Source organism: Spermophilus citellus (assembly GCF_964194105.1).
Source record: "Spermophilus citellus genome assembly, chromosome: 7".
In the NCBI taxonomy this organism is placed as follows: Eukaryota; Metazoa; Chordata; class Mammalia; order Rodentia; family Sciuridae; genus Spermophilus; species Spermophilus citellus.
This window is the reverse complement of record NC_138188.1, coordinates 62,601,785-62,864,367: the sequence shown is the minus strand read 5'-3', so window position 1 is coordinate 62,864,367 and position 262,583 is coordinate 62,601,785. Positions and strand designations below refer to the sequence as shown.

The 262,583-nt window shown below is 34.5% G+C and overlaps 1 protein-coding gene and 2 pseudogenes across 3 annotated transcripts; 1 reads left to right on the top strand and 2 right to left on the bottom strand.

The window, feature by feature from the left end:
- Window positions 1-19,762: 19,762 nt before the first annotated feature.
- Window positions 19,763-140,858, top strand: ZBBX (zinc finger B-box domain containing; the record flags this gene model as incomplete). The annotated part of the gene is made up of 18 exons (XM_081301908.1): window positions 19,763-19,830; window positions 22,932-23,045; window positions 25,318-25,408; window positions 35,157-35,205; window positions 36,148-36,257; window positions 45,708-45,803; window positions 63,933-64,091; window positions 68,973-69,144; window positions 76,831-76,951; window positions 83,857-83,966; window positions 84,319-84,419; window positions 85,799-85,878; window positions 87,682-87,824; window positions 103,935-104,242; window positions 112,286-112,439; window positions 123,253-123,510; window positions 138,863-139,004; window positions 140,735-140,858. 18 exons carry the CDS (start codon window positions 19,763-19,765, stop codon window positions 140,856-140,858), a joined length of 2,400 nt encoding a protein of 799 aa, XP_081158034.1.
- Window positions 140,859-166,677: 25,819 nt separating this feature from the next.
- LOC308653297 (14-3-3 protein beta/alpha-like) lies at window positions 166,678-167,558 on the bottom strand (annotated as a pseudogene). The gene is made up of 2 exons: window positions 167,457-167,558; window positions 166,678-167,314 (listed from the first exon to the last, which is right to left on the bottom strand). The product of its transcript is annotated as a 14-3-3 protein beta/alpha-like (transcript).
- A 25,229-nt stretch (window positions 167,559-192,787) lies between these two features.
- On the bottom strand, window positions 192,788-193,372 carry LOC308653296 (small ribosomal subunit protein eS7-like; annotated as a pseudogene). Its single transcript has one exon. The product of its transcript is annotated as a small ribosomal subunit protein eS7-like (transcript).
- Between the last annotated feature and the right edge of the window lie 69,211 nt (window positions 193,373-262,583).

The following is a 262,583-nucleotide window of genomic DNA, read 5'->3' as shown; positions in this document are numbered from 1 at the left end:
TCAGGGGTAAACCAATAAGGTTAACAACGGATTTTTCATCACAGACACTGAAAGCAAGAAGGTCATGGAACAATGTATTTCAAACACTGAAAGACAATGGATGCCAACCAAGAATTCTGTATCCAGCAAAATTAAGCTTCAGGTATGACAACGAAATAAAAATCTTTCATGATAAACAAAAGTTAAAAGAATTTGCAGCCAGAAAACCAGCATTGCAAAGCATTTTGAGCAAAACACTACACGAGGAAGAAATGAAAAACAATAACCAAAACCATCAGTGGGAAGTGCCTCGGTAAAGACAGAGGGCGAGGGGAAAGATAATCATGGAGAAACAAACTAAATTTTTTTTTAAAAAAGGATAAATAATCAAACATGGATGGAAGTACAAACCATATATCAATAGTAACTCTGAATGTTAATGGATTAAACTCTCCAATAAAGCGACATAGGCTGGTATCATGGATTAAAAAAACAAATCCAACAATATGCTGCCTCCAGGAGACACATCTGATTGGAAAAGACATACACAGGCTGAAGGTGAAAGGATGGGAAAAAATATACCACGCACACGGTCCTCGTAAGCAAGCAGGGGTGGCCATCCTCATATCAAATAAAATCGACTTCAAGACTAAGTTAATCAAAAGGGATAAAGAAGGATATTATATACTGTTAAAAGGAACCATTCACCAACAAGACATAACAATTATCAATATTTATGCACCAAATAATGGTGCTGCGACGTTCATAAAACAAATTCTCCTCAAGTTCAAGAATCAAATAGACCACAACACAATAATTATGGGTGACTTTAACACACCTCTCTCACCATTGGACAGATCCTCCAAACAAAAGTTGAATAAAGAAACTATAGAACTAAATACCACAATCAATAACCTAGACTTAACTGACATATATAGAATATATCAACCATCATCAAATGGATATACTTTTTTCTCAGCAGCACATGGATCCTTCTCAAAAATAGACCATATATTATGCCATAGGGCAACCCTCAGTAAATATAAAGGGGTGGAGATAATACCATGCATTTTATCTGATCATAATGGAATGAAACTGGAAATCAATGATAAAAGAAGGAAGGAAAAATCCTACATCACATGGACAATGAACAATACGTTACTGAATGATCAATGGGTTACAGAAGACATAAAGGAGGAAATCAAAAAATTCTTAGAGATAAATGAAAATACAGACACAACATATCGGAATCTATGGGACACAATGAAAGCAGTTTTAAGAGGAAAATTCATTGCCTGGTGGTCATTCCTCAAAAAAAGAAAAAAACAACAAATAAATGAGCTCACACTTCATCTCAAAGCCCTAGAAAAGGAAGAGCAAAACAACAGCAAATGTAGCAGAAGGCAAGAAATAATTAAAATCAGAGCGGAAATCAATGAAATTGAAACAAAAGAAACTACTGAAAAAATTAACAAAACTAAAAGTTGGTTCTTCGAAAAAATAAATAAGATCGACAGACCCCTAGCCATGCTAATGAAGAGAAGAAGAGAGAGAACTCAAATTACTAACATACGGGATGAAAAAGGCAATATCACAACAGATGCTACAGAAATACAGAAGACAATTAGAAATTATTTTGAAAACCTATGTTCCAATAAAATAGAAGATAGTGAAGACATCGATAAATTTCTTAAGTCATATGATTTGCCCAGACTGAGTCAGGAGGATACACACAATTTGAACAGACCAATATGAATGGATGAAAATGAAGAAGCCATCAAAAGACTACCAACCAAGAAAAGCCCAGGACCGGATGGGTATACAGCGGAGTTTTACAAAACCTTTAAAGAAGAATTAATACCAATACTTTTCAAGTTATTTCAGGAAATAGAAAAAGAGGGAGCTCTTCCAAATTCATTCTATGAGGCCAACATCACCCTGATTCCGAAACCAGACAAAGACACCTCAAAGAAAGAAAACTACAGACCAATATCTCTAATGAACCTAGATGCAAAAATCCTCAATAAAATTCTGGCGAATCGAATACAAAAACATATCAAAAAAATTGTACACCATGATCAAGTAGGATTCATCCCTGGGATGCAAGGATGGTTCAATATACGGAAATCAATAAATGTTATTCACCACATCAATAGACTTAAAGATAAGAACCATATGATCATCTCGATAGACGCAGAGAAAGCATTCGACAAAGTACAGCATCCCTTTATGTTCAAAACATTAGAAAAACTAGGGATAACAGGATCTTACCTTGACATTGTAAAAGCTATCTATGCTAAGCCTCAGGCTAGCATCATTCTGAATGGACAAAAGTTAAAGGCATTCCCTCTAAAATCTGGAATAAGACAGGGATGCCCTCTATCACCACTTCTATTCAATATAGTTCTCGAAACACTGGCCAGAGCAATTAGACAGATGAAAGAAATTAAAGGCATAAAAATAGGAAAAGAAGAACTTAAATTATCACTATTTGCAGATGACATGATTCTATACCTAGAAGACCCAAAAGGGTCTACAAAGAAACTACTAGAACTAATAAATGAATTCAGCAAAGTGGCAGGATATAAAATCAAGACGCATAAATCAAAGGCATTTCTGTATATCAGCGACAAAACTTCTGAAACGGAAATGAGGAAAAATACTCCATTCACAATATCCTCAAAAAAAATAAAATACTTGGGAATCAACCTAACAAAAGAGGTGAAAGATTTGTACAATGAAAACTACAGAACCCTAAAGAGAGAAGTAGAAGAAGATCTTAGAAGATGGAAAAATATACCCTGTTCATGGATAGGCAGAACTAACATCATCAAAATGGCGATATTACCAAAAGTTCTCTATAGGTTTAATGCAATGCCAATCAAAATCCCAATGGCATTTCTTGTAGAAATAGATAAAGCAATCATGAAATTCATATGGAAAAATAAAAGACCCAGAATAGCAAAAGCAATTCTAAACAGGAAGTGTGAATCAGGTGGTATAGCGGTACCAGATTTCAAACTATATTACAGAGCAATAGTGACAAAAACAGCATGGTACTGGTACCAAAACAGGCGGGTGGACCAATGGTATAGAATAGAGGACACAGAGACTAATCCACAAAGTTACAACTATCTTATATTTGATAAAGGGGCTAAAAGCATGCAATGGAGGAAGGATAGCATCTTCAACAAATGGTGTTGGGAAAACTGGAAATCCATATGCAACAAAATGAAACTGAATCCCTTTCTCTCGCCATGCACAAAAGTTAACTCAAAATGGATCAAGGAGCTAGATATCAAATCAGAGACACTGCGTCTGATAGAAGAAAAAGTTGGGTCCGATCTACATATTGTGGGGTCGGGCTCCAAATTCCTTAATAGGACACCCATAGCACAAGAGTTAATAACAAGAATCAACAAATGGAAAGGTAGCAGAATACAACAATTACTAATAGGGCATTATGTAAAATTGTGGATGTGTAATCGACTTGATTCTGAAATCTGCATTTGGGGTAAAATTGGGGGTTCATAACCCACTTCAATCTAATGTATGAAATATGATATGTCAAGAGCTTTGTAATGTTTGAACAACCAATAAAAAAAAGAAAAGAAAAGAAAAAAAAAGATCATACCAATCTTTTATACCTCCTCTATCTAAAACTTGCTCATGACTTCCAATATTATTAGAAACGGATGTGAATCCCTTCTTTTGGCCTTGTTTCTATTTTTCTTGCCTATCACCTCTCTTTTTTATTTACCACATTGAAACCACATCCTCATTCTTCCCAACCCAGGGCAGGCTCTATTTCTAATGTAGGCTCACTGTACAAGTCACTTCCACAGGAAGGTTTTTCTCTGACTACATTATCCAAAATAGGATCCCATTCCAGGAGAGTGTCTCTCCTGTGGACCTGTCTCATTCTCTTCTTGAAATGAACCAGAATTAGTGTGTAAGTATATCACAGTTTTCTTTCCAATAAAATGTAAACTCAATGAAAACAAGAAGTTTGTTGGTTTTATTTAATACTCAGCCTCCTAAAACCACACTTGGTATACATTTGGCATTCTACATTGTGCATTGAAGGAAAAAGAATGCTCCCTAATTCTATGTAGTTTATATCATTGTTCATTCAATTAACTGGGCCCTAAAATACTGGGGCCACCCTTCATTCCTCAGCCTCTCATCAAATTAATTCTAAGCACCCTGATGAATTTTTATGTATAAAGACTGGCTCTTTTCACTTTCTTTCACCCTTGTCTCTCTACCTTGACCTAGGCCATGAATAACCTTACAACGTTACAATGCCCTCTTAATTTCCCTCCCTGTGGTCAGCATTGTATGATTTCCTTCTACCTCTTCTTTCCTTCTCCCTTGAAAGTTTCAGTAGGTGCTGGAAATTTTTATATTTTTGACCCTTACCACAGTTTAAATTTTTTTTCCTTGTGGTGCCATGGATGGAACCCAGAGTCTTGCAGGTGTTTAGCTGTGCTCTATGGCAGAGCTTCACCCCCAGCCTAAACCAACCATATTCTAACTCAGGCCAGGGAAATTTGTGTAGGCTTTTTCTGAACCTAGAGTACTCACTGCTTTCATTCCTCCCTAAAAAAATAGTCTGGTTGGGGCTGGAATTGTGGCTCAGCAGTAGAGCGCTGGCCTAGCACTGGTGAGACCCAGGTTCGATCCTCAGCACCACATTAATAAATAAATAAATAAATAAATAAATAAATAAATAAATGCATAGTGTTGTGTCCATCTACACCTAAAAAAAATAAATATTAAAAAAACTAGTCTGGTGTTCCTACTCAACCACCTGTGCCATAGTTAATCACTTAGGCCAAGAAGCCTCTCTAGAGCCCCAACTTTGAGATACCATCTTTCCTCTGATCATGTTCTCAAAATTTTAGCAGTTGTTATTCTGAATTCTGTCCTATATCCCCTATCTAGACCATATTTTTCCCCAGAAATGGAATATAAATCTGTCTTCTTCATTCTTATAGATATTATTGGTCAGAATACTTGGAACACAGTACGTCCTCAATAAGCATGAATTGAATGTCTGCATGAGCATCATCTTCACCAAAGCTAGCTGTATTAGCTGCTTTATAATATTTGGAATTAATGTGATGATAGGTACATGATAACATTAACTTGCAGTGGACCTGAGAAGGGTCACTCTGGTGTGCTCTCTAGTGGTAAGAGTTGTGGAAGCCTCTTTGGAATGTTTTGGGAGTAACTTCTGCAAAGGTAAGGCTATTATTATACAATGTTTCATAAAATCTAATGAAAAATCTGCCCCTGGGGATCAGAACTGTAGGAGAATAAAGTTGATGAAAGGAAATTGCTGTTAGACATCTTATGTCAAATAAACCTTGTAACTCTTGTTTTGTGCCTCCCAGCTTGAGTGCGTAAGAGAAAAATGCAAATTTTCCAAATGAAGTACAGCTAGCAGTGCATAAATCTCAAGAAGACAGTAGGATACACTTATTAAAACTTGGCAAGGATCAAAATTGAATGACTTTTATTCTTTGAAATGCCAGTTTTTTCTTTTTAAGATTAGGTTTTCCCTAAAGCTACATCAATTATAAATAATTGTCTGCTAGCAAAACTGGCACAGTTAAACTTAAAGCGAATAAACTAAGAAATTAAACTGATTAAAAAATAAACAAGAGGTTTTAGTTATTTTTTAAGTTGATGACTTCAATAGCATGCCAAAATGATTTTTCCACGTCTGTGTAAGAATATTAATATTATGGGAGTCATAGATTAATGCTCTTTTGTTGTTAGGGAAAAATTCTGGGAATCTGTTTGGACTTGCTGTATAAAGAAAGTTACTCTATTTTTACTTTACAATTTTTCTTGGAGGCATTTTACTCAAGATTCTTTGTACTGCACAACCCAAGCCAGCCCAAGCTAGTTTAATTAATAAAGTGGATTTTTAAAAATATGTATTATATAGAATGTAGTTAGTCCTCAGAAAAGCCATCTCTCATCTTTGCTTTACTCCCCCATTTCTTCCTCCTTTTTTCTTCCTAGTTCCCTTTTGTTTTTCTTTCTGTGGTTCATATGGCAGAATACTGATATCCTGAGAATCTCTCTATCTCCACCTCAATTCCACATTTTCAGAAGACAGAATCGGACTGGTCATTATAGGGGTGAACTGGATCATGCAGTACAGCATGGCTGCCAAGATGCACAGCTAGTTCCTTGGCCCCCTCTCTGTGAACTTGTTTCTTTTCCTGATGTTCCAGAGTTGGGCATCAGCACCATCTCCTCAGTCAACCAAGCTATGAAATCCAGAGATCAGCAGATTTACTCTCTGCTCCTGGCCAATCACGTTTCTCCGATCTCCAAGTACTGATGGGAGTTTACAAAATCACATTGAGTCTATTATGCTTGGCCTGTGTCCTCTAGATTGATTTGTTGCAGGCTTGCAGACTCATCAATATAAGCATATTTTAAATTTGTCTTCATCTTCTGCCTTTGCATCCATCTTGTCAACAGAATGCCATTTGGAATATGCTATTATAAATAAACTGATTCCTCTTTAAAAATAATTTGGGGGTCCACCCACAGATGACCAGGATAACATCTGACTTGTTTCTAAATCTGACTTCAACACAGCTTTTTATCCTTATTTCTCTGCTACGTATACTGTATACTATCTTTGAACCACCTGCCAATTTTGGCCAGGCCACAAACAAATGATACTCCCATGTATTTTGAACACAGTATATTACATATTAATTGCTTGTAGACTTTTGTTTGAGTTCCTCAAGGACAGAGATGGCATTTTTGTTTATCTTTATATACATCTTAGATCAGTGCCTGGAACAGAGCAGATGTAGACTAAATGTTGATTGAATAAAGCTATGCCCATTCAGGAAGTCTATGCATCTATTTTTCATTGGAAGACATAGCAAGCACATCACAAGAATTGAAAATTTATCATATGCCCTGATGATTCTCCTTCACTTGTGAAGCATCAGTAATAATTGCCTTGTGTTATGGAAATGTATTTGCTAAAGAATTCTGTGTCATGGATGACATCTAGAAATTATAATGCTGAGAAAAATTACAGAAGGGCAATGTTACTTCCTTATAGTAAGTTCCTTCTTTTTTTCTTCTCAAGTTTAGCCACTGATATGAGTTTAGATGTTTGTATCATACTAATTTAGGTTTTTGAGAACTATTATTTATAATTTTATGTTGTCCCTAAAGCTCAGCTATCCTTGACAAGTTTAAAAACCCATACATATGAAATAGGATGTAATACTTCTAAACAAAAGAGAATAAAGATGCTCCATGTACAAGTCAGACCACATTGCAGGACTTATAACAAAAGTAGATTGTAGAATACCGGTTTTTAAATTCTGAACTGACTGCCAATTTCTGACTTTTGCAGAGTTCTAGAGGCCAGGGAGTAAAAGAAAATTGAAAGGATACTTTTGAAGCCACTGGCATGCTGAGTCCCCTTTCCCTCCAAAGAAGGAAGGGTTGGTGCTATTAAAATTATTTCAGTAGTAAAAAAATGTGATGTTCTATAAATACGGAATATAAATGTGCTACAATTTATTTCATTCATTAAGGAATGATCTGTTGTCTGATGGAAAGCTAGTTCAAGGAAATTTTGGTTAGCTGACTATATCTAGGCTTTGAGAAAAAATATTGGCATAAGATACCTAGATGAAATGCAAAATTGGTTAATGTTGAATAGGGTAATAAAACTATCACTTTTTAATTGTTTTATTTAAAAGACATATTTTTATGCCTAGGTACAAAGTATATGAAAGGCAACTTAAAATCTAAAATAAACATATAACTTTATAAAATCAAAGCTTTAAATGATAATAAAACAAAGAAACATTTTGTTAGAGACTAAGAGTTACCTTACAGTGATCCAGTATGGTATTGAAAAGACAGTTGTTCATTAATCTTATTTGCAAGCTTTTGATAATGTTTGTTGGCAATTCTTGACCCTCTTTTCAAATCTGGTAATATGTACATCAATGGGTCCCTGCAGCTCTGGCCAAAGGAAGCTGTTGTTTGAGTGGTCAGAAGTGTGAGTGGTCACAAGTGTGTGTCAGGCTGGCTGGCTAGCTGATAGGGTATGAGCCAAATAGAGATGACCATGTTGGCTGTCCTACAATCCCACAGCATAGAAAGGCAAAGCATGCAAGAGGAGTTTTGAAGGTCAGACATAGAACATGTAAGAATGTGAGAAAGTGGGCCATTATAAATTCTGCCTAGGGGAACCACTGAGACCTCATTCAGAGGATCGAGAACAATCAGATGATGCCTGGGACCTCAGGGACCTCAGTAGGTAAAGGTCAGAGGATAAAGTATTACTGCATCTAACGGAAGGCAGGGGAGAAGGTTTCAGTGAGTAGGGGAGGGCTGGTGTTTGGAGAATGAACTGCTTTGAGCACCTGCCAGCCTCAGTGCCAGTCAGAATAGGACTTTTACGACTTATTCCTTGTCCTGTTCTGTGATTATAATGTAGGCAATTAATAAAACTGAAGCACCAATGGATAATGAAAAACAGAAACACAAACCTTTCTTAACAGGTTCCTGGTTTGAGGCTTCCTTGAATTCTGTAGTCCCACCACTGAAAAAGGCAAAAATCTTAATGCTAAATCATACAGAGTTTTGACAATTATGTGGGAGGACGATTTTTATTATTTACATAAAAGCTTTTATTACCTGTGACTGACCAGAAAAATCCTAGGGTCTGCCATAATTTTCCTCCAGGCTGCACTTCTACCAAGTACAAAAAAATTACTTAATGAATTGGGCTTATTCAATGGAATTGTGTGTGTGTGTGTGTGTGAGAGAGAGAGAGAGAGAGAGAGAGAGAGAGAGAGAGAGAGAGAGAATGAGAATGTTTTTAAGCATGACCTTGCAGCTATCTTTTAAACTCAATAAGTCTGTGCTTTAATTTGTGCATTATGGGTAATTTTTTTCTCTTTAAATTGAATATTCCTAGCTCAGAAAACTTGTGTTCAAATCTTATCTTCACAGTGGCACAAAGAAGCATGCTTTTTTTGCAAAAACCCTCAGGAATACTGTTTTCCTGATATAGATGTGGTAAACTATTTGCAGAATTGCTGGTGTGTCAGTTAAATGCATTCTGCTTCAGTGGAGAGAATATCATCTCTCTAGAGGTGTCATTGTTTTTACATGTTTCATTTCATTTTGTCACTAATCATAGTTCTGAAAGACAAGTACTTTATATTTTGTATTTTACTGTGTGACTTGGCATGGATTATATTTTGGCTTTGCTTTTGTCTTTCTTACGTGTACATAAGCTATTTTTCTAAACATAAGCAAGATAATGTTATTTTGATGCTTTCAAAAATATCAGAATATCTCACACATTTTTATGAATTTAATACTATTATGCCAGTAAATGCATTGTAAGGATGTTTTTTTTTTGTTGTTGAAGTAAAACTGAGTTCTATATAGATGTGATAAGAAGCTTGATGCAGAATACAGCTTTACATTGGGCCAAAATTGAAGTTAATTTATTGCTCCCTTTCTCTGGAATGTTCTTTGTCATGACTGCCCTTGTCTTCTTCTTTCGGAGACTTCTCTGACCATCTAATCTAAAATAGAACTCTTAGTTATTTTCTATTTCTTTATTATGCTTTTTCTTTATAATACTCGATACATACTTGTATTTGTTTATTGCCTTGAAGGACTTTATTTTCTTTACTGCATCACTTTTCAGACCTAGAACAATGAACTTTCAATAAATACTTGTTGGTAAATAAATGAATACTGAGAACATCTTTCCTGGTAATTTGATGATTATACCTGTCTAAGAAACATAGCCAGCACAAGAAAAGTAACAGTATTAGACATCCCCTTGAAATTTATCACTGTAGTGGCATTAAGGGAAGGATCTGGTGAAGTCATATCATGAGCACATGAGAGTAACCCTTATGGTACACCACCACCACCATTTCTTACAGTTTAAGGGCATGGCTTATAGCTAAAGACAGTGCCCTTGTGTTATTCACTATTTTGCCCATTACTGTGTGTGGAGTAAACTTTCAACCATGAGACTGGGCTTTACCGTTCACGGCCACGCAGGAGGCAAGTGTAGCATGACCAGGACTCTTATTCAAATCTGCCTGACATCAAAACCTGAATATCCCCCCAAACCCATTGTCTTCTCTTATTCATGGTGGATATATTCTTACACATTTGAGTCTGCCAAAAGAAGACATTGAATGTTTTCTTAAATGGACATCTGCAGGCACACTAATGTGGGAAGTAAGGGTGCAAAGCTTAGTGTGTTAACTATAATAGTTAAGTTTATTAGTTTAGTACTGATATGGATGCAATATGGTTATTATAATGTCGGGAGTGACTGCAGAACCAACCACCTATGCCTGCTCTATATAAAAACAGAAATATAAAAAAAACTCAACAGCATATTAAGAAGTCGAAAAATGAAATTAAGTTCCCCACAGAGGCTCTATTCATGGGTTGATTATGTGTGTGCAGCTGCATAAGTATTTGTTTTTGGTGGTTGTTGTTTTGTTTCATATACACATACATTTTATATTCACACATCTTCATGGGTCATATATAAAGAAAAAGAAAGTTCTGGACTTGCCAAAAGTCCTAGATTCGTATCTTAAGTTTGTCTTTTGTACGTTTTTATGTGCAAGAAAACAAAGGATATATGTGTAAGATCTGAGGCAGAACTGCTTGGGTAGATTCTTGGGTTTGCTATTTGCTAGCTTTTGCAATTTGGGGTTTAGTAACATTTTCGGTGCCGCAGTTTTCTGTTTTTTGATACCAGGGATTGGACCCAGAGGGGCTTAACCACTTAGCCACACTTCCATCCCTTTTTAATATTTTATTTAGAGACAGGGTCTCACTGAGTTTCTTTAGAAGGTCGCTAAGTTGTTGAAGCTGGCTTTGAACTCGCCATCCTCCTACCTCAGCCTCCAGAGCCTCTGGGATTACAGGAGTGCGGCACCACACCTCACGCAGTGCCTCAGTTTTCTTAAATATCCATTAGGTTGTTGTGATGATGAAGCAAATATTACATCTAAAGCTCTTAGACTAGCGCTTGCAATGATGAGGGCTGAATGTTACATCCCTCATTTCTAAGACCTCTTCTGCTGGAAAGCCTCCTGGATCTGTTACATTTCCTTTTCTTCCAGTGACCGCCTCTTGTCTCAAAATCCGGGGGGCTCTTTTGCTCCCTCTGCCGGCGGACAGCAGCAGGACCAAGCGTTCTGGTTGCTATGGGTACCGAGGTACGCGGTAACCAAGGAGACCAAGGCGGAAACTCTAGACAGCCTTGGCCCGCTGAGGAGGAAGCGGCTGGGGTCTCCCAGAAAGTTGGCAGGCTGCGGATGGAGGTGGGAGACTGGATTTTGGGGGTCGACATGGCGGGGTTGTGAGTGGGTCTGGGTGATGCTGAGAGTGGGGCGGCAAGACTGGAAAGGAGATTCTTTGCGGGGTGGAGCTGGGGGGCGTCGTCCTAGCAGGTTTGTTAAACCCTGTTGTGTGCCCACACAGTATCAAGCCTGGGAGCAGAAGACAGAGCGCTGGCCCAGGAGTTGAACATCTTGTGCTTTAGTAAACAAAAGACTTAGCCCATAATGCTAATGTATGAAGGGGAACCCTAGATGGAGGAATCAGAGCCTTTATCAATTGTACTATCTACTATTTTTTTTTAAGTGCTAGCCCTCCTTTGAAGTAATTTGTGCACTATGAAAAATTTAGTCTGGAGAGAAAACATCACTTTCTCTTTTGTAGCTTTCTTTCTGCCTTCCTGGCCACATGCACCTACTTCACCCTTGAAGTCCACTCATCTCAAGTAAAGGTTATGGTGAGGTGTAAATGATCCTGAGAAATTGGACACTCTGGAAGTCCCTCCCCATAAGCATTAAAAGCACTGAGGTATATAGGTTGTGTGTATGTGTATGGCATATTCTCAATATGCACATACATATATGTAAGAGTGTGTATATATGCATGGCTTGCCTTCAACATATATAGAAATATGTAGAATATATGTGTGTGTATACATGTGGCTTGCCTTTTAAATTTAGTAAATCTCATTTAAAAAATTCTTAAAGCTGAAAAAACTGTACAAGATATATGCCTAGGGTAATCTAACAACTCCCTCCACCTCTTTGAATACTTAGAGGCTTGTACTGACCTCCTATTACATTGCCAGCTGTATTGCAAATAAATTATCTGAAAGTAACTGCTTTGTTTACTTCCTTCAGGACACATAATACTTCATGCAATTAATTTACTTGCTTTTTCATTTTTTCCCATTTCTCTCACCAGAGTATAAATTCAGTGAGAACTGGTTCACCATGTTCATTGGTACTTACTTAACTTGATACAAGGCACAGTTTTCAATTTATATTTATCAGTTGCTCATTGAGGTCTGGTAGGAGACATGGGGAAAATAAACCCATTAATTGTGGGAAGAAAGGTATGTTTGTTTATTTTTTTTCTCATTAGGTAGACTGTGTAATTTTTCAAAAAGAAAAATTGAAATACTTAAAACTTAGCACATTGTCAACATTGCACTGTGTGGAGACACTGTACTAATTGCTGGGGATTCAAAGATCAATGAAGGACTGCTCTCAAATATTTGGGCTACTTAGGGAAACAACATTTATATGAGCAATGATGTAGAAAAATAAAACCAGGCAGCATATAATAGCAAATTAACTTAATACACATGATGTCATTACAGAAAGGGAAGCTCTTTTTTTGGAGGAAATCTTCCTTAGAAAGGTGACCTTTGAACTGTGTGTTGTATAGAATAAAATTTGGTGAGCAGAGAAGTGGAACATAAATCAGAAGACTTTGGAATATTGGGATGCCTATAAAATAGCTTAAGTGCTAAGCAGAGTATCTGGCAGTTATTTTTTTCTATGTGTTTAGGCAATGATTTAGAGACAAAAAATTAGCCACTTCATATTACTTGGGAGCAATTTGATACTCAAAAGGTTTTAAATGGTGTTGAGAGATATTGCTATAAAATTTGGAAAATACTTAATATAAAACGGTTTCTTTTTCTAAATTTCCTATTTATGTATGACAGGTGGAAAGTGTAAAAGAGGGAAGGATGTTTGCCAACAAATCTCCTAAATGATATGGATTAATCATTTTGAGTGTGTAAAACCATATTTAGATTTAAGCCTTTAGAGGAGCCAAGAGGACTGGGAAGAATATAGCAAATTTTGTTTTTTCCCCCATCTTAGATGCTTTCATTTTCAGATGCCTAAAATTTTGTGAAGAGATACCCAGGGTAATAGTGGATTGTATGAGAATGAGTAGTATAGATAACATATTAACCTAAACAGGTTTCTGAGAGGTGTGAATTGGAAATACGTTACTTTCATTGTTGTTTATAATATATGAAATTTTTCGGTGTGGAATTAGTAAAATTGTACTTTTTAAAAACTATTTTTTCCATTCACACATTTTTAAGATAACTATGGACAAGTCTTGCTAGTCTAACTATGACATGGAGAATATTGCGTGATTACGTGTGAGCAGAGATCATTCTTATACAAAGGTGTTCTTAAATCTGGTGGACTTTGGGCATCATTTAAGGTCTTCTGACCTTAAACACCCAATCTTTGAATTATCACATCATTTTTAATTTGAAAGTATTTTAAAATAGCATCTCACCTCTTGAAATCTAAAGTCATTCTTTCTCAGTTGTTCTAGAAGGAACTAGCATATAGAGGGTAAATTGAGCTAGTCTGGCATGATTAGTGCCCTGAAATAGTGTTTCATTATCAGGTATCTTGGTTGGCTGAAAGATTGAAAGAAGTTTTAAGTCAATATTACCCAACTTACTTCAGTGCCTGTGCTTGGAGAACATGGCATATATTTATTTAGCATGCCACTAAAGCACAAGATGTTATGCTAGAGATCATGTATTATCAATATGTTCTTTAAATTATTAAAAATGTTTAGAAAATATACATGTATAGTTAGAAAGAGGTTATTATTGGATGGATTAAGTGTTAGAAAGTAACATTCTCTTAATAGTTTAAATCAAGCTTTTTAAATTAAATTAATTTTCATTTAATATTTCTTGCTTATATCTCTGATTTCCAAATACTGTGGTAGTATGTGGCCTAAACATGTTAATCCATCCAAAGGTGTTTGTTGATTAGATGCTTTAAAATTATGCCCTGAAATACTTATGGTTATTAAGTTTTGTGGCCTAAAATGATCTGAGTTAGAACAATCTACCAATATAAGGTAAGTTTTTGGTTGTAAAAAGTGGCTCACGGTGGAAACAGCTGTTTCTAAACTTTCTATTCTTCCAGTGGTGTGATGGTAAATCCTCTGGGACCTGCAGCATCTCTTGTTGATTGCTCTGAGCTTTGAGTTGTACAGATCATCAGAAATGCCTTATTCTGTGGAGCAGGCCTTGATGCTTGGGTTGCTCCCCAAATGGGAACATGTGTAGAAGTATCATCAAACCATCATGGACAATTTTGGGTCATATTGGATCTATATATGTGGGCAGAAATGGAATTAGGGACAGAAAAATGATGCCATCTAATAAATTCGTTAACCAGAAAAATCTCCAAATCCTACTAACCTTTGCTATTCAATTGTTAGAAAAGGAGAGAGGGGTGGGGAGAGGGAGTGAGATGTGGTGAGGTTTGCCTAACAGAGTTCACCTATTTCCCTGGCTTCAATGGATGATCAAAGTTTTGTGGTTTGCTCTTCTTGCTGCTGACATTGTTATAGCCTTGCTGTCCCAAGAAAGGGGATTGATTCTCTGTTGATTTTACCAAAGGAAACAGGAAGAACAGCATGACTCACAAATTATAACCGTCCTTCTTTTCTTCATACAAGAAAATTGGCTTATTCAAGTGACTTGATAAAACATTTAATTGAGAAGAAGCCTTACTAATTGCATTCAGTGGAGTGAAAATGCCCCCTGAAGAAGATCATTTATTGGTTAAATTACATTATCAGTGTGGGTTCACTCAGTCCAGCCGATGCCCACAGAACAGCTGAGGAGGTGGTGGCGACAGAGTCGAAAAGAGACCTCTGGAGACCAGTTTCGTAGAACTTGATCCACTTGATTACTGCATAGGCAAGCCTTTTATGCATACTCTGTTACTGGGGCAATTTAGCTGAGGGCCTTAATAATCCAAGGAGCTAGCAACACCCTTACGACTGGCAACCAATGGACTAAAAGGTCAGCCACAAAAAGCAGAAGGAAGGGAACATGCTGTGCACCTGAGGGTGGCCAGATTACCATGGTGATGGGGCTGGTCATAGTCAGTGTGCCAAACCACAAATATCCAGACTCGGTGAGCCCCTCACAAATGCAATATAGGCTGCTTTCTAGCTCATAGGCCCAACATATCAGCAGAGTTTTGAATCTGAATCATTTCATTCTAATGAGATTTACAGACATTCTTTCATTCTCTGTATGGGTAAACTCAATCATTGGGTATCAGTTTGGCTTGATGCTTAGATATACACATATAAAATTGAATTGTGTTTCTCAATGTGTAAATAAAGTTAGGGCAATTTAAATTACTTTAGTGTGACAGGTTAACTTTGAGGATTCTTTTGTTTCATCTTTTTGATGCTAATGATAATATGAGATTTGTGTGTGTGTGTTTGTGTGTATGTGAAGTTGTCAATGTTAGATAAGAGTCCAGTGCTGGATTTCCTGATTAGGATCAGAAAGGGATAGAGATTCATGTTATTGGGCAGGATCATTCCTATAGCCTTTTTTTTTTTTAAATGATACCTTTTATAGCCTTTGTTCAGTGAAAATATACAAAGGTATTTCCTATAAACATGATTCCTAAACGTGAGAGAGTAGAAGAGAGTTCCATTTGAAAATGTTGCACCCTGCTACCAAAAGAAATATAAATCATAATTTTCCTGTAGTGTCTTTGGTTCTTTTTGCCATTTATTTTAGCTTTCAGAGACAAGACATGGTAGCTGAAAAGTGAGTCTGATTCAGGCGAGTTTCCTAGAGGTACCACAATGTTAAAATTGTGTGTTTGGCTTTCCCCTTGATTGTGAGTTCCTTGAGGGAAGACACCATGTCTTACTTGCCAATTTAAATTAACCACCTTAAGGGAGTCATGAAGGAAGAGCTAAATAAATAATTGGTGACCCAATGATCAAATATGATTGATGCTATAATACAATCACTATTGTTTAAAATATGAAATTATTTTGTATAATTTAATTGTGCAATTGTCTTTATAGAATAATTTTTTTTAGAAATTTCTCCAAGGAGGCAAAAATCTACCTGTTTAGTTTAGATTTGATTTTTGTAGTCCAAATAATTTGTAGCTGTACTTAAATGAAAAGAGTACTTACTTCTGCTACACAATCATTTTTATTTTTACTTAATTTTCCTTGTCAGCATTATATTTAAATTGATATATAATATTTGTACATATTTAGAGGGTACAATATGATCACTTGGTACATGTATACAATGCAGGGTAATTAGAATTTCTGCCTCCTCAAATGCTTATCATTTCTATGTGTTGCAAACCTTCAGACTCTTCTAGTTATTTTGAAATTTAATTGTTGTAGACTATGATTATCCTACGGTGCTAGAGAATACTAAATCTAATTCCTCCTATCTATCTGTTTTGGTATCTTTCTCCTTCCTTCTCCCTTTTCCCCTTCTTAGTCTCTAGTGGCCACTATTCTACTTATTTCTTCTATGAGATCAAAATTTTTAGCTATTACCAATGAGTGAGAACATGTGGAATTTGCCTTTCTGTGCCTGGCTTGTTTCACTTACCATAGTATTGTCCAGTTCTATCCACATTCCCACAAATGCTATAATTTATTATTCTTATGACTAATATTCTATTGTACATTCCATATATGCATAATTTTTAATTATACATTCATCAATTAATGGATAACCTGGTTGATTCCTTGTCTTGGCTATTGTGAATTGCACTGAAAAAATATGGGAGTGCAGGTATCTTTTTAATATGATAAATAGTGTGATAATTTTATTTCTTTTGATTATATACCCAGTAGTGGACTTTCTGGATCCTATGATAGTTCTATTATTAAACTTTTGAGGAACCTTTGTACTGTTATCCTACCAACTATATAGAGAAGTTCCTCTTTCTCTGCATCTTTGCCAGTATTAGTTATATTTTGGATTGTTGATTACAGCCATTCTAAATGGGGTGAGAAGATATCACATTGTGGCTTTGATTTGTATTTCCCTGAGGATTAGTTATACTTAATATTATTTATGTGAACATGTATAATTCTACATTTCTATGGAATATCATGTAATATTTTGATACATTTATATATTATATAATGTTCTAAGCAGGGTATCTATCTACTCAATATTTACAATTTTTTTTTCTATGGGGGTAGTACTGGGGATTGAACTGAGAGGTACTCAACCACAGAGCCATATCCTCAGCCCTGTTTTGTATTTTACCTAGAGACAGAGTCTCACTGAGTTGCTTAGAGCCTTGCTTTTGCTGAGGCTGGCTTTGAATTCTTGATCCTCCTCCTCAGCCTCCTGAGCCACTGGAATACAGTCTGTGTTCCATTGCTCCTGGCCACTTACAATTTCTTTGTGTTGTAAACATTCAAAGTTCTCTAGATTTTTTCAAAATATACAGTACATTACTATTATCTAGAATCATTGGATATTTCAATAGAGCAATGGAACTTATTTCTCCTAACTACAACTTGGTACTCATTGATTAACCTTTCTTCATTCCTCTGTCGGCCTCCCCAGCCACTGATAACCACTTGACTCCAAAGTGAGTATTTTTTCATATACATGTTGGCAATTTGTATGACTTCCTGTGAAAAATGCATGTTAAAATCATTTGCCCATTTTAAAAATCAGATTGTTTATTTTTTTGTGGTTGAGTTGTTAATTTCAAATTATGAATATTAGTCCCTTCTTGGAGGCAAATTTCACAAGTATTTTATCAAGTTTTTTGGTTTCAATGAAGACAACAGAATGGATTTCATGTTTGCTCTGTGTATAATAGATTCTGCAGAGAGTTTTAGGAGGCATTCCAAAAGTGTTTTGATCAGTTGTTGTACCATTGAAATTGTGAGGTATGCTTCCAAAAGAAAAAAATTGAAAAACTAATCATTTTATTGTGTAGACTTCCATTGGTTGTTCAAATTTTGGTTTTGTCTTTCATAAGTCTTGCAGCAGTTTCTAGACATATCTTCTGGTTTTTCCTCTAAAAAAAGTCACTGATTCTTATTAGTTTCAATATAAATTCCAAATGATTGAACTTGACATTTTTAAAGTCACCAATTACTGAGCCTCAGCCTCTTCGTAAGCCTATATTTACTTTTGTCCTCCATGTACCTTGTACATCAACTAAATTAAACTAGTCATTAGTCCCCTCTTACTAGCTGTTTTTCCCCTCAATATGGAATATTTATCTAATCAATATTATCACCTATAAGAACCTTTTCTTTCAAGTTTAGTTGAGATGCTAACCAGCTTGAATTCTCCTCCTCTTACTTATTATATCATTACATCTATAAATTTTAAGGCCTTTATAATTTCTATCCTGTTTTATACACAAGTATCATATGTCCTATTTGACCCTAAGCCGTTTAAGCCCAGAAAACAAATCTCCTTGGTTCTTGACTTCTCCGTGCCTTTTAGAATGGAGCCTTGCATTATAACAGCCTTAATAAACATTTTTTTTAGGGTTCTGAACACATAGGAACTTATATATAAACTGACAACAGGATTTGGGCACTTAAGATTATGACCACTGTGATATTTCTTTAAAAGCTTTTGGAATGTAGTAATTTATTTATATAAAATGTAATAGTTGTGCATGTGATACCGTAATTTGCAATACAGAGTAAATTACTATAGAAGCATGAATATTGGGATACTCAGGAAACAGGGTGTTCTGAATAATTTAATTTTCTGGTTAGCTCAGAGTTAAGCAGAAAATCCTTTTTATTTCATTTCTTTTTGAAAAATTCTTTTTGAAATATGCTAATTTCAGATCTTAGCTAAAGAGAATCATTAAAATTTTCTTTGATAAATGGGGATACTAGAATGCCTTTGGGTAATTATTACATACCTTAATTTTTCATTTTACATTGCTATATAAGTAAAAAACCAGTTTTTTTGCTTTGGATTGTATCTTAAAAGTTCTTTTCATTTTACATTATATTGAAGCTCTTTGCATATTATTTTTGAATGGGAACAAATACCTCCTATACAGTCATGTATTGTGTAACAGTGGGGATATGTCTTGAGTAATAGCACATTAGGTGATTTTGTCATGTGGAAACATAATAGAGTGTACTTAGAGTAAGATGATCCTGATGCAAATAGGTAATATAAAATTAAGGGACTATGTTATATATGTGGTCTGTGATTGACTGAAATGTTATGGGGCACATGATAGTAGATACTTTCATCCTTTATTCATAGAAGGATCCAGTATATGTGCTTTAGCTTCATTTTTAGTTGAATATTTCCCATCTTTTGTTATATATAAATATTGATGAAATATCAGTTTCATTAGATGTGCAATACACTTATATAATGTGTAATATATTTAACCTATGATAATTTTTGCTATTAACTCTTTTTAGCCTTTTTCCCAAAATGATTTCTGTTTTTAAAGTTTTCCTTAATTATATGTAGTTTTGAATTTGCAGTTTATACTGCTTTACCTCTGGCATAATTCTTTGGTCTTTTTTTTTTCAGAAGTTTTCACAACTAGAATAATTAAAAATAATAATCATGAACACCAAAGACTTTGTAGTTATTCCGTGGGGAAAGCCTGGAAATTCTGTAAAGCTAAAATATAAGTAAGTACATATATATTTATTTCTTAGATAGAAATAGTTGTTAGTTTTTTGTATATTTTAATTTAAACTCAAATTTTGTTTTTATCTACAAGAGAATAGGTTTTAAATATTATACATCTATTATAGTTTTGAAAACGCAGACTGTGTATTCCACAAGAACCAAAGTGAAAGGTATAAATAAAGTTGGGGCTCATTAGCCATTGAAGCATTATAACAGAAAATTTAAAAAAATTGTAACCTTTATTTAAAAGTTAAAAACAACCATTATGAAATAGAAGGAGAAACTTCAAATAGGAGACTATTAATATTGGAGACTTTAAACAGAGAATAGAAAGCACCCATCTTAGCCCTCTAAATGACTTTTTGTTGACTGCATCTTCCCAGAAAGAGCACTGTTTGTCCAAGATTGACATGCATATGCCTATAGCAAGAGCCACACAATTCTAGGTATCTTGAGAATTTCAGGACATTTTAGGGGTATAGGAAGGGTCAACACATTGGTTCCCTTTGAGGTCCCTAGAGTTACTGGAAATACTTAGGGGCTTCCTCTCAAATATCACTAAGAGCCAATTAGCCCGACCTGGAGACAGAATGCCAATTTTAATCTGGATTTCTGAGTCCTCTGATTCAGATTAATTTCCTGTGGTTATTCCATGTCTTTAGAGTTTTCATAATGTTCTCTCCATATTTAAGATATTGGTTGTAAAAGCATTGTGGAAAGTGATACACAAATATATGGCATTATCATTATTATATATTACCTTCTGTGTTGGTGGTAACGGGGGCCATCTAATTACTAGTTCTCCTTTTTTTCTAGTATAGAGAAATGTCCTTTATACATTTAAAAAATATTTTAGTGATATGTTTCAATTCTATGTGTCCATATCTGTAAATATTCATAAAACTGATATTTATTAGGTACATGTTATGCACACTGTACTGAGTAGTTAATATAAAAAGAAGTCAGTCTTTGCCCTCAAATAGAGTGCAGAGGATACGAAGAAGTAAAATTACATTGACAATATAGTATGAAGCATGGTATGATAAATAAACACTGGGAGAACATGGCCCTAGATTCTGGGGCAAGGAGATATCAAACTTTTGTCTGAGAGATGTGGCTTGTTGGGTAGCTATTTGATGAAATTTGTAGAGGTACATATACTATATAGTTTTGGGACTTTTCAGACATGTCTGATTGGTTTATAGACATGTCCAAGTTGGAGCGAAGGTCAAGGTCTAGATAATGACTAACTTGTAGGCTATAGTGAGGAGATTTTTCTCACCCCTACCCCTACTCCATCAGATTAGCATAACCTTTCTACTCTCTGGATTATTGGAAAAGCCTCTTAACTAGCTATTTTGCTTCTGGCCTTGTACCTTCTTTTTTTAAAAAATTTAATTCAAAATTCTTATATTTCTTTTTTTAATGTAAATTTTAAAAATTTATATATGACAGCAGAATGCATTACAATTCTTGTTACGTATATAATCACAATTTTTCATATCTCTGTTTGTATACATAGTATATTCACACCAATTCGGCACCTTCTAATTGACAGTCCATGATACAGTCAGAATGATCTTTCTAAATAAATGCAAGTCTGATCAGCTCTATTAAGATCCCTTAATGATCCTCATTGTATCTATAATACAAATCCCAATTCCTCTTTGCTTACAAGGTTCTTCACGATCTGAACACTTTCCATTTCAGCAGGTCCATTTCTTGCCACTTTTCTAAACCTATACTTAATTCCTGGTCAGAAGGAACTTTTACTTCCTTGACTTACATATTACTTTTTCCTACCTATATTCGAACTCTACCTTCTTCCTGGACCACTGCTCTCACTCCCTCCCTTTAACTGGCTCAGTTCTTTCTTCCTTTATGTCTCAGCTTACACCAGGAAGTGTTTCTGCTGTCCAGGGCTGGGCACATGACCTTTCTGTGTGCTTAGGCAGCCCCCTGCTTTCCCCTGATGAGAGCACCATCACACTATATCACAATAACTCATACTTGGCTGAATTCCCTTCCATTCAGGAAACTCCATTGTGTCTTATCTCCTTTCACCTATCTCAGTGCTTGTGTTTAGTAGAAGCTGAATGTCTCGTTCTGAAATAGATATAATGAAAACAAAGACTTTACCTCTATATTGGCCAGCTTCTCTTAACTCTCTGGACAGACTGTTCCTCTCATCATTTTTGAGATATCTCCCTGGATTGTGTCAACTTGGGGAAACGCAGTTGACACACTTGTTCTTTGGTGATGGCTTACCACCTCTTTAAATGAGTTCCTTTCTCTGATTTCCATTATTTTTTTTGCTTTGGTTCCATGCTATAGTGTGCATGTTTTCCCTTACCACTTGAATTGAGAACACAAATGTAATTATGAAGGGATTTATCATGATAGATAATAAAAGCTAGAGAATTAGGTTGGCTTCTATCTGTAAAAGAGACTCAATGACCAATGCTGATAGGAATCCAAAATTGGGAAGTGAGGAAAATGTCTTATGTTGAAAGCTTGATGAGCTTCAGGTAGTGTTACCAAAATTTCTTGCACAACAATATTCTGTTCAAAACCTCAATAGAGGCTTCTTCCTAAGAAGTCCCAAATCTACTCTGCTGTTATTCTCCTAAACATGATGTAAAGGTAGAAAATTATTTAAGGTTTCCAATCTGTCAGTTCAGCACAAGTGTATATTTTCCCTAGATGGAATAAATAACAGTTTTAAACTACTTGAATTCAACTAGAAGAAAGTGAGCATGGAAATTAGAAAATACTTTTCTGTTCATGTGCAATAGATATTTGAATATATAAAGCCATGGTTCAATCATAAAATGAATCATGATTTTAAATTTCTAGCAATGTAATAGAAAAAGCAAAGTGTTAAAGAGATACCTCGTTTAAGGAGAATATTAATGAATGTCAAATGCTAACTTTATAAAGATCATGTTTCAAGAAGTCTAAAGGAATTAGTTGAAATATTTCATCCTTTAATTGTTAAACCTCTTAATTTAAGAGCAAAAGATCATATGAAATTATTTTGTCTGGAGTTTTACTTATTTACTTCAATTGAATATTCTATATATAAATCTCATATTTCCAGAAATGTTCAAGAACTTCGAATGGAGAAAGTACAGTTAGAATTGGAGAACCAAGAAATGGAAAAGAAATTACAAGAATTCCAATCAACAAGGAAAAAAGAAAAGGAAGAGACAAAGTGGGTGAAAATTTTAGAGAATTTTAGAGGATTAAACTCAGTTATGTAAAGAACTATTTTACAGTGTTATGCTCCAATAAAAATGTTTAGTGGATGGATATTTTCTGATTTTTCCTAATAAGGAATATTAAATTCCCTCTACTTTTTGTTTCTGTGCAAGTTATATGAGGAACATCGCTTTTTGAATTACCATGATTTTGTTTCTTCTGAACTTCATTTGGTTTTATCCTTTCATATTTCTCTTTGGATATCACACTCAGTAACTTTTGGTCTGAAATGGTTAGGGCAGCAATGGAAACTTTGACCTTTGCTCTCAGAAGATTGGTATTAAGAGTTCATGAAGATCAGTTTATTTTTAAGGCCATGTTTATTTATGAAAAAAAATGGGGGGCAGGAGTTTGCATGAGCATCTGTTAGAATCATTTAAACCCACAGGTATGTCTAAAATGTCTTCAGCTAATATTAGTAAGCTGATAGTTTATTAATAAGAACTCTCTAATATAGTGTTTATATGTATTTTTACTTTAACTGATACTATTATTTCATTGTAAAAATAATAAATAAAGATGATAAGGGTCAGAGCTGATAGCTGTGTGATGGAAATAATTTTCTTAGCTTGAGGCTGAATCCCAATGCATTTTTCTCATACCACTTTAATGATTAAAAAAATGTCCCCCAAATTATTTTCTTTGTACTTACACAAGTGGATTAACTTTCCAGTATTATGTGATCATAAGTGCTGTCATGGATATATTTCAATGTGTATTTTTCTTACATGTAAGGGCATCTATGGGATAAATTCCTATCCCTGTCATTTGAGCTCAATGTGTAGACAGGTGCTGAGAGATTGTTTTCAAAATAGTCTTCAGCAATTTATAACCATTTTCTAAAGAATGTGAGAGTTTATATTTCCTGTGCCTTTGCTGATATGAAATATTATCAAAAATTTTTACATTAAATTTACTTTTGCTTGGTCATCAAAATGATGACCATTGAATGCCTACAATGTCCCTTCTGAAAGTAATGTTTTAGAGTCCACCTCTGAGCTGCACTCATGACACACATACATGCTGTAAAAACCAAAGCATTGGTCAAATCCAGGCATCACATACTTTCTGTCATCCAGAGGACAGCGTTTATTATGTGTTTTACTATTTCCTCTTTATGATCATTTTTAACCTCCATCAATTTGGACTTAATTTGGACTTCTTAATGGATCATGGTATTCATCTGGGAATTGGAATCCCTGGAATCAGTCTCCAAGAACGAGTTTTTCTTAGCTGTGGAACCTTTTTTGGATGATTTTTTTAAAAGGTTCTAAGGCTTGACTCAGGTTTTGGAATGCTTACACTCTCTTTTCTTTTCTTTCTTTCTTTCTTTTTTTTTTTTTTTTTGAGAGAGAGAGAGAGAGAGAGAGAATCTTTTTTTTTTTTTTTTTTTTTTTTTTTTTGGTAGATGGACACAACACAATGCCTTTATTTTTTATGTGGTTCTGAGAATCGAACCCGGGTCCTGCCTGTGCTAAGTGAGTGCTCTACCACTGAGCCACAACCCCAGCCTGCTTACACTCTTTTCTAAGGTTACACAGATAATAAATATCATAGCTAGAGTGAGAACATGTCACCCTCTGGTCAGGAAGATTCAAACTACTGTTCTTCTGTTTCTCTTTATTATTTGTTACCTGTGTGAAGTTAGGCAAAGTGTTATATCATTATATTTTAAATAATAATTAGACTCCCTGTCCTGGTAATTTTGATAAATTTTGACGAGGCACAACTAATAATACTTTGAAAAATTGTAAAACTAAAATTTGTCTTAGCAATCTCTGTCACCTTACAATGTGGGAGTTCATTTGAAGTCTTAATAAGAAATTCACAATTTATTAGATCTGCTGAATATATGTGAGTCTTGTTTTGCTTCCTTTTCGTATTTACATTTGTGGATGCTTAGTTTTTAAAACTGTATGACAATCTGTAAAGCTTCCTATAAACCAGTAAAATTATCTTTTGTCATTGTAAATGTCAAAAAATGAAATTCTTCAGCTCTGTTTGGACATTTCACATCTCCACAAAAGTCACAGTATGATAGAGCTATATTTTAAAATTAGTAAGAATATTGAGCCATTATTGATATTTCATTTTCATTTTGTAGTGGTTTGTTACATGTTAACAGATGAATTTCTATTTCCTGAAACGGTAAATATATATTTGTTTTCATTAAAAGGAGAAATGTTTTCAGTAATTACATTTTGTCTTGTTTATATATATTGAAGGTCAAGTGGATATCATTGGAAATCTGGAAAAGTGAGCAAATTGGGTTATCAATCACCTGTGATGTCACAAAATAAGGGAAATGCCATTAAGGTAAGATGATACTATTGGATTCTCAGGCAATTTGCTAGGCAAGAAGAAATAAGTTATTATTTTAGTTTTTGCATTCTATTCTTTACTCAGGCATCCAGTATTCTTGTTTTATCAGTTTTTCTAATATTAGATTTTGATTCATGGAAAGTATGCAACTTTCAACATTTAGATATATTTTGTTTTTAATGTAGACATTGTTTTTCAAAAATTTACCTTAAAGTGTATATTTCCATTCCAAATTTCTCTAAATTCCAAACAAAATTTTTTTCATTCTGTTCAGGTTCAGCTTAAAGTATGTGGAATATAGTCAGGTAGTTCTATATCAAGGTGAAGGTTAATGTTATTTGATATAATGAATGATAAACTTTATTCCTGCCATTAGATCATTTCATATTAGTTTACTGATTTATACTTCAATAATAATTATTCTTATATAATTAAAGCCATGCATGAAGATACCCAAGAAAAAAATGTTTCAGTTTCATAGCTACAGATTTGCTTTATCTTTACTGTGTGTTGTAAAATATATCATTGCACTATGTTGCAGATTAAAACCAGGCAAGTGTGCTTATATAAAGAAAATAGCTTTGTTTGTGGATTCTTTAGTACAAGGCTCATGACTTTATAAGTTTTAACTTGTTCAATTTTTTATTTTTTTATGTACCAATCATTAAACTTTCATTGGGTCACTTGGCATCTACAAACATCTTACTCAGTACCTCTAAACTTTTTGACTTCAAAAAAGTGTTTGATTCTATAATGTCACTATCTTAGTGAGATATGCTTCTTTATTTTTGGGGGGGACAGTCAAAGGTGTATAATGTACTTGTAATGTTTCATTATCTTTCTGACATGGTGTTTTTATTTCAGATGATATTGTAAATATAATATTTAAAAATGCTTACTATGACAACTGAATGTGATTATTGACTTAGTTATTTATTAGCATTTATGAAATGCTTTTTTTGGTCTTATAGTTCATCTTTGTTCTCAAGGATGTCCTTATGTAATGTAAAAATATTAAAAATATTTATAGTAAAAGTCAATATGTATAATCATTTAGTATATGAACACTGTATGCATGAAAAATAATAGCTTAGTGCTAGAAATATTTGAAGGTTTACTATATTTGTAAGGAAAATTATGGATAATTTATAATTTCTATTCTCAAAAACATTATAATTAAGGAGGGTGAGAGCATAGAGGGCTGGGTTTTGTGGAAGGAGAGCTTAGAAAAAGACTGGGCAGGAGATGGGACGCCTTGAGAATTGTTGAGAATTGTTGATGTTTTACTTGACAGTCTTTGAATAGGAGGATAACAAGATTAAGGCAATGATTTATGATGGTTTATCATGTTCAAGTATCCATTGTGTTTGGAGTTAATAGTGCATACAGCAACTAGTGTTTTAGCATGTAGCACATGAGATAAGAATATATTTCAAGCACAAATGTCTTACACATGTACTTCTATTGATTCACATACATAAAAACTTACCAACATCATGTTAATTATAAAATAAAATATTGAAATTAGTCAAGGGTGAGATAAATATAAATAGATGCATCTTTTATACTTCCTATTTTTTCTGAGATCTCTTGGTCATGCAAGATCACTTGGCTCTGCTACTAATCATCCTTAAACTATTCCATGAAGTAGAAAAGGAGGGAACCCTTTCAAACTTATTCTATGAGGCTAGGATTACCCTGATAACAAACCAGATAAAGACACATCAAGAAAACTTCATATTAATATCCCTGGTGAACATAGATGCAAAAAATTCTCAATAAAATACTGGCAAATTGCATACAAAAACACATTAAAAAGATACCGCACCATAATCAAGTGGAGTTCATCCCAGGGATGCAAGGTGGATTCAACATATGGAAATTGATAATGTAATTTATCACATAAATAGACTTGAAGACAATAATCACATGATTATCTCAGTAGAAGCAGACATTTACTTTACAAAATACAGCACCCATTCATGTTCAAAACACTAGAAAAACTAGGGATAGTGGGAAAATACCTCAATATTGTAAAAGCTATATACGTTAAACCCAAGGCCAACATTATTCTAAATGGAGAAAACTGAAAGCATTTCCTTTAAAAACTGGAACAAGTAACAAGCCCTCTGTTACTGTTTCTATTCAACATAGTCCTTGAAATTCTATCCAGAGCAATTAGACAAAAGAAATTAAAGGGATACAAGTAGGAAAAGAGGAGCTCAAACTATCTCTGTTTGCCAAGGATATGCTCTTATATATAGAAGACTCAAAAAAAAAAAAAAACAAAAATACTCCACCAAAAAACTTCTAGAACTTATAAATGAATTCAGCAAAGTATCAGGATATGAAAATTACACCTGTAAATCAATTGTGTTCAGAAATTAGGAATACTATTTTATTCACAATACACTAAAACAGACAACAAACAAAAAACACTTGGGAAGCAATCTAACAAAAGAGGTGTTACTTTTCTACAATGAAAACTACAGAACACTAAAGAAAGTAACTGAATAAGACTTTAAAAGATGAGAAGGTTTCCCATGTTTTTTAATAGATAGAATTAATATTGTCAAAATGGCCGTACTACCAAAAGTGCTATTCAGATTTAATGCAATTCCTACTAAAATTCCTATTACATATTCCTGTTACATAGCAGTAGAAAAAGCAGTCATGAAATTAATTTGGAAAACTAAGAGTCCCAGAATAGCCAAAGCAATCCTTAATGAGAAAAAAATGAATCAGGGGCATCACCTAGCAGACACTTAATTTTACTACAGAGCTATAGTAACAAAAACAGGATGGTATTGGCACCAAAACAGACATGAAGACCAATGGAATAACATAGAAGACACAGAGACAAACCCACATAAATACTGTTATCTTATATAGACAAAGCATCACAAACATACGTTGGAGAAAAAAAGATAGGCTCTTCGACAAATGGTGCTGGGAAAACTGGAAATCCACATGTAGTAGAATGAAATTTAACCCCTCTCACCCTGCAAAAAACTCAACTCAAAGTAGATTAAAGACCTAAGTATTAGACCAGAATCCCTGTTAGAGGAAAATGTAGGCCTAACACTCCAACATGTTGGCTTAGGAGCCGACTTCCTTAGTAAGACTCCTAACATGTAAGAGTATAATGAAAAATCAATAAATGGGATGGTATCAAACTAAAAAGATTCTTCACAGCAAAGGAAACAATCAAAAACATAAAGAGAAAGCCTACAGAATGGGGGAAAATCTCTGTCACTCACACCTTCAATAAGGTGTTAATTTCCAGGACAGAAAGAAATCAAAAAGCTTAATACTGAAAAAAACAAGTAAGCCAATCAATAAATGGGCAAAGGAACCACGCTTCTAAAAAGAAGAAATATTAATGGTCAACATATATATGAAAAAAATGTTAAAAATCTCTAGTAACTGGAGAAATTCAGATTAAAATTACTCTGAGATTTTACCTCGCTCAAATCAGAATTGTAATTAATCAAGAATATAAGTAACAATAAATGTTGGTGAGTATGTGGGGGAAATGTACACTTATACATTGCTGGCAGAACTACAAATTGGTACAACTACTCTGTAAAACAATATGCAGATTCCTCAAAAACTAGGAACGAAACCATCATTTGACCCAGTTATATACCATTCATTGGTATATATCTAAAGGAGTTAAAGTCAGCATACTACAGTGATGCAGCCACATCAATGTTTGTGGCAGTGCAATTTGCAATAGTTAAGCTATGGAGCCAACCTAGAAGCCCATCAACAGATGAATGGATGAAAAAAAATGTGCTATATATACACAATGGAATATTACTCAGCCATTACTCAAAGAAGAATGACTTTATAACATTTGCAGGTCAATGGATGGATCTGGAAACTATCATGCTAAGGTAAATAAGCCAATTCCAAAAAATTAAAGGTTGAATGTTTTCTCTGACACGTGGATGCTAAACCCCCAACAAGAGCTAGGAGAAGAACAGAATTTCCTTGGATTAGACCAAGAAGAATGAAGGGAAGGGAGGCAGGAATGGGAAAGACGGTAGAATAAATTTGATATAACTTTACTGGGTATATGTATGTATGTGTGTGTGTGTGTGTGTGTGTGTGTGTGTGTGTGTGTGTATACACACACCACAATGAATCTCAACATCATGTACATATAGAAGAATGTGATCCTAATTAGAATAAGATATATTCCATGCTTCTATAAATATATTCAAATAGATTCTACTGTTATATATAATTAAAAAGAAGAAATAAAAATTAACAAAATTAAAAAAAAAAAATTAAATGTGAGGTGTCCTCCAAAAGCTCATGTGTAAAACAATGCAAGAAGGTTTAGAGATGAAATTATTGGGTTATGAGATTATTAACATAATCAGTGAATTCATCCCCTGACAGGGATTAATTGAGTGGTAACTATATGCAGGTAGTTTGTGGCTGGAAGAACTGGGTCCCTGGGAGTGGGGCTATGGGGTTTAATTTTGTCCTGGTAAGGAGAGTGCTCCCTTCCCTGCCACCCCTTGTTCTTCCTAGTGTAATGACGTGAGCTGCTTTCCTCCACCACATTCTTCCACCGTGATGTTCTGCCTCACCTCAAGCTGTAAGGAATGGAGCCAGCTATCTATGGACTATGACCTCTGAAACTATGAGCCCCCAAATAAACTTTCCTCCTAAAATTGTTGCTGTCAGGTCTTTTAGTGACAGCACTGAAAAAGCTGACTAAACACTATCTGGAAGTTTATTCAAAGAATCTGGAAATCAGATGAAAGGTGTATGACTTAGAATGGAAGCAGAAGAACTATAAAGGGAAATATTGAACCAAAAATCAGTAAGAAGTCAAACATAATTAATGTCACAATCAGGGTTTAGTAGGAGATAGCATAAAGAGGGGAAGAAAAAGTCTGGACTAAAATTTTAGAAGCTTGTTTGAATTTTCATGTGATAGTTGAAGCTGGGGGAGTGATTGTGTCCCAAAGAAATTGTATAAACCAACGAGGTGGGATGAATAAGGATCAAAGAAAACGGGTATGTGGCGTATGGTGGCAAAAACCTTAATGTTGTACTAAATATGTTTATAAGTCAATAGTTAAGCTGTTTTTCCTTTTTAGAGCCTCATTAAGTGCTTATATAATAGCAGTTTGTTATTCTCATGCCACAGAGGAAGTAACTTAACTTCAAAGAAGTGAAATAACTTGCTCAATGTCAAGCGTCAGTGTTAAGATTTGGATTGCCAGTTCTTAGGCTTGTTCTGAAACAATTTACCAACATCCTGGTGAAGAAGGCCAGAGAAGAAAAAGAAATGCAGGAGCAGAATCTTAGTAGTACAATTTCACAGAAGATGAAAGTGAACGAGCGCATTTTTAGAAAATATGTAGATATCAATATTGTCTACTGTGTAGTGAAAACCAAAAAACACTGCAGAGTACCGACTTTGACCAATGTTTCTCAAGGGGGCAATTTTGCCTTCCTGGAGAGACTTGGCAATGACTGAAGACATTTTCAGGTGTTACCACTGAAAAGGTTTTTTTTGTTTGTTTGTTTTGTTGTTGTTGTTGTTTTTGCTAATGTATGTAGTTAGTACAAGCCAGGGGTGTTTCAAAACATCCTACAATGAACTAATGAACTGCCCAGTCCCCAGAACAAAAAAATCTTTTGTTCTAAAATGTCAGTGGTGCTGAGGTTGAGAAATCTTGTATTAAACTCTATAGATTAAAATTCTGATTTGGATCATTGGCTCTGTGATCTCAGGCTGGTCACTTAATCTTATATACCTCTGTTACCACATTCATAAACATGCCACATTTGTAACTACTTCACAGAGCTTAGAGCAGTTTGTGAGGTGATGTATGTGAAATCATTTTGTAATATTACTTAAAAATCAAACTAAATGTCTATTTATGGAAAATGAAAATTTTCAAAATGTGAATTTAATGATTAAGTCATTACTAGATGTGAAAGTAGACTTCAAGTAGTTTGAAAAAGTGTGGGAGGCAGTGAATAAAAACTTGTTATGCTGAACATGAGAGCAGAGAACAAATTTTAAGGGTTCAACAAGTTCAAGGAAATGCTTTAATATAATGCTTTTTAGGATTGGGGAAATGATGTAGTCCAGTTTAGAGGCTGAGTTATGTGCCACTGGAGGAAAGACTGAAGATGCAGATGAGAAGTGTCTGTTCCTGGGTGTATAGTCTTTGAAAAGGGGATTCATTTAAGAAGCCTTCACTAAGGAAAGAGAACACATTTTCTCTGAAGAAAGAAAGAAGAAAAAAATAAATGGAAATAGAAATAAAATTTAGAGTTTGGGTTTGGCAGGTGATAAGAAAGAATACTGTGGAGGATTACAATTGGAAGCTACCATTCTTGAATGTTGAAGGCAGTATTGTTTTCTCAGATGAAGGAAAGGAAATAGGATAACTGAGGTTTTAGGATTGGAGAAAGTTTGGAGCAGCCACTGTAGGAATTGTGATTAGAGTTTAGCAGCAAATGAATAAATGGTTGCTGACAAACCATAAGGGTCTACTGGAATTATTCAGCATGGATTTGTAGGAAACCCCATGATAGTGTTTCATCACAATAGTTGGTAGACCCTGGAAGTCTAACAGAGGTGATGAGGAGTTAAGGTGAGCACTGAGAAACTCTTGAGTTTGAGATTTTGAAGGCGTGGCCATTCAGAATGCTGCTTGGTGCAGGATTTGGTCATAATGGTGGGGCAGCTGAAAAGGCATTCAGATGTACACAGTAGTCAGCATGCTGGTGTGAGGTCTTCAATACCAAGATGTCAAGTAAACATGGACACCAAAGTGCCCAATATTATCATCCAGAAATATGATGAATAGAAACACTGAGCAGGTTGCTGAAGTTTAGGTGGAAAGTAATGCTAGGTATTGGTAAAGTCGACAAGTGGACAATGGGACCTTCAGTAGAGGTGACTTTGCTGAATGATGATGGAACAATATTCTGGAAATAGCACTCCGGAGAAATTTTTCTCCTTGTCTGGTGAGCGAAATAAAGTGAAAAAGGAGCTAGTTCCTGTGGAAGTGCTTTGGAGAAACTGGTATTGAACAAAAGGTGGGTTTCAGTCAATGTGACACTTGGAGGGAAATATTTTTCAGGAAGGATTAAAGCACAAGATAGTTAAATGACTATTAATAGGGGTTCGGTGGATTAGTAAGTGTTTTAGTCAGCTTTCTTGCTGCTGTGATTCAAGGACTTGATTATCACAATTGTAGGAGAGGAAAAGTTTATTAGAGGGCTCACAGTTTCACAGGTCTTAGTCCATAGAAGACCAGCTCCATTCCTTGGGGCTCTAGGTGAGGCAGAGTATCTTGGCAGAAGAGTGTGGCACGGGGACACAGCTCACATGTTGATCAGAGAGCAGAGAGAACATCCACTGAGCAGATACAAATATATACCCAATGCCGTGCCCCAATTCCCACTTCTTCCAGCCACACCCTACCACTTAAATTACCACTCAGTTAATACCTATTAGGGGATTAAATCACCAATTTGTTTAACACTCTCACAACCCAATCATTTCTCCTCTGAACCTTCTTGCATTGTCTCACACATGAGCTTTTGGGGGAAACCTCACATCCAAACCATAACAGTAGGGGAGCCTGGATGGAAAAATTATCAGTAGACAGTGATAAACCTTCAGTAGCAAATTGGGCTGGGAATAAGTGAAAAGAAGGTGAGGAACCGGGAGAAGGGCAAGGGAGAAATTAAAAATGGAGACCAGGCAGAGACACACATAGGAGTTATTTGTCAGAGTAGACAAATCAAAGCACATCTCTCCATAGAAAGAGAGAGGCAAAACAGGCTTGGGGTTCTGGACTTTTATTGGGCAGGCTCAGGGATTAGAACCAGGAGGTCCTCATGTGGGTGGTGAATGGTACGGTTGGTATGAGGGAGTGGGGAGCCTTTCTCAGAAAGGCCCTTGGGTGGGAAAGCAAAATTTTTCTTAAAATGGCAGCTGACACTTATGATGGCTGTCCAGATGCTAAGCAAGGACCTTACAGTGAGACTATCTGAAAATGTGGCTTGGAGTTTGGGTCTAGTTGGGGACATTTGTGACACTAGGAGAATGAGGTCAACAGCATGGCTTGACTCTACTGGCTCAAACAAAATGTCCAGTTGTGCTGCCCTGGCTCCTAAAAGCACTCCTTCAGCACCCAATAGTAGAGGCACAAGTGGGTTAACAAGACATAGGACTAGATCATTAAATTCTTAATGCTGAGTATGTACATATATGTATGCACATAATTGTAAGTGTATATATATGTGTGTGTATAAGTATGCATGTGAGCATGTACATATGTATCCTTAGTCTAATCCTACTCCACCACCCAACTGGTTCCCAAACAAATAAAAAAACAGACTTGAAGGGATTGTATTTACCTAAAAATAGCAGCTAGCAGCTAGTTTATGAAATATTTTTATGCAACTTTAATAATTTAAAGTATATATGGCTACATTCATAGAACAGAAAATATTAAACATAGTAATAAAAAGAAATTATAAAATTTTCTTCTAATAATTGTTTCATTTTGCTTTGACACATCCTTTCATTCTGTCCAAGTTGCCTACGACCATGCTGTTCATATTGTAATTCAGATGTATCATTAAGGCAATCATATTGGATAATTTAGTTATGAAAATGAGATTAAATTATCTGTAACTTGTATAACATTACCAACTTAAAAATAAAAGTGTGATTCATATAAAAATTGATTATTTCAATCCTATTTTCTTTTCTGCTGTGTTTGGTACGGAAAACATCTTGAGTAGCTACTTCAAAGAATATGAACAATAAATGCCTCTTCGAAGCAAGACCACAGAGAATAATTAGGCTTAAATTTTCAAAAATGACTTCAGTTTGTACAGCCATAGATATGGAGGCAGCCATTGTTCTCATATTCTCATGTACAAATTGGGCAATTGAGCATGCAAATTGCAAATTGAAAACTGGGCATGAATTGACAGTGTCTGTATAAATGCAAAACATCCTCCATGCTCATTTGTGTACTTTAAATGTTGGTTTTAGTAAGACCAAGGCAAATACACTCAATTGGCAAGTCTGTGTTGTTTCATAAAATGTTAAAAACCAAGGATTTCAAGTGATTACTTACTTGAAATAATCAATAGTGAATCTTATTTACTCCATTTTTGAGCTAAAATGTGATAGATAGATGATAGATAATATATTTTAAGGTTAAGATTATTTTACTAAAACATGTGGTTCCTTAATGTTGGGCAAATAAGATAGTAGTATTGGCTTCTACAGTTTTGTAAGCAGAATAGCTCAGTCAGAATTCAGTTTAGATTCAGACTATGCAAATATTAGACTGTGTATGCTTCAGAAAGCACAGAATTAGAAAAGACTTACTGCACCTTTATGATATTTGAATACTAGCACTTTCTTAAAATCATTTCATGATGAAATATAATGGTTTTTGTTTAAAAATAATTTCTGGTATGTTTTCTAAAAACTGATTTATATGTACAGTATTTGTAAAATTTCTTTGCTTGTTTATGCATTTTCTCTGAAATTAGTTAAAAGATCAATATATGCTTTGATGATGATCTTCTGTTTTTTTATTTATCCTTTCACTATTAATTTTGTACAAATGTACCACAATGTTACAGCTTTCAAATATTTGTAATTTAAATTTTCTTTGAAAATTTAAAGATAACATATACCTGACAAATAATATTTATTTTATTATTACAGCTTTCTACAGGAAACGTGAAATTAAAATTACTGAAGCAGCAGATTCAAGGTAAACAGTTTACCACTGTATTATTAGATGCTAAAGATAGTTTCCATTTTCCTTCACATTTGAATTACATATAAAGTTCTAAAATTGTTCATTCAGTATAAAATTTCACATCCTCCAAATGATGACATTTTGATTTCGAAATAAATTTTATTCATATTTTTTCATGGGGCTTTATTTTATGTCAAAAAATGTCAAGTTTGAATATGATTATAATAATAATACTTTTCAAAAGTGAGGACTTTCATAGCTCTGTTCCTTAAACTTTAATGAGGTGATCTTTTAACAGGAAAGATAATTTAGCAATATAAAATTATAAATTAAAATATCACTCTAAGACATTACAAGAACATTTTTAAATTGCTTTATATTTTAATAACTTCTTTAAAAATAGTAAAAAACCAAAATGCATTTATAATGATTTCAAAGGAAATAAGATGTTTTCTAGAGGATAAACTAATTTTTAGTAGTTAACATAATTTGGTAAAATAAATTCTAAATTTATATATATATATGTATACATATTACATTATTTATAAATATGTTTATATAAATATAACATTTATTATAAATGTACAATATTATGCATGTTTAAAAACTTGTTCATGTGGGCTTTGGTTTGACCCACAGGAATAGGGAAATGTCATAGGAATTCTGTTAAGGACACGTTTTTTTAAGTATTCTGTGATTCTGAGTGTTTAGTTCAGTGAATTTTAAGCAGAGTGGACATAGGTGGATCTATAAAGCCCCGAGCTCACAGGTGTAGACAGGGGCTCCTGTGAGCTCTACAGTCAACTAACATTATATTTGACTACATGTTATTCTTACAGATAATATCTAAGTACTTCTTGAGAATTTAGAAATGTGCACAGTTAATTACTTTATTAATCAGAAAACTAAACAATGTATTTTAAAGTGATTGGCCTGATATTTCTTTTTTTCAAGAACCAGTGAAACAACCAGCTAAGTATATAATGGAAGATTCCTCTGGAAGTGAAAAACCCAAGATAAAAGGGAAGATTTGTGGACAGTGTGAGAACAAATCTGCTCTACTAGTATGTACATTATTATAAAGAGTTGGAATAGAACTTTCTTGAGTCCTTCTACACCTCCCAACTTCACCTGCTGTGGTAGCCATGTACCTTCTTCCCATTAGCGTGCATGCTGGCAGATAAGGTCAACAGCTCTCCTTTTCCCTGAATTGTATCCTCTCATTCTTATTTAAGGACACCTTAAATTTTGCCTAATCAACACATAAGCATGCTATAGTAGCTCCCATCTAAAATCAAAACTGACATCAAACCTACAACAAAAATTCTTTTTGACCTCCAAATCTTTCTTTGTGTCCTATTAGAATAAAACTCTTCTAAAAAATTATCCATTCTTGCCAGGCATGGTGGGGCATGCCTGTAATACCCACAGTTTGAGAGGTGGAGGCAGGAGGATTCGAAGTTCAAAGCCAGCCTTAGCAGCTTAGTGAGGTCCTAAGCAACTCAGCAAGACCCGGTCTCTAAATAAAATACAGAAAAGGGCTGGGGATGTGGCTAAGAGTTTAGTGCCCTGGGTTCAATCCCTGGTGCCCACCCACCCTGCCAAAAAAAAGTTTTCCATTCTTTCCTTCATCATATTTCCCCTTATATTCTTCATTATTTTTATGAGGCATAATTTATTTTTATCATGTAGACAGACCAATGTATGCCTGTTGGCAAGCTTATTACAGAACATTTTCTTAACCCTCTGAAAGTGCCCACGTTCCTTTTCTAATGCATTCCTAGACAACCACTATTCTGCTTTTTAATCCCACAGAGTTAGTTCCTGAATTTAGGTAAATAAAATTATATAATTTATATATATATATTTCTTGGTTTCTTTAGCTCCACATGGAGATAAATGCATGCTGTTAAACCAATTAGTAGTTTGTTCAATTTATATTGCTAAGTAGTCTTTCATTGTATTTGTTCATCCATTGTCATCCTGAATAACCTTTGGGTTTTAGGGGTTTCTTTTTCTTTTTCTTTTATGTTTAAGGCTGCTATGGATGTTTATGTGCTAGTCTTTTTATTTCTCTTTCAAATAACATAATTTCTCTTAAAATTTGTGACATGAAATGAAAAAAGTACAGATAATAGTGCTTTTTGATAGTTCTCTAGCTCTTCATTAATGCCAATTTCTTGGACATTTAAAATATATGATAATAAATCATAAAATTTCCCCTCTGTGATAAGTGTCAGGTTCAGCGGTGTTAAGTACACGCCTGCTGTTGTGCTGTCGTCACCACCATCTATCCCCAGAGTTCACGTCCATCTTGCAAAACTGAAATTCCATTCCTAGTCAATAATAGCTCACCACTTTCCTATCCCCCCGTCCTAATAAATACCATTTTGCTTTCTGTTTGTATGAATTTGACTATTCTAGGTTCCTCATGTAACGGAATCAAATAGTATCTGTCATTTGTTAACTTAGCATAATGTCCTGAAGATTCAACCATTTTGCAGCATGTCTCAGAATTTCCTTTCTTTTTAAGGTTGAATGCCATTCCACTCTCTGTGTGTACCATATTTGATTTATTAATTCACTGATGGGTACTTGGGTTGCATCTAGCTTTTGGCAATCATGAGTAATGCCACTAAGAACATGGGTGTACAAATATCTCTTCAAAATAATGCTTTCATTTCTTTTGGATCTGTACTTAGAAGTATAATTGCTGGATTCCCATTGTCTCTGGAACTCTCTTCATTCAGTCTTGACTCTCTGCTCATATCCACCAACTGTACCTATCAAGTGCTCCAATGACTTCCACATTCTTGTGTTCAATTCTCAGCTCTTACTTTCCTAGGAATATTTGACATGGTATTATTCTCCTCATCTGTGACTATCTTCCCATGGCTTCCTGAGACTCCAGGCTTTCTTGGTTTTATTTCATTTTATAGGTGTTTATATTCTCCATCTTTTCTGAGGTTTTGTGTCCTTCTTGACGTCTTAGTGTTGACATGCCATAGGATTCAGTTCTCAAACTTCTCCTTTATCTATTCATATTCTTTAGGTAATTTGTTTCAAAGTCTTGGCTTTAAAGACCATTTCTACATTGATGACTCCCAAATTTACACATTTATTCCATACCTTGTTCCTGAATGTGTGACTCAAACTACTTTCTGAACATTTATGCTTGGATTTTTAATAGGCTCAAAATTGAACCCCCGACTTCTCTCCAACAAATATTCTTCTCCCAGTCTCCTCAAATCCACAAATATCAACTCATGTTATCTATTCTGCAGCCTTTTATAAGAGCAAAAGCTGAGTTTCAGTCTCTAGTTTTGCAAGTCTACTTAATTCATCTACATAGCATTTATCACCACTTCATACACATTTGTTTATTTTTTACCCACTGTGTGAATTTCATTATGGGAGGGGTTTAGTTATGTTCACTGTTGGATATCAGCCACCTGGAACTACACTTGCAGTGTGATAGGAACTCAACAAATACTTGTGGAATGACCAGTTCTTTACAACTATCCCCTCATATAGACTTGCCCTTCATTTGGATGTTATTTTCCTTTTGGTTAACATTGAGGATCTATAGGGATCCTTTGCAATTTATAATATTATATAATATTAGAAGCACTTTCCCCCTTCACCAATTCAATGACTATAGCTGTATTATAATGAACTTTTACACTATGGTTTGGTTTCAGAGAACTTACACATAATTATTTCTGATTTAAAGTTTTATTCTTAGGTTTATTTAATGGCAGTTTTAACTGCGTTTAAAGTGTTAGAATGCTTTACATCTAATAAAAAGCTAATAACAACCTTAAGCTGAAAGTCCTGGCTCTTGTTATAATGTTCTTACTATTACATTGTGTTTTCTCATTTGATAATGATGTTAGGCAATAATTTAAGGAATTAGAGAACTATGTAGAAATGTGTGAAAATATAAACAAATACTAGTATTTCTCAATTGGAAACATGAGAGCTAAAAGAGACTTGTTGATGTTGGGGTCTGCTGTTGATTTAAAAAAAAAGATTTATGTAGGAGCTGTGAGTCAGTATCTCATGAGAATATGATACACTGTTGAGCATTTCTTTTTTTTTTCCCTCCTCCTTCTCTTCTTCCTCCTTCTCCTTCCTTTTCCCCTCCTCCCCTATTCTTTCTGTACTGGGGATTGAACCCACAGGTGTTGTGCCTTGGAATTACATCCTTTTGTATCTTGAGAGGATTTTTGCTAAGTTGCAGAGGCTGGTCTGGAACTTGTGATCCTTGCCTCAGCCTCCCAAGTCACTGAGATCATAGGCATGCACCATTGTGCATGGCAAGCACTTTTTTAAAAACTTAAATTTATTTTAAGATAGATTAAAATACATCAAAACATTTAAAATATAAAACAAAAAATCATAGATATTTATGGGATATGATGTGATATTTTTACACATGTAAATATTTACAGTGTTTAAATTAGGGTAAAAATATATATTTTTACAAGCATTTCTCATTTTTTTTAAGCAAAAACATACCAAGTACTTTCTTTTAGCTTTTTGAAATATCCAGTACATTGTCATTAGCTGGAGTCCTCTTACTGTCAATGTCACACCAAAACTTAGTCTACCTAACTATGTTTTAGTACTCATTGGTGAACTTCTCCACATATATACCTGTCTCCTATTCTTCCTAGTCTCTATGATATTCTCAAACATTCTCTTCTCTGATAAGATCAAGTTTTTTAGGTTCCACATATGAATGTTATAGTGTGGTGCTAGTCCTTCTGTGCCTGGCTTATTCCACTTAGAATAATGATCCTTAGTTCCATCTATGATATTTCAAAGGACAGGATTTCTTTTTTTATGACTGACTAGTATTCTGTTATGTATATGTATGACATTTTTAAAATGTATTCTTCATTTGATGGCAACATTGTTTCTACTTACCTATTGTTAATAGTGCTTCAGTAAATATGGAAGCACAGATGTCTATTATACAATAATTTAATTTCTTTAAATACATTACCAGTAGTGGAATTGCTAAATCATACAATAGTTCTATTTTTAATTTTTTTAGGAGTCTCCATGCTGTTTTCCATAAAGGTATATTAATTTGCACCCCCACTATTAGTGTGAAAGGTTTCCCTTTTTTTCCACATGCTCACCAACATTTGTTGTGCTTAGTTTATTTGATAATAGCCATTCTTACTACAGTAAAATGGTATAATTTTGGTTTTAAAATGATATGCATTTTCCTTGAGGATTAATGATGTTAAAATTTTTTCATATATCTGTTGGTTATTTGCATGTCTTTTGAGAAATGTCTACTTGAGGAGAGTGGCCATTTTTAAATCAGATTATTTGGTTTCACTTTTTGTTTTTGTTATTATATATTTTCATTTCCTTAAATATTCTGGATATTAACTCCCGGTCAGATGAATGGCTTTGCAAACATTTTCTCTCATTCTGTAGGTTGTCTCTGCACTCGTTGATTATTTTCCTTTTGCTGTAGAGAAGAGTTTTAGTTTGATATAATCACATTTGTCTACTTTTGCTTTCATTTTCTGAGCTTTGGGTATCTTGCCCAAGGGGGGGGGGAAGCTTTGGGTATCTTTCCTGTTTCCAGGGTCCTGAAGTATTTCTTTTATGTATTCTTCATAGTTAGTTTATTATTTAGTTCATAGATCATTAGGTCATAGTCTTATAGTTTTATATCTTACATTGAAATTTTAAATTCATTTTGAATGGCTTCTTATACCTGGTCAGAGATTGGACTGCATATGGATACATAGTATTCCCAACACGATTGAGAAGACTGTCCTTTTTCCAGTGCGTGTTCTAGTATCTTCATAAAGAGTCTTATGGCTGTACATGTGTGGCTGTACTGCTAGGCTCTCTTTTCTGTTCCAGTGGTTTGTGTCTGGATTTATGCCAACAATATGCTGTTTGGATTACTACAGCTGTTTAGCATATTTTGAGTCAGGTAGTGTAATGCCTCCTGCCTAGTTGATGCTTTTAAGAAGGCTGTAACTTTGGTTCTTTTTGTGGTTCCATACAAACTTTAACGTTCCCCAAAACCTTATTTTTGCTAATTCTGTGAAGAAGGTCATTGGTATTTTGAAAGGGTTTGCATTGACTCTGTAATTTGCCTTGGGTAGTATGGATATTTAAAAAAAATATTGGTTCTTGTACTCTATTAGCATAGGATGTCTTACCAATTTTTGTGTCCTTTTCAATATTTTTCATTGATGAATTGTATTTTTTATTGTAGAGATCATTCATGTTTTTTGTTTAAATTGATTCCTAGGTATTGTTTTGTATCTTTTGTAAATGGAATTGTTCTCTGGGTTTCTATTTTGATTTATTTATTAGCCTAAAATTTTTTAAATTTTAAATTTTGGGGTATTCTCTATATGAGATCATATCATTTGCCAACAGTGACACCTCAACTTTCTCTTTTCCAGTTTGATTGCTCTTCATTTCTCTCTGGCCTGATTGCACTTCCAGGACTATGTTGAATAAAAGTGGTGCAATTGGACATCTTTGTTTTGTTTCAGATTTTAGAGAGAAAGCTTTCAACTTCCCTCATTTGATATGATGTTAGCTGTTGGCTTATTATATGTGGCTTTTATTATATGCAGGTACATTCCTTCTATACATAATTTGTTCAGAATTTTTTTTGTCACGGAGGGATGTTGAATTTTATCAAATATATCTTATGCCTCTATTGAGAAGATCAAGAAGATCGCCATCCTTCTGATGTGTTGTATTATGCTTTTTATTTACATATGTTGAACCATATTTGCATCACTAAGACAAATTCCATTTGACCATGGAGAGCAAACTTTTTAAAATGTGCTGTTAGGGGCTGGGGGTGTGGCTCAAGAGATAGCGCGCTCACCTGGCATGCGTGCGGCCAGGGTTTGATCCTTAGCACCACATACAAACAAAGATGTTGTGTCCGCCAAAAACTGAAAAATAAATATTAAATAATTCTCTCTCCTCTCTCTCTCTCTCTCTCTCTCTCTCTCTCTCTCTCTCTCTCTCTTAAAAAAAATAAATAAAATGTGCTGTTATAATTGTCTTGCTAGTAATTTGTTGACATTGTTTACATCTGTATTCATCAAGGACTGGCCTATAGTTTACTTTTTTTGTTGTGTCCTTGTCTAGTTTTGGTATCAGGGTAATGCTGCGCCCATTATTTTTTATGGGTCTCTTTATGTTTTAAGATTTTAAGAAGAATTTCCTCTTATTTGAAATGAAAACAATATTCCATGCTAAAAACCCATCTACACATTCATGTGAGGCTGGTATAATGAATAGTAGTGTTAAATTCTGAGGTTGTCTTATGTTATTAGCTTCTATCATCATATATAATTATACATATCATTATGACTGAATACACACACAAATGCATACACACATACACACAGGCAAAATCATGTATGAGAGATAGGAGTTAAATAAGGTTTTGCATTTTGGAAGTTCAAATCTCAATCCTGTCATTAGCTATGGGCTCTTTAGCAAATGACTTCATCTCTCTAGCTCTGCATTCTCGTTTGTAAAAGCCCCCAGATAGGGATAACAGCACTTTACATAGTTACTGATGATTATGAGTTAGCATGTTCAGCGTTTAGTGTTATGTCTGAAACACAGGGAAGAGAAAATGAATTGTGTGTTTTTATTATTGGTCCATTTTCTTATGATTTGATTTATTCACAAATACTGACAATGAAAAAAAAAATCCAAAACTTCCAAATTGCTTGCTGTACAAGAAATTCCAATGGTTTTAGGCTATTTCTATACACCAAGAGTAAAGTGGACAGTTTTACAATTATATATTTGTTTGGCAAATGTGAATCACTTAATTAAACTCAAATGGATTCTGAAGGCTTTGCCCAACAGATCTGTTGTTCATCGAATCAACAAGAGATTTGTTAAAATCACACTTGGGTATTCCATCACTGAAGAAGCATCTGTGGTGGAATGGAGTTCTTATCTATATTTTTAGTATGTTACTGCCAGATACACAAACTGCCTGAAAAGATTTTCCAGTTGGCGGTCATTTTAATCCAATTTAAATCCAAATATGCTTGTATAACAAAATATATAAGCTTACTCTGCAATTCTAGATTTGATTTCTAGTCTACAAATATCTGTTTGGTTACTTTCATTAAAAGTCTGTTAACAAATACTTAGTTTAGAATCAATTATGTGCTGAAACTGATTTTTAATTCCTATATTATTATGTTGTAGAAACTTACAACTACTTGTAATAAATGTATTAAAATATTAACAGGTATATTAAATAAAAATTATGCAGGATACATTTAGAAACATCATAATACTATCATATATTTATAGGAAATTATAGTTTTAAACTTTATTTTGTATTTAAAAAGATAGAATTATGATAATTTTTTAAAATATTTATTTTTTTGTTTGTATTTGGACACAATACCTTTATTTCACTTATTTATTTTTATGTGGTATTGAGGATCGAACCCAGGGTCTTGCACTTGTGAGGCGAGCGCTCTACCGCTGAGCCACAACCCCAGCCCATAATCATGTTTTTTATCCTCATTTTCCTAAGAGATTGTAGTTCTTGAAGAAAGAGTAGAAAGGTAGGACTGGTCCCCGTGCTAGAGACAGTGTTTATGTTTCTCCTTCATTAAGTAAAATCTCTAGTTCTGATGCACTAATAAAAAACAATGAAAATGAATAATAATAATTCAGTCTGTACAGCTAATCACATTTGAAAAAATGCATTAAGGACTTTGATAAATACCAGACCATACAGTCATTTGAAATACAGATTTATTTGATTGCAGATTTTATCAAGTTTTTTTAGTACGATAGTACTGAAATTAATGGTCAGTGATTGGCTAAACTGTTATTAATGAGTATCATATTTAAGAACTTGAGCTTTAAGCTGGATATTGAGGGTGAAATTCTGGCTCTACCTATGTTAGTTTACATGACTGAGGGAAAGTTCTAATCACTGTTCCTCTGTCACCTTTTCTTCATAATGGAGATTCATTAGAGTTGTTGTGAGAATTGATTGTTTTTGAACATCTGAAGCTCCTAGAACAGTAAGTGCCCATTAAAAGTTTTGGATAATTATTGTTATTTAACTGTAGCTTCCCCTTTCAACCCTTGAACGTTTCATTTTAGTTCTATAGAATTTTTTATACCTTTAACCTTTTGTTTGGAGAGGGGTTGTCCTAATAATTTTATATTAAATAAACCTGGCTATATTATTACATATAAGCATGTCATCATAAGGGGACTTAGAAATCTCCTGCTGGGATTATCATAGGGTTTAGCTTACTTTTCTTTGTCATATGCATCTCCTAGTGCTTTGTTACTCAATGTGTGGGTTCCCAGCAGCAGCAGGAGCATCTGGAACTTGCTAGAAAACAGAATCTCAGGTCTTACTCTAAACCTATGGAACCAGAGCCTGTACTGTCACAAAATCTCAGGTGTTTTTTGTGCACATTACAGTTGGAGATGTATAATTGCACCCTTCAGTCTGCTATTGACCAGGGAAAGATACTGACTTGCTAGCCTAATCCAGATGCTTTAATACTTACTGTTCCTTGAGAGAGAAGTAGGGTGGAGGGTACTGGACACTCTAAGGGCTCAAAGAAGGACTAGCTCATTTACATAGACTTCCTGACCCCCTCCCCCAAGCTTTCATGCTATGTTTTGTACTATTAGTTTATGAGGGACCTTAGCCATGTGCACTTCTGTTTATCATGTTGTCACTTATGTTCAAGCAGCACTACAACTGCACCATAGTAATTGCATTTATGGAAAAAAAATCCGTTTGCTTTTCTCATTACTTTCAGTCTTGTTTGGGGCCACCATAGCTACAGGTATATTACATTGTTGGATGTATCTATACATACTACACATTACATTTTAAATATCAAAAAATTTTTAACATTATGGTGCTGTTTCATTCATGTTCTTTTCCCCTTATTATTCTTTGCTTTGGAGAATCTTCTAAGCACATTTTCAAATATATATTTTGAGAATCACTACTACCTTTCATGGAGAATATGGGGATTTTTGAGGGGAATAGTATACAGATTGTTTGAAGCTAATTATGCCATGCATATATATATACACACAGAAGAAAAAGTCAAAAAATGAAAAAGATTTGATGTGGAGATATTTTTTAATCATGTCAAGAAGTTTTATCTTAGACTACTAGCTCTTTTGTGATTTATTCAGAAAAAAAGCCTACACGCACATACATCTTAACATATAGACTTAACACCTAAATTAAAACTATTAAAATTAATTTTGACATGAAAATTATTAGCATTTACAGCTAGTTTTTTTTAAATGGTTAAATATTAAGATTTATCTTTTTGGTGGGGGAGCGGGATTCTCAATTCAGATGACATGTAAGTATGTAATTTGAGGAATAGTGTGAGAATAGTGATTTCTTTATTCAAGCATTTTCTCAAATCCTACTATAATAAGATTGTATGGTTTTTAATACATGTATGTATTTTAAGGTATGCCTTGAATGTGGTGAAGATTATTGTTCAGGATGCTTTGCTAAAATCCACCAGAAGGGGGCACTGAAGCTCCACAGAACAACACTTTTGCAGGTATGACTTTTTCTAATGCTTTACTTGCAATGTATTTATAAAATGTTTCAATGTAAAGACATTTAAAACATGTTTAAATTAGAACAGAATGATTTACCTTAATTTCTAAAATTGTATTATGTACAGACAATCTTAACATATATCTTAAAATTATTTTACTGAACACTAATCTAGATTCTATTTTGCTATTTAAACTGTGTTTTAATATAGTTCCTGAAACACTTAGCTTGATTGGAATCTTTAGATTATGCATTCAGTCCATGAACTTGACATTTTAAATTAGACAATATTTTTACCTATTGTGGTTTTAAATGAACACATGGTTTAAGTACTAATTGTAGCTAGTTTATGAGTAGAAATCTCTTATGTTTTCTTTTCATATTTATTTTAAAAATTTTATTTGTTCTCACTTATAATTATTTAAATAAATTCAGCTCTCAGGTTTCTACATTTCCTTCAACATGTTGGAAATTTTTATTTATATAAACATTTATATATAAATAAATTTTTATTAATATGTTAGTATATTTATTAATATTATATTCATGTTTATCTATATGAATATATGAAAGCTAAATGAATGTATATGTGTATAATCATTGTCCCTTATTTTTAATCTTTACTATTTAAAATGCCTCAACAGAAGCCCTGTCAAATGGCTTACTTAAACAATAAATATGGTCAGATACATACATGACATCATACTAGTTGTATATAATAATGCGTGAATTTGTTATCAATTTAATTCAATTTACAGTAACTTATTTAATGCATATTAATAAATGCCCTCTAGAAAATAAGATATGTGCTAGGTAGGTACATTATATGGTAAATATTGATAGCATTTTGTTCCGAAGGACCTGGACATAAAAATGAGAATCAAAGACCTCATGTAATGGGTTAAGAATATTAACATCTTGTAGACAAAGGGAAGGAGGTGATCAGATCTATATTTTAAAACATTACTGTTAAGGTTTCAATTTTTACATGTTACGTCAATATAAATATTGGTAACTCTCAAAATGCTGTGACCCAAGTTATGATTATCACAAATTATCAAGTAGACCTAACTTACATTTATCAAAGTCAGTTATTTTTGAATTACCAATGTTTAGAATTCTCAAACAAAAGTAATTGAGGGAGAACAAAAACTAACCTGGTCCTTCTCTCCCTCGGTATATTATAATTATATCATATTATTCTCTATAAAAGTGAGTCATTAAGATTCAAGGTGGAGGATTAGGGGCAACATGTCTTCACAAGTTAAAATCAAAGCAACAGAAGTATAGCTGCTTGATAGGGTGGATGTCCATGGGAGAGTGCTAGAATGTAATAGTCAAGAGACACAGAGACTTGGAGACAACCAGAGTTTTTGGATAGTGGAAGCGTGGGAGAAACCAAGCATCCAGCTGGAGGGAAGGCACCCGTCATCTGTGGGGGTGGGGTGTGTAAGTGAGGTTCTCCCTCTAGCACAGAATTTGCCATCCTACAGAAGAATAAACAGAGTTTGCATGGTGAGCTGGCTCTGGGGAGAGTTTCAGTACTTCCTGATATATTCTCACAGTGCTATAACTGGCAGTCATCTGGAGAAGGGTCTTATTATGTGAGTTATAGCCCTGAGGTTCAAGAGTTCCCTGCATTTTCCTATCTCCCACCATCTGCCCCCTCCCCAGCAATATGTGGCAATATGTGGCTCAGCAGGTGGCCACTCTAAGAGTCAGTTTGCCCTGGAGGAGGGACTGTAACTTAGACCAACTGAGAATCCTATGTGATGAAAAATGAGGGGGAATGGAAGGCACTTTCTTTTAAAATCAGCAGTTTAGGTGTCCTGCTGTCAAGAGCCTGGGGGTGTGAACAGTCTTGTGTGATTTTCTGAGGGAACCAAGTCTGGTAGCACCAGTCATGCAAAGTGAATCTTGCAGGTCCCACCTTTCCTTCTCCCAGTGCAGTTCTTTTGCCATTTCCTTGGCTGGTGGGGTTGGTGAGAGATTTGCTGCAGAGCCAGTGCTGGCCCCACTTTCAGAGAAAGCAGCCCACAAAGTTCTGGAGAGAATCCTAGGGGGATTCCTCATTCCAAGACAGTTGACAAAAGCTGCAGCACTGATGTTAACCTTGCCCTTGAAGACTGCAGCTCTAAAACCCCCAGAGTTTTTGCCAGGTGAGTTCAGCCTTCCGCTGGACGACTGACATACTGTGATATTGGCATTTTTCCCACCCCAGGAGTGTGCAGCTCAAAAAGTTCCAAAAGGAATCTTTATTGGGGGAGTTTCACTCTCTAAGTTAGCTCATTCCAGGAAGCAGAGCAGCGGAGAGGAGTTGCAACTGGTTCAGCTACAAATCACTTCTGCTAGTCACCAGGCAAGAAAGAAAAGGGGGGTGAATAACTCCCAAATTTCGCTCTGTCTGTGGAATGAATGCACAGCCCAAGAAGACACAGAGAGAAGCTGCATAGGTGCCGAGGGTCCTTTCAAGTACCTGGATGGAGAGGAAGTTTTTGTTTTCTATTAATATTTTTATTCTTGATGTTGAAGCTGGTTTTGTTTGTTTGTTTGCTTGTTGTGTCTCTTTTTTCTCTCTAGTTTTTTTTTTTAAATTTTTACTCCTTCGTTATTTTTCTTTCCCTTTTATTCTTTGTTCCTAGTTCAGTTTCTCATCTGCTTTTCATTTCTCTTTTTTTTTCTTGGAAAATTTTAATTATTATTTTTTCTTTTTTCCCTTTAACAAATTTTTTTCTGTTATCATTTTAAATTTATTTTATTCTACATCACATTTCCCCCTGTATTTTCTATTTGTTTTTCTGTTGCTTTTTATTTATTTGTTTTTTCTTTTGCCGGGAATTGAGTCTGGGACTTTGGACCCATTGGGTGGGTCCTCTGCCACTGAACTACAATCCTGGCTCAACTGAGAGGAAGTACACTTTGTTGCAGGCACAACCTAGTCCTGGTCAAAACTTGGTGATACTTCAACTTAAAGAAAAGGTGTGTGTGTGTGGGGGTGGGGGGTGGGAAGTTCCCAGCCAATGACCTGTCCCCAAGCAGGCATAACAAAAAATTGAAGTATTGTGCTTGCTTGTATGGAAGATTAAGAATAATGAGAACTGGCTCATTCCCTTAACTTCAGGATTTGAGCTTCAGAATATATCTGAGTTTGATTCTCCTTTGCCTTGTCTTCTTCCTCCCTTTCCTTTCTCTTTGCTCACCTCGTCACACACATACAACTGGAATTTGCTGTGATATTGCTTACTGTTATCCAGATGTAGATATAGTATGAGTCATACAACACTTACTAAAATCAACATGACATAGAGGATGCTTTCTAAATATTTTTGAACATTTTTCTCTTTTATATTAGCATCACTAAAATGGGATGTTGTATATTACAATCTTATACAATTCTAAACATAAAATTGACTGGAAAAGTGAGAAAATGTTTCCTAAATGTGTATTAAGTGTCATTTGCTATGTAATTAAAATATGTAATTAAAAATATTCTTTACTCCATAAAGTTTCTTTGGGTTAGGTAGTGTCTTTGCAGAATGTTTGTAGCAACCTGTAGACTATTTTTGCTCTCTTTATTGAGCAATAATTGACAGATACCAATTATATACAATTGGTGTGCAGGTATGCAGTATCATGTTTTGATATACATATACTTTGTGAAACAATCTTCAAAGGCAAGCTAATGAGCATATCAATCACTTCACACCACCAATTTTCTTTTTCTTTTTTTAAAGTTTTGTGGTAAGAACACTTGTGATTCTGTCAGCATCACATTTCCTAGTTTTGATTGCAGAAGAGGAAAGGTTGGCAAGCCACAAATAGTAAGATGATCTTTAAGTTCCCAGTGAATCTCAGATTATAGAACAAACATTCATCTCTAAAAGTTAGTATGAATGAATTACATAAGTATACAACTCAATGAGCATATAGCCTACGTGGATTCTGGACAGGTTTCTCCAAATATAGGGGTTCTTCTCTTACTTAATGTTATATATATGTACATAACATTATATAAATCATACATACATATATACATATATATACATAATGCATATATATATATAAACATTAAGTAAGAATTTAAAAAAATGTCTCTTTGATGTTTGTGTTGCTTTTTTATATTACCCTCCTCTTAGTGGACAATACTCTCTTTGGGCAAGTCATGGGAAGTACATTTTCTACTAGGAAAGTGGAATGGTGTTATTGGTACTTGGCAAAACATGCACAGACCACTTGTACCAGAAACTAAACCTACGTTGCTCTTACTCTGTTTTTATATAACCATATTTCACTCACTAAGATAGCTAGGGAATGAAGGACTTTGAAGGATACAATATTTTCCAGATAATTTAAGTAAGTTTGTCTATTCAAGAAACAAAGTTACAAATCAATAAGTTATTTTTTTTTTAAGATTCCACATGTTAGTGAAATCAGGCAGTATTTTTCTGTCTGTGCCTGGCTTATTTCACTTGCATAATGTCCTCTAGGTTTATCCCTGTTGTTGAGAATTATATTATCTCCTTTTTACGCTGAATGATATTCCACTATATGTATATTGTTGCTGTTACTACAAGAAAACGTAAGAGTGTTAACTATATGAGGTAATGAGCATGTTGACACGATTGGCACCAGTATTCATTGCACTATGAATATATCTATTATATGTGCACGTTTATATATTAAATCATGTATTTCTTAAATACAGGTAATGTTGAATGAATGAAATTTGTTTTTTGAAAAAATTATTTCAAAATGTTTGACATACTCTCATCTTAGTAGACAAAGTGCCGTGAATATAGTTCCACTCTTTATTAGTTAGCCATGCCCATGATTTTGATTTCCTGTGATTATAACAGTTAATAAGAAGAGGTCTCAACTAGCTGATGTCAATTGTATAACCCAACATCCCCCCAAAAAAGGTCACTGTTCTGGTTAGTGCTTCCCTGTTGTTTAATGTCATGGCCTTGCTTGTCCCTGCCATCACATCTTGGTTTCCGTTGTCCCTTTGGCTTTCTGTCCTTCTCCTCCTGTTACTGTTTGTCATTTAGCCTTGTAGTTTTTTTCAGTCACCTTGACTTTATTCTCCCCTTGTTTCTGTTATCTCCCCACCCACTACCTGCCTTGGCCTTGACAGCCACTTGGCTAGTCAACAAGGGGCCATCTATTTCAGCCTAGCTCTCTTTTGGCCAGTGATACTGTATTTGTGGTTTTCACCATTGTGGTAACTATTAAAGTCACGAGGCTTTGTTGACTTCTGAAATCTTACATAATTTGAGAAGTCAGGGCAGCTATCTTATGGGTATATAGTAAGTATTACTGTATAAAAAGCAAGTTTTCTAGGCTAACGGCTGTTATACTTCTTTAACCTATGATGCCACTTCTAGTTATTATAAAATGTAGCTAAATTTGATAGTTGCAAACCTGCAAACCATTTCAGCTACTATTCTATGGCCCAGTTAGTCTTCGATTCAGTCACTATGGACCATTTTTTTTTTTTTTTTGGTACCAGCATATCTTGTTTTACTTAAGAGATAAATCCCTGAAAAATTGAAAGCAAACAGTTACTATATCCATGTTGACTCACACTATAATTTCAAAGGGTGTTTCTTTTGACTTATGATTGATTTGTACTTGGCAGTGATTCAGAGCATTTCAAGTTTATTTGCCTTCTCCAACCTCTGTTAAATAGTTAATTATTTGCAAAACAAAGCATAGATGCATGAGAGGAATTACTTAGTAAAAAAATTAACTTCTGTATTTAGAAAATCATCAACACTGAGGGTTGAGATGAAGATTTTTTTTCCCCAGATGATAAATAAGTTCTTAATACGTGAGGCAATCCTATTTCCTTCTAACAACATATAATCATACAGAAGAGACAAAGTTAATCAGAGGGAAAAGAAGATTGGGAAAAACAAACAAAAGGCATTCTATTGTGAAAAGTATGGTATGCACAAGGGAGGTTAGGTTGGTAAATCATTAGTAGATTGTGGTATCTTTTCTTAATTGAAATGAAGATGTTCTTGACTGGATAAAGAAACCTTGAAAACGGGGATGATTAGTAATGAGAGAGAAAATTAAGGTCAAATTCCCATGTTTTGGGGTATCAGCCCTTTTTTCTCAAAGGAATGGCTGTATAAATATGATTATAATTGGGAATGTATATTGAGCAAACTTGTAGGAATGTAATTACTGGACTAGGCCTCAGTTAATGTCATAATACAGTTTACACATGGTAACTTTATAGATTTTTTTAAATTGACAATGACCAATGTTAGCTTTTAGGTATCACATTATTAGTATCTTGTTAATATTAAGAACAACCCAGGATTTTCAGATCATCACTAGTCATTTGGGATAATATCATAATTACCTGGATGATCTTACCAGGACCGGTTTTAAAAAATATATATAGTAACAAAATAAATAAATAAATAAATAAATAAATAAATAAATAAATAAATAAATGCTATGTATATGCATCTGTAGATTTGACAGCAGACCCCAGGGCCTCAAGTACATCACTCCTCACTCCTCTGCTGCCAGAGCATTGTCTGCTGATGGGCTACCATTGAAGACCTTCCCAGGAGTCTCCCTTTCCCAGAGGGAACTTCCTGCTGCTTCTTACATCATATCCCTCCTAGAGGCAGTCTTGTCTTTATTTTCTTTTACTATAACTTAATTCCATTGACTGGATAATTTGTAAAGAATAAAAATTTACTCAGCTCATGGTTTTGGAGGCTGGATACTTGAAGGGGCTGCATCTGGTGGGGGCTTTCTTGCTGACATGAACTCTTTCTAGAGTCCTGAGGTAATACAGAGCATTGTGTAGTAAGAGTGGTGCATGGAAGAGAGCCTCACCTGTTTTTATACTAAATCCAGACACAAGATACACCTGTTAGTGCATTAATCTTTTAATCAATGAATAGATTATTTCACCCATAAAGTCTCTGTCCTCAGGACCCAATCACCTCTTAAAGATCTCACAGGGTCCCACCTATTAATATTTCACATGGGGATTAAGTTGCAACTTGAGTTTCAGTAGGAACACCCAAATCATAGTTCAGTCCAGTAGAATCCCAATAGCTCCCTTGCCTCCATTTGGCACAACTCTGATGGGCCTTTACAATTCCTCTTTCGTGATTGGCTTTGGAGTTCATCTTTCTCTTTGTCCAATACCCCTTCCTTTACTTGCTTACAGGTGTTGTTCTCAGAGCACTCTCTAGTAAAACTCAGGGAGGCAAATCTCAGCAGTTATTTTCTATGAAAACTGGACACATGATAATACAGAGATCAGAGTGAAATTACAGGTAATTGTTAGCATAATTTTAGAGTTCACTGAGATTTTTGAAGGTTAGTACATAGTATATTTTCCGTTGCTTTCCAAATCATGAACCAATTGAGAAATAACTATTGGAGTCAGAAGGTAGAAATGAAAATATTTACTTTATTATTATTGACACAATCAGAATTGGTGTTTGACACATGGATATTAAAACAAATTTAACTTCCTGATGTTTTCTTGTATTGAATGTGTTTTCTCCAAGCTGTAGACATTTTCTATAGAAAGAGCCTACCCCAAATGCCATGGCTATCCAGATGATAATATCCTTGGCATGTAGCACTTAAGAGAACCCAGAAGGGGCAGAGCTGAGAATGCTCATTTCTTCTCCTAAAGTCATCAATAAAATAGAAATATGCAAATATTCCTCTCCAATTGAATTGTTATAATTCACATGATTTAAGAGTCCAGGTTACAAAAAATTTCTGAAAAAATGTAAAGCTGCTATTTATAAATACTAGATAATACTGTAATAAGAGCAAGTTAACATGTATACGAACTACTGAGGCTTCTCATTTTCAAACTGGTTTCTTTAATATGAATGAGGCTTATTCATTTCACTTTAGTCTGTGTGCACTGTCCTTCAGTATGATTGCTATCACTTTGTACTTCCTCTATCCAAGGATTTTTTGAAAGTATATTGCTATATTTCATTCTTTTGTACTTCTGATAAATTTCAAATCATGTTAGAAGGATTATTTCTGTCTTGTTCACCACTGTATTCTCAGTGTCTGTACCTGATCTACATAAATCAGTTTTTAAGTGAATTAAAATATGATTGAATCTTTAATGATATGATCAACCTCCTGAAAAAACTTAAAATTATATTTTAGATTGCAAAGTTTGGTTTTCTCTGAATTTTGAAATCTTTAGAATTCATTGACCAAATATTAATTAAAATAATTTATGCTGATGTGCCATGTTGATGAAGGGTTTAAAACAAAATACATTCTCTTAAGCTTCAGAATTTGATCTTTAGTTGACTTTCTTGTTCTTTTTCTGGGAAGCAGAAAAAGGTTCCTAGGTAATATACTTAATGTGAATAAAACTTCCGATTGAAAAATTTTGTCTGAACAGAAAAACTATGCATACATCCAGAGAAATGAGAGCTCCCTGAGTGTGATTAGCTTTGTAACTGGCACATCCACTGTGGGATTCTGGAAGCCATGAGATTGAGATGAACTCTAGTGGGAAATGAGAATCATAAGCCTCATATATGCCTCTCATATATACCTCATATATACCTCTCACTGTATGAGCATTTCCTCTTCTTTATCTCCTGCAAGACTCCCACTAGAAAAGAACAAGGACTACTTTTCTGCTGGCCAGCTGATACTCCTGCCCTTATTCTTCAGAGTAGATAGATGCCAATAGAGGTTTGATGGTAGCTTTGAGAATTTGAAAGTTTAGTTAACTGGGGCAGCAGTGCCTTTAAGTTTTTGATTGATTAGAATTTCAAAAGATATATTGGGACACTCAAAAGATCAATGAAAAACAATTGTCCAGGATTCACTATAAGATTTCTTTTAAAAAATGCTTTGGTAAGATATAATTTATATGCCATAAATTTATTCAAAGTAAAGTAGGTTTTAGCATATTCACAGATATGTGAACTATCAGCACAAATCATTTTTGAACATTGTCACCTCAAAAAAAAAACACTTCATATCCTTTTGCTACTATCCTCATCCTCCCATTATCTGACCCTTCTGACATCCCACTTATCTAGTTTCTATCTCTATAGATTAACCTATATTGAACATTTTTTGGGGTGGGTGGATGAGTACTGAGGATTGAACTCAGGGGCACTCGACCACAATATACATCCCTAGCCCTATTGTATTTTATTTAGAGACAGGGTCTCACCGAGTTGCTTAGCATCTCGCCTTTGCTGAGGCTGGCTTTGAACTCAAGATCCTCCTGTCTCAAGCTCCCATACTGCTGGGATTACAGGTGTATGCCACCACCCCTGGCTATATATATTGAACATTTTATAAGAAAGGAATAATATATATGTAGTCTTTTATGATTGTTTTCTTTTACTTGCATAATGTTTTCTAGGTTTATTCATGTTGTAGCACATTTCAGTTTTACATTTATTTTTGTGTCAAATGACATTCCATTGTAAGGATATAACCATAATTCATTGATTCATCATATAATAGATATTTAGGTTGTTTCTACCTTTGAACTACTAGGAATATGCTGTTATGAATATGTGTATACAACGTTTTTCATGTACTTGTATTTCAAATTTTTCTTGACTATATCACTGGTAGTAGAAATACTGAATTATATGGTTGCTCGTTTTTTGACTGAGGAACTGTCAGACTATTTTCCAAAGTGACTACAACATTGGTAAAGAGTTGGGAGAACTTAAATGGCTTAGGGAGTATATTATAGAAGCAAGTGACAGACAGACTAACTGATAAACCAGAGTGTAGCTAAAGTGTAAGGCCTGAATCAGTCAGAGATAACCTAACTTAATCTCAAAAGGAAAGGAGGATGTCCCTGTGATATTTGTGTTAAGGGGAATCTTAGTAGATAGAACTCATATATGTATCTCAGAGCTCTGAAGGGCTACTATAAGGAACAGATTAAACAGCAACAGACATGCAAGGATTCTGCTCATAGCAGGTGCTACTTATATCAAGCTTTATTAATCAGGATGAAGTAATAGTAGAAATTCAACCCTTCATCTACACCATTTACATTAAATGCCTAGAAAACTAAATTACATTAGTGACCATGAATCCAAAGAATTACTAGTTCAAGGATTTTCCCCCCACAGTTTTATTGGGTATAATTGAAATAAAAAAATTCATTTAATATATAAAAATAATATTTTGACATATGCATACACCCATGATATCATCATCACAAGTATGAAATTAAACATATCTATTACCTCTACATGTTCTCTGTGTCCCCTTGTTGTGTGTGTGCACATGTATGCATGTGGTAAGAACACTTAATGTGAACCTAGAAGGTGTGCTAAGTGGAATAAGTAAGGAACAAAAGAACAAATGTTGTGTAATTCCACTTATGTGAGGTATCTAAAATAGATACCTTAGGTGATATATCTAAATAAAACCTTACAGAAGCAGAATAAAATAGTGTTACTAATGGATAGGAGGGAGAAGAAATGGGAAGATGTTGTTCAATGGGAATGAAATTAAAGTTAACAAGATGAATAAGTCCTAGGGATCTGTTGGTCAACACAGTGCATGTAATTAACAATATAGCATTGTTGAAAACAACTTAGGGCTATTTTCAATAATGGTATAGTAATATACACATTGGAAGACTTTTGATATAAAACAGTGAATTAAAGTTTTAGAGCTCAATTTATCAGAGCATGTTTGGAAATAGTGACTTCCTCCTAATCCAAATAGAGGATAGTAGAATATCAAATTTGGAGGAGACTGTAAAGGTCTTTAGTCTAACCAAATGTCTGAACTTTACTCAATCATATTGATGCTGGATATTTGAGGATCCTTTATAATTTGCAGGTGCTACCTATTTCGGCACTTGATATTTTTCCATGGAGTTTGGGAAGTTTTACAGGAGTTTTGTTTGCTATATTTTATGTTCATTGGTCTTTATGGAGTAAAAATTGTCCAATTGTGATGCATGAGCAATACTATATTTAAAAACCAAATATGGCAAATTTTTGATTGCTATTTGTTAGTGAGTTTTCCCATCTATGTTGAAAAATCTGTTATTCAAATCATTGCATACAAAATCATTTGTTCCTCATGTAGCTCAAATATGAGTAATTGCTGAGAACAGCTAACTCATCTGGATGAATTATACATGTAATATTAGTTGAAAACAACAGTAAGTACTTTGGTAAGATAATTAATATAGTGCATAATTACATGGCATCAAAACTGCAAATAAAAGCAAGATTGCAGGTGTGAACTTCCTGCGTGGCTTTTTTTTTTTTGCTATACTGACTCGATTTTAAGATGGCTAAGTAGAATTTTTTATTATTATAATCAAATTTAAAAGGCACAATTATTTATCTCTAAATCATGCTATTTTCCTTGATACGAGGTAATTAAAAATTTTGACAATACATTACTTTACAAGCTATTACATATTGTTAACTTGTCTTAATTTAAAATGTTTTAACTGGATTGTATGTGTTTTATTTCATTATTTTCTGGTATTATTTTATGATTGTACTAAATTGTAATAATGATTATACTTAATAGTTCAGATTAGTTATATTTGGCATCATTTATTGAATAATAAATTACATTTGTAGTAAAATGTATACATCCAAATCCTTGCTCATTTTCATTATCTCTTTTTGTGTCAAGGATGCATAATAATATGTAAATCATTGATTAATAAAACCTGATAAAAATCAGACCTTTCCAGGAAAGGTAAATCTAAGGATCTTAAGTTCTGCTTCAACATAACTATGTTTCTGGAATAAGCAATAAACTTCAGCCACATGAATTTTACACTTCCAGGATATGATTCCTGTCTAGCTTGCCATAAGTGCAATACGTAGTTATTTCTATACCATTGATTTGTTGTACTATTCATGCAAATACCATATCTGTTTTTAGAAATATGATGAGCAGAACTAGATTTAAAAACATGATTCTGCTGTGAGTCCCCCCATCACAATTTTCTTTCACCATATAAATATTTAGTTTTCTCTTGTTTCTTTGTGAATTTATATAGAAAATTTTCCTCAACTTCTATCTTTCTTTTTCAGCTTTCTGCTTTATGGAAATCCCCTCTTTTTGCTTTTTAACTTTTTACTTCTCTTCCTGGACCAAAGTTAACTTTTTCTTTTTTTTCCTTCTGTTCCTAATAGTAGATGAAACCTTTTATGGATATCTCTCTTTTTAAGCTTCATAGAATATTCAGAGTTGATTATGGGAAATCTATTTTTAGAGAATAAATTTATGCTAAGATTATCTGTAGAGTTTTTTAAGATAAATAAATCTTGAACACTGTTTTGGTGAGTTTTAATTTTTTAAAAAGTTTATTTTACTAAAAACTAAAATATAATTCTTCATTACATGTGTGTAGTTGATTAACACAACACTGATTCCTAAACATCTTTTCATTCTGGAAACATCTTTTCATTCCCCACCTAATTAACAAGATTTGAAAGAAAATTAAGGTTCAGGGAAGGTCACTCAAATCCTGTGGTACTTTGTTCCTGGAACCCCAATAAAACAGGTTGGCAATACTAGTTAAAGCACTAGCATACACCCTCAGGACTTCCTTCTCTGTGATGTAGATACTGTAGGACTTGCCTTCTAACAGATTATAACAACCTAAATTTTAAAAGAAAACATGTATCAAGATTTAGTCTCCTTTATTAATCCATTATTTTGAATGGGGTGAGGTGTCTGCAATTTCTTATCTGCACTCATCTTTGCTAGATATCTCAACTTCATAGAAGCCATTAAAACAATCAGAACTTGTATTAAGAGTAGACTTTTCCATTTTCATCTTTTTAAAACTGTCTCCATATGTTGCTAAGGTTTTGGTTTAATTGTAAGAAAGCTTGTTCCTGATTATTTCAAAATAGTGAATTGCTGGAAAGGAAAAACTTAAGAACCAATAAGGACTCCAGAGTTTCGTAGTTATCATCCCCCTATTCCCCACTTGCGTGTGAAGTAATGCCCATCAAAGAAACCAGAACAAACTGTGGTTGGGAAAATATTCCCAACAAGAAGGAAGATATTCTCAAAAGTCTTGTTTTATTTTTTTTGTTGTTGTTTAAGAATTATGTGTACATAATTTTTAAAAATTTAAGTCAAGAATGGATAAAAAATGTGGCATATATACGCAATGGAATATTACTCAGCAATAAAAGAGAATAAAATCATGGCATTTGCAGGTAAATGGATGGAATTGGAGAAGATAGCTAAGTTACCCAATCCCCCCAAAAAACAAATGCCAAATTGCTGAGGGCCATTGCCAAGTAGGAATGAATGGGCTTGCCTTTGGACCCAGGTCATTTGCAGTGACATTGCATGTATGCTTGAGTAAGGTGACCTTGCTCAAGGACCAGGGCGGATCCAGGTTTAGGGTGTATCCTGCTGGGATTAGGGAGTATCCCGCTCCTTGGGTTTAGGGCGGTTCCAGGTTTAAGGTGTACCCTGCTGGGAATAGGGCGTATCCTGCTGCCTCAGGCATGCCCACTGCTTGAGTTCCCGTTGAGTTCTCCTGGGATTCAAGAAGTATTTGGGATTCGTTGCCTGGTGGAGTACGTGAATTTTGCACAGAACATGGATTTTGCCCAGAACCTGTGTGTAGAGTGCCGGTGACAGTTCGAGAATAAAGAGTTGCTGTTTGAATCTACAAGGTGTGAGTGGCTCGTGATTTTGTGCCCAGCCAGACTGCGGCACCAAATGTTTTCTCTGATATAAGACGACTGACTCATAGTGGGGTAGGGAGGTAGGGAGCATGGGAGGAATAGATGAACTCTAGATAGGGCCGGGGGTGGGGGTGGGGGGGGTGGTGGTGGGTGGGGGTGGGGGTGGGGTGGGGGTGGGGGTGGGGTGGGGGTGGGTGGGGGTGGGGGTGGGAGGGCAGGGGAGGGGGCAGCGGGTTAGCAAGGATGGTGGAATGTGATGGACATCATTACCAAAGTACATGTATGAAGACATGAATTGGTGTGAACATATTTTATAAATAACCAGAGATATGAAAAATTGTGCTGTATATGTGTAACAAGAATTATAATGCATCCTGCTGACATTTATTAAAAAAAAAACAAGAAAAAAATTTAAATCAAGTTAATTTTTTAAAGTCAAGTTTTAAATTTTAAATTTATTTTCACCTATACATAACATATAAAAGTTGTACTTATTTTTTTAAGTTTTACTTATTAATAGGTAAATTTAATATGTAACTTGATCTTCTTCAAATGATTTCATCTATTAAAGTCCCAACCATATTCAACAGTCACTGCCACCAATAGGTTTATAATGTTTTTCAAGTTCTTCTGTGACAATTTGTTTCTCTCTCTCTCTCTCTCTCTCTCTCTCTCTCTCTCTGTGTGTGTGTGTGTGTGTGTGTGTGTGTGTATGGGTGTATCTTTATAGTTATTTGCCAAGAAAAGTCAAATGATATAACAGTTCTTCTGCAGACTCTAGAATCTTCAGTTTTTAATGCAAGACTGTGTTTGCAATAAATCTTTCCTAAAATTTTACAACTAGAAAGTAGGTGAAAGTTAGCAATATAAAAGGAGAGATTCTCACTTTTCTTCAAACTTGCAAAGTAACATAGGTGTAAACTATGTGTGAACTTCTTTGAGCTGAAACTTCTGGATCACATAAGAAGGTATGGCTATGTCAATTGGATCATTAATATTTATTGCTGAATAGCTAGCAATTTGGATGATGATGGTAGTTACAGTTCTGAAACACTGACACTACCATAAAGTACATCATTTTTCTAACCAAACTGAAACTTTTGCTCTTGGACCTTAACTTTTACAAGGTGCCATCCATTCCAAAATGCTATACTCTTTACTTTGATTAATGATACATTGTCAGAGTGATGAATTCTTCTAGAGTGTAATTTGAAAGATAATATCATTCTAGGGAAAAAAAAAAAGTTCAGTAAGAATTTTAGAACAGTTACCAGATGAAACCCTACCATCACACAGTGTAGTGAAGGATGTGGGGAAATCTGGAAATACTTGCAGTAAATCATATTCTTTGGCTCTAGTTTAAGTTTCTATCCTACAGTGAAATACATGATTTACTATATGCCCTGAAACCTGTTTTGATTTGATTTTAAAACACTTTTTTAAATATGTAGAGTAGTTGCACAGTTAATTTTATATACTTTCAGTCTCCTCCTATTGCTGCCTAGTAGTATTGCTATATTTAAATTTTCACATTTAGAAGATGAGAAGAAAAATGTCTTTGAGTTTTAAAATTCAAAAGCATTTTGTTAATATATGGCATTGTGTTATACTTAATATAATCTTTTATCTATTTTAAATATTGCAATAATATCTTTACATTCTTGTTCATTGGTTACTTATTACTTAAAATGATAGTTATATTACTGAGTGAAAGGTATTGTGTTTTGTATTGTAAATTTGTATGTGTCCTTTTAAATAGAGACAGAAACTTTTGGGACAGTGTCCCCAATGGCTGACAGTAATTCTCCATGGGAATTACCTTTTATAAATTGGGAGAAACATCTATTTCCTACATTTTAATATGGGGGACTATAATTTATTTTTTCATATCTGGTCAAATATAAAAATGGACAGGTGAAAATAAATTAAGAAGAAGAACCCAAACTGTCTAATTTTTGCATAGGGTATCCCATACAGAATAACAGTTTTATGAAGTTTTATTTTTTTAAAGTACTGAACAATGTTTAAATCTGTTAGACAAAAAATGTAACATGTCTGGTTTCAGGAAACCAAAGGTAAACTACATTTTTCTGTGTCATGAAGGTTAATGAGAATGCTAAAGAAAAAGTTCGGTTATAAGAAGATTTATTCTAATTCAAGCCCCAAGATTCTGCAGCCATTTGACATTGACCTAGGTCTTCTGAACTTCCCAGTCCTTGTGTATTTAATAGGGATCATAAATGTCAGCCCCCTCTCCTTGTATGAATATTTTAAAATTAAGAGAAAAAAGTATGCACACACAGTCTTCGAAGGAGAAAATTACATTTAAATGTATATGATGTTCTAGGAAAGAATATTCCCATTAACTGGATTTTATTTTTTTTTTAGTTATTTGCCAAATTATAAGACTTTCAGATATTCAGATATAAAATTAAATTTTACCAATTACCCATATGTTTATCCTCTTTTTAGCAGGAGAACTGACTTTTGCTAAAAATTATTAGAGTATTGAGTATTGTTACCTAAAAATTATTAGAGTATTGAGAGCAGGATTCACTTTAAGACAGGACCAATCTTTTGGTTTGTGCTATTTAAAAATATATATTTGATAATTTTATCTTGGTAATTTTATGTAACATTAATACTATTGCTTTGGGTTTTACAAATAAAATGAAATTTAGACATCTTAAATATTTTTGAAATCGACAGATCTTTATTTTAGGCGATTTAAAATTAAGCTTATATGGATTACTGTGTTTTAAAAATATTGGTTAATATGTAGATATTTCTGGAAGCCTGGAGCATTAGCACTGGATTGAAATTCTGTAAAAATGAGGACTATATAGATCTATATATATTTTTTTTGATAATCACTGGAACATTTTTGAGCAAATACCACAATACTGAGAGCAGTATATGTGAATAGGTCAAATTTGTCAGATTTTCATAGGTAATTCATTAATTCAGTGTGAAATAACACCAGTTAATTTGATGTTCACCAAATTTATTCCAGAATTAGATGGCATGAATCCTAATAGAGTTACAGAAGGTTTTAACTGGATAGTTTCAGTGTAATTGTAGCTATTTAAATTGGTAACTAGATGAAAATTTTGAGAGTATTTCTATGGGAGAGTACAAAATAATTATTTCTGATCCCTGATGAATTTTTCCTCTGCCTTGCAGACATTTGCTAAGAAGTAAGATGTATTTCTTGTCTTCCTAATGCCAGGTTCTCTTAGAGCCTCTGAACAGCCTCAATCTTCCCCTGGGAATTTAGTTTGAGATCAGAAGGGGTCTGGAGGTGTCCCGAGCAGACTAGCATAATTGCCGAGAGGAGACCTTTCAGAGAAAAAGACCTTTCCAAGAATTTCCTTTTCCTGGTCAGCTTCTCTGGAAGCATGCCCAAAGTCTTTTTTTTTTTTTTTTTTTAATTTCTTTTCTCAATTATTTGTTTTTAATTCTATAGTTCTTCTCCCTCTGTCCACACCATACTTTTTACTATTTTGTGATACACATATAAAGTTTTAAAAAACATTGCTTTTCTTTTTGTGAACTTATATATGAACTTATATGGTGTGACATACCAAAAGATGATGGAAAGGCACATCATGAGGGTTGGTACAGAGCTGTTCAGGGATTTACAGCTATAATGAGGGTGGAAACCTAAAACTGGGGAGGAGGAACATTTAGGGAAGGGTTTCTAGACCTGTGGGAGGAACTTGAAATGATTCCAGAAGGAAAAGTAAGAGTCTTCCAGGCAAAGATGAGGATGGAGGAGAGAAAGCTTTCCTGTAAGTGAACCTCATGAGCAGAGGCATGAAATGAGGAACAATTTGGAGTTAACTAGGAAACTGCAGATAGAGGCACTTCCTGATGTGCACTTTTGAATAGTGTATAATTTCTAAAGATATTTTATCACCAAGGAAAACTCATTACTGCTTATTCAGGCTCCTACTAGATAAGATATATTTAGTTCTCTAGCTGCGATATGCACAAAATAACACACCTTATCTATTTGGGATTGGCATAGTGGAAAGGCTATGAGTCATTAGAATTATAGACACCTGGGGTCATTTCCCAGCTCTGCCACCCACTCACCATGTGACCAAGGGCTGGTTATTAAAACTCTCTGAGCTCTAGTTTCTTTGTCCCTAAAATAGATAAAAATAGTTATGGTTTAGAGTTGCCTCAAGGATTAAATAATATAGTTTTAAAAATGCTTAGAATAGGATGAGTCCACATCCGCGCCCTCAGTATATGGCAGCTGTCACTATTATAATGATTGCTAAAAATGTCAGTTTGTCTTTTAAAATATTAATTAAAACTTACTGGGTATTATGAATCATAATGCAGAAATTTTGATTTAGTGTTAAAAAGTTACTTATGCTGACATATTAGTCTCTTTAAGTCATATTTTGTTCCTTTTTAAATAGGCAAAATCTCAGATATTATCCAGTGTATTGGATGTTGCTCATCGATTTATAAAGGAAGTTAATCCAGATGAACCCAAAGTGGGAAATAATTCTATAAAAGACACGAGTAAAAGTCATCAGAAATCCAAGTCTCTAGTCCTGCAGGGGAGCAACTCTGAGGTAAGCCAAAGAAAAGATAATAGGACATTTTTGTCCCGCATAACCATGGAGACTGCCACTCATATATTAACTAGAGTTGTGGTGTTTTGGAGATTATATCACATTGTTATTTAATATGGTTTTGCTTTTAATTAATTAAATGCATCTTGACAATAAAAACATAATCAAGGAGATTTCTTGGATTCGTTTTGGAAATTGATCCAAACATTTCTACCATATTAGGAATTGAATATGTATTTGGAGAAAACAAAAACCACAATGCAGTATAACAAATTTTATATTAGTCAGGATTTCAGAGAGGCTAACAACATAAAACCTTGCCAAGCACTTTAGGTGTCAGGCAATTTTAGATTTTGAAAACTAGATTTATGCCAATTCTCACAGTTACTCAGAAAGACTATGGATCCTATGATATACTAGGCAAGCTTTTATCAACTCCTGTCTACATTTTTATAATAGATTATATTGACTCTTTAGCAAGAAACACACTTCAAATTTTGATCTGTGTTATATAAGACTTCTTCTTTTAGATGTCACTCACTCCTTTCCTATAGTGCAGAAACTGTAACTTGGCCAGTCGCACAGTTTGTGATCTGGTAACCAGGTCTGTGTTGAACTTAAGTCTGTGAAATTTCAAATGCATTTTCATAGAATATAAGAGGAAATGCACTCTGTGCTGGTAGGACCATTTCTATCAGGTGAACTATTCTTGAATTTTCCGAGAAAATTGGGGTGTTTCCATAGATTTTGCTTTCTGATAGAACTGCCAAGGATATTTGTTAGAGAATCGCTGAATGAGTTACAACCTAATAATAATATTGTATTATAGACTAGATGCTGCCCTAAATACCTTATATATATCTATATTTTTGCCTTTTTGTAATTATTCCCTTTTTCAAATAAAAAAAATAGTGGCAAAGAAGAAGTTTTATAACTTGCCCCAGGTATCACTGATAAGGGGAACTCAGGTTCAGCTCAGAGCTTCTGACTCCAAATTACCTGTTTTCAACCACTCCATAGAGGCTATAGTTTAAAGAGTTTCTCCTTTGTTCTTGCCATTTTATTTAATTTTTCCTATCAAGCACAATAGTGACAGTTAAGTCAGCAGCTAACATTTTTTGATCACTTTGTGTTAGGCATGCTGCTTAATGCTTTACCTGCCTTATCTTATGTAATCATCAGAATCACCATATCTCTTCTGTGATAATATTACCTCTGTTCATCAGAGGATAAATTTTAGAGACAGGTTAAGTAACTAGGTCTATAAGAAAGCTGGGAAGTGGACTGCTTTGTGTTCATAATCATTATGGTAAATGTTGCTTCATTTCTCCATAGGTAATTATATATGCCCTACAGACTCTCTGCCTCTTGTCTTAGATTACAAACCATCAACTCAGTGTTTTCCCGCAAACCCCCTCCCCCCAGGGGTGTATAATAAAATCAACTGGAAAAACATTAAAGAAATACACATGGCTGAGTTCAGCATTTTTGTGGGAGAGTCGTATGTGTTGTCTTAGTAGCTCCTCAGTTATCTGATGAGCATGATTCATTGGAAGCTGCTGCTAAAGACATTCAGGTGTGCACCTGTGTACAACACTTACACTGAAAGGTAACCCTCTCTGAGGCTTGACATTTCTTTTTGCTGAAGAGCAGTGTTTTCAAATTGTAGTAAGAATCAGGAGCATTGCATGAGTTTGTTAAAAAAATGTGCATTTTTTTGATCTGCTGCCCCATTTTTTATTAACTTATTATTTATGGGTTAGGGATCAGTAATCTGATTTTTAATTAGCACTCCTAAGCAATTCTAATGGCTGGAAGAATCAAACTATTGCCAAGGTCTGCTGTTTCATAGCTTTCTAAATGGATTCAAGTCAATGGTGTATATTTGGAAAGAGATGACCTCATGAAATACATTTTAGAGGCTGAAACCTGAGTTCAAGATACTAATGCTTGTTTTCTTTTAGATTTTAAATATTGGGCAATTTACTTAGTTTATTTTGATCCTTTGTTTTCTCTTCTGAAATGTGGGAATATTAAAATATATTACAGAAATACCTTGATGTAATGAATGTATAGCATTAGATATCCATTTGTTCCTTCAAATTTCCTAGCCTTTTAGAATTGGGCAGGGTCTCAGTGGAAGTGATGTAGGACAGTTCTAAGCTGAAGCATTGAAGAGCCAATGTACAAAGCTCCTGCTATGTGGAAGACAGGTATTCCAGTGACATAGCTCAAAGATGCAATTAATTTATTGATTCATTGTCTTACATCTCTGATATCTTACATATCTTATTCATTGCTTGGGAGGGAGCTGCTCTGGAGAGCCACAAGAATCACTACATACTCAAACCATTTCATATCATGCCACTGAGTCTTCAGGGCCTCTTTATTAGAGCAGCAGACTAATAGATTGTTTATTGGGTACCTATAAGCACCTTCCCACAGATTCCTGAAACTCAGTATCTCCAGGCTAAACTCATACCCTTTATTGGCAAATCTATAGATGTTACTAATTGATGGTACCATATCTAGATTTCTAAGGTAAAAAAGAAATGATATTCAGCAGTCCTTTCTCTTTTTCCTTATATATCCAATCAGTTACTATTGTAGTCTATTCAGGATGCTATAAAAATATCACAGGCTGAATGACTTATGCAACAAAATTTGTTTTCTCACAGTTCTGGTAGTCCTGGTAAGGACTTTCTTCCTGGCTTGCAGATGTCTGCCCTCTAAAAACTATTTGTTGCCATTACAGATACTGAAATTAACTTTTTCTAAAAGGAACAAAAGTTTTATAGATTAGAAAATACATTTTATTTTCTTCCTTTCTAGAGTCAATCAATATTTTTATGTTTTTTTTTTTTTTGGTGTGTGTGTGTTCCTTTATACCAATGTTAATATATTTGCATATTGCTCTGCAAACGTGTTTTTATTCATTTAACAGTATAGCTTTTGTATGCATATAAATATTCTGTTGCTTTCTCATTTTATGTAGTAGCCATAAAATGCTTAAATGGCATTCTAAAATCTATCTTCCACTGATCAACATTTATTGTATTTCAGTTTTTTCCAGTATAACCTAAAATATAAAATACAATTTTGAAATTTTTTTTTGCTTGTATGCATATGTCAATATAATAAAGTCCTTATATTCCTTGGTAAAGAGGTTTCTGCAGTTATAATGTTCATTTATATGACCACATGGCTGTAACATTTTAAGTGGTTTCCCTGCATCCAAACTTACTATTCCCCAATTCTCTTTCCTACACTACTGTGTGGAGCTTTTCTGTGGTTTTTACATGTGTAACACATTTACCTCCAACTTTGTACTGTAAGAAGGATTTTCATGATCTGCTCCTGCTCATATTTCTACCCTTGATATTTTTTCTCATCCTCCATTTTTGCCATATCAACACAAACTATTTCTAGTTCTATGCCACAATGCTGTTTGAATCCATTTCTTTGCATATATACCTTTCCCTCTTTCTGAAATACTGCCCTTGAGTCTTTGATAACGTAATTCTTATTTTATTTTTGGAAACCCAGTTCAGACGTCACTTCCTCTAAGTTATTCTTTACCCTTGCACTTATTTCTATTGTGGACTTATTAACTTGTGTTTTTGTGGTCTAGCGTCTAGTGTCTGATGGATTCTCAGATGGTTTTTGCTTATATTTAAAAGTTCTTGTGAACATCTTTAATAATATACTTTCAGTTGTACTCCAATAATTTGCGTGCTTGTTTTTCAATTAAGGGTTGAACATAGAGATTTCCACTTTTGTGTCTAAAAGACGAACAATGGAGATTTAACAATTTGATTAGCGTGGGCAATCCATATTTGGTAATTCAGCTGTTTTGTGGATTTTATTTTGCTTAAATTTCCTAATTTGGCTATTAGGAAATTTAATTTTTTTCAGCTCACTATATAACTGCAAAATTCTACTTTCATTTCTTCTGAGTTCAGAGTAGATCTGTGTTTTATACTGAATTAATCTCCCTACCATCATTAAGCTGAGAAGCACACAGTGTTTCATATACAGTGATGAACTTATTTATTCATTTCATTAACTTTTAATGAGCACCTATTTATTTCCAGGTACCATACCCTTGACACCAAGGAAAAGACAAAATCCTCAGTCTGATTATATTCTAATGGAGAGAGATAAGCACTAAATATGTAGAATGAATTCACACACAGATAAGTTGTGAGGAGAAAATTAAAACAGTTAAGCATTATGAAGTGAGGGGGGAAGATAGTCATTATTTGGGAATCATCAGGGAAGAACTCTCTGAGGGTGATATTTGAGCAAACTGAAAGGAAATGAGGGGAAAGCCTGTGTGGAGATGTGAGGAGTCTCATTCCTACTTTCCCAGGACTGCAAGAAGAGGTTAGCTGGAGCAGTATGAAAAAAGAACACAAGGAAGTGAAATGCAAAGCAGGGAAGTCCAAGGTCATGTAGGGCCTTATGCATAGAAAGTCAACAGAAGGGTTTTGAGCCTAGGAGTGATGTGATCGAATTTACACTCCAAGCAAACAAATTTGCAAACAAGCCTGCTCTTTCTGATGTGGGAAGGTTGCAGGGAGCAGGAGATTGGAGAAGTCATACAAGGCTGTTGCAGGTTGGGAGGGAGGGCAACGGCAAATGGGGCATAATAATGACAAGTCATAGAGTCTGCAGGTTTTTGTTTTAATAATTTCAGAAGAGAACTTTTATAATTGTTAATAAAGCTTAAAAATAGCAATAAGACTTATAAATAAGCATGACTTAAAACCATTTTGTCCCCAGTTAAAATGTCTTATTGAGTAATAATTAGTATTACCTGTATTTTAAGATTAAGGAAATTTAATAAAGCAAACTTGGATTCATTTTTAATTGGTTTAGGTAGAAATTACAACAAAAAGAGCTGAGTGCACAAATCCGAGAGATAGGCTCTTGTGTGAAGGGTCATTCGATGAAGAAGCTTCTGCCCAGTCCTTTCAGGAAGTGTTAAGTCAATGGAGAACTGGAGATCCTGATGATAAGACAAAACAGAACTTAAATGCAGCAAAACCAGGTACGGCTATTATTATGACATGCATATTCAAAAATAAAGATGACTTCATCTCCATTCTTTGTGAATAAAAAAGCAATGTTTAAAGTCTATAAACAAAGGAGTTTGCTACAATTCTTCAAGGGAATAGGCATTGTGTGATCATTGGTGAGTGCTTAGCTATTTATAGACTCTGAATTAGGCACTGGGGGTGATTTGCATGTGTTTTCTGTGTAAATTCAGACTGTCAAATGAATGGAGTATTGGATTCTTTCAGCTTTTTATCTCCTAGCAGGATATTGTTTTAGGACAACTATTCCATTTTTCAACTACAATTGCAACATGTAAAATGAAAGAATCTGTAAAATAGAGAATAATTTTTATATTTATATCAAAAAATATGAGTACTAGATCGATTGTAAACTTAAGGGGAAAAGTTTGATTTTTTTTCTTTTTAAAGAACTATATTGTTTTTATGTTTTCTTAATGATCTCCAATTCCATATTCTAGACATTAAAGATTTATATAAATGAAGCATATAGTATCTCTGCTTTGTGTTTTTCAATGTCACTTAATAAAAATCAAATGCTTAAATATTCAGTTGATTAATTTTATTACTCAGAATTTTGCGGTATCTGATAGCTGATTTTTTCATTGAATGTAAAATGTTAGGCAATAAATTTCATTCCTATATCTTTCTTGATAGAGACATTCAGTTTACTGTTTGTATTTCATTCTTTTCCTGATTATTCCCCTTTATTCTGTAATGTAATTCCTAATTCCCATGCGTCACACACCATCTTCTCACTCATGATTGGAGTTTTCACTAATGCTTTCCCCTTCAAACATTTTTTCTACATTTCCTCAATTTAATTACTATTTTAAGACTTCATTTGTATGCTTTCTTCTTAGTAGTATGTACCTTGATTCCCTTGAGCATGTTAATTTTGTGCTTTATTTTTGTAAATAGAAATACCTTTTTATTTATTGAAAGACATAGTGTTTAAAATAACATCAGGATGGAGTTGAAAAATTTCCAGATCAGAAGCAAAACCATGAACAAATGTTGATTTCCATAATGGAAATAACTTCATGATTACAATAAAACAATAATTAATTTCAAAAATTTGATTATAACAAAAATTTACCAAAACTAAATGAAATTAGCTCAATCCTCCTCCACCTACAGAGAATCAAAAATAACTTTGGGCACATGATTTTTTAATAGACACAGTTGTGCACTCATACACATGCACACACTCAGGAGAAAAAATATGGTTCAACTATATATACTATTAGTTAGCTTGCCATGAAGTTATATCACAATTAGTGATTATGTCATGGGTAACTTCATAGAGATACTCATCATCATTCATAACTATTGCATAATACTTTATATGTCATGATTTATCCAGATCTTTGCTGATAAATATTTTGTTTCTCTCAGTATTATAAAAGAAGTTACGATGGTCATCTTAGCTATTTGTGCACTTACAAAATTACTTAAAATAAATTTGTAAATGTACAAATGTCATTTCAGTGGTGACCTGTTTTATTAAATTTTGACAATTCTTGTCTCATTCTCCTCTAAAAGATTACTGTTAGTTATAGTCTCACTGAGAGTGTATGGCTATCTCTTTCTCTGTATTTTTGGATTCTTTAACTTTATTCAGTTTGATAGACAATAGATGATCATTTCTCTGGCTCCCATTATCATTTGTGAAATAATTATTAGTCATTTTTTTGTCAATAACAATTTTTTATTCTTTGTTTTTAAATTACTTTTGAGTATTCTTTGTGTTTTTTATTGCTTTTGAGTATTCTTTGTTTTTTATTATTTTGAGTACAGTAATGTTTTAAATTTTAGAGCAAATATTGAGTACATACCATATACTGGGGGAAAAGTAGTATCCACACTCAGTCACTTCCTATTCTGGAACATATGGCATACAGGGAAGTCAAAGAATCCATCAAATGATCAGCATAACTTGGAAGGAGAAGTGCTCTGCCATTGCCTTCACTGAGTGAAAGAAGCACAACTTCTGTAGATAAAAAGTATGATTTTATCAGGTTGGATTTATCAAATATAGATGTGCTTACACAGGATTTGGGTTTAATATGTTGGCACTTAAGGAGTGACATTGATAATCTACCAGGTTGATCAGTTGAAGTATGGACTTGATTTTACAATAGAGATTTGGGTAGGGGAAGGAAGACTTTTGGCTCTGGGAGATGGAATGTTGCGGTTGATAATGTGCAACCTTCTCAGGTGTCCCTTAACTAAACCCTATGAAAATGAGAAGACCATCTTTCAATTAACAGGTCAGTAAGCACCATGATCCCCTAGGAAAGTTTGCTGTGGCTTGCCTCCATAGGCTGAAGATGAGTGAGGAGGGATATGCTTCTATAGAATTGTGTTGCCTGGTTGCAAAGACATAATGGAAACATGGAAAATGGTAGAGACCAGGTGTTGTCATAAAGTTATGGAAATTCTGCTGGAAATTATCAAAACATTGGGCAGCAAACAATAATTATTAGAATATTTCAATTCAAAGAGATTTCAGTTGCCAATTGGGGCATATTAAAATGGAAAAGTCATATAGCCTACAGTTTTATACTGTAAAGAAGAAAATTTCTTTCTGATATGCAGAGATATAACTTGGGTCACCATATTAGTTCAATTTTATCATGCCACCAGACCTAAACCAGTCCACAGATCTGGAACCCCTTAACTGAGGAAGAAGCTGGGTCCCTAAGGTAGCCTGAAATGTAGCCATAATGTATGCTCTATATCTTACTCTAAGATCCTACTAGTTGAACTTATGGCTACTTACCAGGATTAGTGTGCAGTAAAGAAAGGTAATGCACAGAAAATCAAAGGGATCATTTTGAATTGACACTTTCTCCTGAGGACCTATGTGCTACCATAGTCCACCTGTTGGTGTTGAAGGCTTAAGAAGATGAGGTGGTAGAGGAGTTTTATCCTGATTCTATCTCATAGAGGAGTTAGGAGTTAGGAGTGTGAACCTATTATATGGCTATTTTTCTAGAACTGAATTTATATTGGGGGTGTATAGTAATGGAAAGAATCCCTACATTGACCTGTGGCTTGAAGATTGTTATAGTAGTATATAAGCAGAAAATCCTAGAATCTCTTCCCCACCCTAATATTCCATACTAAATTCCTGAAGCAATACTAGGTTTCTGGGAATTGCAGAGTTTAATGTCATTATCAGATATTTGTAAGATGCATAAATTCTGCTTTATAGCAATTTTTCACATGTAACTTGCTTACTTGGTGCAAAAGCCAATGGTTTGGGTAAATGCCAACTTGGTCAGATGATGAGAATACCAATAACAATTGCTTTTTGGATTCTGTGCCTTTACTGGAGAAAAACAGCATATTCTCTGACTGGGGAACAGCCACTGAACTTCCTCAGAGCATAAACTCTTCCTGTGAGCAGGGCAGTCAGTTACTTAGCTACTCAACCTTGCCATTGAGTAGCTAAGTAACGCATGAATGAACAAGTGTGGCTGTGTTCCAGTCAAACTCTATTTATGAACACAGACATTGTGCTACAAGAAAACAGTAGGGTCTCGTTTGCTGATTCCTGGCCTAGTAAATGTATTGTTTTCTATTTATAACTAAATAGATAATCAGAAATAAAATTTTTTCCCATGTGGCAGAGGTAAAAGTATGTCCTTTGAATCTCACTCCCACCCACATAACTCTCCTGCTTTCTAGCATTATGTAGTCTGAAAAGACCTTGATAGTGCACACAGATGATGCTTGCATGTTGGATTGGTGGCATGGTGCTAAGAGGAGCTATTGAGTAGGAAGTGTCTGTTATAGGATGATCAGTCATGACAGGTCAGTGATTTGTCCTCATGTGAAAACTGCATATTTTAGATATGGATTTGCTTTCTCTGATTACAATGTGTCTATCAACAGGAGGCTTCTTTATCACCATGGTATCCCCATACAACATTGCCTCAGACCATGGGACTGATTCTATTATAAGAGTTCTAGTTAATACCCATGAACTTGCCAAGTGTCACATTATTCAGAAGCAGCTGGCTTGATAGTTTCATGGAATGGCCTATTGAAGGTTCATTATAGTTCCGGCTGGGAGACCACATCTCATGAGGTCGGGTAGGTTTTCCTATAGGGGGTGTATATTCCATAAATCTCATCATGCTTCTATTAAATCAGAAGCTGAGACTACTCCTGGTCTTTGGGGCTAGTCATCACTGAATTAAAAATCACTATACTGGTCACTAAAAGGGTCACTATACTGCGCTTGTCTGCTGAGCACAATTACCAAAGAAACCACTGTGCTGCTGCTATACAACCAAGAGAAAATGGACTGTACCTGGAACCCAGGAGTTCGCTGTGGCATGGATTAGGGTTCTTTGTACAATAAGAAGGTTCAATGGGAAACTGTAAACCCAGTGAAGAGAGGGCTTATATGGCCTTGTGTCCTTTGAGAATAAATATTTGGGTTACTATACCAAGCTTTAAAATAGTAAGATGAACTTGGAAAAGGTGATGGAGGAAAGAAGCTATTATAATTAAATCAATTTGGTCTTCAAAATCACCTACAAAAATGGCGACCATAGCAGCTCAGTATTGTGTTGAATAATTGTCTTTTTAATCACCCCTTTGCTTGCTACTTTATATAAAGTGTATTAGTGGTGCCAAACATAATGTAGGATTTAGTTAGGAGCATTAACTAAATTGAGATCTCCTTATGATGCCCAACAGTTATAGAACTTGTTTTCTCTAGGTTTCAATGAATATTTTTCTTTAAAAAAAAAAAGTGTGGAGAGACAAATGTATGCTTAAATGGAAAAGAGGTAGACTATGTGGCCATTCTGAGAAATTCCCTCAAAATCCATTCTTGGCCTTTTCTGCTTTACTCTGTGCTCCAGAAGCTGGCCTTGCTCTCTGGCTTCCAGTTGGGTTTGGCCAATTGGAGACACTAAGAGGATATTGGAGGGTGGGAACAGAGAGGGGGAAGTATTGGTTCACCCTCTTGTGGGTGTGCTGTGGCTTTATAGCGGTTACATCCTGTCCTTATAAACACTTCTCAGATGGTCTTTTACATAGGCATTGCTCTCAATGTTTGTTTGTTTCCTAATGGTTCTCTTTCTTTTTCCCTTCAAACATAGAGTTGATACCAGATCTCCACTATATTTTTAGTATCTGAGTCTTTCAACATCACTTATTCCCTTAACTTTACCACTTAATTGTAAGTTGGTCCCTTCATTTGATCCTCTAAATGACCCTTTTAAGTATTCTTTTTCTAGCCATGCTCCAGTCCTGGTACAAATAGATATAAAAATGCTTTCTAAGAGAGCAAGAAATTGAGTTATGACCTAGAAAATGGGCTGAAAAATGGGGACAGAAAATAGCTTGGACAAGGGATATGTGATGGAGTATCTGGTGCTCATGGAGCTGAAGGAAAGTGTGCACAGTTGACCTTACAGAGGAAGGGAGAGTATTGTAGCACAAGACTCAGAGAGGAATTGCATCAGGGGCCTGGGAGAGAAAGACAAGCCCGTGAAGAAGATGAAGCATGGTGCACGTATAGGAGGAAGACTGGTATGTGTTAGAAAAACCAGTGAAGGATAATGCCTTCACTAAGAAAATGAAATCAGCAGTATGGTTTCTGTGGAGAAATCAAGATGAGGGCTTGTTTTGATACAACATAATTTTCTTTGGCCCCAGAATATTATGTATATGTGATTGATGATAAGAGCGTATGTGTTGTGTATATATGTAGATGTTTTTCTTCTCATGATAGGTTTTATATATCAAATAGATAAAAAAGAGCCTACATAAAATTTATAGTTGATGAACAAAAAATTGTAACTGCCTGTGAATCTTCCACGAGGTTAAAAAACCATGATCATTCCCCTGGACTACCTTTTTCTTTCCCCATCCTCTTCCTTCTTTTCTAATGTCATCACTAACATGAGTTTTGTGATTTCTGATTGCTTTCACTCCCCACAAGTTAATTACAAATATGTTAATCTTGCCTGTCTTTGAACATTAGGTAAAAGGAATTATGGTGTAAGTGTTCTTTTGATTTTCTTATTTCACTCAGTCTTGTGCTACTGAGATTATCAACCATGACGATGTGCATAGTTGTATTTCTTTCATTTTCACTGCTTTAGTGTGTACCATGATATGAATATACAGTGCTCTTTCCTGTTTGAATGTTGATGATTATTTGGGACTTTTTCCTGTTTTTTTCCAGGACAAATGGTGCTGTTATGAATTTTCTTGCACAGTTCTTCTCTTCACAGACATCTAGGGATGTCCATCCCTGGGAGGGAAATAATGGGGCCATCACTGTGCATGCCCGCCACTTTGCTACAGCTAAAGCTGAATTATTTTGCAAAGTATTGTGCTCCCACCTGAAATGTTTTGATCACTTTCCATTATCAACAACATGGGAAGTGCTGGGTTAAAACATTTTTGCCAATCTGATAGAGACAATATCGTATGCTTCATTTGTGTAGCTCTCACTATAGATGACACTGTGCATCTTTTTATGTGTTCCTTCGCTATTCAACTTAGTAGTGAGCTTTAAATATCCAAGTTTTCGTGTTATTGATTTCTAGCTTGATTTCATTTCAAAAGCTTATTCCCTCCCTTTCTTTCTTCTTTCACTCCCCCTCTCTCTGTCTTGCTTTCTTTTTCTTTTGGCTCTCAGGCTCTCAGGCCAAAAATCCTTTTGCTTTACCATGGAAACGGGGCCTCACAGTGAGGCATCTCCTTTCCCCTGACTGGCTCATATTCTTCTTAACTCTTGCTCTTTAAGTTTGGTGGATTCTGATTGGTGTTTTTCAGAACTTCCTTCATGGGTTTCTTTAACACTGCTGTACTCCTTGGGAAAAAAAAGTAGAATTTGGGTAGCTTACATTCTTTTGGTCTATTTCTATTGCTGGCATTTGGCTATTTCTGGAAACTAATCATTATAATCTATAGTATGAGATTGGGACTACCTTCTAGTTTTAGAAGAAATATATTTAGAAATATATTTTCTTCCATCTTACTATTTCCCTCTCTTCTCTTCCTACGTTTTACCCCATATAATATTCAAGCCTGGAGAGAGGCAATCGCTAGGAGGATGGAGAGACTAGTAATCTTGGACTTCTCCACCATTTTCATCCCCAGAAAACTTCTTCAGTTTTCAAAAGCTCTGAATAGTAATTTTTGGTTTAGTACTACTTCAGAAATAAGTTAAGCATCTGAAAGTAAATTACTGTATAGTATAAATTCACGAGGATGGTTGTCTCCTCCAGGTGTCGTTGTGAATTATTTATTTCCTATTTCTCATAATATGTAAATATTATTGACAGTGACTATGATATATTTAGTGTGTGTAGAATGTACAATGTATCTGTGTTTATCTTCCTCATTTTAAAGAGTTAGTTTCTTTTAAAAGTCTTGTGATCAAGATTCTTTCTTTTTAAGGGATTATTGAAGAAAATAGTCTGTACAGTAATTTTTTAAATAACAATGTTTAACACTTTCACACCATATGCCTTAAACTATTGACTATGTAGATAAATATCAAAGCAGATTAGGTAAGGTCCTTTTTCCCTAAAAATGATGAATTTACATCCTAAGAGAGGGAAAGATATAGTGATTTAAAAATTTGGTTGCATTAATTATGCACATTGCTTTTATTTTTGTAGATTCATTGGAAGAATGTGAAGTACAAACTACTCTAAAAATTTGGAGAGAACCACTTAATATTGAATTTAAAGAAGATAGTCTATCCTATATGGAAAAATTATGGCTCAAAAAGCACAGGAGGTATTTTCTAAATTTTTAATATTGCTGTTAGAATATACAAAGGTTATTTATGTTTCTTGCTTGTTACATGTCTTTCTGTAGCAATTTTATATGTGTGTTTTATATTTGCATAAATAATTTTAAAATAGTATTAGATCATAATGAAGTTTCTACTGTTCCAATAAAATTCTAATTATATGTATGTATATAATGCATTTTTTATTTAGAATTTACCTTGAGAAATGGAAATGCATATTTGCGAAAAAGGCACAAATACAGCATAGAGTTTAAGAATAATAGCAATAATAATAAGTAGTGCAGTGAGTACAAGATTACTTTGAAAAGATGTTGCTGTTAGGTTTTTTTTTTTTTAACATTAGCATAAATATCTGAAGCTCTTTTCAGAGTACACTATTAAGTTATTTGGACTTTAATTCTATAATTTTATTAATATTAACCAAAGGCATTTATTTAAAAGACTATTTTCAAATACACCATTTCATAAATTGTTTAAAAATTAAACTATTAAAATGTTAAACCAAAATGATGAATGAGTGCATATTATAGTCACTTGTAATTTTGCCATCATATAAAGATCGTCAGATTTTGGAAGTTCATTTAAAGGTTGTAAGGTCATTTTTCCCTAGAACAGAGCTATTCACACTTCATTGTTCATACCAATTGCCTAGACACTGTGAGAAAATATAAATTCTTCTTTAGTAGGTCTGAAGGTGGGGCCTGAGATTCTGCACTTCTGAATTTCTGCTTGCTCCCAAATGATGCCGATGTGGATGATGTGTGGTGGGTATCTAGGCCACATTTTGAGGAGCAAGGTGATGGAGGAGCTCTCTAGAATGCAGCAGAGGTGTGCTGATCAAATCCATGCTTCATCTTCAAACACTGTTGCCCGTATTTGGAATATTCTGCCTGTTATATTTCCTAGTGAGTCATAATCTGTCTCCAGCTAGTTTTGTTACCTACCTACCTTTCTTTCTTTCTTTCTTTCTTTCTTTCTTTCTTTCTTTCTTTCTTTCTTTCTTTCTTTCTTTCTTTTTCTTTCTTTCTTCTTTCTTTCTCTCTTTCTCTTTCTCTCTTTCTTTCTTTCTATACTGGGAACTGAATTTAGGGACACTCAACAACTAAGTCACATACCTCAGCCCTATTTTGTATTTTTGCAGACTTAAATTAGTCTTCCATTAATAGAGTGATATTTGTAACACACTTACCCTTCAACTCTTTCTAATGTTGCAGGTGTTTCCTCTTTTAATTTTGAATTAAGACATAACAGATGAAGTATATAGTACATCTTAGCTATCTTTCATTTAGCTTCCTTAATGGTAACACATCTTACATAACCATGTGAATTTATTAAAACTAATAAACAAACATTGGTGCAATATTATTGAGTACAGTATAGATTTTACTTGGATTTTATTCTTATCTTCACTGATCCTGCTCTCATATCCAATCACAGTGCTTACATTTTACTTTTTGTCATATCCTCTTATGCATATCCTCTTTAGAATGCAGCAGAGTTGTGCTGATCAACTCCATGCTTCACCGTCTTTTCCAGTGTTCCCTGTCTTTTGTGACCTTGATTCATTTGAAGAGTGCTTGTCATTTGTTTCACAGAATGTTCTCCATAGGAGTTCTAGTCATGGTACTTGTTTTGTAGATTTATATCTAATACAGTTATTATTTATTTTGTGACTCCAATTATTTCTACTTTGGACATTAAGGGCTCTCTCAAGTCTACTCCTCTATCCTTTAGACATGACCTCATCCTTTCTTGTTTGTTCTTGGTTAATTTGCTTTGAGTATCTCTTTTTCTGGCACTAGATTTTCCTGTCATAGCCCAGGAGCCACTTATCCAAAGAACTGTCATTCCTTTTATTGGAGAATGGGTTCAGAAACCAAGATCTGGACTCTGGGCTTATTACTGCTCAGGTGTCACAAATTCTAGACCTTCTCTGAGAAAGGCCTTTCCAAGCTAGGACACACTAATACAGTATACACACACACATCTAAATTAATCTCTGTACCTGTCTATTTGGATGTCTATTAAACTAGACTGACTTCACACTCTTCTACCACTGACTTCAAATCAGCATTGCATAGTTCATTTATCATTTTCCCTTCACTTTCTTGAAATTCCTTTTACCTGTAATGAGAAACATGGCTTTAATTATGTATAATGTAAATTAATTTATTTCTCAAAATTGTTGATATCACTGTGAGAAACAAATTTACTGAATGCAGTCTTGTAAAGAATGCTTTTCATCTTTAGCCTGCATTGTCCACTAGGATGCTGTTTCCCAGCAGTACTTAAACTCATTTCTTTCTTACCACCTTTTGGGTGTTTATGCCTTTCCTTGGGTCTGCCAATATTCTGGTTGACTTTTAAAATTTGGATAGATGGGCTGGGGATGTGGCTCAAGTGGTAGCGCGCTCGCCTGGCATGCATGCTGCCCAGGTTCGATCCTCAGCACCACATACCAACAAAGATGTTGTGTCCGCCGAAAAATAAAAAATGAATATTAAAAAAAATAAAATTTGGATAGATTAAATTTAGAGTGTATAGTACTATTTTTTAAAAAAATCAATGCATAGAGTCAGGTGCCTACGAAAACAACAAACTGAGCAAGACCATCATCTCCCAAATTACAATATGCTCTTCCTTTAAGTCAAAGTTCCTTCATCTTCAATCTTTGCCAATCATTGGTCTGTTTTCCATTCTTACAAGTTTATATTTTTCCAAAGGTCATATAAATGAAATCATATACTATGTCACCTTTGTGTTCTTCATTTAGCAAAATGCAATTAAAATTCATCCATGTTCTTGTGTAAATCAATGTTCGTTCCTTTCTATTGTGGAGTAGTTGTACATCATTGTGTTTAGCAGAATTTATCTATTCATGTGTTAAAGAACACCTTGCTGGCTTCCAGTTTGGGGTAATTATGACTAGATTTTAAAATAAATATGTATACACATTTTTGTGGGTATATATTTTTAATTCCCTGGATAAACACCTGAGACTGGGATGACTTGATTCTATGTTAAATACCTGTTTATCTTTGTGAGAAACTACTAAACTTTTCTAATGTGAATGGTAATTCACATTTCATATAGAAATGTATAAGAGTTGCAGTTGCCTCCAATTTTTTCCAGCATCTGGTATTTTCAGTTTTCTTTTCGTTACCATTTTAAGATATGTAGTTGATCTTGTTATGGTTTGTATGCTAGATTTTTAAATCTATTCGTTTACTATTCTAGTTATTCCTAGTTATGTTATAATGTATAAGTTCAGGCTGTCTTTAACATTTTTAAGTGTAATATTCTCAGAAGCTATTCAGATGTGATATTCAATAGTCCGGATTAGCAATTAGTATAATACTAAGAAGTAATTTCAAAGTGACCTATTTTTTTTGTAGTTACCTTGTAATATCAGGTCATATTGAATTTTTTATGAAATAAATAAAAGCAAAATTTTATTATTAAATGACCAATTATTTTTTTCTTAGATATATATGGGAATCCTTAATCATAGGCATATCATATACTGAATATTGAATGTTGGCCATTTTCCTTAGCAAAAAAGCACATTTAGTGAACCTATTCAGCCTATCCATTGGGGTCTTAGTTATTTACTTGTTGTTGTTGTTGTTTTGATCTGGGTTGTTACCATGGTGTTCAGACTGGTCTCAAATGCCTGAGCTCAAGAGCATCTCTAGCCTCAACCTTCTGAGTAGCTGGGATTGATTATAAGTGCATGTCACCACACCAATTGATTCTTGAGCAAATGCCTTAGGTATTAGTTATGGATGTCGGTGTAAGTGATCCATGTGGAATTCACAAGTTTACAAGGCATTTTTGATGATGTGTTTCAGAAGTTTCCCATTTTTATAGCAATAACCATGGTTTCAACTTTACTTTTACCTATTTTCATGTTTTATAATAGGCTTGTAAATACATGTTCTATTGCATTTTGTTTTCATATTTCTTTTCTGACCTGGATAATAGCATAGTTTTGAATTTTATATCCAAATAATACATGCATGATGATAGATATCCCCCTTCTCAGTTTTAGTGAAGTATAATTAGCAAGTAAAAGTTAATATTTAAAGTGTACACCATGATATTTTGGCATATGTACACACTGTACAATCAAGCTAATTAGCATACTTGTCACTCAACATAGTTATCATTTTTGTGTGCATGCTGAGAATACCTAAAATCTACTATTAACTATACTCATATGGTCTGTATTAGATCTTCAGAACTTTCTTATCCTGTGCAATGGAAACTTTGTATGCTTTGATGGAGATCTCCCCAGGTCTCCCAAATCTCCTCCCCTGGTAACCACCATTGCACCCTCTGCTTTTATGATTACATTTTTTGAGATTCCACATTGCTGAACTGAAATAAATTCGTCTTAAACCAGCTATTGTACATAGTGAACTGTACACTAGCTTGATGAGTAAACGAACAGTACCCTAAAAATGTACTCTTATACAAAAGTGACTGTCTCAGCCAATCATGGCAATTGAACCTCAAGTCAATCAGAGAATGAAAGCTGCCCAAATATTACCATATCAGGTAAATGCTAACTATAGCTAATCAGGGTGTTTCTGAAGGTCACTTCTTCTTCTCTGGCTGTAAGTGTAACAGGGTTATACTTCTACCAGAATGTGGTAGAAGGTATATTCTGAACCATCTTTGATCTAGAATGCTTCCTGGTTATATAAACATTTTTTCTTGCTTAAGTTAACTTTGTTAACTTTAATTGATCCCAGTTTTTCTTTTAACAAAATATAACTGAGGTTAAGTATTAGTCTTTCCAATTCTGGGCTTATTCACTTATTCTACTATCCTCCAAGATATGGATAAAACTCAAGTGTCCATCATGGTGAATGAATAAGGAAAATAGCACACACACAGGAATATTACACAGACTTAAAACAGAAAGAAACACAACCATTTGTGATAACAAGATAACCATTTGTGTTTCTAATAGATTTTCAAATCTGTAAAACCTTCATGAAAGAGTGCAGAATTTTTGGTTTTTACTACTGATTCTAGGACTCAGCCCTAGAATCTAAAAAAGCAGTGTCTTTAAGAGAGGGTATGAGACTCAGCATTACCAAAAAAAAGGTTCCTGGCTGCATCATCTGAAAGTGCTATTTGGCTATTTATATTCTTGGCTAAAAAATAACCTCTCACTCAGTAACCTAGGAATATCCTCCAGAAAAGAATCCATACTCCTGACCTCTGATATAAACAGCCTTAATGGATTCACAAATGTTTACCTAACTGAATTGGTCAATGCTCAGTAAATATTTACTAAATTTTAAAATTGGAAAATATGGTGAGGTGAGTTCTATTCTGAAGGATATTTCATACTTTATATGGCCCGACTTTCTTAAAAATGCATTATTGGTATGATCTGAATATTGAGAATTCAGACTTACTTCTCTGGCTGTCTAGTTGTTTGTTCAGCAACAAATCACTTAAATTTCCATGATCCAAGTTTTCTCATTTGTAAATATTGAGTTCAGAATAAATTTATATGACCCATTCAGTTCTAATACATCATAAGTTTCTATAAATCCTTGATTTAGGTCGTTATTCACAATTAGAGAAGTTTTCACTTCATGAGAAAGTATCAGGATAACAGTATATTTTTGTGTATGTATGATGAGTTATTAGTGCAGTAGACTAATATCAAACTACAGAGCAGTTTCCGGGAATCAAATGCCACTTTAACTTTACTATTACAGATGTAAGAGACGTCACAACCCTCACAGAATCTGTTAAAACACAAAGCTGAGTTAACATAAATATTTTGTATTTATCTGATAGGTATATTACATATATTAGAAAATGCATGTAAACATACACCACCAAAAGATTATAAAAATTTTAGTGCCTCTGCAAGTTGAAAAAGAGGCAATAAAGCTATGAGCATGGCTAGGAACTTGGGCATGAGGAAGCTGGTTGCTTGCAATCAAATTTCTCCTGTATATGTACTCCCTGGGTAACTCTGAACAGTGGGATCACCATATTTTTCTTGATTTCATCATCTGTAAAATAAAAATAATACAAGTGTTTATTTAATAATAATACCAACCAAAATTTAATGTGTCAAAATCAGGACAGAGACTGGTATATTTTAAGTTTGGTATTGGTACTAATTATCATTGGCTTGGTCCTTCCTTTTCCATGGGGTCCCCCATGAACTTGCATCATCTGAAAGTGCTATTTGGCTATTTATATTCTTGGCTAAAAAAATGACCCTCACTCAATAACCTAGGGATATCCTCCAGAAAAGAATCCATACTCCTGACCTCTGAGACTTCTGTGCCTCTTTTCCATTCATTTGGTATGGGCTGCGTCAATCCTTGTTGTTAATCAGGTAATAGATGCCACAGCCAGAGCACCTTACATTTGTATCACAGAAGCCTTACAGGTGTGGTGGGAATTTAGACAAATGCCCTCTTGTTTGCTCAGAACTCATCACCATAATGCCAAGGTTGTGAGATAAAACATATACTTGTAAATTAACTTTGTAACGAGCATGATATGTTTCATGGACTCCATGTGGCTCTTGAGAAAATACTGACTTCCATCATAACTTTAATTTTCATTATGAACAACAACAACAACAACAACAACAACAAAAACCAAAACAGTGGGATATGCAATTTAAAAATCCTGTGTGGTGTCCTTTCAACTTACAAAGTTAAGATTTTGCTACACAGTCTTAATTTTCTTCTGTGAATTAAAGGTTATGAACTAAAGGTTATTACCCTTCTGGTTTTGTCATTATGGTTGTATACTCATGTGACAAAAAAAAGTCATCATCTTGTCTGGGGATGTTTTCACTGATGCATTTTAATCTTTCAGTGGCATCTTTTTTGTTTTGTAGAACCCCACAAGACCAGCAAAACACACTTCCGGATACAATCCTACATCCATGTGGAACCTCTAGTGAAGCAGAGTGCTCTCGGAATGAAAATGATGAAGATAGTGATGATGGTCAGTTCAGCCTCAATGAGATCTTTTTAAAGTTATTATTTAACTATACTTACAGTGAGCATTAATTATAGCATCTGCTTTTGGTTCTCTTTGAGGTGTCATTTATATGTAACCTTTGCTCTCCAGATCAAAATCACACACTGTCTTCTTCCCATTCTCTAGATTTACTTAGCTGTCATTTAAATAGCTACGTTTAAAAATTGAATGCTGAGAAAATATTGTTTCACATAAGCTGGGAAAATTGACAGTATGTGTGTCTAGTATTTTTATTGTTGATAATATTATTTCAAAAAAGAGATTATCATATGAGATATATTATTTGATAATATTATTTACGAATCTTATTTTCTAGTTGAAGAGAATGAAGTACAACACTCAACTTTTTTTTTGCCAGTGGAAGAAGAAAACCTAGAGAGAGCTGAATCCTCTCTAAAGATAATAGAGTTGGATGATGTAAGTGCATAATGATCATTCACATTCCTTAACAAACAAAATCCACAGCATAAAGTTACATTGACATTATTATTTAAAAATTTTCTTTTATAGCAGAGTTTATAAAGAAGTTTACATGTGTTTGAATTTAATCTTGCTGATAAAAATGAAACAGTATAGTTTTAAATGTAGAAAGTAAGTTTGTGAGCTAAATTGGCATTGCCATTTCTTTTTCTTTTAAGCCTGCAGAATGGGAAGTGAGAAAATATTTCACTATGTTAATTTACATAATGGAGTTTGGTGTTTGGTTAGCTTAATTCTTTATGTTTATTAGACATTTAAACAAAGTATATAAAGATCAGTTTTGTTCCATGGCGTGTATTTAACCAAATTTAAGTTCAAATGTAGTTTCTAAAGAGTCATTTAAAATTATTTTCAATTTTAAGGGGCTTATCATTATAATAACTTGCATACAACCTATGGAATGCACCAGTAGAATCAAATACAGCCAGTGCTAGTCAAAGCTGTAGCTCTAGACTGAAGGTTTAGAACATGATGGCATCTCTGTATTTCTGACTCTGGTTATCCAGAAGCTGAGTATACCACTTGTTCTTCATATTGGTTGGCACAGAAAATGAATGAATAGAATGAAGAAACATTACCTCTTTAAATACTGCTTTCTTCTTTAGGCAGTGGGATGAGAGTTTTGTGTTTTATTTTTTAAAGTATTTTCTTTCCTGCCTAACAATATTTTAATTTCTCCTCAGACTTATGTTTAAGATATTGTAAACACACACACACACACACACACACACACACACACACACACACGTACTATTTACTAAATTGTTGGTGTACACAATAAGCTTATGACATGCCAGTCAGAAAACTAAAAACCTCTTAGCCACTAATCTACTTAGAAGTTGCTAGTTGCGTAATAAAAAAAAATAGTTGTTACTGTTGGTTGAAGTGAATGGCACTTCAAATGAGCTTAATAAAAAACAGTTGAGGCGGCTTGTTGGTGCATGACTATAATCTCAGAGGCTTGGGAGGCTGAGGCAGGAGGATCATGAGTTCAAAGTCAGCCTCAGCAAAAAGCAAGATGCTAAGCAACTCAGTAAGACCCTGTTTCTAAATAAAATATAAAAAAGGGCTGGAGATGTGGCTCAGTGGTCGAGTGCTCCCGAGTTCAATCCCTGGTACCCAAAATAACAACAACAAAACAAAAACATTTAAATTTGTTTAGTCCTAAAATTCACAAGATACAGGATATAATTAGAGGGCTAAGTATATAATTTGTAGAGTAACAATACTCCAAATATAACCTGTACTTAGCTGACTAATGTGTAAATAAAATTACTGAACATACTAATATTGTATTAATATTATTATTTAATAAGACTTATGAAGAGGAACTTGAAGAACCAGGAGACATTGTGCCTTACAAAGTTGAGTTAGCTAATTCAGACAGTCAACCAAGGTAAGATCTCTATAATTTGCTTTGGATGCTTATTAAAAACCAAACACACAATAATCTATCTTTTGAGATGAGAAATGCTTGGTGATAAAACATTACATAAATGTTAATTTTCCTGAAGCCATGTTTAAATTTGTATACAATAATGCTAATATTTATCAACATTCAGCAGTAGAAAAGGGTCTGAAGGGTTGAGTTTGGACTCTTGCCTAACATGTGGACTGTTTAATAGATTTTTCTGAATTCAGGAATTGTTGTCATTCAAAATCAGACCAAGCCTGATATAATTCAAGTAAGACAGTCTTTTCTCCAAAGATACTCTTTGGATTTCTTTATTTTATTGTGTTATGAATACTAAATAAAAGTTAGGTAAAGTATTATATTGAGTCTAAAAGAATTCCCATACTGTAGACTATTTCCTACAAGCCTTTAAAATATGATAAATTAATAAAGTATAATGGTTTAGTAATTGTTTTGTAGAATTTTATCACTTCCAAATGAAAAGTAATATCTTCTTTTGTTCATTAATAATGTTAAAAATAACCCTTAATTCCCTTTGCTGTTGATAGTAGAACGAATCAGACATAACTTTCCTATGTTCATATGTGAATATATGACCAGTGTAATTCCACATCATGTACAACTACAAGAATTGGAAGTTATACTCTATTTACGTATGATATGTTAAAATACATTCCACTGTCATGTATAACTAAAAAAAAAAGATTCAAAAGAATTACCCCTTTGATGTTGAAGCTTTAGGATTTCACATATTTTTACTATGAAGTATTATCTTTAGTATGATGTTATTACTTAGCAGTTCCTATAGCTATTCTTTGTTCAGATCAACTTAAAGACTCCTGAGAGTGTTTCACAACAGCAAGATAGCTAAGGGATTCCCCCTTGCCCCCCCATTGCCCCCAGAAAGCTCCTTATTCAGCTATATAGACCCAGATGTCTAAGAATAAATATGCTTTTATCAGGAGAAATCTTTTCTGGTCACTAGATAAGAGGTTTCTGTCCATTACTTTGTTGCTAAGGAAATTAATGGTATTTCTGCTTTCTAATTTGATTATTTTATATATGTTATCACATGTCTTTGCTTTGACCCCTGTGTGTAGTATTAGAGGTGGGGGGGAGAAGATTCTTGGTCATGGTTTGGTAGTTTTACAGCTTTGGTTTGAAGGTACTCATAAAATTACCTTAACTTTATCTCCCTCCTAGGGATCCTAAGTGATAAAATGGGATAAAAAAAAAGTGGGGGGGGGATCTTTTGCAATCTGCGAATTTTATGATGGTACATGTAGAGCTTATATAAACATCAGGTATTATTAAGTATATTATTCAAGTCATAGTTAATGCTATTTAAATTATAATTAGGTTTATAGATAGTAACCATTATCAAAAATTAAAAACCTAAATACCATTTACTACCTTTTAACTCTTACAAATACCAAAATATGGTTAGCTAGTAATAAAATCTGGATTTCATCAGATTTCAATGAGTTGAAAGATAACTTTTTATCTTTAGAAGACAGAATGTAAGAAATCAAATTATTTCAAAATGTTTTGAAACAGGAAATTTCAATTAAAAATTTGGAATTAAATTGAATTTGATCCAGTTAACTACTTAACTAGTAGTTTAGAATATATCCCAAAAAAGGCTAAAACAAATATTAAATTTACATAAATATCCTGTATCATTAAGGCTTTACTATATTTACTGTTAAAGTAACTGTTGTAAACTGGGGCTCTTAAATATCTTTTCTTTTCCTTTATTTTTGTGTTTCTCCCTAAACATGAAAGTTGTACGTTTCATGATTATCAGCAGAATAGGTTTCCACATGAAAATGACATCCATCAAAATTATGTTTTCAACGAGGAGAAAACAGACCTCTTAAATCTTGGTCAGAAAAACAACTCCATGTATTGTGAAGATAACCTAAAAGGTAATTTTTTTATTGTTGCTTAATATTATTAACAATGAATGTTAATAAAACCAAAGATACTGTAGTATATAAAAGTTTTGCTGATTATTCTGTTCATTTTAAAACCATAAAATTTAGCACTTAGAAGATAATTGGTTGAGAACATATAATTTTCTAGCAAATATAAGTCTTCTTAGACAATGGACAACAGTATTTGTGTTCATAAGAAAAATAAGCCAATTTAGGATTCTCTAAAAGTTATTCTGGACTGAACTAACATTTCAGAAATTACATGAAAAATGCTTTAGTGACAACAGCTTGATTGACACCCTGTGGTTCTCATATTAAATATATCCTCACAATATTTTCATTTAGTGTAAAACTTTATGTAAGAGATAAACCTAAACAAATCGTCTTATTTATATTTCAGTGTTATTATTACTAGTAGTTCCTTTGGATTCTAGAATGCTGTGTGCAAGTGTCTGGATTCACTTTTTTGATTGTGAGATCATCATTTAGAGGATCACAGGAAAGTATCCTAGCCTGTGAGTCAGAATTTGCTTTCCCATCTTCTTTCCAGATAGGAAATCAGGGTTTCACCTTGAAACCATCATTTACATTCTTAGATTTCACTTTTCTAAGTTAACATGTAAGAATCAGATAATTTTGAGGTTTCCTTTTCAACATTATATTTTATCTACTTAGAATTTTCATAAAAAACAATGAATATATCTTACATGAAATCTTTGAGAGATACTGAAGGATATTATTTAAAGTAACTGTTGTAAAACTAATGATTACTTTCCAATTGGCAGGAAAGAGTACAGAATAGAAGTAGATTTGTGTCAATCTTACTGGTCTTACTATTTCAACTACCAAGCCTCTGAATCGTTATGGCTGAGTATAAACAGTATCTACTTTGGAACTTAAAATTTATAGGGCTCCGAATTTGGTCCAGAAAATAAATGTTATTTGACTGAGAATAGCACATGATGTTTCAATTGCCTTTGTGAAAAAAGTGAACATAAAAGTTGGAATAAGTGTTACTTTGAAGAGTTTTTAAAAAATTATGTATTTATTTATTCTAATTTGTTATACATGACAGCAGAATGCATTTCAATTCATAGTACACATTTAGAGCACAATTTTTCATGTCTCTGGTTGTACACAAAGTGTAGAGTCACACTATTTGTGTCTTCATACATGTACTAAGGGTATGATATTGATCTCATTACACCATATTTCCTACCCCCATGCCCCCACTCCCTTCTCCTCCCACCCCTTGACCTATCTAAAGTTCCTCCAGTCCTCCCATCCTCCCTGTTATTATTATGTTTTTATGGGTTAGCATCTACATATCAGAGAAAACATTTGGCCTTTGGGTTTTTGGATTGGCTTATTTAATTTAGCATAATATTCTCCAACTCCATCCATTTACCTGCAAATGCCATAATTTTATTCTCTTCTAATGCTGAATAATATTCCATTGTGTTTATATACCGCATTTTCTTTATTCATTCATCTACTGAAGGACATCTAGGTTGGTTCCACAGTTTAGCTATTGTGAATTGTGCTGCTATAAACATTGATGTGGCTGTGTCCCTGTAATATGCTGTTTGTAAGTCCTTTGAGTATAGACTGAGGAGTGGGATATATGGGTCAAATGGTGGTTCCATTCCCAGCTTTCCAAGATTCTCCATACTGCTTTTCATATTGGCTGCACCAATTTGCAGTCCCACCAGTGGTGTATGAGTGTGCTTTTTCACCCACATCCTTGCCAACATTTATTGTTGCTTGTATTCTTAATAACTACCATTCTGACTGTAGTGAGATTAAATCTTAGAGTAGTTTTGATTTACATTTCTGTAATTGCTAGAGATGTTGAACATTTTTTCATATATTTGTTGATTGATTCTATATCTTCTTCTGAGAAGTATCTATTCAGTTCCTTGGCTCATTTATTGATTGGGTTATTTGACTTTTTGATGTTAAGATTTTTGAGTTCTTTATATATTCTAGAGACTAGTGCTGTATCTGACGTGCATGTGGTAAGGATTTGTTTCCAATTAGTAGGCTCTCTATTCACCTCACTGATTGTTTCTTTTGCTGAGAAGAAGCTTTTTAGTTTGAATCCATCCCATTTATTGATTCTTGATATTAATTCTTGTGCTATAACAGTCTTTTCCTTTTAATTTTTAAAATAGTTTGTTTTTCATAGACAGTCCATGCACATGGTACAAAATTCATCAGTTAAATCATTGAAATATAGTGAAAGTAAGTTTTCTTCTCCAGAGGCAGTCACTGTTTCTAATTTCGAAAGTATCTTTCTGGAAATACTCTTCACATAGATAAACATGTATGCAATTACTGTATATTCCTCCCCACCCCTGCATACTGTGCATAAAGTTCTACATCTTGTCACTTGGCAATGTATTTTGTAGATATTTCCATATTAATATATGTAGAGCTATTCATTCTTTTCAATAGCTTGTAGTATTCCATTATGGAAGTACCTCACTGGCTTACCTAGCTTGCTACTAATGTACACTCAGGTTGTTTTACAATCTTTTGATGGATATATTTTTTTTTAATTAATTTTTTAAAAATTATATGTGACAGAGGAATGCATTACAATTCATATTACACATTAGAGCACAATTTTTCATCTCTCTGGTTGTATACAAAGTAGTTTCATAATAATTTGTGTCTTCATAGATGTACTCTGGATATAGGAATCTTATTAAGAAAGTTGGGGCCTAATATGACATAATGGGAATTTGGGCCTACTTTTTCTTCTATTAGACACTGGGTCTCTGGTTTAATTTTTAGGTCCTTGATCTACTTTGAGTTGAGTTTTGTGCATGGTGAGAGATAGGGGTTTAATTTCATTTTGTTCCATTGGGATTTCCAATTTTCACAGCACCATTTATTGAAGAGGCTATCTTTTCTCCAATGTGAATTTTTGGCGCTTTTGTCAAATATAAGATAACTGTAATTATGTGGGTTAGTCTCTGTATCCTCTATTCTTTACCCATTGGTCTACCAGTCTGTTTTGGTGCCAATACCATGCTGTTTTGGTTACTATTGCTCTGTAGTATAGTTTAAGTTCTGGTATAGTGATGCCACCTGCTTCACTCTTCCTGCTAAGGATTGTTTTAGCTATTCTGAGTCTCTTATTTTTCCATATGAACTTCATGAGTGCTTTTTTTTTCTATGAGGAATATCATTGGGATTTTGATTGGAATTGCATTAAATCTATATAGTGCTTTTGGTAGTATGGTCATTTTGACAATATTAATTCTGCCTATCAAAGAACAAGGTAAATCTTTTCATCTTCTAAGGTGTTCTCTAGTTTCTTTCTTTAGCATTCTGTAGTTTCATTGTAGAAGACTTTCACCTCTTTCATCAACTTGATTCCCAAGTATTTTATTTTATTTTATGCTATTGTAAATGGGGTAGTTTTCCTTGTTCCCTTTCCGAGGATTTGTCACTGATATACAGAACTGCCTCTGATTTATGGGTGTTGATTTTATATCCTGCTACTTTGTTGAATGCATTTACTACTTCTAGAAGTTTTCTGGTGGAATTTCTTGGGTCTTCGAGGTATAGAATCATATCATTGGTAAATGGTGCCAATTTGAGTTATTCTTTTCCTATTCATATGCCTTTAATTTCTTTCTTCTGTCTAATTGCTCTGGCCAGTGTTTCAAGGACTATGTTAAATAGAAGTGGTGAAAGAGGAGGGCATCCCTGTCTTGTTCCAGTTTTTTGAGGGAATGCTTTCAATTTTTCTCCATTTAGAATGTTTTTTTTTTTTTTTTTAATTTTTTTATTTTTTATTTTATTTTTTTTTTTTTATTGGTTGTTCACAACATTACAAAGCTCTTGACATATTATATTTCATACATTAGATTGACATGGGTTATGAACTCCCAATTTTACCCCAAATGCAGATTGCAGAATCACGTCAGTTACACATCCACAATTTTACATAATGCCATATTAGTGACTGTTGTATTCTGCTACCTTTCCTATCCCCTACTATCCCCCCTCCCCTCCCCTCCCATCTTCTCTCTCTACCCCATCTACTGTAATTCATTTCTCTCTTTGTTTATTTTCCCATTCCCCTCACAACCTCTTATATGTAATTATGTTTAGCAATGAGTGTCTCCCTTCATTTCCATGCAATTTCCCTTTTCTCTCCCTTTCCCTCCCATCTCAAGTCTCTGTTTAATGTTACTCTTTTCTTCCTACTCTTCCTCCCTGCTCTGTTCATACTTGCTCTCATTATATCAAAGAAGACATTTGGTATTTGTTTTTTAGGGTTTGGCTAGCTTCACTAAGCATAATCTGCTCTAGTGCCATCCATTTCCCTGCAAATTCTATGATTTTGTCATTTTTTATTGCTGCATAGTACTCCATTGTGTATAGATGCCACATTTTTTTTATCCATTCGTCTATTGAAGGGCATCTGGGTTGGTTCCACAGTCTAGCTATTGTGAATTGTGCTGCTATGAACATCGATGTGGCAGTGTCCCTGTAGCATGCTCTTTTAAGGTCTTCAGGGAATAGTCCGAGAAGGGCAATAGCAGGGTCAAATGGTGGTTCCATTCCCAGCTTTCCCAGGAATCTCCAAACTGCTTTCCAAATTGGCTGCACCAATTTGCAGTCCCACCAGCAATGTACAAGTGTACCCTTTTCTCCACATCCTCGCCAGCACTTGTTGTTGTTTGAATTCATAGTGGCTGCCAATCTTACTGGAGTGAGATGGTATCTTAGGGTGGTTTTGATTTGCATTTCTCTGACTGCTAGAGATGGAGAGCATTTTTTCATGTACTTGTTGATTGATTGTATATCCTCCTCTGAGAAGTGTCTGTTCAGGTCCTTGGCCCATTTGTTGATTGGGTTATTTGTTATCTTATTGTCTAGTTTTTTGAGTTCTTTGTATACTCTGGATATTAGGGCTCTATCTGAAGTGTGAGGAGTAAAAATTCGTTCCCAGGATGTAGGCTCCCTATTTACCTCTCTTATTGTTTCTTTTGCTGAAAAAAAACTTTTAAGTTTAATTAAGTCCCATTTGTTGATTCTAGTTGTTAACTCTTGTGCTATGGGTGTCCTATTAAGGAATTTGGAGCCCGACCCCACAATCTGTAGATCTGAGCCAACTTTATCTTCTATCAGACGCAGAGTTTCTGATTTGATATCAAGCTCCTTGATCCATTTTGAGTTAACTTTTGTGCATGGCGAGAGAAAGGGATTCAGTTTCATTTTGTTGCATATGGATTTCCAGTTTTCCCAACACCATTTGTTGAAGATGCTATCCTTCCTCCATTGCATGCTTATAGCCCCTTTATCAAATATAAGATAGTTGTAACTTTGTGGGTTAGTCTCTGTGTCCTCTATTTTATACCATTGGTCCACCCGCCTGTTTTGGTACCAGTACCATGCTGTTTTTGTCACTATTGCTCTGTAATATAGTTTGAAATCTGGTATCGCTATACCGCCTGATTCACTCTTTCTGCTTAGAATTGCTTTTGCTATTCTGGGTCTTTTATTTTTCCATATGAATTTCATGATTGCTTTATCTATTTCTACAAGAAATGCCGTTGGGATTTTGATTGGCATTGCATTAAATCTATAAAGAACTTTTGGTAATATCGCCATTTTGATGATGTTTGTTCTGCCTATCCATGAACAGGGTATATTTTTCCATCTTCTAAGATCTTCTTCTACTTCTCTCTTTAGGGTTCTGTAGTTTTCATTGTATAAATCTTTCACCTCTTTTGTTAGGTTGATTCCCAAGTATCTTATTTTTTTTGAGGATATTGTGAATGGAGTGTTTTTCCTCATTTCCATTTCAGAAGTTTTGTTGCTGATATACAGAAATGCCTTTGATTTATGCGTGTTGATTTTATATCCTGCCACTTTGCTGAATTCATTTATTAGTTCTAGTAGTTTCTTTGTAGACCCTTTTGGGTCTTCTAGGTATAGAATCATGTCATCTGCAAATAGTGATAATTTAAGTTCTTCTTTTCCAATTTTTATGCCTTTAATTTCTTTCGTCTGTCTAATTGCTCTGGCCAGTGTTTCGAGAACTATATTGAATAGAAGTGGAGATAGAGGGCATCCCTGTCTTGTTCCGGATTTTAGAGGGAATGCCTTTAACTTTTGTCCATTCAGAATGATGCTAGCCTGAGGCTTAGCATAGATAGCTTTTAAAATGTCAAGGTAAGTTCCTGTTATCCCTAGTTTTTCTAATGTTTTGAACATAAAGGCATGCTGTACTTTGTCGAATGCTTTCTCTGCATCTATCGAGATGATCATATGGTTCTTATCTTTAAGTCTATTGATGTGGTGAATAACATTTATTGATTTCCGTATGTTGAACCATCCTTGCATCCCAGGGATGAATCCTACTTGATCATGGTGCACTATTTTTTTGATGTGTTTTTGTATTCGATTCGCCAGAATTTTATTGAGGATTTTTGCATCTAGGTTCATTAGAGATATTGGTCTGTAGTTTTCTTTCTTTGAGGTGTCTTTGTCTGGTTTCGGGATCAGGGTGATGTTGGCCTCATAGAATGAATTTGGAAGAGCTCCCTCTTTTTCTATTTCCTGAAATAACTTGAAAAGTATTGGTATTAATTCTTCTTTAAAGGTTTTGTAAAACTCCGCTGTATACCCATCCGGTCCTGGGCTTTTCTTGGTTGGTAGTCTTTTGATGGCTTCTTCAATTTCATCTATTGATATTAGTCTGTTCAGATTGTCTATATCCTCCTGACTCAGTCTGGGCAAATCATATGACTTAAGAAATTTATCGATGTCTTCACTATCCTCTATTTTATTGGAATATAGATTTTCAAAATAATTTCTAATTGTCTTCTGTATTTCTGTAGCATCTGTTGTAATATTGCCTTTTTCATCCCGTATGTTAGTAATTTGAGTTCTCTCTCTTCTTCTCTTCGTTAGCATGGCTAAAGGTCTGTCGATCTTATTTATTTTTTCGAAGAACCAACTTTTAGTTTTGTTAATTTTTTCAATAGTTTCTTTTGTTTCAATTTCATTAATTTCCGCTCTGATTTTAATTATTTCTTGCCTTCTGCTACATTTGCTGTTTTTTTGCTCTTCCTTTTCTAGGGCTTTGAGTTGGAGTGTGAGCTCATTTATTTGTTGGTTTCTTCTTTTTTTGAGGAATGACCACCAGGCGATGAACTTTCCTCTTAAAACTGCTTTCATTGTGTCCCATAGATTCCGATATGTTGTGTCTGTATTTTCGTTTATCTCTAAGAATTTTTTGATTTCCTCCTTTATGTCTTCTGTAACCCATTGATCATTCAGTAACATATTGTTCATTTTCCATGTGATGTAGGATTTTTCCTTCCTTCTTTTATCCTTGATTTCCAGTTTCATTCCATTATGATCAGATAAAATGCATGGTATTATCCCCACCCCTTTATATTTACTGAGGTTTGCCCTATGGCATAATATATGGTCTATTTTTGAGAAGGATCCATGTGCTGCTGAGAAGAAAGTATATCCATTTGATGATGGTTGATATATTCTATATAAGTCAGTTAAGTCTAGGTTATTGATTGTGGTATTGAGTTCTATAGTTTCTTTATTTAACTTTTGTTTGGAGGATCTGTCCAATGGTGAGAGAGGTGTGTTGAAGTCTCCCATAATTATTGTGTTGTGGTCTATTTGATTCTTGAATTTGAGGAGAATTTGTTTTGTGAATGTCGCAGCACCATTGTTTGGTGCGTAAATATTGATAATTGTTATGTCTTGTTGGTGAATGGTTCCTTTTAACAGTATATAATGACCTTCTTTATCCCTTTTGATTAACTTAGTCTTGAAGTCGATTTTATTCGATATGAGGATGGCCACCCCTGCTTGCTTATGAGGACCATGTGCGTGGTATATTTTTTCCCATCCTTTCACCTTCAGCCTGTGTATGTCTTTTCCCATCAGATGTGTCTCCTGGAGGCAGCATATTGTTGGATTTATTTTTTTAATCCATGATACCAGCCTATGTCGCTTTATTGGAGAGTTTAAGCCATTAACATTCAGAGTTACTATTGATATGTGGTTTGAACTTCCATCCATGTTTGTTTATCCTTTTTTTTAAAAAAAAAAAATTTAGTTTGTCTCTCCATGATTGTCTTTCCCCTTGCCCTCTGTCTTTACTGCAGCACTTCCCACTGATGGTTTTGGTTATTGTTTTTCATTTCTTCCTCGTGTAGTGTTTTGCTCAAAATGCTTTGCAATGCTGGTTTTCTGGCTGCAAATTCTTTTAACTTTTGTTTATCATGAAAGATTTTTATTTCGTTGTCATACCTGAAGCTTAATTTTGCTGGATACAGAATTCTTGGTTGGCATCCATTGTCTTTCAGTGTTTGAAATACATTGTTCCATGACCTTCTTGCTTTCAGTGTCTGTGATGAAAAATCCGTGGTTAACCGTATTGGTTTACCCCTAAATGTAATCTGTCTCCTTTCTCTTGTAGCTTTTAATATTTTCTCTTTGTTCTGTATATTGGATATCTTCATAACAATGTGTCTTGGCGTTGGTCTACTGTGATTTTGTGTGCTCGGTGTCCTGTATGCATCTTCAATTTGTATATCTGTTTCCTTTTTTATTTCTGGAAAGTTTTCTGTAATTATTTCCTTCAGTAAGTTTCTCATTCCCTTGGTTTGAATCTCTGTACCTTCTTCTATCCCGATGACTCGCAAGTTCGGTTTCTTAATGTTATCCCATAATTCTTGGATGTTTTTCTCGTGATTTTTTACCAGCCTTTCTGAGTTGGCTAGACTCTTTTCAAGATGGTGTATTTTGTCTTCATTATCTGATGTTCTGGTTTCTACTTGCTCCACTCTGTTAGTGATACTCTCAATTGAGTTTTTAATTTGGTTTATCGTTTCCTTCATTTCTAGAATTATTGTTTGATTATTTTTTATAGACTCTATCTCCTGATAAAGATGCTTAACTTCTTCTTTTATCTGTTTGTGAAATGCATTCTCAATGTGTTCTTTCGCTGCTTGAATTTGCTGTCTTGTATCCTCTTTAAGGTTCCATTCCATCTGTCTTAGGTGTTCCTTGAGTTCTTTATATGACCATTTTTCTGATGACTCTAGGTCCTCCTGAATATTTAGGCTATCCTGCGTTGTTTGTACTCCTTTTCTTCCTTGTTTTTTGAAGCTGCTCATGTTGTTTCTTGTTCTGTTTGACTGCTGAGTTACTGTTTACTCCTATAAATTAGTTTGATGCTTGGGAGGAAAGGTATTTGAAGGGAAGGGAAGAAGTCTCTAAAGAGAATGAGAGTAGGCAGGTAGAATTCAAGAAAAAAGGGGGGATAAGAAAAATGAGAAGACTAAAGAAGAAAAAGAATAGGAACTAAAAAAGAAAAAGATTTAAAAAAAATAATAATAATAATTAAAAAAATTTAAGTTAAAATTAGTAGAAAAAAAAATTTTAAAAATATTTTGTAAAAAAAAAAAAAATTAATAAAACAACAAGAAAGAAAAAAATGAAAATGAAAGAAAAACCTAAATCAAAAAAAAAAAAAAAAAAGAAAAAAAAAAAGGAGAAAAGAAAAAGAAAAAAAAAACCTAATAACTGCAGTCTTAGAGTTTGATTAACTTCTCTTCCAGTAGATGGCGCTGTGCCCACCAGGTCAAGTTTCTCCTGTCAATACGCGGGAACCAATCACTGTGCAGCAGCTCCTCCCAGACTGGGCGAGTCTCCAATCCTGAGTGTCTAGGGCCTCCTCTTGTGTCTAGTCACTTCCCACTTTTTCTCTAGCCAGGCCCCTCTCACCACAATACTGGCTACACGCCAAGTCTGCTGCTCCCGGGAGCCCTGTTTTCATGAACGACTGGGCACACTCTTCCAGTTTGCCATTCCCTCAGACCCTAAGCTTGTAGAGTTTGGGGCTGAGAATCCTCAGCGGCTTTTACTTGCCCTCTGGTATCCACTTCCCGTAGGTGGTGCAAGAGGCCTCAGCAATCAGCCCAGGTGGGAGCGGTATTTCCGCTTGCGAGACCCGCACCACCTCTGATTCCCTCGGGCTGGCTGAAGCACTCACAAAGAGAGCTCGGAGGTGCCCTTAGGGGAGAGCTGGGAGGGGCTCTTAGAGTTTTCCCGATGTGTGGAGAGGCAAGGCTATGGGATCACACACCTGTTTCAACAAAGTTATCTCCGCAGCAGTCTGATGACACGGTTTCCCTTTGCCGGGAGACTAATTCTACGGGTGGGTCCTTCTCTCCCAAGCCCCGTTTCAAACCTGTGGCCACTACTTATGAAGGCTCGGTAGGCATTTACCTTCGTAGGATGAGAAGGGCTGACCCGTTGTTTCAGCGGGATGAATTAATGCCGAGTCATAGCTGTTTGTCTGCGGGAAGCAGGTGACCGGGAGTTTGAATTCAGCGGGCCAGAGCTCAGTGCGTGTTCTCAGATCACTTGGATTTTAAATTGTCGCTCATCTTATCAGCTGTTTCATATAATTCGGCAGCTCAATCGCGCGGTGAAGCGTCTGCTCTGTGGTGCTCTGTGGGAGGCGGCGGCAGCAGCGGCGGCGGCAGCAGCGGCCTTCGGGACCCCCGGGGAGGGGGTGCGGGTTGGGGGAGGGGAGGCGGCGCCTCAGGCCACGCGGTCCGGGTACCGGACACGCAGGAGAGCGGGCGGGGTGGGGGAAAGAAGTTGAGATCTAAATTTAGAGACTGAGCTTGGGAGGAGAGACGGCTGGGGAGAAAGAAGCAAGGTGGAAAGGCGGAGAGGAGAAGGGGAGGGAGAAGTAGAAGGGGTTGATGGAGCCAGGCGGCTCGGGCTGCAGCCTTACTGCTCGCGCTGAAGTCCTGCTGTACTCCCTTCACCTTGGCTGGATTAGTGGCTGATTCACTCCACCTAGGCCCTTATCATGACACGGTGCTGGGTTTTTGTCGACAGATCTCCTTTAATGATCTTTACCTCATCTTTTCAGACGCCGCGGCGCGGGGCTCAGAGCGGCTTACTCACTTCCCGCCGCCATCTTCTCCGCCTCTCTTATTTTTTCTCCATTTAGAATGTTGTTGGCCTGGGGTTTAGCATATAGATGGCTTTTATGATGATGAGATATGTTCGTATAATCCCTATTTTTCTAGTGTTTTGAACATGAAGGGGTGCTGTATTTTGTCGAAAGCTTTTGTTGCATATATGAGATGATCATATGATTCTTATCTTTAAGTTTATGATGTGATGAATTACATTTATTGATTTCCATATATTGAACCAACCTCTTGGGGCCGGTGGTGGTGTTGGGTGGTGTGTTCAGAGATGCAATCTGTGGTGTGCAGTGTTGTGGCTGGCAGCTATCTCCAGACCCTGTATGGTGTCCCCAGGTGCAGGCTACCACATGTAGGGGATTATGGCAATGGTTGCAGTGTTCCAAGATGGAGGCGACCAGAGAAGCCCCATGTTGGTAGATGGGGGTCCTGTGTGGGAGTGGCGTCCAGTATTCCTGCAAGGGTGGCAGCCAGGAGTCCTGTGTGGGTGCTGATGCCAGTGGTCCTGCTCTGGCACAGTTGCTGGAGGTCCTGTGTGGGTGAATAGCCGGGAGTCCTGCGCTGACGCTGAGCTCTGAAGACCTGTGCAGGCACAGTGGCTGTTATTCCTGTGCGGGAGCAGCTGTTGGGTGTCCTTTAATAACTCACAGACAAGCAGCATTCTCCTACTTAAATCTCAGGTCATAGAGTGACACAGAATGCAGCCTGCCTCTAGCTGGTCATCTTAGATCTCTTTAAAGATATTTTTAAAAATTTATTATGGAGATCCATTTTTGGTTTGCATCAAACCTGAGCAGAAATTAGAGAGAGTTGCTATATGTCTTTTGCCCCCAAATATGCACAGCTTCCCTCACTGTCAACCTTCCACACTAAAAAACTCATTTCTTTGTACCACTGTAAAATATTCTGTTGTACATGTATATGCTTATTTATCCATTGATCTATTGAAGGATGTCTTGATTGCTTCCAAACTTTGAGTATTATTAACAAAGCTTCCATTAACATTCATATGTGGGTAAAAACCCATTATACATAAGTTTTCACCTCATGGGAAAATACCAAGAAGGATGTTTATTGGATCTCATGCAAGAGTATGTTTAGTTCTGTATGAAATCGCCACTGTGTCTACCAGAGTGGCTATACTGTTTTACATTTCCATGAGTATTTGACAAGAATTTCCATTGACCTATATCCTAATCAATATTTGAGGTTTTCAATGTTTTACAGTTTTGCTATTGTAATTATTGTGTAGTAATAACTCATTGTTTTGTTTTCAATTTATTAATGGCATATGAGGTTGACCTTTCTTGGTGTGCTTATTTGCCTTCTGTATATCTTCTTCATTAAGGTATCTATTTATAATTTTGTCTATTTTTAAATTGGTTGCTTTGTTATTCTTCAATTTTAAGAGTTCTTTGTATATTTTGGATAACAATCCTTTATCAAACATGTCTTTTACAAATATCTTCTGTCAGTCTGTAGATTGTTGTCCCATTCTCCTAAAAGTATTTTTTCATGAGCGAAAGTCTTTAATTTTAATGAAGTTCATCTTATTATTTCTTTGGCATTGTGTCTCAAAATTTATTGCCATGTGCAAGATCATCTATGTCTTATTCTGTGTTTTGCATTTTATATATAGGTCTATTCTCCATTTTGAGTTCATTTTTGTGAAAGTTGCAAAGTCTGTGTCTATATTCATTTTTTTTTTCTTGTGTGGTTTTTCTTGTGCACCACCATCATTTGTTGAAAAGACAATCTTCTCTTCAATAGACAGTCTTTGCTCCTTTTTCAAAGATTACTTAGTTTTATTTATTTATATATTCTGGGTCTTGTGTCATCTTCCAATGATCTTTTTATCTATTTTTACTAATACCAAGCTATATAATTATTGTATATTTATAGTAATTATTGAAGTTGGATGGTGTCAGTCCTCTAACTGCTCTTTCCTTAATATTGTGTTGCCTCTTTGGGTTTGTTTTCCTCTCCATAAAAACTTTAGAATGAGTTTGTCAATAGTCACCAAATTAAACTAGGAGTTTTATTGAGATGACATGAAATCTACAGATCAAATTGGAAGAATTGACATCTTTAAATATTGAATCTTCTTATCCAGAAACATGAAATATTTGTCTAATTAGTTATTTGATATCTTTCATCAGAACCTTATAGTTTTCTTCATACAGACCTTATACATATTTTATTAGATTTATATCTAGGTATTTTATTTTTGGGGGGAGGGGGTTGCTAATATAAATGGTCTTGAGTTTTCAGTTTTAAATCCAGTTATTCATTACTAGTTTATAGGAAAGAGATAGACATTTATACTTTAATCTCATATTCTGCATCCTTGCTATAATTGGTTGTAAATTCAAGCCTGATTTTGGGTGGTGGTGATATTTTCAGAATTTTCTACATAGACAATCAAGTCATCAGGGAATAAAGACAGATATCCTTATCATTTAGTACCTTCATTTCCTTTCCCCATCTTATTGGATTAAGTAGGACTTCTAGTACAATGTTGAAAAGGAATGGAAGGAAGGGATATTATTTTCTTATTCCTGATCTTAGCAGAAAAGCTCTTGTTTCTTACTATTAAGCATAAGGTTAGTGGTTAAGACATTTGGAGATGTTCTTTATCAAATTAAGAAGTTCTCTTCTCTTTTCAGATGGCTGAGAGTTTTTATCATGAATAGGGGTTAGATTTTGTCAAATGCTTTTAACAGAATGCTTCACTATGATCATATGATTTTTCTTCTTCAACCCAAGTGATTCATAAGAATAATTGGTTGTTGAGTATTGAATTAAGACACATAATATTTATAACATAATAGGGCTTTTTGTGGGGGGATACCAAGAATTGAACTCGGGACACTTGATCACTGAGTCACATCCCATTCCTATTTTTTTTTTATACTTTATTTAGAGACAGGGTCTCACTGAGTTGCTTAGCACCTTACTTTTGCTGAGGCTGGCTTAGAACTCACGATCCTGCTGCCTCAGATTCCAGAGCTGCTGGAATTGCAGGCATACACCACTGCACCAGGCTTTCCATGAATAGACTAAGTTAAATATTTAAAAGGCTTCTTACATTGCATTTTAAACATTATTAAAAGACTGTTTTTTCACTTTTTCAATGACAATGACTGTAGTAGAATTTTACAACCTTAAAATATTATTGAAGGTAGTTGTAGAAAATTCAACATAAGAAATGGCTTCTTTTTCTAATGAAAAATCAGATAATTTCTATAAAAATCAGATAATTTTAACAGAGAAGTATAGTACTACTGTAGAAGCCTTAATAATTTTCTTATAAAAGTATTTTTCTGATGTACACATTATTTATTTCTCATAATATTTTGTGATATTTAAGAACTGCTGTAGTCAGAAGTGAAAGTTCTACATATACCATGTGTAATTACCATGAATGTAAACATTTGAACATAACAACGAAATCTTTTGGTATGTAAAGCAGAATTCACATTATTGGAGAGATAAGTCTAGTCAAAGCCTCTACTATTTTAGGTAGTCTATTTATAGAGATATTTGTTTTGTAAAGAGAGTAAGGGATAATCAGATAAAGCTCTATTTAATACCAAAATAGCATATGTACTCTTATTTATAATAAAAACAAAGGAATGCAAAAATCATTAAAGAATTGTCATTCTTCAGAAAGTCTTAACCAGTATTTCACCTTAACTAGTATTTCTGGCTGTGCTTTATAATCACCAGAAGAATCTGGTAGAGGAAGGGGGGAAAAAAGGCCAGCGCTTGAGTTTCACCTCCAGTGTCTGATTTAATTGGTTTGGGGTCAGGCCTATACACAGTCAGTTTTAAAGAGCACCTTCACATGATTCCATTGTGTAGTAGATTGAAAACCAATTATCTACACCAAGTGATTTATTTAAAGCAGACTTAATGAGGTGGGTGACTAATATGATCTCGCTCATTTTGTAACTTTCTAGAGGCAGGTGTCCCAGCTACACATTTTCTGTGCCTCCAACTGCTGCTGTTCTTTCACTGGGTAGATTTCCCTTTGCCCTCTCCTTATCACTAAGAGAAAGGAGGTAAATTGTGGACTGTGGGAGGCCGACTAGCACATGACTTCATCTGTCTCCCCTTCTAATTGGTGTGTCATCATCGTCATAGGTCACTCTGTGATCTGGTTGCCTAGGTAACCCAGACAATTGCCCGGATCTTTTAGGGTCCGAGCGACTGTGTCTTCGTCCATGGGCATGCCTTCCTACAGCCCCATGGGTGGAACTATGCTCACCTGTTCCTTTGTAATATTTCCCCTTGCCCTGTTTGGGATAGAATGTTCCATGGAAACACACTTTGTGTGTCCCCTTCTCTTACTGTGCCCTTGGGTGGTGTGGCCTACCTAGATGTCAGTCAACCTGCTGACAGCAGACATCATGAAGCTAGACTCAGCCCCTTGAAACCTGACCCCTTGCCTCATTTGAATAGCTTCTCCTCAATAAAGGGGGTCAGCGTGTGCTCTCTGTCTCTTTCTGTGGATCCTTAAGGTCAGAGGAGCAGTCACAGCACCCCCCCCCCAAAAAAAAAAGGTATTTCTGTCTCTTGTGTGGTTATTTCGTGCAGCCCAATTAGCCCACTTTTCCTGGAGTGACCCCTGAGTGTTTTAGTCACGTGCAACCCGGCAAATGGTCCCTGGATGGGCAAAAGGTCTGATTGTTTAGTTGATGGGATAAAGCAACAGTGGACAATGGTTTCATTTGCATTACTTCTTATGAATTGCAGTTGGAAAATCTGAGAAGAGATGGGGAAATGGGATCTGAACTGCAGACCAAAATAAAACTTTGCATTAATTTCAAGATTTCATTGCAAAATAACATCTTGCCTCCTTCTATTAGTCCCATTACTAATGTTTGCCTGTATAAGTAAATTATGATTGCCATTTATGAACATAAGTATAGTAAAAGTATTTTGATGCTGAACCAATCAGGAAAGAAATTTGGATAAAATAAGGCTTAATTGGTAAAAATTTTTATCACAAAATTTCTGTTTTATTAACATTTAAATTAATTAATTTATTTGAATCTCTTTACCTTTTGTAAATATGTGTTTTCAACAGCAGGAACCTCATATGTAGATTTTGACAACGTTATGGATCCTGATGTTTATTATCTCAACATCGGAAAAATAGGGGAAAACAGCTCTTTTAAAGGAAATTTCAAAGACAAACAGATAGATAAAGAAAGTAACCAAAAGTCTGATGATTCCTGTACATCTCTTGAGAGGAAGGATTCCTTGCTAAATATAGATTTAGATAAACCTTCTGTTGAGGAGAAATTATCTCAACACACCAAAGAATCCTTGGAATCTAGCAATCTTCATGAAAGACCAAACTCTGAAGCTTCTAAAACTACAGAATCACCACTGGTAAATTTTTATTATGTTTATTATATTAACATTAGTATAAGGAATTTTCATAGGAAAATGTCACTTTGACATGACATGTTTTCAAATGTTATTTTCTATTGAAGTTAAAATGTGCTGCCTTTTATTATCATGTGGTAGCTGAAGAGTAACTCATGTGAAGAATAAAACTCAATGACTTACAGGTCAGAATCTAATATGGTGAATGCCATTTTAACAAATTGTTTTCTGTAACAAGTAATACTTTAAGGCCCACCTCCTATACCATAGTAAGAGTGCCATTGCTTTTACAAATGAAATTCATTCTTACAATTAATATAATAAATCCTACAGGTTTTTGTTATATCTTGGTCAAAATGAAATAATGTAGATACATAGATAGAACTAATTTCTGTGGTATAATATAAGGGAAAGAAATTAATTCTTTCAGAATTAGGACTAATAAGGAAATGGTGGTGGTTTTTTTTTTTTTTGTCTGTTTCTTTTCAGAGGAGATACACATAATGTAGCTCATTATTTTATTGTTGCCAGATTTTAAGACTAAAATTTATTCCTTAATGATATATAGTAGAGGTTTTCAGTAATTGTGATTATTAATAGTTAATTCTTTGGAAGTTGGGTTGTCAAACATTTTCATAATCTTTAATAATTATTTAAGATGTATCTCCAGAAACCTAAATTGAAATAATAACCCTAAGTACAGAAGAATGACTGTTTCGGTTGCTGTTACTTTTCTTGGGGGATTGGCTTTCTCTGCCCACTTTGTAACTTATGTTGTATCTTTGTAAAATGAGAAATTGAGACCTCTGAAAAAACTTAGATCCCATTGAAATAAAATTCCACATGTGTATGATTTTGTCAAAATGGACCCAACTACTTATGTAAACTATAATGCTCTAATAAAAAATGCTTAGATCCCTAAAAGAATGAATTAGAAGAAATAATCACATGTAAAACTAGATGAAGGGAAATTGATTTACATAGGATTTTGGGGTAGTTCAATCAACACAACTTCTATCATGAAAAATGAAAATCTCAGGCATTCATTTAGTATAGGTCTTTTTAAAATATATTTTTAAATTTTTATTTGTTCTTTTTAGATATACATAACAGTAGATTGTATTCTCTCATATTATACATACATGGAGTATAACTTATTCTAATTAGGATCCCATTCTTTTTTTTTTTTACATTTGAATCAGATGGGGTATAATTTCTCATTTTTCTGAGTGTACAGATTGCAGAATCACATAGTGTAGGTCTTTATATACCTATTCAATATATTTGAATAAGCATTTCTTATTTGAAATCTCCAAGTTAAGAGATTAATGTCATTGTCAAACCATTCCTATTAATAATAGCCTTATGTATCTGATAGAAGTAAATCCCAATCTCTTCTAGAAAGACCTTCCCATAGTTTATCCAACATTAGAATTCCCCAAATAAAGTTCCACCTCAGAAGAGCTTATGTTCCCAATTTCCAAGTGAAAACAAATGATCACAGCATGAATTTCAGCAAATAAAACACAAGAAAACCAATTTCCCAATTACCACAGGGTATTATGAAGGTGAAACCTGCTCGTACGGGACTGGGTTATAGGAAAAGCATCCTAGCATACAGAGCCTATTCTTTAGTTCTGAGTAGTAAGTCTGCCTAACCTTACCAAGTTGTTGTCACAATGTTCTGGAAATTGGGTCCTTGGAATACCAATTTCAAATTAGTGATACTTAGACAACTGCTTTAGCTCTGAATAATAATCTTCATCGTCTCTGACCAAGAAGTCTTGTATCGTTTGCCAGAAGATAGGGTAAAGATTTGCAAAGAGGATAAATTTCAGACCTTTCACAGTTCTTGAAGACAAATAGAAAGAATAAGTTGACAGAAATAAGTCTAAGCATATAAGCAATTAGAATAGCTGTGAACAGATTAAAGTGTGAACAGATTAAATTGTATAATCTGTAGCTAGATACAGATTCTAAGTTTGGATATAAAAACAATCTAGATGGTTTTTTAAACTATAAACTTATTTAAAATTAAACATGAGGAAAAGTTTGAAAGTAAAAACAACTACTAACTTAAAAAAATAATGAGGACTTTAAGATAATAAAGAATTACCAGGCAAAGGGAATTACAATGTATATAAAATTAATTATTTATCAGGAAAATTAAATGAAATCTGAACTTGTAAGTATCTATTAATATAACCTCAGATATATTATAGCAAAAATGGACAAAATTACATGATATTACTGACAGACCCATCAAACCAAAAGGATTTTTTAACTTGTGAAAATAGAGAATATTTGAACAATGTAAATCAGCTTACAGGACAAAGTATTAGCCCTGTAATAATTAGAAAATGTGTATTCTTTGCAGAAACACATGGAACATTTACAAAATACAGTTTTATAACTCATTGCCAAAACAAAGATACAAAGAAAGTCTCAACAAATCCTAAAGAAATTATATCAGACACTGTGTTTTCAAACCACAGTAAAATAAATTATAAATTGATAACAAAATGGTAAGAAAATTAAACACAATTCAAATAAGTTTGGACTAAGAAATAAATCATAAAATAAATTTTAAATATTTGACATTAAATGTGACCCCAAAGTATACGCAATCAGCAGAAACCATACTTCAATTTTTGCATTTTGTACTTTTTCTGGATATTTGATATTTGCTCACAATACTGGGTAGTGACCTTGAACTGTAGCTCAAAGTTAGTTACTTTACATTGTGATGTGTTGCTAAGCTATGATGTTTGTCAGGTTACATGTATTAAATGCATTTTCAACTTTACAATATTTTCATTTTAATGGTAGGTTTCTTGGGATGTAACTATTATAGTTTATGAAGCACATGTAACCATAAATGCAAGAAAATATAGAGTGAGAATTAATGAGTTATGAACCTGACTCATAAATAATAAAACAATGATAATTATCCAAACTCAAAGATATAAAAAAAATGATGTTAAGTACAGAAATTACTAAGACAAAAAGTAATAAATAGTATCAATGCAATTAGAAGCTGTTTTTTAAAAGGCTAAAGTCTACCATATTAAGACTACGTATTAAGTTTGGACATGTTGACCAAAAAAAAAAAAAAAAATGAAGAAATTACAAATAAACAGTATATGTTAAGTCAGAACAGTGAATGATATAATGTTCAAATTGTTAGTTACTTATAGCATTAAAACAGTACTTTCAAAAATTTTGAAAAAAAACTAGATTTTTTATAAATGTGACTTAAGTGCTCAAGTTTGGAGCTCAATATTCAGAGGACTGGAGTGGGGACTTAGGACATTTGAAGTGGTTAGGTAATCATACAACGTGAAATCTCTCACTAGATGACTTTCTAGCCTCCACAATTTTAAGAAATAAAATTATTTTCTTTAAATCTTGCATGTTTTATGATATTCTATTGTTGTAACACAAAATGGACTAGACACCATAAAAGCATTTCAACTAGCAGACATGCATCTATTGTCTTCTTAACTCCTTTCCTTTCATAAAAAAAACAACAATTAAAAAAAAAGGAAGACACAGTCAAGTTAAGTTTTGGAGGTAAATTTTAATAAGCCATTAAAGAATTGATAATTTAAATTATTCAACCTCTTATAAAGAATAGACAAGAAGAGAAAATTCCCCAATTATTTTCTGAGGCTAGTATAACATTAATAGAGAAACTGGGAAAAGACTATTTTCCAAAATACAAATTTAGATGTCATAAAATAATAGCAAACCAAATCCAGTAACTTATGTGAAAAAGGAACCCAATTAGCTTTTTCTCAAAAATTCAGTAGCTCAATGGATGTGATAAAGCTTTTGATAAATGAAAAAAAAATTCAAATCATTAGTAAAGTATATCTCCCATAATGCTAATAAAAGACATTTTACAAAATACCACAGGTAATATAATCATTGGTAGTCTATATAAAATGCAAACCAATGTACCAGTTAAAATGAAAGAAAGGGAACTTCTATCATACACATGGATACAGATCAAAAATATAATGTAAACATTTAACTGTGAAAAAATACATAGAGTGTAAGTGTGACATTTTTTTTTTCTTTCTGTACTTGGGTTGAACCCAGGGACACTAACACTAAGCTACATCCTCAACCCTTTTTAAAATTTTCTATGTTTAGACTGGGTCTCAATAAATTGCTGACCTGCCCTTGAAGTAGCGATCCTCTTGCCTCAGCCTCCTGAGTAGCTAGGATTGTAGGAGTGCCAGAGAACCTAGCTCAGTTTTTGCAAACATTTAAGATAATTGTAACTTTTATGAACACCCTCAGAAATGATAGTAATCAGAAACATGCATTGGAATAGGATATGTTAATGTCAACATAAATATCTTCAAATCTAAAAAAGGTTTTTTGTGGTACAAATATCTGGAGCATATTAATTTGACAAAATTATGTGTCATATTTACATTTTAAAAGTACTTCACAATTAAAACAAAAATTTTACAATGTTGCTGTCGTTTGATTTCTGAAATTACTAATATAAAAATGTGCTTTTTGTTAAGGTGGTGAGTGATTACATAATTGAGTACAGTGATTTACACAGAGTAAGTGTTCAGGAAGTCATTATTGAAATTTATGAAAACATCCTCAACAGATTTATTTGAGAGCCTAAAGAGAATTTTTTAATATTATCCATCTGGTTGTTAAAATTATTCAGTGTAGCCTCACTATCTTGATTTTGGCTTAGTACAACATGTTTGTTCCTTAGCTATTTTTCAGGAAGACAGTGGTAACCCACAATTTTAGGTGAGGACAGTCCCAAGTCCATGTCATCAATAGTCAGGTGATGTTTTGGAGAGGATTGCATATTCCTTTGCCTTCATATTTCCAAGGGGAGAGAATAAGCTTCACCTGCAGGAGACTGCAGTTTTCCAATGAACCATGCCAGTGAGTTTCTCCAGTCTTGTAGTCAGTTCTCTGCATGGAAAAAAGAATAACTTTACTGTTTAGGGATACTAGAGTTTGATATCATCAGGACAGGGATATTGCCTTAAAATAATTTAACTCATTATTCTGCTAAGGTATTTCCTTCTCTCTGTACATGTGTATCAGTCTCCTTTTGTGTAGGTATTTGCATCTGTTTTGACCTCTTCTTTACCAGTAGGTTCTCAATGGTGTCTCATCCTTCCCTGCTTCTGTTATCCAAGTCTTCCTGGATAAATTCACTGTAAAAAGCTTTCCCTGTCATTCCTTTCTATTCAATAGAACAGGAATAAGGAAACATGCATGCCTATTAGGCCCTGCCCATTTTCCAATCCAGTTTCCAAGGGAAGTGGGTTATTAATCCATTAGGTAGTTAATCCAGTAACTTGTATCTCATCTTCACTTCCTGCAATTAATCATGGTCTGTCAAGAAAGGCTATGACTTATATTGCATCCCCAATTCCCAGCAGTGTTCTTTTACTTCTTTTATATGAGCATACCATCCTATTTGATTGATTTAGTTAGTTTTTTTTTTATTACTGTGATAAAAAAGACCTGAGAAGATCAATGTAGAGGAGGAAAAGTTTATTTGGGACTCATGGTTTCAGATGTCTCAGTCCATGGTCAGCCAATCCATTGCTCTGGGCCCAAGATGAGGCAGAACATCATGGTGGGAGGGCATGTTGGAGGACAGCAGCTCAGGACCTGGCAACTAGAAAGCAGAGAGAGAAAGAACTCCACTCACCAGTGATAAAATATATAACCTGAAAGCTGCTTCCCTGTAAGCTTCCCCCTCCATCCACACCCTACCTGCTTACAGTTACCATCCAGTTAATTCATATCAGTGGATTAATCCACCAATTAGGTCACAACTCTAACAATCTAATCATTTCATCTCTGAGTGTTCTTGTATTGTCTCACACATGAGCTTTTGGGGGATACCTCATATCTAAACCACCACATCAGTTTATAAGGTTTATCACTAAGTTTAGATATTTAGTAAAAGGTATATATTGTTTGTATACATTCTAGTTTTATTCCATTTAACATTTTAAATTGTTCAGAATATAATATATTCTGACAAAACCTAGATCACTTAACAATCTAGAAAAGCATTTAAACATCTGGAATATAAAGTTCTTACCAGCTTGAACCTGCTGAAATTATCAAGCACAGTGACTGTGGTAAAATGGCTTATGTGGTGCTTGTTTATTTCAATTAGGTCAGTCTGAACGTAGTTCTGGACTGTAGCAAAGTAGTTGTATGTAAAGCCTGACTTTTTCTCATGGGGGATATTGGATTGAAAGACTTATACTTTGTTGGAAGAATCTGTCAAAGAATTGTAAAGGAGTCTTCAACAGATTTAAGGGTCTGCAACTTGATAATTGCTCTTCTATAAATAAAATAAATATTTTAATGCACTCCAACATAATTTTAAGTGAGGAATTAAAAAAGTGTAAATAGTTTCATAGAAATTGTCTTCCACTTAAATAGGATTCAGTCTGAGTGGCCCAGATTCTGTCTGAGCATCTTCCAGGAGATGGCTGATTTCTACAATGAGTTAAAGTGTTGGGTCACAGCAACAGAGAGCTGTAGACATACAAAACAGAAAGCGACCAAGAGGGGAGCTGTAAAGTAAGGAGAGCTTTCTAAAGTTGACATCAGAAAAATTGGTACTTCATAGTTTGCAGACCCAATTCTTGCCCTTGAATATATTTACTTTCTTTTCAACCCTAATGATGAGACCTGGAGTGTTTTTTTTAAATTTCCTTTTATCCTAGGAGAGGCCATTCCCTAGGCAGAAATTACATAGGTATCTATTGTGTCCAGAAGAAAATTCATGTTCTTGCTTAGCATTTCCTGACACCCAAATTGAGTTGTAAGGATCTTAATTTCCCTCTTCAATTTTCATGAGGTAGAATTTTCCTGAGGAATGAAGGACTAACTGGTAGCTTTGGGAAAAACATGAACCTGTCAGAGGTCCTTGGTTCTGGATTCATGGCTATTAATAGTTAGCTTTGTGAATTTGGACAAAACAAAACATAACCTTGTATAACTTTCCCTATATGTAAAGCAAGACTTTTTAAATCTTCCAGATTTTCAATTGCATAGATCTGAAGGAATTCTGTTCTGAACAATATCTGAGAGTCACAAAGATGTTCTGAAAAGAATGGATTTAGATTTGTCTTTGAATGGCATGCTTTATTGGTCACTAGCTTCGTTTTATATTTTCTCATTTATATGATTTGTAAATTTGCAAAGAGTTATAGCATTTGCTTTGTATTATTTAATCCCTTGAAATAGGCTATATTTGAGCATTAATTAGATTAATCAGGGAATTTTTAAATATGGAAAGTCACTGTGATTATATCTTAAGCCATCTATAGTTCTCACTTCTGGTTTGCTAATATGCTTCCTACTATATTCATGTGTTGAATTCCATCACAGTTGTATCCTATCCAAGAATAAGAACATATACAAAAACAGAATAATATGGTGATGGAATAAGCCTTGGTTTCAAATTAGCAAGGCCCATGTTTAAAGCCTAATTCTGCTAGTTTATAGCTACATAAACATTGTTAATTACTTCTCATTTTCTTGCTTGTATATTTGCCTCAAGATGAGTGTTTTGTTAACTTGGATTTTATCCCTGACCATTGTCAGATCAGACTTATTTTCCCTGGTATTTTACTTGCATCTTTGAAATTATTGTATGTATAAAAAAATACACTAGGTCAATGGCACCACATATGAAAGGAACTCTGTATTCCAGACAATTTAGGTATGAAGACATGGAGAGAAGAAAGTAAAGAAGGGAGAAAGGAAATTTTAATTTTATTTTATGATATTCATTCTCCTTGCATTGATGACAGCATTCAGATAATTACTATGATTGTGGTTTATACACTCTTCAGAACTTATTATCTATTAAAATTGTGTTATTTATGTCTCCACTGTTAGAACTTAATGAGAGCATAATTTATGCCACATAGTACATGGTAAGATGTTTGATGAATGAATGCAGTTCTTTGTTATAATAAAGAAGAAAATAAACTTAATTTTGTTGAATATTTTGTTTCCTAGTTGTTACAAGAAATAGCCCTCAGAAGTAAACCTATAACTGAACCATATCAAGGACTTGAGAGATTCTTTACTTTTGATAAAAATGAAAAACTCAACTTAATTCCTTCTTATAGCTTAGAATGCAACCATTCCAGTACTAGGATTACACTTGCAGGTAAATTTGGACATGAAATCAGATGACTTATGGACCAACCTAACAAATCTCTAACACACTTTTTAAAAACAGTTTCTTGTCATTGATGGAAATACTGGACAATTCTATGCAATGAATAAAATAACTTCCTTTTTGTCTCCCTAAAATAATTAGTTCAGTGTGAGTTACTGTATGTTTACACCTAATACTGCTATCAAAATTTGAAAAAAAACACACATGACTATCATGAAATTGGGGAAAGATTCTTTTCAGAGTTTAGAGTGTGGCCTTCACTATATTATAAAATAATGTAAACCCTCTGAATTACTTCATCAGCTAAGTATTATAGGAAGATCCTTAAATTTAATCTTAAAAACAAGTCTTAAAATCTTAGGATCTGTGAAATTACTGAGACATAGCTATAATTTCCTTTTTTCTTTAATCTTCTATATCTCGGTAAAATACACATCACTTAAAATTTAGCATCTTAATCATCTTCTAGCTTACAGATCATTGGTTCTAAATGCATCCATAATGTTTTACAACCTTCATCACCATCCATCTCCAGAACCTTTTCTTCTTGTAAAGCTGAAACTCTACACTCATTAAACAATAACTCCCCATCTTCTCCTTCCCTCAATCCTTGACAATCATCCTTCTACTGTTTTTATTGTTTTGATTATTCTACATCCCTCATTCACATATGTGGAATCATGTAGTATTTGTGTGTGTGTGTGTGATTGGCTTATTTCACCTCGAATAACATCCTCTAGTTTCATGCATGTTGTTGCATGTATCTGAGTTTTCTTTCTTTAAATAAAATAAAATATACAAAAGTGAGGATAGAAGATCTGAATTAAGCTCTCTCATTCCAGCTTTTTTATTCATCCCTCCAAACCTCCAAGACTCTATGGGACATAGTTTGAAAGTCACTATTAAGGTAGAGAAAAAGGCTTTAAAAAATTCTGTTTTATGGCTGGATAATATCCCATTGTATAGTTTACCACTTTTTTCTACCCATTCATCCATCAGTGTACTTTGTGCTGTTCCTGCCTTCCACTGTGGTAAGTAATGCTGCTGTGAACATGTATGTATACAAGTATCTCCTTAAGATACTGCTGTCATTTCTTTGGGGGATAAACCCAAAAGTAGAATGACTGGATCATATGGTAATTTGATTTTTAGATTTTTGAGGAATTACTATACTATTTGCCACAGTGGCTATACTATTTTAATTATGTAGAAAATAAGCTTAATGTTGTTGATTTTATTGATTCTTAGTTATTTACATTTCCATCAACAGTATTCAAGAGTTCTAATTGTTCCATATCCTTGACAACTTGTATTATTTTTGGTTTTATGGATGATAGTAATCTTCCTGAGTCTTAGGTGGTGTGTCTTATAGTTACTTGTAGTTTAGATTTACATTTCCCAAATGATTCATGATACTGACCATCTTTCCACATGCATATTAGTCATTTGGATAGCATCTATGAGGTGATATCTATTCAAGTCCCTTGCTCATATTTTTGGTCAGGTTGGGTGTTTTTTTTTTTTTTTTGAGTAATTCTTTTTTGAATTCTGGATAGTAATATTATTTGCAAGTTATTTTCTCTATCATTCTGTGACTTGATTTTTTTGAGGAGGTGGGGATTACTGGGGATTGAATCCAGGATGTTAATCCACTGAGCTACATCCCCAGCCTTTTTAGTTTTTGTTTTGTGACATGTGCTCACCAAGTTCCTTAGGGCCTTGCTAAGTTGCTGAGGGTAGCTTCAAACTTGTACACTCCTGCCTCAGTCTCTTGAGTTCCTAGGACTATGGATATACTTCATCATGCCCAGCTGGTAGTGTATTTTTTGGTGAAGAATTTTTTTTCTTAATGTTCTTTTTGTCTATTTTTTTCTTTTGTTTCATGTGTCTTTTTATACCAAGTTCATGAAATCATTTCCAGATCCAATATTTTGAAACTTTGGTCCTTGTTTTCTCCTAAGAGTTCTATAGTTTTATTTCTTAGATTTATATCTTCATCCATTTTTAGTTAATTTTCGTAGTCGATATTAGATAAAAGTCCACATTCACTCATTTGCATATGGATTTAAGGTTTTTTAGCACCCTTTGTTGAATAGACTGCTTTTTTCTCCATTTAATGATCTAAGCATTGGTGTTAAAAATTATTTGACTAAAAGAATAGATTTTATGTGTTTTTACCAAACATAAAAGTACAAGTTTTGTTAGGGATGTTAGCTGCTTAATGATGAAGTGCTTGCCTGGCATGTTTGAGACCCTGGGTTCAATTCCCAGTTTAGGAAAAAAACGTATGTTTTGTGAAGTAAGGCATATGTTAATTATCTTAATTTTATCTATTTCACAATTTATTCAACTTCAACGAATCATATTTTGTACCCTAAATATATTCAATTTTTGTCAACTAACAACAATCATTTTGCCATGAGGGTTTATTTCTGGATTCTATATTCTCTTCCATTGGTCAGTACAACACTGTTTTGATTACTGTGTCATTATAGTACATTATAAGATCAGGAGGTATCTTTCAGCTTTGTTCTTGTGTTTCAAGATTGTTTTGACTATTCAGGGTCATTTGTGATTCTATATGAATCGTAGGATAGGTTTTTCTACTTCTGCAAAAAATATCATTGAGCTTTTGATAGGGATAATATTTAGTCTATAAATATCTTTTGGTACTTTTGACATCTTAGCACTACTAGGTTATGTCCATGACTATGTATTTATGTTTTCTTTTATTTCTTTCATAAATGTTTTCATTTTTCATTGTGTAAAGGTTTTATCTCCTTGGTTGACTCCTAGATATTTTATTACTTGTTATGGTAGTATAAACAAAATTATTTTCTTAATTTCTATTTTAGGGTGTTCATTGCTGGTATAAAGAAATGTAGTTGACTTTTGCCTGTTGACTTTTTAGCCTATTTTGCTGAGTTCCTTTATTATCTCTATTTAAATTTGTGTGTGTGTGTGTGTGTGTGTGTGGAAATTCTAGGGTTTTCTAACAAATAAGATCATATTTTTGAACAGAGAAGATTTTATGTCTTAGTTTCTGATGTGGGTGCCCCCCCCCCGCCTTTTTTTTTCTTGCCTAATTTCACTGGATATATTTTACTATATTGAATAGAAGTGATGAAAGCAGCTGTCCTTTTCTTGTTCCAGAACTTGAAAAAAAAAAATCTTTCAGTATTTCACTATTACACATCATGCTTTCTTTGGGTTTTCATATGGAATAGATTATGCTATTTTGCTGAGAGCTTTTATTGAAAGATGGTGTTGAATTTTGTGAAGTATATTTTACACATCAATTATTCAGTTAAGGTTTGGTGTATTACACTGATCAATGTGATCGATGTTCATATGTCAAACATTCCTTATATTCTAGGAACAAATCTCGGTCGTGTAGTATATTCCTTTTAGTGTGCTGCTGAGTTTTGTTTGCTAGTATTTTGTGGACGATTTCTTTCATCACTGCTTGTAAGAGATATTATATTGGTCAAAATCTTTCTTTTCTTGTAGTATCTTTGTGTGGCTTTGGTATCAGGGTAATGCTGGCATTATAGAATGAGTTAAGAAGTATTCCCTCCTAAGATCTTTGAAATAATTTAAGAAGGATTGTTATTTGTTCTTCTTTAAATGTTTGTCTGACCTCACCATAAAGCCATTAGGTCTGGGATTTTTTTGTGTGTGAGAAACTTTTTTTTTAAATTACTGACTCAATATGCACGTATATATTCAAATTTCTCATTTCTTTCTTTCTTTCTTTCTTTCTTTCTTTCTTTCTTTTTTTTTTTTTTTTTTTTGGTACTAGGGATTGAACTCAGGGCCTCACACATGAGTGCTCTGCCACTAAGCTACACACTCAGCCATTTTTTATTTTTTTCCAGCCATTTTTTAAAAATATATTTATTTGGTTGAAAATGAACACACAGTACACAGTATCTTTATTTTTATGTGGTGCTAAGGATTGAATCCAGTATCTCACACATGCAAGGCAAGCACTTTACCACTGAGCTACAGCTTCAGCCCACACACCCAGCCTTTTTAAATTTCTTTTCTTTTCTTTTTTTTTTTTTTTTTTTTTTTTTTTTGAGATATGGTCTTGCTAAATTGCCCAGGCTTTTCTCAAGTTGTGTAATTCACTTGCCTCAGCTTCTTGAGTTTCTGGAATTACAGATGTCTATCATCAGGCCTTACTTCTTGATTTTGTAATTTTGTTTATAAAGCTGGGTTTTGGTGTTTTTTATATTATTTCGTTTTCTATGTGTTTAAACATGTGTATTCATGTGTAAAGTATTATACCTTATGTTGTATTTTTTATCTTTCAAAAATATTTGTTTCTCTTCAATATGCATGATTATATTTGCAATTTTAGTTTGCTTTTTCTTTTTAATCAAGATTTGTGAATTTAATGGTTTTTATGAGATTCTTTATTTGATAATACATCTTTTAAAATATATATTCCTTAATTCAGATGAATATCATTCAGTAAGATAATATAATAAACTAATTGCATTGATTTGCCTAATTCTATACTTTATATTATTTCAACCATTTTTCCATTTCAGGAGACAGAGAATGGATCCCAGAAAGTAGCTTAAGTGTACATGCTGATAATGCAGTTGCCTGTGGTCTTGTGCAGAGTTTCCAGTCTCTTTCATCAAGTGTATACAAGCAAAAAAAGGGTAAGGCTGGATACAATGTAGCGATGCCATCTTTGTGGGTCATTTTATTTAGTATTTTTTTTCTCAGCAGTTTACTAGGCACCTGAATATTAGATTGTGCAATTACAATTATTTTAACTAAATGTCCTAGAATTTTTCTTCCAAAAAAACCAAACCAGACCAAACCAAACCAAACTAAACACTGAGTAAGTAAGTATACATATTATTTCTCTCAAAATCATGAATTCTAGAGTCTTAGCTGTTTTCTTCAACAATGTGTTAGATAACACTGTTTGCAACTTGCAGCTTAAGATAGTCTATCCTGAGTGATCCTTATAAAATACACACTGAATTTCATTATGCACTCAGGAAGCAGTATATTCATACCAGATTTCTTGTACTCTTGATTGGATTTAGCCATATGTAAAACAAATGTCCTAGATTAAGATTATTCCTTAGAACTGGTTTTGCAAGTTGTTTGGTTCTAATAATTGCTGTATGTGTTATCCATGGGATTTTGATTTCAAAACGATTTCATGGTTTTTACATAAGATAATTTTGACATATCGAATGATCGTTGTAATATTTTCCTAATGTGTGCATCACTACCATCATTATGTCATTTCTGTTATTCATTACACCTGCTTAAAGTATGTTTGCTTTACTCTGTACTTGGCATAAAGTTGCAGTAGATAACTCATGAATTAAGGCAATTCAATGCACTGGTGTTGAGTATGTGAACACTATGCTAGGCCCTGGGAATTAAGGAATACCTAAGTCCTCCTGCTAGACCTTAGGGAGCTCACAATTGAGGAGGAATCCTTGACACAGTGAGCTAATTGCCTTGGTTTAAAGACTCTCTTAAAACCTGAAATTTAATTACATATGATTTGTTCACGTATATAAGATTTATATGGCTGTCTTGCTCGAAACCCTATGATTAAATCTCTTGGCTAGCTGAGATTCCTTCAATATGCATTTATGTTGAGAATCTGTCAGTTATAAATGTTTTTTAGAAGAAAAACCATCCAGTTATGATAAAAAAAAATTGGCTCTATAATTAGGTACCTATTCTCACATCAAATTTCAAAGAAACTTCAAAAATTCTGGTAACTTCTATCTGAGGCAATCAGAAGGAACTGTTTTAAGTCACTATATATTGATAAAAATAAATTCATAATGCATGCTATGAAAAATTTGTTACTAAGACAAATTTTTAATAAATAGCCAAATACTTTTAAGTATTTAAAAGTATTTAAGTATCAATTTGGGCAGATCAGTGTATGTCAATAATTTGCTATGAAAATCCTGGTGATACCCTTGTCTCTATGGCCTGAGACTCTCCAACCTCAAAGTGAGCATAATCAACTGGGAAACAGATGTAATGCTGATTTCTGTATCTCACTCTTAGAGATTCTGATTCATTTAGGCTGAGGTAAGACCCTCAAATTTGAATTCATCAACAATTAATTGTAATGCTGATATAGGTACTTCAAAATTTATATTTTGAGAAATAGTTGTATAAATATGTAAATGCATAAGTAATAAATTTATAAAAAGTATGAATAATGTAATTTTTGGAAATTGATAGGTAATTAATGATAGCACATACTGTCAGTAATAATATATATTTGCATTTTATTTAGGAATAGAGATGATGAATAATGACTGTCACTGAAAATATAGATATGCAAGATGTTAGAGAGTATGTGACATTTTAGTTAAGTCTTTAAAAAGTAATAACATTTATCAGTGAGGGGAGTTGAAAAATGCCTTTCTGGACAGAGGTAGTAGCCTGAAATAAAATGTTCCGGAAATATTGCAAGTTATAGAAATCTCATATTCTGAACTGATGCCAGCATAGAAAGGGATTCCAATTTTTCTAAGATTTTAAAATTTGTGACTATATATACATTGCAATACTTATGTGATTAGCAACAAGTACATTGATACTCTCCACCCCCTGCTAAAAGTTATTCCTCTTCCACCCCATCTTCCTGTCTCTGTATATAGCAAGGGCACCCAAACGTTGATCAGGCCTGAAACCTAGGAGTCACCTTGACTGGCTGCAGCTTATTCATAGGCAAATCCTACTGATTTCAGCTCCAAAAGCCAGCCCAAACCTAAACACTTCCATCTTCACTGCTCAAGATAAGCCCAAGCCAGCTGCCTGTCATCTCTCACTTGTATCCCAGTTTCATTTTTACCCCTCCCCAAACCATGTTACTATGATTACTTCTCATCAAATTCTACTATTTGTAGTCAGTAAATTGTTTATCCTTACAGTCATAAAATTATTTATATTTATAGTTTGGAGGAAGTGAAACGTACTTTCAATAAATTTAAAACTTAAGTAGCATCGCATGATTTTCCTGCCTAAAAGTATTCCAAAACTTCCCAAGAAAGGTAGAAAAAAATTATATTTGTTCTACGCATTATATGAGCAATATATGAGTTGGTTACCATCTCTCCTAACTGCATATTTTCTACCCTGTAGCCAAGTGGATCCTCTCTGTTCTTAGGTAGGTCATGCCTTTCTTAATATATTCTAAAATATGCTTGTCCAGGATGCTCTGCTGCAACCTTTCACTCCATCCTTGGACCTTTCTTCATATGACTGGTTCTTTCACCAGTCTTAGTCCCGATTTTACCTCCTTAGATAGGGCTTTCAGTATGCTATTTAACTCTAGTCTCTTGAGTCCTTCTATTCTTTCTCATAGAACATATCACAGACATTATCTTATTTGTAGGGATTTCTGCTATCCCCACCTTGTTTAGAAAAAAAGCAAGGACTAGCTAATCTTCTTGTTAGTGTGCCTTCAATGTAGAATGGGGGCTAGAACCTTGTAAGCCCTAGTGTGTGTTTCTGAAAGAGGGAAATAGGATAGAAAGCTTGAGTCTTCATTTGGAATGAAATTTGAGGGTAGGGGCAATGTGTCATTCACTTTGAATACCCTGAATTAATTAACTCAAAGAATTAATTAACGATTATATAATTGACTCAGGCTGAGCATTAATTCACAAGTTCTCAGAGTTGAAGGAGATTTAAGACATTATACTGTTGTATTCCTTAATTTTCCAGGTGTGATATGGATTACTATCTGTGTCTAGGTCATAAGCTGACTTCTAATTCAGTGAGATGTGACAATGATGTTCTTAGCTCCCCAGCTTAGCATTTTTTTTTCAACTAAGCCAATACTACTCAATAAAATTTCCTTATATTTTGTAGAACTCTTAGAAATTGTATTTCTGTTTGTTTGTTTGTTTGTTTTTTAATGTATGAATGCTCATCAGTTTACATAATGGAACAAGAATGTCAGTGGACAATAATGTTTTGCCAACTTTATTCAGACTTAAAATAATGTGTCCTTTGACACATTTAGTAACATATTTTAGTAGCATATTTAGTAACATATAATTATTTGTTACTAAAATGCTACCCCAAAAGCCTGTTGCTATGTGTTTTATCAAGTTCTAATGTTATATTTAGAATAGCAATAATAAAGTGCCATATTAAATACTATTCGAGGAGTGATTCATATTTTTATATCCTATTTGTATTTTTATGCCCATTAACTAATACCACTGTATTTCATCTCATCAATATTCAGCATAGTTTAATTGGTAATCATGGGAGATATATTCTTTAACTAACACCTAGAAAAATTAATTTTGTTTTATTTGTGGTCTAGCTGAGATCGGCATGAATCATTTTTTAAGATTATATTGCCCATGATGGCACAAGTTTATCTAAAAGTAATTTCTTATGTTTATAATCTACAAAGTAGGCTATTTTTTATTATGGAGTGATTGCCTCACCAGTGGCATTTTTCATTAGTGCCAGTCAATGTGTCAATCCTTAACCATAGCAATAATATTAATAAGCTTGCAAATTAAATACTAGAAAGAATGACATGTTTTCCTAAATGAACAATAAGTAAGCAAAATCAACAACCAAATTGGGACTTCTTCTATCTCATCCTGTGATTTGGTTACTTTAAATTACCCTTGAACATATTTCCAGTAAGAAAGATGGTCTGTCTATTTGCTGTGTGTTAAGCATAAGTCTGACCCATCCCCTGTGTATCTTTTCTCTCTTTTGGGAACAATTAGCTTCAAATACTGTGGCAACCAGATGTTGTTGTATGAATTCAGCAAGTGTTGTGCTCTCCTGAGTTTTCTGAAGGGCATCTACATTATTTTAAATTATTCTAACTTCATATATTTCTGGATTGGCCAAAGTCCAATTCTTACTAATAGTATCATCTTTTTGTTTGTTTTATTTTAATAAGAGTACTAAATTTCTTCAAGTTTTACCTTGACTGAGAAATATTATAATACAAGAGAAGAGTTTGGTTTACCCATACTCCCAGGTCCTCTGAGTTCTGTATAAATTTCCTCTGGTACCCACTGGCTTCCATACAAGAGCGACAAGCTTGCTTGATGGCTGTGAATGAAATATCCATTCTTTGCAATATAGCACATAAAAGAGGAAACCACTTCTAAATTCAAGTCATTAAAATAATTCTTTAGAATATTTATATACATACATATATTTTAAACATATATGCACATTTTTTATTAGTTATTTTTTTCAGAAATGTTTCTGAGCACAAACACACACAAAAGGGCCAGAAGCTTATTTTAATTTATTCCTAATTTTATTCCCACAAAAAACATTTTAAAAATTAATTTCTTCAATGTTCATTAAAATTGGTGCCCTTTGGAACTTAACCTCACTCAACTTTAATTGCTTAAACAATTACATACTGCAACCAAATGCTTCTTAAGGTTAGCCACATTCAAAGTGGTTTTTCCAGCTAAGGAAAAAGAGGATGAACTCAATAGTCATTAAATGTTTTATATAGGTTGACTGAATGTAGCCACTTTTTTGAATTTTGCATTTTCCTTTGAGTCAACAAGAGTAGGCGTAATGTTACATAGCATATGTTCAGTTAAATCATGTTTTTTCATGAGAATGACAATTGCACTTCTTTAAAGAATCTAATATTTTACGCAAAGCCAGTTTGTGTTAAGAGAATGCAAAATTATTACCATAAATATATTAATAAATGAATTTATGTTTACTATGAATATATTTCTAAATCAGAAAAATAATTTAGTACATTTAAAAATTTACCGATGCTGTGAATTTTTAAATCTGTTCCTTGAAAATTCCCTTGGCCTTTATTAAAGAGTATTTTGTGAGAAATACAAAATTATAAATTAGTTATGTTGTATATGATTTGAAAGGCTTCTTTTCCCTACTATTAAAAAACAAAAGCAAAACAACAACAAAAAAAAACTCTTAGTGTTGAAGTAACCAACTAAACCAATCTTTTAAACACATAAGAAGAGTGACCGTCTTAGTTGAATAAAGTAGTAACCTGACTTAGGTCTGTTTTCTGGAATTTGTAAACTAAAGTATCCTATAAGGCAATGGAAAGTGAACTGTCAGAATACAAAGAAAAAAGCACACAGGAGATATAGGTCAGACTTGTACACATCAAACAGATCAGACTTCTTATAGGAAAATTATAGATATGATCTCACTTAGTTTAAAAACTGTTTTTCTAAAATTTCAGACAGATTTTGTATATTAGACGGTTCAATCTCCATAGTTTTAAATAAAATAATAGATTACACACTGTCAATAAAATTGATTCATTAGGAAGTGGCCGCATATTCATCATAGAGGTTGTTTTCTCTTGTGACAAACATACTTGAATTTGGGATGGACTAGAAGATTGTAGTAGTGCTGGTCTGAAGTTGACTTGTTTTATAAATATTTTGCTTTAGTGATATTGAAATCAATTTGCTTCTAAATATTAAAAAATAGGGAAAATACTCAGAAGGTATTTTTTTTTCTCTTTGTGACAGGAGATGAAAATCAAAAGTCAGTTTTCTCATAATCTTTGAAATCCATTTTTTGTTTGTTCATTTTGTTTTGGTCTTGGGTTTGAGCCCAGGGCCTTGCCTCGTGCCAGGCAAGTGTTCTACCATTGAGCTATATCCTGAGCCTGATTTTCTCATAAAATTTGTTGCATTATATTCACTGCTCTATCTTCAGGAAGCTGGTATTTCATATTATGAAATACTCAGAATTTTAAAAACAGTTGATTGGATTCTTTTTCTTTTTCTTCTAGGCCAGAAGTCACGGAGACCTTCAACAGCAAATTTACCACTTTCCAACTCTGTTAAAAACAGCTCCAACTGCCTTTCATCCTCTCAGCCTCGACCAAGAAGTGCAGCTGTTCGATCATTATCTAGAGCTGCTTCAGAAATTTTAGAAATTGAATATATTGATATTACTGGCCAGAATGAACCTTTCTTAGATAACACAGCTGATCAACAAACTTTAGAAAGTTTGGAAAAAGAATTAGGTGTGCTGAGAAATCATGCGGGTAATGCTTTTTTTTTTCTCTTCACTCTAGATAATGTTAATTTTTTAATGTTAATAATGTCACATTTTTCACCTTATTCTTAAAAACAAGCAAGCAAAACAGGTCTTTCCTTTCTTTCTTCAGCTATCAACTTTGGATACATCTTGCCTACACCCTGAAAAAGTTCTAAAATGCATTGCTGTCCAGTCACAACAGAGATGGTCCCCTAGCAAACCAAGTGCACAGCCAAATTGTGGCATAAGGATCTCTGTGTATTCAGAAAAATCAAAACCAATACTAGACATATTTCTCTTTCTACAAACCTAGTGAAGGTTTAATCACTCTAGCTTTAAGTAAAACTGTTGTCCAATACCCTTGTTGAAAATTGAGCCTGTTAGAACTTTTAAAGCAGTGCTTCTGTAGCTTTAAAGTATTCATAGATGCCCCAGGGGATCTTGTTAAAATGCAGATTCTGATTGAGTCCTTATTTCTGGGATGGGACCTGTGATTTTGCACATCTAACAAGTACCCAGATGATGCCAGTTTTGCTCTTTAGCAAACCACAATTTGAGGAGAAATTATACTTGTGCTCTCTGTTTGCAACCTCAGTGGGGATAGTCTGGCCAATGGTGACCACATTCTTGAATGTGCAAAGGTCTGGTTGAATAACAAAATATCAAAATATCCTCTTATTTTCATCAGAAGGTCATTCACACAATTTGAAGGAAGTCAACCACAGGTCCAAAAGGTAGGCTAAAATATTCTGTGGTCCTGTGTGTTCTACATTTGCTCTTCTCTTTGTTTTTGTTTTTGTTTTATCCTATTTAATTATCTCTTTCCTTACTTACCTTTGAAAAACAACCTTGCTGTTTTTCTGAAAAAGATATATCAGCATTTAAAAACTGTAAGCAATAAAAAAATACAAAAAGAAAGCTAAAACACCCACAAAACTCACTACTCTTTATTACAATTAATACATACTAGGTGTGCAAATTGATAGGATTTGCTGTCATAATATTTCCTTACATGCATATATCACCCATCGATTGTACCCATTGATTGAACCCAATCTGAGGTTCCTCTATCCTCCCCACACTCCTATTTTACCATCTTTCCCCACTTCCTTAGCCTTCTTCCCAGTACCTTGTAGTACCTCTTCTGCTTTTAGGACTTTTTGTTTGTTTGTTTCTGTGTATGAAAGAAAACATGCAATAATTGTCTTTCAATGTCTGGCTTCTTTTTGCTTAACATGATATTTTTCCTCTTCCACTTAAATGTCCAGATATCATTCTTCATATGATGGAGTAATTCCTAGGTGCTGTTGTGAATGGTGCTATAGTAAACATGGTTGTTCAGGAATTTTTGTTTGTGGTAATTTCATTTTCTTTGGATATCCATCCAGAAATGGAATAGCTGGATCATATATGGTAGCTCTGTTTTTAGTTTTTTGAGAAACCTTCATATATTTTCAGTAATGGCTGTACTGAATTACAATTCCAACAGTGTATATAAGCATTCTTTTTCCTCACATCCTGGCCAGTATTTGTATTTGTTACTTATTTTATATAATAATCATTTTAATTGGGGTAAGATGGAATCTCATTGTAGTTCCATTTGCATTTCCCTGATGGCTAAAGATATTGAGCCATCCTTTCATGTATTTGTCATTGATATCTCTTCTTTTGAGATGTATCTATATCATTTGGGATTGTCTTTTTTTATTTTGATATTAAGTATTTTCAGTTCTTAATATATTATAGATATTAATCTTCTGCCAGACAAAGAGCTGGCAAATGTTTACTCATATTCTGTAGGTTGTCTCTTCAATCTGTGGATTATTTCCTTTGTTATACAGTAGTTTTAAAATTTGATGTAATACCATTTGTCATCCTTTGCTTTTGTTTACTGTGCTTTTGGAGTTCTAGCCAGGAAATAATAGCCTGAACCAGTATCTAGAAATTTATTCCCTAGTATGTTCCTCTAGAAGTTTCAGAACTCAGATCTTACAGAACTACCTTTGATCCATTTTGATTGATCTTTGTACAGGGTGAGAGATTGACCCCATAGGTCAATTTTCAATCTTCTACATGAGGGTATCCAGTTTTCCCCATACCATTGGTTGGAGATTCTTTTTCTATTATGTTTTTAGTAGCTTTGTCAAGATAAAGTTAGTTGATTGTGGATATGTGAGTTTATTTCTGAGTTCTCTGCTGAGTTCCATTGGTCCATGTATTTGCTTTCTGTGCCAGTATCATGTTGTTTTTGTTACTGTGGTTTCTGAAATCAGGTGTTGTGATACTTCCAGCATTGAAATTTTTGCTAAAGATTACGTTGGCTATTCATTTATTTCTACTTTTGTATGAACTTATGATTGTGTTTTTCTAGTTCTGCAAAAAATGCCTTTGGAATTTTGATAGGGATTGCATTGACTCTGTAGAGCACTTTGGGTAGTGTGGATGTTTTAACAGTATTAATTCTCTCAACCCATGAACATGGGAGGGTTTTCAGTCTTTTAATATCTTCTTTAATTTCTTCAGTATTTTAAAAATTTTCATTGTAGAGGTCTTTCACATCCTTAGGTTTATTCTGAAGTAAGTGTGTGTGTGTGTGTGTGTGTGTGTGTGTGTGTGTGTATTTTGCAGAAATTGAACCCAGGAGTACTCTAGCATTGAGCTACACCATCAGCACTTTTTATTTTTTATTTTGAGACCAGGTCTTACTACATTGCTGAGACTGGCCTACAGTTAGATAATGTTAATAATAGATAATGTTATAATTTACAAAATGTGGTGCTCCAAACTTTGGCATAAATAAATTTATAATTATTATATCTTCTTGATTAATTAATCCCTTGTTCAATTGCATTTATGTTTATCAGAAATATCATTTTACAATTCATTTTTATTATGTTTTTATTAATTTATTAATTAATTTTTATTAATTTATTTTATAGTTATATATGGTATATAAATTATATATATTATATATGTATAATATATATGTGTGTGTGTGTGTGTATATATATATATATATATATATATATATATATATATATTATATATAGTCATTTGGACATAATAAGAAAAACATGATATGTAGTTTTCTCTAGTTTAGTCCCTAGTACTTCCCTTTTCCCAATCCTCACCCTCCTATATATTCCCTTTAGTGGGATTGATTTTTTAACATGTTCTTATCTTGGTGAATATCTCTCTTGTCTCTTTAAGTTTAGGATTTCCTTAAGCATCTTTTGCAATTCTTGTCTAGTGGTCTTGAATTCTACTTGTTTATGTTTATCACAGAAAGTCTTTATTTCATCTTCAATTCTGAAGGATAGCCTTGCTGGGTATAATAATCATTTGGTTTGCAGTAATTTTCTTTCAGGACATGAAATACATTATTACTTGTTTTACTGGCCTTTAAGGTTCATACTAAGAAAACTTCTGTTCATTTAATGGGCTTATTTTTACATATGACTTGATGTTTCTATCTTATAGCTTTTCTTTGTCCTGTACAATCGGCAATTTAATTATGATATGTTTTGGAGAGGTTCTTTTTCTAGTCATTTCTATTTAGGATTCCAACCTATATGTTCTTTTCTTTCAAAAATTATGGGAAATTTTCTCTTTATTGGATTGACTTTCTATGCCTCTGTTATTCTTCTTCTACAGATATGCCCATGAGCTAGAATTTTGATCTTTTAATGGTGTCCTGAGATCTCACAGGCTCTTTTCATTCTTTGTTATTTTTTCTTTATTACTGTCTAATATTTTAAAAGAGTTTTCTTCAAACTTCCCTTGATCTATTCTGTTTTTGAGGATTTCAATTGATATTTCTGACTTATTGAAATTTTCATTCCAAGATTTCTTTTTGGTTCTTTACAAAATCTCTTTTTCTTCACTGAAGTTCCCATTCATCCCCCACATTCTCTTTCTTTCTTTTTTTTTTTTTAAAGAGAGAGTGAGAGAGGAGAGAGAGAGAGAGAGAGAGAGAATTTTTAATATTTATTTTTTAGTTCTCGGCGGACACAACATCTTTGTTTGTATGTGGTGCTGAGGATCGAACCCGGGCCGCACGCATGCCAGGCGAGTGCGCTACCGCTTGAGCCACATCCCCAGCCCCTCACATTCTCTTTCTTGTATCATCCAATTCTGTATTTGCATTCTCTTGGATTTTATCGAGTGTTTTAAAATCATCTTTTGAATTTGTTATCTGACATTTTATCCACTTTGATATCTTTGGAATCTTTTCCTAGAGAATTATGTGTTTCATATTACCTTGCTTTTTATACTTCATGTGTTTCTATGTTGAGTTTTGTTCAACTGTTTGGATATATTTCTCTTTAATTTCTATGTAATAGCTTTCTTGGTATGCAGCTTTCTATTGATGATATGTCTTAGGGTTTGACTCATTGAATTTATTTTCAACTAAACACCTTAGTTAATCTCCCTGTAACTTCTTCAATTGCAACTCATGGGTTTTGACCAAGTATTTTTCTTGTCAGAGTTGGAGAGACATACTTTCTTTACAGGTCTTGCAAGAGTAAGGAAACTGGTAATTCAGGGAAGTATTATGTATGCAAAAGTAGTTATGGGTTGCATTCTCAATAGTTGCTCCAAAAATGGGAGAGGTAGCCACTATCATATGTTGGAGGTTTCACCAGGCAACTATTGATACAGATTTTGTTACTTGAAAGTTAATTTTTAAAAATCATTGCATTTTTTTTTTTGTTTTGCAGTACTAATGATTAAACGCAGGGCTTTATACATGCTAAAGCAAGTGCTCTATCTCTGAATCTTATCCTCAACCCACTTGAAGGCAATTCTGATAATAGATGCCCTACTTGTAGTGAAGGGCATGAAGCTCTTGTTTTCTAATTATGCATTGGTATAGCTCTAAGTGCTTCTCAAGAAGTAGGACCAAAATCACAACCCCTGTTATGTGATATAGTTTGGAAAGTAAGGCTGCAATAGCTGTAGAGGACCCAGGTGTGTCCTGAGTCAGTAATTCTTGTGTTTCTCCTCTCTTCTGCTACTGCCAAGATGTCTCTCAGGAGTAGGAAGTCAGATCCCTACTAGCTTTGCCCAATTGGAATGAGTCAATGGCTGGAGGTTTTCTCCCCTTTTCTTCACGTAGAAGTGTCTTACAGGATTCAAGCAGAACTGTATCACGACTGGAGCTATGCACAATTCCTTTCAATAGGGCTGGGATTGTAGATCTATGGCAGAGCATTGTCCCAATGTGTGCAAATCTCTGGGTTTCATCCTCAACATTAAAAAAAAAGTTTAAAAAATAAAAATAAAAAGTGATGTAAAAAAGAATGACAAAAAATGAAAAAAACTGAAACCTAAAAAAAATTAAAAATATATAAAGAAAAAAAGTTACAGAATAAAAATATAGGAGGTAAAAAATAAAGGAGAAAGAAAAAATTATAAAAAAATATAATATAATAAAAAACAAATAAATAATTCTTCCTATTCAAGGTACTCAGAATCCAAATGGAGGATGGACTATCACATGCTTTGCCAATCTAACTTTTTCACCCTGTCTTCTTAGACTGTGCGCCCCTAAGGCCAGAAGTCATCTAGGGATTTTTTCAGTGCCATTTCTTTCAGTACCTGCTAAGTGTTGTGCTGGAGTGAGTTCTATCTGTAATTGGTTGAAATTACTCCTCCCTAGGTTTCCTGCATGATTAAGATAGTGTTGAACACAGGCTCCTCCAGACGTGTATTCTCTCTGGAGGTTCTTAAAGTGTGTGCCCCTGGTTTATTGAAGAGCATAAGCTGGTGGTGGATGACTCTGAGAGAAGGATGCAATTAAAGCACACAGATCTGAGCTGGAAGGATAGTGGTGAGAATTGTATGACTCGTCCTTGATCTTGGCCCCTTTACATCAGGGCACTCAGCCACAGATAAACCACGTAACTGGTATTCATCCTGATCTCAGAAGGCAAATTCACCAATTAGCTTCTTCCAGAGGGCTGTCTCTTCCCATCTCCTCCACATCTCACCCCAACTCCCTGCATCACTGAACTCTCCCTAAGCCAAGACTGTCTCTGAAGCTAATACCCATTTGGCAGTGCAGCAGATTGTCTATGGGTTCCTAGAGATGGAAGTAGACTGGGATTTATAACCCTCAGAGTAGTAGACTCAAGCAATGCAAGCTTTTTTAAGATGACTCCTGGCAATAGCAGTCTGAGAATTTACTTGGAAATGCAGTGAATTCCTCTAAAGATTGCAGTCTGTGCAGACTCTAGGTCTCTTATTTATTTAGGACGTATGTCTGTAATGGGTAGGTTTCTGAGCCAAATTGGAACCTCTCTCTTCACCTTTATCCTCTCAGAAGGAGAATCCTCCACACCCCATCCATACCCCAACCCTGGTTCTGGGTGACAAGTGCTGGCTATTCTGTTTCTTTTCTATGCTTATATGCCCAGCCTCTAAAATTTCAGGTCTCCTCTGGCTGTTGAGTTACAGGCTCACCCACAGCTACTCACCTCTGTACACATGCCACTATACACACACTGCATTGGTTCTATCCCATGGAGAAGTCGGAGAGTGCTGGGTGCCTCTATTCTGCCATTTTGTGCTTCTCTCCATCTTACTACTGTTAAAGCAACCATTATTAACTATTAAATATGTGTACATTATAACTACAAAAAGATTAAATGTTTAGAAGGATGAATATAGATTGAAGGAAAAAAGTGATAATTTTATAAAAACAGACGCTTCTCTACATGATTTTTAAAATCCATGAAATGTGTCATTGAATAGAAAAAAAAAAAAAGGAAAGGGAATTGAATATTTTGATATTGGTGGAGTGCCCAGTTGGAGTCCAGGTTCTAGGCATCCCAAACAAAGAATTGAACAAGACACAAAAAAGTAACAGACAGAGCATTGATTTATTGAAAGTGAAAGTAATAGTAAAGTAGAGCAGAGGGGACCCAGTGAGAGAGAATATCAGGGCCCATGTTTGGGCTGTGCCTCTGTCTCCTCCTTGCAGAACTGATTGAAGACATTTTCCTATTTGTTTCCAAAGGTTATTTTCACCTAATTGGAATATAGAACTTTTGGTAGGAGTTGGCATGTCAATGGAACTATTTAGGAGTTGGCATGTCAATGGAACTATACAGATCTTGTGGCAGGAGGTGGCATGGTGATAAGTTCTCCATTGTGGGAGTTGCCATGGTAATGAAGCTTACCATAAACAGAGTCATGATGACTCATCTCCCTGTCTTGTACTCTGGCTGGCATTTTTCTTGCACCTAGTCTTTGCCATCTTGATGTCCTTAAACTTCTACCTCAACTTCAGACAAGTATTTTTTCATCACAAGAAAATTATTTGAGCTGTATAAAAATTACCCTTTTGTAGACAAAAAGACTGGGATATTGACAGTTTTCTATAGTTCAATTTAATTTTTGCCAATATTTCTTTAAAATTAAGGAAAAATGTGAAAAGAAGCAGTGAGCACCCAAGGCCACTTCCTAACTATGATTTAGTTTTGATAGAATCTATTAAGTCTCTAAAATAAAGATGAAGAATCTTTAGTTTGTTCCTTTATTTTAAAAGCACATTCTAATCTAGATGGTATTGAATGTACCTCTGTGATAGTTTATTATGTTATCAAGGTTTCTTTTCACTTTCTTTTTTTTTAGGGAAAATTTATATGGATTAAATCCTTAGTACCAGCAGTTTTTTCTCCATGGCATCCCTATCTTGAGCCTTTTATTTTGATTCATCTCTGGAAGGCTTGATTTGGCATCCTTGATAAGGTCTGTCTTTTATCTTTATGGCTGATTGGCATGTTAGCTAGATTTATTTAGTGACTCACAATTTCTTTTCCTTTGAACTTGGTAGACAGTTCTGCCCTATCTTCTGACCCTGGGTGTGGTGCTAATTAGTTTTGTTTGTTTGTTTGTTTTTTGGTATGGGGATTGAGCTCAGGAGCACTTAACCACTGAGCCACATCCCCACCTGAATTTTTATTTAGAGACAGGGTCTGGCTGAGTTGTTTAGTGCCTCGCAGTTGCTGAGGCTGGCTTTGAAATCACAATCCTCCTGCCTCAACTGCCTGAGCATCTAGGACTACAGATGCTACCACCCCACCCAGCCCTAATTAGTCCTCAATCAAGGTATTTCCCCTTTAAAGTTTGTTTGGGCAAATATAACTGTTTTTTCTCTGTAGGTAGGGTTCCTGGTAGCTCTATTACCTAAAATTTTCCTGTTTGAAAATGCCTGCTACCTTTATATTTGAATTTCGAACCAGATAAGGGTAGTGGCCTAGGGCCATTTTAAACCTTGTGCATACTCATTTACCATTTTCTGACTCTGAATTCTTCTGTGAAGTAATCTACAGACAATTTACTTTTTTCCCCCTTTTTTAATCTACCCTCTGTCCTGAATGTGACAGATGTCTTTCCTGCCTCAGTGTTTGCAGAATTTTCTTCAGTAACTGGAGAAGGACTGATTCAATGTCAATAATTCAGCATTTCTTAAAATGGCAGCCTTCTCTTTCTATCTTCAGAATAAATTTCTTTTTATTTTAAGATAAATTTTCTGCTTTTGTATCTTTGAATTGCTTTTCTGTTCCATTTGGCTTTTTTCCTGCTGAGAAACCTGTTTTCTTTTTTTAATGTTGGATCCTCTTTAAACAATATATATATTGTTTCAGCTAGTTTGTATTTTTCTTTTTTTATTTACTCTGATTTATCTCAAGCTTGTCTTCTGTGTTATGGCTTTACTTTTCACCTGGCTGTAGTTCATTCTTTACCATTTGATTTTTTAAAAAAAAAAATATTCTCAAGGTATTGCTTTAACTTTTTCTTTTGATGGTTTTGGTAACTTTTAATTCTGATATAATTTCAAGCTTATAGAAAATTTGCAAAAACGCAAGAATAATACAAGAAATTCTTATATATGTATATACTTTACCCACTTCCAAACACACACACACACACACACACACACACACACACATTTATTTTTCCAAACCATTTGAGAGGAACTATAAACAGTGTGACTCTATCAGAAAAGATTTCAGTGTATATTTACCCCAAACAAGGAAACCACTTACTGTAGTACAATGATCAAAATAAGGAAAGTTAACAAAACATGATTTTTTATTCCACAGTGGCATATATAGTTTTTTAAAATGATGATGATTATTACAGCTTAATTTTTTCTGGCACAGGATTTAATCCAGGAATAAAAGCCATTTAATTATTTCCCTTTTGATGCTTGATGTACCATTCATTGTTTGATATTTGGGATTAGCTTTGTTCTTTTTCAAAGATTGATGGTTGATTTTCAGTCCTTATTCTGTAGCAAAAAGACTTGGGAGGGGTTTTCTTATGGTCCTAATCTCCATTTTCTACCATCTTTTGCATGCTATGGGTTCTTTTTTTTTTTTTTTTTTTTTTTTTTTTTTTTAAAGAGAGAGTGAGAGAGGAGAGAGAGAGAGAGAGAGAGAGAGAGAGAGAGAGAGAGAGAATTTTTAATATTTATTTTTTAGTTCTCGGCGGACACAACATCTTTGTTGGTATATGGTGCTGAGGATCGAACCCGGGCCGCACGCATGCCAGGCAGCGCGCTACCGCTTGAGCCACATCCCCAGCCCTGCTATGGGTTCTTGATTCAGTTTATTGGCATAGGTAGTTGCTGTGCCAATTCTTTGTATCTTACTTGTCCATGATTATCGTCAATGGCTTTGCTCACGTCTTCTATCTTTTCTGTTAACAATGAGACAAATCTCCCCTTGAAATCCTCTGCGCCTATACTGATATCAGTTGGTCTTTCTTGGAGCTACTGTTTGGGGTTGAATATTGCTTTATTCTCTGTATCCAGCCAGCTCAAAGCATGGGGAAGAAGATAGGATCAGGAAGCTCAGTCTCCTTTGTTGGAGCATCTGGGCTTTGCTTTTCTTCAATTTTATTAAATGTCAAATATCATTTGACCTGGCTTCAAGTATATTCTGTCCCTAAGGGGATGTTTGCAGGTTTATAATTTTTCTTGATTTCCTAAGATCTTGTGGTGGGTGTTACAGAGACTTTAAAACTATTTAAAGCATTTTCTCCTCACTGCTCTTCACTTTTCTCTGAATTGGGTATTATTGGTGAGACTTTTCAATTCTCTGATGACTTGTGCTTTCCTATTTAATCTGGTGTCTCTGTCCTGGGTGCAAAGACAGAGTGGACAGGAATGGTACCAAGCTACACCTCAGTAAATCTTGTTTATTTTCTTGGCTATTGCTTTTCAGACTTTATTATGTGAACTTGTATCCATGTTTCTGTTGTTGTTTGATTGATTTTATGGATTTATTTTGAATTTTTTGCTTTTTGTATTGATTTCACTAGTGGTTTAGGGAAAAAATATTCGTGATCCTTCTTTACCTTCATTTATTTGCCTTTCTCTAAGTTACTAAAAAGTAAATATAAATATTCTGGGAGGTAAATCTCACATTAAATGCCAATTTTGAATTGAAGCATGTCAAATCTGGACTGAATCTAAAAGGATAACCATATAGTTTTAATCAGAAATTAAAGGGCTTTTTGTTTTCATAAGCTTATCAATTCCTTTATAAAATATATTAGTTGACACACAGCATTCTTCTTTTTTACCATTCCACATTTTCCTTTTTCCTTATCATTTTGGTTCTGATGTGTGACACTATTTTCCCTGTGGCCCTCACTTATACTAATAACAGTAGTATTTTTACTGAAACCCAAAACTATTTATATATGAAAGCAAACACACCCAGAGCAGCCTGCCCCCGCCCCCACCAGGGCTTTTCTGAATGTCCAGCAGTATTACACAAGCACACTCACACACTAAACCCAGGACTGGCCTTCTTTCCATTGGGGAGTTGACTTTGGATGAATACACAGTTTTTGAAGAGGTTCACCTGAAGCTCTGAGGAAGAAATGATGACACATCAGCTAACTCAACCCAATATTCAGTGAGGTGACAGATGCTACTGTGTGATGAAACCTCACTCTAGAAAATTCACTGATTCTGCACAAGGTCTTTGTATTCTGCTTAGCATCAATGTGCAGAAAAATTCCATCCTCATTTCGCTACCCAGGAAGCAGTCTAGGAGAACTCCTCAGGACGTCTGGCTTCACACATTTTGGCTACGCGTTTTGACCCTTCTGCAAATGTGAATGTGTTTCCATCCCTGTGAATGCTGCATTATTGTGAGCAGCAGCCCTTCTAACTTGTTTTCTGTCAGCTCTTGGACGCATCCTCTTCCTTTTTCTAAGCTCTATGAAATAACAATTGTGCCAAGGAGCTGGGAGAATAAAAGACAGAAAATGACTACATTTAATAATCTGTTTCTATTTTTTTGATTCAGATCGTTATGGCTCTCAGAGAGCCATTTCAGAAGTAGCTAGGGTAAGCAGAGGAGTGTGTGTGTGTGTGTGTGTGTGTGTATGTGTGTGTGTATTTACACATTGCCGATCAACTTCCTGATGAATCGGGACACTGGAGACAGTAAACCAGGGTGATTGAAAGCCCAGCTCAGGTTCAGGAAATCTGGTTTTCAGACTTGATCCCATTACTTGCTAGCTTCATGGTACTGGGCAAATTGCTTTCTTACTATCTCTTTACCTCAGATTCAGTGGATGAAATATGTGTAAAAGTCGTGTTTAATAAAAATTGATGATCAAACAACATTACATATGAAATATTACGTTTAGGAAAATGTATCTCCATCTCCACAGTGCCTAATACATAGTAAGTGCTCAAAAAGCTGGTGACTTACGTAAGAAACCAGTAGGTGGTACTTGCTCAATACAACAAATTTTAATCAACTCTTAAAGCTGTTCCATTTAGAAACTATGATTTCTTATGGGCTACTTTGAGGATTATGGTTAATGTATAGTTCATGCCATTTTTAACCCTTCCACAAGTGTATAAATAACACTATGGTCACTTCCTTAATGAGCTCAACTTATCGATATAATTTATTTACTAAGGCATCTTGTTACTTTTTGGACCCGATGGACTGAAGAAATTTGGAAAATATAAGAAAATGTGCATTATGAAAAAGGATCAGTAATGATATACTTCATAACATTTACTTCTTTAATAGTTAAAAATGATTCATTTATTTCAAACTCATTCTGAGTTGTGGTTTAAGTATTTGTGGACCTTATATTCCCACAGCAATTTTATGTTTGACTAAGTTGCAGGTAGTTAACTGAACCAAGTAATTAAAGAGAGGAAAGTACTTATTCCTAAAGAAGACATAATAAGAATCTACCTGATACCAGCAGATGTAGCCATTCTGTCCGTGAAATAAAGCAAGGTAGCAATGGCTTTTTGAGTCACTGGGGTCTCTGTTCATAGGTTGAAAATCAAGTAATATATTAAGCTGTAAAACCCAATAGATTTTTAGTTAGCAAATAAGCCAGATAACCCTTGTGAAGACAGCTAGATTATAATGAGCTACAATGGCAGTCTTATTGCTTTAGGGTGATTTTTAAATTACAGAAAAGAAATTGAGTGCACACACAAGTGAAAATCAGCATATTAAAAAATTGGTAAAGGGAATATGAAGCAGTGGATGAGTAATAATAACCACTAGTGAATTTTATATGTTACACGTGTCACCTGCTCCATGAAGCAGTTGAGGCAGGTGCTTAATTTGTCTCTTTCAGGTTCAGTACCTGATGCTCAGGGCAATGTGGTAGCTTTACATTGTCTCCCTCCCGTGCATTTGCAGCAGAGGCAAGGTACAAACCCAGCCAATCTGTCCCCGTGTCGCAGGACAGTGATCCAAAATAATGTGAAATCCTCTCTTCAAATTAAGGTTGTAACCACATTAGAGGGAAATGGTGTGGACAGAGTGAAAGTGAAGGGGTGAAAATACGGAAAGCATAAGAGAAGGAGCGATAAAGGCAAGACGTAGTCAGGGAAGGCGAGAGATAGGGGCTGACACACTAGGAATGGGGCTCACAGGTTACAGGGCGTATGTTCTTGTCTATAGTAAATATTGGTGTGGGGATGTGTAGTATTTTAAGAGAGTTATTTTCTTCTTTTTCTGTTCCTTGATAAAAAATAGCCTGATTGTTTTCCATTCTTCAAAACTTTTAGTTTTTTTGATCCTTTTGTCCTTATTTGTTCCCTTTTTAAAATTCAGATGAATGTGGGCTTACCTATGGAACATAGTTTTATGTGTTTTAAATGAGTTTCAGAAATGCACCTTGGAACTCTCTTTACTGAGATTTCCCTCTTTTGTTTAGTTGCTTATTATTGTGATTAAGCGATTTCTAAGAACCAGAGATAGGAAAGGTTTACCGTCAATCCATTCCCCATCAGCTGAATTCTAAGTTTAAAGTAAATTTTTCAGTATAGATGTCAATCCAACCTTAGTTGGCCCTCTATTAGAACAATCAGGATACTGAGATTTTTGTATAGTCGACTTATATGTTTAACACCAACTTGTAATAGGGTTTTTGTAAACAGTTTTGATTTTCTCTGTCTTGATTTTTCCATTTCTTAAAATCAAGTGATGTCAACTTTGTTCCTGTTAACTTCCCAAGGTATTCTAAAACATAATTTTGAAAATTAATAATTCAACAAGGCAGGCTCTTTCTATTTGCACAATATGAATTAGCTCTATACTCATTCAATTAGAACTCAGACATCTAATAGAGTTTGAATACCTGTCCTGCTGGAATTCCTTAGAACCAAGCCTCACTATGGGATTTAGAATTCGAATTTTACCTATTCCCAAACCTGAACTGATTGCTTTTTTGGGGGAGCAGTCCCTTCATTGGAGCATAAAAACTTGCATTGGGGCACTATCTTGTTTCACCTTGTGGGAAACAGGAGAGAAAAACAATACCTTGAAACTGAAAGCTTAGATTCTAGAACACAGTGATTTACAATGTTGGTGACCTGAAAGAACTCAGATCTAGTTCCAACTCTTCCTCTAAGCATGTATGACTTTCAATAGGTTATTACTTTTCTGTGGGCCCCCACTTTCCTAATCTCTAAGTAAGGATGTGAGTAGTTAGGTTGTTTCAAAAATATTTAGTACAAGAATCTTTTGGATTTTTTCCCAAATATTATTATTATATAGAATTTTAACTAGATCAAATAAATTGGTCCTGATTGTTTCTATAATGGTGGAGATAGGAACTTCATCATCCTAAACCTACTGAATTTAAACATGTATCATAATTTGAAAGTCACAGGGTTGAATAATTTTAAGGACCCTTCCATTTGTAAATGTAGGGAAATTTGTCTTTCAACAAGAGCAATGTAATTTATTTACATTCAGTTTGGAGAATCTCTGCTTGCTCAAAATTGTGAGTTACTACCTACCACAAAGAAAGAAAAACAAACAAAAAAAGAATGAAGAAAATATAGAGAAGAAGGAAGGAAGGAAAAAAATCTGTTGAGTCCAGTGTGGAAAGTGTGTAGCTTGGTGTTAGGGCTTCTGATGAGGGGTGAACGCTTGGCTCTCTGGTAAGAGTGAAGGGAAAAAAAATCACACCTAGCAATTTTGATAGCTTTAAAAAGCCAACTTAGTAAAACTTTATGTACAAGTTAGATGGCTTTTACAACTTAATCAATGTTGAAAAAGGTATTAAAGCCTTTTTATTGCAGTTGTATTTATGTCTGTGTTTGAATTTATGATAGTTTTTATAAGGTATATTTGCTTAAACATTTTATTTATTTAATTTGTACTATTTGTCCATACTTCAGCTGAATCATAAGCCAGCTTGATAAAAAGGCTGTGTCTCCTTCAAATATAAACAGTTATTTACCCGAACAAAGGACAAAAGCAAAAAAAAAAAAAAAAAAAAAAAAGAGCAACTTTGCCAAGGCTCACCTTTTATTTAGAAGGTGGAGTGAAGCTTTTATTTCTTAGAAGAAAAGAATTCATAATGAAGTGTCTAACACGCAGGCAAGTCAAGGAGCTGCACGGTATTCCAACTTTATAGATAATTTCTTTTGAAATTTTGTGAATTCATAGGACATTTGACACATTTCATGAGCATAATATACATTTAAAAAATCAATAGGATTAAGATGACTTGATACTCCTGCCCTAATTTATTTGGTTTTCTTTTTTCTCTTTGTTACTTGTGCTAGGGATTGAACCCAGGCCTGGCACATTCTAAGAATAAGGTCTGCCACTGAGCCACACCCCCAAAAACCACATCCTCTGATTTGGAATCTCAGATTAAACTTACCTCACACTCCATCAGCTAACAAACATTAGAAAACTGAGGGATGATTAAAAATCTGTGCTGATCCTCTTTGTTCTGCTTGTAGTTTATTCTGGGTAAACTTCCAGCACCATATGCTGAGCATTTGTTTCTTGAATTTATGTGTTGACAATGCATGAAATAAAATATTTCAGATCCTTCAGAAAAGCTTTACAGCCTAACCTCAGAAGAGTTACCAGCCTTCAACAACCATTCTCTGAGTATAAGTCAGACTTCCACAGAATCCCTTGGAAAGAGCTCACAGATGTGGGATCCCTGTGGAGTTGAAGAATTAAGGTAAGTTAATACTGCAATTTGTATATAAATATAGTAAGTAGTAAAATTTGGACAAGCCCCAACTTATTATCTTCATAAATAAAAAGTGCCTTCATGTGTGTAATTTATATGACCATTCTTAGTAAAATATTTGCTTCCTTTGCTGAGCTCTTATCAGGATTTAGTAAAAGGCTTATAAAGTTGTTACTTTCATGTCAAAAGATAGTTCTCTGCTGAACAATGTGTATCATAAAAATGGAGAGACATCTGGAATTTAGTAATCCTTCAGCATTTCAATTTCTTATATTGAATAAAAATTGTTGTACCCAAGTTAATTAACTCCATAAATTTCAATATTTTGCATCAGTAGAATCTTACCTAATGGAAGTAAAGTTTTTAGAATAGAACATTGTTAAGTTTCTTTCTTGAAATGTATTCTAAATTATTAATGATACGATGTTTTTATTTGTATCATTTCCTTATTTCCTCATATAAGGAAATAAAAGCGACGGTGATCAGTTTATAAGGACTATAGTTTACACTAACAAATTCTTCATAAAAGAAGTTTATCTTATCAATCTATAATTGATATATTGGAATTTTTGGAAATGGAGCATTGTTCCATTTAGAAAGACTAAGATAAGTACAAAATAAAAGTCCCTTTGAATTGGAAACTCCTTTGATTGGTTTGAAGTTCAAAATTGCAGTAAAAGGTTATCGAAGTTGTTTACTCTTTCTCAAGGAAGAAATCAAGAACCTTGGTTCTTGGATTTTTGCATTTTTTTACACTCTTGCATTAAAATAAAAGGGTCAATTTGAGATTACTATTTTTCATTAAAAAGATCGTTAAAGAAAAGTAAACCTATGTGTACACCCACCATCATTTCATAAAAGAAACGGCATTTAATACTAACAATACAAGGGGACCATTAAAACGCAGTTCTTTGAAATCAAGAATGTAATGAAAAAGTCTTTACCTTTTCTTTATATTCTCTCTTCTTTGATAAGTGAACATTTTGTCACAGTTGCTCCTGTGCTGGTTCACTGGCCAGAGTTTATGATCTGTTTAGCCTGTGTTGGACATGAAAATAATAATAATAATAAAAACCGTTGTATCCATCACAGGGGGAAGTATTTCCTATTTGGAGACATTTATAAGGAAAAAATCTAGATAACTTTGGAACAAAATATATGCAACATGCTGATCCTAATCCTAATACATCTATGTGCTAAAGCTTCTGTCAGTCTCTGCCCCTCCCACAATAAAATGCAACCAAATAAAATAACATATAATTGCTTTCATTAATTTTGGCTTCGGCATGTCTTGACTAGCTATCCACATAGTCCTAATTTACTGTACACAAAAGAGGTGATTTATCTGACAGTCTATTCATTGGAATTCTATTAAGCAGCCAATGTAATGATGAATGTTCTTAATGATGACCCTGAGGCTCTGCAAGTTTCTGAGGTGCTTTCTGAATCATCAATGAAAGACAACCAGAGACCATAAAATTATCTCTCCTTGGTTCCATTGTGGTTTTATTTCTTGGGAGAGGGAGACTGATGAGAATTTCTCATTAAAGCAAGGCTTGCTAAATTGGGCACATTGAAAATTATGGCCCCAATCTGATACAGTCCCCTCATATCTGCTTGCTTTCAATGACTTAACACATGTAGTATTGATCAGAAGATAAATGAAAGTTGAAACTAGGTTCTGTATATTGTGTATTGATCTTTTAATGTATTTCCAGGTCTTATGGAAAAGATACTGAAATGCAATCTTTGCTGCCACTTTCTGAGAGCAGTACAGATGAGGAGGAAGATTTCCTTGACAAGCAACATGTCATCACACTACCGTGGTCAAAGAGTATTTAATGGTCATTTGTTCATTACTTTTCCATTTGTTACCCAGAATAAAGCACACAACTAAAAAAAAAAAAAAAAAAAAAAAAAAAGCAACTAAGTGATTACCTGATTACCTGTCCAGGTGCTGAAGATTTTGATTATTAATATCTTTGATGTTTCAAGGATTGTAAACTAATAAAAGTTAGTGAAATTTTAACTTTAAGGTCTTTTACTCCCAAATGCTATATGTCAAATACCAATCTCTATTGCAGATTATATTAGTAAAATTTGGTAAATTTTAAGAAATAAGAGTGATAACTATGTCTATAAAATTTACCATAAGACAGGTAGGTTTATATTTAAGGTAATATTTAAATATTTTGATTATATTTAAAGTAATATTTAAATATTCAGTTAAATTTTAAGTAATAGTCATTAAAAATAGAGTACATTTGATGACCATGTCATAGTAGTCAAGGTCATCAATTGAGCCTGTAATTGCAGTGCGTTGTTTCCCCCTTGAGTATTTTTGACATTTATAGAAGTCTAGTCTAGTAGCTTCAAAAATTGATGCTAGGAGGGAAAAAAAGTTTAAAAAAAGAGGAAAAAAAGACACAAAATAAAGCTGACATATTTGTCATACATTTTTTTCCTAGTAAATCCCTGAAAACACCTAAAGCATCTTATTTGGGTAAGGCCAATGTTATGGTTAGTTTCATATATTAACTGGGCTAGTTTATGGTACTCAATTTTTTTTTGTTCAAACATTATTGTAGATGTTTCTGTAAAGATTTTTTTGGATGATATTAACATATAAGTAGACATTGATTAAAACTGATTATTCTCCACAATGTTGATGAGCTTTATTCAAACATTGTATGAATATGTGAAACAACTGAGATACTCTGAAGTTTAGGGAATTCTGCCTTCACTTTGCCTTTGGGCAAAGAGATGCAACAACAGTTCTCCTCTGGATCTTTAGCCTGACATCCTGCTCTACAAATTTTGGACTTGCTAGTGCCATAACTGTGTAAGCCAATTTCTTAGAATGGATCTCTCTTTCTCCACAGTACCCCTTACCCACACAAATTCACTGCAGGTTCTTTGTGTGGAGAATGCTAATCTAGGCAGTTTGAAGGACCTCCAGAAGTCTGGTTTTATATAACTGTAAGCAAAATATCCAACCAGAAAAATTTAGAGGAGGAAAAGTTTATTTAGGACTCATGGTTTCAGAAGTCTCAGTTCATACATGGCCAGCTTCATTGCTCTGGGCCCAAGCTGAGGCAGCACATCACTGCAGAAGAGTCCAGCAGAAGAAAGCAGCTCAGTTCATGGTAGGTTCAAGAAGCAGAGAGGGGAGGGAGAAGTGGGTACAGGGCAGATGCAGTCTTCTAGAGCATGTCCTTAGTGACCCACCTCCTCCAGCCAGACCTCATCTGCCTACAGTTACCTACCAGTCAGTCAGTTCATACTGGAACAACCTGATTAGGTTACAGCACTCCCAATCCAATCATTTCACTTCTGAATATAACTGCATTAATGTAGGAGTTTGGGGGCATACCACCTATGCAAAGCATAACATAGTCAAAGGAAATTAACCCATCGGAAGCAGAAGCGTTTTATTGGTGATACTGAGTAGCAGAGGGTGGGGTTCAGGTTTCACTTAAGGAAGAGCAAAAAAAGCACAAGAGAATTCATGTGGGATAATTTTGTGGTTGTAACCTTGGGCCATTTTAAGATAGTTTTCCCTTGTGGAATTTGTTGACATCAGAAAAAATATTCTGAAGGCTGGCTGTGTACTTTCACCAAAACAGCCATGTCTCAGGGTTCAAACTCTTTTGTCATCTGTGTGTTTCTGAGCAGTAACCCATTATACAAGACAGATGACCGTTAGTGAAAATTTATCTTTGATACTTTTCTCATGGCATCAATAAATTGCACTAGAACCTGAACCTATCACTTACTGACAGGTTAGAAAATGATGAGACTTACAGCTGTTTCTATGTCTTTTACTATAACAATCCCCTTTATTGAACATGATATAAGTGGATAATAAGCAAAAGCAAGCTAGTCATATTGTTAGAATAACATGTTGCAAAAAATAAGTGTCTTCAGAAAGACTGTGACTCCTAAAGTAACTTTTTTTTTTCCTCATGACACTTCCTCTATCACAATCCCATAGACACAACAGTGAGTCACTCTTGAATCTTCACCACCTGTATGAAAAGCCCTCCTGGCATCTCATCCCAGGGCTGCTGGCTCTCTGAGTTTCAGTATCTGTGGTTAAAGGGGGTTGAATGTTCATCTTTTAATATAGGAAAAGTGTTTTTTTTTCCCCCTTTTACTGTATCTGCTCAGGTTTTAAATTTCTTGACTTCTCGGTTGCTCTAGGACAACTTTTTTTTTCTTTTCTCAAGAAGGAGCAAATTGTTCCTTGAAATGCCATTTATAAAACTCAAGTGCTTTTCTCAATGTGAAGGAAGTGTTGTCTTATTTTTGTTAGAGAACAATTGGACCACTATGATTCCTTCTATGTATTCAGCCACAGCTTCTATCTTTTATGAACCAGCTCAGAAGATTTTATATGATGTCATTATCTTTTACAATATAAGAATGTTGAAATGAATATTAAGCTGATGATTAATCAGCATTAATGCATCTCTGGCCAAAATCTGAGGTAAGAAAAGTGTCATACAGACCTTCTAATTTGACTTCCAATACAATATTGAAATTATACATGAGGGTCCTCTATGGCAGAGAAGAGAGCAGACTTCCTCTCTTTTTATTTGAATCCCATAACCACACATTTAGGAAAGTTCCTTAATTCCATTGCTATTAGTCTAATGAGGAAATAAAAACTAAATAAGATTAGAGCCTTTGCCTGAAGCAGCTTCAATGTGTTCTCTCATTTTGGAGTTTGAGCTTAAAATTGCTGTTAAAGGCCTACACCTAATTCTGACTATGGAACTGAAAGAGAGATCGATATTCCAGAAGAACGCTAACCATATTTCTAATACTGTAGTTAATACAGTGGACCTGTAAAAACTATTATATAACTACATGAATTTATAAATATGTTGATATTTGGAATTTTGAACCCAGATTCTCCTAATTTTCTATTAGCCATATTAAATTCCATAATTTTACAGCTATGTATATCCATACAATGGAGACAAATGTTATATGTTGTATTTGGTGGTTTGATTATAGTGTTTGATATCCATTGAAGCCATTCACGTCTACTGCACTCTAGGGGACACAACACAGGTCAGTTTTTTCCTGATGCCCTTTAGATTGTTTCACAATGTACCCAATATGTGAGGTTCACAGACAGCATTCTTCAATGAATAAGTGTTTAAAAATGACTTAACCTCTGTAATAAGACACTCAGATATTTTAAACACTGCACTGATTCAGAAAAAGCAGTTCCTTCTGTCTCTGATTCAGTTTTTGGAAAGATTTTAAACAATGCTCATGTCATCCAGGTTTTGACACTTGCTATTTCTGATCTCTTAGGTTTCAAAATATACCTTGTAAAAGAACTTTCTCTAATCTCTATGCAAACTGATTTCCCTTGTCCTTTTATTCTTTCTTTATCACTTATCAATACAGTTGTATGCTTTTCAAGATATTATGACTACATTAAAAATTTCAATAGAGCATTATTGTGTCCATTTAGTTCACCACTGTGCATAGCCCCACCCAATGCCTAACTCAGATTAGAAGGTGAATGAATTTGCAGGATTCAAGTGATAAGCCTTTTCAGTCCCCAACTTTGCCAAGGGAGACAATATCATCTATATAGTGAGAGAAATGTGGGATCTATCTCAGGTTGCTATTCATGTTGTGAGAATAAGATGAAATTAGGAATGCAAAAACACATTGGAGCCAGAAAAGGCTGTGCCATGCTAATTATTATCACTTTTCATGAGTTTATGCCATAATTTTTTAGTATATGGATGAATTAAGGGTGGATTGGTATGTGAATTTAGGGTCACATAGACATAAATAATGGACAAAGCCCACTGAACATCAAAAATGGGAAGTTCTCTCTCAGTGAGCTGAATAATTAGACTGAATGATGCATAATGCCAGTGTTTACATTAAAAGCTAGATACTTAAAATTGTTCTATTAAAATTATTTCTGAAACATTAATACATACACCCATAACTTTCTTCTACAGTATATATTATAAGCTTTTAAATACTAAAATTTTACTAACACTTTATAAACATTCTTTACATCATACTTCCAGAGAAAAGTCAAAACATACTATTTATACATTCCCAAATCTGTTTTTATAGGATATTCTGTTTCATCTTAATTTTTATCCCTAGTTATTTATTACTAGCCACATTTGCATGAAAACAATGTTTATTTCCTTTGAGTTCATCTGTGCCTGTAGTTTATCCCCTACCTAAAGTCATAATTCTTTGTTAGTGACACCCTGATTGTTCACTGGGTAAATGATTATGATGTTGCAAACAAGATTATGACTTGAGCTGGGGAATAACCAGCAGGCATAGATGAACTCTCAGGAAATAAAGATCCTCCTCTTTTAACACAAGTGCCTTCCATATTTAAGGCAAAGGAGAGGATATTCTCAGCATTCTCCATAAGGTGACAGTTATGTTTAAAATGTGAAGAATTAATTGATTGATAACGTTTCTTCGTCAAATGCATATAGAACACAGTAACAGTAATAGAGACATAGTTCTGAAAGGAGTCTTTTTGCTCTTCTGCTACAAGGAAGCAATATGTGTATTGTTTTCTATCCAGAAAAAAAATACACTTTATTCCAGATACAAATGTTTATAACGATTTCCAAAGGAGGAATTAGTCTTCATCCCTATTTTACAATTAATTAAACCTTATATAGTCAACATAAATGTGAAAGAAATGTTTTACAATAAATTTTTATATAATTTCACCTTTTTCACTTACTTGTCTGTTTTTATAAGATGTTATTTTGTTGTTCACTCAAATGATGTTGGTGTTCCCAAATAGATCTGTACTTTAAAAAGAAGACCTGGAAACACAGGCAGAAGATGAAGATACAGGTTTTATTTTTTAGAAGTATTCAGGGCATTTATTTTCTACTCTGACTACCTATGTCATAGCCCTAGAAGAATGTATTTTAGGTTAGGCTATTGAATCAGGTAGGATTTGGTTTAATTTTATTTAAAAACACCAAGTAAAAGTGTAATAAAATAAGTTTATTTCCCTTTTATGGAAATGGAGTCTGGTAGGCAGTCAGGGGCTACTAAGGCAACTACCTGGAACTATTCTGTTTCACCCTCAAGGTCACCTCACCAGCCCAGTTGGTTAGAAGTGTCAAGTCATCATAATCTGAGATCCAGCTTTTAGAAGGGAGTAATGAAAGAACCAATTAGGCGTCTTCCTCACTGAGGCTTCTCTTCCTGCAAGTCGTACATAACATTTCTGCTTGTGTATTTCAGCCAGAACATAGCCATATTTAGATGCAAGAGAATCAGAAATGTGGTTGAATATGTGGGTACATTGCTGCCCTGATAAAATTAGGGTTGTGTTCAGAGGGAAGATGAGAAGAGAGAACACAGAAGGCAACTCTGTATTTTTTAATTTTAAAAAATTCTCTAATATTATCTTCATTACTGACCTACAGTTGATTGTTTTCTTCATATATGGATTTTGCAGCTAATGTTTGTAATAAGTGGTAGAAACCAATATTTGGAGATTTAAATAAGTCACATTTGGAGGCACTACAATACTTAAATAATTCAATTTCTTACATAATCCATACCTCTAGTTCATGTTTTTATGCCTCCACAAAGGCATACTATACACAGAGAGTTCATCATTATTCAGCTGCAAGTTTTCACCTTAGGACTTCTTGAAACACATTCCACATCTCTTTAAAGTTCAGACTTTGGGCTAATGCCCAAATCCAATCTGCTTTGGCAAAGATTTGCAATGCACTGTGCTAAAATGCTATGATATGAAATATTGTTTCAAATGAATGTTCTAATATTAGGAGTTCAGAAAACTATGATATTATAAATTTCACAAATTTAAAATAATATGTAAAAGAATATCCTAAAGAAATGTTGGAATTTAGTATACTAGAGCCAAAGATTTGAGGTGGTCCCACAGATAAAAGTCTCACTATTTTGTTCCAATGAAGCAAGATTTAAATCCTTTATATTCAACATATATGTACAATAAGAATGTGTTTAAACTGAGTTCTGGCTATCTTGATTTGGAGAGGATAATCAAGAGCAACCAAAATGTTCAACAAATATATGTTTGCTGAGATATATTTTATATAAGGAATTATAAGTAAGATTGAAAAAAAGACTACGAATCCCAAATTTTGAGATCTATGGTTAGAGTTTTTGAAGATCTCTTGGCCCCAATCTCATGGTTATCATCTGGGATTTACATTGTCACAAGTTTTAAGATATGGGGCTGAATTTATATCCTTCTGCTGTAAAACCAGACTCTAGAGGACCATGGGTAGAAGATAGTTCTTCACTGAAATCCATCCAAATATTACCCAAGTGCCTATATCACTTCACTGACTTCAAGTTAGATTTGTTTCTTCAAATGTGTGTGTGTGTGTGTGTATGTGTATTACTCAAGATATTGAGAGTAAAGTCAATTTATTTGAGCAATAAATAAAAGTCTCTGAAAATCTGAGAACAAGAACTATTAAAAAGTTGGTTTCAAGCTGGAACCTGAGTCGGTTCTCCGTCGGGGTGGTCATGGATGCTCACCAGCACTTTTCTTGGTCAGGTAGCTGTATTTTTCTCAACTGACAGGCTTCTTATACTTACTCTTGCTTTCTGCTCATGCTCAAGGATTTAACTTATCTGGGTACATTCAGTTCTCTCACTCTACTTTATAGCTCCTCTAAGATAGCTACTTAATCCGCTGAATCAGTTTTTCCAGTTCTTAATCCAAAGGGAGAAGTTGTATTGGTGAGGCTTGGGTGTTTTCAAACTAATAAGACAGTATGGTAGTCTAAGAACCCAAAGCTGGTTAAATCCAAATTGTTGCCAGACCATGGTGAATAATTTGGTAGAGGGAGGGGAGAAACATGGCCTCTACAACATAACAAGCCGAGAGTTATGAGTTAAGACAGTCTTGAAAAAGTGAAGTGGTTTTGATAAGCCATAAGTGTCTCTTAAAGGATTTTCTGGGAAGTCATTCAATATCAAAGGTGGAGGTTTTCAGGAGAGATTTCTGAGTGACATGAGGATATAAGGAGGAGGATCATGGGGAAACAGGTATTACATGATGGCAACAAGTCAGGCTTATTCTGTCTGTGTCATAATTGTGTAGATAGTACCTCTTGTCTCAATGTAATCTCATCAACCTAAGACGAGGGCAGTGTTAATAGATCTGGTCAAGGCCAACCTCTCACACAGGATTCAGGTGTCAATTTCACTCCATTCTCAAAGAGCCATTGCTGCAAATGAGTAACCTAAAGCTTCATTTTAATTTTGTTCTCTGTGTCCTCATCATAGACATTTCTTCATTTCCAGGACTGATCTACTTGACAAGCTATGAAGTGAAATTTCACACTGAATTGCCCTCTGGGCAGTACTCTGTGGAGGTCCCAGCAGACTTTCCCGGGTGACATTACAAATGTAGCAGGTGCCTTCCCTCAGCTAGTCTGGTATGCAGGGCCAGATGATTCTGGGGGGAGCTCAAGCCTGTCTCACACGATTCCCTTTTATTGATTCTTGAAATAGCCCAATTTTCTTCTTTATAGAGGAAGAACTAAACCCCAAGCAGATGCTTGTGATTAAAGTCAGAGATAATGATAGTAGAACTTTTACCAAGGATGTGTCTCCTCCTGCTATCAGATAAATGCCAAGGTGAAAACAAGCCATTTATCTGCAAATAAACATTGTGCTGGGGATAAATGCTTTATTTTCCAAGTTTGAAACAATTATGCTTTGACAGCATCACTCCTTTCAAGATTTTAGGTTTATTATAACATCATTAAAAACACATTTAGTTGGTATTAGTAAAACACAGTTCATTGCACTGTTATATAAAAGAAAATTTTGACATAAAACTAGTAAAAAGGCAGTCTTCAATTTAACTGTCAATATTTCTAAAAATATATTCTATCATTTTATGCTTTAAAGTATTTGATTCACTGAAACAACTTTGAATGAATGAAATTTTATTTTCTTGTATGAAGAAGAACGAGAGACTATAATTATAACTCATGGCAAATTTTCATTATATGGTATTTATCTGTAATGTAGAAAATGCCTTTATTATTAAAATTAAATCAGGAGATGTTATTTTACTTTATTCTACAACACCAGTCACAAATGCTATCTCAGAAGAAGAAAAGTGTTTTACAATTTTTTGTTAAAGAATCTCAACTGTACAAAGTTTAAATTCAGGTTAAACATCCTTTCTTAGAAGGACTACACTTTAGAATATGCCTCACAGATTTGGGGTGATTCATTTATAAAGCAAACATAATTAATACTAATGTTCAGTCTAAAATATCCTTCTTAGAGAAGGGACAGCATGCAGCCATAACTTCTGGTGCAAAGTAGCTTTTCTGAGTCCACATCCTCTTTATGTTCTTCTCACAATCTTTTTTTTTCTCCTTCACTAGTAAAATTCCTCAGTAAATATGCCTGCATGTTTTTGTTCTCTCATCATCTGAGTTCTCTTGGATCCATTCAAATTAGGATCTTGTTCCAACCACTTGATTGTAACATTCCTGTCAACAATGACCTCCAAATTTCTATGACATCATCAAAGGCTCTCAGCATCATTTGATTTCATTGACCTGTTATCTTTGAAACTGTGCTTCATATTTCATTAGGGCACTATGTTCTCATGATTTCCTTTTCACTCACTTTATTGCTCCCTTACAGTGTTGTCTGAAAGTTCTTCTTTCACCAGCCCTGGAATTTTGGTATGCTTTCAGCAGAGTCTTTGCCCTTTATATATATCTAAGTTCTCTCTAGGTGCTCCTACCCAACCCCAAATGCATAATTTTACCTTAAACATCACTACTGAACTTTGGATTTTCAAAACAATTGAGATTTTCATTCTCGAATTGGCTTCTCTTTGAGTTCCTATTTGATAAATAACAATGTTATTCATATAATTGTTCAGGCCAAGAAATCTAGGAATTATCTCATTTTCTCACATGCATTAGTGAGTCTTTAACTCAGTCTTAAAATATGCCTCCATCACTCCCATGTAAATCATTTCATTCCTGAGCTAACATCTTTACAAAACACCCTGAATTATCAACTAAACATTAGCTCACATTCCTCCTTACTGCTAACAAGGCTCAAGGCAATGTAAAAATCATTTATTTTTTAATGAAATACATTTTTAAAAATAAGACTATGAATAACATCTAATAAAGCTCTATTCAGATATTTTATTAAGAAAACCCTTAGTTCATTCCTAGCACCTAAATTGAGATCTACTCTTTAAATCAGTAGTAAATTTTTTGTTTTGAAAGCTCATTGCAGTGGGAAATAACGTTGCATTATTCTTAGAATTGAAGCTAACTTTTTCCCAGTGGCCACCAAGGTCCTACATGATCAAGTCCCTACCAACTCTGGGGTCTCATCCTCTTTAATCTAAACTCACCCTTCTCTGAACTCAGTGGTCTAGTTTATGTTGCTTAAATTTACGATGTTTCTAATTTTCAGGAACTTCATATTCACTTTTCTTTCTTTAATATTGTCCCCCTAGATCCTTGCATGGATTCTCCTTTACATTGTTCAGATCTTAAATATTTTTCAGAGTTCTTCACAAGCCACCATGTATTAAGGAATAATTTTTCTCTGTATTATGTGTTATTTTTTTAACCATATTACTTCAGAAAACATTTCCTGTAGGATGAGTGTCCTCCACTAGAATATAATCTTTTTCTTTTACGGTACTGGGGATGGAATCCCAGACCTCATGCATGCAAGGCAAGTCCATGACCCCTGAGCTACATTCTCAGTGAATATTAAGTTCTTGATGGGTCAGACTTTCTTGTTCATGAGTATGTACCAGTGTGTGTCTGGCACAGTGAAGATGTTTAGTAACTATTCACTTAATAAAGAAAATTTTTTTCTTTGCAAAGATCTGTAGAGAGAAAAGTTGACAGACAAGCTTTCCTCGGTAACTTCATAACCTATACTAAGCAGCTACAACATGTTAGCATTTCTCATGAACCTCACAGCAACTCCATAAGAAAAATACAACTATTAGTTCCCATATTACCTATGAAGAAATTAAGGCTGAAAATTGTTAAATAATGTTCCAATGTTACCAAGTCAGTAAGCAGAAATGGTAAATTACAAATATAGGAATTCTGGTTCCAGATTCTATACTTGTCCATGTGTGATGTTTATTTCCCACTGCAATGAGCTTTCAAAACAAAAAATTTACTACTGATTTAAAGAGTAGATCTCAATTTAGATGCTAGGAAGGAACTTAGGGTTTTCTTAATAAAATATCTGAATAGAGCTTTATTAGATGTTATTCATAGTCTTATTCTTTAAAATGTATTTCATTAAAAATAAAAAATAATAATTTTTACATTGCCTTGAGCCTTGTATGTATCCAATAAATTTTGTTTTCCTAAATTATCAAAAGCAGAATCTAGATTTGTGATAATTTTTATACTGTTAGCTTTGGGGTGGTCATTTCATCCCAAAGGTAGAAAGTATAGTTTTGTTGACAGCTGAGAGGTGGCTGGTAAGAAGGTTAAATCTAGCTTGCAGCCTTTGGGTCCTTCCAGTTGGCTCAGGTAATATTTGATTATCAGATTTCCTAAGTATGCTTACCCACACAATAATTTTATGAGACACTTCATTTATACTAATAGTCATTGTTAGCTGCCTAATAAACATTTTTGACAATCCATTATGTGCTAGGCCCTGAAGAAGGCTTTGGGGCATAAATGAATAAAATATGAATCCTGACTCAAGGACTTTGTGGTCTGATAGGGAGGGTAGCCACATAAATAAATGCACTAATGAATATAGACTGACCTCATCTCTGTGATACTTGCGTTAAGAAAAGCTTTACCAGAGAAGTAGTGTTCAAAGTGGGTCTTAAAAATGAATGCGATTTTGTTTTCTCAACTGAGATAGTAGAGTGGGGATGAAAAGCATTCCCGTCAAAACTTACATGGCAGAAATAGCTCAAATGTTCAGGGACACTTGTCTTTTGGCTCTTTCTCATCTGCAAGTTCACTAATGATTATTTGGTTGTTATTCAGGCGGTTTTTAGCCCAAAGAGAAAAGATTCTGAATTTCCATGTGCTAAGGTTATCTTAAGATTTGCCATCAGGGATCAGTATATCCTTCTAAGCTCTAGAGATTTGATATTCTGTCTTAAATGGGGCAGGAAAGAAAAAAAAAGGTCCATTTTTCAAGTTATATTTCAGGTAGTGATGACAGGATGTAAAAAGAGCAAAGGGGACTTCCATTGATATACAGGGACAAGCTGAATTCAGCTACACATGGCAGGGGGACGTCATTCAAAGCAACAGCAATGAGCTTATTTGCTTTCTGCAATTCCTGGGGAAAAAAAAAAACATCACCAGGAACCTCTAGCAAAATGAATGATGGGGTCATGTGCTGTCCTACTTTCTGATGTGATAGAAGATAGGAGGCATTATCTGAACAGTATCTGAGACATTTATCTACTGCATTGTCATATGCTGTTTAGAATTCAATACAGAGAAAAACGTTTTGTCAAAGCTTTCCAAACTATATGCTCCACAGGGCTCTGGTTTCAAGAAGGTCCTTTAGGGTGGAAGGAGTCAAGGAGCAGGGTTCTCAACTTCTACCCAAGTTGCAGTCAGAAATGTCATTTTCATCTCTTGGTGTCATATTTTTCTCCAGTAAAGATTTTTCATTTAAATTTTTTGAACAGTACTGTCCCCAGTCCACTATAATGTGAGATAGGCCCTTCTTGTGATTGCTGTTTTAATTGAGGGGAATAGAACTGTGCACATGCTCAGAGTAGCAGCATGACAAACACCTAATGCAGACTGCACAGCACTTTGTGCTGGGAACACTCTGCTTGACTCAGAGCTGAGTCATTGTTCTGATGCTGTATTTTTACCAATTTAAAAAGCACTTAACTATTCGATTTCTGATGAAAAGAAATTCAAGAGGAAGCACATAGAGGTTTGAAGTGATTCTGCAACCTATTTTCATTCCCTCATAGCTATAAGAAGCTGAACAAGTGAGATTTCAAAGTCTTTATTTTAAGAATTACAAATACTAGAGAATTTTTCTATTTTTAGAGTACATGTTTGAAGATATTTTCGGGGGGAACTGTACAGAGTGAGTGTACCTAGGACCTAGACCTAAAACATATTCCCTTGAGTGGATCAGTCACTAAGGCTCAGGGACAGAGTTGTTATCAGTCATGGGCTAGGAAAGTGCTGTGGCCACAGGTGACACAGTGTAGTAGAGATGGTGAGGATGACTTAGCAGAGCCCCTACCATGCACCAGTTAATCAGGACAGTAAATAGGGTAAGATCAAGGCAAGACCACATCAAGATAAGATCAGGTACTGAACAGAGTATCAAAACAGGGCTCAGAAATAAGGAGATACCTGGAGGCTTTGACAGAGAATTAGGTTGATGTCTATTTCTCAACTCCAGGAATTTGACAAATGGAGAAATTAGTCCCTGAATAAATATCAAGAAGTTCATAAATCCCATGATAATCCAAACTTATGTGAGTTTGTATTGTGGAAAGAGGCTATGGCTTTGTTCAGACTTTTAAAGGAATACACACATGATAAAATCTCAAAATTGTTGTATGAGACCTAAGATGATATTGAATTAAGGCCAAGATGAACTTGATTCAGGAATATCTGAATTGTAAATGTCTTCTCAAAGAGGGACAAAGAGAGACCCAGAATATGTATATAAGTCAGCCTACCCATAGGGTTAGGTGGTCTCTTCTTTGGGAAAGGTAGAGAATATCAGGCAAAAAAGTAGCTCTCTGTCCTTTCTGGGGGCAGGGAGGGGGTTCCCTCTCTAGCCAGAGGTAGAGCAATTAACAAATATTTCATAACCAGCCTCATCGGTGGGGATTTGCAGGCTTCATTCCCACTGAATAGAATCGATATTAGTATAGGACTTGCATTTATTCCTACATTGATCAAATGCTATTTATCATATAAAATATCAATGAAACTTACATTCTAGTTGAATAGTCAGACTATGGAAAATATAGTAATTATAGTTAGAGATATAAAAGAAATAAGCAGGATTCTGAGATTGTATTGGGATGGACTGGTTTACATGGCAGAAGTAAATGTGTCTCTGAAATTAGTGGACAAAAGAATTGGTAGGATATTCCATTGCTGGTTTTGGGGTGTGCTTGGCTCCACAAGATCACCACTCAAAGATGTAGACTGCTTAAGTCTCTCCCATTTCTAACATTATTGGTTAACAAAGCACAGAATGAGAATAAGGCCATTCACATGCTATGTCCATAAACTTCTGACAAATGACATATCACTTCCATTTTTATTTCTTTGTTTAAAGAAAAAGTATGGTTGCTGGGAATATTTTAAATCAGGTCGTCAAGAAAGTCTTTCATGAAGAGGTGATATTTAAGCAGAAATCTGAAAATGAGAAAATACTAGTCATTTGAATAGGGGGATGAGGTGGAGAAGAAAATAATTTATGAAGAACAGCATATGTCATCAGTAATACACTTGGAAGTCTTTAGGAATGTAAGAATGATGTCACTCAAAATGGTAGTAAGGAGAGTGGTTGAAAATGAGGCTGAAAAGGTAGCCTGGTATTTGAATTATAAAAAAAACACATTTAGACAATAATAATAATGATGTAAGTGTTGGAGTCATATTGCTGAAAATGCCATTGGATTTTTAGTGTAAGATGTCTTTCTGCAAGTCCAGTATCTGAACCAGGTTAGTTCTGGACATACAGCATACATATAAACTTACAGATGATAATGGAATTACCATGGATTCTTGGGAATAATCAAATGATAACATCATGCTCATTTCCTCATTATTAGGTAAGGAGTAGTTAATCTGGAGAGTTGTGCTAAAGATCATCTTCTGAGACCCATAAGATCCAAGGACAGCTGGAGAGGAATGCTCTTATACTTTACCAGTAAAGACAATTTGGCAGATCTAGCATGTACCACTGTAATCCCTCTACAAATTATTAGAAAAATCTGCCGAGGATAATAAAACTAAACTTGAAATATTTATCATTTCAGTTTTATTGTCACTCTTTCCCTCTCTCACACACACTAGACTACAAAATCTCTGAGAACAGGAAAGTATTTTCTTAATTATTGATTATCTGTGTCTAGCATGGTACCTGGGACATCCTAGGCATTTGGAACCTAAAAGGTAAATGAGAGACTGAATTAAAAAGCCATGATATCATTGTGACTATTACCATTACCATTATTGACATATAATAGGGCTCAGCCCCTCCAGCTGGTTTTTCATTATGTTTACCAGTACATCCTCAATTTATGGTTGGGTAGTTTGTCCTGGACTGAGGAAAAAAATGAGACAAAATCCATCATGTATACTGACATGTCCTCTTGAAGGCTCTATATCTGCCTTTTATTATTTATAATTTAACAATGTCCCACAGACAACTGGGATCTTGTTCACTGAATTCAGGTTACAAGAAGAATACCTAGTACTGGTAATAAAAAACCTAAAAAAACTGGTGACTCGTGTAATCTCCAATAGCTTTTTACATCCTCAATCACCTGAGGAACATCCCAGCAGAAGGAATGCCATGGTAGCATAAAAGAATGACTAAATTAGCATAGGTTTTAAGTCTTTTCAGGGTACCAGTGGCCTTGATGACTCTGGTTTTCAACTGAGGCAGTAGTTTGAGTAGGAAAATGCATGGTATATATTCTGTACCACCTTACATTAGTAAAACAGTCTTACTGGCCAGTGGAATGATTTTGGTCCTAATCAGATTAACATCTGTTCTGTGCACCATTTATGAAGGGCTTAGTCTGTGCATTTCATCGACTGCAAAACAAATAAGAGCCTATCAGCAAGTGCCTTCAAGATCTGGGTATGAGCTGGACATAGGGATGTTTTAGAGCCATTTTCTTCTCTCATATTCTTTAATGTCAAAATAAGAATATTTATTGCTAACATTTGTGAGGATGATGCAAACAAGATAAACTATTTCCCTATCACTTTGCAAATCACTTAAAATGCATCAGGCGTTAAAAAAAATCAAGAAGTTATGGTAGAAGCAGTAGAGAGGAAAGCAAGCAATAATGGGAGCAGCAGTAATCACATCCCAACATAAAACTTATCTTTAAACTGGGACCCCCTTTTCTTTTTATATCTGGTTAAACTTGGCTTAAGCCTTAGTCCCTTATTTTTATGAGATTCCAGAGTTTTCCAAATTTCCTGGGGTTTATTGCCTCTTGTGTTTCTTTGTGTCTATTTCATATCAATATATACTCCTTCTATTTTTCTTACTCACTTGCAATTATGGAAGAACCATGCTGTTTTCCACAAGGAGTCTTCTTGAAACCAGACACATCATGAAGGCTGTCATTTGGATGAAGATTGTTTGGGGAGTGTGAAGTAATAGGAGAAAAGTTTGTGGAGGACATCATATCTCTTGTGGTGGGTAGAAAAAGATATTAGGTTGGGCTGACAACAACTTGGATATGGAAGATGATACTCAAGGTTTAAGTCAAACTTGAAGATGATGCAGCCATTTAAGGACTGGGATAAGGGACAAACATGAAAAGAAATATTTCATATGATTCCATGTTTTAATTTATGCCACAATATTTCCAAAAAATATTTTTGCCAGAGTTAAATCTGCCTACTCTCATCATTTGAATGATGATTTTTAACTTGTTATTATTAACTATGAAATTAGATTAATATGAAATTCATACTGCTTTCTTTTGTGGCTTAGAGTGATCCAGAAAGACTTTCTATCATGTCTGGAGAACAACAAAGTCTTTAGCATGTCAATTTATCAAAAATACATGGAATTAAGCAAATATAAATCAATTTACTTGTGGGAGCTCTGAAAATCAAACAGTAAAATGTCTTTAATTGATATGCATTGGAATGTGATGGCTGGTTAATTCAGAAGCTTATTCAGAAACCAATCTAGCCCTGATGTGGGGATAATGGACTGCTAATTGCCATTCATTTGGACCTACTAATATCTTGTTTCCCACCCGCTATGTTCTCTCCTCTTGGCATGTCTGCCAAGCAGATCAACCTGAGCTATTGGATAAGGTTAAAGTGCTTGAGGCAGTGAAGTCTCCAGTCATTCCATTCTCATATATTGCTAATTTTAAAAAATATTTCAAAAAGGAAAAGTTGGAATAGCTAGCTATGATGGAGAAATCATTCTTTTTTGATACCACACAAGTTATATTTGAAGCAATAAGGACATACAAGTTGGATTTGGGGGCTGGGTAAGAACACAAGTAGCAAGAACACAGCTAAGAAATTATGAATTCCCAAGGACTGCAAATATTTGAACTTGGACCAAGAAAAAACAAAATAGTGGTTTTAAGCCAGAAATTTTGCTTGAATTTTCAAGTTAACTAATGGGTCATAAGGGCTGTTTGTTCATTAATCATACTTCTGACAGAGGAGAAAACACAGTTAATAGAAAGTTAAGAGGTAGTTTTCTTGAAAGATCAATTTAACCCAACTCAATGATTTTTATAAAGGAAACTACAGGGCCAGGAAGGTTAAGTGACTGGCCCAAGTCATGGATCTGGCGTCAGAGCTAAAACTAATTTTCAACTCATGGAATTTTCACACAAAATCTTTCCTGGGCATGTTTGGTTTATGGTTTTCTAGAATGTCTCTTTGAAGAAAAATATATTTACCTCTTTATTCCTCTACTGATTTTTTTTTCATGTGGAGCTAACTGTGTTTCTAACCCCGTCCTAATGATTTTATACTTAAGAGCACATGAGGAGGGAAGATGATGGATTAGAGGAAAGACACACTCTCCAATAGCTCTTCAGTTCAAGATTTAAAAAGTGGGAAGACTGCTTCTCAGTCAGGTAGAGGACTAAGAAATTCACTGAAATTCAACAATGGACAGTAAAAAAATCATAGGGACACAGGAAGTCAGAAATGTTGAACATAATGTAAGAAATAATAAATTAGAGATGTGCCAGCTTGACTGGAGGTGATTTCGGTTGAGGGTTGGAAGAACACAGACAAGGACAAAGGAAAGCACAGTGAATAAAATTGGCTTGGGGGGAACCTATGGAATAGAGAGGGAGACGGATCTTATCTGATCCAGAGATCAGAGATCAGAGGGGGAAGTTGTTGAGTGAAAAGAGATCCAAAATCACTCAACTGAGGGGCAAAGAGTCCCATGGGAATCAGAGTTGGCATGGTAGGGTCCATTCTTAAATGGCCACATGGCAGTGAGCAGAGGCATGAGACTGGGAACTCATAAAGAAGTTGTCAGCTGACCTAGCTGTTGTTTAAATCCCAGGGTTCAGAGGGTGTCTGATCTATACTAATTGAAATAGGAACAGAAAGTACTGTGGCTAGGGTCATCCAGGCTTAGAAAACCAGGGAAAGAGAGTCCCTTTTGACTCCCTATGGAGTTTTATGCAAGCAACTATGAAGACATCAGTAACTTGTCAGACAGGAGTGTCTGCCCTTCAGGTCTGATCCTAGATAATTCACATCCATGGTGGTGGAGTATGTGAAGCCTGTGGAGGACTAGATTTCTCACCCTAAAAGTAGAATTTTGGGGAGGGCCTTTATACCCAGATACTCCACAAAGGTTGGCATTACCCAGAAATAGGAGGTTTGGATCAAATCTCAGATAGTCACCAACAGAGTTCCAAAGTTCACCCAAGACTAAATTCCAACTGCTGGAACTTCCAATTTAGAACTCTGCACCATCCCCACAGAGGACAATATCATCTGTTAGCACTTCTAAGTCTATTCCATCCCATATTGGGAAGTAAAAGCTACTACAACCAGCTTTGGCTTCTGGCCACAACAGCTGGCAGCTTGGTGGGAAACACAAAGAAGTGGGCCTTAACAACTTTGAACTCTTGAACCAAGTGTCACAGAGTCCAAAAATAAATATGAAGAATGGCACAACAGGATAATTAATGAAAATCCATATGTGCCAACAGTTTTGAACACTCAGTGAAAAGATCCCTTTATTTATTTCTCATTAAGGATTTTTTTTCCTATTGCCCCCCTGCCTTTTTTTCTATTTAAAATATTTTAATTTAATTTTTAAATTTTGCTTTTTTTTTTGCTTTTTTTCCCATTCTGTATGATTTTGTGTATGTGTGTGTGTGTTCTCATTGTGCAGGTAGATTCAAATAATTGTTCTTTCATTTTAATGTCTATCTTCATTTATTATTTAGCCTTGGTTCAAGTTTGGTGTTGTAAAGTTTTACACAAGATTGAGTTGTTTTTGGTGTGTGCTCCCTTTTTCAGTCTCTTTCCCAACTAATAACCAATTTTTTATGTTCCCTCTCTCTTTATTTTATTCCTTTTAGCTATTTTTTTTTACTCCTCCTTCTTTGTAGTCATCATCTGCTATCTATCTTTTCCTTCTCTTCTGTTTACTTTTTAAATATTTCAAAATTTATTTTGCCTTCCTATCCTATTTTTATCTTCACTTAAGAAATGGTAATTCCACTATCTGGTAGAATTTATGGTTTATGAAATTCCTATATCATTTCCTGTTTTGATTATCAACGCACTATATGAAATAGTAGACACCTACCTGTTGTTTAATGTCTGATCTAATTCATAGTTATTTAACTGTTGATCTGGCCTTTCAGTTACAGGTGGTCATTAGTGTTACAGATATCAAAGTAGACACCAGACATTTATTTTAAGGCTGTACATCAGTTGATATTCTTATTGCTATTATTGCTTCCCATTTCTCTAAAAGGGGCTGGGAAGTGATCAGTACACTTCAAGTTTACAGAGTAGAAATCCTGCTGTCTAACAATACTCACAATTTGGCAAAGCAACAGCAAACCTCTCTCCACCTATGAACTAGCCACACTCAAGCCCCAATAATACTTCAACGCATAGAATAGGGGAGATAAAACCCCAAAACCAATGACCAGGCCCAAAGTAGTAACAACTAGAGGAGGAGCTCAGGTCTCATGCCTGGTCATCTACATATAGCAAAAAGGTAGTCCCTTTTTGAATAGACTAAAAAACAAGATACAACCATATATGCATATTTATTTATGAAACATAAATAATTAGGTACACCTTGTGTTCACAATTCCCCAATGAACCCACAAATATGGAATTAGATGAAATTCTAGCTAAAGAATAAAAAACTGATTATTAAAATGTTCAGTGGACTAAAAGAAAATCTAAGGACTTTATTAAGAAAGCAAATACAGGGCTGGGTTATTGCTCAGTGGTGGAGGCTTGCCTAGCATGTGTGGGGTACTGGGTTTGATCCTCAACACCACATAAAAATAAAATAAAGGTATTGTTTCCACTTACAACTATATATATTCCCCCCCCAAGGAGGAGAAATAAATAAGTAAATAAATAAATAAATATATCTCACATATATTATATATAAAATTCTCCTCCTTGGAAATAGACATCAACATACAGCATATTGGACCCCAAATAGACAAGATCAAAACAGAGTTTCTCCTATACACATCATAATCAAAATGCCTACCCTAGAAATTAAGAAAAGAATATTGAGATCTTCAAGATTTAATATCAGGTCTCATTTAGAGGCAAATCAGTAAAGCTTACTTTTGTCATGTCAACTCAGACCCTAATATTAAACAGGCCCTGGAATGAGATATTTCAAACCCTAAAAGAAAATAATTGTCAGCCAAGATTGCTATATCCAGAAAAGCTATCTTTCAGAATTGATGCAGAAATAAAAAACATTCTGTGATAATAATAAACTAAAAGAATTCATGACCACTAAGTTAGTACTTCAAGAAAACATAAAGATATACCACACAGAGAAGAATTCATAAAACAAACCCCAAAGATTTCAAATAGATGAAGATCATTAGAAAAGTAACTAACTAAATTAAAATCAAGACAGAATTAAATATAGCAAACAAATCAAAATGACGTGAACCAATACACATCTACCCACAATAATACTGAGTGAAAATTGTCTCAGTTCCTCAGTTGAAGACACAGTTGGCAGAATAGACTAAAAAACAAGATACAACCATATATGCTGTTTTTAAGAGACTCATCTCATAGGCAAACATACCCAAAGAAAAAAAAGTAGAAGAAGGAAAAATTGTTTTATACAAATGGGATTTGAAAACAAGCAGGAGTTAATATTTTCTATCCGAAAAAGCAGATTTCAATCAAAAATTAATCAAAGGAAACAATGAAGATAATTAAATACTGGTAAAGGGAATAGTCTACTAAGAAGATATAACAATAATATCTATGACCCAAATGTCAGTGCACGTAACTATATTTTTAAAATACTCCTGGAAAATGAATGAAAATAGACCCTATCATGCTAAGTTAAAAAAAAAAAAATCCAAGCCCCCAAAATAAAAGATTAAATGTTTTCTTTGATATTCATACGCTATCCAGAATAAAGGGATGTGTGGGGGGAGGAGGGAGAGGAGATTCCATCAAAATAGATCAGTGGAATAGATGACAGGGAATGAAAGGGAGGGAGGGGGAGAGGGAAAGGGAAGAACAGTGGCATGAGTCTCACCTAACTTTCTTTTTTTTTTTTTATTCAAAACTTAAAATTTAATCTTAAATATAAATGAAATCAACAAGACAACAGCCAGGTGCCGTGGCACACATCTGTAATCCCAGTGGCTCAACAGGCTGAAGCAGGAGGATTGACAGTTCAAAGGCAGGCTCCACAAAAGCAAGGTGCTAAGCAACTCAGTAAGACCCTTTAAATAAAATACAAAAATAGGGCTAGGGATGTAGCTCAGTGATCAAGTACCTTTGAGTTCAATCCTCAGTATTTATTTTTTTTTAATTTTTATTGTTGGTTGTTCAAAACATTACATAGTTCTTGATATATCATATTTCACACTTTGATTCAAGTGGGTTATGAACTCCCATTTTTACCCCGTATACAGATTGCAGAATCACATGGGTTACACATCCATTGATTTACATATTGCCATACTAGTGTCTGTTTTATTCTGCTGCCTTTCCTATCCTCTACTATCCCTCCTCCCCTCCCCTCCCCTCCCCTCTTCTCTCTCTACCCCCTCTACTGTAATTCATTTCTCCCCCTTGTATTTTTTCCCTTTCCCCTCACTTCCTCTTGTATGTAATTTTGTATACCCCGAGGGTCTCCTTCACCTAACTTTCTTATGTGCATATACCATAACAAATCTTACCATCATGTATATTCACAAGACACTAATTTAAAATACTGTAAGTATAAAGCAGAGAGATCAGTAGAATAGAGGGAAGGGAAAAAGGGGAGGGTGGAAGAGAAGAAAGATGATAAGAAATTAGATTAAATTATATTCCACAATCTTAAAATATGTCCAAAGAATCCTAGTTTTATATATAAATAGAAAGAATCAATAAAAATACTTCTTGACGTTTAATCCCAGATAAAACACAACACAATAATATGGAGCAATTTCAACACACCCTTTTCACCCATAGACAATTCATCCAAACATAAAAGTAATAAAAATATTTCTGACGTCTATAATACTACAAATCAAATAGACCTAACAGACATCTACAGAACATTCCACCCAAAACAGTGAATTCACTTTCTTCTCAATGATTCTTGAAAACTTTTCCAAAAGAGACCAAATTATAATTCACAAAGTAAGTCATAGCAAATACAAAAAAAAAGAAGATATAATTCTATGCATCCTATCAGATTATAATGGAATGAAACTAGAAATTATAGAACCCACATAAGCACATAGAGAATAAATAATATCCTTTTAAATGAAGGGTGGATCATAAAAGAGTTGAGAGAAGAAATTCTTAGAAACAAATGAGAAAAGAGAAACAACATATCAATCTCTGGGACAGCATAAAGACAATTCAAAGAGAAGTCTGTAGCCTTGAGTGTGTATATTTAAAAAAATTAGAAAGATCTCAAATATATAATCTAATGCTACATCTCAAGGCCTTAAAAATGAAGAACAAACTAATATCAAAATAAGTAGAAGATAGGAAATAATTATGATTAGAGCTGAAATTAATAAAATTTAGAATAAAAAATGAAAAGAGAGCAATTAAAGACTTAGTCCTTTGAAAAGATAAACAACATTAGTGAATCCTTGGATAAACTAACAAAAACAAGAAGAGAGAAGACTCAAATTAATGCAATTAGTGATGAAAAAGATGATATCCCCCGACACTACTGAAATTCAGAGGATCATTGGAAACTTTTTGAAAATTCATGCTCCAGTAAAATGGAAAAGCAAAAGACACTGACAAATTTCTAGACACGTATGACTTACCCTAATGGAACCATGACGATATAAAGAATCCAAACAGACCAATATTAAATAATGAAATTGAAACAGCAATTAAAAGCCTTGTAACAAAAATAAGCCCAGGATTGAATGGATTCTCAGCTGACTTCTACCAGACCTTTCAAGAAAACCTACCCCTAGTTTTCTTCAAATTACTACATGAAATTGAGAGAAAGAGAACACACCCCAATACATTATATGAAACTAGCATAACTCTGATACACAAACCATGCAAAAACATCAAAGAAAGGAAAATAGAGACTGATATACCTAATGAACACTGATGCAAAAATCCTTAATAAAATCTTAATGAACTGCATTAAAAAATACAAGAAGATAGCACGACATGATCAATAGATTTCCTTCTAAGGATAAAAGTTTGTTTTAACATAAGCAAATCAACAAATGTAATTGACCATATAAATAGAATTAAGGACAAGAATCAGATCATTATCTCAATAGATTTAGGAAGTGCAGGTGAAATGGTACACTTCGACATTGTTGATGTGACTGCAAACTAGCACAATCACTCTGGAAGCATGAAGATCCCTTAAAATCTAGGAATGAACCTAACATATGTCCCACTTTCCCATTTTTTTTTTTTTGGTATTTATCCAAAGAACTAAAATCAACATGCTATAGTGATATGGCCACACCAATGTTTAAAGCAGCACATCTCATAATGAAGTTATGAAACCAGCCAATTGTCCATCAATAGTGAATAGATTAAGAAAACGTAGTATATAAACACAATGGAGCTTTACTCAGTCATAGAGAAGAATGAAATTATGATATTTGCAAGGAAATGGAGAACATCGTGCTAAGTGAAATAAGCCAGACATCGAAATTCAACGGTCAAATGTTTTCTCTCATATGTGGAAGCAACAGCAAAGTAAAGGGGAAAAGGTGGGCAGTCAGATTACATAAAGATAGTGGGAAGATCAATGGAGTAGTTTTAAGAGAGTAGAGAAGGAAATTCAGGGGCTGGGATGAGGAACAGACAGAAAAGAAGACTAGATACCATATGAATTTAATAAAATTATTCTATATGCATGCATAAATATACTGTGGCGAGCCACCCCTGAGCTATGTGAGCATCTTCCCTGGGCCTTTGAGCCAAGGAGATTTTGGTTTGGCATTTCAAGCTATTTTGTGGCTCCTCCCACTTAATGGATTGTACAATGCACATGACCTCTGTCTCTGATGGGCTAGGAAGACTGATCTCCCAGCTCTGGAGGTAGGCATGACCCATTGGGAACTGGACAGCTCTCCTCCTACCTTAATTGGCTAAGAACAGTCTGTAGAAAGCCTTTGAAGTTCAGGTGGGCTCTCGCTCTCTCTTTCCAGCGTGGAAGCTCCACCCTTAAGGTCAAAGAGCTGTCCTGCCCCGACTCTTTAAAACTGTTTTCTGTGTCAGGTGATTTTTCGCTATATATTTCTCAGCCAGCCTACTCCACACAGCTTCCGTCATCTGCGCGGGCCACAGGCAAGAATATACCTACATTTATGTTTATCTATAAAGCACCAAGTAAATAAAATAAATGAGTGGAAAGAAGACCAATAGAATATAGGAAGGAGAATAGGGGGGAGGAAGTATAGGGGGGAATAGGCGGGCTGAAATGAATTCCATGCATATATGATTATGTCAAGAAGACATAATAATAATTATATACATAATTGTATACAAATTGTAATGCACTGATAAAAGCATAAAATAATAAAATAATAAAAAGTCTTTGGGAGAAAAAAAGAGCAAATGGGCCCTTGACTTCAAGGGCTTACATTAAAGAGGCTTGGGCAAGACATAATATGATAGTTAACTCAAGCAGAAAGCCAGGATGGGTACAGGGTGAGGAGCCTGAGGACAAGGCCAGGTTGGTGGATGGGCAGGAGAACCAAGGAATTTTTAATGGTAAGTAGATGATTGCCAGGTGAACAAGGATAGAATCAGGACCTTTTACTGAGCTGTAAGATTTTAAAATGGGAGTTTTAAATAGGTGTTCCTTTGCGTAGATGTAGCCACATGGATCCCTTGCTTTGATAATGAAGACAGAGCTAGGTTTCAGTCTGAATCGTTCCCTGACCTTTATTTCTTGTGCCAGGTATAAGCTCTATAAACTCAGTAGAAGAGTGTTGCAAGCTGAAGGACCACACTTGAAATAAACACATGGCCTTCACTCTGTGAGATCATTATTAATTTAAGAAACATGGAGAAATGATTATTCAGGTCTTTTGTTCATTTTTAAATTGAGTTTTGTCTTTGTTTTCCTAATGAGTTGGGTGAATTCCTTATACATTTTGGATATTAACCCTTATCAGATATACAATTTTTAAATATTTTCTCTCAACTCATGGGATGCATGTTCATTTTCCTTTGCTGTGAAGAAACGTTTTGACTGTATGTAGTTTCTATTATTCATTTTCATTGTGCTGCCTGAATTTTTAGTGTGATGTCAAAGAGCTTGACTCCTATGTTTTCTTTTATGTGTCTTATGGTTTCAGATCTTATATTTGGGTCTTTAAACGGTTTTGAGTTGATTTTTGTTGATGGTGTAATTTATAAGTTTCAATTTCATTCCTTTGTATATAGATATCCTGTTTTGTGAAAAACATTTATAATGAAGAGTCTGTCTTTCCCCCATAGTGCTGTCTTGGTGGTCTTGTTGAAAGTTAGTTGACTGTGTTTGCTGGGATTTATTTCTGGGCTCTTGTGTTTCATTGCTCTGTGTTTGATTTTGGGCTAGTTCCATGCTATTTTGATTACTATGTAGTTTGAAATCCATAAGTGTGATGCTTCTAACTTTGTTTTTCTTTTTTTTTCCCCTCAAGATTGTTTTTGCTATTCAGGAACTTTTATAGTTTCATTTGACTTTTAGAATTGCTCTTTTCTATTTCTGTGAAAAGTGCCCTTGGAATTTTGATAGGGATTCCATTGAATCTATACACTGCCATAGGTAGTGTGAACATTTTAACAGTATTAATTCTTTCAACTCACAAAGTCAAACTTTCTATATATTTGTGTCTTTTTCGCTTTTCTTGTGTAATTAAGTCATTACTTCATATGTTCCCATGTTCATTGCAACTTTACTCATTATCCCATATGAATAAATTAATATTAATATGGATGATTTGCATGTAAATGGCACTATCCCTGCCTTTTTAAGGGCTGAATGATATTCTATTTCATAATATTCCATTATATAAATAAATACATAACACATTAACACCATTTTATTAAATGAAATAGATAGTATCCAGCTTTCAAAAAGCAGGGAATACTACCTTGTTTTTAATTGCACATGGATAAATATGGTGGATGCAGAGTGACAGTGAATAGATCACAAAGCATGATAGACATTAGTCCTCCCCCTCCCCAGCATTTCCTTCATCTCCCTGGCTTTCTAGTGTCCACACAGTGAGATCGTCCCTGAGTAACTGCAAGATCAGGGTGCTGTCTTTGTAAGACTCTTCATTCGGTCTATCCAATTCAGCAAAAATTTTATCAAATGCTGTTTTGCCAGGCTGCAGGCCTTTTCAGGAGGGTTGAAAATCTCATAGTCAAAGACTGAGAAATACAATGGCAATCCAAGTCCAACTGGGTGCGAAGGCTGCATTTCTTTCTCTGTAATTTTATTTGGTTCCTAGTAAGCCTGCTGGGAGTGCACGGCTGGGGTTTGTTTATCATCTCCAGATGTCACCTCAGAAAAACACCAAAATAATCTTTCATTTTCAAGATCATTGTACTTCCTGGTTGCGCAGCATTGGGAATAAGGTATTTGTCCAACAGCTCTGGAACATCACTGCAAACGTCCTGCAGACCCTCCTCTATCTTCTCAAGGTCCACTTTGCTCATCTGGTGCTTCTCATTGCTCTCTGTTTTTGGTTCCCTGTTGAGGAATGCCAGGAAGAACTGCGAGCACCTACCACATTTTTGGAGGCAACAGAGCAGATTTCTGGCATCACTGGAGAGTTGGTGACCTCGTCCTGGGCCTGCCTACACGGCTGCAGACATCACCATAATACTCGCCTGTTCAGTGAGTTTGGCTTTCTGTACCTGCTGGCTTTTGTCCATGGTTATTACTGTGAGACAGCTGCAGAAGGAAAACGTTCTTTCAACGAAACTCTGGAAGACTCACTTCCTCCCACACCACTCCGCAGGTGGCCACGTGGCTGTGGGGGCATTGATGGAAAGGGGGGTTGTGGCAGTTGAACTTCTGCTCCTGCCCAGAAGCTGCCATTTGTGACAACATAGAAGAAACTGTTAGAGTAGGTAGATAGACATGAAGGTGGTGGTGGTGGGGAATAGGGCTCAATCCATCTTAAGTGGCAAAAAAATCATCCAAACTCAAGTGACAAGATACCCTGCTCATGCATTTGTCTCCTTCACCCCCAGGCACTGCCTTCTTAAACTGAGAAGAAAGGAGTAGCCAACTTAAGGGACTTCCCATGTGCAGAGCATCGAGGCACTAAGCCATGGCAGGAAACAGTGGTGAGCATCTGGAGTACATGAAATAGAAGAGAGTTTTCCAGACCAAATAGAAAAAACCCACCACGAGGAAAACACCACTCCATTTCCATCTCCACTCCAACCTACTTTAAAGTGTAATTTCATAAAAGTGTTTATACTTTATAAGTCTCTTGACTGAAAAATTTCTTTGAAGAAGATAAGAACCAAGTTGTGACATTGCCAGTGATAAAAGTAGAGGCTGTTACGATAAGTGAAATAAACCAGACATAGAAGGAAATATACCGCATGATCTCACTCATATGCAGGGTGCAAACAAAACAAAACAAAACAAAACAAAAAAACCATACAGAAACTGAGTAAAACTGGTTGACAGGGGCCAGTGGTGGGGAGGTATGGGAAGAAGTAGGTCAAAAGGTACAAAATTGCAGTTTCAGTGCGAAGTCTGAGGACCTGATTAACAGCATGAGGTTCTATAGTTAAAGATACTCTACTGTACACTGGAAATTTGCTTAGAGTAGATTCTCGGCTCTTAACACACACACACACACACACAGGTGATGGATAGGTTAAGTAATCATTTTACTATGTATATGTACATTAAAACAGCATACCATGTGCCTTAATATATATGAGAAAGAGACTGAACAATTTCTACCTACTTCTCCCACTCTCTCTTTCAAACTCTTATTGCTCAATCTGTGAAACCTTACATTACTTTACAATATGCTTTAATTTTCACAAATTACTATTTCATTCTGCCAAATAATAGTGTAGTTATTATCGGTTTTGAAATCCTGCTTCCACCAACTACCTGTCAGCTATGTGAACAAGGGAAAGTTTCTGCTCTGTTTTTCCTCTCCTATAAAACGCAGCCAAAACATACAGTAGGAACCTTATGACATTCTTGTAAAGGCTAGAAGAATAAGAAGATCTAAAGTGTTTCCAATAGTGCTTTGCATATAGTAAGTACTGTAGGAATTTTAGCTGTTCTTATCTCATTTGAAGGATACAGTAACTCTATAAAATCGGCAGCAAAAAAGTAAATATTCCATCTAACATCTTACTCAGATACACCCTGATTTCTCAAAATCACTTCTGATCTTTACAAGATCGATCATGGATTACAGAAGGGCCTTCATAGATTTTCCAAAGTCTTCATGGATTACAATCTCAGCTCCTTCACCAATTCTGAGAAGGACTTACTGTTTCCTGGTAAGTCATCCCCCCGATCCTTTCACATCATCCCTAATTACCATCAACCATTGATAGGAACATATTTTTACAATATAAAGCTCTTCAGTAGAATAGTACTTCTATCAAACACTTGAGAGATTTGCTGAGTGATCAAATTGTACCCTTTCTAGTAAACAGCTTGAAATTTAATATGAAGGCTTTCTGCTGCCCTGCCACAGAAATTTCTAATGCCTGTATCATCTTGCTGTCCTCTGTACGCCCACTATTTTGCTATCTTTTCTCTCACTTTGTTTTGTCTTTCTCTTCCTACCTTTCCAAGTAATAATAATAATCACATTTATATCTTTCCCTCACTCATATATGCAAAGAAACTCAGCTTCCACCTTCTTCTCTTCCTCTTCCTCCTCCTCCTGCACCTCCTTCCCTTGGCTCCTGTTCTCAGTATCTTTTCTTTTATCCCAAGTATCTTATCACAGACTTTCTTAAACAAAGATAATTCTCTCCTTGGACATGGGCCAACTGTTAAGAAAATTGATATTTCCTCTGCATTATAAACACATGATTAAATCAAAGTACAGAGAATTTATGTGGATTGTTGAAAGTTACCCATGTGATATTCAGGAGTAAAAGGACTTATATAAAATTGCTTGGACTCCAATCCTTTGTCCTCTTATTTAAGGAATAGTTATGAGATATTTTAGCATCTTGTCTTTTTGACATATTTATTGAATACATTTCAATTGAAGGCACTGTGCTAGAAATTAAAAGTTTTAAAGATGATTAAGACTTACGGAGTCCATGCCCCCAAAGTACTTAAAAACTCCCATATACCTTAATGTTTTATAGGTTGCAAGGAAAATGACTTTCCATCAACTAGAGCAGTTCTTTTCTTGCCAATGTTATAGTTCAGGATATGGTGTAAGATTTTTGTTGAAGAAATGGTTTATAGTTTAAAAAGCAAAATAGATGAAAGGAAAGAAAAGGAAGATATTATTTGATATGGATAGATTACTGTAGAATTCCTTTGATTCATCATTATACATTTTCTTAATATTTCCCTGAGATGTTATGATTAATAATTTTATTTATTCTTACTTAAACAAAATTATGCTCACTTACCCTGTCCATTTATTTATGTTAACTTTTGTCATATTTTCTTTCAATTTGTCAAAACACATATACACATACAGCCAGAGAAAAATCTTTCTTCTTATAATTGGTTCTAAGTCCATCCTCAAAATTCATGTGTTAAAATCTCAATCCCCAGTACCTTAAATGAAAGCATATTTGGAGATAAGGTTTTTTTGTTTGTTTGTTTTGTTTTGTTTTTGGTACTGGGGATTGAACTAGGGGCACTCAACCACTGAGCCACATCCCCAGCCCTATTTTGTATTTTGTTTAGATACAGGGTCTCACTGAGTTGCTTAGCAACTAGCAGTTGCTGAAGCTGGTATGAACTTTCGATCCTCCTGCCTCAGCCTTCTGAGCCACTGGGGGATTAAAAGTGTGTGCCACTTAACCAGTGGAGATAAGGTTTTTAAAGAGGTAATTAAAGTAAAATGGGTCTGTTGAGGCCCTAATTCAATGTGACCAGTATCCTTATTTAAAAAAAAAAAAAAAGTGACAGCAGGAGTGAGCACACACAGGTTATTTGAGGACATTGCAGAAAGGTGGCTCTCTGCAAGCCAGAGAGCAAATCCTCAGGAGCAACCAGATGAACCGATACCTTGTTCTTGGGCTTCTATCCTATAAAATTTTGAGGAAAAAAAATGTCTGTTGCTTGAGCCACTCTGTCTGCATTATTCTATTATGGCAGCCCTAGTAAAATAATACAATTGGTGTTATGCTTTTCCCACATTTCCTCTTAGATCATGAATATTTTTCAATGTCAATAAAAATCCTTCATGAAACAATATGCAGCTATGGGAAACATCCCTATTTTATGACATTCAGCTTTTGTTCTTGTTCACTGAAAGAACCATCAGAATTGAGAATTAATGGAACCATGGGTCCCTTAAGATTGTCTGAATAGGAAACTATTAGGGTGATGATTATCTGGGATATCATCATGCTGATGCTTTATTTCCACCAAGATGGTAATATAGGCATCATATTTTCTACTGCAATCAACACTCCTTCATGACAGTGTTACCTCGTTAGTGCTACCACAGTTAAAGGCCTTTCAGCATGTCCATTATGAACTTCCATTATCAGAGTTTTAAAACACAGCCATTAAGACTTGATTTGAAATGAAATCTGCAGAACCAATTTTCACATTTTCTTCTTTAAACCTTTCATTTCTGAACTTCCACTGTGACTTGGTTTGAATTTCATTAAAATGGTAAAGGGGATTACTAACAGGAGCTTACTAGTTTCTGATTTTGTGTTTGGGTTCTTTAAATAGAACAGCTTTACTTTAAAATAGAATTTCATAGCCCATGGCTTGATCATATCGATTAACTCGGCCTTCTAAGTTATTTCAAAACAAACCTATGAAGATATTAAATCCTAATAAAGGTTGCATATCTCCAATGCCCATTTTTTTTCAGCTGTTTAACCCATATCACAATAATGTTTCTCAGAGATCTGAGGCAAAGAGAACAATTGCATAGCACTTTGCTTTGATATACTAATTTGAGAATAAGCTTTTCGTGATACAAAAGAACTTTGTGCTGTGGTAGGAAGACCACTGGATTGTTTATTAGGAACTGGGGGGCTCACACCCTGTTTATCCAATCTAGGAGACCCTGTGATCCTGGGTATCTTCAATGACATCACAATACCTCAGATTGACTACCTGTAGGTATTATTAATTGCAGCCTCTCCTCACCCCACCCACCAGAACTCTTAGGGGCCAAATGAGACAGAGTAATCCCCTGTGCTCACAGAACCTGAAATGGCAGTTATCTCTTACTTCTTGTATAGGTGAGAGCTACATTAACCTTTTCAAAAAGATAAAGCATACATTGGTACTCTGTTTACATGAACATAGGGCTTGGCATGGAAAGGTTGTGAGCTTTTCCTAAAATAAAGATGACAAGAAATTTCTAGCTAAAGACCTTGAGTATTTTCCATTGCATCAAGGAATATCTCTCTAAAACTTCACATTCCTACTTTGTCTGTTTTGGTTATTTTTTTAAACATTATTTGAAATGCAGAGACACAACAAGCAGCAATCTACATTTCCTGGAGTTTGACTCACACTTTTATTTTTAGTTATTTAAATTGTTATTTTTAGACACTTTATTTTTTGGCAATTTACATGAAAAGTTCCTCTATCTTAATGCAATTTACCTCATGTGCTCCTCATTCGTTTATCTTAGTAACCTAAAATAAATAACTAATTAGTGTAGCTTTGGTCATTTCTTAGAACAGAGAACATTTAGTCTTCTTCATTTTAGTTTACTAATTGGAAGCTATCAGTAATGGGGCATGTACAAATTAGTTTGGACAAAGGAATTATTCCTTGACTTTTTAACTCTTTAATGAGGAATAATTAACAAGAAAGACATTTTAATATTTGTAAAAGGAAGGATAGAAAAACTTGGGTTAATGGAAAAGCTTGAAGATAAAATTTTCAGATATTCAATTGATCTGAAAATAATTTTCATTATGGGAATACAAGACAGATTACCTGTCAATCTACTCCTACCTAGGATAACTCATAGATAGGATAACACATAGATCTTGTTCTGTTACATGAACAACATAAAAACTTAAGTTGTGTTCGAGCCATTGTACATTTGGGTTTATATTTAATTTTGCAATACCTGGGGAGCTTTTCTGAAAGCTAACGATCCTAGACCTACTGAACCAATACCCTTTGGGATGAACTACAGGAATTCAACATACAGGGATACTAAAGGCAATAAAATTTTATAAAAAACCAATGGAGGTGCCTAAACTGAGGCAGGTCAAATTATTGCCTACCTGTTGGCAAACCCATTTTCAAATTTTTATCCTCTTCAGCTTCTCAGGTCCAATTCAAAGCTACCTCTCCATGAGCACTGATCCGAATCTTCTTGGAATGGGTGGGATGGCAACTAGCTGAGGCTCCTTCCACTCTCACAGCACACTTTGGTGGCATACATTCTTTCTCAGAACAATTATTTTGGGAGATAGCTTCCTCATTACTACAATTGACTTGTGGTCTCTCTCTGGATAGGGACCATATTTAATTCTCTTTTTCTACCATCAGACTGAGTACTCACTACTCTCACATATTCTCATATTGTGAATAATTCAATAAATATTTATCAAGTAGAATTCAAATCACAACTTCAGACTCAAAGAAGAAATGGGGCAAAGAGGAAGGTTTATTCCAGATACTTATGAAATTATTTAGAGAATGTTGATCCAAATTTAAGTCCCAGGATGATCTGAGAGTCTTTGACGCTTTTCTTTAATTTCAGTCTCCAATTTCAGTACTTACACATCTTCAAAAGGCATGCAAAAGTGAGATTGTGCTGAACTTTGAACAGCCTCTAGGAGTAAGTTTTCTCAAGACACTCAAATATTAATATCAAATAAAAATATTTAGTATGCCCCATGCAGCATTTGGTGCAATACTCATTTTTAATCTGATATTCAAAATTAACCGGTGTTCTGGGTTGAATTGTGTTCCTAGCCACCCCATGCTAAATTTTTGCTACTCTGAACTTGTACATGTAAGCCTTATTTGGAAATTAGAGCTTTCCAAATTTAATGAAACAGATGTAATCAAGTTAAAATAAAGTCAAAGTGGGTAATCATAGGCAATAAATCCAAACCAGAATGTCCTTAGAATAGTCAGAGACACACAGGGAATAGTTCGTTGTAAGAACAAAGGCAGGGCTGGGGATATAGCTCAGTTGGTAGCGTGCTTGCCTTGCACGCACAAGGCCCTGGGTTCAATCCCCAGCACCATACACACACACACACACACACACACACACACACACACACACCAAAAAAAAAAAAAAAAACAGAGGCAGAGATTGGAATGGTAAATCTAGTAAACCAAGAAGCATGGGGATTGCTAGTAGTCATAGAAGCTGGAAAAATTAAGGAAGGATCTATTCTAGATGCTTCAGAGAAAGCATGACCCTGCTGACATGTGGATCCCAAATTTTAGCCTCTGGAGCTATGAGAAAATATATTTCTCTTATTCCACATCACCCAGTTTGTGGTAATTTTTAATAGTAATATGTGGGAACTTATATATTTGGTAGCATATATTTTTATTTTCCAGATTTGGCAGCTCTATGGAAGATTACTTCACTCTCCTAAGAATATTCATCTAGCCAGATTATTAAGCATCTGCAACTCTTTAAAGCAAATAATTTAAAGACTATGATTTCATAGACTTTTGATTTGACTGTGGGAAGAGAGAGCTTTCTGATAGAATCCAACATCAAACAAAAACCCAATGCAATTTTACATATCTATATGTATGTAACAAAGGAGCATTTTAAGAACACTGCCAGCTTTCCTCTACTCTCTGAGAGAAATGTGATGAAAGAATAAGTTCATATATATGCTGTCCTGGGTCATATGCACACAATTGCATGTATGCAACAGCGTGTCATTTCCAGGAGGGTTGTTGTTGTGATCAAAAGACCCGACAACAGCAGTTTTAGAGGAGGAGAAGTTTATTTTTCGCTCCTTGTTTCAGGGGTCTCTGTCTTTAGACAGCCAACTACATAACTCTGTGCCCAAGGTGAGGCAGCACATCATGGTGGAAGGATGTGATGGAGGAAAGCAGCTGGGAACAAGGCACCAGCAAGGAGAGGGAGAGCTCCCCTTACTACAGACAAAATTTAAACCCCCTGGGCACTTCCCCAGGGACCCACATCCTCCTGCCACACTCAGTTATCATCCAGTTAATCCCTATCAGTGGATAAATGCACTGATTAGGTTAAGACTGTCACAACCCAATCATTTCACCTCTGAACCTTCTTGCATTGTCTCACACTTGAGCTTTTTAGGGACATCTTACATCAAAACCATAACAGAGGTCACCTGTCATCCCCATGCAGTCAGACGTTTCCATGCCTGAATGTTTGTCTGACAGTATGCTCTGGGATGCTGTAGTTTGGCATACTTGTTCAATTGTAGGGCCAGAGGAAACATAACTCCACATCTTGTTGTGACCCTCAAACAAGAACGGATGAGATAGATACATTTGCTAACTCTATAACCCCCCCACCCCCACACAGTGCTAGAGATCTTACTCAGGGCCTCATACTTGCCAGGAAAGCCCTCTACCACTGAGCCACGTCCCCAGCCTTTCCATCAGCTCTCTGTTATACAGTTGTGAGGCCCATTTCACATTCTCTTGGATGTCCTCAACAGGATTGAGCCCCAGTTTCTCAGAGAAGTGGCTTGCTCATCAGTTCATCCTTTATTGGCTCTCCCTGCTTTCCTGGCTCCCTTCCTCATTCCTTTATGTGCTTCCTGAAATCACCTACCAAATAAGACTTCCCTCCTTTCTTTTCGTCCTCCTTTCCTCCCTTCTCTCTCTTAATGTCTCTGCCTCTCTTCTCTCTTTCTTCTTTTGGGAGAACCCAAACCAAAAAAAAAAAAAAAAAAAGTGAATACACATTTCAAAGGCTTTACCTTTTAAAATAAATATCATTAAATAGCTTTCCAGAAAGGTTAGATCTACATGCACTCTTACAAAATGACTGCTATTTTCATTTTTTAAAAACGAATTAAAAAGTTGCCCCCAAATTCTGAATCCTGTGTGACAAAGATAACCCTCAGAGGCCTGATAGGAGCAGGCCACTTTTGAAGCTACATATTGTCATTAACAAATGCAGTGACTGAAGTTTTAATGAAATTCTCAAAATGTCTAACTCAAAAACCAGTTATGCTTTCACACAGTGTTTTTTTTTAAAGATTAGTATTTCCATTTAAATCTGATAAGTATTTTCATCTCTTTTATCTTTCTGGAAACCAGGCACAATTGTAACTGGGATCATTTAGGGAAGACTCTTTCCATTTAATCTTTCAATTCCCCAAACATAACCAGTTCTAATATATGACTTCCATTTTTTTTTAACATTACCCTTTGAAATAGCCACAGGACCTATTATAACTAACAAATGCTTAACTGACTTATAAAAGAGCTAAAACATCTTTACATCTAATAGGTGAAAGTTCTGTTGGTTTTCTTGTGTCTATTCCTCTAAATATGTTTCAAGAATACTGCAAATGTTTTTGCATTGTCATATAAGAATATCTATATGTCTGTGACAATAAAATGAGGAAAAAAAGAGGTGATTTTAAGTTTAATAAAGTACTTCTAACAACTCTATCCAAATTCAATTAAGCATATAAAAATGATAGCAAGTCAAAAGGGGGAAGAGAAAGCACAGGTATGAGTCTGAGAAGTTTTTTCTGTCATACCTGATAGATTATTGCCAGGATGTATGTACCTCTTCATGAGATGCCTGGAAAAGTATTATTATGTTTCCTTTACTTTTAGGTTTCAGCTAATTCTCAAAAGACATTATTAAAAAATCAATGTTAAATCCTTTAAGAGATCTTTCAAATGCCTCTGTTTTTGTTAAGGACTGAATCCTGAGCATAACAAGGAATAAATGATGTGGTTTCATTTATATGTGGAATCTAAAGCAGTTGATCTCATTGAAGCAGAGAGAGAATGGTGGTTACCAGGGTCTAGTGTGAATGGGGGAAAGGTTGGAGATGTATTGGTCAAGGATACAGAATTTTTGTTCAATAGGAGGAATAAATTTAACAGATCTATTGTACAACATGTGACTGATCATAGATAATAATATACATTACTCTTAAAAAATGCTAAGGGTGGATGTAAAGTGGATGATAGCTATCTAAGGAACTCCTTATGTTAAGTAGCTATATTTAGTCATGTATATTTACTTCAAAGTGTATGTGTATGTATATATATATATATATATATTTCAAAGCATCCGGTTGTATGTGGTAAATGAATATAATTTTATCTTTCAATTTTAAAAAACTCAAAAGGAAAGAATCTGGAAAAAAAATTCCACACTGATACATTGATACAGCAAACTTTGTGTTATGGATACAGGCATTTACCTCTGTCCAGCTCCATCAGTCCTAGAGATCTGGGAAAAAAGTTGCTCTATGGTAAATGTGATTATGAACAGCAGGTAAAACCAGAAACTGTGCGTGTGTGTATGTGGGTGTGGGTGTGTGTGTCTTTGAGAAGCAGTTCATACTGGATAAAGATTTTGAGAGCAAATATTGAGGTATTACTCAATGAGTAATTCAGTATAACTGATTAGGGTAATTGAATAAAGAAATGGTGAAAGATGGGAAAATGATAATTCTTGACTACTTACTCATCCAACAACCTGTCTTTCCCTTGTAGACTGTTTTAGGCAAATGAGACTTGATAGTAACGGTCCAGGTAAGATATTTTTATGTTTTATGGTATAAAAGTTCTTATTTTAATTGTAGGAAAAGCAGTAATTTAAAAATCAATTAAATATCAGTATTACTTTGTAAAATTTTTGTGCAGACAATATTAGAATGTATATAATTTTACATATATTAAAACAAGTATGGTGAAATTTAATGGATTATTTTAAATACTTTTTCAAAAAAGAAGCAACTTTTGAAATATGGTTCATTTTGAAAGTTTGCCCATAACACATTTAATTTCTTTTTCTTACTGAATATATTCTGTTATGGTTTGGCTGTAAGGTGTCCCCCAGAAGCTCACATGTGAGATAATGTTAGAGGGTTCAGAGGGGAAATGATTAGGTTGTGAGAGCCTTAAACCCAATCAGTGAATTAATCACCTGATGGGATTAATTGAGTGATAATTGAAGGCAGGTAGGATGAGGCTCAAGGAGGAGGGGCATTGGGGGCATGGCTTTTGGGTATATATTTGTGTCTGGCAAGTGAAGATCTCTCTCTCTCTCTCTCTCTCTCTCTCTCTCTCTCTCTCTCTCTCTCTCTCTCTCCTCCCTCCCTCCCTCCCTCCCTCTCTCCCTCTCTCCCTCTCTCTGTGCTCCCTGATCAAGATGTGAACCGCTTCCTCTGCCAGACTCTTTTGCCATGATGTTTTACCTCACCTTGAGCCCTGAGGAATGGAGCTGCCCTTCTATGGACTAAGAACTCTGAAACCATGAGCTCTCAAATAAACTTTTCCTCCTCTACAATTGCTCTGGCAGGGTCTTTTAGTCACAGCTGTGAAATAGCTGAATAAAACATATTCTCAGTGATACCTTTCAATCTTGGGTTCCAGTCAGTGAACTCTCTAATCTGTAATAGGCAGAGGTGATTAATGAAAACTTCTAAGAAGGTTGTAACAACATAACCTGGAAACAGTCATGATAGAAAAATCATTATTCAACATTTGAGATTGTTCTTCCAAGTACAGGGAAAAGCATGTGAGCAGCTGATACAAGGGGGTGACATAATTAAGAGATCAGAACTAAATCACAAAGAAGTTTGCTTCCCAGACTGATTGCAAAGTCTTTTATGAATCTGCCTGAAAATTCTTTGTTCCTGAAGAAAGAGAACTCTTGTCAATTTTGGCATAATTCTCATCTGTAGATTTCATTTTTCTTGAGTGGCATACCCCTTATATAATCAAGACAATCTTTGGTAGACTTTCCCTCTTACACCAAAAGGAAAACATATAGACTGCTGTATTGCATTAATTTGAATATACCTGTAGTCTGTGGTCAGATCCTGTATGTCAGTGCCTGTTTGTTGTTTTGGCATTTTTGTCATAATATCTATAGTCAATGAAACAGCTTTGCTATGATTCTTCTCAAAGGAAGATCAGAGTATAAAACATATAACCTTAGGAGAGCTTAGAAGCTATTTAATCAGAGATTCTTTTGTAGGGTGAATCCAATAACATCTCTGTGTTAGCATTAGAGAGAAACAATGAAAGATATGTGTACCAATTTTTAAAAAATTTCAAACAACTAAACATAATTATATTTTTAAATGCCCTCTCTTAAGCAAGAAATGAAGAAATCATAACATACATGTGAAATCCTGATACACTACGATATTTTTGTTGTTGTGAATAGAGTTAGCAAATAGATGTTGCCGAGTATGATGTATTACTGAATGAGTTAAGTGTCATTTTCCCCTCTATGTTATTGCCATCCTAGTAAATATCAATTGTTGATATGCCTGGTCTGCTAACAGTCCACTTAAGTTGTAAATTTCTTTGGAATGTCTTGCTTAAATAAAAAACATGATGGGCTGGAGTTGCAGCTCAGTGGAAGAGCACTTGCCTAGCATATGTGAGGCACTGCGTTCAATTCTCAGCACCACATATAATAAATAAAATAAAAGTCCATCGACAACTAAAAAAATATTTTTTAAAAAAATGGGAGATAGAAATCATAATCATCTATATTTCTGAAAGCTTTATATATGATTTTGAATACAGTTCGGATGAAATCATATCAAAGGAGAGTGTCTAATAACAGAAAACTGGTAAATTTTACCATTTAAGTAATAAAGGGTTTGTTGGTAAGCTGATTAGACTAATTTTAAATTTTCTTTCTTTCTCCACAAGTTAGATTTATGACTTTTCTATTCATCATGGTGTCTGAATCTTGATGGAATAAAATAGAGTTTCCAGATTCTTATCTAGAATGTTGGTGAACCAGTCCTCAGTTTATTCTAATGGACTGTTGTCTTTATTATACTATAGACTTTCAGGAACCATTTTCAAAGGGGGCATTTTTAATGGTGTGGGAATGTAGCACTTATCATTAGGATTTTCAGTGACACTGTAAAGACCACTATCATGCAGAAGAATGTATAGTAGTTATAACAATGTTAGTAATTACTGAAGTGAGAAAATATTTGCGAACAACTTCACTGATTTCAGACATAATCAAGTGTTGCAGTGTGTATGATTTATATTTTACTATTGGATATGCTGTGGAATCCCCAGATGATTGAATGCAGAGTGCATGAAACTCCTGAACTCCAATACTCAGTGGAAACTTGGGTTGATGTGATGCCAGATGGTATACCTCCCATGACAGTTCTTGATTAGTTTATATTAGGAACTACTGCTTTAGACTCTTTGGCATGTGGAGATAGCTTGGGGCTTTCTTTAGGCCATTACAGACATCAGATTTGATGCATTTAAAGTCTACCATTGGCTTCAGTTTTAACAGAATATACAATTTTGTAAATATGTTCTCTAAGAAATTCTGAAAATGTTTATGTGGCAACAGATGGTGTGACTCTGCAATATAAGAATTATATTACATCTACCAGGAAGAAAAATTATTTTATTAAATTTTAGTGTGATGAGGGCTGATGCTGATTAAAGTCTGCTTTCAACAAAGCCACAAATCTTAAATTTCTATGTAAAAAATTTTTGAATAGTGTTAGTTTGGCATATGTTTTTTTTCCTGGTTATTAAGAATATTATATGTTGCTTTTTTTCGGACTTTTTTTTCTTATTTTATTCTAGATAGGAAGAAAGCCTCTCAATTCATAATTACACAAAAATTATATCAACTTCTCATTGCCAGAGTTGAAGACTAATTTGAATGGTTAACCTAAGAGTTAATAATGAATTGATGCTCGATGACGTGATTGTCTTTATTTTGAAGCTATTTCTTATTAGGGAAAAATGCAGAATTGCACAGTCGATATGAATGTTAGGAAGTTAACCATTCATCAAGTTGTTCTTTAGAACAAGGAAATCTGGCTGGATGTGGTGGCACTCCCCTATAATCCCAATGACTCAGGCTGAATCAGGAGGATCATAAGTTTAAAATAAGTCTCAGCAATTAAGCAAGGCCCCAAGCAACTTAAAGCTATCTCAAAATAAAAAAATTAAAAGGGCTATGGATATGACTTGGTGGTAAAGTGCTTCAGGGTTCAATCCCCAGTACTAAAAAAATACAAACAAGGAAATATGCTATGATTTAATCCATCTCAAGATAGATCATGCAATTTCAGGCAGAACTCAGACAAATGTATGAAAGCTAAAAAACAGTAAATCAAATACTAGTGACTTTATATAACAAGTACTATCTGAGACCATAATGGTGAATTCTTGGGAAGCAGATTTTTGTGAGAGTCAAAGGTTTTACAAACTTCTTGGAGTAGCTTTTCAAAAATGAAAATTTGTGAATATAAAGTGTGGTTGGAAAATGAAAATGTATTAGAATAAGATAAGAAATCAAAGCAAACTACAATTCTTATTTGTTAAGATTTTATTTTTAATAAGTTATAAAATCTTTATTTTCCTTTTTCCAAATTACATTTCTAGCCACATCTCTCAACATTTGATTCTATAATTTTTAAAAGGTAAATAAATAATACTCTACCACAATTCCAGTGAAATGAAGCTTGAGCTTCATTAGCTCCTTGATGAACTGTCCTCTGGCGCTGTGTGTTAGACTCAGGTTCCTTTGAAGTCTTCCTACCTGAGAGGAGATCTGGTGGCTCTAAGAAGCCCAAGGTAGAAGTTGGAATCATAAAAAAAAAAAAGACTAGCATTTTTCTAAGGAGCCTAAGCTAGCAGCTAGAGTGGAAACCAGGCAAATCTGATTAAGTCATTTTTCAGTTTTAGCCTTAAACTGTTTAGTCATTGACAGCTCTTTAGTTGGTCATTGCCACCTACTTTATATCTGCTCAGTTTCACATACATTTCACTTTCAAAATGTACGTAAGAGTCCAAGACCAAAAAAACACTTAGAGCCAGCCAAATGGTTTGGGGAATGAACTTTGGACTTGAGATCAAAATGTGTTCTTTTTTCCTTCTGCATGAGTTGATTCACTTCCCCAGTTACAGGCAGTAAGTTCCCAGGCAGGTCTCCCTTCCCACCCTGGCACAGTCTACTTTTCATGTGAAGAACCAAAATCCCAGGGGAAGCTTATGTGTCCTTCTGATGTCCCCCTGCTCCATGCACCAGTTCCACCAATCAACAACATCATCAACACCCTTCTGTCTTAGAGAGAGGTAAATGAGGTACTACTTCACAATAAGATCATGAGATCTTTTGCTAATTCTCCAGAGATGAAGGAAGATGCCGAACAGTGGCGATGGAGAGGGTGAAGCCTAGGGAGGGTCTTAATTTATGAACTCTGTCTCCTTGGCAATGATGTACACATTTCCTGAATTAGTATGTGTGTGCTCCTATCAGCAGAAGTATTCCGTTTCTCTTGATTTTTCACAGACTGGATGGATGAGACTTGTTTGAAGTTTTCCCAATCCTTATTTTAAGGGGACACACTGCTAGACTCCCAGAATGGGTTTTTCTGCTTTAATAAATTGCTTGAAATTGAAAAGAAATGAAAGTTTCTACTAGTCTCCTGCCCTTTCATCATGGAGCCAAAGTAGTCTATGTCCACCTTGATAGATATTGCTTCCGGGAAAATGCTGGCAGCTGTCCTAATGCTTCCTGTGGCTTACTGTGCTTTCAGGCTAGGATCATGTAATTCCTTCATGAAGAGACGCACAAACCCTAAGTCATGTATCCAATTTAACAACCCAAATGACCTTTGTACCGGCATGTTCTGAAGCTCACTTTGAAGGCTGTCCCTCATTCTAGCAATCTCCTTTCCATGCTCTGTGCCTCCATAGCAGTCCTTTTTGATGTGAATATCAATGAATGGTCCTGATTCAGAGTAGTGATAACTGCTGACCAAAAGGATAATCTGTTGATTGCTCAAAATCTCTAGCAATAAAAACATTGACACAAATTTTAGGTTTTTCAAAATAATTGTATATGTTTTGTTTTATTATGTCTTTGCAATCATGTGACGGAATTAACTTATTGACGATGAAACTATGGTTCCACATTCCCAAAGCTGCTTAAATCGCAAACAATGTAATTATAATTGAATATTTTTTTATGATTCCAAAAACTTTCTCCTATATTGTTCAGATTTTATAGATGTGATCTATAAAATATATCTACAAGATATATATATATATATATATATATATATATATATATATACACACACACATATATATACAAGATATATGAACAAGAATGTTTACTGGATCCTTGTTTACAATGATTTAAAAAGTAAAACAGATAGCTAAATGTTTATCAATGATGTGTTTCTAAATTAATTAAGTTCGGTGTATTCATGTAGACCTAGCTACTTGGAAGGCTGAAGTAGGAGGATCGCTTAAGCCCACAAATTTGAGAACAGCCTGGAAACATAGACCCTGTCTCAAAAATAAATAAATGAATGAAAATAAGCATATGTTTGTGAAACCCTATTACATTATCAAAATTAAAGTTGGCGGGGCTGGGGCTATAGCTCGGTGGTATAGTGCTTGCCTTATAAGTGTGAGGCTCTGGGTTCGATCCTCAGCACCACATAAAAATAAACAAAGATATTGTGTCCATCTGTAACTAAAAAATAAATTTAAAAAAATTAAAGTTGGTTCAGATCTTATGGATCTGAACCATAAGATATTTAGTGAAAAATGTAAATATTTATTAAAGTGTGTGCTTTCTATTCTGATGGATATATGTCAACTTACACTTATCTGAAATCCATGGAATTCACAACATTGAGATTAAAACTATTGCAAACTCTAGACTTGGAGTGATAAGATGTCAATGAGGTTCATCAATTGTAACAAATGTATAGTTCCTGTGCAGAATGTCGTTGATGTGGTTGTCTATTCATATGTAGGAGTAAGGGATAAATGGAAAATTCTGTATTTTCCTTTCCATTTTGTTGTAAGCATAAAACTTCTCTAAAACATAAAGTCTATTTTTGAAAACATGTTTGCATGTATGAAGTGGACAATATTTTGAAATGATTTGCACTTAACTATAAATCCTTGACTTAGAATGGTTTTACTTGCAAGTTTTCAACCTTTCAATCATCAAAAAGCAATATGCATTCAGTAGAAACCTTACTTTGAATTTTGTTTTCTCAAGCTACCTCTGTGCAGTAAAATACTCTATTTTGATCCTGGGCAGCAGCAGTGAACCACGGTTCCCAATTGGCCATGTGATCATGAGGGTGAACAACCCATATTTTGTGATGTATAGTAGTCTCATCTTATCTCAATTTCACTTTCTGTGGTTTCAATTACCCTTGGTCAACCATGCTCCAAAAATATTAAATGGAAAATTCCAGAAATAAAAAAAATTAATACATTTTAAATTGAGTGCCATTCTGAGTAGTGATAAAATCTTCTACCATCCCACTCCATCCCACCCAAGACCCAAATCTTTGTCTAGTGTACCCACACTGAATAAACTGCCCAATCTGAGTCATTTATTTCTCCTTCTCAGTTATCATATTGACTATCACAGCATCAGAATGCTAATGTTCAAGTAAACCTTATTTTACTTAAGCATTCTCCCAAAGAACAAGAGTAGTTATGCAAAAGTGATACTACAGGGCATAAAACAAGAAAAGACCAGCTAATGCTGGTACTTTGTGGCAATGCTTTTGGACTGTATAGGAAAAAAAACAGTATGTATAGGGTTTGATACTATTTGCAGTTTCAGGCATATGCTGGGGATACTGCAATGTAAAATCCACAAATAAAGGGAGACTAACATATTATGTGGCAAATCTGTGACATTTAGTAGATTAGGTATACTAAATATATTTTTGACATTTTTTCAACTTAGGATGAATTTGTTGGTATGTAACTCTATTGTAAGTCAAAGAACATTGTATTGATAGTTATTATTTTGTAGTCTGGAATTCAGGCTGATCTGGTGAATATGTGTGTGTGCATGCGCGTGCGTGCGTGTGTGTGTGTGTGCGTGTGTGTGTGTGTGTGTGTGTGTGTGCGCCTGGCATTCACTTATTAGCATACTTCAAACTTCAAACTTTGGGGTAATGGGTGACTTTCCTCCTGGGCTTGTTAACATCCCTGATAGTTATATATTTTCATATTAACTAGGGCAAGTATAAGACACTCTAGATGCTGAAATGGAGAAAGAAATATTCTAAAGTGGTTTTAGTGCTTGAGTAACAAAAATCTATTTTCCTTTTTAAAACCTGAGGACTTTATATGTCTTTCAGTTACTGGAACGTGATACTTTGAGAATATAAGAGGCAGAGACTTTGTTCTGACAGAATTTTTGGCAATTTAATTGGGCTGACAATATGACTTCCAAATCAGATGATTTCTTGGACAAAACTTAACTCTGGGAAAGAGTCATTCCCACATATTTTATTGTTTCCCAAATTGTGTTAATTTTCCAAATTCACTCACACTTATTTGATATATCTATCAGTCAGCAAAAGTAACCAAATTACCCTCATAAGATTGGGAAAGTGTGAAAATGACCTATAGCCTTGGTCTGGTAGATTTTTTATTTTGATTTTGAAGATCTTAAGGGTTCCTCAATAATATCCTTTGAAGTCTTTTGTCACAACTCAACAGCCTTTACATTCCAGGCTAGACCATGAAGACACAGGTAAAGGCTATATTTTCACCTTTTCCTCCTGGTCCTGTGTTCCTGGGTGCTTTAACCTAGGCCTGGGTCTAGAATCAGACTTATTTATTGGGCCATTCTAACATTAGTAACTGGTCTGTAAATGAACAAAAGAAAGCCATTATATGTTAGGGTCTGTAAACAAGTCAAGATGGTGCCTGGCATTTTGCCAGAGGGAGTGGTTTGTGAAGTAATGCCATCGAGCCATTAAGATGATAGATGATAGAGATTCCTTAATGACTGCTGTGTCTAGATTATGTCAATTAAGTTAAGCTGTGTGTAATCATTAAGATGATGAGGATTCCTTATTGATTGACTGCTGTATCTAGTTTATGTTAATTAAGATAAACTGTGTGTAATTAGTTAAGTATATATACCTCTGCTGTCCTACAATAAACGGCTCCCGCTGTATCAGCCTTCACAAGTTGCTCATCACTTACCTCCCCCCCACCCCGCCCCCGTTATTTTGCCCAGCCAGACTGCGCAATTATAAGCAAGTGAAAAGTCAGTTAATGCCATCAGCAGTTCAGAGTCCCCAAACGATGAGGAAGTGAAAGTGTTTATATGCTAATGCCTCCTATCATCAATATTAGTTGTGTTTCTGACTCTCTCCATCACAAGAATGAAGTCTTCAAATTGCATTGATGAATTTTTTCTTATGCTGATCACAAACTCATCACAGTCATAGCATTGGTTCTTCCTTTATGATTTAGTTGAGACCTCACAGCATACCAGAAAAGTGTAGTGATGCTCTTCGAGTGTTATAAATGTTCCTCTGTGTATAATTCTGTTACTGGACCTTCACATTGTTTTATACCTTCCCAATCTCACTACATGTTGCCTTCCCCACAGATTTATGAGATCCTTTTTTTATTTTTGTGGTGCTGGGGATTGAACCTAGGGCCTTATGTATGCAAGGCAAGCACTCTACCAACTGAGCTATATCTCCAGCCCAGACCTGTGAGATCCTTTAAAAGTGCTTGTTTTATGTTTATTTTTAATCTTAATATCTTTCCAAAGGGCTCAGAAGCAAGAGATAGAAGAAGCAGTAGTTACTGAATGAGGGTTTGATAATTGAATTTGTTAATGCATGAATAAACTAAATCTCCCTTCAACATCTGCTACTTTCTTATATCAAAAAATTCTTAGTCTCCTCCCTATATTTTCCCTCCAAATAATTGTTTTAATGACCATTCCCACAGAGTTCCAATATTTTGCTTTTATTCTTAACCAGATATTTTCCTCCATTATGACTTATTTCCTACAGTCCCAAATTGTCTTGTCTTTGATGTAGACTTTGAAAAATATGTTTTTCTGGGGATTCCAAGTATTTCAAGTTTTGCCTTTTGAGCCATTCTACCCAATATTATAACCAGAGAATGTATTGACAATATTAAATAAGCTTTTTCTGGTAAATTCCTGTTGTGTTACTCAATTCAGGAAATGCAAATCATAAATCATTTGTAAATTTTCATAAATGTTGATGAATCAAATACTAAACAGTTTTAGGTTCAACTTCATCATGCATTTGTATCCCTTCCACCATGGATAGTAATATCCTTAAGTATATATTTTCACTAGTTGCCTGCTTCAGACATGATATTTATTGGGCTCCTTTCAATTTAGTATTGAAATGTTAATTGCTCTGCTGAATTTTGCATGACTTATGGCTAATGTTCCAAATGATGTTTGCTTTCATTTTACTAAGCCACTGCACAAGGAAATTTAGTGTGACAATGGAATGCTGAGCTCTGTCATTCACAGTAAAAAGAAAAATGTTGTTTGATTCTGGTCTCTCTGAAAACCTTTAATATCAGTAACCAGCTTACCACTTCCCAACTTGTTAGAATTATTCCAGCTCTGCACTGGTGCACACACCATCATCTGGCATGAGCAAAATTGGCTCTGAGCACTCCAGATGGGCCACCAACATCCCATGAGCTATTATTTCCGGGGTCGGGTAGGGAAGATTTTGTGTAGTAAAATTTTCACATAAAATCACCAATCTGTGATTTTTGCTACTCCTTGTCAGAGATGGATTTCTCACTAATACTGCCAGAAATGTACTTGTTACTTTTGCCATTTCACTTGACAAACAAAAACTTCTCATCTGAATAAGGTTGGTGTCTGATGCAGTATGACAGGAGAGGGGGAGTAAAAAACTAAATAAAACAAAGCTGAGAAGTTTGGGTCTTTAATAGCAAAACTTCCCTTTGTACTTTTTTCTCTCTGCAAAATAAACAATCACAATCCCCCACACCAAATACCTTCAGACATGTCACTTTTTGCTCAATTCATCTTCACATTAGAAATAAAAGTACCTTTCAAAGTTAAGTTGGAAAAATTTTAAAGGGGAAATATGGTAAGCATCCTAATACTTGTACCAAAACTCAACAGAATATGACATGCTAGAGGATGTTTTGTGATAGTGGCAACTTATTAAATATGACTTCACTCCTCTATCTTCTCAGCAATATATTTGAAGATGGGTGCTTGTTTTTGATTCTCCAGCTCAAAATTATCTGTTTCATTTAATTGATACTGTTCACTGAAATTGATACTGTTCAACAGTACTTGACTGTTATAATGCAAATTTACTGAAGCCAATAATTTATTTTGAATCCCTGTTCATTTTTAAACTGTCCTTCTGAGGCAAAAGGAGGGAGGATGTAGTTGTAGCTGCATTATCTGGTTCAAACCAATGAGACCCAAGAGAGAATTAAGACCACAGAATTATGAATGTGTTGGGCATGGTGGTACACACCTATAATACCAGTGGCTCAGGAGGCTGGGACAGGAGGATCATGAGTTCAAAGCCTCATCATTGGTGAGGTGCTTAGCAACTCAGTTAGACCCTGTCTCTAAATAAAATACAAAATAAGACTGGGAATGTAGTTCAGTGGTCGAGTACCCCTGAGTTCAACTCCTGGTACCCAACAAACAAACAAAGAAAGAAACAAACAAAACCACTATGAATGTTGGGATGCCTATTAAGATTGTAACTCTTTGTCTATAACTGCCTTTCCCATGGAGACTGCTTCTATCCCTTTCTCCTCTACCTATCTCTCCTTTCCCTCCCTTTCTTTCTTCTATATTTTCTTTCTCCAACAAATATTTTTTTGAGCACCAGTTACTGCTATGTGGTGGCCATGATGCTGGTTCTGATGAATGACACACAGGTCCTACCTGTATTTTACTTAACAATATTTCCCAGCCTAATTTGTCATAAATCTAGTGGGGAACATTTAGTGAAAGAATAATTATGCATGAAACTTTTGTTGCATTATACATTAAAATTGGGGAAAAGGACATGGATAGATTACACTTCAAGTATAAATGAAATGGGCAAACAAATTTTGAAATAATGTGATTAGTGATACACAAAAAAATGGAATTAAAGCTAAATACTCTATTTCTCAAATATTAAATTAAAATACCATGTGCCATGTAATATTTACTTATACCAGTGAATATATGAGATCCTGGAATTATTAAAAGTTCCACTGTGGACACACACAAACAAAAGCCTTTCAGGGAAAACCTGAGAAATATTTATAAAGGAAGATTAACGCTTATCCCTTTTCCATAGTTCGATGTATTGGCATTACCCCAAGGGGAAAAAATCAAAATATTGGCTTCATGCCATCAAGATTATCAATAGAGTTTTGTCAACAATAATAATATATTATATACTAAATATCCACTAATGAGTAAAGGTTAAGCAAATTATATCTTAACTAGATACAAAAAATCCATATGGAAGATAGTAATCATAAATATTTTGCTATTAAAAATATTTATTAGTGTATGTAGACATAAGTTATATAATTATAATATATATATATATATATATAAAACTATAGTATATATAGTTTTTATATAGGTAGAACATGGGAATGTGAAAGAACATAGAATTTTGGGATGGTAGAGTTGTAGGTGATATTAAAGAATGCTTACAATTGCAGTTTTAATGTTTTTATGGGCTATAGAAAACGAGAGATATAATCTACTTTTTATGATCATAAGCATCTTAAGTATTCAGGGAGAAAAACAATATGATTTATTTTCTTTTTTCTACTTTCTTTAATTAAGGTAAATTTTACATATAATGAAATCCACACTTTTTATTGTATAGTTATGAAATCTTTGAAAAGAACACAAGGCTATATAATCACAACCAACCAAAATGTAGAACAAAATATAGTAAAAATTCCCTAACCCAAATTCTGTGGTGGCTCTAATAGTCAATTAATTAATGCCCTCCTTCCAGCCTTGGTTTTTCTTTTGCCACAGTTTTGCCTTTGAAAATATGTAATATGGCATTGCTCAATATAATATATTTAAAAGAGCATAAAAAAATGTAATATAGCATTGCTTTTGGGGCCTGACTACTTTCACTTAAAATTATGAATGTGAGATTTAAAAATGCTACTCCATGTATCAGAGTTTTCCTTTTTATTTTTGATTGATTTCCCATTATTAAAAAAGTACCACAATTTATTTATCCATTCTGCAGTGATAGAATATTTGGTTTGTTCTATTTTGGGGCATTAACTACTAAAGTTTCTATATAAATGTTTATGTATAGAAGTATTTTTGCCTTTTAGTGGACATTGGATTAACTTTCAATTCACATCCATTTGTAAGAAACAACACAGAGAGATCACGTATACAATTCATGCACAGCATTTACCTAGCTTCCCCAAGGGTAGCATTTAAAAAAAAAACATAGTATGACACTGCAACCAGTAATACTGACAGTGATTCTGGGTGCTGTTTAAATCTTTTATTTTAGTAGGCAGTCATTCTGTTTATGTTCAGCAGGATGTTCTGGCCTAGTTTTGTGGGCTGTAACATTTAATTTTTAGAGTATTTTCTGTGGGTCTGCCCAGTGGGGTTCCCAGGAGTTCCTGATAGTGCTGGTTCTTGAAGTGAAAGAGGTTTTCCCACCCTATGTCACCAGGTGTCTCTGGATTAGAGAGAGAGATTACAAGGCCTCCTGCACATTCTTGTCTCTTGATTATTCTTCCCTCCCACCCCATTGTGTACTGGTTTTCATGTGGATAAAAAATGTTTCTCATTCTTTTTGAGTAAATATCAAGGAATAGATTGCTTAGTCAAATGGCAAAGTATGTTTAATTTTATAAGGAACTACCAAAATGTTTTCCAAAGTCATGTTGGGTTAGTCAACTTTTCGTTACTGTAACAAGATACCTGAGGTTTCCTTCTAGGGCTGGAAGACTTCCATTAGCCCCCACCCCTTAAAGGTTCTACCACCACCCAATAGTGGCATATGCTGAGAATCAAGCCTTTAATGCACAGCTTTTGGAGGAACATCAAAACCATAGCAGGTGTACAGTTTTTCATTTTTATCAGAAATATCTGAGAGTCCAGTGGTTCTGCATCTTCACCAGCACTTTGTATACATTTAAATTTAGTTGTTATAGTAATATTGTCATGCTATCTCACTTCTGGTTAAATTTGCATTTTTCTACTTAATAATTGGTTTAAGTATCACGTAAATTGTGCATTTATCTTCCTTATTTCTTCTTCGGTGAATTTTTTTTTTTTTTTTAGTATTTGATCCATTTTGTTCACTTATTTTTTTACTTCAGGAGTTCTGAATACATTTTGCTTATATATGCTTTAAATATTGATGAAGTCAAATTAGTTTGATTTTTATATATGATAAAATGCATGAATAAAAATTCGTTATTGTTTTTTCTATGACTATGCAATTTTTTGGTATCTTATGCTGAAGAGATTATTGCTTCTCCAGTGAATTTCCTCATATGTCTATTGATAATCAATTGAAAACATAGTTCTGAGCTCATCAATTAGTTCCAATGGTCTATAGGCAAAATTCTTTTTCCAACACAGAACTGTTTTAATTACTGAAGACTAATGATAAATCTAGGAATCAATTAGCATGATGTTTCAGACTTTATTTTCCTTTTTTCAAATTAGGCTAATTTAGTTTGTCTTTATATATAAATTTTAAAATACCTTGTTAGTTTTCACAAAAGAGTAAACAGTTTGCTGAGATACCAAATGAGATCACACAAGGACAGAGTCCCAAGAAATTATTTTTCCATTCCCTCTCCCTAATTACAGTCATTATTCACCAAAACCCTAAAGAGAATATGATTTTTGCTGCCCCAACTCAGATGTTTATCTTCCCTAACTCTTTCACAAGGGAGAGAAGTAAGAAGAGTTGGAGTAGTACTTTGTGAACTTTTGATAGCATTGTTGTTTTTCTCCCTTCCACACTTATACAACGAGGGAGGCTTACTCAGAACAAATGGTCCTTACCCAGTCTTTCTTGTAAATATCATTTGAGTCTTTGGAGAAAAGTCCGATAGTAGGTGTGAATTCACCTTGTATCAGTGGTTCTCAGGGACTCTACATTCTCATTCCTGCTCACACCTGAGTTAAAAATTGTACCTGAATTGTTCATACCATCTTTGTCTATAATAAGATTACCCTCAAGGTATGCAGGTAATCATATCCTTTTTCCTCTTGGAGGTGACTTTTCTCAGATTTTAGATTGCTTTCTGAGTCCTCAGCTCTCTAATGGGTTCAAGAAAATTTGTGATTTGTTGCTGTTATAACAGAGTAATGCATTTTCAAGCTTTCTGTTTCTTTAAGCAGAAATTGCAAGTTTCTCTGGTTTCTTCTACAATATGGCAAAATGTGAGGGTAATGTGAGGTAACTTTCACTAGAACTGAGTTTTGGTTTAACCTGTCTAGACCAAACTGATTTGAATCATGGATAAAGTCATAAACACTCACACTATATTTGTATAATACTCAAGGTAATTGAGTCCTATCTAGTGTTTTCGGTAGCTTTGGTCACAAATATGCAGTTGAAGTCAAACTATCCACAGGCTATAGTTAGCATCACTTCTATTGACTGCTAGAATTCAGAAACTAAGGTTTACTTAATCTCCCACATGGCAAAAATATTACACACATCATCTCTCATTTTTTACGACACTACTTTCAAGTAGATCCACCTTCTATTGATGAACAAGCTTAATCCTACAAAGACAAAATTGTATCTCCAGGTAAGGAAGGCAGTATAAGGCAGAATCATGATTTAAATGTTTAAGCTTAATTAGTATAAAAACAATTTCTTTATTTTCTGTACAATTTTAATCTATAACCATAATACTCTATGGTTATAGATTTATTTTTTAATTAATTAATTAATTTTTAAATTTTTTAGTTGTCAATGGACCTTTATTGTATTTATTTTTATATGGTGCTAAGAATTGAACCCAGTGCCTCACACATGTTAAGCAAGTGATCTACCACTGAGCCACAACCGCAGCCCCAATTAATTTATTTTTTACTGTAAATGATACTTTAGTCATTTTGTTTACAAGTGAAACTCTGGGAATTCAAAATTAACATCCTTGCCCTTTGAGCTTCTTATAGACACCAGAAAAGGAACCTTGTGTTCCACGTTGTTCTGCTGTGCTTTGTCCAAGTGAACTTTTATGTGCCCGTTGCCATCCGGCTTTGCAGGAATCCTCTTGCCCACAATTTCACTAGGGAAGAACAAGTCCTCAGGATCACATCATGCAGAGCTGTCAGACTGCAGCTTCTGGAAAGTTTTTGCTTAGGTTTTTGTGGTGGCTTGGCTTTTTTGAGTTGGTTTAGGCAGAATTCTCCTCTAACCACTAAAAAACACGTTTCCCACTGAACTTCTTCTCCAAGTCATGCACAAGTCAGAGTTGGACTTTCTGGAGAGATTTCAGCTGAGGAACTGGAGCAAATATTATGATAGCTTTCTGACCACCACCAACTTCAATTTTCTTGTCTCTGTGATGTTGAGCTCCCGCAGCTGGGCATTGAGGTACAAGTTCATATCCAGCTTCAGAAGCACCTGTGATATGTTTGACACAAACTCATCCGGCTTCTGGCCACTGGGCTTCACCATCTTGGTGCTCAAGCTGAACATGGTACAGTCTTTTGAGGAGAGCCCGCTTAGAAAGAGCTGGTTGTGGATTTATTGACACTCAGAATGGCAGTGGAATTTAAATCTCCTCAGCTGAATTTAAAGCAAAATTTAAAAAATAAAATAAAATAAAAATGAAGAAAATGTCGCACTTGGTCTGCACTTACCTAATGATTGTGAAGGGAGGAGGTGATGGTTGTACGGTAATCAGGTTTATCTTAATGTTCATGACTCTCACTCAGGTTTAAATTAATACTTAATTTTTTGCTTATGATAAAACTTTATTTTTTCAGCACCACCTTGGTAGTACTTAGCCTATTTCCATCTTGGAACTGACTTTAATTCTCTGTTTCCAAGCTGTCGAGGTAGAACATTTTTTATGATTTGGTCATTTTATCTTCTCTAAAACAAATACACAAATATGCTTTTAGTGGACATTGAGAGTGAATTTACCATAAAGCTAAAGCATATTAAACTTCAGGGTCCTTCACTGACTCCTGTTTTTGCCTAATATTGTATTTGCAATGTCATGAAAGCTTCATCTCCCTAAATTAGATAAATTTTAGGCTGCACAATATTACTTTCTTTGTCCTAATCACCATTTTTATTCTTTAAATGTTTTAGATATTTTGCTAACAGTTTGACTAAGAAAAATTTGAGATACAGTTTTATTTTACTTATGCTTATCATAAAATCAAAAGAAAATAGTATTTCAAAAGACTCATTTGCAACCACAAAGTATTTCTAAAAGATGACTTAGGGCAAACAAATGAAAACATATCTTTTAATTACCTATTTTTACTTACTATTGAAAATTTGTGCTGCTGAAATTACATAAACCATCAAGAAACATTCAAGTGTATTGTTTTAGTGACAACATAGAAATAAAGTCAAGAAAACCATCTGTATATAGTGGAATGAAAAAAATTGGTGAGCTACTTTGCATATTTCTGACTAAATGTGAATGCAGTAGACTATTTTTAAGTTTCATGTTTGCTCAAAATTTTTCTTTACAACTGATAATCATGGGAAAATATGCTGTACTATTGATCAAAAACTAATATAACAGTAATTGTTGCTTATTACTTTAGGTAATTGCCAAGAAGGACTTTTCTGACCATTTATAAGGCAGTTATGGGCTGGGGTTGTGGCTCAGTGGTAGAGTACTTGCCTAGCATGTGGGAAGTACTGGGTTTGATCCTTAGCACCACATAAAAATAAATAAATAAAATAAAGGTATTGTGTTCATCTGCAACTAAAAAGAAATTCTTTAAATAAAAGACAGTTATGATTTACAAGACTTGAATATACAGTTGTTTGAAAGTGCAATTCATTTTTGAATATAAATTAAAAAATTATTTTAACTGTGTTAGAATTACCAACTTAAATTTCATGTGCTTAATGGCATGTATCTGTCTTGAAGTCAGAATCACTTAGTTGCTGTGTAGTTTGATAGATGATCTTCTCCACCTGGAACATATTTCATTCTTTAATATCAAAGATTTTGATAATATTTAGAGTATTATTCTTCCTTTGGTCAAATCATATGATTTATTAAACAACTGTATTATTCTGTGCATTTTTATGTATAAATCATTGCAACAGTCATTAGACTTTGAGACTAAATAGCAAAAAAGTGAAATAGATATTCCATGAAGCAAAAACATTCCTGAATTTAAACATATATTACTACTCTTATTATAGGCCTCTGATAGGTTTGTCTGTAATAGATAAAAATAGTCACCCTCAAAAGTGGGTGGGAGGGCTGGGGATGTGGCTCAAGCGGTAACGCGCTCACCTGGCATGTGTGCGGCCTGGGTTCGATCCTCAGCACCACATACAAACAAAGATGTTGTGTCTGCCGAAAACTAAAAAAAAAAAATAATAATAATTATTAAAATTCTCTCTCTCTCTCTCTCTCTCTCTCTTTATAAAAAAAAAAGTGGGTGGGAGACTGATCTTGCTTCAGATATTTTAGCACATAAAGACTTTATTTAAAATTAACATTATTCAAATAATTAAATTAAGAAGATTACTTTATAGATAAAAGTATCATTATAAATGGTAATTACTAAAAATTTTAAGACAACAACTTATGGACCATATTAATGCATTTCCATTTGCCTGATGGAGCCGGGGTGTGTGTTTCAGAGTAACTTACATAGGAATCTTTGTTTTGCTGACTCTTCTAAGAAGTGGGTTCCATGATTTTTAGAAACAAAATGTAAATTTGAAATTTACTTCCTTCAATTTGGCTGAATTTCAGTAGATATGTCAGTTTAACATACTTTATTTCACGCAATGCTTTTTATAGGCAGGTTATCATGGAAGGTATATAAATCCTTTGAGTTCTTTGGTTGATTTAAAAATATTTATATTCCAATGAAAAGCAAATAAATTAGTTGTTGACTCCTTGTCTTCCCTATCTCTGAAATTATATAGAATACCATGCTTGTTAATTTAGTTAGTTTAGCTTTCAAGAACACTTGTCAAAATAAGTTAATCTCTAGGGTTTTCAGTATATAGGTCACAGCCCTATGAAAACTCTCTCTATAATGTAGGGTACACTCTTAGAGAACAACACTCCACATGCAAAAAACACAGCTCCATAACATTTTTTAAAACAATGGAGGTAAGTATATTTTCACAAAACTGTATATATTCTATTGACAGGCATCTTGTTCTATTTAATATCATGGTATTTTCTTGGGACTATTTGTCAGAAGAAAGGGACTGTTATGATGATAGGCATGCTTCAAATGTTTACAAAATCAAAAAGAAAAATATACTAAGTAGAAGCCAAAAATAAGGAAAGAAGCCTATCACTTCGGGAAGAAAAACCTACATAGTTTATCAAAGCATAAACTAGGATTAACTAGGTGAGTAATAGAGAAACTCCATGGAGGGTGCAAATGTTGGAATGATACTTTTCCCTGCTGGTCTTCCTACTAATGGATGACAACTGGATGCAGCTTTCTTTATTTTTATACTTCTTTTCCAACTGAGTTATTCGCTATTAGGAAATTGGTGATTTAAAAAAAAGTGATCAGTGTTGAATTGCCAGTCTGTTTTAGTAATTTCAGCACACTATGTTAACAGTTTCCTCTTTTAATTTTGGTATGAAATAGAGAAATATGTGCATGACAAAATCTTTCTTTAAAAAAAATTCTGTACTTGGAACTTGTCTGACTTTTGTTTCTAGTTTCTGAGAAGTCACTTATAATTCCTTGGAATAAAAAGTTTTTCTAGACTTTGTCCTCATGAGAACTACAACCTTGGAGTAGCCTGACTGGTAGGAATATCTTTGTTATCACAGATTACTGGTAGGATTCTCATTCTCTCTCTCTCTCTCTCTCTCTCTCTCTCTCTCTCTCTCTCTCTCTCTCTCTCCCCCACACACCCTTTCTCCCTGTTCTTCTTCTTCTCCCTCCCTCCTCCTCCTCCTCCTCCTCCTGTTCCTCCTCCTCCTCCTCCTCCTCCTCTTTTTTTCCTTCTCCTTCTTGAATGAAAAGGCTTTACCACTATTACAACCCAGCCCTTTTTACTTTTTGAGATAGGGTCTCCCTAAGTTTCTGAAGCTGGCCTTCAACTTATCATCCTCTTGCCTCAGCCTCTCAAGTTGCTGGAATTATAGGTATGCACCTCAGAGCGTAGGTCCTGGTCGGCTTTTTGAACCATATTTAAAAGCTTGGTCTAATGAAGTGACTCATGGTGACCCCCCTTTGAAAGTTTATGCTAGTGAGATGGCTCAAGAAAACAGATCTGTCTAATAAGCCAAAAGGACCAATCATGTGATTAGAGAATCGATAGTTTAAATTATGTTCTATTAGCATAGACTTTGAGGCTCTATCAGCGCAACATCTTTGTGGAACAGATGATTGAGTTCAACCAAGTGGTTAGTGGTTCAATCAATTATTCCTGCATAATGAAAACCTGATAAAAAGTGTGGATAACAAATGCAGGTAAACCTTTGTAGCTCGCAATATTCTGCATATTGTCATGTATCCATGTACCAGGAAGGTAATGTGTCTCTGGAGACAATGAAAGATTCATGGTTAAAAGCTCCTTAGCCCTTATTCTGTGCATCTCTCCTAATAATTGCTTCTGATTTCTATTCTTTTTCAATAATAAAAGTGTAATCATTAAACACAGTGTTTTGCTAAGTTCTGTGAGTTATTCTAGTAAATTTGGAAACTGAGATAGCAGTGGAAACCCAGAAATTTGTAGTTAGAAGGTCAAAAGTGAGGAAGTCCTGGGGAACCACAAACTTGCATCTGGTGTGTGAAATGAGGGCAATCCTATGTAGGATTTGACCTTTAACCTGTGAAGTTTAGCTTAATTTTGGGTGATGGATATCAGAAGTCATTGTATGCCCCCTGAACATAATTGATAAGACTCTAAAGCAAAGATACATTCACCATTGAACAGTTTTGGAAAAAGTCTGTAAAATTGAATAAGTTTCTTTTTATTTTTAAAAATAAAATTGAATTGTGACACAAGTCATAATTTGTCAGCAGGACTTTAAATTACGTATGAAATAAATGGTTGTCTTCCTGACATATACTCATCTACTTACCATTTAGACCCTTGATTGAAGTCAAGTCCACTATCCTAATCTAGCTGTTGATTACTGTTAATGTCTGAGGAACAAATATGGCTTTCATTTGTTTTTTCTTTTCTCTTCCTTTTTTTTTTTAGCAGAAAGCTGGTCAAACTTCATAAGGAATATTTTCGGATTTGCATGACAATTTATAGCTGATATATAATGAATACATCAACAGGGAGAATAAAAAGAAACAAACATAGCATTTTAGATTTGAAAGATGGCCATAGTACAGAATAAATCTAATGGTTGGATTTTAAATTAATAAGCCAATAATGAAGAAACTGTTCAATAGCTTTTGTATCTTAGAAAAGTGAAGGGCAGTGAGACAACATAATAGTTGGTATTTACTGCTTTGTAAATAAATTGGATATTGAGGTTTTATAAATAGGTGTTTCCATCTGCTTCTGCTTTGTCATCAATATTGAAGCTCTGGAAACCATCTCTACAGGTTTGGTAATAGTAGGTAATGTAAAAGTCAGTGGGCCGATCATTAGCACAGGTAAAATGGACCAATTCTAAGAAGGCCTTTATAAATTGCAGTGGTATAATCACTAGCTCCTAAATCCTTCTTCTCAGTGGACATGAATTGGACATAATAATGAGCTCCTTATTCTTAGAAGCCTTAGTAGATAATGGTGACAGAAAGGAATTTTCGGAGCACATAGAGAAACAGCAGAGTCTGGGAATATTGTACTGAATTGTAAAGATGAAAATCTAAAATAATAGCAAGACAAAAAAGTTCTAGAGATCTGTTGTACCTCTAGTTAACAATACTGTATTTTGCACTTAAAATTTTGGTAAAAGGGTAGATCTCATGTCAAGTGTTCTTATCACAGTGATTTCTTTCGATGAGATTAAGTTTTATTGCTCAGAGTATAATAACAGCATATTTAAGTGAGTATTTAAAAAATTACATAGGAAGTCCGTAGTGATTTTTTAAATTTCCAAATGACTTTGTAAGTATTCAAAATAATTTTTCTTTATCTTGAGTTTAACACCACTAACTAATATAGTCGGATTGGTAGACAGGTATAGTATTTTGGTTCGATGATGATACATAACCTGTTTTATTTTTATTTTTTTCTAGATGGATAGACTGACTTCACATTTTGAAATCTGGTTACTGAAACATAAGGCTGTATTTTGCTTCTCTGATAATACTGAGTGATTGCTTCTCCTGAGTAAATTAGGGTTATTTGTGCAGGTACTTGGTGAATACAGTATCTTACCCTTGAAATGGCTTTTACATGTGTTTAGTTCCTATAGTGTCACTTGTGGCTATCTCCCTTACACATTGGCTGACAGCAAACAGGTGGGGGTTATTCTTGATGAAGCGCAACCAGCGATGCCTGAAAAATGACCCCTCCTTCTCTTCATCCTGGCCTTTAACAATTCCATGAAAGTATAGGATTCTTGGGGTCATTTTGCAATTATGGGTGAAAAACAAAATAATCATACAAAGCCAGCTGAATTCTTGTTATATCAGAAGTTTGTTTAAGCAACTGGGTCTGCTGTTTTCAAGCTAACATCCTCCTAAATGATATAGCCTTTTCACATTCATTGTGAATTTTCTGTCTTTGAAGTGTTTACTCTTGATTATCTTACTCTTGAGTCAGACTGATTAATTTCCCTCATGAAATATAACACCCTGAAATCGAACATTTTCCCTATACAAAATCCTGACCAGCACCGTCTGATAGGATTCTTGTCAGTGCTATAAAATTACAACAGCATTCTGGCAAGGGTTTTCAAGTTATTTACTCCAATGTATTTGTGAAATAAAAAGAATAAACAAACATAAACCACGACACATCAGGTCTCCAATTATACAATCCACACTGTGAGGCTGAGATTGTTTTAAATAAGTAGATAGCATGTGACCATTCTTTATGAAGGAATTCAAACAACACAAAGATAAAATGAGTACAAAAAAAGGAGAATTTATTATCCCCTTTGCACAAACAAGAAATAATACTCTATGGCAAAAATTTTCAATGTATTTGTTTCTATTAAATCTCATATTAGGGATTGGGGTTGTGGCTCAGTGGTAGAGTGCTTTCCTAGCATGCACAAGGCACTGGGTTCAATTCTTAGCACCACATAAATATAAAATAAAGATATTGTGTCCACCTAAAACTAAAAAATAAATATTTAAAAAATCTCATATTACATGTTGTGTATTTTTGCAACTTGCTATATTTCATTTACAACATTTATTGACAAAATTTCAATATCAATGACTACCTTTGACAGTGTTAGACATACTTTTGATTACTACATAGTATCCCATGGTATAAGAATATTTTAAAATATATTCATCACTGTGTTATTGATTGATGTTCAGTGTTTTCTGATTTTTGTAATTACAATATTGTAATATTGAGCAATAGCATTTATTTTCTTGGATGCATTATTTAAAGTAGATAAATAAAAAGGAAATAATTTGGTTAAATGATATGTGTTTTTAATCTGTGAATGTCTTATCAGTCCTGGAAAAATAAAGCCACCTCAAAAAATTATGGAAAGAAAAAAACTTATTATAGTGATTAAAGCCTATGTGAATGTGAGCTGGGATTTTTATTTTATAGCCAGTCAGGATGATAATTATATTTTAGCAGAGTACTGAGTTTATTTGATGGAGAATATAAATGGGAAATAATTCAAGGTGTTTGAAAAACAGAACGAGGAGTTGATATGTTAAAATTAGTGAAATTATGAGGGTAAATCACACTTACCACAAAGGCGAATAGTGAAAATATTGATTTTGGATAAAGGATCACGTGAAGATGTGAAGGATGCAGAGATCATGAGCAAAGTGGCACAGAGCCTGGAATTCAATGAGAATAACCAGGAAGCAAAAAGCATGTCAGATTGAATGGAACATTGACCCTGAAGAGGGAAATACACAATATCAAGCTGAAGATGAACTCATATCATGAAGGATGAGGAAGGCTACTTTCATTTTCAGGCTGGAGAAAGGATAGTAGCAATGGCAATGAAGAGGCTGGAGCTGACTTAAGATCGCAGAGATGGAATCTACAAAGTTTAGCTTGGAAAAGGAGTGGGAGCAAAGGAGGATCGGCACACGTGCAGCTGCTGATGTAGCCCACCAAGTACGGGCAGCCATAAGCGAACATCTTTAAACATATAAGCCATTGCCTTCTGTTTATACGTCTGCAGGGCACTATTAAAATAGTTCAGCAGTAACCAAATGAGAAATAAGGGTTAAGAACTTTATCTGTTGTCCAGACATCTGTACCCTCCGCAAGCTGTCAAAAGAAATGCTGCTTTCAAAGCCAAAGTCACCCAAGGGGCTAATCAGCTTAAACACATGACAAAAGTCATAGACAATTCCAAAGTGCTAACAATGTTAACTAACAGTGCTGCCTGCCAAGGAGCTGTGCATCACTGCCAAAATAAAAGAATAGTTCTCTGTGCCCAGCATTTGGAATTTTTTTTATCTCTTTTTTCCCCCCTTTTAAAACCATACTTGGAGAAGATAGTAGAGAGGAACTTGAGAACACTCTATCAGGTGAGAGAGCCAAGTTCACAAAGTTGGGCTGGTTTGGATGCCAAGGAAAGGTGGTTAAAAACAAGCATATGAGTACTTGGGAATATAAAGCTTATTCAAAAGCCTTTTTTCACCCCAGTTCACTTTTTGTTTGCCTTTTTTTTTTTTCCATTTATGGCAGTGGGAAGAATTAATGACCATTCAGAATTATGTGTCATTCTTCTTTCTGACTTCTGATTTCTCTGATGTTCATGTTGAAAGATCATACAGGTCTGTGTGACTTAATTTCGCTCTTATCTTTCTCTATCAGATTTTCGTGTGAAATGGGTGAAGAGCAAGCATGGATTAAAATGTGTATGACTCACTCCTGTGAAGCTATTGTTCCCCTGTCTTCTTGTCACTCTGTTCAGGGGTGTCACTGATTATGTTTTACTTCAGTTCCTACACTTCTTAGTCAACAGGACCCATGAAACCATGGAACAGTAACCTTGGTTTTTCTGAATATGACATTTTTATTTTATTTTATAACCAGTATATATAATTTTGTGTTGGTAACTTTATTAATTACTTTATTTGCAGCACTTTGTATTTCAGGTGTCTGGTTGGTTGATCTAATATCTGCTTTCTTGTAAACTTTCAATGAGTCTTTTTGTTAATAATTTTAAAAATGTGCTTGTTGGAGTTGGGATTGTGGCTTAGCAGTAGAGCGCTCGCCTAGCACGGGCAGGACACGGGTTGGATCCTCAGCACCACATAAAAATAAAATAAAAATAAAAGATCTTGTGTCCACTGAAAACTAAAAATAAATATTTTAAAAAAAACATGTGCTTGTGAGTTCTTCCTGTGCTTTTTATTCAAAATTGCCTTGAAGCTGGTCTTCATTTTTGCACAGATCTGTAGATCACACTTCCAATTTAGAGCATATAAATAAATAAATATACATATATATTTCAGTTTATTTATAGAATATGCTCAGTATTGGTATTACAATGTGTATTTTGGTCTTTTGAGCACCAGTCTGCTATTAGTCTCTCCTATTTAAGTATTCATTTAGCACCTATCATAATGCTATATGCTATTCTAGGCACTAGGGATTCAACAATAAACTCTCTCATGGATTTCAGTTCTAAATGGAGACAAATAGTAAATGGAATATAATCTTAGATGTTTGTAGGGGCTATGGAAGAAGGCCAAGACAAGTCAGAGTGGGTTCTAGGTATGGTGGCACACGCCTGTAATCCCAGTGACTCAAGAGGCTGAGGGAGGAGAATTACAAATTGGAGGCCAGCCTCAGCAAGTTACTGAGACCCTCAACAACCTCCAAGACCCTGTCTCAAAAAATAATAAAAAAGGTAGAGATGTAATTCAGTGGTAAAGCACCCCTGAATTCAATCCCCAGTACCAAAAACAAACAATCATCAAAAGAGTCAGAGGTATGTTGTAATTTAAACAGGAAGCCGGAGATGCTCTCATTGGGAAAAAAAAAATAATTTGTGATCAAAACATCAAGGATTTGAAAGATCAAACAAATTCAAAGCCACTGAGGAAGGAGAATGTGTTCAAGGACAACAAGGAGGCCAGTATGTCTGAGTGGAGTGAAGGAAGAAGCATGTTGAGAACGAGATCAAGGAGAGTGATAGGAGGCAGGGAGTAGTCTGCACAGAGCACTTTAGGATACTGTAAAGCTTTTGACATTTTTTTCTAAAGATGACATTGGAAGTATTTGAGCCAGAGGAATGACATGATCAAACTTGCATCTGGCGGTTGAGTTGAAAATATCTATAGGTTTGCAATTGAGAAATTAAGGGGAACACCTAGGAGAATTTCTTTTCTCTCTCTCTAGTGGGATCTGAATTTGAGAAATTAGTTTCATTCTAATATTTTTGTAAATGTCACAAAATTTAAATGTGCATTTTATTTGAAAAGGGGATACAGAATAGCAACTTACTGCTTGGGATATGCAATGTGAGAGCCAGCGTTTGAGTCATAATTCCACCTAGGACCCATATATTTGATCTTGGGCAAGTTACCTAAATTTCCTCATTCTGGATTCTTCTATCTGAAAAACTGGGTAAGCGCAATCTATCTCCAGTATACATTATGACAATTAAATGAGATGAAGCATGCAAAGTTCTTTGTGTAGAGCCTGACAAACAACAAGCACTCTTTAAATGTTGGCTATTTTTCATTGCTAGGTACCTTTATTATTACTTTTTTATATAATAATTTATGATACAATGTTATTTTGGCATTACAAGCATATTACATCTTTTATAAATTGCTGATCATTGAAATCAAAGACCTTAATTTTAACCAGTTATATAAGGACTGCATTTTTGTATCAGAGGGTATAAATGAGACACAAAGGAATCCCTTTGGCTGGAAGTTTTAAAAGCAGAATAGATTCTGACCTGTCAGGTGGTAGCCCTTTAACATTCTTAATGTTCTCATTCTTCTTGAAAACAGACCACTATAAAAGATTAACTTTGCAAAGCAGTTTTACTTCTCACTGAGAAATGGGTGAGAACCTGAATCCATTGCCACTGTCGATCACTTCTACTCATTTGGCACTTTGCCTGGCCATAATTAAACTCAGGGTTAGGTGGGAAATGTTTTTATATTTATTAACATGGTTGTCTTTGTCCATTTGGGCTGCTATAAGAGCATAGCAAAAACTGGGGTAACTTACAAATACAGAATGTAAATTTCTCATAATCCTGGAGGCTGGACAAACCAAGATCAACACTGACAGATGCAGACAGAAAGGGCCCACTCTCTTGTTTACAGAAGGAGCCTTCTAAATGTGTCCTTGAGTGGTGGAAGAAGAAGGGATCTCTTTTAAGCTTCTTTTATAAGTGTACTCATTTAATTAATGAGAACATTGTCCTGTGACCTCATGATCTTCCAAATTGATCCTCCAAGATATCAATTCTTAATATCAGGATCTGATATTCCAACATAAGAAGTTTCAGGGAAAACACACTTTCAGACCATAGCAATGGCTTTAATATATGAGAGTTTAGGATCCCTATCAGCCTGATAATATTTGGGAGAAATAAGATTTAGATTCAATTCTGTTTTCTAAGCAAGATAATAGTTAGAAATATGTCTGTCTGATTAACTCATGCAAAAATTTTAAAAGTCTTGAACCATCCAGGAAACTTGACAACATTATTGTTATTCCAATCTGTAAACTGATAGAAGGCATAGAAGCAATGTTTTTCTTGTAGTACAAGGAGGATAAGCAGTGCTCCTTAGATTTAGTGCATGCTACTAGCAAAAAGTACATGTATTCAGAAGTAAGTTACCAGAGAAAACCAAGCATTTTTTAATTTTTAATTTTAGAATTATTTTCTTGGGTTCTTCTGAGCTCTTTTGATTGAGAACAGCGATTTGTGGGATCCTCATTTGGAGAACTATGACTGTATTTTCTTTTGAGACTAAATTTGAAAGTTTACTAATGTACAAAGGGATAAAAATAAGACCTAGGAGAAAAGCTAGAGACCATTTTTCTTCTTATAGAGTGCTTTGATTTAAAAGCATCCCTCACAATTTATGTGTTGGAAACTTAATCCTCAATGAAATAGTGTTGGAAGGAGGGGGCCTTTTAAGAGATTATTGGGATGTGATGTCTCATGAATTAATGCCCTTATAAAATATACTGGTAGTAGGAGGTTGGCCTTTTATGTCCTCTGGCTTTTTCCATGAGAGGGCAAAGCTTTCCTTACCTCAATAAATTGCAGTATTCAAAGTGCCACCTTGAAGCAAAGAGAAGCCTCACCAGATACTGGTGCCTTGATCTTGAACTTCTGGCCTTAAGGACTGAGAGAAGTGGCATTTTGTTCTTTGAAAACTGCCAGGCTTATGGAATTCTGTTATCATAGCACAAATGGACAAAGACACAGAGCTTGCTTAGGTTAAAGGCTTTATGACTTAAAAACTTCTGCCTTGGATTATCCTAAGGAATCATAATTTCATATTCCACCACATGTGATTTCAACCTGGAAAGTTCAGTGCAGCTAAGTAGAGTTGCTGATTCAGTGCAGGAGCTGAGTCATGAGGAAAGAGCATGCATGGGGTAAGGTGTATGGGTCAGTATGTGGCTGTGATGAACATACAGATTAGAGTTAAGAACCTTGTGCTTAGTGTCATACTCCCTGGACTCGGGTGCTGCTGAGCCTCTTACTACAAGTCTGACCTTGGGGAATTTTATTCATTTTTCTAAGCTACAGACATAAAGTACAGCAAATAATAGCACTTCATAATTTTAGTAGGGATTAAGTGAGATAATATATTTTACATATTTAAAACAATATACAGCATGTTGTAAGTAATGAACAAATGTTAGATTGTCATATCATTATTATTATCTGTGAGTAAGGATTTACTAGGGGATTATCTGTCTAGAAAAGAAATCTGGGGCTGAGGATATAGCTCACAAAAGGCTATGGGTTCAATCCCCAGTACCACACACACATACAAAAAAAATAATAATTTAAAAAAATAAAATCTGAACTCTTCAACAATGTGAAATATACTTAGTATCTGGACATTTCAATGGGATCTTTCAGTGTGAAAAAGTTATTTTGATCCCTATTCATTTCTCAGTCAGTTCCTTCATCCTCCATGGATGACCTAATAGTACATGTTGCTTTTTTTCAAATTTTGAAAAAGCTTCATTCTGATAGTTGAATTTCATAGATAATTTCCCCAATACATAAGTAATTGTATTTCTTATCTTATATTGATTAGATAAATGGTGTTTTCCAAATTGATCACCTGTTTTTCTCTAAGAATGCAAACAGTCAGGTCCTCTGAAAAGGGTCTTATGCTCTTGATGAGAGACAGATTAAATAAAAATCCACTTCAGTACACCAAGTACTAAAACAGAATTATGAACAAAAGACTTTGGAAACATGCAGTGAACACACCAAGTAACTTTGCTTGGACAGATAGAAACAGAACTATAAAACAATTAAATTTGTGCCATTCTATGAATTTCTGCTTCTTTCATTAGGTGAGCAGAGCCAGGAGAGTTTTTGCCACTTAAAAAAATTTACATGAACCATAATAGTATGGTGATGAGCGAGGGATTCTAGCAAACACATTAGTAGAGAAAAGGAAAAAAACACCCATTTGGGATCAAAAATCTAAAATGTACATAAGGCTTTGATGTAACTTGCTTCATTACTTTGTAAGAAATAATAGTTAATACCTGCTATCTAAATCAAATGAATGTAGGCTCCCTATTTACCTCTCTTATTGTTTCTCTTGCTGTGAAAAAACTTTTTAGTTTAAGTAAGTCCCAATTGTTGATTCTTGTTATTATCTCTTGTGCTATGGGTGTCCTATTAAGGAATTTGGAGCCCGACCCTGACCCTACAATATGTAGATCGGGGACAACTTTTTCTTCTATCAGACACAGAGTCTCTGATTTGATATCAAGGTCTTTGATCCATTTTGAGTTAACTTTTGTGCATGATGAGAGGGGAGGATTTAGTTTCATTTTGTTGCATATGGATTTCCAGTTTTCCCAACACCATTTGTTGAAGATGCTATCCTTCCTCCATTGCATGCTTTTAGCCCCTTTATCAAATATAAGATAGTTGTAACTTTGTGGATTAGTCTCTGTGTCCTCTATTCTGTACCATTGGTCCACCCGCCTATTTTGGTACCAGTACCATGCTGTTTTTGTTACTATTGCTCTGTAATATAGTTTGAAGTCTGGTATCGCAATACCGCCTGATTCACACTTCCTGCTTAGTATTGCTTTTGCTATTCTGGGTCTTTTATTTTTTCCATATGAACTTCATGATTGCTTTATCTATTTCTATAAGAAGTGCCATTGGGATTTTGATTGGCATTGCATTAAACCTATAGAGAACTTTTGGTAATATCGCCATTTTGATGATTTTAGTTCTGCCTATCCATGAACAGGGTATATTTTTCCATCTTTTAAGATCTTCTTCTACTTCTCTCTTTAGGCTTCTGTAGTTTTCATTGTATAAATCTTTCACCTCTTTTAAATGAATGTCTATGAGTCTATTCTCTCGATATATTTTATAATTATTTCTTGCCTAATTTCAAGATTCTTGCTATAAGGATCAAACTGAGGTCATAGTCAGAAATCAGAAGATAAACCTGAAATCTCAGGGTTACATATCCACAACTAGCACTCCTTAGCGGAGGCTGTGCTCCACATAGCCTCTAGGAGTCTTCAAGAGCTGAGCTGACAGTGGCTGTTTTGTTTTGTAGACAAAACTTTTCGGTAGGTGTGGCAGACAGCTTGTCCAATGGCCTAATAGGGGTCCTGTTATCTGGTATTTACAGCCTTGTATAATTCTTTCCCCTTGATTAACTTGACTCTAAGCAATCTACACAACACTGAAAGCAAGCTGCATTTGTTATTGGGTTCTCAAAGTTGTGACTTTTGTCTCAGGGGTCACTGTTTTGGACTTTGATGAAGCCATGTTGAGATCCATGTGGCAAGGGACTGATGTAGGTCCCTAGCTAAGGACCAGCTAGGAACTGAGGCTTTCTATGGCATGACCTATAAGACAACTTCGTCAATGAGTACATTCTGGGACCAAAACCAACTCCACATGCAACCATCTAAATAGGAACTGATATAATCCTTAGCCAATTATTATTATTTTTTAGCTTTTCTATTTTTAGCAACACCAAAAAGTTAATCTAGTTTAAGAACTTATCATCAGCATATGGCAAAGTATTTTCATATCAATTAACACATTATCATTTAAATTTTATTCTCTGGCAACACTACTTCAAATTACATAGTACTATTTTTGCTAGTTTTATAGATGTTGAACAACCCTGTAGGGGTTCAAGATCCTGATCAGATAATAGAGCCAGGTAATGGCAGAGATGGGTTTTAATTTAGGCCTTCTTCCTCAAAATCCTGTGCTTTCTGCTTTGTGAAGGGAACATTCTGCCAATTTTTTCAGTGGTAGATTACATAGTGAGGTCTTCCAAGCAGGATGTATGCTTAACAAAGAAAAACATGCTGCTGAATATTAAAACTGCTAACTTGGGTACATGATGTGACAGATGCTCTAAAATGATGGCTATTATGACCACAATCTTTAGTCAAATGTACAATTTTAACAACGGCAGTGCTGAAATAATCCATGCCTTAAAATGGAATCAATAAAATAATATAGATATATAAAGATGGCTTATAGTAAGGTGCTTAGAAGGACAACTCTTGGATTTTATTCCTGGACCAAACTCCATCTTGCTGTGAGACCTTTGGCTCCACACTTGATTGACTTGTACCTCAGTCAATCCAGATGGAAAAATGGGGAAAAAGCCAGAACTCACTGAAAACCAGATGCTGCATCTGAGCTGTGATTTCCTAAGTAAATGAATTACAAAACATTGTTCAAGAATGTATTAATTTGAAATACCTTGGCAAGACAGATTCTTGTTCCACATTTAAAAAGAAAAAAAAAAAAAAAAACAGAAACAGAGATTGTCAATTCTATGTGGCAATGGTTTACCTTAATGTCAATTGAACACATAAAAATTAAATTATTTTGTTTGTTGAACTCCCTGGTAACACAAATAATGTTATCATTCCCCCATACACACACCTTTTGTACCAGAAATTGAACCCAGGGGCAATTTACCACTGAGTTACATCCCCAGTTCTTTTTATTTTTTATTTTTAGATAGAGTATCACAAAATTGTGGAGGTTGGCCTTGAAACTTTGAGATCGTTTCCCCACAACATCCTGTGTTTCTGGAATTGAGATGTACACCATAGCTTCCAATTTTATCATTTATTTTTTGTGAAGGGGCATAGTTTGAGCTACTAGAAATTGCCTAAGGGAGATGTTTGGTATGTATTAATATATATCTATAAATAAAATAAAAATTTAACACTTAAAAATGAATTATGTAATATAAATGGTTAAATGGAAATATATTTCCTGATGAGATTAAAAAAAGAAGAAGCAAGTAAAACTTAGACAAAACTGTATGTAGGAGATTTTTGAAACTTCATATCACAGAGATGACAAGAATAAACACAATTTGTGGAAAAGTCTTAGCATGTGGCACTAAAAATTAGCTACTCTCATTTTTTTTCAATATCTATTTTTGGAAATACTAAAATGTCTAGTAAATGGAATTAGAGGAAAATTATTGATGGTATTAGAAATTCAAATCTCATGCATTTCAAGATGATTTTTGCCTGATTCAAGAAACATTCTGGTTTTCTGGGTGGCACATTGGAGACTCTTTATTTTGTATGATTGTTCCTTGGCTACACAGTGATCAGCATTCCCCGTGGTGACACAAGTGATCTGTGCCTTCCTAAAGCCACAAAGCCAAAGAGAGAAGCAAAGGCTGAGAACGAGGGATGGACTGTTATAGATGTTCCAGGGCTAAGAAGCTCTGCAAAGAAACCCTGACTGATTTCAGTGAATAATACTATTCTCTTCTCTTTTCATTTTTTTTTATACCACTAACAATTTAAAAAGAAAATTAGGATTGGGAAATATCATTGAGGCTTGAGTATTTTTAAGCATATAGTTTAAGTCAGGAAACAACTAATTGGGCTAGAACAGAAATTCTTATGCATTTGAACTTCAGAGGAAAACATATTAAAATAATAAGGGGCTGTCAAAAAGTTGACTGTATTTTATTTTGTCATAAAGGAATCCTTTATAATATCCCACAACAAACCAACCACTGCTTTTATCATCTTACTTTTATGACATTTTTTATTATCTTTATTTTTCACATTTTTTCTTTGTGTTGGCTGGAACTTTCCCAGTAATGCATATTAGTATGCACAGCAGATTTTGTAAATTAGTAATAAGCAGATTTAGTGATTATTTTAAAAAGCACCTTCCCATTTTGTTGTATGTGACATGGAATTAATTTCAGTTTACTTGAAGAATTATGACTACTTAATGGGCAAAGGCTGAGGAGCTTTGATAGTGAAATCACAGAGTAGACTGAAATAGTAATTGTGCCCACAGTTTGAAATGCACAATTCCAGCTGAGATTGTCTAAGGGGAACAGCTGGAGAAAATTTGTCATCGGAGCAGCTACCTTTTTTGGACTGAAAGTTCCAAAGCATGCTGCTGTGGACATGGGAAGGTGGGTGGCTCAGGAAAACACTCAAGAGTTCCTGAGAGATCACACAATTTACTAGTTGACAGTAACATGATAGAGAAATTCTTAAATTACCAAAATCTAATACTGTTAATTTCATTCTTTCACCTCAGGAAGAATCATATCTGCTATTTCTGTTCTTCTTACATATGTTCTATTCTGCATCTAATTTATATTCCACATGCAGTACATTAAATTTGGAAAAATGAAGATCTGCTGATCATTCCTGTGTTTCCGACCGGCCAGGTTTAATTCTGTTAACCTAAATTACAACTCTACCTAGTATCCTCCCACGTGCTCATCTGTCACAAGGCCATCACACCTCTTCCTCTTTCTTTTACCTTTTCCTTTCCAAACACTCTGATTTCTTGGTCTTTGATAATCTCCCTTTGATTTTCTCTTGCAGGGTGTTCAGACTGGCCATTTCCTCCACCAAAAGCATTTTGTCCTCTGCCCTTGCCCGCACGAACTGCAACCCTTCCCTGTCCTTCTCAAGAAAGTCAATCCCCTCTCTCAAAATTCCTTATCCTAATGCTTGGAAATGCTCGTCATGTTTGTGGTTTGATATTTACTTGCATAATTACTCCGTTAACTTATCATCTCTAATTCTCCTCTAGATTCTAAGCTCTATAACAACTGTCTGTTGTCTACTCGATGTTACTCAAATATATTAGCTGGAAAACAAATGAAGTGATAGAACCAAATGTAGTAAGGCATGTTTGCAAAATGCTAACGGGATCATAGAATAGTAATTATAGAAGTGATTCAGTGAGCATAAGATTTGGGAAGAACCTCTTTAAAAATAGCTATTTTCTACTTTCTGTGTGGCTAATTAGCTGGCCCATAAGAGGAAGCTAAATTGTTTACTTATCAGCTAAAATCTACAGATAGTGTCAGGGCACATTACCTGCCTTTTAAATTTTTTTTTTCTTATTTATTTATTTTAAAAAGCAAAACCTTCTTTTCTTCCAATGTTTCATGTAGGTGTCATGACAAGATTATAGCCCAAGTTGTTCTTCTCTGCAGTGTGTGGAACTGTATTGCTGAATATATCTCAAATGCACATGACAATTGAAGTGCTCAATTATTTAATACATTTAAAATATTTTTATTCAACAGAAGATGTGGTTTCTTGCTAGGATAAAACCAATACTCCCTTCTTAGGTCATCAAGTGCAATGTGACTTACCTTGGTTAGAGATCAGATGACACTGATTTCCTTTCTATATCCATCTTAGATTACAAGCAAGCAAACAAACAAAAAAAGTCACCTCAAAATATGTGTGCTATTTAGCTTGACTTCATCTTTTTTCAGTATAGTCATATATCAAAATGTCAAATTTTACCCCATAAATATATATATAAATATTATTTGTGAATTCACAGTAAAAATTTAATAAAAGTTTTAAAAAATAGCCAGTAGTAACCAGAATTATGGTTTCCTTGAAGAGAGAAGAATTATTTGGAGGAATCAATCACCTTAGCTTAAGTTCTCCTAAACTCTTAAAACAACTTACTCTGAAGCATGTTTTCATTGTTAGGTTTATTGAATAAATAGTTAGCCCTGAATAAAGATCTTTTTCTTCCCTTTCCAAAAGGAATGTATATTTTTTGAAAGGCTCGGGATTCTGAGAGCAATTGCACAATTCAATTATATTTTCCAAAGGATGCCTTATTTTTTGTCCTAGAATATCCCTGTTCAGTAGTCCTAACCATAGCATCCAATGACCAGTAGCCCTCTCCCAGGGAATCTTCCTTACCAGGAAGTCTCGTTCTTGTGACACTCTGCTTTATACCTGACATTCCCTCAGTAGGTACTAAAGAAATTTCTAAGTCTAGTACATGTTCCTGCTCTACAACATACATGTGCGTATCTCACAGTGGTTATTGGCAGAGAGAGGAGCAAAGTGTACCAATAAAATTACTGGATAAACTGTACAAAACTTGGATTTCTATTGTGGATTTGGGACAGACACTAAGATAATATACTAATCACAGTCCTGACACCAAGTTAAGCAATGGATAATCTCTGGCCATTGTAATTGGGTCTCTTTATGTGACTGTAAAATGACAGACTTTGCTTCAGTGATTAAAATGCTGAAAGTCTTGCCAATAAACCGAAGTCTATGGGGAATAAGTGGACTTATGTGGATTGTATTATCAAGTAGTAAACAGATGAATTATTCTACAGTCTCTTCAAGGTGATTTTGAAAATCAGTAATAGAATGAGAAAAGAAAATTATTTTGCTTACAAACAAGTTAAATTAGGTGATACAATCTGATCTGGTGAATAGCTAAGTTTTAGAAAAGAAGTGATAAGAGAAACATAACCATTCAGATGGTCACCAGGGATTCACAAATGGGTTTTTTTTTTTTTTTGTAGTTGTTGTTGTTTTTTTTGATCACTTAATCATTTTTGTAGATGTTCTGACTAGGACTTTGTAGCCATCATGAAACATTCTCTCTGCCTTTGCTGTTCCAGCCACAGTGGTCTTTCAGTTTCTCAAAGCCTATTTTCCCGTCAGTGCCTTTGCCTTTACACAGACTAATCTCCCCTGCCAGGAAAATCTCCTGCCTACAATTATTTTCCCTACCTAATTAAATCCTACCTAAGAGAATCCTACCTTTTAAATCTCAGCAAAAATGTCACTTTCCCTCAATAGCCTTTTCAGGTGACCTCAGACAAGGTCAGGTCCCCTTATGCTGGGCATAGGGCTCCATATAATCTTCCTTCATAGTGATTATCTTTTCTTAAATTATCTGTCTGATGATTATTTTATCAGAATCTATTTTGCATTCCTCAGTGTGAGATGGAAAACTGCATGGGGCAGGGTTCAAGTCTGTCCTGCTCACTTGGTTATCCAGGACTCCTGATATGGGGTCTGGCAGATCACTGGTGTTAAATAAGTATCTGTTATATAACTATATGAATGAGTTCCAGAATACACACTATAATGATTTCTGCATATCTTAATATGCTAGTGTTATAACTACACTGCCACATTGTATCAAGCATTTTAAACCTCAAACTGAGCAATAACAAGTGAAGACAGAGGCTATAATTGTTCCACAAATCAAATCAGAAACTCTCTAGGAGTTCAATTGTGGCTTTCTACACAATACTTGGTAATTTGTTTTTTCTTTCTCTGCCTTTCAAAGCTCTTCTCTTATACATCAAATATGTATGAAATGGGTTTGTGAGGTTGCAAGTGAAGATCTGATATTCAACGGGGTTTTCGAACTGCAGGTAAATGCACACTTTGTGAATACCTACCAGTTTTCGTTTGTGATTTATGCAACCCTCATCAGGGAAATCATTTGTCACAACCTTACCACTGTATCTTGAGCTGAGATTGGGAGCCAATCAGAATATAAGGCTCTGTACCAGAGAGATGCCAAAGGAGGATATTCAGAAAAGGAGGCCCCAGGGATCCCTGAAGAAGTACAAATCCAAGTTTTAGGCAAAGATGCAGGGTCAGACCAACATACTAGACATAAAATAGGAGGTTCAAGGTTAAGAAAAATTGAACAACTGGGGTGCCCAATAGGCAGATTTATAATTTGCTAATAGATAGTGAAGTGGGTCAACTGTCAACTAGCTGGAATTTTTTGTGAAGTTAATATTCCTTTAAAAATTTAATAGTACAATGTAATAATATGTATATATATATATATATATATATATATATATTATAATACAATAGACTCCTTATGTTCAACTTTAGTACTTATCAGCATCTTGTCATTCTTGCTTCATTTACTATTTTTATTAGTATTTTCCTTTGAGCACTGGGTTCTTTGCTATGACCAATGCTAAATGTGCAGTGGAGAAGCCCTGTGAATGTGGAACTTCTTTCTGTGTTGTGCAGAATTTCCCAGAGGGGTTTATGGGAATGAGCACATAGCCTCTTAGATGAAGGCAGGATTAAGGGATTTTCTTCAAAAGAAAAAGGCTCTGACACATGGAATCGTGTCCTTTTGAAATGTGTGATGCCAGGGGCAAAAAAGCAAGGATTGCTTTGGTAAAACAATATCTTCTCAAGAAATACCAGTTCTGTGCATTTAAAATAAAACAATATGAAACATTCCTATTTCTAAGAGTTAAATCCATTCCTGAATGCTAAACACAAAATATAAAACACATTTTGGCGAGGAAAAATGCTCTGTCATTTATCTATCTGCCCATCTATCATCTATCTGTAAGACAATCTGTATTAAGTCCTGAAGTACATCACCATGTCCTAGGACACATTTCATGCTTCCAAATATCACATTTCCACTTTAGTTTGTACTTTTGCCAGTGTACACAGTGCTTAGTACATAACAGGTGTTTCATTAGTGTCTGTTGAATTAATTTAATTTGTTTTTTGAACCGAAATTCCTTTCTCAACTAGTTCTCTGAACACTTACCAGCTTCCTCACTACCCTATTCTACTTTTAGAGGAATAAGTCACTACCTTAACTGTGGTTATATTCCTGACCATAGGGAATACCATAGTGCTGCTGTTGCTGCTTTCCTGGCATTATCCTCTTCCCTTTCCATTTGGTGTGTAAATAAAACACTGTCAATGGGAATTTACCCGTGCAGTGAATTCTCCCAGAAAGATTCCTTTCCACTAATATAAAGACTCTGTCATACTGCTTTGCATAACTTTGCATAACTTAGAAGTCCTGTGGAGATCTGTCAGTGTGGTACAGGTTGAAGGCTTGTAGGAAGGGGAAGGAAAGTGAAATGCTTCAATAAGTTTTATTCAACGTGTCGTTTTTCTCTTAAAAGTCTCCATAGTTGTAGCGACCTTGACAGAAAAAAAGATGATTATTTTCATTTTTGTTCTTTTTGGAACCAGATGGAACCCAGGGGTTATTTAACTAAACACTGAGCCATATCTCCAGTCCTTTCTCTCTCTCTCTCTCTCTCAGATTGTTAAATCTTTGGGGTCTTGCTGAATTGCTGAGGTTGGTGTCACACAGAGACCCTTCCGCTTCAAGTTGCTGGAATTACAGTTGTGCAGCATAGTTCTTGTTCTTTTTAATGGGGTAGAAATGGAATAGCTTAAGGAAGCTAGAACATAGGAGTTAATATCTTTTTCTTTGATCAATCTTTATAATCAGAGAGAAGATATTAATGGATGAATTAGAAATGAAAGTTTTCAGCTCTAATTTATTTGATACAAAGATTGGCAGATGTATTTTGAAATTTGTATTGTTTCCCTAATGCAACACAACAACATAGCTTAGTTGTTTAAAAGTAGATAGGGAAAATTTAAAAACTCTATAGAAATTTATAGGAATGAGTTGCAAAATGTCTGATTAAACCCTTTAAAATAAAAGAAGCTATGAAGATATTCATACTTAAGCACAAGTACTGATTCTTTAAAAATACAAGTATACACTAATCATCATGAAGGAAATAATTACTTCTTTTTGGAACTATTGATACCTCTAGTTACCGGTGAGTTCTGCTCCCTCAAATGTTGAAGTTTGAACATTAGAGAAACATGCTGAGGCAAGCATATAAAGCAGGGTTTATTTAAAAGGGGTAACATAGTCTTCTCCCAGGAGAAAGAAGTGGGCCATAGCTGGCAGCCTGGTATCCCTAGAAGCAAGGTGTTGTGCCTTTTTATATATTTTAGGCTTCCTTTGTTTTCCTGCCTTCCTACCCTTATCTTTCTCCTTCCTGTGAATGTGACTAGGCCCAGGAATACTTAGTGGGATGGCCAAAAGGTAGGAAACAGGTGGGCTGAAGGGGGAAGGGCAGGATGGTGCAGCCCAGAACACATTAATTAACAACTTTATAGCTCCCTGTAGAGAGGGGCAATTCCTGGGACAGTTACCTTAGCAACAGATTTGATAAGTGTGGCAGAAGGGCTCTGAAGGAATTTTCATTTCATTCCCTCAGGGGACAGTCTCCAACTTCCTGGGGCTCACTCAAAATTGGCCTGACTCCAATCTGACCTGACTTGATTTACCTATCTATTCTGACTGCCTAATTCTGCTTCACTATCATGACTAACTTGCTTGGAAAATTACTAGATTTCAGGAAGCACAAGTTAGAAGATCCTATAAATTAGGTCCTCGGAGATTTTTAGGATATTTATAAAAAAAAAATTCTGTAGGAAAAGTATTTTCAACCTGTTTTGTAAAGCCAGGAGTTTGAGTGCACTTTATATTTGAATATTTTTTTTTTTAATGAAGAAAATGAATTTTTTCCTCTCAATTTTTCTTCTCTCCTTTCTGTAGATGTCACTGTAGCATAGGGAAAAGAAAGAAGACTTCTTTTCCTCTGGAAATATATGACTTCTATATGCAGATGAAAGAAGGTGGTGGGTTGATTTATTATGCCAGGGTTGTCATATCAACAATAAGGTTTCCAAGCAACTAGAAGAATAAATTATTTTATAGATTTATTTGCTTAGCCTCGTAAAATGGACCAAATGGAAGACACTTTTTTTCCACCCATGATTATGTGGTAATTAAAAAAAGTCATTATGCAGAAATTATGCATTAAATTCACATTACTAAGAAGAGTTCAAAATGAATCATGTGAATATAATCAATGCCAAAAGACTTAATGAAGATTTGCTGCTTACAAGGAAGCATTGTTGTTTTATGTTTATATATTTTCAATAATTGGTTTCCAAGGTCTATACCAATGATTTGCATAGAGTTGTTCCAATTTTACTCATCAAAGAGGCTAACATATGTAGCTCTCACTGCTCTGCCCTTTAAACACTCTTCAAAATGACCTCCTTACAGACCCTGTGCTCATTCTATTAGACAAAGTACTTGGAATCTTCTACTTAATGTAAGCAGCTTGTGCCAGTTCCTAAAAAGTTACTGAACATATCAGAAAAGAAAGCATTTATTTTTTATGCTATTGCCCTAGGGATGTAAGAGACTTGTTAGACATTCATAGTCCATATTCCCCAAATATCCTTGCATAGATTTAACATTCCTATTGCTATTTTTGAGGTGCTGCTGATGTATCTCTGACCCGAATGTAACAGAGCTTTTTTGTATTTTCCCCTCTATTTATTCAAACTTTCTTCATGCTTTTTCCTGATGATATGAAAAATATGATTTGCTCAGACTGCTGATGTTATACAATGTAACAGGTTTCTCAATTTAGGCAAAAGAAACAATAATCTATGTACAGTCCTGGGACAAAATATTTTATATCCATCCCCCATAGATATATTTGTCAATGGAAAAAAAATCACTACTGCCCACAGAAAGCTATTAGACAAAGTGCTTGGAATCTTCCACTTAATGTAAGCGGCTTGTGCCCCCTTTTCCTTTGTTTTGCCAAGGACATTTTTCCCTCTCACTTTGGTTGTATCTAGAAGTTTATTTACTTATTTATTTTACAGAGGTCCACTATACGCTAAACATAGCCAAAGAATGGGGGGGAGGGGGCGGGGAAGGCATGTTGAAGAATTACTAAGAATTACTAAATTCAACTGCATTTTCCTGTTTGCAGTAGTGTATAAAAAGTAGTTATAATTTTCCAGGCTATTTTCTCTAACTTATTCAGATGCATCTGCATTAAAATCAACATCTCTTCTATCCCTATAGGCACCTCAGCAAGTGAAAGGCAAATACTTTTTCCTTCAAATGCCATTGTCCTAATATTATGCTTGCAACATAATTCCAAGTGGTATTGCTTCTGGGCTGTAGTACCACTCTAGTACTTTAGTTTATGAGTATTTTTTTTCCTTTTTATTTTATTTATTTATTTATTTATTTTCAGGTCACCATTGTTTCAGAAGGAAGGAAAATCAGTTTTGAGATTCACGACATTGCTACCTATTCCTCAGCATCACAGTAAACATCTTTCCTACACTGTACTTGTTTTCTTGTTACCTGTCGATGCTCTACTTCATTGCTTCTGTATCTTATTTTCAACAGCATTCTCTTAGGCAAATTTTCTCTATTATCTTTCCGGAGAAGTCAATCTATTTTCATCTTCCCTTGTCATAGGAAACAAATGGACAAATTTTCAAAGAATGTTAGTCTGTCTTGCCTTTATATTTTCTTTTAATATTTCATAGAAAACTTTCTCTGTAAAACCAAGCCTTAATTTTTTTTTTTTAATTCAATTCACAAGTGAGCAGGATGTGCTCTCCTGTAAACAGAGAATTCGATATGTAATTGTTTTGGAAAAATAGTCGGGAGATTTGCAAATGCAAGAATTTCTTCCTTTTTATTTTGTTTTGTTTGTTTTTCAATTATTTCCTTTAGTACCTAAGGGATCTATTTTCCTGAGGTTCTGGTGAAATCATTTTGAACAGTACTTGTCAGGGAAGGAAGGAAGGATGGGAAAAGAGAAGACAGTGAAATATCTGACATAACTTTCCTTTACACATATGTGAATATACCACAAAGAATCTCACCATCATGGACATCCACAAGAAATTAATTTGAAAAAATAACTATGGGTAAATGGCAAAAAAGATCAATTGAGGGAACGGAGAGGGGTTATGGAGAGGGAAGGGGAAGGAGAGGTACTGGGGTCTGAATTAGAGCAAGATATATTCCATGTTCATATAATTATGTCAAAATAGATTCTCCTGTTATGCACAATTAAAAAGAACCAATTAAAAAAAACTTGAATGTAGATACAAATCACATCTTGTGGATCCCATTTCAGGGTATTTTCTGATTCTGTAGTTCAGTGAGGCAGTGGGGCCTCAAATACCCTATTTCTACCAGCTGTAAGATGTTATCCCTGGTGCTTATCTAAAGATTGTACTTTCTGTAGCAAGCTGAAGAACATTTCTATTTTGCAGGTGAAAAATTTGTATTCTAGAGTGCTGAATGAGCATACCAAATATTTTTTATTGGTTTATTACATTATCTAGAATTTCAGTGTTCCAAAACAAGAAAGAACATTTGTTTTCCTCTGCAGGTCTATGAAGGGATGGATGGTGCAGGTTTTCTGCTTCTTGAATTTACCATTCTCTGTGTAAGTGAGTGGATTAAGATTCTTTCCTCATCATAAAACTTTCCATCAATTATTCATCAATAAAATTGACATTGAAGAAAACTGAAATACAATGATTTTGAAATTCAAGTCTATAGTTTTCCTTCATCTCAGGGAGGTTAATGAAAAATGCACAAATTAATCTCAGAGTAATCACAAACTATTTGATAGCAAAGGCAGGAATATTTTAATACCAAAAGTTCATTGTTATATTTAAATTCGAGTATGTTTTTTTAAAAAATGAGCTTTGCAGTGGCAAATAACATACATATAATAAAACAGATGGGATTAGACACTGATGGTGCAGAAATTAATTTTCCTTGATGATTCATTTTGCTGGCAGGGAAAAAGTAGCAATTTAAAAAGATGAATATTGTTTTCAGTGTCTTAAAGGAAAGTTGCCATTTTAAAAGTGAAAAGTTCTTGAGCTGAAAATAATTTCCTGTTGACTGATTCATTGCCCAATCTCTAGGTTTTCTAATGTTTTGTTTTGTTTTGGTGTGTGCATGTGGTTAGGCAAAGGCCTACTAACTCCCTTGTTACTCAATGTGCATCCCTTTAGAATATTTTGGCTGCTCAGTGGGGATAATTTCATCAATTGAAGTAGAAATGTCCTCTGGCTATACTACATGGAATTGATAGTACTTCACACTTGTTTGTTGGCATTTGTGCATTCACCAGTAAATGACACATAGTCTTAGTTATAAAACATGAAGGTTAAGAGATGGACATTTCCAAGAGAGACAATTAATTTGTCATAGAGAATACAAATATTTCTACCCCTGGGTCAGTGTGGTATCATGAGTGATGTTGGAAGGAAGAAATGATTTTGGTAAGTGAGAACTGAGACATTCAGATAAATATAACGAATGAGGTGTAGTTCAAAGATGAGAAGGCAACCTTGAAGCAAAGGTAAAGTAGGGCAGTTCACTAAGAACAGGGAAACAAAGAAAATCTTCAGAAAAGGACTACAGGCAGGAACATGTTAGAACCATGGTTATTCAGCTATTATAAGTGAATGGCTTTGCTAAGGATGAATGAGGGATCTTAACCTGAGTGTCAGAAAGATCAGAAAATGCCTCTGAATTATATCAAAACTTGTGTTTATAGGCATATTTTGCTATGGAGTCAGTCTATAATTTTTAAGATTTTTCTTTTGAGATGGGGTCTAGTTATGTTGTTCAGACTGGTGTCAAAATGCTGGGTTCAAGTGATTCTCCCACCTCAGCCTCCTAGGTAGCTGGGAATACAGGTGAGCACTGTCACACTCAGCTCTTATAGATTCTTACAGGGGCTTATGACTACAAAAAATTGAGACCCAGTGCTTTTCAGTAAAATTCAGTAATTCAGAGGGTTTGGTGAAGAAATATTCACTGGTCTCATATGCACTTGGATTTTAATGTATGAAATTATCCTAATGTGCTAAAATGTACAGATATCAACATGTCTTGCTCTTTTACAGAAAATAGAGCTGAGTTTGTGCCTAAAACTTTAGGGTTTTTTACTTAAGACAAACCAGTTTAGCTCTTAAGATAATTTGTATAAATGTGATTTCTGTGAATATGGCACAATTATGAATTTCAGAAATGAGAAGAGCATTCATTATCACCATGATCAAGGTCCATGAATACGAGGCATGTTACATGTTTTCACTATAAATTTGCTGCAGTCCAGAAGTAGGAGTTTTAGTGACATAGTGTTGACACAGAAAAACTATAACACAGGGTAAAATATTGTTCATAATAGATAGAGGGGTTTTTTTGCCTTATTAAAATTAACTTGCTTGATTTATTTTAATAACTTAATAGCAAGAAAATACAAATTTATACCATTTTAAAAAGTTCTTCTTCTGGCCAAACCTAATCCACTAAAGTATACTTTATTAATTTATATGTTCAAATATTTCTTGAAAGCTAACTTACCATTGTTTTTTTCTCTAGTGGATTGAGAAAGGAACACTTCAGTAAGGAAAATTCACTGCTTCTCCCTGAAGCAGCTTACAGTTTACTTGTGGAGAACATCGTGTATGTTAATTAACAATATGTGGCAGGAAGGAAGTGATTGTCATCTTGGTACAATAGAAAGCAAGTGTAATGGCGTTTCATGCAGTGCTGAGACTCTATGGAAAGATTCTATAAATCTCTAGCTTTTAGTTAGAAAAGACTTGATGCTGGGTACTATGGTTCTTGCCTGTAATCTCAGTGTTTTGGGATGATGTGAAGCAGGAGGATTGTAACTTCTGCAAATTTGAAGCCAGCCCCAGCAACTTAGTAAGGCCCTGTTTCAAAAAAATAGAATAAAATAAAAAGCGCTGGTCATGTAGTGCAATGATATAAGCAACTCTGATTTTAATCCCCAGGATTAAAAAAAAAAAAAAAGACAACTGCTGTACCAGAAGAAAAACAGAATACTGGGTTAGAGAGCCAGGTGTGGAGATCAAGTTGGGTGTTTGGTTTACATAGTTCATTAAAAAGAGGTGCTATTAAAATTGTACTGTCCTAAAACAGAGTGTAGTTTCTCTATTTTCATAGGTAGATCCATGGACTGGGTAAATACTAATTTTTTTAGCTAAAAGGTAACAAAAAATCATCTGATAGTCTGGTTAACATAGCAGGCTCCTGGGTTTCTTTCTTGGTAAACCATATTTTATTTTATTTTTTCAGTGCTGGGAATTGGATTCAGGGCCTTGCACATGATAGGCAAGGGCTCTGTCACTAAACTACATTCCCAACCCTGGGGAAACTAACTTTCTGGGGATGAGGTCTCAGACTCTGCACATTGAGAGATTCTCATGCAAGTGGTTCACTTGCTTGTAAACATAAATTTTCTTATTGACATTTCTTGTACCATTCTACAAGTCAGTGACCCTTTGAATAATTAAGGTAGTTTTTGGTACAATTAGTTGGTGAGTTTTCATAAATTATTTTTGCAGAATTCACAAATTAAAAAAGTCCTTTGGGGATGGGCATGTAGTTCAGTGATAGATGGCTTGCTTATCATGTTCCAGGCCCTGGGTTCTATCCCAGCACAAGAAAGGAAATAATGAAAATTCCTTTAAATATAATTTGCAGATTTTTTGTTTGTTTGCTTGCTTCTTTGGGGGTATATGCAGGATACTATTTTCTTCTCTTTGCTTCCTTTGAATGGCAGATCCTACATTTTGAAGTAGCATGCAGTCAGTCCTGTTATCTACTCATAGCAATAATGTCATGGATTTAGGGAATATACAAAACAAAAGAATTTGAACATGACTGAATCCACAGGATGCGTATTTTATTAAAAGTTAGTACTTGTACCATGAAAGATTTAAATAGAACACATTAAAAATGGCACCTTGTGAAGTTCTATTTAATTTAATAGAAACTTCTATTCCATTAAATGGACTACTTTGAATATTTATGGTCTTGGTTAAGAAACTCATGATATCACTAAATCTAAAAACAGTATTTTTTACTTGTTATCCTGGTAATCTATTTTTACTTTTTATCCTTGTTTCTCTCATACAATCTATGATTTTCTGGCAAGATTATGTATTCTTGTCTGAAAGGATGGAGGTTTTCTAGTGAGAAGTCATGTGGGGTATCACTGATTCTAGGTCCCAGTAGATGAAACATAAGGAAGCAAAAGTCTTCTTATTGAATACATGCTTATCTTTCCCTAAATGGTAGGATGTTCTTTTGCCTTTCAAACCAATGTCTTTGGGTAGTTATTCTTTCCTTCCTCCAAATTATCTCTTTCCTTCCCACCCCTCCATAGTTACCCAACCATAGACAGATTCCAAGGAAACTGATTGGTTTGTTCACAAAGAAATAGGGGAGCAGGAAAGAGATTAATATATTTACCAAAGACATTATAATTATGAACCAACAAAAAACAGAAAGAAAAATGTGATGAAAGTCTGAGGAAACTGAACATGATAGGCAATCCAAGTCCTTAGGAATAACAGCACACTCATTTTTTTTACACCTATGAATTTGTGCATGTATCTTTGTAAAGAATGGAGGATTAAATATAACCTTGCCTTAGTGAAATCTGTTGATCTTGACACAGTGTAACAATATTAGAGAATAATCTAAGAAATGATAAAAAATTATAATTTGAGTTTGGCTTTTATGCTAATTCAGAATGAGAGAGAGTATTTTCAGAAAATGATAATGGAATAAATAAATCTGCCCACATGTACAAGAATTTCCTTTTGTACACTAGTAAAACTATGTCAATATAAAATCTGTTTACTCTTTTTCAAAATGTCAATGTATGTTAATTATCTTTGAGTTTGATTTGATTTTACCACCCATGCTTTCTTTAGACTCAGATTATAGTGATCATGTGACACCTTTACCTACTAATGCAAGAAGGGTTAGTGCACCTTGCTTCATTGCAATGGACTATGATCAACAAATGAAATTACAACAGACCTCAAGGGGCATATGATCTTTAAAGCTCTTGAGCAGACTTTTTTCTTCTCACTAAATCAGAAATTTTCCTGTTGTGGAACTTGGGCAGAAAGAAACAGAACTCTGCTTTTCAGGCACACATTGAGATATTTATAGGAATTATATTTGCACATGACAATAAAAAGTCAATCTCTTCTGGATTATCCTATATTTTATAGGTAACAATATGTCTGAAGTATTAGAACATAAGTAACATTAAAAATCGACCTTAAATTATGTACTGAATTTGTACTAGAACTATATTTAGAGAAGTGATTCAAGTAACCTGAATTTTCTACTTCTTTAGAAACAAGAGTAATTAATAATTATACATGATTACTTTATCTCCGCTCATCCCACTAAGGCATTAAATACTAATCAGCTTAGAGTCATTAATCAGAAATATGAGTATGTTCTTTGAAAAATCAAACTTACTATCAATCCTAGTGTTTTACTGCACATTAACATATTTAGTGTTTGTATTAAAAGCTTTTCCCATGTGACAGAATAAAATACTATAATTACTAATAGCTTCCCGAAACAGATGAAACAGTTTTGGAAATAAAGGTAGGATATTCATTTAAAAAATTATCTGCCTGCTTAGGATCAATATAGGTAATATCTCTCTGTTCTCATAGATAACAAACTATTTACAATGACAAAAGCAAAAAGATACCATTAGGACCATAACTGCTTTGTTTAGTCAGATATAACACTGAATCATGCATTTTAATTGTGAGTTTCTATTGAATGGTTGAAATTTAGCCACAGGAGTAAGTCTATTTTGATCATTTCAGGAAGACAATTCTTTATTTTGAGGCAGTGAGAATTGAACATCTTTATCTGAACATTTCCTCAGGACAGATAGGGTCTTTCATTGCTGTGTGAATTCTCACTAGATTAGAACATCACACTGAATTCTTTCGTTTAGCAGAATGTCTCTGATTTTTCATTTAACTTCTCTGGGATTCAGTTTTTTCCTTACTTTAAGATGAGAAAGTTTAAACATCATACTCTTTAAGGAACATAGTTGTCCAAATTTTTAGGTAATCTATAGACACCAAAAGCAAGATTTGCCAAATAGGTATGTATATGAAAGTGTGTGTTTTCTGGTTAGCACAATCATTCTTAGAAATGTTTCCAGGAAGAATTTCTACGTATTTTAAAAATGCACATATCTCATATGCTTCTTTTTTTTTTAATATTTTCAAGAACATATGTTTTTTTTTAATTATTTTATTGTTGGTTGTTCAAAACATTACATAGTTCTTATTATACCATATTTCACAGATTGATTCAAGTGGGTTATGAACTCCCATTTTTACCCCGTATACAGATTGCTGTGTCACATCAGTTACATTTCCATTGATTTACAAATTGCCTTTCTAGTGACTGATGTATTCTGCTGTCTATCCCATTCTCCACTGTCCCCTCACCCCTCCCCTCCCCTCCCCTCCCCTACTCTCTCTCCATCCCCTCTACTATAAATCGTTTCTTCCACTTATATAATTTTTCTCCTACTCCTCCTTTCCTCTTATATGTAATTGTGTATAACCCTGAGGCTCACCTTCCAGTTCCATGCAATTTCCCTTAACTAAGAAATCATAGAAATAAACAATAAGAGAACATGTAGTTTTTAGATGAAAGTGTTTTCCTAAATAGCATTTCCTATGGACCCTAAGTAATAATGAGGATTGTTCTAAGTTATTATAAAAATCAATGTATAATCTTGACTGATGAAATGTAAGATATTAAATTTTAGTAATATGTCTAGCATCATGGCTGTTTTATTTTTATGATCTTGAATATTAAAAACACAATTTCGAATTTTAGTAACATGCATAGTGTTGCAGCTGCTTGAAAATATCCCTAACAAATCATCTGCTTTAGCAATCCTTCTGACAAGAATTAATGTCCTTATTGTCTAGTATGCAACTGATGCTCAGAATAGGTTAAAGGGCTGTCCATGTTTGCTTATTTAATAAACAGAGGCGAGGAAACAAAGACTCCTAGTTGCCTGATATGGTGCGTTCATTCTGTTAACTCAGCCTGTTTCTCAGAGAGAATAATTAATTCCCACTATAAGCAAGAGTAGACGGTTGGTATAAATGTTGAGAAAAGAGACTGAAGGGACCAGTAATGATATTCTCAGTCCAAATATTTAATGTACAGACAGTGGGTAGGAAGACAATATTTTGACTTAGTATAGATCTAAATGAGAAGGGAAGCTACTCAAAACTATTTGAAGAAGAGTACAACTAAAAAATAGGAACATTATTTTTTTGGTAACTGAACATATAGTCTTAGCAGATATGTATAAAGAAGTAGACATTTTTCCCAGATAAACAAATCAACCCTAGAGAATGTAGATGCATATGTTACATAAATATAACTCAGTTACAAAATCTGTTTTAATTGAGGCATAATTGGCATATGCAAAACTGTGCATGTTCAAATTATACAATTTAATGTTTGGCATGTGCATACATCCATAAAACCATTACCATCACAAGGACAATAAATAGATTGTTCATCAACAAAGTTTTTCCTTCTTCATTCTCTCTGCAAATAGGCAAAGGCTTATCTGCTTTTTTGTCATGTTTGTATTTCCTAGAATATCATATAAATTGTATATTGGAATGGGTTATCTTTTTGTCTTTAATTTACAGAGCATAACTATTTCAGATCATTTATGTTGTATATATTTATAGTTCATTTTTTTAATCAGTGAGTTACATTCCATGTTGTGAATTGAATGTAATAGTTTAATTCTTCCCCTGTTTATGGATATTTGGTTTGTAGTTTCATGTTTCTACAAGTAAAACTGCTGTGAACATTTGCATATAAGTTTCATATATATGGTTTTGTTTTCCTTTGGCAAGTAAATGCCTGGGAGAGGAATGATTGACTCATGAGGTAAGTATATTTTTAACTTTCTGAGAAAGTGTTGAATTCTTCCAAAGCAGTTGTAGCAATGTGCATTCTCTGAGCAATGCATGAGAGTTCCAGTAGTTACACACACACAAACACACACCCACACACACACACACACCCACACCCACACACACACCCACACACACACCCACACACACACCCACACACACACCCACACACACACCCACACACACACCCACACACACACCCACACACACCAATGCTTTTAATGTTAATCATTCTAGGAGGTATGTAGTGGCAGCTCATAGTTTGAATTTGCATTACCCTAATCACTTATGATTTTCAACATTTTTTCATGTGCACATTTGCAAATAATATATTTTCTTTCCTAAGTATCTTTAATTTAAAAAAAATGACTTTTCTTCATATTGAAATTTTAAAAGTCCTATATATGTCTAGAAACAAGTCATTTGCTAAATGTATGCTTTGAAGATTGTTTCCCTTATGGCTTGTCATTTTAGACAATGAAAGTGTCTTTCTAAGAGATGTTTCAAATTTCATCAAAGTTATTATTTTTTTTAGGGAAAAAATAAATGGGCAAATTTTCTGAATAGACACTTCACAAAAGAGGAAGGACAGACAATAAATATATGAAAAAATCCTTAGTATCTTTAGCCATCAGGGAAATATAAATCAACATTACATTATATTTCCTTTTTACCCTATTTAGAATGGCTATTAAGACTTATGGAATCTAACCCAAGTTCATGGTTTTATATTAAAATTTCTAGATTTTATTTTCACACTTAGAGTTAGGATCATATTAAGCTAATGTTTATGTGATGTAAGGTACATGCGTTTATACATAAAATTTCTCTAGAATTATTTGTTGGAATAAAATTATCTTTTCTCCATTGAATTGTCTCTTTTTAAAAAATCAATTGGTATGTATATATAGGTCTCTTTTTTCTTATTATTATACTTATTAACACATATTAATTTCACAAATTAACGTATTTATGGGACATTACATTCATGCATATGCAGAGTTCATTCATGCCCACTCTCCTATCTCCTTCCCAGTCTTTCCTCTGACTTCCTTCTCTTTCCTCCCTTCCCAGTCTATTAAAAGCCTTACTTTCAGGTTTTTATTTTTGTTTGTTTATTTAGTTAGTTTTTTCACATAAGAGGAAAAATGTTATATCTGTCTTTAGGTGTTTGGCATATATTGGTTAGCATGTCTTCCAGTACCATATATTTTCCTGCAAGTAACAGAATATCATTCTTCCTTATGACTGAATAACGTATCCATTTACATGTTGTTGGCCACATAGGCTGATACCAGATCTTGCCTATTGTGAATAGTGCCCCAGTAACAATGGGTGTGCATTGTTACATGCTGACTTCATTTCTTTTGATAAACTTTCAGGAGTAGTCAGTGTCTGGATCATTTGTTCAGATCTATAGCATAATGGCTATGCTCTTTTACATATCTATCAACAGTGTATATGTGTTCATTTTTCTCCACCATATCACCATCATGGTTTTTTTTTTCTTGGTAATAGCCATTCTAAATAGGGTAAAATGGAAACATAACATAGTGTTGATTTATATTTTCCTGATGGCTACAGATACAAAGAATTTTTTTTTCATATATTTATTGTCTGTCCTTCCTCTTTTGTGAAGAGTCTATTCAGAAAATTTGCTCACTTATTAATTATAATTTTTTTCTTCATATATTCCCGGTATTAATTCTCCTTAAGATAAATAATTGGCATTGATTTTCTATCATTATGTAGGTTGTATCTTCATTATTTTGATTCTTTCCTTTGCTGTGAAGAAGCTTTTTAATTTGATGTAATTCCATTTGTGAATTATTGCTTTTCTTTCATGGGCTATTGGAGTTCTATTCAGGAAATAATTTCCTGTGCCAATATCTTAAAGTGTTTCCCTTATATTTTCTTCTAGTAGTTTCAAACTTTCCAAATCTTATAATGAGGTCCGTAACACATTTTTAGTTTATTTTTTTGCGGGGTGAGGAAGAGTGGTTAAACATTCATTTTCTAGGAACATCCAGTGTTCCCCACATCATTTATTGGCAGGAATAAATAAGACTGTTTTTTTCTCCAAAGTATGATTTTGACACTTTTGTCAATAATTGCTTGACTAGACATGTGGATTTATTTTTGGATCCTCTATTCTGTTCCATTGTTCTTTGTGTCTTTTAATGCCAATTCCATGTGCTTCTTATAGCTCTGAAGTATGTTTTGAAGTCAGGTATTGTGATGATTCCAGCATTTCTCTTATTGTTCAGAATTATTTCACTATTCAGGGTCATTTGTGTTTTCATTTGAATTTTAATATTATTTTTCTCTAGGTCTGTGACAAATGTCATTGTTATTTAGATGGGCATTGCATTAACTCTGTAGATGGTCTTGGGTGGTTGGTTCAATTTATTAATGTGGGAGGTCTTTTCACCGTGTAGTGTCTTTAATTATTTTCTTCAGTGATGTGTAGTTTTTATTTAGAGGGTTTTCACATTCTTAATTTTATTCCTATGTATCATATTTTGTGGCTATTATAAATGGGATTATTTTTCTAGTTTCTTGTCAAGATTATTATTTATGTATGGATAGGTTACTGTTTTTGTATGTTGATTTTGTATCCTCTACCAAATTTATCAGTTCTGAAAGTCTTTGGTGGAGTCTTTTGAATTTTCTATGTGTCGAGTCCAATAAACAGATAATTTTATTTTTCTTTTCCTATTTGTAAGCCTTTTATTTATTTCTCCTATGTGGTTGCTCTGGCTAAAATTCTCTAGTACTATATTGAATAAGAGTGATGAAAGTGGATATATATGCTTTGTTCTTGATCTTAAAGGAAATAATCTTCAGTTTTTTTCCCCCATTCATTATGATGTTGGCTGTGGGTTTGTCTGTAATATGTAACCTTTATAATGCTGAAGTATGATCCTTCGGTAACTAATTTATTCAGGGCTTTTATCATGAAAGGATGTGGAAATTATCAAATGCTTTTTTGTATCTATGTTAAAATGTAATTTTTAAATCCTTGATTCTATTTATGGCTTTTTAAAAATTTATTGATATGTGTATGTGGAACCATTCTTCCATCCCTGGAATGAAACCCATTTATCATGATGTATGATAGTTTTAGTGTGTTAATGAGCTCAATTTGCAAGCATTTTGTTGAGAATTTTTGCATATCAGGGATATTGTTCTACAATTTTTTTCTCCTTTCCTTCCTTTTTTGTTTAATCCTTTATCATTATCAGATTTTGGAACCAGTGTAACACTGGTTTTCTAGACTGAATTTGGGAGCGTACCTTCCCTTTGAATTTTAGAGTGAGATGCATTGGTGTTAATTATTCCTTAAAATTCAGCAATAAATTCATCTGATCCTGAGGTTCTTCTTTTTTGGACGGCATTTTGTTCTGCTTCATTTTCATTTTTCTTTATTGACATATTTAGACTTTAAAAAAATATTCTCTTGGTTCAATTTGGTAGGTCTTCTGCGTCTAGAAATTTGTTCATTTCTTCTATAGTTTCCAAATGACTAGCATTATTTTTCAAAATATTCCCTAATGATTCTTGGATTTCAGTGGCATCTGTTGTATTGTCTTCTTTTTAAAAATCTCTAATTGCTCATTTACATCCTGCTTGTCTTTCTTAATTCATTAAACTGTTTATGTATATTCTCTTGAATTTCATTGAGCTTTCTTTTTTTAGTTCTTTGTTCAGAAAATTATTCATTTCTATCACTTTGGAATCTGTTACTATGAAGTTATAAACTTTTGGAGGGGACATTACTTTGGTTTTTAATATATCTTCCTGTATTGAGATTGGCTGATATGTAGGGAGGGATATCTTTTCCACATTTTTGTGGTATCCTTGTCAGTGCATGGCTATATTATGTCAATATGACTTTGAGTACTGGTTTCTTGTGTAATGTTGAATTTATGTCCAACTGGACTCTGTAATCTCCCTGAAACTTCTTTTTGTTATTCATGGGTTTGAGTACGGAGTGTACTATATTAGAATCAGAAATCACTCTCTCTGCAAGTTTTATAAGACTGAGGATACTCTGGTACTTCAGGCAGATATGATGTTGGCAGCAGAATATATGGAGGATGTCTTCTGTGGTCACTCTAATTATGCAAGTGGTAGCCTTTATCAGGAATAAGGGATTTCCACAGACACTGATGATGGTGGCTCTTTCACTTGAAAGTCATTCTTATGCTGATTGCCCCAGTTGTTTTGAAAGGTCCTCTGCTCTTGTGCTCTAATTGGAGATTAGTGAATATCTGGGTACTTCATTGAGAGGGGCAGGGTCTAGAATCACAGCTCCTCCTTTCTGAACGTCACCTTCAGTCTTATGAGGTCTGTGCAGTTAGACCAGGTGCAGCTAAACTGATGCAGAGGATATGTGCAGATGTGCTGTCAAAACCCATTGTGTTTTATCTGTCTTCAATTTTTATAGTGTGTAGTAATAGGAGCTTGGCTTCAGCATAACCCTCTATGTGCCTGCATAGGGATGGGTAAAGATCTGGTGGTTTATGTCTCCCCTTTTCTTTAAGTGGAAGTGTCCACCAGGTTTTAAGCAGGATTGGATTGTGACCAGAGTTGGGCTTAATATTTCTTAGCTGAGGTGGGACTGTAACCTGGAGGATGAGCACCCTGTCAGTGTGAATAATGCTCCAGGCTTGATCCCAAGCACTAGAAAAAATTAAAGATACTGTATTCAACATTAAAAATAATTTTAGAAGTAAGAAGAATAAACATGAAAATAGTAAAGGTAGAAAAGAAAAGGAACAAATAAGAGAAGAAATCAAATTGGAATATATAAAATATAATAAAATAAAAATAAGAAAGAGAAACATACAATTTTTTTTTAAAAATATTGAAAGTTGGAAGAAAAGAATGAGTACAAAATTCTTATTAGCTAAGATACTCAGAAATGCAAGTGAGGGTGGCTGGTTGTGGGCTGTGAGAATCTCATATTCTCCCCATATTTTCTGAGGTCAGGAAAAGCTGTCTGTTGGGTATTAGATCACAGCTACAGCTTGTTGATATTTCTCTCCATTCTAGTGAAACTGTTTGGGGTAAAATGGAGGTTGTGCCAGTCATTTCTTGCACGGTAGGTTAAGGTGGGACAGTGTCTGCACCAGAGGTATATTCTATTTTAATTTTTTTTTAATTGTAGATGGACACAATACCTTTATTTTATTTGTTTATTTTTATGTGGTGCTGGGAATTGAACCCAGTGCCTCTTGCATCCTAAGCAAGCAGTTTGTCACAACCCCAGCTCCCCAGTGGTATATTCTTTCTGGAAATTTTTAGTCTGCACACCTGGAGACATGGTAAATGTGTAGGTCACAGTATGTGATATTTTTTTAAGTTTGGGTGGAATGCAACTGGCTCCAGGCCTATATTTGCTCTGGAGGTTTTTAATCTGTGGAGTTGAGGTATAGCAAATGCCAAACCCTCTGGAGACACAAGAACATTTGAACCACCAAGTTCTGTGCTGGAAGGGGAGTTGTGGAAACTAACTGATCTGCTACCCTAAACTTTAGTGACTTTGAATCTGGTTCCCCAGAGAAACTGCATACAATTGATGTCCTTGCCAATCACATAGGGTAGGTTCACTGAAGCCACAGATTTCAGAGGGCATTGCCCCTCTACTTCCCAATCTGTGCTTTCTGCAGCATAAAATCCTCAATGAGATTGAGTGAAAGACACTGTTTCATGCCAAGAATGCAATGTGTCTCTGTGTTTCTAACCGTAACTGTAACCCTAACCTTAACCCTGCCCAGTCAAGACAGTGGAGAATGAACAGGGACCTTGGGATATGTTTTTGCCTGATTTTATGACCCCTAAAACAGTATAATCTGATAAAACCCTTATCAGGATGGCTCCTGGCTGTAGCACTCTAGTTCTTTGAGAGACACAGTAAAGTTTCTTCTCCAAAAGTAGCTTGCAGTGCAGACTCCAGGTCACTTACTTATTTAAGTAGTTTTCCTGCAGGTTCATAGCCTTTTGTACCATGTTGTGACACTGTTTTAGTCAACTTTTTTTTGCTGCTGTGACTAAAAGACCCAACCAGTACAATTGTATAGAGAGGAAAAGTTTATTTGTGGGCTCACGGTTTCAGAGGTCTCAGTCCATGGACAGCCAGATTCATTCCTTGGGGCTCAAGGTAAGGCAGGATATAAGGCAGGATGAAGAAAGCAGCTCAAATGGTGATCAGGAGGCAGAGAGAGAAAATCTCCACTGGCCAGATACAATATATACCCCCCAAACCATGCCCTAATTTCCATCTTCCAGCCACACCTTACCACTTCAATTCAACTCAATGAATCCCTGTCAGGGGATTAATTCACTAATTGTATTAAGATTCTTACAACTCAATTATTTCTCCTCTTAACCTTCTTTTTTTTTTTAAATAGAGAGAGAAGAGAGAGATGAGAGAGAGAGAGAGAGAGAGAGAGAGAGAGAGAGAGAGAGAGAGAGAGAGAGAGAGAGAGAAGGGAGAGCAAGAGAGAATGAGAATTTTTTAATATTTATTTTTCAGTTTTTAGTGGACATAACATCTTTATTTTATTTTTTATGTGGTGCTGAGGATGGAACTCAGCACCCCGGGCATGCCAGGCGAACTCGTTACCGCTTGAGCCACATCCCCAGCCCTCCTCTTAACCTTCTTGCATTATCTCACACATAATTTTTTGGGGGACAACTCACATCCAAACTATAACAGACTCTTTCTCTTTCAAATTTATTCCTTGGAGAGGAGAACCCTCTTCTTTCAACGGAGGTGCTTAGTGGAAGGTGCTGGGATATTCTGCTTTTCTTGTCTTATTTTTCTCCCTAGTCTCTGGATTTCACCAGGATTTGTTTTCTTTGTTGTCAGTTTCCAGTGGACCCCCACTGCCCCTCACATCCTCAAAGAGTGAAATGTTTATTTCTTTGTTTCTCAAAATCAGACAAGTGCTGGGTGCCTCTATTCTGCCATCTTCCCAATTATGTGGGCCTGTTTTTATAACATTCAATATTGTTCCTTTGACCTATTTGATACCAAACATCTAGACTGATATCAATACAGCTCTTCTATTTTTAAAAATTTCCTCACCATCCCCAATGTTTTTTGGGCACAGGTGACAAGTAAAAAAAATCATATATATTTAAGGTCTACAAGATTCTGTGATCTAAATAGACATTGTGAGATGACTACCAAAATCAAGTTCATCAACACATCTATCTGTCCACATAACTACCATTTGTGTGTGTGTGTACATGTGTGTGTGTGTGTGTGTGTGTGTGTGTGTGTGTGATGAGAACAATTAATATGTACTTTCAGCAAATGCGAAGTATATAATACGATGTTAACTATAATCATCTTACTATATACGCTATCTCTCTAGATGCTTTGTACCTTTGAATCAACATGTCTCCAGGCCCTGGAAAACACTAGTCTATTGTCTGCTTCTATGTGTTTGATTTTTTTTTTTCAGTTTTCATATGTAAGTGAGATCCTACAGTATTTGTCTTTCTGCCTACTTATTTTACTTAACATAATGGTGCTCAGATTCATCCATACTGTAGCAGTGGCAAGATCTTCTTCTTTTATGGCTGAAAAAAATCCATTATGTGTATATGCATGTGTTATTACACAGACACAACAGAGACACATATTTACATCACCTTTGATTTATCTATTCATTTATAAACAGATGTTTAGGTTATTTTTACACCTTGAATTGAATAATGCTGCAGTGAATGTAGACTCTTCAAGATACTGATTTCATTTCCTTTGGGTATATATCCAGGAGTAGGATTTCTGAATCATGATAGAAATATTTTAATATCTTGAGGAAACTCCATACTGTTTTATGTAATGCTTACATGTGACATTTCTCAATGCCTATAGTTTTTGATAACCCCCCAAATCAGACAATGATCACCCTCCATGTTTTTTCTTCTTCTTTATTTTTTAAAATCAAAGTTGCTTTGGCTAATTCTCAGTCTTTAATTTTTACATGAACTTTATTATTAGGTTATCAGTTTCTATTAAAAGTCTGTTGTGGTTTCAATTGTTATTATGATAGCAATGATATATGCTAGTCAATGTGGAAATAATTGGTTTTTGTATTGAATATATTTATGAAGTTAATATTGAAATATACCCCTCAAGAGGTGTATTTAAAAAATTCTCTCAGCAATCATTTGTAGTTTTAAGTACAGATCTTTTGCATATTTTATCAGATTTCTCTCTATTTTATATTTTTAGTGCTGTTTCAAATGGTTATTGGTTTCTTTAAATTTAGTTTCCAATTGTTCACTTTTAGCTTATAGAAATGCATTTAATCTTTTAATCTTCATTTTTCATTTGCAAGCCAGAAGCTCAGTCAACTTTGCTAAATAAGTATGGTTAAACTCATGTTTTAGTTTTAGTAGATTTTGTTCATAGTTTATATTATTTTTCTACATATATTAAAATATCTGTGAGTAAAGACTTTAAAATTCTTTCTTTATCACAAAAATATGGTCTTTTATTTCGTTTTCATGCCCTATTGCACTGGAAAAATTCTCTAGTACAATGCTGAAAAGAAGAGATTTTAGCAGTGATTTTTAGAAGTGATTTTTGACTCTGGTTTTAGAGGAAATGCTTTCCATCACCAACAAGGATAATGTAAGCAGACACTGTATCATGCGTGCTCTTTATTAAATTAAGAAACTTTCCTTCTCATATCTTCCTCTACTTTCTCATGTAAGAGTACTAGACATTAACTATAACTCAGATGCCATAAAATTCATACTTTTAAATTGTAAAATTCAGTGGATTTTAGCATAGTTACAGGCACACAATTGTACAAATATTAACATTAGCTAACTTAAAACATTTTAATCACCCCAGGAAGAAACCATTTGTCAATTTTGCCCTATTTTTTTGAAAACTATTTTTATAGTTATATAATTTGTTCTATACTTGTTTTCTTTTGGTATTATAAAAATGCTGCTTCATTACCTTTTTGCTTGCATTTCACCTGAAAATAATTAAACTGCTATTCTTATTTCTGTCTTTAAAACTGTATCCTATTGTTAAATGACAGGTTATAGTTGTTCATATTCATGAGGTACAATGTGAGGTTACCACATGAATACAATGCGGAATAAACAATTAAACTAATTAGTGTATCTGTCAGTTAAAATATTTTATGGTGAGAACATTTGAAATCTGCTCTTTTTGCAATTTTGAATTGTAAAATACATTATTATTTACTAAATATGCTATGTTGTATAATATAGTCAAAGAAAAAACTTTTTCTACCTAATTAAAATTTTGTTCACTTTGACTATCATCTTCCCATTTCCCCCACCATTAGACTATAAAAACTTTTCTTCCATTTGCTGCTGTTAGTTTGGTTGTTTTAGATTCCATATATACATAAATGAGAACATACACAATTTGTATTTCTGTGCCTGCATTATATTCTCCAATTTCACTCATTTTATTTTATTTATTTATAAGGCAGAATACTATCCCATTGTGCGTATATGCCACATTAATTCATCCACAATGGAGACACAGTTTGATTATATAACTCGGCTTCTGTGCTCATGTTGCAATTAACATGGGCATACAGACCTTTTTTGGACATACTTATTTTAAATCCTTTGAATACATACTCAAAAATGGAGTTTTACCTCAATGAATGGTTCTGGGGAAGGAAATCCAAAATGAAATTAAACCTCTGTCTCTCACCTTGCACAAAACTCAAAGTGGACCAAGGACCTAGGAATTAGACCAGAGACCCTGCGCCTAACAGAGAAAAAAGTAGACCCAAATTTCATCACATCGGATTAGGCCTCAATTTCCTTAACAAGATTCCTAAAGCACAAGAAATAAAATCAAGAATTAATAAATGGGATGGGTTCCAACTAAAAAGCTTCTTCTCTACGAAAGAAACCATCAAGAGAGAGCTTACATTTTGGGAGCAAATTTTTGCCACATGCACACTAGATAGAGCACTAATTTCCAGGATATATAAAGAACTCAAAAAACTTATCACCAAAATAAACAAACAACCCAATCCATAAGTGGGTTAAGGAGCTGAACAGTCACTTCTCAGAAGAAGATATACAATTGATCAACAAATATATGAAAAAAAAATGTTCAACATTTTTAGCAACTAGAGAAATGCAAATCAAAATGATTCTAAGATTTCATTTTATGCCAGTCAGAATGGCTAGTATCAAGAATACAAACAATAATAAGTGTTGATGAGGATGTGGAGGAAAAGGCACATTCATACATTGCTGGTGGGAACTGTATGTTGGTGCAACCAATCTGGAAAGCAGTATGAAGATTCCTCAAAAAACTTAGAATGGAACCACTATTTGACCAGCTATCCCACTCCTCAGTCTATACCCCAAAAACTTAAAATCAGCATACCATAGTAACACAGGCTCATCAATGTTAATAGCAGCTCAGTACACAATATCTAAACTGTGGAACCAACCTAGATGCCCTTCAATAAATAAATGGAAGAAGGAAATGTAGTATATAAACACAATGGGATATTACTCAGCATTAAAAGACAATAAAATTATGACATTTGCAGGTAAATGGATGGAGTAAGCCAATCCCCAAAACCAAAGGCCAAATGTTCTCCCTGATAAGTGGTTGCTGATTCATAATGGGGTGGGGGGCACGAGAAAAATGGAGGAACTTTGATTGGGCAAAGGGGAGGGAGGAGAGGGGAGGAGAGAGGAAGGGAATGGGGCCGGAATGATGGTGGAAGGAGATGGATATTGTTACCCTGGGTGCATGTATGACTGCACATATGGGGCAATGCTACATTGTATATAATTAAAGAAATGAAAAGTTGTGCTGCGATTGTGTACAATTAATCAAAATGCATCCTGCTGTCAAATATACCTGATTAAAATAAATTAATTAATTAAAATAAAAAATAGAGTTTTAGTTTTATAATTGAACTAAAATAGTTTTATAACTGTTTTTGAAGAATGATCTTTATCCCTGGTTTTGAACAATTAGAATATGACATGACTTTTCAATTTTTTTCCCTATTTCTTGTTATAGAGAATCAATAAACTGTTTGCATCTGGGATTTTATAGATTTCATAAAATTTGAAAAACAGTGATCTTCATTACTGTACATATTTTGTTTATGTATCCTTGCCTCTTTTGGCTACTCCAATTACACATATCTAAGGAGTTATAAAGTTGTCCTGTAGGGCCCTGATGTTCCTTACTTTTATCATAGTATATATATTAATATTATATTTATACATTATCTCTGTTTTGTATAATTTCTTTTATATGTTTTCAAGTTCACTCACACTTTCTTCTCCCATGTCTAATATGTCTTAAATCACATAATATGAAGTTTTCTGTTTAAATATACAGAATACAGTACCGCTTTAAGGTCTTTGTCTGCTAATTCTAACACTAGTCCCCATTATGTGTTGCATTACTGTTTCTCAGTATTTTTGCTAATCTTTAATTGGATGTTATACTTTCTGAATTTTACCTTGGTGGTTATTGGATGTTATCAAACTCCTATAAATGCTCTTGGGATTTGTTCTTTGAAGTAATTGTTACTTAGAAACAGTTTGGTTATTTTGGATGTTATTTTGAATATTTTTTTATACAGGAGCACATATCATTTACTTCAAGAATACTTATGCAAGAACCTTTTGAATTTTCTACAAAATCTCATGAGTTATGGGATTTTCCCTTCTGTTTGGTGGTAATGGCATTATTCCCATAACGTAGCAATCACCAGGCACTGTTAACTCTTAGACTTACAAGTGATTCTTTTCCTGTTCTAGGCTTGTTTCCTCATGAACACATACTGCATCATACTCTCTTGAATATGCCAGTGGAATCCTTGACTCATTTCTATTGTGTTTCAGAATTGTTCTCTACTCTCTGGTACTCCTGGATGCAAGCTCTAGTCATCTTGATTTCCTCATACTTTCAGCTTTGTCTCTTTAACCCAGAGCATCTACTATATCCACCTCTGGGGAGCTCTCTTTAGTCAGAAAGCTAAGGAAATGTTAAAGCCCACTTCATTTGTTTTCTATCTTTTGGGAATCACTCTCCTTTATTGCTAATGTGGAGTGTCTTGAAATGTGTGGCTTCTTATATTTTGTCTCTCTTTGTTCATTTCATGTGGAAGAGTAAATATCATCCATGTTGCTGTATTTTGAGACAAGAGCCAAAAGTTTGTTTTACAAAATGGTGTTAGAATATTGAATATATTCAGGAAAATGTAAAATGCTAAATGTAAAGCTCAATGAGTTATTGCATAATCACTCATACATAACCACAATTGAGGTTAAAATAAAGCGCATTACCAGTACCTAACAAACCTCCTTCATACTCCTCTCTAAACAAGAAAAAAACAACAAAAATACTTAAATTTGTAGCCATAAACTAAAATATAATAGAATATAATTATGAAATAAATAATGTATATACATATACATATGTATTTTTGTGAGTCAGCCTTCTTTGTTAAGCATTATATCTACAATATTCACCCATGTGATTATACATAGCTGTTTATGTATTTTCACTGCCATATTTTACTCTATGAATATTCCATAATTTAATTTTAATCATACGACATTTGGATTGTTTTCAGTTTTTGACCATTACAAATAATGATGCTTCGAATATTTTGATATGTGATCTTGTCTACACAAGCACACACACATATATGAGTACACACATACAAATTTTGGATGTTTAGTATGAAATAGAATTGTTTCTTCCTGATTTTATATACATTAAATTTTAGTTGATGTTACTGAGTAATTTTATGTAGTGGTTTGAAGAATTCACTTTCATCTTTCTACTTTCATAAGCTGTGTATGAAAACTTCAACCATTAAATGTTATGGTTAGTTTTAAATTTAGTCATTCTGGTATACACATAGTGGTATTTAGCTGTGATTTTGATTTTCATGTTCTGGATAAGAGGTAATGTTGATCACATTTTATATGCTTATTGGCCATTTGCATGTCTTCTTTTGTGAAATGCCTATTCTGTTCTCTAGCCCATTTTATCAGAATATCTGCCTTTTCTTATTGACTAATAGAACTTATATATAAATCTGTGTGTGTATGTGTGTGTATATATGCACTAGCTGCAAATCCTTTAACAGAGATGAGGCTAATATTTTTTTCCACTCCATGGCTTACATTTTTCAGTTTCTAAGTGGGGTTTTTAGATGAAAAATAGTGTAACGTCATGGAATTATCAATTTAATGTTTAGTATAGTGACAAAAGAGAATCTTGCCTACCACAAGTTCATGATAATGTTTTTATATGATACATCTCAGAACATTTATACGTTACATTTAGAATGACAATCCAGCTGGAATTAATTTTCATGCATATTTAACAGAAAGAATCAATTTTTTTAACTTGTATATACATGTATACATAAATTTGGCTCAAACATTTAGACAACATTATTCTTTGCTATTGCCTTTTCAAACAAGCATTATCCTTGTCATCCATCATGTGTCCATATATGTGTGAATCGATTCTGGACCCTCTTTTTTTATTATATTGATCTATTTACCTACCTTTGCAATGATACCATAAATACTACTTCAGCTTTATAATAAATCTTGGTGTCTGGTAGAATAATCCTTCTGTTTCCTCTTATTGTTAATGGCTTAAATCAAATTACTATTTTCTAGGAAAGCCCCTCATAGATCATATAGCACTTGTTAAAAATAAACCAGAATATTTACATGCATACTAAAAAAATTCTTTATTTGCTTCTTTTCAAAATAATTTTCTAAACCTCAGAAGGTTAATTTTTTATTTTCTTTCTCATCAAGAATATATCAATAAAATAGTTGAGCATTAAAGATTGAGGAATCATTTATTTTTGTCTCATGTTGCTCATAGCATATTATAAGTAATTAATCTCCTCAACCATTTTTAACTTTAGCAATTGCTAGTAGCATAATTTCTTATTAAAATATTCATAAGAAATATCTATTCAAGTACCTTTTTGTGGATTTAAAAATCTATTATTTTACAACCAAATGGACTCTAAATTCTTAATATTTACAATAAGCTATGTATTAGGAAAATAATTAAATTTTTTGATGGCTTTACCTATTAATGTAGGAGCACTAATAATAGAAGTTTCTATATCCCCTGTACAAGGCCATACATGAATTTATATGTTCACATTATTAAATAGACACTTATAGACACAGTTAATTGATGTTTTATTGTGAGTTTCTATAAAATAACTAGCTGTAAATTACAGAAATGCCAGATATCAGCGAAACACAAACAGAGGTGATGCCAAGTCATATTCCCTTAAAACTTTACCTGATAAACATTTTTATTTACCACCACGTGAGTCAGTTAAGTTATTGAAGAAGTGTTAAATAAAGGTATATCTGAAAGTTCCAAAACACAACTGCTAAAAGATGAGAAAACATGAACTATGTAAGAAGTGAATCAAGAATATCAACCAGACATAGAAAGGAAAATCTGAGTATGTCCTTTACAAAACTGAGCTACCTTTTACTTACTTTTTTTTAAAAGACATGTTCCAATGCATTACTCAAAGGCAACTTTCTTGATCGTTGAAAGTTTTCTTTGTTTCTTTCTTACTCTTAATCTGATTCAACCTACATGTGTTTGGCTACATCCTCACAGTGTGATCTAACTTTATCTGTGGATGTCACTGGTGTTACACCTTAGAGATGGCTCTGAGGAATCTGCTAGATTCTCGAACATCCAGCAGATATTGTAAATTACTTAAAAAAAACACTTCAACAAAATTATTTAAATCTTATACATTATTCCATGAATAAAACTAAGTAGAAAGGCATTCAACTACATACAGAAGACTGATAAATGTGGCCAAAACTATGTTTTTGGCTATAAAATTTAGCATATGAAGAAGTCAGAAGACATGATCTCAGAAACATATTCATGCACATTGAATATAGTGATTTTAATTTTAATCTTAAAAGCACTAGAATGCTAGAATTTTAAATAAGACTATATAACAAAGATTATTTTGGCTCAGAAGAATGTCTGTTTACTATGTTTACTGTATAAAAGAGAGAGAGAGAGAGAGAGAGAGAGAGAGAGAGAGAGAGAGAGAGGGAGGAATGTTTCATGGTATGGAAGTTACCAGACTAAGTAATATCAAATGAGTTGTTTTATTTTAGTTGTTTTAGTTTCAAATTTACAATGTAATTCACAGCAACAGTCTTATTTGAGTTTCCTCAAAATCAAATACTGACAAACAAGCATTCCAGGGTCAGTTCTTTCTTGGGGAGGAGACTCCTGAAAACAGCAGAAACAAGACAGGGAAAGAAAGCAAGAAAGTAGAAGGTATGCTATCAAATGAGTTATTCCTGTAGAAAACTGGAGTGGATACCTTAGGAGTTCCAGAAAGAGTGAAAATGCTCATGTGAACGTGTCTCCACCTAAGGAGCAAAGAATTTGTTGTATTTATCCATGAAATCCCATCATTCTTTGGTTTGCTGCTATTGGTGGAGTAGGTTGGGTTCAGTATATTCATTTCTTGGCATTTTCTTCAGGCCTGGTTGAGAAGGCAGGCTTCGGTGGTTTCAGCTAGAAATTGAGATTGTCTGTTCAGAAAAGGTAGTGCCAAGAACATAGGTGGGACAGAATTGGCTACAAACCCTTAAGTAAACATTCACTCCTGTGAACAGAATTCATATTTTAGTATTTGTTTCTACCACCTTATATGGGGCTGGCATTGAAAGATACATCATAATTCACAAAATTGTGAATAACCAAGCATTCAAAATCCATGACTGGTTAAACACACAGTTTTGATAAAAAAAAAAAAAAAAAAAAAAAAAAAAAAAAAAACTTTTTTTTTTTTTTTATCAAAAGAGAAAGTTTTGTATGTATTCTGTCACCTAGTGGAAAAAAATGTTGTGTATGTCACTGATTCCCAAATGCTAGTTTACTACAGACCATGAAGGTCTTGAGAGAATTTTTGCATCGATCTATGGCAAAATAAGAAAAAAAAATGATAATGGGATAAACTGAAGTTTATGCCTTAGCATCGTTATTTAATAGATGTCTCACTTTGGGCAAATCCTTTTTATTTTTTTTCTTCTATTCATTTTTTTCTTTAATTGTAAATAAAGATAATAAAATCTTTCTTAGGGTGGTTAGGCATAAATAATGCAATTCATTGACTATAAGTCACAAAGAGAAGCTATAATATTATTAGCAACATTTTAGATTCATTTACTGTAAAACTACTCTAAAAACACTATGAAATAAAACATATTCAAAAAAACATCAAATGGAATAAAAAAATGGTAAACTATAATGATTTTACTCACTCCCAATTTTTCAAAGTTGTTCTTTCAAAGTAAGTGGGGACCCAATTATTACCCCAAAGGCAACCAGTGCTAATAAATTATACCTATACTTTGATCAGCTTTGATAATATCTAAGGCTTTTCACCATGAAATAAAATAATTTTAACATCTTTCTATTAATCCTGTACTCTTCTTCAAAACATGATCCTTGATATTTATAGTTTTAGTTTTTCTTTGTTTAATTAACATTTCCTAATTCTTATTTAGATAGTTCATGTTGACTCCAATTGTGAAACAGGAAATTAGCAATATACCTTTGTTTTCATTTCCTCTATTTCTTGTTTTGATTGTTGTTATATTACTATTTTTAGTTTGTCAAAGTTGAAGTCATTACATTCTGTTCTGTAATTTTGATAAATTATTCTGTCCTTCATTTATAAGTAGATTCTATATACCACTAATTGCCATGAATATGTAAGTATTATTTACTCTATTTGAGCAATTGCACATAGATTAAAATTAATTTCTATGCTATTAATTCTTTTTCATTAAACTACTATGCTATGTATGTTCATAACAGAACCTATTTATCAGAAGAAAGCTCCAAAACAATGAAACTTTCACAGTTCTTGTGTTTCATGTCATTTCTATACTTGGACTATTTGTTCTTTGTTCTACAACATATACATGATTATTTTGCTGTTATAGTGCATTTTAGAATTATTTTGCATGTCAGAAAATGCCTTCACATATGTCTGACAGTTCTCCTAGCACAAGTTCTAGTGACAAATTGAATTTATTTATTATTTTGGATATTAGTGATGAGTTATTTAAGTTGATAATTTTAATGTTTCATACTTTAAATTATGATTTATAAAACTTAGCAGAATATTACTGGTATAATTTTGTGCTTTTGTTGTTTTAGCCCCTATTTTGCTTAGTGCGGGGTGTGCTAAACCAATCTAAACACTTTTGTCTTAATTTTTGACTCTACAATCTTTTCCTAAATTATTTAATTACTGTTCATTAAATATTCATTTGTTTCCTACCATAAATTAAAATTTTGTGAAGTTCTAGGATTATAGATAGTAAATGAAGCAAAAAGTTGCTTAAAAAGCCATACCAACATAAAATTCCTACTCTATTTGAGACAGAGATATATTTACCAATTATTAAACATAATTATTTTTATGGTTAGGGAGGTGGAGGGGAGGGAAAAACTATCTTTATCTAATTGCTTCTTTTATATGATATTATTTTAATCTTATTTGTTTTATGAATAGACTATTATCTCTAATATCATTGAGATCATTAAATTCAAATTTATAAAATTTTCTTATGCTTCCTAAATAAGCATTTCTTCCATTAGTGTCATAAATTTTGCTGCTTATTTATCTTGGTCTTTTTCTAACATGTTACTGATTTTCTTTAAATATCCAGGTACTTTTATTTGTTCATCCTATTTAGATTATGATGAAGATGGTTGATTAATATATGCAACATTTTCCTGTGGTGTGTGTGATTTCTTTGACAATTGAGCCTTTCCACTAAATGTGAGGGTGACTGTTGGTAAGTGAATGAAAAATATCCATAGGAAGATTTTTCTGAAGGACACATTGTTGAAGATCTATTTGATAGGTGGTGCTCATATTCGACTGTCATATTAAGTAGAATTCTTTGGTTAAGTTTACTCCTTAGACAGATCATTTATTTCTATTTCATTGTTTCTTAACTGCTAGTTTTTCAGATATGAAAGAAATTTCAGTTCAGCATCCTTATTTTATATGTCAGGAAAACTGAGTCCTAGAGAGATGAATGAATTATAGAAGCTCAGAGAAACAATAATGGCAAACTTGAGATTAAAATAAAAGATTGAACTCCTGGTTGTTAATCCCAATATTTTCAACAATCTCAAGACTTCAGCTGTATTTGGAAAGTATATTCCGCCCTCATTAATATATACCCTCCCAGGCTAGATTGACAATAGCATAATTGTTGTTTTGATGGCATTAGGTAATATATTAGAATTATTTAAAAATAAAGCCCTCTGTTAAAAGTAGGAAAATGCTAAGATGTATTTGATTAGGGACCTAAGGGGGTGAATATTAGTGTTGTTTAGATTAGTTATTTATTAGTCTGAGAAGACCATGAAGGAGAGAGAGCAGAGGGTTAAGTGACCATCCACTAATATAATGTTTACTTAGGACAGGAACCTCTGAAAGGCATCATAGATTGGCATGCTAAAAGCCTGATTTTTTTTTTCAGAGAGAATGAAAAGAAGTAACAATATCTAATATAAACTCTAAGTAGATGGCAGAGGGATTTTTATAATTGTTCATTATATTAAATGCGTTTTCAACCTTATGCTAAGCCATTCCATTTTCAGGCAGCCTTATATAATCTTTACCAAGAAGAACTTCAAAAGGAAAAATTTAATGAACTTTCTACTGCTCATTTTGTCTTTCCTACAGGTGAGACTAATTTTCTATTTGGTGTGCTGAAGTTAAAAAGAGTTTGGGGAATAAGAAAACTTCCTCTGTTTGCATTTGAAAATGAAACCAATTCAAGGTGCTTTTGTAAATTGTAAAATGATGCTCTGGGTAGACATTGTGAGAATGTCTTTAATACCATGGGTGAATAAAATTGGCTATTCTTCCAGAAAATTTAATTCAGTTGTGAAGTCAATTATTTGGCTATGTTTAACTTAAAAATAAATTAATTTAATTAAATTTAAATTGACTTTTAGCACATTGTTATAGTTAAGTGTGGTTAAACTTTAGTTGCTGCTAATGAGTGGTATAGAGAAAGAGTCAGGGATCCTTATGAGACAACTCTAGGTTCTTTCATTTAAGTATTTTAGGTAGTATAGAATTTCTAGATGACTTAAACAACATCATTTAAAAAACAGATTCATAAATTAGAGTGTCAAATTATTAGATAGTAATGGAGTATGTATCTTACATGATTACCAATATTTGACATGTGCTAAGGAAATTTCCCTTCTATTTGGGAAATATACTAAGTACTCCATGAATTTAGAAATAACTAAGGAACAAATGGGTATTTTTTTTTAAAGAGAGATGTTTGTATCAAACTTCAGTAGCTATAAAAATCATTCTTAATGCTAGCAATATTTATAATTGATAATGAGTAGTGGTTATTGAGGGTAAACTCAGAAGTAGATGTAGCAAGTCGGAGATTCTGAAATGCTCACTGGATATACTGAAGTTAAGGAGAAAGATGAAAAAATTTAAATATTTCATTGCCTTTTTCTGGTTTTATTATCTTTGGAAATTATTACCTTTAGAATTTGATGAAATTCTTGAGCAAAATAAAATTTTATTTTCTTTAGCTACATTTTATTACTTTATTTTGGAGACTATAACATGTGATTCACAATCAGCATGTTGAACTTTGATCAAATTCTTTTCATATTTCTTGCTTTTTACATATGCTTCATTTTTTCATCTGTAAAATAAAGATAAGATAAAGGGGTTTGTGGTGAATTGAATAACTGGTGTAGAAATAAGTAACATATTGTTGACATAATATGCATTAAATAAAATGTTGTTTGAATCTGAACACATGCTGGTATACCTTTGCAGGATGTGGCAGACATTGTGTTATCCTCAAATAAATTTATGGAACACTTTCATCTTTATAGATTCACTTTCTCAAATACAGCTTACTTTCACACCATCTCATTTCCTTAACATTATTTGTGTAGATGTCAAAACTTAACCAAAATATATATTGAGTATTATTTCCTTTTAGTATATGGAACAATGTTTTCTGTTCCAATACCTAAATTATAGGTACATGGTCTTTCTTTGGAAGTTATAGTGTTGTGCTAGATGGGGTATATTCTAGATGGTGACAGTGAATTCTGCTCATTTTTTTCAAACTGCACATTCTGTAATTGTGTATTAGTAGCTCAAAATTGGCCATGTTCATAGTTACACAATGGAAATCGCAAATGCTGCAAATCATGATTCCAGGCAGATAGGAACTTTACCATTTTGTACCTGCATCTTGGCACCTCAATTATGGTAGGAAAAACTCACTGTGAGATTGTGCATGACTCTTCTATTCTTTGGTTTCCACTTAGAGCCATTGTATAAAACTAACTGAATGGTTGAGGTTACATGCAAGGAAGCAAAGAAGTAATTGAGAACAGAAGGCATATTTGATGTGCATCATAGGTTATGCCAAAGATATTGGTTAAAAGTCAAAGTAAATAACCTATAATTTCTAGTCATTCCAACTCATCACTTTTGCTTATTTTTCTTTTTTGGTACTGGGGATTGAGCCAGTACCAAAAAAGAAAAATTGAAGGGGCACTTTATCCCTGAGCTATATCTTCAGTACTTTTTAATATTTTTAATTTATATGTGACAGCAGAATGCTTTACAATTCTTATTACACATATAGAGCATGATAAGAGCACAATTTTTCATATCTCTGGTTGTACACAAAGTAGAGTCACACCATTTGTGACTTCATACATGCACTTTGGATAATAAAGTCCATCACATTCTACCATCATTTCTAACCCCATGCCCCCTTCCTTCCCCTCCAACTCCTCTGCCCTATCTAGAGTTCGTCTATTCCTCCTATGCTCCTGCTCCCTATCTCACTATGAATCAGCCTCCTTAAATCAGAGAAAACATTTGGCATTTGTTTTTTTGGGATTGGCTAACTTTACTTAGCATCATCTTCTCTAATTCCATCCATTTACCTGCAAATTCCATGGTTTTATTCTCTTTTATTGCTGGGTAATATTCCATTGTGTATATATGCCACATTTTTTTATCCATTCATCTATTGAAGGGCATCTAGATTGTTTCCACAGTTTAGTGAATTGAGTCTTGCTAAGTTGCTTAGAGCCTTGCTAAATTGCTGAACCTGGTCTTGAACTTCCAATCCTCCTGCCTCAGCCTCCTGAGTCACCAGTGTTACAGACATGAGCCAACATGCCCAGCTGTTAATTAGTTTTGAGAAAACCATTTGGCTAACAAGAGTAATAATTTCTGATCCAGTGGCATTAATGGAGAACTAATTCATAGCTATTTCTTGGGGGAAAATGGATGATCATCTTCTGAAGTTTTTAGATAGGTTCAATAGAATATTTTCTGAAGGATCTTGGGACCTCCTTAGTTATAATATACCCTAAGAAGAAAGAGAATACACGTGCAAATTTGACCAAAGAAAGTCTGACTTCAGAAGATGATGATTTTGAGAGAACAACAAGGGAATTTTCCTCAGATTTGACTGTCATCTCAGCCCTGACTGAATTAATATTTATAATTTGCAGGAAAAAGAAAAAAGTATGACTAAAAACCCATAAAATATTTTTATTAATACCATATCAAATTTTGGGGAGTAGCTACAGTGCATTGAATTTTAACCAAAAAATTTAAAATGGCAAATAAAACTGTGTATATTTACAAAATACAACATGATGTTTTGAAGCATAAGTTGTGAGATGATCTAATGAATCTAATTAACATATACATTAACAACATACATTTCTATTTTTGTGGTAATGAAGCCAGATTTACAGATAGGTAGTTAGTGTAGTTAGGTAAATTGGGTAAAATCAAGAATGGAGGCCATTATAGAAAATGGAGTCCAGGAAACCAGAGCAGCACTTGGAGAAATTGAAATGTCCCCAAGGCTCCAAGCCCATCCCAAGGAAATGTTAATGAAGCAGCTCCCAGCAAATCTGGAGATGCTAATCCAAAATCCACTCCAGGCCCTCCCTGCTCAGATTACTCCTTGGGCCCATCTGTCCCACACCCTTTGGGCCTTCCCACCTACATTCCATCACTGCAAGATAACAGAACAAAGGACAAGAATGCTATAAAAGAGGGAAGACCTCCCCTTTTCTTGGATTCAACCTCTTGGGTCCTCTTCTTCCTCCGGGGAGAAGTCTTTTCTGCTGTCCTTTAATAATGCTTCTACTTTCCACTCTAAACTTGCCTCAGCGTGTGTCTCTGGTGTTATACTTCAGCATTCAGGGAAGCAAGGACTCGTCACTGGAAAACAGCAGTAACAGTAATTCTGGGGTAATGTGCACGTTTTATATTGACATCAATTTTGAAGAATACATTAGCTATTTTTTTTTGTACTGCACAGTAGATCTTTTGAACTTATTCTTCCCAAATCAAATTTTTTATCCTTTCACCAATATCTCTCAAACTCCCTCCTTCTAATCCCAGCAGTCCTTGTTAACCACCATTGTATTCTCTACTTCTATGACAGCACTTTTTTTTTCTTTTGGATTACATACATTTTAGTCAGATTTTCATCACTGTGATCAAAATATCTGACAGAAAATAATCTAGAAGGGGAAAAGTTTATCTTGGCTCAAAGTTTTAGACTCAGCCCATGGTCAGGTAACTCAATAGGTCTGGGCCTGAGCATCATGGCAGAAGGGTGTGGTGGAAGAAGGCAGTTGAGAACATGGCAGCCAGGAAGAAGAAAGACAGCTCTTCTCACCAAGGACAAAATATAAACCAAAACTCTAATGACCCATCTCCTCTAGTCACACTCTAAGTGCCTTCAGTTATAGTTCAGTTAATCCATATCAGTGGATTAATCCACTGATTAAGTTATACCTCTTATAATTTAATCATTTCACCTCTGAAAATTCTTGCATTGTTACCCACATCAGCTTGTGGGGACACCTCATATCTAACCCATAATACCATCATTGAGTGAAATCATGTTGTATTTGTTCCTCTGTGCCTGCTTATGTCACTTAACATGACATTTTTCAGGTTTATTCATGTTGTTGAAAATGGCTGGATTTTCCTTTTAGTGGCTAAATAGCTTTTCCATAAATATATATTTCTCACCTTTTATTTTTCCATTTATTAGTTGTTTAACACTTAGATTGATTTCATATCTTGGCTATTGTAAATAATGGTTTGATGAACATGGGAGTGCAGATGTCTCTTTGACATATTGACTTCATTGCCTTTGGATATGTGCCCAATAGAGGATGGCTGGATCATATTTCAGGTCTATTAAAATTATTATAGTAGCTTCCATACTCTTTTCCATAGTGACTATGCCAATTTACAAAAGCATGCAAAAGGTTTCCTTTTCTCCACATTTTCACTAGTGCCTTTTATCTTTTTTTATATAACAATCATTTTGATAGGTGTGAAGTGAAAAGTGATACCTTTTTTGAAGTACAGAGCTATATGAAGTCTGTGTTGTAGGCATTGCTTTTTGTAGTGAGATTATGGAAGAAATAACAGACCTTGTCTTGTTAGCTCTCAATTGTTTCTCAAAGAATGTTCAACAAGAAAATCTAATGATCTATGGCATGGCACTAACTGTATAAGAGTAAATGAGTTTGTAAGGGTCTGGTGAAGCGTCGGAGGAAGAGACCACCAAGAGACTGACTCATGCAATTGCAGAAGGGGATTTATTTAGGATCCAATTCAGCGTGCTGAGGCTCCAGGCTCACTCAAGAAGGGAGAGCAACCCAGAGCCCCGGGGAGGGGTCGAGCAGTGCTTAAGTACACTTTTTGGGGAGGGTGGGCTTTGCATACATCAGAACAAATCAGCATGAGGCGCGGGAAAATTGAACAACAACTCTCATACATGTTTAGCACATTCATTGGCGGGAACAGGTCGGGCGGGGGTGATTGGTCACTCCTAAGGGGGGGGGGTACACATTCAAACTGATTGGTTCGGGCCCTGTATGCCTACGTGACAAGGTGCACAGGGCCCTAGGCTAAATGGCCAGTAGGGTGTTGTCTTAACTGCCTCAGGAATTTCAGGTTCTGGGTGTGGCAGAGGAACTTAACAATACCTGGTCCTTCACTTTTTAACTCAGGCCTTGCAGCTTAGAAACTTTACCCTTTCAAGTTAATGTCTATAAAGGACCTAGATCAATGTTTGACACATAATATATGCTATGTAAGTATTGGTCATAATATTATTACTATCATTACTGTTATATTTTTGTTCCATCATAATCCTATTTCTATGTAATTTAGGATTAAGTTTAACATTGTGTTTTAAGTATGATAAAGGCAAAATACATAGTCTTTTGTGTTTAATGTACTATAGATGGGCTTAAATGAATACCACTAATGAAGAAATTAATATAGTACAGTTACAATAATTTTTTGCATAAAAGTGTAAAGTAGAAAAAAAGAATATAAATTTTATATCTCAACTCTTCAAATCTTACTTTCTACATTAACCTATCATTTACTAAGTTATTGATTTTAAGAGAGTTTTGAAAACATATACATTATGCTGCCCTAGTGGGATGAAGATAGGAGATAGTACAAGGCCTGCAACATTAGATGCTGAGCATACAGCCACTTAGGGAACTGTATTTCAGTCAGCCTGAATAAGTGATGCCAGTGAAGATAGTGTACACATTTTCTCTACAGATGTTACTGATACATATTAAATGTCAAGGGAATTTCAAAGGAATTTGCACTTGATGAATAAACTCCTGCTTCCTTTGGACATGTTTCCAATATTAACTTATTAATGATATAATATACTACAATTTTATTTCATTTTGCATCATCAAAGGTGATGTGACCATAGAAACAGAAAAAATTGATCAAGAACTTTTATAATTTTCATTTATCTCATGTCTGAAAGATAAAGCTAATAAAAGGTCATACATGTTTAACATCATAGATGTTAATATCATGGATTGTATATTTAAAAATATTCTGACAAAGTCATTAAATAAAGAATAGAAAATGAGACTCAGAAATGTAAACTCAGTACTGATGAAAAAGGAGATAAACATTTTAAAGTGAATTAGAAATAAAAAGGAAAATAGCAAAGTAGCAAAAAATCAGAAGCTATTACTGGCTTTTAATATTAATATATGAGATATTTATTGGCATTATATACTCATAAACTCAGAGTAAAGCTTAAATGGTTAGTGGAGAGAGGTGACTGCCTTGTCTTTTCTTTCCTATATTGGATCTTCTCATGTATATTAAGTTATAAATAAATACAAAATAATAGAAAATCATTTTCTTTCATATTTCAATATAATTATAGATAAAACACTAACACATTGAAATGTTCTTTTTGTGCTGGGGTAGTAGAGATTGAACCCAGGAGTGTGCTACCACTGAACTACATTTCAAACCCTTTTATTTTTTATTTTAGGACAGGATTTTGGTAGGTTTTTAAGTTTCTTTCTATCTCTTCCTTTTTTTTTTTTTTTGTACTGAGGATTGAACCCAGATGTGCTGAACCACTGAGTCATATCCCTAGCCCTATTTTGTATTTTATTTAGGGACAGGGTCTCACTGAGTTGCTAAGTGCCTGTCTAAGTTGCTGAAGCTGGCTTTGAATTCTTGATTCTCCAGGCTAAGGCTGTCTTTGAATTTGTAATCTTCCTGTTTAGCCTCCTGAGTCACTGGGATTACAGTTGTGCATTGACTTTTATTGATAAAATTTATTACATTTTATTTTGAGATATTATTTGATTGACATCTGAATTCCTAATTCTAAAACTGCCTATCTGGTTGGAATTATTTTATTTCGAGAGGAAGAGGAGGAAGGAGAAAGAAAATCCTCCTTGTGTAATCTAGCATATTTTTTTGTTTTATTTTGAAAATGAATTAGTCTTATGTACACACACAGTTGCCTGGACTGCAGTGGCAGCTTGGGATAGTCTGTGGAGGAAGATCTCCTAGTATCTGCTGAGTTCAGCTATTCCAGGTAATTGGAGGGAGTTTTGGCTCTCCACCTGACCCCTCAGAATCAGTGAGCCAGCATAAACACTAATATGCTGCTTCCAGAGGAACAGGAGGGGACAACCCCGTGACTTTCCTTATGTATGCAGGGTCAGATGGACACACAAGAGGCTGGGGTGACTGATCTCACTGACTTCTGATTTATTATCTTTCATAGGGCTGGGAAGAAAGTGCTTGGTGGTACCAAGCTCAGACTGGCACCAACCATTTTAGAGAATCCATGGAAATTTCCAAAAATGGGAATGTTGCAGGGGGAATCTAGTAGGTGAGGTACCTTTGATGGCTGTAGTATTTCCATTTCAATTTGCAGCCCTTCTCCTTAAGAATCCAGAGAGCTTGTTTCTTCTTCTTTCTCTTTCTCCCTCTAAACATCCAATGAATGTGGCTGGCTCTTTTGTTGAAACTTGGAAACCCATAAAGATAGAGGAAGAAGGGGATGAGTCTATCTAGGAGTTCAGCCTCTACAAGAAAATAATGCCTGAAATGTTCTGAAAACTAGAAATTTGCTGGTTAAACTGGGGGATTGTATAGGTGGAGAGTTATAGCCCACAAAACAGCCTAAAGCAAATAGCTTCCTGTTATTGGATTGTATCACTGGGGACATGCATGCAAGTGCTAAGAGATGACACCTAGTCCATCCTCCTGCCTAGACTATAGGGTGTAAGATAGGCCTTAAAGGAGGATTTAGACAAAGAAATGTGGAGTGTAAGTGCTAAATCCTAAGAGTCAGTGGCATATATTATAAACAATATTAAGATCTTGTTTCAGATGCAGAGGTTCATGGGGCTAGGAGTGAGGAATTACAACTAGAAGTCTACGAGCTGGAAAACATGTCCTTATAGATGGAAGGAAGAGGAACAGGAAGAAAGAGAGAGCATCTAGGATTTCTAAGCCTCTGCATCCAGGTACTGTCTGCTTTTTCACTTTAGCATGGTCTACTGCTCTTCCTGATGACTGGACTATTATTTCCCCCACTCTTCTCTAATGACTCTCACTTATGATTCTCTTCAATGCCAAGGAGATGCTTCCCCTAAAATTCCATGTTAGAGTGTTGAAGTCCTGAATAATGAATATGGGGTAAAGAACTATCAGTTATATAGGTTAGTTTAGGAGGTAGAGTGTACACAGGATTTGGGGCTAAGTTGTTGGAAGGAATACAAGGTAGGGCAGGCTACATAAATTGAAACACAAAATGAAAACAGCACATTGTTTATAAATTATTAAGCACTTAACCAAGTATAAGGTCCTTCTATGAATGGAGTCCTGTGTAACTGTCTAGCTATGATGAAGGCAGACACAGATGAGAATTATTTTTCATATGAGTGGTTAAATGGTGGAAAGTTGCCTTAGTGAAAAAAAAGTATATAGAAAGAGAAGCAGAGTTAGAAACACTTTGTAAATGTTAAAATTCAGGTGTATGTGGAATATGAGTCCAGAGGCATTCAATACCTGGGTGAATATCTGCCTAGGAAAAATCTTATTTCTTATATTTCCAATTTTCTCCCTCTTAGACCCCATACTTATAATCCCTGGCAACTTTTAGATTTTGGATAGAGCAAAATTAAAAAAGCACAAAGAATAATTGAGTCAGCTAGTGTAAGAGAAAAGGCTTTTGTCTCCACTCAGATTACAGGGTATGTTGTCCTGAATACCGGGAAGGGAAGAATCAAGTCTTCTATTTTAGTGCATGGAAAACAGTAAATGATTGCTCAAGCTGTATCCTGGAAACTTGAAAGAGATAATAAACCTTCCAAATCTTCTGTCTAATTTATTGATTCTCTCACCTTTGGAATTGATATTTATTTTTCATACTCCTTAATGTTGACTCTCTTTCAGTAAGCCATTTATTGACATAATAGTCCTAATGGTATTTATTTCTGAAATCACATGAAAGCTGATTATGAACCGCCAGCATAAAACCATCCTACGCATCCCAGGTTACCGTCCTGATTTCTGACACGGGCCTTTGTGAGAACAAGGTGACTGGTGTTTAGCATTGTGTTAAGTCTATTGAAAGATGACATGGGTGATGGTGCTGCTGAGTGCTCTCCCGTGACTCATAGGCAGAGTTGCCTAGTAACTAACCCAAAATAACATTGCTGAGGCACATCAAACCCCAGAGCCATGGGGCTGCGGTGAATCAGGACGAAGGTGCCCCAGTCAGATGCTGCCTTTTCTTCTCGTTCATGGTTTCAATTTGGAAATTTTGCAGCCTTTGGTCAGTGATCCATAGAGTGAATAAGAACTCTTGGATATATAACATCAAATCCAGTGGCATTCTCTTTTTTCTTCACTGACTGTGGTGCAGGCTTCTTTGAAAGTTTGTTCTAGTCATGAAAGACATGGGGGTCAAGCTCAGACTAAATAGGATAATAAACTAGCTCCGTCCTCAAAGGACCATATGAGTTTATAACATTTTTTTTCAGGGTTTAGAATCTGTTTGTGTTGATTTTTTATTTTTTTAATTGCAAAAATAGAACATGCCCATATAGCACAAATTATATTTAAAACATCTATTTGATATATTCTTCCATATATATATATATATACACACACACACACACACACACACACACACACACATACCTATATATACATTCAGCGTTGAGTTCGGTTGAGAGGTAAAATAAGGTCAGCATGGAGAAAAGGCTAACTTAATTTGAAATATAGATCATTACTGGTGACTTTAAATAGCTTTTGTTAGTTTTGGAGATGGGATCCTCTTTTTGAAAAAGGAGTGAGTGGGTAGGAAGAGAACAAGTGCATCTTTCCATTACAGACCTTTCTGTAGAGGATCTTAATTAAGGAAGGAACAAAAGGACTCAAGGGTAAGGAAGGCTATGGAGTGTAAGAAGGACTTGACCATATTCATAAGCTACAGAAAAGAAGTCATCACAGAATAGGAAGATGGAAATATAAACTAAAGAGAAACCAAAAAGATAAGTCATATATTGTTTTGAATGTTATGAAAAGTATACTTTATTGATCTAGAAGAGACTGAACAATAAGAGAAGTGTCATTTTATCTTCATTTACAACTTTGTGAATGTCATGTCAGCTCTAATCTTGGAAATTTAAAAAAATTCTGCAACAGTCCTTGTTTTATTGCCCTGGTTTTTATTAGTAGTTTTGTTTGCTTTTTGCTTTTGTTGATTGGTAGCACTGGGGATTGAACCCAGGGCTGATCTACCACTGAGTCACATCCCCTGTGCTTTTTATTTTTTGAGACAGGTCTCACTAAGTTGTTGAGTCTGGTCTCAAATTTGCCATCCTCCTGCCTTAGTCTCCCAAGATCCTGCAATTATAGGCCTGCACCATCAGGCCTGGCTCTTAGTAACTGTCTTAACATGTAAATTCTAAGGAGGGTTTCTTTCTCATGTGGCACTTACAGTATTGGGAACTGACTATCATTTCTTTTATGTTTGGGGATAGGGGCTTCCCTCATTGATAGTGTTTTTTTGCAAAATCATCTAGGGATAATGCTCTGAATTCTTTGTAATTATGTTAGGCTTAAGTTATATGAGTGGCAAATAACTCTACCTAAATTCTAATTGCATTTGATTTAAAGTGCAGTGTACAATAATAATATAATACTGTTAATTATAATAATTATCAGCATGATATTCACTTATAAATTTCAGCTAATATTTCAGCACAGAAAATAAACTGAAAATTAAACTTGAAGTATTCAATTTTTGTACTTTGAATGAAACACCAACTATGTCAGGAAATCTCCTATGGAGAGCAATAATGGAGTTATGCCCTAGTAATGGTACTGACCAAAGAAAAAGGATGTTCATTTCTCAAGTGCTCGCTGAAAGCCCAAGTTTTTATTTGATATTTATAGAAATTCTGGAAAAATAAGAAATGGAGAAATCCAACTTAACAATCTGTATCCTGAAGCCAGAACAGCTAGACACGAATGAATTGTTTCTTCAATTTTTACAATGTTTGTGCTGGAAATAAGAATTAAGCTATATTGGCTTTGGGATGATCATTTGATCACTTCATTTTTCCTTTAGAATTTGATTCTCAGCAATGTCATGTGAAGTGTAAGGTTAAATCATAATAACTGCTGAAATAGAGAAGGTCAGGTAGGAGGGAATTAACCACTAGAATTCCAGATCTTCCAGCTGTTGGGAGTATTGACAGCTAATGACTCAGTGCTAAATTATTTTCTAGAAATTGTCCTCATTGGAAGTGAATAGTTTCAAACAGGTTATGCCTTCTTCCCAAGGGGCAGCCAATATCCAATGACTGGTCCAGGTGAGGGCATCTAGCTTTGTCCTTCATTTCCACTAAGCAAAACTTTGAAAAGCAATTCCAGCTTTGAAACTGTAGGATTAGAGAAAGATCTACTCTAACAACATTCATGTGGAACTTATAGTACTGGGAACTGACTATCATTTCTTTTTTGTTTGGGGACAGGGGTTTCCCTCATTTATACTGTTTTTTTTTTTTGTTTTTTTTTTTGCACAATCATCTAGGGACAATTATCTGCATTCTTTGTAAGTATGTCAGGCTTATTATATGAGTGGCAAATAATTCTACCTGAATTCTAATTGCATTTCATAGTGTAGTGCTCAATAATAATATAATATTGTTAATTATAATAATTATCAACATATCACATTTATTTATAAATTTCAGCCAATATAACATCCCAGCAAATAAACTCATAATTAAATTTGAAGTATTTGATTTCTAAAGTAGACATGATCTACTACTGTAACAAAGATGTTACAGTACTGGAAAATAAAGTTCAACCTCCCCTCTGCCCAATTCTTCTCTCATAGGTGTTGTTCCCCCTCCCTGATGCCTCCTTCTTGAATCATCGTCTCAAAATAGATTATGTTTGACACATAATAGCTCTTATCAACACATCTATATGTCAACATTTTTTAGCAGAATTTATATGCTAGAAAGACAAGCCAATTAAAAGTGATATTCCTCTTCAAGCAATTGATCCCCTGAATGTAGACATCACCCAGAAATTAATATATACCATATGAGTCATCAACACTAAAGTGCAGAGAGAAAGTTTCCTAATTCATCTAAATTATTTTAATCAGGGAGCAAGAGAATTTGATTTTAGGAAAATTATCTGGTAACCAAGCATTTTTCCTTTGAGGACCCTTTGGGGTCCAAGAATTGAAGAGAAACAGAGATACCTGTTTAGAGGCTATTTTATTGCAAAATTGAGGGCAGTTGAAATACCATTTCAGTGGGGTTGAAAGAAAAATACTAAAAAGCCACACAAGAACTAAAAACCACTGAATTTTGTTGGTGACTGGATTCAATGTGTAAGGGAAAGAGAAGAGTCAAAGAGAAACTGGAGAGTTGAGTCTTTGACTGTGGATAACCAGAAAAGATGTAATCTGTAGAAGAATGATACATCAGTTTATACTAGGTGGTATTTCAATAAAATTTACTTATGGAGAAAGGAGTGATCGTAGAAAAGATGAACTACCTTGTCTAGTATGTCAGAAGTATGAAGGATCTTGCTTGTTTTCTTTTCATAGCAAGTGAGTTGTATTACTCAGACTTGATATCATAAAATCTCCTCATCATTTTCTTTCTTTGGTACCAATTTCTATGGTCTATGAGCTTGTTTTCTTCTGACTAGGCAGCTGAGGTAGGTATTTTCATATGTATCAATTTTTTTTTTCACAGAAAAAAGATTTTGGTCTTAGTTGGGTCCCTAGCAGAGCACCTTGAAACACCTTGAAGAAACAGAGACAGCAAGAAAGTTGGGAAATTAGGAAAAAAAACATGTTGGGATAATGACTGCATTACTTCAAGGAAAATATTATTGAGAGACAACTTAAATTCTCTTTGGTTTACCAAAGGAAGCATGGAACATTCTCTCCCTTTCTCTCTCTATAAAATATATATAAATATAAATATGTTTATATATATGAACATGTCATATATATATATATATATATACACACACACACATATATATATATACACATACATAAATTCACTAGTTTAGTTGACAAATATGAAGTATACCATTCCTCTATTACTTTTTAAGTTGCATATTAACATTTGAAATGATTTACAGGAATAACATTTTAGAACACATATCACACTTTAAGGATCTACATTGGTAAAAGACTAGAGAAAGTAGATTACTATACAGCAGAGACTTATGTGTCTGCCTAATAGTTCTGTACAACGGTAGGACTTCAGAGGGACTTTCTTCTTCAGTTCATAAAATCATGTCACATGTACCGTCACCGATAATTCAGTTACTTTGATATTTCTAAAATAATTTTCAGCATTATAAATTAATTAATTTTCAGCATGTGAATGCATCCCATTCTTGGAATAGAAGGCTGTGGAACTCAGGATTTTATTTCTTAACACGTTTGACGATAAAAGAATCGTACCAATAAACTAATCGACTTTTTTGGATGAGATGTTGGGGACTACAATATTAAATCATATAAAAATAGCAACAGTGGCAAAAACAATCTGTTTTGCCATATTAGACACATTTTTTTAAAAAATGGACCTTGACTTGTTCATCTAGATTTTGTATATTTGGATCATATCTTAGTTTTCTGACATTTGTGAAATGTTGATTTTTTTTTCTTTCACAAGGAAGCTCTGTAAATTCTGGGAAATAGCAAAAGTCATGTAGCACTATGAGAACTATTTTTTATTATGTGTTATATATTGTAAGTATAATTATAAAAATGTGGTCCTAATGACCTTCCTTGTAGATAGATTCATCTGCTGACCTGTGAATTTAGATTTCATGGCATGTTGTCTGTGTGCAGATGAATCCTAGAGTTGTATAATGTGACATAATACTAATTCTCAACTACCCTTTGGTTCTGGAAATATTTATTTATATAAAATTAGAAAAAACTGGAACTCACATAAAAAGAATAGAACTCTGTTACTTTTAATTATTCATCATTTTAGCCTCTCTAGAATTCACGTTTCCTATAGAAATATTATACACCCCTCTGCATAATATGTCAATGAGAAAAAAATATTTCTACCCATAGAGCACAGAAGTATCACTTTATTTTTCAGATGAAAAAAAAGCAGTGATTTCATTCAAACTCTTTTGAAGCCTTTATAGATGACTTTTTTTTTTTTTTCCAATTTTGACCTACTACCAGGGCAAAACCCATATCCATTCCATTAAAAGTCATGAGGTTTATTTATTTCTTTGGTGTAAAGTAAATGTCAAAGTGTAATTAAAAGTGACTTTTCAAGAGTGGATGCTGAGTGCCATCAAAGGAACTAATATCACAAGGAGTGTCATTTCATCTCACTGAGTCTAGGACCCTACTGCTGTCTATGTAACCGAGGCAATGAAGTCACTCTTTGGAATTATGTATTTTAGAAGGAGATAAGTATAGGGCTTCAAAACCTAAATAGTGTTGATTTCTCATATATTTGGGATTTCACATTGAGTTCTAAAGTACAGAACTGTTTCTTGAATTCAAACCATAGAAAGGGTCATCAAAGACTTTATGTGATCCAATAAGGCAGTGGTAGGGGCTGGGGATGTGGCTCAAGCGGTAGCGCGCTGGCCTCGCATGCGTGAGGCCCAGGTTCGATCCTCAGCACCACACACCAACAAAGATGTTGTGTCCGCCGAGAACTAAAAAAAAAATAAATATTAAAAATTCTCTCTCTCTCTCTCTCTCACTCTCTCTCCTCTCTCACTCTGTCTTAAAAAAAAAAAAAATAAGGCAGTGGTAGAGAGCCAAGAGATAGATCTAGGTACGAATACCAGATTCCAGATTTAGAGGCCAAGAAATCTTGCACATTTTTCAAAGTTCTTTATGTCTAATTAATTTTATACAAAAATAGGGATGAATCGTCATACCTCACATGGTATGTAGTATAGAGAAATAATGTAGAAAAAGCATATGGCACTTTTTAAATTCTACATAAAAATTTGATTCCTCTTTGCTAAGTCACATCTATTGTTTGGAAAAAATATATTGATAAGCATGTATTTTTGTTGTTCTTTTTAAAACTCTTAAAGTTTATACAAAGGAGTATGGTTTTGAATCTGACTCAATAAATTTAAAAAATTCTTGCCTGATATTAATTTTAAAGGCAATGTTTGTTTCAGAGAAAATAGGGACTATTCTATTACACTAGGAGCAGTTTTCTAAGTCCTTTCTTCTTCACAGGACATTGAAGTATCTAGCCAAGAGCAGACATGTTCTCCAAGGGACAGGTCATTGCCCATCACAGTCAGAGAATTTAAGCAATTTCCATTCTATACCACAGCTTATGTAGCATTGTTGATAGAGGCAAGTTTCATAAATCTATAAATCCAAGTTCGTCATCCTGAGCCAGGGGCATCCTGCAAATAACATTCCATAGAAAAATGATTTTTATCTTAGTAAATATCATTGTTCTATCTATCTAGAGTTCTGGAAAATTGCTGAAAAGGTCGTTAGATTAAATGTTCTACCTTCTCTTTCCCACAAGCTTATCCAACTGGCAAAAAATATAATGAATGGATTGCAGTTGTTTTCACTTTTTTCCCTGATCTTGTTTCTAATGAAATCTTAATACAGTGACTGGCACACAGTCTTGCTTGCTTCTTTTTACTCGTATTGCATCTTCATGTAAATTTCTAATAGGTAATCTTTGTTAAGTAATGGAAAGAAGCATTAAATAAAAATTCAGGAATCCCTGTCTTCACCCTGAGTTCAAGCATTTTACTGAATAGCTGTGAGGATTTTTGAGGATTAAGTAAAATTAAAAAAAAAGACAGTGGGAACTAAATATTTTCTGAATCAGTTTTTAATCTTTAAACTGGTAGTATGCTTTTCTTATGTATTCACATATATTTAAGGAGTTACGTATGAGAAATAAAAGAAAGTACAAAAGCATAATACATTGGTGTTATACACATATCTCAATGGATTTTTCAGAGAAGTGCATGCTAAATAAAAAAATTACTTATTCTACAATGAAAAAGGAATTATATGTTCTGCATAAAACCATGTTGCAGGAAAGTATTTAAACTGTACAGAGACATATAAAAGAAAGCATAAATATTTCTTGATTCTATCCCCAGAGATAGTCTCTTTTAAAATTGGTAGCATATCTTTCTAGACTACTTTTGATACACACATGCAGTTATGTACAATCTCTCATTCTTTCTCTGTATACCTATCTATATTTGTGTAAATATGATCATAATATCATTGCAAATTTGAAGCTTGCTTTTCTGCATCTAAATAACACTTTATAGTTATGTTTCTATGTTGACATAAATCTATATTATCATTTTAATAGCCACCTATTCTACATTTATATTAATATGTCAACTAAAAATGCAGAATGTCTACACTAAATTTGGGGGGTTAATATTCATAGTAATTTTATAATATAATGATAATTTATAATACAAACTGTTTTTACTATAGTGAGAATATATATATAAACACACACACACACACACACACACACACACACATATAGTTTAAAATTTAT